Source organism: Neomonachus schauinslandi, chromosome 1 (assembly GCF_002201575.2).
Source record: "Neomonachus schauinslandi chromosome 1, ASM220157v2, whole genome shotgun sequence".
Classification (NCBI taxonomy): domain Eukaryota; kingdom Metazoa; phylum Chordata; class Mammalia; order Carnivora; family Phocidae; genus Neomonachus; species Neomonachus schauinslandi.
In genome coordinates, this window is record NC_058403.1 from 24,811,338 (window position 1) to 25,099,695 (window position 288,358).

General features: G+C 36.6%; 2 protein-coding genes across 4 annotated transcripts; one reads left to right on the plus strand and one right to left on the minus strand.

The window, feature by feature from the left end:
* Positions 1-22,927: 22,927 nt before the first annotated feature.
* On the plus strand, positions 22,928-136,255 carry TMPRSS15 (transmembrane serine protease 15). The gene is made up of 26 exons (XM_021679286.1): positions 22,928-23,072; positions 26,082-26,212; positions 26,489-26,556; positions 34,503-34,654; positions 37,912-37,956; positions 39,579-39,614; positions 46,310-46,441; positions 52,505-52,613; positions 57,419-57,525; positions 60,090-60,230; positions 61,181-61,330; positions 70,094-70,199; positions 70,494-70,644; positions 73,952-74,087; positions 81,401-81,490; positions 83,078-83,203; positions 85,794-85,934; positions 97,011-97,121; positions 98,663-98,795; positions 112,022-112,117; positions 115,403-115,452; positions 115,621-115,795; positions 127,124-127,305; positions 127,872-127,967; positions 131,384-131,523; positions 136,100-136,255. The coding sequence occupies exons 1-26, from the start codon at positions 22,928-22,930 to the stop codon at positions 136,253-136,255; spliced, it is 3,105 nt and encodes a 1,034-aa protein (XP_021534961.1).
* Positions 136,256-139,095: 2,840 nt separating this feature from the next.
* CHODL (chondrolectin) lies at positions 139,096-161,914 on the minus strand. 3 transcript variants are annotated; one of them, XM_021679278.1, is made up of 6 exons: positions 161,897-161,914; positions 149,301-149,610; positions 148,832-148,989; positions 144,763-144,849; positions 142,871-142,973; positions 139,096-139,831 (listed from the first exon to the last, which is right to left on the minus strand). In XM_021679278.1, exons 2-6 carry the CDS (start codon positions 149,564-149,566, stop codon positions 139,747-139,749), a joined length of 699 nt encoding a protein of 232 aa, XP_021534953.1. In that variant the 5' UTR covers positions 149,567-149,610; positions 161,897-161,914; the 3' UTR covers positions 139,096-139,746. The 3 variants fall into 3 exon arrangements, 2 of the variants coding, with proteins under 2 accessions (XP_021534953.1, XP_021534952.1); XM_021679277.1 differs by lacking the exon at positions 161,897-161,914 and adding an exon at positions 159,819-159,897; XR_002479769.1 differs by lacking the exons at positions 144,763-144,849; positions 148,832-148,989; positions 149,301-149,610; positions 161,897-161,914 and adding an exon at positions 141,119-141,197 and having other exon boundaries at positions 139,779-139,831; positions 142,871-142,952.
* Positions 161,915-288,358: the final 126,444 nt, after the last annotated feature.

The following is a 288,358-nucleotide window of genomic DNA, read 5'->3' on the forward strand; positions in this document are numbered from 1 at the left end:
AAACATGTTCCTGACTTGAAGAAAGATTTGAGCAACCACATTAGACAAACTTCATAATAAAATATAAATCCCTAACACATTTCAGTGAAATTTTTTTTAAAAGTAAGCTCTGTGCCCAGTGTGGGGCTTGAACTCATGACTCTAAGATCAAGAGCTGCCTGGTCTACCAACTGAGCCAGCCAGGCACCCCTTAGTGAAACTTCTTTGAATTTTAAGGATCTGGGAGGAAAGGATGTCACAAAAGAACCATAGGAAAAGAAAAGCAAATGTGCTGTGAAATGCTTTTGTCTTGAATGTTGCCAAAATCTGCTCCTATCTAAGACAAAGCTGTTAAATCAAGGGCAGTTAGAACCCCACATCTATGACAGAGTCTCTGAAGGAAACAAGCCAATGAGTGAAAACATCCTATCCTCGGGACAGCCTTTGGACAAATGGAGAATTCCTGAGCAGATCTGCTTCCGATGGTGAACTAGCAATAAATGATTTTGGCTGCAACTATAGTCCTCTACCAGCTGTAACTAAAACCAATAGTTTTTATTCATTTAGCATAGTCCAAAAGGAGGGTCTGCCTGCATCAGAACAGCTCTGTAAATAGGTAAGGATTTTCTTTCCTCATCTTTAGTGTATTGACTTTATTCTCTGAAATATAGTAACAAGTGAAGTGGGGAAAGTGGAAAATAGGTATGTCATGACTTGCTTGGAGGGTTAGACTAACCATGATTCTTTGTCAAGGGCTGCGCACTTTGACACCCTGATCAAAATTGGGGTTCTGTTAGCAAAGAAGGGGGATGGAATTTTGGCTATGTAACTAACACTGTCAGCCACAGACAGATACCAATGAGCGAGCAATGGGCAGAGAGTTGAATCCATTCTCCCAGGGCTGCTGCCGTGCACAACTCACCTGTTCAATTGATACTTCGAGCCAATCACTTCCTCCCTAAGAACTAACTAACCAGCCAGCGAAAGTACGTTACAATGAAATGGTCTCCAATAATACTATGCTTTATCACAAACACGCTCCAAAAGGGATTAATCACTCTAAGCCAGGGATGGTGGAGGGTGGGAATGGAGTGAGGAAAATTTCTTTCTTTTCTTTTTTTTTAATTTTTTGTTTCATAACGTTCGATTTTATTTTTTTCCTTTTAATACCTGTGGTAAAAAAAAATTATTATGACATGTGAGTAGGCTAGGAGGAACTGAAATATGTTATCATTATGCTAATAATTGGTAATCCATTTGGCAACACATCTGTCTACCTCTTTATTTTTCAAATTGTGATCAGTGACATCATCCAATTTTATAATGACAGAAATCTTCGGTAAGCCAGAAAATAACATAAGCTGAGTCAACAGAACCTAATAATGGAGCAAATGCTATTGAGCTTGCCAATTTATCAGAAAGGAGATTTTAATAAAACCAAGAAATACAAATTTTCTAATCATAAAATGGAAGTCATTGAATTCAACTCCTTCTCGAGGCTCCTCAGAGAGCCTCTTACTCTACACATCACCACATTATGTGTGAGAGCACCACCCTGTAGCCAGGTCCTCTTCTTGAGCTAGAATTTTAAACCTGCCACCCACTTGCTAAGCGACAATGAACAAGTTAACTTCTCTATTCCTTGGCATCCTCCTCCATAACATTCATTCCTAGGTCACAGAATACATATGAGTATTAAATGAAGTAATATCCATAAAGTATAAACTACTTAATAGTGCTTGTCACAAATCTATGTACATTTATATATACATATATACATGTCTATGTGTAGCTGCTAACTCAGAGTTTATAAAATAAAGTAACTGTGTGTTTTTGAGGCAGGAAAGGAAAACAAAGACATTGTTACAGAAAAAGGTATGCAGAATAAAAAAGTTTCATGCAGATTTTTAGAGAGGAGATAAATATATGAATAAAAAGAGATATTGTGTTAACATTTGTTGTATTCATAACATAGACCCTGCTAAGAGCCAAAAATAAATGTTAATGTCTTTTTCTTTCTCTTTTTTCACCAAATAATGTATTCTTGTTATGTTTCATTCAGGTTATTAAGGGCTTTTGATACCAAGCCTGTTTGAAGCTCGCAATACTGATGCATCTGAATCATCAGAATATCCAAAAGAAATGTGTACAAATATACTTCCAAGGCATTTTTAAACATTTTTTCCTAAATGTGAAATAAGGCAAAACATTTTCCTTGAAGGTAATATTGTCACAACATTTGAAATTTTGAGAACTCCTTAGCTGCATGTATATTGAAAAGCTTTAAATTATTGGGGCGCCTGGGTGGCTCAGTCGTTAAGCATCTGCCTTCGGCTCAGGTCATGATCTCAGGGTCCTGGGATCGAGCCCCGCAGCGGGGAAGCCTGCTTCTCCCTCTCCCATTCCCCCTGCTTGTGTTCCCTCTCTTGCTGTGTCTCTCTCTGTCAAATAAATGAATAAAATCTTTAAAAAAAAAGTTTTAAATTATTTATCTATGTAATTACGTAGGTAATTTTAAAGATTAAGAAATAATTTATGATTCACATATCATGGAAAACAATGATAGAAACAGACACAACCCATGAGAAACCAAAGAATGGTTGCTTCTTCAGCATTAGAAATGTTTTAGTTTAGTTTAGTTTTGCTCAATGAAATTTATATTGTGGGACTTCCTTTTTTTTACTAACCTCTTGATTCTTTAACTTGAATTATTTTTAGGGGTATAAGAAATACTGCAATCTATGCAGTCTTACTTTACGTACTCAAAGGCAAGACAGCACATAAGATTTGAAAACCTACTATCTATAATTTTAAATTCAGATTTGACTGTGGAGTCCTTCTATCAGGAAGATATGCTGATTGCAACAAAACATGGATGGCCAATCAGTATGAATGAAAATTTCAATAAGAATACTTTTCTGCTGGCATGCAGCTAGTCTACTAGAGTTTCCTTAAAAAGATTTAGTATTGACATTCCAAAGACATCTTCCTTTAATTTTGGCTACTTTGTGAACAGATACTATTCTGTAGAGTATCAGTCATCACTGATAGGGATTTCTTTTCCCTTAAAATATCCAGCATCTTATATTTTTTTACATTCTATTAAGGCTCATTTGTTTAATTTCTTCATTGTTTCTACTGCTGCCTTTTTATCAAGAACACATAAATGGTATGTAATTTAGTAGTCCATCGTGCTTTTACTTCCTTTATCTAGCTGTTGGATCAGCTCATAGCTCATAACTTTTCACAAAGCATAATGCACTTGTTTGTATGGTCCTCTTTTCCCTCCCTGATCCTTTTGTCCTCTCTTTACACGATTCTGCAGAGTTGGCATTACTTAGCTCTGACTCTGAATTAAACCTATCAGGGACTTGCTTATTTTTTGCTTCTTATTTTAAGCAAAAAAAGCATTGTGGTTTTTATGAATCAAAAGACTAATGAGCCCATCTGTCATATTTCGCAAGAATGCCACAGTAAATCACTTTTTCTGACTTTAACTGGCACTGGGAAATTACTACATGTAAATAGACTCACTGAAATGTCAAAACAAGAGTGCTGCATAAAGGAATTTCTCCACAACATTTGGCTGGGCTTAGAGTTTATGAACCAATCAGGAGAAGTTTGAGCATCAGCGTTTAAGCAAGATGTCTCGGATTTGAAGGGACATGAAGGGGAATATGAAAGAGCAGGAAAAATAGATTCTTCTCTCAACTTAGCAGAGGTTATGATGTTTGGAAATTATTGCTGAGGTAAATAGGAGCCTAAAGAATAAATATAATACATAGTGCCTGGGTGGCTCAGTTGGTTAAGTGTCTGCCTTCGGCTCAGGTCATGATCCCAGGGTCTTGGGATCGAGCCCCACATCGGGCTTCTTGTTCAGCGGGGAGCCTGCTTCTCCCTCTGCCTACCACTTCCCCCTGCTTGTACTCTCTCTCTCTCTGTCAAATAAATAAATAAAATCTTTTTTTAAAAAAGGAATAAATACAGGCCTCAGATAATACTAGAAACCTATTGGGAAAGAACTTTTATTTTCTTTTTTTTTTTTAAAGATTTTATTTATTTATTTGAGACAGAGAGAATGAGAGAGAGCACATGAGAGTGGGGAGGGCCAGAGGGAGAAGCAGACTCCCTGCCGAGCAGGGAGCCCGATGCGGGACTCGATCCCGGGACTCCAGGATCATGACCTGAGCCGAAGGCAGTCGCTTAACCAACTGAGCCACCCAGGTGCCCAAGAACTTTTATTTTCTAAAGATTTTATTTTTAAGTAACCTCTACACCAAACATGGGGTTTGAACTCACAACCCCAAGTTCAGGAGTCACATGGTCTATCGACTGAGCCAGCCAAGTGCCTTGGGGAAGAACTTTTAAAATATTTGCTTTAGAGGTAGAAAATATAGTGGCTTTCCATTTGAGAACTTGCAAAGGCATTGTCTTTCCACTAAGATATTTAGGCAAACTACTGATGCCAGGCTGAAACTATTTCTAAAGCATACTTGAACCTCTCCTTTTTGTTTTACTGTATGATGATACTTCAATGAATTTTTCAAGAGGGAAGAGGATGACGATGAAGGTGAGGATGATACCCAACATGGCTAAGTGATCATAACGTCCCTGGCATAATGCTGAACATATTGAGCTCTAATCTGTCAATATCAAGGAAGACATTCTTTTATAGAGAATCAGTATCTTTGTTTCATAAAGATATGTATCAGTGAGGGTTCTATCAGGGAAGAACCACTGAGCATTATGGAATAAGGAATATATATTAGGGATTAGGCCCTCCACAATTATGAGAGAACCCATAGAAGGAAAGATCAGGAACAATCAGAAAAGATAGGGTTGGAAAATCAGAGAAAGGTCATTAACAGGGAATCCTGGACAAGAGCTGGTGAGTTCTATAGAACACTGTTACCTCTGCATTTGGGAGTGGACTGGCTGTAGATCAGCAGGGAAGGAATTATTGTGAATAAAATCTGAACCTAAAATGAAAGAAATAAAACCAAATAAGAACATGTAAGGCAAACCTGAATGCAGGAGGATAATCTGAAACCCACACCTGTCATTCACTACTTTCTTAGTGTTTCTAAACTTTCATGTAGCCTTACGGGACCTGTCTTGGATGACCTGCAGAGGGAGCAGGGGCTCTTCCCCTTGGCACTGCATATGAGCCCGGCCCACCACTTAAAGGACCTGAAGGAGCTCTGTGCTCACTGTGGCCCCATGCTGGTGAGATGAGCTAGCAGATTTGCAAATCCTGAGAGCTACAGTGAGGCCTGGAGGCCGGGCACCAACCTCTTAGCTTGCTTACTACTATTTCACCTCTATCTTCCAAATCTCACAGATTTGGGGCATATGGGTGGCTCAGTCGGTTAAGCGCCTGACTCTTGATTTAGGCCCAGGTCATGATCTCAGGGTTGTGAGATTGAGCCCTGTCTGGGACTCCATGCTGAGCATGGAGCTTGCTTAAAATTCTCTCTCTCCTTCTCCCTCTGCCCTTCCCCTCTCCCTCCCTTACCTCATGCATGCAAGCTCTCTCTCTCTCTCTCGCTTTCTCTCTAAAAAATTAAAATTAAAAAAAAAAAGACCCACATATTTTTCTTGTGACCAGCCTAGCCGAGAACTATACAGAAAAAGGCATTTGGAAAATAAAGTTTAGCTTAGTTGACACTTAGCTTTACCTGATGACATCCTTTACCATCAGGATGGAACACTGAAAACTGTGACCAAGGTCTTGAAACAATTGAATTTAGGGTTTAGATCCAGACTATTGAATCTGTTTCCTGAAACTGGTGCTTATTAGCTCTGAGACCTTAAGCTAGTTACTTAAATGTTCTGTGCCTCAATTTCCATATCTCTAAAATGGAAACAATATTAGCACTTAGCCCAGAGGATTATTGTTAAAGTTAAATAATACATGTAAAGTTCCTAGAGTTACACATAGCATAGGAAGTGACCCTTATATGTAAGTAATTATCTTTATATGTTTTACCTCATGTTACCCTATTTTTCAAATAATCTTTTGAAGTGATGTTTTGGGATCTGCTCCCAAATTACATGCTGCTTCTCTGAGTTGAGCATACTGCAATTTTTAAAAATCACAAGCACTTATGACAAAACATCAAGATGTCAAGGGTGTCATCTTCCCTTTATTCTCTATTAAGGATAATACATGGCTTTCAGCCCTTTGCCTGAAGGCAGAAACACCAATAGTCTGAGAATTCTTTTGCCCAAAGTTGGCATTGTAATTTTCAGTGGACATAACTGAAGGGATGTGTCAACAATAATTTTTCTGAGGGCAATAAAGGTTATACTTAAAGCAGGTGATGAAATCTACTTACGGTCTCCACGGGACTTAATCCATTATATTCCCTGGCAAAATGTTATGTCAGAAAAATCCTACTCAGACCTTAAGCAAAGGAGCAAACCATTCTATACATAGATTAAGGAGAAGTGCATCCAATAGACTGAAAGTACAGTCCCCAAACAAAGGCATGAAAATTGCATATGTTGTCTATTTTTCTTTAATGAAATTGTGTAGTTATCTTACAAAAAACCTTACTGATCTTTGGCATGTTTAAATTAAGAACACTAGGTATAATTGTATCAGTGAATCCCAAGAAAGAGAAAATTGTTATCTGACCAAGGATAAGAATATCTAGTCTTAAAGAAGAACTTTTTGAGGCTTCCGCCTAACAGGTAATTATTATCCCCATGATATATTTTTTTTAAAGATTTTATTTATTTGAGAGAGAGAGTGAGAGAGTGCATGAGCATGGGGGGGGGGGGGGGAACAGACCCCTGCCACAGGGAACCCGACGTGGGGCTCGACCCAGGAACTGTGGAATCATGACCTGAGCCAGAGGCAGACACTTAACCAACTGAGCCACCCAGGCACCCCTCTTCCCATGATATTGATGAGGAAATTGAAGTTCAGAGAAATGACATAACAGCTATCCACAGTTTTACAGTTAGTAACAAGAGGCCAAGGTGTGAACTAAAGAAGTAGGACTCTTACAACCTCTGTGTAAATTGTCTTCCCTTTACCATCAGGATGGAGCACTGAAAACTGTGACCAAGGTCTTGAAACATCAAATTCCAGATTCCTCTATGCAAAGACTGAGTACCCATTTGAAATGTTTAATATACTGCATGTTTATATCATTGTAGGTCACATTAATCCTATATTAGTGCTGTTTCCCAAGACTAGTATTTATTAGTATTAATATTACTGTTAATATCGTCAATATTAGCATTTCTTAATATGTAGACTTTCTCCATATTAGTGGTGTAATTTTTAGCCAGGTAGTGGTCCTGAGTCAGTTATTTAAAATAACAGTTACAAAAAAGAATTTCTGAGTTTCTTCCCAAGCTGACTCTTTGATAATTCCATGCGTTTATTACTTTAATGTGCATATAAGTCACCTGGATCTTCTTAAGATGAAGACTCTGGGGGCGCCTGGGTGGCTCAGTCGTTAAGCGTCTGCCTTCGGCTCAGGTCATGATCCCAGAGTCCTGGGATCGAGCCCCGCATCGGGCTCCCTGCTCCGCGGGAAGCCTGCTTCTCCCTCTCCCACTCCCGCTGCTTGTGTTCCATCTCTCGCTGTATCTCTCTCTGTCAAATAAATAAAATTTAAAAAAAAAAAAAAAAGGTTTTCTTTCTCTTTAAAAAAAAAAAGGATGAAGACTCTGGGTCAATAATTCTGGGAGTGATTCGGCATTTCTAACAAGCTTCCAGAAGATGTTCAGAGACCCAACGTTGAGTGCTGACTACAGAAGCTCTTCAAATTCTTTCTAGATACTTCTTGGGGGTGAGAGGGAGGAAGTACATGCACCAGAAAATGCTTTGGTTATATATTGTTCAGACTCACTGCAGTGATATCTCTAATGTGACTAAGCAATATCTACATGGTGAAGCCCCCTGGCAGTATTCTCTTCAATGCCCAAGCCTGGCCATGCTCTTTGTACTTAGGAAGTCAAAGATCAAAAGCTTATTTCATACACTAGCAAAATCAAATGTGCTTGTTATATGTTACATGTCTTGCTTGATACAGTATGATGTCATTAAGAATAAAAATTATCATTAAATCAAATTGCAAATTTTTTTAGGTAATATATAGGTTTTACCATGTTCAAGGTACTTACTGCTAGTGATTAATTTGACCCTCACCAAAACCTGTAATTTTTTATTATACCCTCCAAATATTGAAGATCTTTTTTTAACCACATAGAAATAGCAAATTCAATTGAATTTCTATCCAAACGCAAAGTATCTACCAGCTACCTAAGAAAGAAATAAAAGAAAGAGATCCCAGTAAAGCTGGATAATGGTGTTAAGGACTGAATGTTTGTGTCCCTCCAAAATTCATATGTTGAAATCCTAATTCCCAATGTGATAGTACTTGGAGGCAGGGCCTTTGAGAGATGATTAGATCATTGATTAGGTGAAGTCCTCAGGAATGGGATTAGTGCTCTTAAAAAAGAGACCACAGAGGGGTGCCTGGGTGGTGCAGTCAGTTAAGCATCTGACTCTTGGTTTTGGCTCAGGTCGTGATCTCAGGGTCCTGAGATCGAGCCCAGCAGAGCCTGCTTGAGATTCTCTCTCCTGCTCATGCATGCTCTCTCTCTCTCTCTCTCTCTAAAATAAATTAATTAAAGAAAAAGAGAGAGAGACTGCAGAGAACTCTTTTTACTTGTCAGCCATGTGAAGATACGATGAGAAAATGATGGTCTGCAACCTGAAAGAGAGCCCTAACCATTACCAGATCTTGCTGACACCCTGATCTCAGACTTCAGACTCCAGAACTGTGAGAAATAAATTTCTGTTGTTTATAAACCACCCATTCTCTGGTATTCTGTTAAAGTAGCCTGAAATTAGACAAATAATGACTTTAGAAATGCTGTTTAGTGCTATTCTAATCATAGACTCAGCAATGTAAAGCTGGTTCACATTGTCTTGTCCAAACCATTCATTGTATACATGCAGAAGCTAACACTTGAAGAATTCAGTAAGTTATTTAATGTAAAGTTAGCAAAAGCAAGAAGAGAACATTAGATTTTTGACTTCTGGTGTTTAGAAAAGAACAGCCCTCCATTTGCATTTACATACCTTCAATGTTACGATATCAGTCAGGATAGGCTACGTTATGCTACATTAGAAAATGACTCTCAAGTCTCAGTGGCACACAACAACAAACATCTATTTCTTACCCATGTGACATACCCACTGTTGGTCAGCTGTGATTTGCTTCACCTTATCTTCATTTTGTGATCCGGGTTGGCAGTAATCTGGGAGATTACTGTTCCCATTGTAAAGGGAAGAAAAATAAGTTACTTTTACTCACATTTCATTAATCAAGAAAATCACGTAACATATTGGAATATATCTTCCACCTGCAGGGAGGAACACATCAAGGGTCAGGGACAGCATTGATGACGATGGAGCCGAGAAGGATACTTTTCTACCAGGGTAGTATAAATACTATTTTTAAATGATACAATCTTTTCCAAGTACAAATGGTAGGAACTTTGGTGTTTTTGCATAGATCTAGCACTTACAACATATGCTCAGTAAACAGCCCATTTTCAGTCCATCTTCTTCCCTGGTGGTTCCGATTGCAACAGTGTTTTCTAGCAGAGATTGGTCAAGGTTATTTTGAAGTACTTAAATGAGAATATTCTCTCCTGTGACCTAAGAAAACAGCTATAAGTAGTAGCTACACCATTTTATAGTTGATAGATTATGGAGCAAAATGATACATAGATCACATCAAAAAGATGAATGGGCAAGAGAGTAGGGATGACAGATGATTGGAGAGGTGCCATGTTCTCTGTGTCAACAAGACATATGTAGGAACCCCCAAGTACAGGAAGGTTGACTCAAATTAAATTATAACCCAGCCAGCAGATGGATACAGATGGATAAATCCACTCTCACAAAGATGTGACCACTGTCACCACTATATATGTGACTGTAAAATCATTAGGATTTCATCGCACAGGCTATAGAATGACATTCTCATTTCAGGTCCCCAGAGCTACAGCAGATAAAAATGATAAGAGATATAGAAAAGACCACAGAACCCTTTTCAGAATAAGGTCCTTACCTCCCTTATATGTAATCCACAGAAGCAGGGGATCCCTTGGGTCCTCTCTTTTGGATATGGTCTGCCAGCTAGTATCAGGTGTAAATTAATGGACGAAATGAAACCAGAGGGGAGGGTATGTTTTGGAGAGGTGGAGAGAAGGTATCGTTTCTCTCGTGTTAATTGGTCATGACCAGGAGAACAAATGAATAACACATTTAGTTACCTTCCAGCGCTGAAGAAGGAGACCAGGATGCAAAGTGGCTATTTTACTGAAATTACTAGACAAGCTCAGCTTCTTGCAATAATTCTGCTAAGGACAGGTAGGTTCCTTAAATTTTTCTAACAAATTCCATGTGAAATGAATATAGCTTTTTTGGCAATTACATTCCAGTTACGTGTGTGTGTGTATGTAAATATATGTGTATTTGTTTTTGTGTGAATGTGTATGTAATTCTGAATATGCGTATGTATGTGCATATGTGTATGTGGAGGCCGGTGTGTATATGCTTATGTGTGTTGCTGTACCTGTGAGTATGTGTACATGTATGTGTTTATATGCACATAGGCTGAAGTTCTGACACATAGAGCTGCTTATGATAACAGCATTCTCTTAATTATTTCCCTAATTTGGATCAATTCACATTGAGCAAGATTAGTTCCTGACAATCTATTTGGATCATTTCACTGAAGAGTTCATTTTATATTCTGGATAAGAAACATCTAAAGGATACAGACGTCTGAAGGGTTTAGGCTCTATTTTTATTGCAGGGTTATTGAGCTTGAATGTAATTGAATTGTGAACATACCAAACCTTGTTCAGCATAGATACTAGCTTATGTAGTAATAATCTTAAAATGTTTCAAAAAATATCTTTTTTTGGTAATCTCCTATTGAAAGGAAACACATTAGCTACTTTAATTGCATGCTTTAATTGCACATTTAAATTATATAACTATGTTTTGGGATCTCTCTATAATATCTCTGTTTATGCTTTATCTCCAGAGATCTCAGTTTGGCTTTCATTGAACTTGCTTTTTTCCTCTGGCAGAACTTTTTTATATAAGGGAGACAATAGCAAGATTATGCAAAATGCGGAATGGTTTATTGTTGCCTTCCTACTTTCAAGTGGACACTCTTGGGTTGAATTTTTAACAGCCTATTTTTGGTGAAAAAGGGTAAAAAATTTAAAACCAAAGTGTTAAATAAATGGTGGTTAGGCTTACATGTCCAAAATCTTGAAATTGCTCTTTTAGGTGTTTATATAAAATTTGGCTGAAATATTACAATCAACGTGACTTCTTTTTGATTACAGTTTGCTCTGTATTCACTCTAAGTTAAAATTGCTACCTCACACGTAAACATTCATCTTATAATTAATCAAAATGTAAACTGATATGAACATTTTGCCGTTATCTTCATAGAGAGTTGATTGGCATGGTTTCTTTCAAATCAACCTTGTAAGAGTAGGTTTTGTCTTCAGAATGAACTTCTTTAAACGTCATTAAAACAACATAATGATTACAGAAAACATGTTCACAATAAGTAAGTACATCTAAGGTGTTCACAGAATATATATTAGAAGGTGGTGTGGGGAACAGTAGAGTATCCCCCAAACTCAGAAGGCACTTTGAGACCAAAGCAGGTGACTCCATACAGGTTACACAGTTTTATTCAGGTTAACTTACTGAGAGGAGAGGATCAGGCAGGCGAGGATCCAAGCAGCTGCCTAGTTATTCTCCACAAAGTCTCGACCTCAGTCTACAGATTTTATAGAGTGGGGGGACATGCAGAAGGGCATTGTAGTGAGATCAGGGATTCACATGCACCTCGAAGGGTTTGCATATACTTAATTGACAGCTAACCTTTAATTAGATCTTATGGCACAACCTGTGCGTCAGGAAGGGGAAAGACTGTGTTCTCTCTAACAGATTCATGAGAGACCAAAGCAAACCTCCCCCTATCCCAGCCTTGGTGGGCATTTCTAAGTATATATATTAATCACTGAGGGCTCAGAACACATAGCCCCAAGAGAGGTCATCAAGCCAATGTGAACAAGATGGAGAGCCAAAGTTAGAGTCAGTATTGTCAGCATTCCTACAATATGAAATGTGTATATTCTTGAATGAATAAGCTTATCATGTTCAATAGCAAGAGATAAAGAAAATCAAAAGCTTTAAATATTTTTTTGTTTTTATTTATTTTTAAGATGTCTTAAAATTCCATCTGTAAACTAAGAACAATTTTAGCACTTAAAAGACTTTTAATTTTGCTTATTATTTATTTAATTTTTTATTTTAAAAAAAAGTTTTTAATTTTATGTTCAACTAGCCAGCATATAGTACATCATTAGTTTTTAATGTAGTGTTCAACGATTCATTAGTTGCATATGACACCCTCTGCTCATCACAACACGTGCCCTCCTTAATACCCATCACCTAGTTACCCCATCCCCCCACCCCCCACCCTTCTGTAACCCTCAGTTTGGTTCTCAGAGTCCAGAGTCTCTTATGGTTTGTCTCCCTCTCTGATTTCTTCCCATTCAGTTTCCCCTTCCTTCCCCTGTGGTCCTCAGCGCTATTCCTTATGTTCCACATATGAGTGAAACCATATGATAATTGTCTTTCTCTGCTTGACTTATTTCACTTAGCATAATCCCCTCCAGTTCCATCCATGTTGATGCAAATGGTGGGTATTCATCCTTTCTGATGGCTGAGCAATATTCCATTGTATATATGGACCACATCTTGTTTATCCATTCATCTGTTGAAGGGCATCTCAGCTCTTTCCACATTTGACTATTGTGGACATTGCTGCTATGAACATTGAGGTGCATATGGCCCTTCTTTTCACTACATCTGTGTCTTTGGGGTAAATACCCAGTAGTGCAATTGCTGGGCCATAGGGTAGCTCTATTTTTAATTTTCTGAGGCACCTCCACACTGTTTTCCAGAGTGGCTCTACCAGCTTGCATTCCCACCAACAGTGTAAGAGGGTTCCCCTTTCTCCACATCCTCACCAACACTTGTTGTTTCCTGTCTTGTTAATTTTTCCCATTCTAACTGGTGTAAGGTAGTATCTCATTATGGTTTTGACTTGTATTTCCCTGATGTCTAGTGATGTTGAACATTTTTGCATGTGTCTGTTAGCCATTTGTGTGTCTTCTTTGGACAAGTGTCTGTTCAGATATTTTAAAGCCAAAAGCAATAGCAACTAATACATTCCTACACTAGAATCCTTACTCATGGAAAAGAAAAACGTCAGTAAACTACTATGATGAAAGAATGTCTACACTCAAATTAATAAGTACTTTCTAAAGAAATTATTTCTAATTTTTTAAAGTGCATCATGGATTCTATTTGAATTCCTCATCAAAACCCAGAGTTAGAGTTTGCTGTAAAAGCGAAGTAAGAAAGTAATAAGTTGATTAAATACAACAGATGCTTGTTTTCCTCTGACATAATAGCCCAGATACGAAGAGTCAGGACTTGTGGTTTGGCTGTGCCATTTACATGGAAGAGCTTCCAAGACTGCTACTTACCCCCATTTTATAGCCTTCAGGAGGAAAAAAGAAAATTCCAGCAAGATTCTTCAAGGAGAGGATCCAGAAGTCACACACACCACTTTCTCCCATAGCCCATCCTCCTGATCTTAATCACATGAATTGAAAGAAGAGTGAAAACCAGGGACAGTTGCTGGTGGCCCAAGATAAAACTTAGTGAGTCTCATCACTAAAAGAGAAGGGGAGAATGAAAACAGGGAAGGATTTTATATAAAATCCTCTTAGTTTTACACAATCTCTCCAAGGATCTAACGTGAAAAATCTAATTTACCATGTATTTGTCCTGTTTAAGTCCTTGTGTCTAACCAACTTCACCAAACTCATCCTCTGCCATTGACTTTATCATCCTTAACTAATAACTTAACAATAAAGCTATATTCCTGGTTACCGTGAGCTATTTTATTTTTAATGTTAATAGTCCTAACTCTCAGCAGCAACAGCAAGAAACATTCATCAAACACATAATTGTAGATACAGTGCATTACTTTAGCAAAATCTGCCTATATACCTGGCTACTTTCACCTAGAAACTGACAGTCTTGATAATAAAGGAGAAGCAAGTAATATTCATATAAAGAAGCTATGCATCTACTTAGTAAAAAAAAAATATATTACCCCGGGGATTTATTTGGGTGATAGCTAAAAAGGCAGAGTCATAATAATGAAATGCAAAATTTTACTTGAGAACTTTGAGGCCCAAATCAGGCCAGGAAACTTCAGTTTCCTGAACTCGATGATGTCCTAATTGGATCTTATCTTTATCCTTTCAGTTAGGAAGGAAAAGAAGATGAGCTTCTGCAACTATTTTAATGACAAGGCAGTGAAAACTGAGCAAGCTGATGTGGAAAACTTATTCTATAAAAAAAGTAAAGCCTGATATAACACTTTGGTGATGATAGCAGGGCAATTAGATTCAAAAGCACTGAGAAAATTTGAGGCTGACTCTCTTTCAATATCAAAAAGTCTTTTGACCTCCAGGCACTAAGATGATTAAAGTTAAAAAGTAACATGGCGAGAAGATTAATCCTGCCTCAGCTACAGCTGTGGCTGGCACAACAATATAAAATCGTGGGGCTGTGAATTGGTTAGGAATCTGGATGTATAGGGGGTTTCTTTGAAAATGACCTAAACTAGCAGCTGATAGGGAAGAGCATGCTGATATTTTTTCAAAGCTCCCTACTAACCAACTAAGATGCTATAAAAAGTGTGGTAACCCCTACTAGGAAAAACCAATCTCTCTCAGCCTAGTTCATTTTTCTTTCCTGAAATACAGGTCTATTTTTGAATACTGCCATGAATAGTGTCCTCTCCTTTGGAACAGTTAAGTGCTATGCCGTTCAGCATGTTCTGGTATAATACCTTTTATTCAAAAGTTTCATAATCCACTTTACAGACAAAAGTAGATTAGGGAGATAGGCTTGGTGAGAGTGACTTTCATATGACAAGGTAAGATGCTGCCCGTGGAGCAGGGACAAAGAGTGAAGATCTGGGAAGCAGAATTTGCATCAGCAAAAGGGAAGTAAATATGGTCTCACTATAGTCAGAGGAGGGAAGGATAAAAAGAAGCTTCAATGAGAATAGAAGGTCAGTGGGAGATATGAAGGAAAAGATCTTAGGAAAATGTTCTAAAGGACATTGTCTCACATAGCTGATTTTCAGGTGAATCTCTAAAAGAAATCTGGGAAAGAAAGGCGTCTTTAATGTGAACAGACATAAATCATACGCGTTGGAAGGTATCATAAAAATCATAAAGTCATGAAATTTTAGAAATGAAAGTGATTTTAAGATCAGCAACTTCATGCTCCATGGGGAAAAACTGAAGTTCCGCAAGAGTTTTAATAAATGTCCACGGTTGCATAATAAGGGCCAATAGCCATATGTAAAGGTGGGTCTACTGTCTACATGTCTAGCTTTTTCCACAACTTCACACCACTCCTTTGAATGGCAAACATATATTTTTTTCCAATTCAACGAGTGCAATTTTGCAATTTTTTTTTAAGATTTTATTTATTTATTTGACAGAGAGACACAGCGAGAGAAGGAACACAAGCAGGGGGAGTGGGAGAGGGAGAAACAGGCTTCCTGCTGAGCAGGGAGCCTGATGCAGGGCTCTATCCCAGGATGCAGGGATCATGATCTGAGCTGAAGGCAGAAGCTTAACTGACTGAGCCACCCAGGCACCCCTCAGTTTTGCAATTTTAAACAGAATATTCCAGTGTGTGAAGTCTATAAGAGCTTTCTTTACTATCAAGCTGAAAGTAGTAGAGGACTCCAACTCCTATTTGATAAGACTGTTAATTGATGAGAGAGATTACTATTAACTAAACAGATTTATAATCTGCTTATGTTCAGTTTTCATGTATCCTTCCATAAAATAGTATTCAGCTGAAAATATTGTACATATATGAACTAAGTTATATTGTCTATTCAGACCCTTCAGAGCCAGGAAGCTTTGATATGACATCTAAATGAATGTTTTAGGCATAGTGTTAGCTGAGATAAAATTGATGTGGTCTTTAAGTCAGAAATTACATCGAATGTGTGGAATCACTATGTTGTAAACCTGAAACTAATTATCACGTTGTGTGTCAACTCTACTTCAATTTTAAAACATTACATGAGATGGACTTTTGCATCAAGTCTGAATTACAGCTGAAGCTTAAAACGTCCTTCTCTAAAATCTAATTAAATGAGTTCTAAACTAGGTATGAGTGAGTCAAAAACAAACTAGCAGCCAAAGGGGGAAAAAAAGCAAAAAAAAACACAAGTACATAGCGTATACTTTGTCCAATAACAAGAATATTAAGAGGCTCAATATGGCTCTTTTTTCCTATCATTCACCTACAAACCCTCTCCTCCCCATGAGTACTACTGAAAAAAAAAAAAACTCAGAAAGGTTCTAATTTTTATTAATACTTTGCAGTTTGTAGAAAAGCAAGTCAAACTGGATGAGTAGACAGCTTGAGAAAAGGGAAGAGAAAATATCTCAGGAATGGCGACTCCTAGTAGCCAGTGATTACTAGCAGATCTCAGTGGGGATGAGAGGAAACCGTAAGGGCTTATATGGCTTATAATTTCTCAAAGGGTTTACAATTTCTCAAAGCTACTCACCTCCTTGTGCGGAATAGTGTGTAGAACAGAGGCATCCCACACATATTCACACATAGAATAAACCCCACATGACTACATAGGGACCTTGATGCAGAGTGTTCAAAAAAATTTCAGGAGAGAAAGGAATGTCGTATATACAGCTGCTCTCCTCCCTCAGCAACCTCCCCTAAGCCCTCAGTGTGCAAAACAAGAAGAAGCATATAGTATGCATATCTCAAACTCTAGCTCATGCAAATGCAAGAAGAATACACCCACTCTATAGGGAAACCATGGGAAAGAGCTTAAGCAGGATTCTCTAAAGGAAGCGTGAACCAGAGAAAAAGAAGTGGCACGGCAGCCATGTAAATATACCTTGGAAAGAAGAAAGGGAGAAAGAGAAAGAATAGTATGTAAAATAAAAACTAAACCTGGAAGCAAATTCAACCAAAGGGAAGTTTCCTATTGTACGATTTATTATAGAATAAGTTAATAAGAAAATGAGATCAAGACAATAAGAACTAAATAATACGATAATAAAACAGAATTAGATTAAAAGAGAAAGATTATAATTAAGAAAACCAATAGGAATCTGTATCAACAGCATTCCACAAGTAAACAATAAATTAGCAGCAGAGAACAGAAAACACAGAGGTGAACATAGCATATAATTAAAATGTATAAGGGAGTTATAGGTACTGTAACAATTAGGACAAAGGTCCTAATTAGAATTAGAATTAAAGAATTAGAATTAAAGGAATGACAAGAGAATTCAATGCAAAGAAAATTGGACTCCAACTCCAGTAAGACATCGGGTAAATTGAAGCAAAAAAAAAAAAAAATTCAAAACTTTAATAAAGGAATGTTAATTTTTAGGTGAAGGGAAAACTGGAAAAGGTACACCACATTCCAAGAAAATGCCATTCAGAATAATCAATGCCAACTTATTCTCGATTGAACGTCAAATATGAAAAAATAATTCTCTAAGTATTCAGGCAGATATAAAATACAGAAGTAAGATACGGGGTTAGCTTTAGACATTTCCACAATTATGTTCTGTGTCAGAAAAACAGTATTAGAAAAATACCTTCAGAAATCCAAGACAAAAATAGACTTGTCATTTGCCCACACATAGAATTCCTAGAAAAGGATACTTTTCTTTTTCAAGTATGAAAGAGGAAGGTTTCTCACATACAAACGAACTCAGGGAATATAGAATCCATCAGCCAGTCCTTCTAAAAGTAATTCGAAAAAAAAAATAAGTGAACAGCTGGCTGATGATGATATGCATGCAAGCAAAAGATTAATGGAACAGTCATAAAAGAGGACTAGTTCAATCGTCAGGCCAGAGGATAGCAGATGAATAGCTACAAACTTCTGAGGGAAACACAAGATGGCACCAAATTTTTATACAGAGACCAATTTTTCTTCAAGTGTCAAAACAATAGAAAACAATATCCAGTAAGCAAATCTCTGGGATTACAGTAACTTAGGATCCTCATTGAAAAGATATTTAATAATATTTAGAGACCTACTCCCCCCATCCTTTTTTTTAACCCAAGATGTTTACCAAATAGTCCTCAGACTTCATACAAAGAAAGATCACTGTCCTCTGGCAATGCCTAAAATATGAAGAGGCTTACCAACTAGATATTAGAATAATATGTTAAAATTATATGGGAAGTCAAAGAAAAGAAATATACCAGTCTTGGAGATAAGCAAATGTGAATTTCTTAATGCTCTGTCACCTTTGAACCATGAATCACGTAAGTGAGCTAAGTGTTAATTGACTTATTACACTGGGCACGTGGGCATATTTTCAGAGAGAGAAAACCATCTGTAGAAACTCCAAAAGTATTCTTGCTGAACAATGTAGATTTTTTTGTTTTATATTTTTTTTTAGTTTAACCTTATTCAAGAAATTTGTTTGATAACAACCCAGTCACAGGAAATTATTTAACAGTGAAAGCTACTAGAGTTTCTCACATTGTGCTGAATAGTGAAAGAAATTTTCTGTAAATGCTTATGGCTTTAATCTTTAGAACCCTCTGCAATTACTACTGCTCCCTTGGACAGTCAGAGAATAAAATCATATATTTGTTGGGGCATCTGGGTGGCACAGTCAGCTAAGCGCTTAACTCGGTTGAGGCTCAGGTCATGATCTCTGGGTCCTGGGATTGAGTCCTGAGTGGGGCTCCACACTCGGCACGGAGTCTGCTTGAGATTTTCTTTCTCCCTTTCCCTCTGCCCCTCCCGCTCCAGCTCTCTCTCTCAAATAAATAAATCTTTTTTAAAAATTACATATTTGTTGAGCAAATACATAGATTATGATATGCACCATGAAACTTAACCCTTAACCCTCTGGTTCTTTGCTTCTATAACATTAACAAGAGCTTATTTTTTTTAGCTGTGCTATTTTTATCCTTTCATTCATTCCAGGCAGATATTTATAACACTCTCATAGGAGCCCCCAAAACTTCAGTGTTGGCTCTACCTATTCTATCTCTCACTATCTTCAACTCTCTTCCTACTTCATTCTTCACCAAACCAGAAAGTATCATTCCATCAGTAAAATGACCACAATTGTGATTTCCTCACTGAAAGCTTCATTAAGAGTATTAGTGATGCATACTTATCCAGAGCTATATATTCTCCTATTTGCCATCCCAAACATATTATACCTATACGTCATCTAGATCATCTTAGCTTTTATGGTTAAATATTTTAAGTGTACATTTAAAATAAATGTTTTACTCTCCCACAGATATTCAAAGACTTAGATTAAGGGGGGGGGGAGGAGTTTTTCTGTAACTTCTACATTTCTGAAGTAGGAAATTTTATGCATAAAGTTTCAAAAATTTAATGAACATTGAATAAAGAAGAAAATATCACAGGAACTTCAATCACATGCTTCCCTTTTCTATAAAATGGCAAAATGCAGAATAGTATTAACTCATATGTCCTAATCATCTAGCTCTGTCATTAATGGTTTATTAATTTATTTCAAAAATTTTAAGACAATTAGCACAATACAAATACAGTTGAAGCCTCCTAGGTTGGTATTCCATTCCAATACTATCCTCCTCCTTTCCTGCTTAGAAGTTACTACCCCTTAGCTGGGATAACTCAGGGAATTTTCCTTACTGTCTCACACAATCCCCAGCAGGATTATGTTCCTGACCGCATGGTAGTAAATGACTTGATTATACATAAAAGCTTTTATTGGCTTTATTTCCCCCCCTTTTCACTTCCCAGCTCCTCTCATGGACTTTCCTTAGGTGGTCCCCCAAATAAATTTGAGAAATTCATATAAAATCTTTGCCTCAATTCTGTTCTGTTGTAGCCACAATAAAACATACACAATAAAAAAAAGAAGAAGAAGAAGAAAATAAAACCTCTTCTAGTATGATTTTTACTTTGTTTTTGATATCCGTTGTTTTGAAAAGAAAGTCAGTGTTGTTGGGGCGCCTGGATGGCTTACTCAGTTAAGCGTCTGACTTCCACTCAGGTCATGATCTCAGGGTCCTGGCATTGAGCTCCCCCCCCTACCCCAGGGGGGTTCCGGCTCCTCGCTCAGTGGGGAGTCTGGCTTGTCCCTCCCCCCTCCCCCTGCTCGTTCTCTCTCTCAAGTAAATACATAAAATCTTTTTTAAAAAGTCAGTGTTGTTTTTGGCTCAGTTTATTAGTATTCTCCTTCCTGGTTTGTTTGTTTTTTAAACTCCTTCAGCTCTCTATCATCAGAAAGACATCTTTCTACATTTTCTTCAAATTTTTCTATACTTTTTTTATGTATATTCAATTCACCTGGAATTTATTTTTGTTTATGGCGTGAGGTAAGGATCTAATTTTGTTATCTTGAGAGGGATAACCAGCCAACCCAGCATCACTTATTAGACAACCATCCTTTCCTCACGTATAATTAGCAACACTTTTTTTGATCCATGAAGTTTCCATATCTGAATCAAGTTGTTTGTGGGCTCTTTATTCTATTCCACTGAGATATTTTTCTACTTCTGGGCCCTTATCACACACTCTTTATTATTATAACTCTGTAATGAGTTTTATTATCTGGTAATTCCATTTTACCATATCAGGCAAATTCCATTTTGTTTTAGTAATTTTTTTTAATTTTAAGACATTTGATTTATTCTTTTTCATATTGACCTGTTTGTCTTATTTTAGTCTATACTTCAGAAATTATTACCTCTTTTAAAGAAAGCTATTCTCAGGGCACCTGGGTGGCTCAGTTGGTTAAGCAACTGCCTTCGGCTCAGGTCATGATCCTGGAGTCCCAGGATCGAGTCCCGCATCGGGCTCCCTGCTCAGCAGGGAGTCTGCTTCTCCCTCTCCCGCTCCCCCCTCTTGTGCTCTGTCTCTAAAATAAATAAATAAAATCTTTAAAAAAAAAAAAAGAAAGCTATTCTCCTACTTATTTTAAGTATAATTACTGAAAGCATATAATTTGAGGAAAATGTATAATATGAATGCTGATTTCAGTTCTGAACCTAAGTATATAATTTTTGGTTTTCAATCTTATATTTAATATATTTTTACCCTGTGCTTGGAGCAGAGCATGTGAACTCATTGTGTTCACTTCTCCCTCCCTTATATAATAAAGTCCAAAGAAATATAACAAAGTTCTACTTGATTTTCTGAAAAGCAATTGCATCTGCATCAGCTGTAATTCAGAAAACAGCAATTTTACTTCCAACTTTTTGGCTCCCCAAATTCACAGATCACTCTTCAGGCTCCAACTTTAGTGAAGGGTCTGGCCTATTATTAGAATAATCTCCTAGAATATAAGGAAAATGAACCTGTCCCAACTCCATCAGTAGTATCTCTCACTCCATGCAGATTTTAAAGGGTGTATAACAATATAATTGGTATTAATTCAGTTAAATAAAAAATGTAAATGTATTCCATGACATGCACTTAATTATTTATATCCTACTTTTTATCAGCAAGGATTTCAGAGTAGAACATACAATTCTCTTCTTTCAAGAGTAAAGAAGAAGAAAGAAAAGTGGAAGTGATTAATGCTTATTGCAGCCAGTTATAATATTCCACAATTTCAGTGCATTGAAGCCCTCTGATCAAGGACTTCCTTATCTCTGGCCAGTTTCACTTACCATAACAAGAGGCAAACTGGTTTACTTCAGAATAGGTTTGGTTTTATTTATTAATTTTCAATTCTAGATTCATTGCTTATTCAAAACATGGAAGTTCCAATGATAAACTATCAGAAAACAGTCTTGATTTTCCCATAAAGTATAGGTCTACAGTTGACCTGTTCTCTAACCTGTTCTCTTGTTACAATTAGCATGTTTAAAAAGATAAAGTTCAGGACAAGTGAGCAATGTCTTCCCCACCCAGAATACTTCCTTAAAATAGAAACAGTTTTTTTTTTCCTCTCTCAGCAGCTACTCCATTCACTGGTAACCATACAAGGCTATAAAAAGTAGATATGTGATGCCTTGTTATAGTAGACTTTCCTTTAAGTTAAATCAATACTACCTTACATTGCATGACTTCACATGGGTGATATAACGAAGATTACAAAATCTGTGATTATCTCAATAGGAAATATGTATATGTGTATACACATAAACATATATACACACACACACAGAGGAAGAGGGATGGAGGAAGGGAAGGAGAAGGAGGGTGCGGGAGAGAGAGAGAGACACCTATTAATATATATGTTGGGCTTAATATATACCTGTACATAAAAGTTATTTTTATAATGTCTACACCTACACAGAACAGGACAAATGCCTTAATAATGACCTGAGTCAGAAGGTAGAAGGTTGATCTGTTAGAAACTCTCTACAAATATCAAGTACATGTGCCTAATGACTAATTTATTTGCCATGAATTTCACATTTTTCTTAATAGTTCCTGAAATGATAGTCATTTTTGTTTAGAACATGCATTTAATTTTATTCACCTCAACAAATGGTTCAGGTGATTAACATTTATAACTCCGGGCATATCTTTACTCATTAATATCTTCTTAAAGATTAACCACCCTTTTTAAGCTATTTAACATATAGAGACATAATGTTGCTAAACTCATTTACGCTGACTAGTAACACTAGGGTAGACTTACGTGGTTGCTTTACAAATCCTTGACAACTTGAGAGGATTTGATCTCTGGTTGGTTGAGGGGTCTACATTCTTTTACAATTCCTAGATTATCATACTTTCAAAAGCCAAAAATGGTGTCAAAAAGAAGTAAACCTTTAAGGCACCATTCTCTCAGCACCTATGAAGTCCTGTTTGCAGCTCTCTTTGTCTTATTGGTGGCTGTCTGTGCTGGATTATTGGCAGTGTCCTGGCTGGCAATCAAGGAATCAGAAAGAGGTAAGTACCATGGCTTTGGCTACTGAAGCATCTCCCAGATGAACATGCCCACTCTAATCTCAGTTCTTCCACCAATACATTTTATTCATTGCTATGCTTTCGTGACAAGATATCTATGTTGCATTCAGATGCTTTCTGTAGTTCACTTCATAGCATATTGGCAAATTAGCTCGTGTATAATATAGAATTTAATTCAGAATTCAAGCATGAGACTAAGTTTTTAAAATAAAGTGTTAAGTAAGTTTTTAGTTTGAACGTATAACAAGGTAGCTTTCATAGCCTGTGGATTCCTTCTGATACAGTTTAAATCATAAACATATTAAAACATTGTTGACTAGTCAAGTCAATAAATAGGCAAGGTTAAAGGAAATATATTGCTTATTTCTGGAGAATAATATTTTCATTTTCTTATTAGTCCAACAATTTTAATTGTAACAATATAAGGGACCTTGGATGTAATTGTAGACTTAGAAAGATCTCAAGCTGCCTGAATAGCAATCTGTAATAAATAGAAATGGGGAAAAGTAACTATTATTTAGAGCTAAATTATCTATACCAGCAGCTTTTCAAAGATCTTCAAATGTATTCTCTTGTTACAACAAACCTATGAATTAGTTGTTACAGTTACCCTTGCTTTATTTATTTATATATTTATTATTTATTTATTTTTAAAGATTTATTTATTTATTTCAGAGAGAAAGAGAGAGACAGAAAGAGGGGGGATAAAGAGAGCACAAGCAGGATGGGCAAAGGAAGAGGGAGGGAGAGAATCCCAAGGAGACTCTGCTCCCAGAAGAGCCAGAAGCCCGACTCGGGGCTTGATCTTACAACCATGAGATCATGACCTGAGCTGAAACCAAGAGTCGGACGCTTAACCAATTCTGCCACTCAGGTGCCACATAGTTACCCTCATTTTAGAGGTGAGGAATCAGAGACAAATTTAAGTAACTTTTTTTTTAAGATTTTGTTTATTTATTTGACAGAGAGAGACACAGCGAGAGAGGGAACACAAGCAGAGGGAGTGGGAGAGGGAGAAGCAGGCTCCCCGCTGAGCAGGGAGCCGGATGCCAGCTCGATCCCAGGACCCCGGGATCATGACCTGAGCCGAAAGCAGATGCTTAATGACTGAGCCACCCAGGTGGCCCTTAAGTAACTTTTTAAATTTGTATCAGTACTTTATAGTTTTATAAAATAATTCCAATACAATCTCATTTAAATACTATAGTTATCTACAAGGGATGTATTTTCAAGAGAAAGAAGATTTGGGGTATTTTATATAGAGGTTTGCTTAGATTTGTAGAAAAGTGGCTGCTTTAGACTTACTTAAATTCTGTAAATAACCTGAAGGGTATGTAATCGTTTGAGAGTCCATTGGAATCTTTGATGCTCAGTGAAGGTACAAAAGCTATTTTATAAGTAAAATTAAAGTAAGTATTTATAAGTGTTAATATGATTTGATAGTGAACAACTAAATATAAAAAGAGAGTTGAGTTAAATCTCTAATAGAATACCAGAAGACATAAGACATGCTACCTTTCATACACCGTTTTATTTTTTATTGAAAATCATTTTAGACTTGCAAAAATTGTAGAGTTCCTATATAACCTTCTCCCAGCTTCCCCTAATGTCAGTGTCTTGTATATCCATAGTACAGTTGTCACAAACGAGAAACTAACATTGGTACAATATTATTAACCAAACCACACACTGTATTCACATTTTACCAGTTTTCCTACTAATGCCCTTTACCTGTTCAGGATCCAAAGCAGATTCCTACACAGGATTTAGTTATCCTGTTCCCTCAGTCTCTCCCAATGCAGGACAGTTCTTCAGTCTTTCCTTGTCTTTCACATTTAAATCTAAATGTAATTTTGAGTATTTAAAAACAAATAAAATGGCATAAATGATAATATTCATCAATTATGCAATGATAGCTGTTTAGACTGAATGCCAGTTTATTGCTTAAAATATTATTTCTAATGTTCCTTCTGGACTGGGAAGTTTGGCATCAATCTATGACAGATCCTGGGTTCTAAATTGTGTCAAACCTATGTCCAAATTCCAAATCTGTCACTTGTTAACTTTATCACCTCAGCTCATAATGAATCTTAGCTCCAATTTCCCCATCTGGGAAAAGGAGAAATAACATCTTCTCATACCATAGCATGGGAATTATGTATCATTATTAATACATTTACAAATGATTTCATCATTGTGTTTCAGTTGAAGAGTCTCATTTAAATTTAAATATATATCAAAAAAGATATTCTGAGAAAGGAATTTTGCGAGACTGGATGGCACATTTTATTACCCAAGTTTATATTCAATTTGTTACCTTTTCCCTTAGACTTTCTTATATTGAGATAATATACTTTCTGTAGCATTCTCAATAACTTCTCCAATAACAACAGTCACCATCTAAAGGCAAAAGGTCATACATGCCAACTTTATCATTATTAGAATAAAAGAAGTAGTTTCAAGTCTATGTTTCAAAGTAACACACACGCTGAAACCTTCACAGCAATGCATGTGTAGAAAACCAACAGTGTCCCTGGATGCTAGGTGTTCAAGAAGTATTGAAAGCAGCTACAGAAATTTTAAAAACTTTTAAAAACTTTTAATGGGCCATTTCTCACCATGAATCCTTGAATCAGTTCCCAAAATTGGTGAAAGTTTATCCCTTATCTTCCAACAGGAATTTCAGCAGTAAAAAAAAAAAAAAAAAAAAACAACACTTGGAAGCTTAGACTGTGGGTTAGATTTCAAAGAAAAGGAAAAAAATAGTAGGATAAAGAAGATTATTTTGAATCCTGTAAAACAACCACATGGCCACACACACACACAAAATGCACCTAATGATGGAACATGATGTCTGCAAAGTAAAAGCAGGAACTACCACACCAACACATGGAGCAAGAACATTACTTCTGAGTATCAACAGGAATGTGCATATTCTCTCTTCTTCATAACTCACATTCCTAGTGTTTTATTTTTTATTAATTCATTTAGATGCAGCGTTTGGAGAAAGTCACAAAACCAGAGGGACATTGAAAATAACATCTGGAGCAACATATAATCCTAATTTGCAAGACAAACTCTCAGTGGATTTCAAAATTCTTGCTTTTGACCTTCAGCAAATGGTAGGAGAATGTCTTTTTTCAGCTGATTTAAAATTTTAAAACATAGTTTCACTAACTACTTGCCAGAAGATACGTAGATCCCATTTTCTTACTTTGAGAAAATTAGTAAATAAATGTAATATGCCCAGGGTGCTTAAACGTATGAGACCCATCACCACAGAGAAGGAAATTGTCTAACCCAATTCGAAGCAGAACAGAAAGATCAGTTTGTTTAAAGTGTTCAACAAAATTTTGTCTTAAATATAATATGCTTTTTTAAAACTTTAATTTTTTTAGATGGATGAGATCTTTCAATCAAGTAACCTGAAAAATGAATATAAAAACTCAAGAATTTTACAATTTGAGTGAGTATAGCTCAAAATTTTTCTATTGATAGAAAGAACACAGAATCACAAAATAGTGATTTTTTGCTAATATTTACTAATATTTGCTATTATAGAGTCCCATGGTTAGGAGAAAAGGGAAGATTTAAAATTTTCAACATTTTTTTAAGGAGAGAAAAAGGAAAGTGGCACAGCATAAACTTTCATACTAGTAGCAAATAATTACTCTGGGTAATTTATCTTATGTTAAATGTTTCTCTCTCCTAAGTAAAATCTTGCAGAGACATATGGAGGGGGCTGAGGTTGAATGTATGCAGATGCAGATAGAGTGTTTGATTTGCTCTGAACATGTGGAAGACGTTCACTCATTACATTCCATTTACACCGTAAGTCACTGGAAAGAGGACATGTGTTCAGTGTTGTCCCCAGAAAGCAGAAGATGACAATGCTAAGTCACTACCTATAAAATGTGAATATTCGTGAATTTTACTTTTATCAATTTGTCATTTAATACACATACATCATCGATCGTGTACTAATGTTACTAGACGTCCATGGCAAGTTGTATATACAGTTTGTGTCATAAGAATGCAGGAGAGGAAATATTTTAAATGATGTCATCTAGCCCTTGCTTGCCTGCCTGAGGCTGGAATGCCCACAGCCTCGGTAGGAAATTCATTGTCATCCAACAAAAGAAAGAGATTCATACAGCTTAAAATGGATTCCCTCATACAAGGATATCTGATAAAAATTAGGAATCCATTTTCAGCATTGCTGTGAGCATCATTGTTACAGATGTGTTATATTTGTTTCTAACTTCAGTTGCTGGAAAATTATTTCTTATTTTCAACCATGTCTATTTCTTTGGCCCTGACCCACTGATCCTGGTTGTAGGTCTTATTTTTTTACAGAATAAATGCATCTCTATCTTAAATGCTACATCAATTCTTCTTTCTGAACCAGAAATGGCATCCCTTTTCTCCTCTCATTAGGTAGTCTTGTCTCATGACTCTCAGACTGTGTCTTGCATCTTTCGCAAAACCTTCCACCACCTGCCTTTCCAACCCGAGGGACTCTTGAATAGGTAACACTCCTATGCTTCAGTTGAATCAGTTTAGATTTTTTTAATTAAAATTCTATTCTAACAGAAAGTTAACGCCCTAGTAAGAGTATACTGATTGTTATATCTGTAGGACGAGTTAAAGAAAACATGTAGCACTTAACATAGTACTCAATATATCAACAAGATTTGTCAAGGATAAGGATTGTTTATTTTCTAGGACTTTATATAAAGAACACATACACTGAGACAGACATTAACTAGGTTTCTGGAAATACAGATATCAAAGACATATTCTTTGCTCCGAGGGAGCTCATAGTCTAACAAGAGAGACAAACTGATGATTATATTATCGTATGACGATTGCTACCTTATATGCAGGTACAAGATGCTGAGGTGAGCAGGTCAGGGACAAACCTAACTGGGGCTAGAGTGTCAGGTAAGCATCCCTACAGGTGACCTGGACTGGCTTTTAATGGCTTGTAAGGATGGACTGTAAAGATGGATGCAATGTGTAGTAAGGGAGAAACATATTAATGATATTTTCTAGCAATGAGTGCCCACCAAGATGTTGAGACATCAGGAGGGTGTGGAATGTAAGCCTAGGAGTCTGACATTTAACCTTTTACAAATGGAAGCCATAAGGGACTCTAGGTCATTGGAGAAATGCAATGAGTCTAACTACCCAGAAAGACTGATCTCCTACCTCAGATCACAAACAGCTGAGTCAGACAGCCTGGCAACAAAGATACTGGGTACCTGTTCTTGACAAGAGTACCGACATTAGTAAAAGAATCCTTAGTTCTTAGTGGCCAAATTGGGGAAGGAAGGTCAAGTCAAAGGCAGAGATCATGTTCAGAAAAACAGTGACGAGGTCAAATGAGGATTATTTCATGAGGAGAAGGAAACTCAGAGCCTTGCCATTTCTTGTTGGCACAAAACTAATCCTATCAGTGGAAGCCACAATGAAAACAACAACAAAAAGATGATGAATCTCCCTCTCTCTCATTCTCTTTCTTTCTTTTATTTTTCTTCTTTCTGATCTATTTATCTACTTATATTTATCATTCTTTATCTCACTGCATATTCATGACATCTTGTTCCCCATGGCCAGACAGCCCTATACTCACCTACTGTCTTCATTCCTGTCTACCATACAGAGACTTCTACTCTTGTTTGCCAGGGCTTATTATCTCTGAAAATCTCTTTCATTGGCTCAATATCAGGACTGGAAGGAGACATGTGGACTCTTAGGAAAGGTTTTTGTTTGTATACTTGCTTGTTTTTGTTTGTTTTTTGTTGTTGTTTTTTGTCTTTCTCAAAAGCCTATTTTTAATATATTTATTCAATATTCTGTGAGGATAAAAACATGCATACAAGACTTTTTTTTGCCACTTTAAGCAATACATCTATTTTGGAGTGTGTGGATCCAGTTACCCTTTTTCAGTTTTGTAGAGGATTGAGTGTGGAGCTCTGCATTAAAGCATTAATTCAAGGGTGCCTGGCTGGCTCAATCATTAAGGGTCTGCCTTCGGCTCAGGTTATGATCTCAGGGCCCTGGGATGGAGCCACACATCGAGCTCTCTGCTCAGCAAGAAGCCTGCTTCTCCCTCACCCACTCCCCCTGCTTGTGTTCCCTCTCTTGCTGTGTCTCTCTCTGTCCAATAAATAAATAAATCTTTAAAATAAAAAATAAAGCATTAATTCAGATTTTTCAAAGGTTTTAGCATTTCTTAAGAAGAGGTATCCCAGGGACTTGCCTCTCCTTATATCGGGTTCTGCCCAGTGAAATCCATACAAAGCAGAGTCTATTGCAGAGTTTATTAGGATAGTTTTGCTAATGGAACTCTTCATATCCACATGTTCACAACATGCTGGATAATTTTATTTTCACTAGATTGGGAAAAATTGCTGAATATAGACTTTTATATATTGTCTTGGTGGGTTATCAAAACCCCAGCATTTTTTTTTTTTGATATTTAATAAGTGCTCTTTTATTTCTCTAGATGGTAAAAATCACTATATTGGAAACTGTAAATTATTCGAGCTGAGGAATTATATCTTTCTCCTCCTTTATAGCTACCTAAAAGACCAATGTAGTAGCTAAACCTTGATATATATTTTATAATGATTTACAAATAATACACTTTATCAGTGTAGAGATACTCATAACCAGTTGTAGCTGGACTACTTTTAAATCAGAAGTGAGTTTTTGAAAGATACAATGCAAAGGAATTTCATGAAAATGTCTGTAAGATAAATTATAGGTCTCAGCTCTCTGGGAGACTGAGAAGAGAAAAGTAGGAAAAGAAACTCAGAAGCAGGAAAGAAAGCAACAAGCAAACATTTAGGTTTACTTTAAATAATCATTCATAAAATGACATAATCAGAATAAAGTGGCAGACTCCTAATTAGCTTTACAGATTATTTTAAACTCCAATTGATAAAATCAGACAACAGAAATAACTGAGTTCTCAACTAACTACCACACCAACTGTGAAAAATACATCTAAAAATCCTTTAAAATACCTATTTTCCTTTTGGTTATTGATTTCAATTCACCTCACACTATATTCATGGGTATATGGTCAAATGAGAGCAGTCAGAAAACTAAACTGAGTCATCAAGGTATCCTTTCTTCCTTTTAAAAATATTACTTAATATCAGCCCCCAGATCGTGTGTGAAATTGTGTGCGTGTGTGTTTGCATGTGTGTGCATGTGTGTGTGTGTGTGTGGCCACCTGCAAGTTTGCTCTCCTCTGGGAACACTATGTTATGCTGCTTTGTGGTAAGTGCTTTGACTCAGAGAGCATTTAGCAGTTGATTCTTTTAATAAAGTGCTGTTTACCCTTTGCAGCAATATGCAGCTTATTTTGCCCTTTGAGCACAGATGAGTCACAAAGTTAGGAAAGGAAAGACTTTTGTTTACTCAGCAACCCTGGAGGTTATCAATATCATTAAGAAAATAAGAGATAAGAAACGTTTTGATTTATTACACACAAACTGTGCAATGATAGAATTTATCTGCTTTAAAAAAAAAAAACAGATATTCCACTGAAATAAGTGCTTTGAAATGAAAATAGCCATTGTTAGGTGGTGGTTGTTGTTTTCCTAAGGGAAGAATTCCCATTTACCTTAATAAATAAAATCAATCTCACAGCAGTGATCAAGATCAGTATCTAACTAATCAAATAACTTTAGCTTTCTCATTAGGTGAAACACAAATGTTTATTATGGTTTTCCTGATTTCTACATATATGTCTCTTATCTCAACACTTACAGTGAATGAGAAAAGAAATTTTAAAAAATAAAACTGTATGTGATATATGTTAACTAACTGAAATTAAAATAAATTAAATTAACTGAAAAAATTAAAATATTTTTAAAAAATTAAAATAACAAAAAAAAGAAGTTATTTGTAAAATAAATAAACAAACAAAACTGTGTGGATATAGAATATGAAATCTTGTCTTTCCAAAGTATAAATAATTAAAAGCAACGTATAATTTACAACTAAGAAGATACATCTTTTATACAAAATGTCTTATGCCTGAGAATGCACTAGTCCAGTTACTTTCAATTCAGCGAAGGAAAATTCCAGACTTGTACTTTCTCTATCAAAAATGCCTTACCTCTTCACCCCCTAACTAAATAAAATAAAGACAAGTGTTTAGTCAAAAATTACATAAAGAAATAACTGAGGGGCACCTGGGTGGCTCAGTCAGTTAAGTGGTCAACTCTATTTTAGCTCAGGTCATGATCTCAGGGTCTGGGATGGAGCCTCTGTAGGGCTCTGCGCTCAGTGGGGAATCTCTTGAGGATTTCTCTCCCTCTCCCTCTGCCCCTACCGCTGCTTGCACACACACACACTCTCTCTCAAATAAATAAATCTTTTATTTTTTTATATATATTTTTTTCAGATTTTATTTATTTATTTGCGAGAGAGAGAATGAGAGAGAGAGAGCACATGAGAGGGGGGAGGGTCAGAGGGAGAAGCAGACTCCCCGCTGAGCAGGGAGCCCGATGCGGGACTCGATCCCGGGACTCCAGGATCATGACCTGAGCCGAAGGCAGTCGCTTAACCAACTGAGCCACCCAGGCGCCCCTAAATAAATCTTTTAAAAAAGAAAAAGAAAGAACTGATGTTTTATCAGAATTAAAACTATCTACTGTGCAACCAAGGATAAGGTTAAAATGTAGATATGAATACAGAGAAATGTATTTAATTTTGTCCATAATTAATACTGCGGATTTAACTATTTGGGGGCAAAGGGCCGTTAAGGAGACATAATTAAAAGAAGAGGGAAGAGGAGAAGAGGGGAGGGATGGGATGAGAGGGAAGTAGGAGAGGGGGAAGAGTGTCAGAGAGGAGAAAGGAGAGAGGCAGAGGGAGAAAGAGAGGAAAAGAAAAGAGGAGATTCTATCTTTCAAAATTATGGAGGGAAAAAATATCTATTCCTTCCTCCCCCAAAACCCAACTTGCTATTTTCTCTATCTATTTTGGATATAAAAATCTGGTACCACTGCAAGATAAAAACCTAGACCTGCATCTAAGTAAATGTGTTGTATTGTCTTTCCTCTTGACAAATAGTTCCCATGGTGTTGATAGTGTCGGTTGAGGCTATGGGAATGGGAACTATGTAAAAACGCATCTGGAAAACAGAGGCTCTGGATTTCATTCCTATCTCTGATAGCAATAAGCTGTATAACTCTGGGCAAAGTTACCTACATTAGTCTGAGCCTCAATCTCCTTATTGCTAAAATAACAATGTTGGCCAATATCATATGGTGCAAAAAAATAGAGTAATCTCCCTTTCCTGGAACTTCTCTTTAAGTAAATATGGAATAAAGCTTGGGAGTTGTATGCCACTCAGGATTTTTAAAACTGCAATTAACAGAACACATGACTAAAAATACCACAACCAACAAATGCTTATCACCTGACATCACAAGAAAGCAAGAGGTTTCAGCAGAGATTAATTCAATGGTACAATGACAATCACATAATCAGGAATTTAGGTGCTTTCCTTCTTTCACTATGCCATCTTTAGCTTGTCAACCATAGCTTGTCTCATGGTCCCAAGGTGGAAGTGGCAGATCTGGCAATCGTATGTAAATATAATAATGTTCAACAAAAAAGAATAATAGTCTACTATGAGCCTTTCTCAGTTAGATATGGACAAACTTTCCTGAAGTTTCTCATCAGTGTCCCTTCAGATTCCATTCATCAAGTCTCAGTCATATGCCCATGAATAAAACTGTCATTGACATAAGGAATGGTTGGAGAAGACATCCCTGAGAAAATGGAGAGTTATTCTCAAATAAAATTAGGGATCAGCCAGCATGGAAAAATTAATGAAGATGGAAGAGTAGATAAAAAAAAATAATGTGTGACAACATGTATCATTATTAAAGACAGCAAGTGGTTCCATACATGGTTAAGTTTGGGGAACCCTGAACTAAACAGCTACTAAGGAACCTTCTCGTTTATAAGATTTGGTTACTATGATTTAAGCAAAGTTAAACATTCTAACTTTTTACACTAATCTATTTAATAGAAGGGTAATGTGAAATTGTTTTATCAGAGTAAGCCGGTTCATTTCAAAAATGAAAAACCAGCTATGTCGAAAGGAATCACTTCTGCTAAACTATGAACCTGTATAGTGACACAGACTTTAAGGAGGCTTATCGTACCTAGAGGAGATGCTGATTTACTATGATCTTCAAGGAATGTTTTGATCCTATATATAGTCCTGGAGGAAAAAAAAAATATTCTAAGCTCTACCAAGATAGGGTATGAACAAACAAATAAAGAGCGCTTTTAGAGTTGATGAAGTCCTTGGAGAATCTCATTAACTAACAGAGATACGAGATAGATACCACAAGGATATGAGTGTAACTGCCCAAATTTCAAAACCAGCAAACATACAAGACACAATTTGATTCTCCCTAGTCTTCCTCTTTAGGATCCAAGTATGCTCTGAGTACCCCCCAGCTTTCTGAAGGGCACACAATGAAGATCAGGGTTAAAGTTTGTTTCCCAAGTGGTTTTACCCTAAAAGAATACCGTAAGCCAAGCAGAAGTGTAGGCAGGAGAGCAAAAGTCTTTCAAGTATCCCTTTTGGGCCAAAAAAAATTGTTCATTTTTTATGTTTCTTTAAACTGTAAACAAATCACCAATGAAGAAAACTTTTTAAATGTATGTTTCAAAACAGGGGGCAAATAAAAAGGAATTTGATTTGGGCCATATTACTGAATTCTAATGTTATGGTCAGGAATAATGTAGGCAAAATAATCCCAACTCTTGACCATGAAACTGACTGAATAGCCCCCAAATCCCAAGTGTCTCTGTCTTCTTTCTATCCCTTGAAATCAAGGCATATTTTGATATTTTACATTAAGAATAAAGAAGAAAAAGTAGATATAGATTCATTGCTATAAGCTTACTATCAGACCTTTATAAACTATATAGAAAACTTCTCTGAATCAGTGAAACTCTCTTAGACTTCTCCCTACTTAAAAATAATCTGAAAAATTACAAATACACATTTTTCTCTCCTTAAAACAGTAAATTATGAGTAAACATCATGATACCATGTGACTCTGTTTAATTTGACACAGGGAACCCTGCGGAATAGCATGGCCTGAGGATTAGAGTCCTAGTGCCGAAAACTCAAGATTCCAATTCTGGATATGTCTGTGTTCTTAGAGAAACATTTAGTCTTTCAATTTCCTTTTCTTCCACCTGTAAAATAAAGATAATATTTGACATAACCTACCAAGTTTTACTACATAGGTGTAATAAAGTGATAACTATAGAGAATTTCAAAGACATGTTACATGAATTAAGCACAAAGCATTTGATGAAGTCTGACTTTTTCCTCTTATATCATCTTTTGCGTTGCAGAAATGGCAGCATTTTAGTTGTATTTGACCTTTTCTTTGCCCAGTGGGTGTCAGATGAAAATGTAAAAGAAGAACTGATTCAAGGCATTGAAGCAAATAAATCCAGCCAACTGGTCACTCTCCATATTGATTTGAACAGCATTGATATCACAGGTATCTGTGAACATTATTTGATTTCTTTGAATCATTAAGCTATGAAATTAAAATTCTAGCTATATACCAGGGAAGCAGTGGGATCGCCTTGACTTTAGGAACATGTCTTATTGCCTGAGGTAGCACATTTACATGAGAAATGCGAAATACGAAGAAACCATATTTGAAGGAATATATCAGTCAGGAAAAGTTTGTACAGTATCAAAAAAGGTTCTGAAAATATTGACATACATAAATGTTTGTGGGTCTCATCACATTCTTGGTGTTTGTCAAGCACACCCTGACTTTGCAGGAACCCTCCAACAGTAAGGGACACTCATTACTTTCTGAGAGAGTCATAGACATTATTAAATTGCAAAGTCAAATGTCAAGCCCACTCTCTAATTAGGAACTTAAAAGAAGGAGAGGGAAAAATAGAGAGGTCAGTGAGTTTGATTCATCCCAGATACTTATTAATAAAAAATAAAACTTCATTTTTAAAATAAGCAATTTTATTTTTTTTATTTTTTTCTATTTGTTATGTTTTATTGTTATGTTAATCACCATACATACATCATTAGTTTTTGATGTAGTGTTCCACGATTCATTGTTTGTGCATAACACCCAGTGCTCCATGCAGAATGTGCCTTCTTTAATACCCATCACCAGGCTAACCCATCCTCCCACCCCCCTCCCCTCTAGAACCCTTAGTTTGTTTTCCGGAGTCCATAATCTCTCATGGTTCGTCTCCCCCTCCGATTTCCCCCCCTTCATTCTTCCCCTCCTACTATCTTCTTTTTTTTTTTCTTAACATGTACCTCTGAAACAAATAATGCAATATATGTTAAAATAAGCAATTTTAAAATAAGAATCAATCAAAGGGAAAGAGAGATAAGGCATCAATAATAATAGTCTATCAATATTTAGGTTGTTCTAAATATTCCATTCTAGTTATCCCCCATTCAATTCAATTCAAAAACATTTACATTATGTCTTCATTTTGGATGAGAACAATACTACTGATTTGCCAGGCCCATCATTCCTTATCTGTAAACCTTGGAGCCAAGTATGTTTTGGAATTTAGAAATTGTTGGACTTCAGAAAGTGAATCAATATATAAATATCCACATCAAGTGGAATAAAGGCAAACTTTAAATAGCCTAACACCAGTTTAAGCAGTTTGGGCTTTAATTATTTTATTATTATTATTATTACAACTACTACAGAATGAGATCAGTCAGTATAGGTTTGTCTCTAAATCAAATGTATAAAAACATGCTGAAATTTTTTGTTTTGTTTTTGATTTAGTGATAGTAGATCTGAAGTTGCAGACCTCTAGTTGCTTTTCCTTACAGTATTGGTTCATCAAGCACAGTGTTCTCTTTCATTGAGTCTCTTGTTGCACCTGTTTAGTGAGAAGACAACTGATGCTCTTAAGAGCCTCCTCTAGTGATGGCTTTGTTCCCTCCGGCACAACTGCTGGAGTAGAAAATGTTTGGGATCTTTGTCTGATTCAGATGAGCTAAAAACTACTACTCTAAATTAGAATAGGTGCTTTACTTATCTACACGTTTAATCCTTATGTTAATCTTATTACATGGTGTATTTACTGCCCCCCCCCCACAATTTTAGAGATGAGAAGACCAAAGCACAGATAATGTTGATAAATACCCTTAAATCACACAGTTATTTAGAGTTCGATGGAAGATTCTGACCCATATGGTCTAACCCTAATGTCTGTGCCCTTATCCATTGCACTTGTTTGTTTACAATGGTTTTATCTCTGAACAGCCTTGATCGGTACTTTCTCTGTAGTCATTTTCTTCCAGAAACTTGGTTTCTTACTATCTTTAGTTGGATATGCATCAGTTTCTAGAGGTCTTTAATGGCAAATGAATTAACAGGTATGCTGAAACTTATTTTTATGACTCCCTACAGTTGGGCTATCTGGGGGTGGCCTTAAAAAATATTTATTTATTCAATAAAAGCATATCCTTGAGTTAACTTAGAATAAATATCATGGATGCAGTAAACCATATCACAACACCAACTCAGGAATATGCTCCACACGTTGAGGTTACATTTAATTTCTTGAACTATGTTAAGACATATTCATAAACATGATACCAAGCTTTATTTTAGATATTGAAGTTTAATATTCACTTGTCTCATGTGAATTTTTTAATTTATTACATTTAAAATTGGATGAAATTTTCATGAATACCATGGATTTTTATATAGCTCACAGCCAAATCAAATATAATAAAAAATAAAATATTAAAATCTTTATGAAAAAAATCTTATAAACCTTATTTTATTATCTTTTTTATCAATAATCTACCATATATTATTTATGAAGCTGCTATAGATCCTGTAGGAATAAGACAATGCAGAAATTAAGAAATACTGAAGCAAACAACCTAGTTAGTAGAAGACACTATAACTCTTCACATACTTTTCATAAATACAATTTTGAATAAAAACAAATTGATTAGATGAGGGTTTTTCATAAGGTTATACTTTGGTTTCCTTTATACCTACATAGTTGTCATTATATTTTTTAAACTATTAAATATTTTAAAGGGTGAGGAAAACAGTTAATTTTTACCTTTTATAGGAAAAGCAATTCATATTTAAACAGGACTTGAGGGGCGTCTGGGTGGCTCAGATGGTTAAGCATCTGCCTTCAGCTCAGGTCATGATCCCAGGGTCCTGGGATCGAGCCCCACATCAGGCTCCTGGCTCAGCAGGGAGCCTGCTTCTCCCTCTCCCTCTGCCTCTCTCCCTGCTCATGCTCTCTCTCTCTATCTCTCTGTGTCTCAAGTGAATAAATTAAAAAAAAATCTTAAAAAATAATAAATAAATAAATAAATAAACAGGACTTGATTCTCAGTAGTTATTATTATGTGCAAGATTATTTTGACATCTTCCATATATTTCAGGGCAAAACCATTGGTTCTAAGTTTAACATGATCTGGTGTGCAATGTTATATTAGATGTCTTAAATATAATTACTATGATGAATAGGTATCTTTCTTAAATGAGCAAATAAGCAAACTTTTTGCATAGGTAAATTTTATAAAGAGAACATAGAGATTCTGGAAATTCATCAAATGTATTGCAATCAAATAATGATAGAAACATCCAGCATGAGTTAGGATAAAATGGGAACTCTAAAAGATCAGATGCCCTTTGAATGATATTAAAACTGCACTCACTATTTTGCAATATTTTTATATTATAATCCCAAACTTCAAATCAACTTTACTTTATTCCAGCACCTTTGGAGAATTTCTCTACAGTAAGTCCTGCAACAACTTCAGGTCAGTACTTACGGCATTTTTAAAAATATAACTCAGTGATCATCAAACTCCATGACATTAGAAAAGGATTTTTTTTCATAGCCCTGAGACATTTATTCTTCATATTAACATGTAAGAAGTTTACATTTGGTTAAGAACAATGTAGTTCATAATCTTGCAGATTTTATAATGCCTAAGTTATACATGCCAAGGACATACATTTCCAATTTCAATGTTCCTTTCATATTTTAAATTCTATATACATTCGTATACATGAATGGTGTGTGTGAGTATATGTGTGAATGTGTAACATCCTAAAATGTGGCTCTAATCGTTAAGCCTTCGAGATGAATCCATAACATTTGTAAGGTCACTAGGAATAAAAAAAAAAATTAAAGGATAATCAAATGATGACTTGCAGAACATATTGCTTTCTTGAGAAAGGAGAATCCAAAACTTAATGTGAACTTTGCTTTTTTCCAGCATTTCGTTATCCCATCTTTCTAACTACAATTGGTTATTACTGCTCATAAAATTTATTTATTTTGTTTTTTTATTGTGTTATGTTAATCACCCTACATTACATCATTAGTTTTTGATGTAGTGTTCCATGATTCATTGTTTGTGTATAACACCCAGTGCTCCATGCAGTACGTGCCCTCTTTAATACCCATCACCAGGCTATAAAATTTAGAACTTCACTTTGTCTCACCAAGATCACACCACTATCAAAAGAGTTTGTTTTGAGAAATTATCAAAAATTCTAAAATTAACCTAACCTATCTCAAAGTGTAAAATTATTATGTTGTAGAAAAATAATTTAAATTGAAGTCAGGAGCCCTAAACATCAATCCTGGCTCTGCCAACTTCCAGAAACACTGGGCACATCTCTTTACTCCTCTGAAAATCTGCTTTCCATAAATGGCAAATAATAAAATTTTTCTGAATATTTCAAAGTCATTCCAAATATCAAATGTATACATAAATAATTTCTAAAAGTATAAAGATAATACTTTTGGTACTATCTATTATCACGAGCATTTTTATAATATTGGAAAGATCTACATTTTTTTAAAGTATCTACTTGGGCCAGGTACTACATTTTACCAGCATTGCCTCATTTAATTTTCAGAATGATCCTGTAGAGATGTAATATTTTTTCCACTTAAAAAGAAATAAGTAGTAAGCAGTGTGCCCAGAGTCACACAGCTATTAAGTGTCAAACTTAGGAATTAAAAGGAATTCCTTTGGACTCCAAAGCCCATGGTCTAAGCATATCCCAAGCTTCTGTTTCAAATAACATCAGATTAACCTACAACATTTAAGTCCACAACCATTAAGAAATTAATGAATCCTCATGTTTAGTTGTTGATCATTGAATAACATCATCTTCTCTGTTTAAAAAACAAAAGATGACTTAAAATCTAAAAACCTCTGCTCTACAATTCTAAAAATCAGTGAAAACATAAAAGATTTATTTTAGATCCAGATAAAAATGACATATCCTTAAGCTAATAGATAATCATAATTTACAGTAACTTTAAAAACTCTCAGTTAAATATTAAACAGAGAAAATATACAATAAAGTTCTGATAATCAGTTTAAAAAGGTAGAAATTATCTTAATGCCATTTATTTTTACAGGCAAGCTAACAACCAGCAGTCCTCTGTCAACTCCGGGTCAGTATTAATAATTTTATTTATACCTTTTTAAAAGTTTTCACTTATGTTTTATTTTAGGCTCTTAAGAATTCTCTGCTAACACAGCAGTTAAGATTACTCCTATTTTTAGGATCAGAAAATTGGAGCATAAAAGTTTGCAGCTTAAGCCTAAGATTTCACCAAAAGTGAGCAATGTATTTAAGGCTAATGCCTGGATTAGCTGACCTCACTCCATTCCTCTGTTAGAACCCTGGTTATTATCTTTTGCTAAGAGTGCCACCAACAGGATCAAAATGTTTGCCAGAAGGGATGTAGGTTTCATCAGATGTGAAGGGTTTTTTTTCTTTGATTATTCGGTTGGCATACAAGGTAGAAATGCTTGCTCTCTCACGATATGAGTAGGCAAACCAGCACCGAAATAGGCTTGAATTCATTCATTCAACAAGTTTTCATTAAGTGGCTACTCTGTGCTAAGTCCCAAAACATAACTTTGATGTGTCAATTTCTCTGGATTCCTACTAATTGTCTACTGTGCTTTTGTCTATCTGCTTGTCAACTAAATTGCCTTTTCTGGTCCTAACTTAATCTTCATGTTGAATGGCCTGGGTGTGTCCCTCATCTCTTCAGATAAACTCCATAAAGGTAATATTGTATAGATCTTCAGCTCCTAAATTAATGCTGCCATTTTTATGTTATTAGAATCCATATCAAATGTAATATGCATACAAGGAAAGAACATTTGTAAAACTATAAATGCCTTTCTCTGTAAGACTTAATAATTCTTGAATAAAATGGTTGGCGTGATGTTTGAAACCAAAGGGATAAGTAAATCATTAATCAAAATCCTTTATGAACCAATAAAGCCTACCTGGAGTTGTGTTCAGGTGTTAACCCATACAGCAATCCAGCATACTGAAAAATAAAACTGTTCTTGATCACACAGTCTCCCCTCCAATGTGGAAAAATTACTTATAGCATTTAAAACCACCTTTGAACACACTTTCAAAAAAAGTGCTTTTCGGATTGATAATGGCTAGTTCCTCCAGTCTAAAAATAAGCTGAAAAAGTAATTTTAACATATTTTGAGAAATATCATTCTCAAACTTTGAAAGTCAGCAACAAATATCCAAATTAGTGCCTGTTTTCTATGTGTCTATTGATTCATCGAGTGATTCATACAAACCACAGTACTGAAGACATCTCAAGTGTATAAAATGTCCTAAGAAAAATATGTGGAATGATTTAGAGGGGGAAAAATATCAGTGTGAAAGCAAGAAAGTCCTAGACTTAAAAAGTCAGTGTTTCTCCCTTACTATTCTGAGGACAAACTTGTTAAAAATGTAAGAAGTGGCTGAACTTTATGCCAGTTTCCTCTGGCCAAAGGAGATGGTGAATGGGGGGCAAAAAGCATGAGAGTGGTAGTTCACCCATACTTTGCTCTCATGGGAAATGAAACAAAAATCTCCTTTCCTACATGTAAGCTACAGGAATGGGATCAGTACACAGTTAGCCCTATCTTTCACACTTTAGGCATTTGATATGTCAGTTGAAGACCAAAAAACAACATACAATTCTCTATCATTGAAAAAGCATAGGCAAATCCATCATTAACTAATTCCACCAATTACTCTATATGTGGTGTTGGCAAGCTACCTCGTCTTTTTTAACTTTGGATTAAATTACATATCTTAGAGAGCGATCATGAGAATTAAAAGAGAGATAATAGAGAGACCACTGTACTCTCTCAATTCATCACTAGCACAAAGTTAGATTCCTTCTTCCTTCTCCCTTCTGACTTAGAAAAAAAAAAGGCAGTTGGATGCCTTTTTTAGAAATATTTCAAAAACGGAACTAAGGTTAAAACAAGATAATTGTACTTGGTGATGCTCATTTAAATCTGATCATTTGTTTGACCAAAAACACTCCATTTTTGAAGCTTTCTTTTTATTGGAGACTGCCTTGAGTTACCTTAATCAATCCTCAAAGAATTATAATAAGGTAAGGAAGTGGAAACATCTCATATTTCCTCTTTTACTGGATCCACGAGTCCCCAGGCATCCTTCCCATTTTTCCCTTTCCTACAGCGAGATACTATAGATTTATAGAGGGGAACAAGGCAATTAAACGTGAAAACCGCAGTTTCCAAGCAGTAATTTATTATGAATATGCCTCTCAGGGATGTTAAGTTTATTCTCATCTTTATATGCCTGGAAGACAGAGTTTGAGAAAAATCAACAAATGCATGCATCATATACCAGGCATTAGTACTATTATAAATTCTGCCAAAGAGAATTTTTCTATGATAGCGGGTACAAAGTCCATGAGGATTAGGTTCTATTGTTCAACTGCCTTTGTTGCCAATTACTGTAAAGTTTTATTAACCCATTTGGAACACTCGAGGAGGGAGATGGAGACCGGGGTTGAATTATACTGATTGATTTCTTGGCTGCTACAGAGTGCCAAGAGGGGCTGTTTTGGGCAATTGTTCAAATGCTTGAAGGATTTCTAGAATATAGCTTGTTCCAGTCTTTTGTGGCTTCCTATGTCGGCAGTGATTGCAGAAAAACAAAAGTTTCACTATTGTGGACTTTCTCAATTTCATACAAAATGCAATCTTGTTCCAATACTATATGGAGAGGCTTGGGGATTGAAGAAAAAGAATCGGCTGATTTAGTAAAGAACACGAAATTGGGTCAAGAGAAGCTACAGTAGAATTACACTCTTCAGTTGAATTGCCCAAGGACTAAGACACAGGGACTTTATCCAACACCACATATACTGTAACTTTATTTTTCTTTCTCTGCATTTGAGAGAAAAGCATGTATATTGCTAAGCACACTCCTCTACTTTAAAACATCCCTATGCACATGACAGAACTGTTCAAATATCTTTCCACTGTAATTTCATTTGGATTGACCAGCCAACTAAAAAAAGATGAAATTAGCTATATCAAAGTTGATAAGAATTTCTGTAAGGCGATACTTATTTTTCCAATACAGAGTAGAGACATAAACTTAGTCTCTAAAGGCAGGCATAAGTGGATTGCGACCCCACTTTCACTGCTAATATGCTATAAGGATTTGGGGCTTAATGTGTCTCAAACAGCTTTGTCCACGAAGCATTCTTATTTCCATTTGAATAAGAGGAAAAATAAAAATGTAAGATTTCCAAAACATGATTTGCAAATTATTATCTTGTAGGTAATGCTCTTTGTGACTTGTTTGGAAAGGAAAAAACAATGGATTTCTGTCTTTTTATCCTCTCCAATGCCTAGCACAGGGCCTGCACAAAGTAAGCATAGGAGCTTCCTCACCACAAATCACCGAAAATTGTGACTTTGGATCATTCTGGAGCAATCACATTGAGTTTATACTGAATCCTTTATGGTACAAATATAAATGGATAATTAAAACCTTCCATTTGCAGAATCCCAAATAATAGTAACTTCCTGGTAGGTTTTCACAAAATGCCAAAGAATTTATATCCTGAAGATAAACTACCACACAGGGGCACCTGGGTGGCTCAGTCGTTAAGCATCTGCCTTCGGCTCAGGTCATGATCCCAGGGTCCTGGGATCGAGCCCCGCGTCAGAATCCCTGCTCAGTGGGAAGCCTGCTTCTCCCTCTCCCACTCCCCCTGCTTCTGTTCCCTCTCTCCCTGTGTCTCTCTCTGTCAAACAAATAAATAAAATCTTTAAAAAAAAAAAAGATAAACTACCACACAGATATAAAAATACATGCATACCTTTTTTCCCACTCAAGATAACATAATTAATATTCAGGCAACTTGTTCAGCTTCTGATAAACAAAACCAATTATTACGCTTTCTGTGCACATTTTTTTTTAAATACAATTACTTAACTCCTTTCCTAGAAATTCCCTATTGAGAAGTACAGTACAGACTTCTTAGAGAAGGAGAAATACCAGAGCAAGAATTAAGGAATGAAATGACACAGAAAATAATACACAAGTTGAAGAACTTTAGTTTTAAGAGTGGAAGGTCACTTTTAAAAACCTGCATCTGGCTAATTTCTGTAACAGGTAATGTTTCAATGAATGGTTTTGTTGGAAATTATCATCATATATGTGTATGTAAGGAGATGAAAGCAAGACAGAAGACAAGGTAAAAATGCAATCTGATAAAATCCCCAGATGTACTGTGCTAATGTAACAATTATATTTTCCATATTGGTTTCAGTATGAAGAACTTCTCTTCCTTCATGGACTAAGGCAGCTGAAAACTGTTCAGGAAACAGAGTCTGGAAAAATAGAGTACAACCCAAACTTGAGTACCTCATATTTCCACCTTTAAATCAAAATACTTTAAATCAGGGTCATTTTCTAATCCCACCAGGGGTGCCTCTTACATTACCATCATGATTAAATACCATGAATAATACAACTGGCCACTCCAGAAGTGTAGGTATCATTCTTAGCCTCCCCCCTTTCCACCCCCTTTGGTCAGGGGCACATCTAGTCACTAAAACTCATCTATTCTACTTGTAAAATAGCCATTGAGTCCATGCCCCACCTCCTCTACTACTGCGAAGTTCCAACTCTTATCCACTAATAAGAGCTAGTCAGAGTTCCAATCCTTATCCACTTCCACCCTGACCATAAAAACAGCTTCTTAGCTTGTCTCCTTATTCTACATGATTCTCCACTTGGTCCCAGAGTTGCCTTAACAAAACATGGACTGATCATACCACACATATAGATAAAAACTTTCAATGCCATCGCCTACAGAAAAAATATTTCTCATGTTTTACAAAAATAAAAAAAAAAGTCTCCTACACTTGACACCAAACTCCCTTCCTGCCATGGCCTTCACAAACATCCCTACCATCCAGATTAGTTATACTCATCTGTTTTCTGTATATGGATGTGGTCTTGTCACATCACCATGTATGCATTGCATACATGTCTCTTCCTAGTACATTTCTAAGCATCCTTCAAAACCTAGTTTGTATGAAGATGTTTTCAATTTCTGCCTCAAAAGAAGACTCATTGCCTAATTCTTGGTGTTCCCATAGCACTTTTTTATACTTCTTTAAAAAAAAATAGTTAATGTACCAGTCTTTCACTAAACTCCAAGCTTCATGAGAATAGAGGCTCTGTCTTACTCATCCTTTTATCTCCATTCCTTAAAAATGTTTGACACAAATAAATAGACAATAACTACTTGTGGAGTGAATGAATGATTATTAATGAAATCAAAAGATCCCAATGGGTACCACTTGCTAGTGTGGTTTTTGAGGTTCAATCAGTAGAGTTCAGTAGGCAACAACAGGTGAAGCATCATGAAGCGCAGCTCCCATGAGAAGCGTTAGGACAGACAAAATTATACATCTTCCTAGCTATAACCCCAGATCTCTTCTTTTAAATGCTCAGTACTTAGAATTCTATTAACTGCTGTTAAATTAGATATAGATTTTCTAGAATAATGCTTTTTGTTATTTATTTAGCAACCATTTATGGAATACTTTCAACACTATGCCTTTAATGGATTAGGGATTCAATGATTAAGGACTCTTGATAAGTATCTCATATATATCAACAGCTGTAATATGCTTTTGGGTTTATTGAATACCAGTTTTATCACTCTTTTTTTATTATCTTAAATGGGAGTGGTCTGTCCTTTAAGAATGACTCGGATCTTTATCATGTCCTATTTTAGACATTAGGTGATCCATGAATTTCCCAATGGTTTATATCCATTTTAATGAGAGCCAGTTATAAAAATCTAATTTTGTTGACTATATGCCCAGCAACCCTGTCCATAAACGTTCCTAATTAGGTATTACCTTAGTAGATTAACTGACACAAGCACTTTTATTTTCCCAATTAATTTCATGGAGCATAAGGAGAAATTTCAAAATCAAATGTATTTTTAAAACCCAGCAGATGGCAGTGCAGTGCAGAATATGCCATTTTTAAGACTCACACTTAAATTTTCCAAGTTAATTTCTAGAAGTAAAATGTGTTTCTTGGTGCATCTCTATAATGTAGGCATGTAGAAGAAGAGCAGGTGAAGGACAAGACAGGCTGAGAAGAGCAAGTTGATCAGATTCTGGTCAGAGTAGGGCATAGAATTCTCCAGGGGAATGTCTGCATCTTTCCTACTAAGAATCTCTGACCTAAGAAGCAAAGAAATATTGAATGGAAATAGCAACTGGGTTTCTCCACTCTCAATGTAGCCAGGCACTGGGAATTTTAAGTTTTTATTCTGTTATAAAATGGCTTTTGCTGACAAATTTTGCTCTGCAGAATGCAAACCTTGACTTCAGCCCCCATATTTTCAAATAATAAATTTATAAGTAAATGAAGTGGTTACTAGATACTGCAGATGATGTGAAAAACATTCCAATATATTTCCCCAAAAACACATATAAACAGTTCTAGGAGGTGTAAACATTAGGAGCTAAATGTCTAAACTGTAGTATTGATTTATCAAGGTTAAAATCAACAAAGTAAACATTCATATTTAACATCGATGAAGAAATATATATCTTCTTTTCAAAATTTAAAATGCTAAACTTTTACAAATGACTAATTAAATGAAATAAACATTTACAATGGAATTTGAAATATATGCTTTTGAGTAAAGACCTAAACGACAAAAAATACATAATAAATATCCAAACATTGTACATATGGTTGGAAATTAAATTTACACTGTAAGAAACTTATAAAATCAATTTTTTTTTTCTAAAGGAAATGTCTCAATAGAATGCCCGCCTGGTTCAAGTTCTTGTGCTGATGCTCTGAAGTGTGTAGCAATTGATTTATTTTGTGATGGAGAATTAAACTGTCCAGATGGTTCTGATGAAGACAATAACACTTGTGGTAAGTAATGCCCCCCACATTTTCTCTCGCCACTGCCTTTTCATTCTCCCTCACTGTCTACACACACACCCTTCTGAGATACCAGAAACTACTGGAGAATGAGATATCCCAATACCCACGATTATAATTTAATACAGAACCTAATAAATAATTATATTAATATTTTCCTGAACTATATTATGCAATATTAGACATTAATTTAGTGGAATTCTATTTGATGCCCATGAAAAGAAGGCTGTGATTAATGTCAGTCATAAGTGAGGGAAGAGAATGTCATTGTTTTTCATCCTTTATTAAACTACTCCAAACTATTATGAATTTGAAAGCTCTTTCATGTTTTTCACCATTATACCATAATATCAATCTTTTTTTTTTTTTGCCATTTTAATGACCCCTCACTCAGTAATTGCCACTCCTTAATTTTGATTGTTGCTTTTGTTTGCCTTTTGACATAGAAACAACAAATAGACAAATTTTGTGCTGGAGTTGTAGTTCTGTGAGTAATAGAAACCAGTTATGAATAAGATCTTGTCTCATGAATAAAATATCCATGCTTTATTTGTAAATTTTGGCATCTGTTTAAGTGTTAACATTATTATTTTTATCAATTATTATTATTATTATTTCACACTTAAGTAGTACTTACTCTATGCCAAGCATGACTCTAAGTGATTTAAACATATTTACTCTTTGGCTTACTTCACTTTATAGTTGGGTAACATATATATGAAAGATTATCACATAACTGTAAATATAGATTGATAAGCAAGGTGAAGAACTATTTGAATAATTCTAAACTTATAATTTGTTCTTAAAGAATTAAGCAGAAAGCATGAATTGAATAATTTTTTGATGTGGTTTATGATCATGATCAAAATTGACTATGAGCACAATTAGTTCCTGAAATGTATAAAGGTTGTAGTTACAATTTGCTACACTTTGCTCTCCTATTATTTGTTACACTTTGCTCTTCTTGCCTGGTATTAATTGAAGATGAATGCTCCACTAACAACCAAAGCTTGAAAAGTTACCTAACCCCTTGGTACTTACTTTAAAAGACAGGCAGTTGGCCTGTTTTCCAGGACCAATGCAAAAAAAAGGCAACTTGACGAAAGAGGCTTCTACTAAGCAATCTCAATTCAAATGTTCTTTGATAAAATTCAAACCTTCAAAGTTTAACTACATATTTTGAAGTGCACTCAGAGCATATTGGAAGAAAGTGCAGGCTACAGAATATTTTTTAATCTATTTTATATAACTAAGTTACTCAAAGAAGAAGAAAGCAACATTCTTTTTTGCTATGGTTTTCAGGCAGTTTCCAAAACCTTTTCAGGGAGAATATGATACAAGTGTGCCATCATGAGGTAATAAGGGTGATGTTGCTTAATATTTCAAAAAGAACAATGGATGCCAAAGTTAGACACATAGCTCTATGCCTATTTAATGATGATCGATAAACTTAAGTGGGGAGGAATATGTAAGATGAGTTGAATAATCAGAAAATGTCTTTACTGTCATGGAGTTAATAATGTTCATGGTAAAGCAAATAGCAGTGCATTTCCAAAAATAACCATAGAAGTATCATGTTAAGTGTGACAGTTTGTCCTAACATAAGTTATAAGGCCATGAATTCTTTTTCTGAGTCAGTATGGATTGATGGCATGAGCCTCAGTATTAGAACTGAATTGATTCCTTAAATTTGCTTTAAAGACACAATCAAACTGCATTTTTAGTTTTTAATATCATGGAGGTTTGTGTTCATTGAATCTTAGTCTCAACTAACCATCCATGTCACTAACTTTCTTAAGTCTCTAGATCCTCATTTTGCATTTTTCTTGGTTCTCTTCATTATTTGTATTTTAAAATTAGCATTGTATTTATCTTGGAAAATAAATGTAAAGCTTTTGTGGAATAAATGTGGACAAATCAATCAATTAATCTGTCTTTATCCAGCTAGGATTCTGGCCTGTAAGCTGTTTTATTCATCATTCATCATTAGAGATGGTGAGCCCAAAAGCCCGGTGTGCTTCGCCGTAGCACCAACTTGAACTTTTAGTAGTGTCATTTCTACATGAAAGCTTGTGTCCATTAATCTACATTCACAAAAAAATTAATATAAGATTATTTTTTCTGTATGAAATCTACCCTTGTGCATGAGCGCGCTTTCTCTCTCTCTCTTCTCCAGCTGTGAGCTCTAATTCTAGTGTTATTAATAGAGTCACACTAATGTTGACTTCCTCACATAGCTCCCTTTTTTAGTCTTTAGTTATTTAGGTTTTATGCAACTTATAGCTGACTCTAGCTGAACCAAGGCTTCTTTAAATTGTTTTTCTCTTCTGATTAGAATGGCATCAGCAGGAAAGTTCACTTTTTAGCTAACCTGTGAGAAGGAAAGCTGCTGACTCACAGCCTTTAGACCGATGTTCAGACCTATTTGGAAGTTGTCAACTGTCTCCATAGATCGTTTGCATGCCTCTATATACGTGCACGATAGACCTCGATGGATGGGCATAGATCATGCTTGTTTTATATATCCTGGAGATTTTAAGTACCTGAACAAACACGCAACTAGTAAATATTCAGCCAGCAGAGGGAGCTCTCAGTAGGTTCTAAAAGCGTAACTTTTAGGAATCCCCTCCCATTACAGGCAACATTTCAGAGAGCTCAGTAAATACCTGATATTATTTGACAGGCTCGTTTATCTCCCCTTCAGGATTTTTTTCTCATGTTGCACTGTAAAGCACTATGCAGTCTAAAAAGTTATAATCCTGAACACCCAGTAATCCTAGTTATCCATGGCTGGGTTAGATCTGTCCTTCTGAAAGGCTATCCCTCTTCATTGTCTTGCATAAAATTCAGTTCTCCAGAAATATCCTGAAATTAAATGCAAGAATGTATGAGAAAGCCCCTAGAACAAGCCTATATCTTGAAATAATAATATTTTGGCATTCTGAATTTTGCTATTATAAGTAGTTCAATACTGTTGTAATTTTATTTTAAATGCCTTCAGGAATATTCTTCTTAAGAATACTTTTATCCTCACATGCAAGAATTCCCCCAGTGGCCCTTTAGAGCAGAACTTGATGTGCAGATTATCCATTCCCACTAAAACTCAGCAACTTCATAAACAACTGGAAAAATTGATCCTATTTTTTAGGATCGGCTAAATACTATGATAAACAATCTTAGCAATTTAAGACAATAACAGTTTGTTGATCATGTCATGGTCCAAGGAAGAGGGCAAGGGGATGCATTCTGTCTAGGTATTCAGGATGCCAGTTACTTCACTGTCCCCTCTGTCTCCTCTGTCTCCAGTCCTCCCCTGGATGCGCTGCAACCCACTGACAGACAAGGGAAGAATGTCACAGAAGGTCTTTTTAGAAATCACAACTGGAAATAAACACAATTACTTCCACAATAGTTTAATGGCCAGGATCAGTACACATGGCTCCATTTTTAAAAGTGCAGTCTAATGACATGCCCTGAAGGGTCTGAAAAAGGGTATAACAAACCTACAACAATCCTGCCACCAGGGACACAACTCAGGTTTTTGGAAAACTATGAATCTTGTTGTACAACACAGACCTGTTGAAACTTCCCCCAAAAGATGTAGTGAATGGGTGTGAAGAAGGGAGGAATCACTGAAATGTTACGTGATTTACAAATTGGTTTTATAAATTCTTAAACCAGTCCTGTTTTGTGCCCTTTTTACTCTATCAGTTTTGCTTCCTCCTATTTGTTGTAGAATGTTATTGCAAGTGTGAGCTATTCTAATTTTAAGAACAATGAAAATGATGGAATTATTTAAAATTGCCTGTTTCTTCTTTTATTTATAATTCTGCACACACATGCCTTCCTCCCTCCCCCACTTTTTAGTTCATAGAATAGATGATAACATCATGATAGCTCTATATATTGAGGTATCGGTCAGGATAGCCTTGTATGCTCAGCAGTAAGACTGTCTGGTTTGAATTGTCACTAATAAGCTGGGAGAACGTTGGCTAGTTACTTAACCCCTCTGTGCCTCACTTTCCCCACCTATAACTTTATAAGATTGTTGTGACAATTATATTAATACATCCATAATAACTTCAGAAGAGTAGCTGGCACATAGTAAACACACCATCAAAGCTAGCAGTTAATATTAAGACATAACTGGCAGGATTGATTGCTCTACTTCATTAAATACAAACTATTTACAAGAGTAGGAGACTTTCTTGCACTGCCTGTGATCCTGAAGTCCATGTTTTTTGTTTCTGTGTTTTTTTTTTCACAAACAGATTAAAAGTCTCCATATATCACCTAAAATATAAGCAGACACTATTTTTACTTTTACAGTCATTGAAGCTAAGGGATTGATTGTCCCATTTACTTGGGGCATGGTCTGTGGTGGGCAGAGAGTTGAGGGTAAAAAAAGATTTCCTTTTACAACTAGGATATTACTTAATTCTGCATTAAAAAAATCACATATTTTACTGTTTATCTTCAAATCATACAAATTCTCCTCAACTGTCCTCATCTGTTTGGGGAAGTATTACACATAAAGAGATTCAGTTCTCTCAACAAGCCCTGATACTCTCCACTTCCTCTCCCAAATCTGTGATGGATTTTTCAGTGCTTAGTCCTTTTATCTTGGATTATCTTTTCTGTTCTCAGTTTTTGTTGTTGTTTATTGGTTGTTTTGTTTTTTGTCTTCTGCTGGGAAATCAGGCATCAAGTCATAATCCAACATTGTGAATTCCTAGGCCATTATTTTTAAATAGACTTTAAGTCTTACAATTTACATTCTTACAGTCTTACAATCACAAAGTCAATTCTTATCCTTTTTAAAAAATACCAAAACTAGCAAAAAGCCCACCAAAAACAAGAGAGTTTTATGAAAATTTCTATATGCTGTTCACTTTTTCAGTTTTTTCTTTTGTCCTTATAAAACATTAGATGTCATATAATAGCATGTATTTTATAACTTGACAGAAATACTGTATACTGTTACATGGGATTTTCCATCCATCCATTTAGGATTAGCTTATTTTAGCTCTCAGATTCCAAGAGCAGCAATTTAATTTTAACAAATTTCTTTAATCTCCCTACCCTCCATCAATGCTTCTGGCCTATAAGGAATTAACAACCTGCCCAGAGGAAAAGGACACAGTCTAGGAGTAGTTATTTTAGAATATGGTGTCAACAGAATCAAGTAACTAAGTATATAGAAAATAATCTAAGAAAAATTAAAGATTGTGAAAATAAAATAGGTTTTATTTTTTTGACGCATAATATACATAGTAACTGTAAAGGGGACACAAAAAGTAGTGAGGCATGGCTCCTGGTTCATGCCCTCAGTATGATTCTAAACTAGTTGGATATTATTCAGATATAAGTTAAAGACAACTGATTATACATGACATCAAAGAGAACTATATGAAGTAAACTTGCTACAAGAATTAAAAGAGGAAAATGAGGAATCATGAAAAGTAAAAGACATGTTCAGGAATATTGAATGAAAATACTGAGCTAGCAAATTCATCCAAAGAAGCAAGAAGTTTACAAGATGGTGGAATAGATTGGGTGGATAGAATTCACCACAGGCCACCAGCAGCACACATATCATTTTCCTGGCCATATTCTGATCATCTTCAGAAGGACATAGCATGTAAGGCACATATTTGAAATTTACCTTAACTCCAATTTAATGGGGAAAATAAGGCCAAAAAATTAGTAGCTATTTGTCTAAGTTAGAAGTTTATAATTCAAATATATGTATTTCCTTAAAAATATGAAAAAATACTAAAAATGCAGCTTAGGTATGAGTATTTAGAAATAGAATGCTTTTCTAAAGGAATCTATGGTGGGTTATGTACACGTATTTGAAAATAGACACTAGATTTTAAACATGAGATCTGATCTACTCGCATTTGATCATTTCAGTTTTGTAAAAGGGCCTCATACAGATTCAGTCATGAATGTTCTGTGAAGTGTTCATTAGCCAATTTGAATCCCATTTCATATGAGAAAAATTTTCCAGGATTGTTTTTGTCTAACATGAATTCCCATCTTTTTTCACAGCTACAGCTTGTGATGGAAGGTTTTTGTTGACTGGATCTTCTGGGTCCTTTCAGGCTGCTCATTACCCAAAGCCTTCTAAATCGAGTGTTGTTTGCCAGTGGATTATACGGTAATATATCATCTTCTATTCCCTGTTTTTAAGTCATTAAGTCTTTCTCAGATACAGTACGTCCTACCACCTTCAGTAGTCTATTTTTGAACAATCATTTTCACTAGCTATGAAGCAAAGTCTTCCCAACTGATAACTTGTCCAAGAAGCTTCTCTCTCATTCTTCACCTTTACAAAGGTGTTCTGTGCTGTGGATAATACTGTCTAATAAATAGGGCCATCACTGAACTCTGCAGCAGGTCTTTTTGTCCCCCTATGATTGGCACAGATTAAGTGCTGCCAAGGTGAACAGCAAGCATTTATATCAGTATATTGCAATATATAATATTCCCATCACTTGCATCCTGGCCACAGAAGAGTTCCTTTCTCATAATGTCAGCATCTGTAGGAAAATCTCCTCTGATGTGATTCAGTCATGGCAGATTAAGAGAGGGGACACCCACTATACACATCCTGTTTGCTAGATCTTGAATAACACTGGGATCAGTTACTATGTATTTCAATCTTAATTCAATTCAGCTCTTAATTCAATCCACTAATTCAATCATTGTGATGATCCAAATAATCAAGCTGAAGGCTGATCCACCTTAATGTTTATCTAAGCATTTTTCACACAGGAGTAGTACCCAATGTTCTTTCCCAATATTTCAAAGGAAAATAATTCGTACCCAAATAAATAAAAGTAACACTGAAATAAACTCATTACAACTTTTTTTTTTTTTTAAGTCCAGGACTTCTCACAGTTTCAAATAAGTTAACAAGCAATATAAATCTCAAAAAAAGAAAAAAATCATCTTAAGCCACTGATCGTTTTCCTCCACAAAGCATGCAGAATAAGTGTTCTATGGACTACACTTTGATAAATGACATTCTAATTAGTTCATTTCTCTTAACAGCTGGATGGGATTATGGTTTCCCAATCCAACCTACTGCATAATAGTTCTAATCATTGTGATGACTCACTAGAAAACCAGGGGGATCAACATAATAGCTGATTAAAGAAGGTTACAAGGCAGTGCCAAAAAAGTTCTTTCCAACCATATGATAGAAATGGTCACATAAAGATGCACAGTGCTGTTTACTTGCATAGAAATATCCCAGAGACGAGATGGGATATGAAGGGAAGATTGTTACACATTTACTTGGCATTATTCAGAGAAAGAAGAACATCCCATTCTCTTTAAATAATTTCTGTTTTGGAGCTCAACCATGTGTAAGTTGTTTTCATGCTCTAGACAACAGGTCACTTGTGTGCCTAAGACAAGATTTTTGTATTAAAAATGGCAGCTCACTTGTCAAGTGAAGAATTAACCAATTTGGGGGATACTGTTTCCAATATAATCACATCAAATTTTAAAAGAAGCATTTATAAATGGTTCTTAGCATTGCTCATAAGCAAAATGAAAAATATTCTATTCCTTACTTAAAATGTCAGCAGAAAGCTTTAGAAAAATCTTAAATTACTTCCTCTGAAAATGGAAAGATCATGAATCCTAAATTACTTCTTCATGGCAATCTTTGGAATTTTATTAATACCAAATAAAACAATTTAATTGTTAAATCCACTGCTTAAAAAAGCTCGGTCAAATTTACAGGAACGTTTATAAGCAGAACAAAACAGACTGCCATAATAGTAATATCATTTATGTAATAATCACACTATGTTAATTAAGGGTTTGTATGGTTTTATTCTTTTTACTTCCTTCTCTAATCCTTAATTTTAAAAATAATTTTAAGAAATCCACCATTAGGGGCACCTGGGTGGCTCAGTTAGTTAAGCGTCTGCCTTCAGCTCAGGTCATGATCCTGGGGTCCTGGGATTGAGCCCCGCATCAGACTCCCCGCTCAGTGGCGAGTCTTCTTCTCCCTCCCCCTCTGCCTCCACCCGTGCTCCTGCTCCCTCATGCACACTCAAATAAATAAAATCTTAAAAAAAAGAAAAAAAGAAAAAGAAGAAATTCATTAGTGCAACAATGATTTTGAAAACCCAAAGAATCCAAAATATTACCCTAAACATTGTACTTCAAGATGAAATTATGATTTAATTAATCATATAAACAACCTAAGTATGTTTTCTTCTCAAAACTGATTACTACAATAATGATGCATTGTCCTTGATAGTTTGTTTCTCCTAATGGTGATCAAAGTGGGGATAAAGACAATGATGTTTCCTACAAGATTTGAAGACCATTTAAATAGTAGAGAAATGCCTAAAATGCAATTAAATTATATTTTTTGCTAGACCAGCCCATCCTTGGAATTATATTAAAACTACATTTAGCAGAGTGTCAAATATTAAGAATCTGAGCACTGGAGACAGTCTGTATGAATTCAGATCTGCTCTCTACAGATTCAAAATATGTGATCTCAGGCAAATCACTAAATCTCTTTGACCCAAAATTTCTACAGTCATAGAGTTCAAGATCTCTAAATTCAGCGGCCAAATTCACCATTAAATGTAGTAGTGAATGTAAAGGGCTTAGTGCCATATTCATATATCAAAAAAGTGGACTCTAAAAGAGATTACTAGTGATATAAAAATGCAAAATGCATAAATTATATTTAGAAAAATATTCATTCCCTTCAAAAAATCATAAGAATACCATGTCTAATATTATAAAAAAACAGATACTGTATTTTCTAGTTAGTCTTAACATTTATAAAAGACCACATTTTTATTGCAGGTAAGTTGGCTTTTCTGAATCAGAAGAAATAGAAAATAATATGCACCGGTTTCTCTCTTCTACCTTCAACTTCATATTTTAAAAAAGTAAAAGAATCCTGAAAACAAAAGTTCCTAAGGAGTTTCTCTTGTATCTTTTGGTTTCATAGCTTAAAAATATCACATGAAGAAAAACTCACTATATTCCTGCCTAAAGACACCAAAACTTCAATTTAAAAAACAGAAATCACCCCTGAAGTTTGCTTCATTTCTTCTTCCTCTGTCTCCTTAAGCTTTGATGCTGGACTCCCTAGAGGTCTCACCAGCAGGCTCACTTGCCCATCCCTGAACTGACCTAACAGAGGCAGGATCTGTATAAATGGCTACCACCATATGTCCATAGATGACAAGATCTTATATGTAGAAAATCATCAAAATACACATACATACACACACACACAAACACACAACTAATAAAAAAATTCAACAAAGTTACAGAATACAAAAATCCTTGTAAAAAATCAGTTGTGTTTCCATACACTAACAATGAACAATCCAAAAAAAGAAATTAGGAAACAGTCCCTTCCAATACACACACACACACACACACAACACTCACATAACACAAACACCATATTCACCCCACACATAAACAACACACACACAATTAACACACACCACAAATCCACCACACCCACATCAAACAGATACCACACAATCATACTGCACCTACAGAAAGAAAAAAAAAATAGGGAGAAATCTTCATAACATTGGTCTTCAACAACACTAAAAGCACAGGCAGCTAAAGCAAAAATAGACAAGTGGCATTACATCACCTTAAAAAACCTTCTATACTGAAAAGGAAACAATCAGTAGAGTGAAAAGGCAACCCATGAAATGGAAGAAAATATTTGCAAGCCCTATACCTGATAAAGGGTTAATATCCAAAATATATAAGCAACTCTTACAACTGCATAGCAAAAGAACAAAGAACCCAGTTAAAAAATGGGCAAAAATCTCAAGTAGATATTTCTCCAAACAAGGCATACAAATAGTGAACAGGCACTTGAAAAGTTGCTCAGCATCAATAATCATCAAGGACAGGGCGCCTGGGTGGCTCAGTTGGTTAAGCGACTGCCTTCGGCTCAGGTCATGATCCTGGAGTCCCGGGATCGAGTCCCGCATCGGGCTCCCTGCTCGGCAGGGAGTCTGCTTCTCCCTCTGACCCTCCTCCCTCTCATGCTCTCTGTATCTCATTCTCTCTGTCTCAAATAAATAAATAAAATCTTTAAAAAAAAAATAAATAATCATCAAGGACAGGCAAATTGAAGTCTCAATGGCCATTATGAAAAAACAGAAAATGATCAATATTGGTGAGGATGTGGAGAAATGGAGAAAATGGAACCCTGTGCACCACTAATGGAATGTAAAATGGTGTGGTCACTATGGAATAGTGGAATATGGACTATAGGGATTCCTCAAAATTTTTAAATGGAACTACTATATAATCCAGCAATCCCCGTTTCTGTGTATTTATCCAAAAGAGTTGAAATCAGAATCTCTACGAGATATTCACACTCCCATATTCACTCCCATCACAGCATTATTCACAATAGCCAAGAGGTGGAAACAACCTAAATGTCCATTGACCAATGAATGGATAAAGAAAACGTGGTACATACATACAATGGAATATTATTCAGCCGTTAAAAGAAGGAAATCCTGTCATATGCAACAACATGGGTGAACTTTGAGGACATCATGCTAAGTGAAATAAGCTTTTCACAGAAGGACAGATACCGCAGGATTCCGTTTATATGAAGCATCTAAAGTATTCAAACTCATAGAGACAGAGAGTAGAATGGTGGTTTCCAGGGACAAGGAGAGGGTGAAATGGAGAGTTACTGTTCCATGGGAAGAGTGTTTCAGTCATGCAAGTTGAAAAAGTTCTAGAGATCTGCTGTGTAACATTGTGCTTATAGTTAACAGTTCTGTATCATATACTCAAAAATTCACTGAGTGTCAATCGTATGTCATGTCTTTTTTTAAATCATAATTAGAAAATACATTCAAATTTTAGAATGCATAAAGAGTTGTAACAACCTATTAAGAGGGTAGTAATCTATTTTTTGCTTTAATTTAGTGTAAATCAAGGACTCTCCATTAAACTGAGCTTCGATTATTTTAATACATATTATACAGATGTATTAAATATTTATGAAGGTGTGGGTACAAGCAAGATGTTAAGAGGTAAGTTAAAACAAATAAATAATCCATTATCAAAATGAAAATATGTGGTAAACTCTGAAGTAATGTGTTTTCACTTTGATTTTAAGCTGAATGTGGACTTGAACTTTAAGTTAATGACAGGAAAAAGCAAAACTGGTTCTCATTATAAAAATTAACAATTTAGTGCCCTATGTGATCAATCTTCTTAGTAATAAAATGGTTATGATTTCACATGATCCTTCTCTACTTTAGGTTTTTAAAATCATGTGGAATTTTCCAAAGAAATATAATTATGTCTTTGGTTACTATGCTTTCTTTAACTGTTACTCCCCATAAAGCAAAATTCAGACAAATCCTGAAAACCATTGTTCTCATTCTCTCTAGCATTGCAACTCACAGAATATCTTCCTATTTTCAATATGCACTTGACTTCTCAGTCTCTCGCAGGGCTATTTCGAGTAAAGTGGGTGAAACAATGACTAGCCCAGGATGTAAGATCAGTAAATGGTAGCTGTAGGTGATATTGCTCTTATATAACCATCTGTCCGTACGTATGTGGACACCCTTAGAAGCTGAAAAGAAAGCGGGGAATGAATTAATATACATGGGCTCACTCCGTTTTATTCTGTCTGGTCTCAAAATGCATAGACCTACCTATTCATGATAGCCAACAAATTAAGAGTGAAATTCCAAGAGGAAATAAAATAAGGATGAAGAAGAGGATATAAAAATGGAGTCCAGGGAATAACTAATTTTCCTCACACTTTGGAGGGAGAGTCAAGTGTAGAGCTGACATGAGGTTACAAGTGACACCTATTTCTCAAGCTGCACTTATTTCAACTATTTTGGCTTTCAAATTGCACTTGTGATAATGAAAAGTGAATCCTATCTAATAAGTGTTTTTGATTAAACAGTTTGAGAAATAGTTAAGCATATGATGTATACTTTGTATTGGGTGCTATTAATGTAACATTCACTATACTGGGTGCTGTGTGTGGATATTCTTATTCTATATTTTCAATAACCTGCAAAGTATGCATTACAGGAGAAGGAAATGAGGCCTAAGAGGTTAAATGACTACAAGTTCATAGAGCTAGTTAGTGTTGGAGGCAGAAATCAGACTTAAGATTCTCTGACTTCGGGGCACCTGGGAGGCTCAGTCGGTTGAGTGACTGCCTTTGGCTCAGGTCATGATCCCAGGGTCCTGGGATCGAGTCCCACATCAGTCTCTTTGCTCAGTGGGGAGTCTGCATCTCCCTCTCCCTCTCCCCCACCGCTTATGCTCTCTCTCTCTCATGTTCCCTCTCTCAAATAAATAAATAAAATCTTAAAAAAAAAAAGACTCTCTGACTTCAAACACAATGCAATTACTCATTGTGTTAGAAAAGCCCCTAGTACAAATATAATAGTGAATATACATAAAACAGATGAACTCAAGTAAGTCACATTTGGCTAAAATAAATGGGCCAGCCATTTGATAATCTGCTTATTTCTGTGGTTGATAAATCCAGTTCCTTAAAATTATAATCAACATAAATATTTATATTAATAAACAAATAAGCCAAGTCATATAAATTTCTCCAAGGGCTAATGTGATATTAATAATAAATTTTAGCATACACTAATGACTTGCAATGTGCAAAATAGTATTCTAAGCACTTTAAGTTAGCTCAGTAAAAGCTCCCCAAAACCATATTATGTAAGTGTTTTATAATTTTTACTTCTATAGATGATGAAAGCAAAATTCACAGAGGCTAACTACCAAAAGTGATAGGTGTAAGTTACCCTCATGTTCTTTTACTCCTTGAATACCATGATTTGCCTAAATGCTATTCTCACTTATTTTCATGTGCTTAGATTTTCAGTAATTCATAAGTAAATCTTAGCATCACCAGGCATAGTGATATGAATAAAGCACAAATAACTATCATAAAAAATCAATAAAGAAATTAAATATCCAAATAAACAAAATCTATGAGAGTGTATTTAAACCCTTGAGAATTAAAAATCTGGGAAGATATCCCTAATTTGGCTTAGAGTCAGGACAGAAAAAATGATAAAATCAATATAAAATTCCGTAGGAAAAAATCTTTTACTCACCTAGTATTCTTTTGAAGTCCTACAGTTATAGGGGTAGACAGGCAAAGAAATACTGTTGCTTCTATTATTGCAACCCAAGTTTTAACCATTATTAGTGTGGCATGAGAAATACCTGATAGAGCCAAATTTTTAGTTTTATAACTGCCTAGCTTGTGTGTTTCTTAGAGGAACTGCCTCAATAAAGGAATACATCTTTTCTTTTTATATGTGTATATAGTGTTGTGCGGCTAATAATTAAAAATAAAAATAGAGCTTTTTCAAACCACAAATATGCATAATAATTTGAGGTTTTCTAATGCTTAGGAGGAGAGGCATTTCAATTAAAAAAATCAGTCATAACTAATGCTTTTAGTTAACTGAATGGTATAAGATAGATTGATAGATCAGTTGATAAAACAAACTGATGGATGGACAGAGGATGGATCAATCAATAGATGAATAAACAGATAGATATATACATATAATAGTCATTCTTTTTTTTGTAGCTTCTCTCTGGGAAACCAATCCTGGAACAATTAGGATCTTTTCCAACCAAGTTACTGCCACCTTTCTTATAGAATCTGATGAAAATGATTATATTGGATTTAATGCAACATACACTGCATTTAACAGCACAGAGCTTAATAGTAAGTATTGTTTATTCTTTAGCCTTTGAATCTTCAGATGCTTCAATATTGTAATGGAACTTTAAAAGTAGCAGAACCTAAAATTTTAGAACAAGGTCATAATTTGTCTCATTATGCAAGTTCTTTATGAGTATCTCTTATGTATAGCTCTCTCTACTTGATACTTGGAGAAATTGGGAAATTAGAAAATAGTTCATGTTCTTCAAAAGAATCAAATAACCAATTTGACAAAAATTACAAAGTTTCATATATATGTATATGCATAAAACTAATTCTGAGAATATTCCATATCAACCTAATTTTGACCCAAGTATTAAATTTAGTAAAAAGAGGAGAGAAAAATAGGAGACAAAGTTTATGTGGGTAAACAAAGAGAGGTAAGATGTAAAACTTAAAGAACAATAAGAATAAGAAGCTTGTCTTTGCTAAAGCCCTACTTGGATATAGGAAGAATGTTAATTTAAGACAGTTGACAACAAAAAGCTGGGTTTTTTTTTAACTAAATGGAATGAAACAAAATTATGATGAATAAAAAAAGATTGTGTGCCTGACAGTTATAAGTGTATAGAGGAGCATAGGGGAAGGGAGAGAAAAATAAAACAAGATGAAATCAGAGAGGGAGACAAACCAGAAGGGACTTTTAACCGTAGGAAACAAACTGAGGGTTGCTGGAGGGGAGATGGGTAGAGGGATGGGGTAACTGGGTGAATGGGCATTAAGGAAGACACTTAATGGAATGAGCAATGGGTGTTATATGCAACTGATAAATCACTAAATTCTACCTCTGAAACTAATAATACACTATATGTTAATTAATTGAATTTAAATAAAATTAAAGTAAAAAAATAAGTGTATAAGACAGTATAAGACTAGATTATTTTCATGCAATTGATTACAATTAGTCACAGTGTGGAATAAATTTGAAGTGTTTTCTTTTTTTTAATTCACAGATTATGAGAAAATTAACTGTAATTTTGAAGATGGCTTTTGTTTCTGGGTCCAGGATCTAAATGATGATAATGAATGGGAAAGGATTCAGGGAAACACCTTTCCTCCTTTTACCGGACCAAATTTTGACCATACTTTTGGCAATGATTCAGGTATAATTCATATTTAATTCAAAAATCAAAAGGAAAATGGTATGTGTTGTCTGTTGTTTAATTCAAAACAGTTTTTTCAGATTTTCTTTTTAAAAATAATCATGGCTAGGGCGCCTGGGTGGCTCAGTTGGTTAAGCGACTGCCTTCGGCTCAGGTCATGATCCTAGAGTCCCGGGATCGAGTCCCACATCGGGCTCCCTGCTCAGCAGGGGGTCTGCTTCTCCCTCTGCCCTCTTCCCTCTCGTGGTCTCTGTCTCTCATTCTCTCTCTCTCAAATAAATAAATAAAATCTTTAAAAAATAATAATAATAATAATAATCATGGCTAATAAGTACTTTTAAATGAAAATGCTTAGGCAAGTAAAAGTTTGTATTTAAAAAAACATATTCTTTTACCTTATATATTCATGAAACATTAAAAAGTTCACAGGGGCCATTACAGATGAGAAGACTTGGGTTGTCGCCCTAGATTTGCCACTTATTATTTACTAATTGGACTTGTAGGAGGCAATTAGCTTTTCTGAACTATGGTCTACTTTGCCTTAATTTCATTTTCCAATTATTTATTGTTGGTGTAGAGAAATACAATTGATTTTGGTATATTGGTCTTGAACCCTGAAACTTTGCTGAACTTGTTTATTAACGCCAATAGTTTTTAAAGACTATCTTAGAATTCTCAATATACAAGATCATGCTATCTTGGAATAAAGATCTAGAGATAGATTTTCTTCTGAGGAGGAGCTGACTTAGTCTGTTTAAGCCACTATGACGGAATACCACAGGCTGCTTTGTTTAAACAATAATTTATTTCTCGTAGTTTTGGGGACTGGAAGTCTGTGGTCAGGGTGCCAGCATGGTCAGATTCTGGTGAGAGCTCATCATGGACCCATGTCTTCTCACTGTATCCTCACACATCAGAGGGAGAGAGACAGAGAGTCAGCACTCTCTCTTATATCTTCTCATAAGGTCACTAATTATCTCCCAAACGCCCTACCTCCAAACATCATCATATGGGATTAGAGTTTCAACATATAAATTGTGGAGACACAGCCATCCGTCCATACCAAAAGGACTGTGGATGAGCTGATTCTAAGGCATGGTCCTGAGGGAAGGATTGTAATTTGTAAATAACTTTTTGCGTGAATATTAGAATTAGACTTCAGGTAAGAAAATAATATTGGAAACAATAATAGTTGATGGAAAAGAACAGAAATCATGGGGAATTATCAGGAGATAAGGAAATCATAGTGGGAAGACCACCCATGAAAATCCTGGAAGCATGTATTTATAATACCAAATTAATCACTGAACAGGGAGTTTCCAAATCTAGAAGTAATGTGGATCTTGTAAAGTAAGGAAAATGACAAAAAGGACAGAATAGAAATTTTTGCATTTAGATAATTTTCTTAGGCAAAATTCACCCTACAATATGACTTGTCAAAAGGTTACTGGTGAAAATATGGTTCAATTCAAAAAAATTCATTGCAATCTTCCTTTAACCAGACATGGCTCTAGGCACTGAGCACACAGATCTCATATCACCACTTCCATAAAATCTGTCTAGAAGTTCTGAGTTGAAATTTTCGTTTCCATTAAACATTATAAACACTTCTTTTATTTTTCCTGCCACATGGTATTATATTTTCTTAGTTATTTGTTTCTTTTCAGAAACAAGAAGCTTCATCTTTGAATTCCTAGTGCAGTCTCAGTATCTGAATCTAATTAACATGTAAAATTATTTTTAAATTTAATGAATGAGTATCTACAACTTTGACTCAATAAGCAATTCCTGATTGAGTGAATTATTGACTGCGTGAAATTGTTTGTAACATAAAAATAACCTGAGCACATGTGCACTGTAATTTATTATCAATGGCACTTTTGTTACAGAGATCAATACTCTCATTTTTATAACCTGAAAAGTAAATAGCTGATTTAATGTCAGTTGTGAATGACATCTGGTAAGAGGACATCAAAGAATTCACTTTTCCAGGGCAAAAATGTATCTGACTAATCCTGTTCCTTTAGACAGTGGTCTACCTGGAATAACAAAATTTGGTTCATCACACTACTTCAACTTCATCAAAACATTGCTTAATAAAAAGTGACTACTTGTGATCTATTTTTAATCTATTTCCACAGTTATCAATAAAAGCCTCAGTTGATTAATTCTTCTACTCCTTTATTCAAGAAGCTTTTTTTTTTTTTGAGCCCCAGTACCTATTCAAGGGACTCCAAATATTATCTTTGAACAAAAATAAATCAGATTTTCTGCAATCATGGAACATATATTCTAGGGGGGAAAAAAAGAAACTAAAACTAGAAACTAAGCAATGTGTATGACAAGTAATTACAATTTGTGGATATGCTAAAAGTGAATGAGTGCTCTGAGAAAATATGTAGAGCTTGGTAAGGACAATGGTGAAGGCAAGTGTGCTGAGGTGCTGTTCCAGATTAAAACAGGGTGATCGGATGAGGTCCCATTGAAAGGTGACATTTAAATCAAAACTTTACAGAATTGAAGGAATCAGCCACATAGATTATTCTACACAGAGGGAACATGCAGAACAAAGACTTTAAAGGGAGCATGCCTGACCCGTTTGAAGAAAAGCCAGGAGGCCAATACGGCTGACATGGAATAAACAGGGCCAGTAGAGTGCAGATAATAATGGCTCTTCTATGGCTTTGGCTTTTTCCTTGGTGAAATGAAGAGCTATTGGAGGTTCTTGAGCATAGAAGTGATAGGATTCACACTGGCTGCTAGAATAGTTTATGGAAAGGCAGGAACGTTGTCAGGGAGACCAGTGGAGAGTTATCACCCCACCCAGAGAAGAGGCCACAGGACTTTCAAATCAGTGGGAGCAGATGCACCGAGGTCAGATTCTGGAAATAATCTGAAAGGAAAGACAACAGGATTCTGCTCAATTAGCAGTGTAGAGCTATGAACAAAAATGTGTTCTGTGTAAATGGCCAATCCCATTACACCATACATGTTCAGTATTGAAAATAATGACATGCATACTATCATACGTAGTTAATCTTCTTTGAACAAGTGACTTCCCAGAGCCTGATCCTCTATGGGTAAATTAGTAATCTGCACAGCTAAAGACTAACCCCAAAGTGATAATCACCCCAGCTCTCTGAAGAAGCCTGGCCTAAAACAGTCAAATAATTTGACCATATTTTTGTCTTTATTGTAATAAAAAAAAGTCTTTACCACACTTGGACAAGAGTAGTTAGAGGAAAGTACAGAAAGTGTTTATATCTATTGACTATGACAGATACCTTTTATGTAGTTGAAATCTTTGACGTTCAAATGATCATTTTTCTACTTTTATGTCATCATAATAAGAGATAAAATAATTCCACTGATATCTGAAGAATATAAGTACGTTACAGGAGAAAAAATGGTTTCAGCTTGCCAGCAGATTAAATAACTAGGGAAATAGGATGAAAATGACCAAAGTGAAACAGGTTGAATGTCAGGTGGAGGTTTTAAATAGTTGGGTCGGAAATGGAGTCTCAGGAGAAAGTCCTGTAGCTGGAGTTATTTAAAATGAGACAAGTCAGAGCAGTTCAGAGCCCACCAGAGGCAGTGGTGTAATGAGAATGGATGATAGGATTTAATAGGTTCTCTCCAACTCTCATACCAGTGATTTCATAATCTACCAGACATCCTCCCCCCCCCACCACAACACACACCCAGGGGCATTTTTCTTCCAACCTGCTTTTTTATGTGTCAGAACATCCTACCTCTGAAATCGAAGAGAATTAAATCTCTCCTGCTGTTCCTCTTATCCATGCAGGGGTTTTTTGTTCTTTGCCTTCACTTTAAATGGGGTTTTTTGTTCTTTGCCTTCACTTTAAATGACAGAAAAGTCTAAATGAAACAGAATAAACTTTGAATTAACATTGCTTTAGGGAAGAACATCTAAGCCCCTTAGCTTTTTGGCTCCTTCTAAAGAACTCTCTCCTGGTAGAGCAACGGGCTCCTAAATCTGCACTGTCAAGGCTCAGAGTTTCTCTGTACCTTCTAGAAACAAAGGGAGTCGGTGGAGATGATTGCAATGATACAGGGCAGCATCTTGGGGTGCTCAGAACTGGTTCGTTTGTTCAGAACATTCAGAGAAAATGAGGTCAGTAACATGTGAAAACTTCAGAAATGGAAGGGTCACAAGAGGGCTAGACAGCCCAAAGAAAATATTTCTTTGTTGGCCTTTCTCAATGAAATCATAAGTGTATCTAAGGCTTAGGGGTTAGCACAGTGTAGTAGCAAAGACCATTAAAATGAGACTCTGAAGTCAGCTAGATTTAAACCAGCACTGCAAGTTATCTCTTCTCTCTCTCCACCTTAGGTCCCTCATCTGGGAAGTGGGTTGATGATAATAGGACCTGACTTTAGAGGCATGTTTTGAACATTAAATTGGTTACTATGCTTACCAAAGAAAAGAAAGAAAGAAAGGAAGAAAGGAAGGAAGGAAGGAAGGAAGGAAGGAAGGAAGGAAGGAAGGAAGAAGAAAGAAAGAAAGAAAGAAAGAAAGAAAGAAAGAAAGAAAGAAAGAAAGAAAGAAAGAAAGAAAGAAAGAAAGAAAGAAAGGAAAGAAAGAAAAAGAAAATGCCTGGCACACGACAAGTGTTATATAAATGTTAGGTATTATAACTTTTCTTTTCGTGATGCAAGAGCATTCAACAGACACAAATTGGCTGTGGTGCTCTTTTAAGTGGTAGGCTGGGAGAAAAGTAGTTACATTGCTCAATTTTCAAAAGTATATTAAGTCTTTTAGATAGTTGCATTTCATTTAGCATAGATCATTTTTTTCTAAAATAAGTATGATTTTTGTGTTTTCAAAGTAATATTGTCTTTATTCCCTTATCTTTCCTGTGATGTTGAATTCTAGGAAATGATACTACTTTCTAATATAGATGGCCTTGAATTTGAAACATTCTGTAATCTACCACTTGCAATATTTATCTGCTGGGTTCAGTTAATTTTACGTAGGCACTCACTACCCACAAAATGGTTTATATCAACCTATTTTCTTTGTGAGAGGAATCTCCAACTTTCCACAAAGTTTTACTGCCTCTCCAGTTGCTGCTGTCTCTGTATCACTTCAGCACATGTCCAACACTTCTTCTCCTTAACTGAAGTGTTGGATGTGAAAGGTTAGGTTTGTTTCATGGAGAAATAAAAAGAAAAAGGGATAGAAAGAAGTTGTAAGAAAAACCTAAGCCTCAAGAAAGAGGTTCACTGTATGCTTAAATTAACAAAATAAAATCAATCTTCTGAGTTTTAGGCTGACTCTGAGGTTAATTCCAAGAGTTCTCAAAGACATTTCAAGAAATTTGTAGGACTTTAAAAGAAATTATCATTTGACCATAGAAATTTCTATGTGGTTATAAAAAATATCTATTTAACCATTCCTTTTGTGTATTACTTTAATAAATTTAAAATAAAAAGGCAAGTCAAATTGATGTAACAAGAATAAATTAAGCAACATTCAGCTAATCCATATTGAGAATTCAAAAATGAACTAAGTGTCACTCTTTTCCCAAAGTCTGTTTTAAAAGTCACATGTGAACATGAATATAATACGTAATAGAACAGACTAAGTAACATCAGAGAAGTACACATGCAACCCAGAATTCACAAGGAGTGGTCCCATATAACTGGGAGCACCAAGAGGAGCTTTCTAAAGGAGATGGCAATTTGATTTAATGACTTCAAAAAATTAGTAGGATTTTGACATGTACAATTGTAAAGAGAAGTAGAGTGACATAAAAACAGGAAGAAAAAAAAAGACCCAAACGTCATAAAATTTCTGGGTGTTGAGCAAATTAAAATAATCTAATATTGTAGAAGTGTTGCATATAAATAGATGAATTATAAGAGCTATGGCTAGAAAATGACATTGAAGTCATACATAGTACAGAAGCCTCAAACTTCAGAGTAAATTTATGTTTGTTTAGCAGGAAATAAGGAGATGGTAAAAGGTGTTGAATAAGGGATCAGTTAGATTGTGCAGAAAGAGGCATTACTGAGCAAGAATGTTGGAGATGAAGAATTTTCATAGAGAGTTGGAGAACTATGAATGACATACACTTGGAAATAAATAGTGTCAATGCTATAACTTAAATCACAGTCCCAAGTTTTAGGATATCCACCTGATAAGATACTCCAACAGAAATATTGTGTGAACTTCTGGTTTCCATACTCTTGAGTGGAACCAACTGGTTGTACAGCTAATTGAGAGCTTATCAAATGGAGAAGCAATTGAAATTGTGCCATATTAAATTATTGAAGGCAAAAAGGATGGATTATCTTGAGAAGTCTTAGAAAAGGCAAAATAGTAGCCTTTAAATATTTGTAGAGTTAACATAAATTCATTTATCCTTAATGAGCCCAGGAGCAAAATTAGAAAAAAAAATAAGCACACAATAACTTACTCTTAAAAAAAAAGAGTTTCTAATTGTGTTGAAATGGAATGGGCTGCCTTAAACACAATGATTCCTGCTATATCTGACAGACATTAAATAGAGGTCAAGTGGCCCCCACAGGCAAACGCTATAGATGAAATTTAAGGACAATTAGGTAGACTAAGTAAATTTTTATGTAAGCAATACTCTATTTTTAAAATTCATAATTTTATGAAGAATTTCCTCCATCTTCTAATTTGTTAAGTAAGGAATTTAACTGATATCACAGAAATTGTTAACATATTATTTATTATTTTCTTAATTTTTATTTTATTATATTACTATTAATGTATTTTATTTTTTATTCCAAAATGTGCAATGCTATGTGATATTTAATATATTGTGCTTTTAAAAATTTATTTATGGAAAATTCATAAAGTACTATGGTCCACATAATTACATTTTATCTGAACAATGATACAAAACTCATAGCATCATAAAATCCCATATATAATATTACTGCTTAATGAGTAAACATTAGATTAAAAATATTTCTAAATATAACTAACTGAACATGGGCAAACATAAATAGTTTTTATGTTGTATAATTGCTGCTAACTAGAAATATTTCTGAACAGGGTAGCCATTTCATTATTTATTCATGGCATTCAATGGAATTTTAATTATTTCCTCCCCAACTACATTCTAATCAACTAAAATTAATGTCAACTCAAAAGGGATTTGGAATTCAGCATTTAAAGGGTAGATTCTGGATCATCCCCTCTGTATCTATGCTACATTTTTTGTTAGGTTGAGTAACTGAGCACTAACTATAGAGCTAAAAATAAGTACTCATGAAATGCCATAGCATTATATAAAGTATAAGTAATGTGTTAATATAAAATGTTAAACACGCATTCATTTCCATTTTACATTTTATAACTTAAATCTAGTGTATGTATATTTATTAGTGTATTTGACCATGATTTCACCTTGATAAAATATTCATTCTGAGGTTTTTTGTTTGTTTTTTTTTTTTGCCTTACCAATCTAAATATAAAGTGATATATCTATTGGCAGTTTTACTAGTATTTTTCTTCATATCTTATCCTTACTCTGCATGTTGTAAATAAATGAGTTTTAGTTTTTTGTTTGTTTTTTTTTAAAGATTTTATTTATCCATTTGATGAGAGAGAGAGACAGCGAGAGAGAGCACAAGCAGGGGGGAGTGGCAGAGGGGGAGGGAAAAGCAGGCTCCCCACTGAGCAGGGAGCCTGATGCAGGACTCGATCCCAGGACCCTGGGATCATGACCTGAGCCGAAGGCAGACGCTTAATGACTGAGCCACCCAGGCACCCCAAGTTTGAGTTTTATACAGCATTGCCTATAAAAATTTCTGTTAGAAAGCACAAGAGAGAAGATGCTTGATTTCAAATAAACACTAAATTTCAACATTTCATAAAAAACTACACTTATTAGAAATCAGATTTAGAAATTATAAATCAGATTTAACCAATATTTCCTTTGCTTCATAACATATTTTGTTACATGATTCCTGCTTTCTGTCATAATATATAAGCAGCAAGCTAAGAATTAAAAAATTAAATTTCTCTAAGAAAATGTTCAAGATTATCTCACTCTAGCAATTCTTCCCACACTTCAAATGACTCAAACCATTGGTTGGAATAATGAATTCTGGACCAGAAAGCACTTTATGCAGTGGCTTGAGCTATTATAGAAAGCTTTATGTAGATTAGCATGCTTCCTGTTCTTCTGTGATCTGATTAGCTATCATTCAAAGGAATATGGAAGATGAAACCATTATAAAATCAGGTAACTTCTTATATAGAGAAATGCAATATAGTCAATGGAATAAAAAACTGATCTTTGAAACTCTTAAAGTTACCTTCAAATTTGTGCTTAAATACTTTCATATATCATGAGTTAGTCCACCAGCATATCTAAATACTCTTGTGTGATCATTGTCTCTGAAGAAGTGAATTGATAAAAACACCTAGTAAATGGGAATTAAAGTGGTATCTGGCTACAATAATATGATAAAATAATCATGTGGACTCATAAAAAGTCAGAGTTTGATATACCCTTAGCAATGCTCCAGTTCAAGGCTCTTGTTTTATAAATTGGGAGGTCCAGAGTTGAGAAGTGATTTTCCTAAATAATAATTTATTATGGCAGAGACAGTGCCTTCTGGGTTCACATCTACCTTCCTTTTCTCATCCTTATATTTTCACCTTAAAGTTGTTCCTTTCTACTTATAACATGCTATACCTCACATAATGAAATGGCTGACAGTTAAGTGAAGTAAATACCTCTTTTGTTGTTTTTACAGGATTTTACATTTCCACCCCGACTGGACCAGGAGGGAGGCGAGAAAGAGTAGGACTCTTAAGCCTCCCTTTAGACCCCACTTTAGAACCAGTCTGCCTCAGCTTCTGGTATGTCATAGACACATGTTAAATACCTGCTTATTTAATGAGTACCATTGTCTTTGTCACATTGCCAGGCTCACGATTTCACGAAGACATCCCAAGTTTTAATGGATTTGCTATTATTTTTCCAATTGATAAAGTAACAAAATGCTGGAAGACTCCCCCACCCCTTTACTAGCAACTCCCTCACTCAAGGAAAAAGGAAATATTCCGGAGAAAGTAAAGGATTTAGAAGAACCCTAGATTGTATTTATTCTAATATTGTAGAAATCCAATCATTTGTGCTTGTTTCCAAACTAGGTATTATATGTATGGTGAAAATGTCTATAAATTAAGCATTAATATCAGCAGTGACCAAAATATGGAGAAGACAGTTTTCCAAAAGGAAGGAAATTATGGAGAAAATTGGAATTATGGACAAGTAACATTAAATGAAACAGTGGAATTTAAGGTTGGCAAAATATCTTGTAACTTATAATCCTGTGTTTGTGTTCTAAAAATGGTGATACAATTATAGTTTAAGATAATATGATAAAAAAAATTATTTTCTGAATATAGTCATTTTCTTTACTTTCTTAATCCCTTTTTAAAAAAATCTCTGAATTTGGGGGACCTGGGTGGCTCAGTTGGTTAAGCATCCAACTTTTGATTTCGGCTCAGGTTGTGATCTCGGGGTCAGGAGATCAAGCCCCATCTTGGGCAACACACTGGGCTTGGAGTCTGCTTAAGATTCTCCCTCTCCCCTTGCCCCTTCTCACCCCCACCCCCATGTGTGCTCTCTCTCTCTTGCATTGTCTCTCTCTCTCTCAAAAAAAACCAAAAAAAAAAAAACACCTCTGAGTGCCCTTATTTTCATTTATTCACTAACTTATTTAAAAACCACTTATTCAATTCACGGCGCTCATGCTGTGAATTGTGTAAGACTGTTGAATCACAGGCCTATACCTCTGAAACAAATAATACATTATATGTTAAAAAAAAGAAGAAGAAGAAGATAGTAGGAAGGAAAAAATGAAGGGGGTGGAGATCGGAGGGGGAGACGAACCATGAGAGACTATGGACTCTGAGAAACAAATTGAGGGTTCTAGAGGGGAGGGGGATGGGAGGATGGGTTAGCCTGGTGATGGGTATTAAAGAGGGCACATTCTGCATGGAGCACTGGGTGTTATATGAAAACAATGAATCATGGAACACTACATCAAAAACTAATGATGTAATGTATGGTGATTAACATAACATAATAAAATTAAATTTAAAAAAACAATACACTTATTGAGGGGCATCTGGGTGCCTCAGTCATTGAGCATCTGCCTTCAGCTGGGGGTGTGATCCCAGGGTCCTGGGATCAAGGCCCACATCAGGCTTCCTGTTTAGCAGGGAGCCTGCTTCTCCCCCTCCCTGTACCCTCCACCCCTGTTGTGCTCTCTCTTGCTATCTTCTTCTCTCAAATACATAAATAAAATCCTTAAAAAAAAAATAAAACCACTTATTGAGGAAAAATTTACTACATGAAAGTACTACTTATAATGATCCATAAGATCCAAAGAAACTTTGTGGGATATTACAGCTTTCTTCAGCAACTTTCTAGCACATGCCAATCATGTCTTCCTATGTCCCCTGCTCACCTAGGACTTCCAGCTTTTCACAAACACCACCTACATCAGCCCTGCACTTTTCTAAGGAACTATCTTTTCCCATTAGAACATCCACACCCATCGGTATCCATCCTCCCTGCCCCACTTTGACTTAATCTATGTATTTCCTTTAGAAACAAATTCCATGAGCTGTATCATTGGGATGTCTCTGATCATTTATTTCACATTAAGGTGAATTAATTTTTCAGATAACAGCTTAATGTGTTCTCTTCCTAAGGGTGTTTGCAATTAAAATACAGGATAATATAGGATAATAGTTTGACCAAATTAACAGTGTTTTAATCAGTTCATTTCAGACAAGAGAGTGTAACTTTCAGAAGGTATACATTTGGACAGACATAGTCATAGGGAAGGCTTTAGTTTTTCCCCATGACTTTGTGGAAGGAGGCAGAAAACAAGCACCTTCATCTACATTCTTTCCATCTTTCTTTCCTTCCTTCCCTTTTTCTTTCTTTTTTTTCTTCTGAGTCTTTTTTTTTTTCCTGTGAAGTTTTCTTCTCCAACTTTGTTTTCTGATAATTCAGGGAAGGATAAAGGAAAATGGAATATCAGGGGAACAAAGAAATGGCAGAGCAGAGAAATAAGTACAGTAGTCCCCCTTGTCCATAGGGTATATGTTCCAAGACCCCCATGGATACCATAGATACTACTGAACCCTATATATACCATGGGTTTTTTTTCTATACATACATACATACCTATGGTAACATTTAATTTATTACTTAGGCTCAGTAAGAGATTGACAAGAATAATAATAAAATAGAACAATTATAATAATATACTGTAACAGAAGTTATGTGAATCTGGTCTCTCTCTCAAAATAGCTCATTGTATTGTACTCACCCTTCTTATGATGATGTGAAATGACAAAATTCCCACGTGATGAGATGAAGTGAGGTGAATGTTATAGGCACTGTGACATGGCCTTAGGCTACTACTGACGTTCTGACAATACCTGAAGAAGAATCGTCTGATTCAGAACCCAGCTGACAGTGAGGATCTGAAATCGCAGAAAGTGAAACCTCAGATAATGGGGGACTACTATATTGCAGTGGCCAATCTGGCTCAACTCACTGAGCATTTTTTTTTTTAAGCAATATAACTGGATCCACTTTTTCAAGGTTAGCTTATCAGGCAGAATGAGAGCATGGAGTTCTACAAATATTTACACCTTGGCTTTGCCACTTTGTCATGAAATCTTAAGTCACTTCAGTTTCTTTGAAATTCAGCTTGCATGTAAATGAAAGGGAGAAAATAATCCTTATTTGGAATTGCGCCTAGCGTGAAGAAGGTGAAAAGAATGAACAAATGAGTGAATGGATGACTCTACAATAGCATTGAAAAAATTAAATGAGATAATGTATACAATGTGCCTAGCAGAGCAATTAATGTATCATGGGTATTCTGTTTATGTCTTTCCTACACAAGAGAGGATCCAGGAAAGTCCAGCTAAAATACCCACTGTCCTTAAGAACCTAATAGGTTTCATCTGACCACTGAAACTTTCTTCCAAGTCTGGGTCTGTGTCTTCTGGGTATTACCCTCACACAGTATCCCACACCAGCTTCCTGGGTGAACTATGACCAGTACTAGCTGGCCTTGAATTATCATATTATACTCATATTTTCTCTTGTCCCTTTCTTTTCCCATTTAAATTATCTAGTAGGTGTGACTTCTCTTTAGGGCCCCTATGTTATAAGAAGGCAGACAGCTACCTGGATTTCTAAAATTGTTGAGGGAAGGAATCTGTGAGAAGATTGCTGTCCCTTGCCAGAAAATGTGGATGCATGACAGAGTACAATAGAGTATGACAAATCATGAGAGAGACAGAGACAGAGAGAGACATAGAGAAACTGTGGCAATATTGCCTAACTCAGGAAGACACTAGTGAAAATTTAGATTAGATTGAACACATAAGTAGGGAGGTGGGCTCAGCAGAAGGATTATAAAAAGCAGGCTCTATCAATATTTCACTATATAGAAACTTGCCCTCTTATATTTGGAATTGGTAATACTGATTCCCCAGCAAATATTGGGCCACAAGAAGAATCAAATCAGGGAAGATTAGAGTAGAATGATTTCATATCTCTCTCTGAATTGCAGGTTGCTTTTAATGCTTTTAAAAACCAGATTCTGAGTGATGTAGCATTGGACGACATTAGCCTAACATATGGGATTTGCAATGTGAGTCTTTATCCAGAACCAACTTTGGTCCCAACTCCTCCACCAGAACTTCCTAGTAAGTAACTATAACATGTATTTTACCAATTAAAGCATTAATATTTTCAAGTAGATGTTCTTTTGGCTTTTTAAATTATCTCAGCCTAATGTTATTTTTTCACTAAAAATTGAAGACTCCAAAATATAAAATGGAAGCTAGCAAAATATTACGTTATACATACACTCACAAGGAAATCACTCAGTACTTTGTTATGCATCATATTTATAATAATTTTAGTATATTTTTATTTTTTTAAATAACAAAGGTGCTGACTTCCATTTTGTTTTCACTAGAATACAAACTAATGCTGCATTGGCTGTGTGGCAGGCGGACAGATTTTGGGGAAGAAGCCTTAAGATTCTCATGGTTTTCTTAAAGAATGATGTTAAGATCAAAGAGGAGTTTGGTTAAACTTGAGATGCACCCAGCCTATTTTCAGAATAATTTAATAATAATTACTGGGCCTGGATTTTTGACTATACAGACCAAGATCACACAAAATTTTTTTTTATCCAGAAATGGTGCCTTTGTAAGGCCCTGCAATGTACTCCCTTCATGGAGCCACTAACGTGTTGCAGCTGAGCAGTGTCCAGGATTTCCCATGTCCTTTGGAGTCTTTTAACACAAAAGAACAAAATGGAGTCTGTATCTACCTGTGCTCTTAATTGAAATTGGAAACTGACATTTCAGAGGAAAAGGGGCATTCCTACCCATCTTAAAATGTCAAAGAAGACAATAACTTCATACCATTTTCCAACTATGGGATTTGACAGGAAAAAAACCATATAATGATAAATTATATCAAACATATATTTTTGCCTCTACTGGGATGTCTTCACTGCACTGTAGTTTTGATGTAAAAAAAATCCCTTTTGTCTTTCGATTATGGCAGTTGGAAACTGATCTTGTTCTACAGCTTTGCTTATGCATACCTCATGGATGTTTTTGTTCTGCCATGGATCTGAGCCCCCAAACACAGCACTTTTTCCATTTTTCATTTCCTTCCAAGTACACTTAAAACTCTTCCCATAATCACATCAGCAAATCAACGTGGAGAACATACCTAAATTTGACTTAACTTCTAAAACTATAAATTTTTCTGCTGTCAATCTTTAAGTTAAAAAAAAAGAAAGCAGACTTTTCAGATATGGGTTTTTAACAATTCAAAAGCTCTAAAGATAAATGACTGGTGTTTGAGAATGGATAACAAGTGAGCTGCCATTAAGATGAGGATAGTAATTACATTGCCATACTGGTTCCATGCCACCATATTGAATGTGCACTTACATTCTACCAAAAGGCTAGTTTACACATAACGTCTTTTGTATATGTGCTGCCGAAGCGAGCACCACGTAACGTCTTTTGTATTAACATGGTTAGATGTTTGTATGGGTTATACATAAATTCCTCAATATTTCAAACATTCATTCAAATTTTATAAATAGCTACTACGTACAAAGCACTGCACAAGAAATATAATATGTAGCAATAACCAATGCATGGAAAAAATAAATAAATATAATCCATGTAAAGAAATACTTAAGGCAATACATAATTATGTGCCCCTAAAAGTAGTAAATGAGAAAAGTAAGTGATAGACTTTTGAGAAGAAAGTATGAACTGGAGAAAGCTTTAAGGAAACATTAAGAGACAGTAGGACACTCATAAAATTGAAACAAAAGCAGAAAAGTAGCATGCCTTCTCACATATATTGGCCACAAAATTGAGGCAAAAAGTGAGTGTCATGACACCAAACTCTGGGTCTCATTCACCTTTGCTTCACCAGTGTCTGCTGTTTCCTAACATCACAGAAATAGATAATCAAAAAATATTAGTAGATATGAACTAAGTCTCTCTCTCTTTTTATGTTGGCTGTAATTTTCTTTTGGTGACAAAAACATTTTTGTCAAACAAAATTTTGTTACCAGAACTAAATTTTGGAAATGAAGGAAGGGATGGGATGGAGCAAAACCTAACATGAATGCAATAATTTGGGCCATCTGGCATTGTTTAAAAATAATTGCTTCACTTCATTTCGTGTGGGTGCCCCATACCGTACCTGTCGATCATATAAAACATTCTCATGCAAAAAAAAACATTAAGAAATAGTCTAATTACTAAAGTCATTACTGGTTTGATAAATAATTCCTATGGATACCAAATACTAGAAACATCTTGCTATTTTGACATTTCAATCATGTAAAACAATTTTCATAATCCTTTCTACCAGTGTGTTCCTCTATTCATCAATAAGTGGTCAAGAAGCAAGATTTTCTAGTAGAAGTAACAGTTTCATAGGCTTGATATTTTTAAAATAACAATCTCACCATTATCTGAAATAGAAGATGTGAAATAACTTCTGTACATAATATCATACATACAAATAAAACTTTAATATAATTTCCCATATTAAAATTTGAACTATATAACCTATACAGTCCTCATAGCTATTCTAGTCAAAAAGGGGGAAAAAAATAACACTTCAATGTCAAGGAAGCATGATATCTCTACATATTTTAACAATAGGGAAATTATAAAGGTAGAATAACCTATCTGATTTTAAAGTATAAACTTTAGAATTTGCCCAAAGCATATTTGTTCCAGTTTCCAAATGGCTCACTTCAGGGCAATATGTAGCACAGCAGAAAATGTTAATTACCATCAAATGCGTTCTGAACAATTTCATTCTAATGCCATTTGCAATTGGTTCAGTGAAATTCTTATTTGAGCAGAGCTTTTCTGGTTCCAGATCACTGATTTGTTTAAGCAGAAATAAAAGGAAACCATGGCTGACTGGCTAATAGCCTTTCTTTGGCTCTTACAGAGCATTTAAATAAGAAAATAATCCCAGACCAGTAGCTGACTAACAAAATTCCTCCCTTGTTCCTAGGGATTCACATTGTGCCTAGTTTGGGGAAATGTTAATTTCAGTTTTCATAACTATAGGGATTCTTCCATTCTGTGACTTCGATCACTTACTGCTGCATTAGCTCTACAGTTGTTGCCTTATGGCATTAACACAAATAATTTAAATGTGGGGATTGTATGGAGAACACTTTTAAAAAGTAAACATTCCATTTACACAAATATTATGTTAATTTGCAACACAATTTGGGTGATTGATGACAAGATACCTACTAAATAGAATAGGTATATATAAAAAGGAATCCACACTTCAGGCCCCTAACTTATTTCTGTGGCTGTTAAAAATATGTAAGAAAAAAAAATACAAACTATAGTTCTAGATATTTTAAGTCACTATTTCCACAATTTTTCTCTATTTGGCCATTATTTAGGCCATTTTCCATTTCCAAAGACAAAATCTATGTTAATTTGGAAAATTTCACAGACAGGACATTATATTTTGAGCTAAATAATCTAACTTTAGTTCTTCGTATAGAAATGAATTAGTACCTATCTACTTGTCTTATATGATGGCTATATTCTTTCAGAGCTGCTTGCCTTATGTATCATTAGTGTGACTTGATATTTAAATCCCTAGAAAATTCCATTTTAAGTGCACTCATATGCTCTTTTTCAGTATGTTTTTGTCTATTCCTTTTTGTTTTTATCTTTTTGCTTTAAAACTAATAGCCTGTTTGTTGGCTAGATTGCTATTCATTACAAATAAAATGTAGAGTATAAGGAATGAAAATTTGAACATCGTTGTCATAAATTTAAGGTAAATATTAGTATCATGGCTGGTCACTAGAACCTGTGAATGGAACATAAATTTTGATAAACTGAACACAAAATTTTCATGGGATATTCCATTTTATACTACAACTTGAATTTTTAAAATGTTATCTGTAATAGTGTAGGACTTATCTATTAGTATGATGATGAAAAATAATGCTGATTTTAACAATATTCAAGCATCAATGAAAGATATTATTTCTCAAGGTACATCTATTGTTTTGCCACAAATACCTTTCATCTGAACCCTCTTATTGTAAGTGGGAGCTGGGCTCTTCTCATTTTCACCTCACATTGACACATATCTCATGAACGTCAGAGGCTTAAGCATGGATTAAAAATGACATGCCTCAGAGAAAATATCTATCCTTGACAACCACTTTGCAAAATACTGCGTGCTATTTACATATTGTATGTAGTGAAAATCCCTGCTGGCATAGTAAGGAATTAATCAGAATACAAATCTTTGAGAGAACAGCTTCAAGAAAAAGAAAAATGAAAAAGTTTCACTACTCTAAGTGAATAGAGTTCCCAGGACCAGACAGACTATTTAACTCTCATTCTCTGGGTGGAGAGCGTTTATCTAATGATACAGTATGACTGTGGTACTCAGAAGTACATTTTATGTACTTTGGCCCCTCTATTAAGAAGCATATGCTATATCTCTACTAAAGCAACACCACCATTAAAATAATTTGTGTCTTCATATTTAGAACGGCTGAAAGTGCTTTTTCCAATTCATTACCACCGTTTATATACAGAGCATAACTGATATATCTTATCAGGTCAAGGATCAGAGATACCTTACTGGTCAGTTATTTGACATGAAATTATATCTGAGATTCATTTCAAAAAAGTAATTCTTAAGTATTTCAGAAGAATGAATTTTCTAAGACTCCTATTTAGTGGAGAAATGCTAAGTGAACTGTCTTGACAGGCTTAACAATTACATTTGACAACATTTTTGTCCTAGGTGTGTATTTATCAAAGTCCTACCTACTCATCTACATATAATATAACGTACTGTTGTGTTCAATTATGTGAAAATTCAGTACATTCTCCAAAATGTCAGCTATTTATTAGGAGAAGACAGTTTTGAGATTTTCCTATTCCTTGAAGAGAAAATAAGAATAATGGCTTAAAAATCAACAACAAAATGAAAACAAATCCACTGGCCACACTGGCCACATCTAAACTAGTGAAATAGAAGAACTGGTTTTCTCCAATCTGCAATGTGCAATGTTAGTTTTGCCCCTGCAGAGTTTTTATACTTCCCGGTTAATTTCCCAGAGATTTGAAGGGAGCAGTTCATGACACTAAGAGTTACTAAAATTAAATGAACTGTGTGTAAGTGCGAGTTGGGAGTTGAGGGATTGTAGTAGATACTTCTTCAGAAATCTTTCCCAGGCAATTAGTCATGTAATCAAGGAGAGTATTGACCTCAGAGATAAGATCATACAATTCTCTGGCCTTACCTTCACCCTTTCCAGTGGAGAACCTGCCCTTCGTCCCCCTTATCACTGTTTCTTTGGTTAAAATACCTTCTTTAGCACCCTATGTATAGGGCCTGCTGCCTTCTAAATCTATCCATCATTGACCTTACTTGTTAGTACTTTCCTTTTTGTTCCCTTCTGCTCTCCTTCTCTTTGTCTATACCTAACAAGAGTATGTCACATACCATCAAGTGGCACTTACTGAGACACAGTCTAAACCCTGTCTATGGCTTACACCAGATGGTGGAAATGATGCAGAATTTAATTAACCTAATAGGAAGACATATTGAGGGAGAAACTTGAGACAAACTCAATTGAAGTCTTGACTTTGACACTAAATGGATGTGCACGGCATTAGCAAGTAACTGAATGCCTCCAATGCTCATATTGTCCGTTTAAAATTGAAATAATAAAAGTAATTACCAAATCCACAAGTGTGTATTGAAAATCAGTACTGAATATGCCAGGGAATGTGTAGGCACTTTTCATAATTATGTCTAATTTTTTTATAACAACCCTGAAAATCTCTAACATATATCTCTTTCCTATATGAGAAAACCAACTCTCAAAAAGACAAATAGCGAACTCAGAGTGACGACTTTAATCCACCAGCTCCAAAACATCTACCTTTTATACACCATGTCCTCTCCCCAGATGAGACGAGAGGTTTTTTTATTCTTGCTAAGTTCATCTGGGTCTGGACCAGCCTGCCCCGGAGACCGTGAGAGAGAGACCAGGCTCTACCACCTTACGGGACGAGATGGGACGGCAGCCCTACCATTGAACCACAACAAATGCCTCTCTCTGTCCAATTATATACATGATGAAGCCCAAATTTAAGATGCTTATTACGGACAAATTTGGAAAAAGCACATGAATTGAAAAGATCTACATAAGTGAGGCAGAAGCCATGTAAAGAGGGACCCAAGAAGAGGGTATGACTGAAGGCATTGTTGTAGGTGTAGAGACATTTAATTCTCTCTCTTATAATCTGATTTCTGTCTTACTTGGAGTAAACAATTTCAGCATTATCTGCCTTTAAATAGAAAAATATATACTTATCTCAGTTCCCTATGTTCTTACAATTAGGTTACTTTTATTCTTTTGATTTTAAACATAACATGTCAATATAAATAAGAATAGAATTAGGATCCTTTAAGTAGTTGATGAGTTTTTATATAACTTTAGAATTTTTTCGAGTAAGCAGGAAGATAATATACAATAGGTTAAAGATTTCATGAAGTTGGGGCGCCTGGGTGGCTCAGCCATTAAACGTCTGCCTTCGGCTCAGGTCATGATCCCAGAGTCCTGGGCTCCCTGCTCCGCGGGAAGTCTGCTTCTCCCTCTCCCACTCCCCCTGCTTGTGTTCCTGCTCTCACTATCTCCCTCTGTCAAAAAAAAAAAATTTTTTAAAAAAAAAGGATTTCATGAAGTTAATCTGCCAACTTAAATCATCTTAGTTTTAACTGGAATTTTGTCTAATAAATTTTTTCCCAACCTGACTCCTGGACAATGTTAAATAACAGACCAGTCTTGAGCAATTATTTAGCAAGAGGAGTTTCAGTTTGTCTCCTTTCTTAACAGTAAGACATCTCAATATACAAGATGATGGAGCTCCCTCTCTACTGAAAAAAAAAGGGGGGGGGGGGAGTAGAAAAACAAAAAGAGAAAAACATAAGAAAGCAGAATGAGTGATTTACTCACCCTTCTCATAAGAGAATGTCAAATATAAGATTTTTTCCATTATCAAGATTCATTATTTCTGTAGCAGGGACTTGGTACCTTATTTCATAAAGCCTATGTATAAAAGATGCTCAGCAAATTTATTCTTGCCCAAATAATTTTGGGAAATGCTGCATACGATTACACCTTCTTGGAGATTCAAAGAACTTAACAGTATTTAAGGTTTTGAGAAGTTCTTCTCAAAAAAGAAGTAAAGAGACCTGTTAACCGGCAGTTTTCCCTTACTTAAGTTGCAAGGTTTTCTTTTACACAAACTATAAATTCCATCTGTCAAAACCAGTATTCCAAGAAATATAATTGGGAATTTGCTGGCATATAATATTATCTCTCATATTATCTCTCTGAAATAAGCATTGTGTTTCTAATGATTTTTCATTGTTTTCCTTTTCTCCTTTTCAGCGGACTGTGGAGGACCTTTTGAACTATGGGAGCCAAATACAACATTCACTTCCATGAATTTTCCAAACAGCTACCCTAATCAGGCTTTCTGTGAGTCATTTTCTCCCCAGGCCATGAAAAACAGATGTATATGTCAAGGCTAGATTCCCCCCTTTGACACAGCAAAGTGGATTATAAATCTGCCAAACCTGAGTACACCTACTGTCTAGGAGATTGCATAATATAACAACAGCAACTGTAATAATTACTAACTTATTTAGCATTTATTTCATGCTAGACACTGTGTTAGTGCTTATTATATTATTTCAGTTCAATTCTAACAATAATTCTTTGAAGCAGGTGCTATTATTATAATTCTCAAATTTAAAAATTGAACAAAACCAGAGTGTGAAAGTACTTTACTCCAGGTACTGCTCCCTTAATGACTCTTCTTGATTGTACGTACAATGTCTATACTATAGATAACAAGTTTGCAATTCCATAAAGTCAGCGGAAAGTATAAAAAGTAAAGGGTTAATTGTGACATCCACACCCTTTGTAAATAGAGATTAGTGTTAATAAATCCTGCAGCTAGAGTAATGTAGTTAGAGTCTCAGTATAAAAGATGAAATAGGGGCGCCTGTGTGGCTCAGTCAGTTAAGTGTCCGACTCTTGATTTTGACTCAGGTCATGATCACAGGGTCATGAGATTGAGCCTCATGTCAGGCTCCGCACTCAGTGGGGAGTCTGCTTGAGGATTCTCTCTCATATTCTCTCTGCCCCTCCCCCCCGCTTGCACACTCTCTCTCTCTCTTTCTCTCTCTAAAACAAATAAATAAATCTTTTTTAAAAAGATGAAATAATGAGGATTTACTAAAAAATCTTAAGTCTGAGAGAATAGTTTGATAAAACTGCACAGAGCCTATCTCTTGGTCAATATTCCTAACTGGAGGAACAGTACAGCCTAGAAATCGTGTTAAAAATGCCAATTCCCCAGCCCAGCCTACAAATATTCCACTTCAGTAGGTCTGGGAAACAGACTTGTTCCTCCCATGGCTGCACCTAAGATAGCAACACCAATCTAAATGGGGAAATCTACCAGTGAAAAAAATGCCTTAATGACAGTGAAAAATGTGTTGTTAGAAAATGTCAACTTTTCTTTCTTCAAATGACCCAGAGATAAGGAAGTAACACTTTCATAGGAGAATAGAACCACAATTCCAGGGACTTATCTGATCCAAAAAAATAAACAGCCATGAATCTCATTTGACTTGTATAGGGAACCAGAGATTACCATCTCTATTTCACATTGAAGACATCTTTTAAACATATCATTTGTACAACGTAATGATCTAAACATTCTGGAAGTCAGTGGGATATTAAAAGAACAATTTAAAGAAATTTATTAAATTTATTGATTTATTAAGTAAATATTTATTGGGCCCTTTATTTTTTAGGCTCTGAAATGAGAAAAGAAGAAACAAACAAAACACAGTCTAGATGAAGATGTAGATAAGTTGTCAGGCTTTACAAATGCCCAAGCTATTGCAACAGTAAGGGAAAAGCCAGGATGCCATGGACGGACGTGAGAGTTCATATGAAAATTTAGAGAAATTTGAAATTCTCAAGAGAGTGAAGCTTTTGAGGGAAATCAAAAGAAGCGTGTTCTAAACTGCACTGTCATGTATTACTTTTAAGGTGTTTGGAATTTAAATGCACAAGAGGGAAAGAATATACAACTTCATTTCCAAGAATTCGACTTAGAAAATATTGCAGATGTAGTGGAAATCAGAGATGGTAGAGGAGACGATTCTTTGCTCTTAGGTAAGTCTGCAATTTAAATACTGTGAAAGTTGTATGGCTCAAGACATTGGATTGATGGAGAGAGCATTTCCCAATAACTGTAATCACTCTTTTACAACTAGCAAAATGAAATTACAACAGAATAACATGTCAAATTTTATGTGGAGCTTCCAAAATGAGAGTATTTGCAATAACAGAGTAATATTCTTCTTGAGCATTCTTTTTTTTTTAAAGATTTTATTTATTTATTTGACAGAGAGAGACACAGCGAGAGAGAGAACACAAGCAGGGGGAGTGGGAGAGGGAGAAGCAGGCTTCCCGCCGAGCAGGGAGCCCGATGTGGGACTCGATCCCAGGATTCTGGGATCATGACCTGAGCCAAAGGCAGACGCTTAACGACTGAGCCACCCAGGCGCCCCTACTTGAGCATTCTTGGCAAACCAGAATTAATATTTTTGCGTGAATAGTTCCTTTTTTTTTAAGATTTTATTTATTTATTTGAGAGAGAGAATGAGATAGAGAGAGAGAGCATGAGAGGGGGGAGGGTCAGAGGGAGAAGCAGACTCCCTGCTGAGCAGGGAGCCCGATGCGGGACTCGATCCTGGGACTCCAGGATCATGACCTGAGCCGAAGGCAGTCGCTTAACCAACTGAGCCACCCAGGCACCCCACGTGAATAGTTTCTACCAGCTATATTAATTTACTACAGTAAGCATTACACCTTGGAGACTAAGAGCTAAAAGACATATATTATTCAATTTAATATGCATTATGTGTACATCATTTTCCAAAAATAGCTATTAAATCCAGTTTTGTTTCACTTCAAACTAAAGGAACAAATTGTGTTTTTATGCAAAAATTTTTTATGATTTTTTATTTACATTTCATTATTACTCTGATTGTCTGTGTCTCTAGCACCAGCTGCTTCTATATAAGTATCTGAGAATGATTCAAATATTGACAAAAGTTGATTTTTCCCTATCTTTTACTGATTAATAATTTTTAAAAAATAAACATGGGGGGAAAAGTGTACTATTCTAGAGGAAATTCTTGTATGTAGGTCATAAAATATATGGTAACATAATAAAAATCTATCAATCTAATGTAATAGCTAATATCCTATTTAACTACTACCAGTTTTTAAGACAGTGTCTCTTGATAAATAATACATTAAATTATGAAAATGCTTATAGGGTCAACTGAAGTGCATGAAACAACACACTTCACAAGTAAAACTGTTTTATCAAACTGTGCTTTGGACTCATATTAATCATTTCCTGCAAAATCTGGCCAGGTAGCAATGCAATCAGGATGCAATCTCATGAACATGGCAACCAATGGTGGAAGACCAGAGGGAGCTTTCTATAGCAGTACAGGGACAGGGTGGGGGAGAGGGTTCCCAGTGATATAATCCATCACTGCTTATACAAGTTTCTTCAGCAAAATCCCGCAAAGTTCTGAAGTTCAGGCTTCCTAGAAGAGGATTTTGAGAGCCACCCACAGAAGACATCAACAATGAAAATCTCAGTGGGGCTGGGAGGCTAGTGCTAATAAGAACTGAGGAAATTCAAATTTGATTTTTATATACATAGTTATGAACACATTTTGAGTTGTTCTCCCATTTTTAGTTTATATTGTCCTAATGAAAATTTCAGTGTTCTCATGATCTAAGAAGAATTCATTTTCATCATTTCACCTCTTAATATTTACATCAATCATTGAAAAGTAAATAAGAATTCCAGAGGATCTCAGAATCATAGTTTTGAAATTATAGGCAAGAAGTTCTTTAGAAACATAATCACTTTCAGGGATTCTAATATATAAAATATCTAATAATATGATGGGTGCCTAGGCGGCTCAGTCAGTTAAGCATCCAACTCTTGATTTGAGCTCAGGTCATGATCTCAAGGTTGTGAGATCGAGCCCTGCACTGGGCTCTGCATTGGACGTGGAGCCTGCTTAAGAGTCTCTCCCTCTACCCCTCCCCCGCTCCCTCTCTAAATGTATGTGTGTGTGTGTGTGTGTGTGTGTAAGAACATATTTTCTAATTAGCCTAAGCCTTTATTGTGTAGTAGAGAATATTTCATTATTTATGAAACCCCCAAAGCCCAGGACTTAGTGGAAAACATTTTGAAAACCACCACTTAGGTTTGTATTATCTATCTCTAATTAATCCAATGCTTCAGCTTAGGTTAATGATTCAACTCACAAAAAATATCAAATAAATTTGGACAAAAATTTACTAAGGGGAGCTATAATCTCCATTGTTTTATAAAGGTATCTAAAAGCAGTCATAAAATCATTTTTTTCCTGGGAATAACATGAGTTTTGAAGAGTAGTGGTGCTAAGCCATTATGAGGAATTCATCATTAACTTACAGAGCCACAGAAACCTCAAACCATACTGGAAAAGATCAATAGAGAAGTTGGCTTTCCTAGAAGCAGTGTCCAAAATCTAAAAGGAAGTACACAATTATGCAAGTGTGGTCACTTCCAGAGCAGCCATGCTGCATGTTGCATCCCTTTAGAGGATGGAACTGAAAGAACAGGTATATATTTTCCTCTAGATTCAAAGAACCATTTCAGTGATTATCTTGTTTTCATTTGGGACAGCTGTGTACACGGGACCTGGCCCAGTGAAGGACGTGTTCTCAACCACCAGTAGAATGACTGTGCTTTTCATCACTGACAAGCTGTTGGCAAAAGGGGGATTTAAAGCAAACTTCACTACTGGCTACTACTTGGGGATTCCAGGTATGTGCACTTGGGATTACCCGTTGCATTGTAACTTTTGGAGCAGAACGATAAAAGCATATAGTACTTCAAAGCCTATTACAACTTCAGTGACTGCATTCGAATATTCTCATTCTTTGTCATCTTATCAGAGATTTTCTTCCCTCCTTTACATCTGTATAACCACTGGCCTAAGTCAGTTCAAAGCAGGAATCCACATCATTTTCAGCAGGTTTACTTGCTCTTCTATGGGGTGTAAAGTTGTCAATTTTGTTCACTTAAGAGGGCCATTTTAAATATTAAAAAGCGGGTTATTTGGTGCTATGAAGAAGGAGGACGATATGTCAAGTTCCATTTGCCAAAAGCATTTTCAGAGAACAGCAGGGAGTCAGGAAAGTGAGCTGTTTGGATTCCAACAACATCCAATTAAAAAATTAACATCATTAATTTCTTAAAGACACCCAGTATAGAACTGCTGCCATGAAGGGTGAAGGAATTTGATGCTGGTACTCCTGGCATGAACAACCTTCTTACCCTATATTTTTTATTATACCATAACATAATCAGCAGGAAAAAAAATTGCCTGCCTGCTCATCACGGATATATCTGTATCTCTATACATGTAGATAGAGGATATGATATAACTCTTTGCATTTGACAATCTACAGAGAATTTGTGATCACTTGGACAATGATTTTTCTTATACTACTGCCCCTCCCTTGGTTCTCTCTTGGTACAAATATGTCAGGAAGACAGCACACATGTCACTTCCTTTATCTGTCTTTCCTTTCCCTAGAAGACTGTGGTCAGTTTGTCCTCGACTAGAATATCTAGGAAAGTGGTAGGGTCAAAGCATTGATCTTCATCTGGCCTGTTATCTCATCTCAGATCCAGCTGTACAAATATCTGTTCCTCCACTCACAACTAGCCTATACTTTTGACTCTATCTCTCAAAGTTGTATGCTTTCCTTCCGCTTTACTGCAAAGTTGATCTGTATCTTGTCTAGCCTCTGGCCATGAAAATAAACCACAACAAGTATTATGCAACCTACTTAGGTAGAATTAAGTGGTAGCCCAATCAGCTAACCTGCCCTTCTGGATTTCGTGATTAGTTTTAGAAACAGCTACTTGTGACTTCTAAGCAATAGTGACATGTATCAATCAAAATATTCAATTAGTGAAAGAAGCAAAAAAAATATTAAGAACTATGATCAATATATAGTATAAAAAATAGGAATAAAGTCTTCGAGATCTACTGAAAATTAGATTTTATCTTAAAATACAGTACATAAAAAAGGAGAAAATATAGAAAATGGCATGATTTAAAATTATTTTTACTTTATAAATTAAAACTATTTATTTTAAAATCATATTTATAATTATTTTTCAAAGGAGTAAAAAAATATAGTGACATGAAAGTAGCAGATGGTATATATTTATGTAAGTATGTGTTTATAAATATATATTTGTATGAATATATAATATACATATTTACTGTATATGTAGTTAGGAACTAACTTAGGAAAGAACATATTACTGCTTTGAGAAATATTAATCAAGACAATTTTAAGACTATCATTTTGTTTTGCTTTTGTTTGTTTTCAGTTTCAAGTTTTCATTTAAATTCCAGTTAACATACAGTGTAATATTAGTTTCAGGTGTACAATTCATTGATTCATCCCTTACATATAACACCCAGTGCTCATCACAAATGCCGCCCTTAATTCCCATCACCCATCTAGCCCATCTCCCACTCATCTCCCTCCATCACCCCTCAGTTTGGTCTCTATCCCTAAGAGTCTCTATGGTTTGCTTCCCTCTCTCCCCTTTTCTCCCCCTCCCATATGTTCATCTGTTTTGTTTCTTAAATTCTGCATATGAGTGAAATCATGCGGTATTTGTTTTTGTCTGACTCACTTATTTCACTTCGCATAATATTCTCTAGCTCCATGCACATCATTGCAAATGGCAAGATTTCATTCTTTTTTATGGCTGAGTAATATTCCATTACACACACACACACACATACATATATATATACACAAATACCACAACTTCTTTATCCATTCATCAGTCAATGGACATTTGTGCCTGATGTTTATAGAAGCCTTATCAACAATAGCCAAATTATGGAAAGAGACTATCATTTTTGAATCAAGCTACTGATTCTGTTTCTTGAAAATTTTGTTGCTACTGATTATACTATGATATCCATATTTGTCTGCCAATATTTTATTCCAGTTTTTTCTCTTTGTGGTGTACCTATTATTTTAATTTTAATTTCATTCAACATTTGATTTAACTTAAGTTAATCATTTCGTTTTCTGATGATACCTTTAAAATGTAGATCAGTAATGGACATGGATGAGAAAAATCTGATATATAATATTTAGTTCTTCTAAGATAAAAAAGACTTTGGTTGTGTATTGTTGATAAAACCTAATTGGTTCTTACAGTTACATAGAAAGTAAGTGATATAATAAAGAATTTTAGTTGATAATAGAAGACACAAAATGGCTTCAGCATTATTTTTATACCTAATATTATGACTTTTAATTTTTTATTAAAAATTAATATTTAACTTTAGCTTCTAATACCTTGCTGAACACCTGCCCCCCCAAAAATGATATTACAAATCAGTTGCCCCTGAAGATATTTGGAAAACCGTGGCCATTTTTAGGCAGAGGAATCTCCTGCTGAAACTCTACCACAACCAAATTATTCTTTCTGATTTGATTAGAGGTCTTTGTTAATGGCATAAAAGGCACAGTTTTTTTGGTTGATAGCATACCTAGTCAAACACTCTGGCACCAAAATATCCACATTTCTACAAAAATTGCTGCACAAAAGCATGATCAAGAATGCAAAAACAATAGATAAAGAGATGGAAAAATGTGAGAATCTGCAATGGGCATGAAGGAAAAAAAACACCAAGCCTCAATTTGAAAATAATAAGCATTCCCAAATGAAAAGAACCAGTCAAAACTAACAGTGAAAGGTATAAAGGGGGGAAAATTATATATATTTTCTGGATCTGATTAAATGCCTAAAAATCACAATGTCTTACTGCTGTCTATAAAAAATTAATAAGGAATAATCAGTGTTATAAAATTTCTTATTTAAATTTTTAAATTTTAAGAGGAAAATTTTTTGACGAATTCCTAAACAGAATAAATATAATAGTTTTCCAAATGTGTTAAAAATCAGATCAGCTTTGGGGAACCTGGGTCACTTAGTAGGTTAAACATCTGACTCTTGTTTCTGATCAGGTCATGATCTCAGGATGATGGGATCCAGCCCGGTGTTGGGCTCCACACTTAGCAGGGAATCTGCTGGAGATTCTCTCTCTCCCTCCCCCAACTTTCTCTCTCAAATAAATAAATAAATCTTTTAAAAATCAGATCAGCTTTATATATTACTGATTTCATGATGAATACTTAAAGACAACATAGTGATATTTCTAAGATTTTGTGGAGAATTAAATGTATGGGCACCAATATCATCTATATGGCATCTGTCATCTATTATTTGAATACAAAAGAATTAATTCTTCAAAGTATCTTAAAGCAGTGTAAGAAAATACCTAATACCTACCTGCTGGAAAAGAGGACTTCCCAAATTTTTTCCAAGAATGATGTCATGAAAAGGGCTTTTGAAAAAAGTATTATATATTTTTTTAAATCATTATATTGTACATCTGAAACTAATATAACAATCTATGTTAACTATACAGGAATTAAAATTAAAAAATTAAAAAACAATCTGAATTTTTTAAAAAAGGAGAACTGAATAGTTTTTTTCCAAAAAAGATATAGAAATGACCAAAAAGTACATGAGAAGATGCTCGACATCACTCATCATCAGGGCAATGCAAATCCAAAACACAATGAGATATCAACTCATGCCTGTTAAAATGGCTATTGTTGAAAAGACAAGTAATAAATAAGAAGTGTTGGTGAGGATGTGGGGTAAAGGGAACCCTTGTATACTATTGATCGGAAGGCAAACTGGTACAGCCACGATGGAAAACATTATGAAGGTTTCACAAAATTTAAAATTAGAACTACCATATAATCCAGCAATCCCATTTCTGGGTGTGAATCCAGAAGAAATGAAATCAGAATCTCGAAGAGATATCTGTACTTCCATGTTCATTGCAGTGTTATTTACGATAGCCAAGATATAGAAACAACTTCAATGACAATCTACAGATAAATGGATAAAGGTGATGAGGTATATTATAGTCAATGGAATACTATTCATCCATGAGAAAGAAGGAAATCCTGTCATTTGCGACAACATGGATAAACCTTGAGGCCATTAGGCTAAGGGAAATAAGTCAGAGGAAGACAAATACTACATAATATCACGTAGGTGGAATCTAAAAAAGCCGAACTCTTAGAAATGGAAAGAAAATACATACATACATACATACATACATACATAAATACATAAATAAATAAAAATAAGAAAAAAGTATATTAGTAAAGAAATGAAGATGAATTATAAAACCAACTGAACTAATGAGATAAAAAACTAACTCTAACTAGGCAAATGGATTTTTTTTCATAAATCCAAACAATTGGAATAATTATTGGTCATCCTACCATCTGCAAAAGAGAAACCATTTTGACACAAAATTTTAGAGAAATGTAGGTCTTTTTTTTTTAAAAGATTTTATTTATTTATTTGAGAGAGAGAGAATGAGGGACAGAGAGCATGAGAGGGGGTAGGGTCAGAGGGAGAAGCAGACTCCCTGCTGAGCAGGGAGCCCGATGCGGGACTCGATCCCGGGACTCCAGGATCATGACCTAAGCCGAAGGCAGTCGTTTAACCAACTGAGCCACCCAGGCGCCCCGAAATGTAGGTCTTTTTAAAAAAACTTAAATGAGAACAAAGGAAAGAGGTGGAAAGAATAGATCACAAAAAGGAATACAACAATAAATCTCTTCCAACAAAAATATTACAGTTTCTGGTTTTTAGTAGATTTTTATGAGATAAATACAACACCAAGGATTTTGAAAAAGCAATTCTATTCAAGGTAAAAGCCTAAGAGCACAATCTATTACTTCTAACATGAAATAGATCCCAAGTTTTTGGTGTAGGGGTTGTTCATATTTGTTTACCCATTTGCTAGATTGCAATTACTGTGATTTTGTTATTAAAGAAATAAATCGTTTAGAGAGAATTCCTGATTGAACCTAGAATGGAGGCTTCCATGACCATCATTATGTGGTGAATACTCTGGGAATGTGGTTTCCCAACCCTCCTGGACACGGGACAGATGCTGCTGTGGAGTAGAAAATTGAGTGAATGAGTCATCATCAGCACAATCTTCTCCCAGCAGGATTTTTACACCAAAAGACTGAAAAGCAATTATAGAAACAGGGAATTGGCAGTGGAAGATAATCAAGCTGGTAATGGAAAGAGAGATTGAGCACACTTATCTGTTTATATGGTGTCCTGCTTCGAGGATCATTTTAGAAAGAAATATAAAAGGGATATCACAAATTTTCAGCATTTATGTACTTCATTTATCTTCTGTGATATTTTAAGGGCACCTCCCAATGCATTCAACTGAAATATAAAACAATTGTATAGCATATTTTTGTATCTCCTTTCCTTATCCTATTTTTAGCATTTCCTTGTAAATTAAACTAGAGCATATGAAATATAGATTTATTAAGATCTGTCTCCCATAAATGTCCCCTCATTGCTCTTTTCTGATACTCAGAGTCTTAATTTGGAATTCAATTGTGCTTATCAGGCAACTGTGGAAGTGGCAGCTGATTACATTTAGGGGTTTAGAGCCCTCCCCAGATTGTGTGGCATGTGCCTTAGAGATCAATTCAGTGCCATTTAAAGCCAAGCATATGTTGACTAAATGAGGCAGGGCTACTGGAGACTTCATAAAAAGAAGATGGGAAAATTCAATTCTTAGCAATATTTCTTCTTCCCTCTCTCACTATGAGCATAAAATGATCAGAAGTAAGATTTCAGAGGCCACAGAGAGCTACACTTTTGGGTTAAAGACTTCTTAATGAAGCTGAACTGCTCTATGTTGCAAAGAATCAGAATCCAGTTCATGCATGTAGGAAAATTTTGGATGCGTTTATTCACACTTTCTTCAGAATTTATCATTTCTACTCAGGTCAGGAACAAGAGATCATTTTGCCCCCTTCAGCATTTTTTCGTTGAATGCATCTATTTTACAGAAGCAAGTTATTTTCTTTTCTAGATTCGTAGGGTATGACCTCAACAGCTTCAGGCCACAGCACAAAAATAAATTACAATCTTCAGATCTTTATATATGTATTCACTCATACTTTCATTCAAAAATTTAAATTTCCATTCAGCAAGTATGTGCTTTACTAAATAAATATAGCCTGATGACACTAGTAAAAGAGTAAAATTATCAACTAACTTATCTATGATTAAATTCTTGGCATTGAGAACTCATTTTTACATAATGATTTTAACAAGCTAGGAAAACAAAGTAATGAGATAATTTAAAAATAACTCATGGTGACTAATATTCTCTATTAAGATATTTAATCATGGATATGTAATTAGGCTGTCAACTTTTTAAATAAATATAATATATATCAAAGTATAGATTTAAAATAGAATATACAGATACAAACACATGCATACCTAGTTTTAAGCTTTCTTGCTTTTTAAAGGAAAATTAATAGTGGAGAGATAAAATATAAAGTCAGTTAAAATATTAATGCTTACCTGTAGAATATGAAATTGTCTTCACCCATTTATCATCTCACTAATCTGGTTAAAAACTATGTGTTTGTGAAACAAATTGATAGTTACATTTACAAGAACATCCCTAACAATATTATAGTTGATATATGTAACCTACTTCTCTCATTGGGGTAAAGATTTGTAGAAACAACCAGACCAACCATGTCTTCCTTAAAATATTTTTTTTATTAATGTGACTTAGATTTGGGTTGCAAAGCATAGAATATTCCAAAGTTAAAAATAAAGTACAAACAGCTCCAGTTATTGTTTTAAGAGACCCAGAGGAAAAGATTAAGCATGCTTTCTTGTTGTTTAGATGGTTATCTGAGGGGAACATAGTACAACTGGAACATGGAAGTAAGAATGTTAACTTAAAATATCAGTGAAAGGAATGCTTTCTAAGTGTTACTCTTTTTGCTGTTAAGAATATTGTTCATGGGACGCCTGGGTGGCTTAGTCGGTTAAGCGTCTGCCTTCAGCTCAGGTCATGATCCCAGAGTCCTGGGATCGAGTCCTGTATCGGGCTCCTTGCTCGGCGGGGAGCCTGTTTCTCCCTCTGCCTGCCACTTCCCCTGCTTGTGCACTGTTTCTCTCTCTCACTCTGACAAATAAATAAAATCTTTAAAAAAATGTGTTTTTTTAAAAAAAGATATTATTCATTAGCATTCAATATATTCATGTTGGTGTACCAAATACATTTCTTTTTTTTTACCTGGCTCTCAGAATACACCTAAGACATAATAGTATTTATTCCCATTGGACAGTCAAAGAAACTAAGGCTCAGAAAGAGTAATTTATTTGCTCAAGGTTGAAAATAAACATAAAGAAAATGACTAAATTGCAGCTCAAACTAAGGTCGTAAGATTCCAGAGCTTATGTTTTAGCCACATTCAAATACAAACAAGCATATTTTATCTCATAATTCGTAGAATCAATTTCTGTTTTGTAAATCAGTAGAGTTGCCATTAGCCAATTGTCCAATTTAAAAAATGTATTTCTTTGAAATCATACTTTTTAAAGGTTGCTTTATATTATGTCAACTCTGTTACTAGGGTTCATACTGATCTTTGAGGCATATTGCTCATTTAACATAAATTAATTCACTTAATGTTTAACAGATACTACTGATTTCCCACTTTATGCCAGGCATGTAAAGATGAAGAAACAAGGCGTATGGATATTTCAGTTAGTAAACTGTATATTCAGTTTAAAGAATGGACTCAACAAGAGTGTAAACAGAAAAAGCTTTCTTTTTCTCCACCTACTTTATTTCAAATCTCTCTTTGGCCCCTGGATATTTTGGGCAGATCTCTTCACTCTCCCAATTTTGTTAGGTATTAAATTTTCTTAACTGGGTAATTAAGACTCACTTCTAACTATTAAGATGTACTGTCAAATACCTCATCAAAACTTTAATATCATCTAGTTCAAAGTTTCTTTTATCTCCCAGTTCTGGGTACAAAACTTAGCCTGACAACTTAAGGTAGAGGAGAGTAGAAATACTGCCTTTGACTCATTTTCCACTTTCTTTTCCTTCCATCTTCCTATAGCTGTAGTGTCCGAGGAGAGGCAAACAGGAAAATTCTATCACCACTGTATTTTTCTTTTGGCTAATAGTGGCTCCTGGCCAAGTGCTAGCTCTTTTGTAGAACAGAACTGTGGGTTATTTGGAGCATTCTTCTCCCGCCCCCATCCCAGGACTACTGCACTGTTGGCATGAGTGGTACTCTTCCTAGACAATCTCCTATAGCCCTACTCAGCTCCTAATCCACCCCTCACCCCAATTTCTATCTCTCCACTTTGTGTTGGAGTCAGCTGTCACTCAATTATCCAGTGTCCATTGGTCAAAGGAAAGTCATGCACTTTTCCCACATGGAGAAAATGCAGGTTGTTTCCACTGCCATCCTCTCTCCCGGCCCCTAACTACCATCAAGGGAAGTTCCAGCCTAACTTCCGACTTTGAATTCATTACACATGAAGTGAACATAAATCTTTATTTGTACAGCTATCTGCCCATAAACTAAGAAACTAAAGTCACCACTTCCTGTGAAGTTATTCACTATACTTCAGTTTAGTCTGATATTTTCAAAAAGCTGATCATGAAATCAATTTATTTGGTTTGACTAGCATTTCTTATTATGGAATGGAATAAAATAAAATAGAACAAAATTCAGAATAGAACAGAACAGAATATGAGGCTCCTGGGTGGCTCAGTCGTTAAGCATCTGCCTTCGGCTCAGGTCACGATCCCAGAGTCCTGGGATTGAGCCCCGCATCTGGCTCCCTGCTCAGTGGGAAGCCTGCTTCTCCCTCTCCCACTCCCCCTGCTTGTGTTCCCTCTCTTGCTGTGTAACTCTCTGTCAAATAAATAAATAAAATCTTTAAAAAAAAAAGAATAAAACAGAATAAGCATGTTTAATTTATTTACACACACATACACATACCCCCCACACACACACACAGACACACACACGAGTTGAAAAAAAATCTGAAAGCTCCTGCATTAATCCCATGGAAGCACCAGCCCTTGAGATTCTTTGGTGTAAAAAAAAAAATTCAGGTGGGGCGTGGTTGATGACCCTCCTCCTTTAAGGCAACTCAATATGAATTGTTGTCTTGGAGTTTCCTTCACTTGGTGTGCTGGATGGCACCATCTTCCCCTCTCTCACTTGAAAACACTCTTCCTCAAGGTCATTACACAGACTTTCTTTAGAAAAAAACTCTTATCCTCTTTATATATATATATATCTGGAAATAGGTGATGAGTATTGATTGTTGCTAGACCAATTTTGATATTTTTTTTAGTAAGTGTAGTATGGCTACATTTAGTACCTCTTTTTAGAGTGTAAGAGTATTGATCAGTACTCTCAGATTTGGGGCTACAACCTAGATTTAAAACAACAGGAATGATTCCTTTCAAGTGCCATTACATATGATCATGCTAAATTGAGAAAGTCCATATGGAGATTAGTACAGTTCAGTTTTGAAACCACTTTAACATGAATTGTGCCTCCTTGAAAACAATATAATAGTTTATGAGTAATATCCATAATAGCTTTCAAAATATAGGTTTCCCTCTTCCTTATTTTTATCAAGGGCTTTTGTTTCCCCATTATGATCATTCATGCATCATGTAGGGGAAGAAACATCAAGCCTCTACGTACCCAACCACTATCTCCCTTCTCAGGGAAGCCAAATCCCGTGTGGCCCTCAACCCAGATCCTAATACTGCCATGTAGCTATCCCTCCCAAGCTACAGTTAGAAATAAAAAATAGGGGCGCCTGGGTGGCTCAGTCGGTTAAGCGACTGCCTTCGGCTCAGGTCATGATCCTGGAGTCCCGGGATCGAGTCCCGCATCAGGCTCCCTGCTCGGCAGGGAGTCTGCTTCTCCCTCTGCCCTCTTCCCTCTCATGCTCTCTCTCATTCTCTCTCTCAAATAAATAAATAAAATCTTTAAAAAGAAAAAAATAAATAAAAAATAAATAAATAAATAAACATGTTGAGGGAACAAACCCCTCTGTCCCTGCATAAAACCCTATAAGATCAAACTGTTCCAGGAAACAGCAGTATCCACTTTCCTCAAACAATGAATATTTCCAGTAGGCCCATTTTTGCATGACTCAAATTCTAGAAACCACCAACTACCTCCAGAACCACTCAGTTCCTTCCTTGTTCAGTCTCTTCATTTTCCTTCTGTTTCTTCATATGCCAATCACATTCCCTTGACTCTAACCCTGATTTACTTGTTTGGAGCTCCATCTTTAAGCTCCTAACAAATTACTGCTAATGTAGAGTTTCCATTTCTTTGTAACTACTTTTCCTACCTGACCCATGCTTTACATGATCTCACTGTTTACAGCCTGGTCCAACTTTGGTCCTGCCAAAAGACAACTTCCACATTCCTCTATAGTATAAGTTTTGGTGTATCATTTGGGTGGTGAAATCAATAGATCTTTTTATGCTTGTGTAACATTCCAATGGTTGTTGCTTGTATGTTCATTTGGGGTGGTGGAGTTTATTGAAGAAACTAACAGAGTTTGTGAGGGAGGGGTGTATCCCAAACCTCTTGGCCATCTCTTAGAACTGCTCTGTGCTCTGCTGCAAAGAAGATGCCTAAGGGTTTATCCACGCTTTTCTCAAGCCACATCTCTGGCATTGACATGACTATTGCAGAGGTATCCTGAGCAACTAAGTGTGTATAGTCTTACTTGATATTAAATCTAGCTCAACCATGCACTGGGGTAAAAGGCTCATGTGTAAAGAGGCAGAAATGGGATGGATACTACAGGATCATCTATTTGTCACCTCTTCACCCTATACATAATATTCTCTCTTCATAGAGCCCTGCAAAGAAGACCATTTTCAGTGTAAGAATGGAGAGTGTGTCCCACTGGTGAATCTCTGTGATGGTCTTCTACACTGTAAGGATGGCTCAGATGAAGCACATTGCGGTATGTTCTATTTTTAGGAAAACCCTTTTGTCGCGTTAGCCTCTACATTTGGATTCTCCAAATGTAAAAGAAAGATTAGGAATGTGTTTATCAGGTCGTGTTTTGGTGATTTTGGGTATGATCATCCCCCAGTGATTTCAACACTTCCAACGCCATTCCGGTTAGGAGCAAAGTCAACATGCAGACCCCTGTTTTATTTGTCTATTTAAATGTAAATTTAGTAACTTTAAGTCTAGGACAACCCATATTCACATAGAAACCATAAAATACCAGAGAGAGACAATGGCCTGCACCAGGCCCTCTAGCACCGCCCTTAATGACTATGATGCTCTGCCCATTGTCTGCATATGAAGACACCCTCATGTTTACTTAGAACTATGTTAGACTTGCCCTTTTGTATTCTTGGTTCTTCAATACCTACTCCTGCTTTGTTGAGTCCTCAGCCTAGCCCACTTCCAGATCTCTATAACATAATGAGCAATGGCTACTTTTTCTATGTCTTGCTTTTATTTCTAAGCAAATATTAAATGCTACTTAGTATGTGCTATAACTGAGCACTGTAAAATAATCTTATCATAATAAGAATTAGCTCTTTTTAGCCATGAGAAACCTGAGGCTTGGCGAAGTTAAATGGCTGCCAAAGATCCCACACCTGGTAAGGGCTAGAGTTGCCTTTTCAACTTAAGTCTGTCTAATTCTAAAGTCAGTGCTCTTACTTTGCTCAGAATAGGGAAAAAAATGTAAACAATAACATTAACTTACAGAATTACAGTATGGTGTTTGTGGTGAAACTATCATTGCTGATGTTTCACCTGTTTGATAAACTCACTTAGCTTGGCCCGGTCCCTACCTGGCCATTCACAGCGTTTATAACTGTATCCAACGTGCTTGTAAAATGGCAGGGAAGAAGATGGAAACCAAACAGCAAAAGAACAAGGCCAAAGAAAATAGTTTCTAGAGAAGGAAGTAGGGGGGAAAAAGTGCTTAAAGTTGTTTCTGAACTTGAATTTTCCTTCTTTTAGAGATTAAGCTTGTAAGACATGCTCCTCACAAATAACTTTATTTTCTGTTTATATGCTGTACTGATATGCAATAAACTTCCATATCTCTGCCTTTTCCATTTTTATAGATATACAAAAGAGTAATGTTAAGTCTACCAAATTTGTATTTTTCCAACTTAGGCCTTCTCATACTCTTAAGAAAAATTACGATCAATCTCTAAACTCTAAATGTTAAGAACATTACACATGTACTTTACTATTTTTTTTTGAGAGAGTGAGAGAGAGAGAGAGAGAGAGAACATGGAAGGGGGAGGGGCACAGTGAAGGGGAGAGAAAGAATCTTAAGCAGGCTCCACCCCAGCGCAGAGCCTGGTGGGGTTCGATCTCAGGAGCCTGAGATCATGACCTGAGTTGAAATCAAGAGTCGGATGCTTAACCATCTGAGCCACCCAGGCACCCCAACACATGTAGTTTAGAGCCCATTATTTACTTTTAACAACTTAGGTCAAAATGACCCTGTGTGTGATCGAATCTCTTTAGTGCGTCTTTTCAACGGCACAATGAACAACAATGGTTTGGTGCAGTTCAGAATCCTGAGCATATGGTATATAGCTTGTGCTGACAACTGGACCACCCAGATTTCAAATGATGTCTGTCAGCTGCTGGGACTAGGGTAAGTAATTCTACTCAGCTCTGTTTTAAGAGATTCTCAAACTATTTTATTGGTATCAAACTGGGTTTATTAAGACATTTAATATTTATGGAAGTTATGAATTTAGAAAATACACATGAGCAAAAGGAAGAAAATAAAAATCTTGATTAACACCTCAAAAACAACCACTGTTAATAACCTTCTTATAAATATGATATAAACTAAGTATATAGAAATACTGTATTATAAAATCATACAAAATATCATATTATGCTGTTTTATAGTCTACTTACACATGAGCATTTCTCATGTCATTAAATATTTTCTATAAATTATCAAAGAAAATGAAATATTCTTTGTTATGCTATATCACAATATATATATAACTAATCACAAGGGTCCTTAGAGAACAGAACATGCTTTTGCTGTATCTTTGCAACATTTCCACAATAATTCCTTTGGAAAATCTGTAGCAATATAATTACTGTGAGAAAGGGTATGCAAAATTTCAAGATTTTTTTGAAGAAGCATAATGAAAGTGATAATTCCACATTAATGATGCACCTAAAATTTATTATAGTTCCAGTCTGTCATAATATATTACATCAAATATACAAGTTCACCATCTTCATTTTTTACCTTCCCATCAATCTCAAAAGTAATGAAGTTTAAAATAGAAGGGAAGAGTAGTAATAATCTGCTTCTTTTAAGTTGTATAGTCAACTCTAATTCAGCATTCTGACCCTTTGGTATTCATGATTTGGGAGATTTAACCATATTAGATCATGGATGGTTATTTTACCATGTATAGCACTATATTATTTACTAGTTTATCTTGTCATATTAAACCATAAAGTCCGTAAATATAGGAACTATGCCTATTTTATCCATTACTGCATTGCTAACATTCAGACTTATCATTGTCTCAAAATATAGGTATTAAATAAACATTTGCTAAAGAAATAAATTATTCATTACATATAAATATATGTGCATATAAAATAGAAATATCTAGCTATCTAAATGCCCAAAGTTGTTCAACTATAAATCATTATCATTTTCCTTCTGTCCTGATGGGGACTGATTTTCTAATCCATTCTAAAAATTTTATATAAAGTGAAAAAGTCAACATCCACACATAACCTCAGCATTTGGCAATTATCTCAACTGTTCCTAGTTCATCAAAATCAAAGGTAATTGATTGCTTTCTTTATAAGGGGCCCTTCTTTTTAGCTGATTAATAATCATATAGTCTTCATGCTATACCCAAATTTTCAGAATTTATTTCAAAATGTTTATTTTTTTAACCAAAGACATATTTTCCACTAGAAATAACATCAATGCAGTGATTAGGTCTTGATGTAATCTATAATGGCCATTTAATTTCTAGTAGACTGGGAGAGTTACATTGTATATTAATGCCAATCTAGTACCTAACCACCGCATATAGGTATTTCACCATTGGAAAATGTGTTGAGGTCCCATTCAGAGTGTCAGAAATGCCCCATAATTTCTTGCAATTTGAATTGAGAGTTTTCAATTCCCATTACTTCCTAAAATGCTGTTCATTCAGAATGTGAACTCCCCAGCTTTAAGTCTCATTTGAGCGATGTCAACCTCATCAGGAAAACAAATTCCTATAAAGAGCAAAAGGAGGATGTGAGTTTTATCATCCATTATGTAAATAATCCTAACTGAGGATTATTAATCAGAGACTTCCTGCACTTTATATATATATATATTATTGTTTTTATAATACATTATAGCTTGTATTCTAACAAAAATTCTTTCAATATGGGAAACTTTGAGACATAAAGAGGCTTGGAGGAAGGTAAGCTGTAGAGGGAATAATGTTTTTTGATGAAGGGTCAACAAAACATTGAAACTGACAGTTGTTTATTCTCACTTCAAGTAAAGCACTGGGTAAGTGGCAATGTTTCCAGATTCCTACTTTAATGTTGATTTTAGTTCAATAGTAAGTCCATACAGGTGAGGCCCTAGGAAGTCACTTGCTTTCACTACCGAACTTGGTAATTCTTAGGAATTGTTTTATAGACTCACGAATTTAGGAAAGAGTAAGCTAAAGAGATTGGTAACTTGACCTTGTTTCCACAAGTGATGAATCCAAATGCCTGGATGACGGAACTTGTGTTCCAATTCACCATCTATCCAAGCATCATTATATGGTTATAGACACAGGAGGTTTTTCATTCTGGTTGTGAATCTTAACTAAATAGTTTCCTGGAAGATATATGGGGTCAAAATGAATCATTTACAAAGAACTAAATATCAGTATCTTCATTGACAGAAGTTTTTAAACTTTGAATGAAAGATGTTGGGGATTCCTACAATTGCATGAGAGAATGTATTACAAAGGAAACATATATCTTTATTACTTTTTAACAGTTGCTAATATAAATGTATTATTTTGGATTACTCCTGGATCAGAAATTTAAGCATTAGCAAAGATATCGTGTCTGTTCCATGGATGAGTAAAACATGGTTTTTGCTTTAAATATGGTGGGGACAGACACATAAAAATATAATGACGATGTAACATGATAAATACAATGTGCTAGAAGAGAACCGCTCACTTTGGGCATGTCAGGGAAGGCGTTCTAGAAAACAGGTTGAGCTGAGTGGATGACAGGCAACCCCACACAACTGGGTACTATCCATTTACATGTTTCCCCAGCCAGATTTTACTCTCTAGTTCACCGACCTCATTTCCTATGAATCACAGTCCTTCCATCAGGAGACAGGGACAAAGAACTAGATTTTTTAGTGTGTATCAAGCAAATAGTACATCCCACTGCCTTAGATACAATATTTTTGATGAAGGTCAGGCACTTGCATTCTTCAGAAATGAGTCAAGTAATCTCTGCAAAGACTTTAATCTTTGGGCCTGCACTTATTAAATAGTCTCCATAGTGCTCTAGTAATTGAAAGAAAGTTATAGCTTTAATGAGAATGTGTCTAGACTGGCGCATGGTAACTGAAAGAAAACTTAGTGAGTTTAAAATGATGTGTTTGGTACAGTGGAAAGTAATTTAGGAGTCAATTTATTAAAAAGGCACTGTAGTCTCTCAAGATTATTTATGCAGATAGGTTACAAAATGCAATTCCCCAAAGATTCTAGTAAATCATGTGAGGCAGATTTCATCAGCCTTCCCTCTTTTAAATGAAACATTTTCATTCCCTGCCATTTATAGCATGCATAAGTAAAAAAGTACTTTAAATAACACTTTCATGTCTCTGATCAAAGTATGAAAGGAAATATTTTACACCAATGCAAGGATAAATGTTAAAGAAACTTAGGGTAGTGATTTTTAAGACATTTCCTAGGAAAGCACACTACCTCGTTACTAACCCAATAAATGAACTATGTGGTTGATTTGCCTTGCTAAGCCATTAAAAACTAGAAGTCATCAGGTCTCTATAGCTTCACAGAATTTAGGAAATACTAATGTCTTAAAAATAGAGTTGGTTATACATACCCCTATAAGGCTACTTATGAGGAGCTGCTGTTAATTTTTAAATTCTAGGGGCACCTGGGTGGCTCAGTCGTTAAGCGTCTGCCTTTGGCTCAGGTCATGATCCTGGGATCGAGCCCCATATCGGGCTCCCTGCTCCACAGGGAGCCTGCTTCTCCCTCTCCCACTCTCCCTGCTTGTGTTCCCTGTCTCGCTGTCTCTCTCTCTGTCAAATAAATAAATAAAAATATTTAAAAAAAAAAAAAAGGGGGGGGCGCCTGGGTGGCTCAGTCGTTAAGCGTCTGCCTTCGGCTCAGGTCATGATCCCGGGTTCCTGGGATCGAGCCCCAAATTAGGCTCCCTGCTCCGCCGGAAGCCTGCTTCTCCCTCTCCCACTCTCCCTGCTTGTGTTCCCTCTCTCACTGGGTCTCTCTCTGTCAAAAAAATAAATAAAATCTAAAAAAAAATTTAAATTCTATAATAGTCCTATGCAAGATACCTTCAGTTCAAATGTCAGAAGCCTCAGGTTGAGCCTCTCATTCTCAAATCCAAAGTAAGAAATGGAATTACTTCAAGTTCTTCCATTTTAGAGGTGTTTTGAAGTTGCTGGGGAGTGGGGGGTAAAATGTTGTTTTTATAAGCCTTCCAAATAAACAGAGCATCAATGATTTAATATCCTCTATAGGCACCAGCACAAATTTGTATCCACAGTTTAACACTGGGTCCTGGAAAACTGAAAATAGAACTTGTGTTTCATAGTAGTTTTAAAAATTGGTAGACAAAAAGTATTCCTGTTCTTGTCCATACTTCCTGTCATTGTCCCCAGATTTTCAACTATGTGGGAAAAGCCTTAACACAAAATAACAGCAAAGATACAGGAATCAGCAGAAAAAATTTAATTACTAACTTCTACTTTAAATGATTTATTTTTGTATTTGCTAACTTCACAAAGGAATAATTAAATACTATTTTCTGTTATTTTTAATTTTTAATTTGAAAGTTTAGCACCAAAGGAAATTTTTATCGTATTCTTAGCTACTTTCCTAGGGTGAGAAGGGGCAGGGGCAGCTTGTGGGCAAGATAGTGAAAAATTTTTATTTTACTTGGTTTAATTGACCAAGCAAAAAAGTTCATCATTTACCTGATATACAAACTATAACTCTGATATCTTCCTATTTTAAAATTAGAAGTGAATTAACCAAAAATAAGTAAGGAGAAAATAATTACAGCAAAGCATAGTAATTTTATAACTTTCTTAGATTCATATTTAGTAAGTTTATTACTTACCAGATTATGAAAAGCACAGTGGTTAGGAAATTCCGTCTTCTATGGGCAAGGGAGTGAAAGCAAGTGTACCACAGACTTGTAATCCAAGAGTTGGATCAGCAGCCCCCAAACCTGGTTATAGTTAGAATCACCTGGTCTTTTACCCAGACATTTGGATTCAGTGTGGTCAATGGTTTTTGACGTTTGATTTTTAGGTCCAAACTAGCAGCATCTGCAAGCCTGGAATGCATGTACAGAAATGCAAATTCTGGAGCTCCCCCTGAGACCTACTCATGGGCAAGTCTAGAGTAAGGTTGGCAAACTGTGTTTGAACGAGCCCTTCAGGTGATTCTGATGCTAAAGTTTGAGAACCGCAATCTAGGGCAGGCTTTCTTAACCATCTTTTGCATGTCATGGACCCCTTTGGCAGTCTGCTGAAACTTACCAACCTCTCCTTAGATTTGTATATTTAAAAGTAAAAAATAAAATACACGTAATTACAAAGGAAATTAACTTCCTTAAAAAATAACTATCAAGGGGCACCTGATGGCCCAATTGGTTAAGCATCAGACTCTTGATTTCAGCTGAGGGTCCTGAGATCAAGCCCAGCAAGGGACTCCCCACAGGGGCTCTGTGCTGGGTGTGGAGCCTGCTTGAGATTCTCTCTCTCTTTCTCTCTCTCTCTCTCTGCCTCCCCACTGGTAGGCACTCTCTCTCTCTCTAAAAAATTTTTTTTCTTTATAAAAGTAAAAAAATAACTAGGAAAACATTGTAAAGATGATATGGTAATATGTATTTATTTAGGTATTGGATAAGATATGTTGGTGGTTCTAATGATTACTATAAGACAAAAATGAGCATAAATGATATTTTTAGATGTATGCACCAATTGCAATATTTGTTTTGATGACAAAATTATAAGTGTTGCTATCAGTGTTGTGGTTAGTCACCCACATTTGTATAAGAAAGACTAAATTTCAGTGGAAGGTTAGTAAAAGTTAATATGCAATTATTTCTTATCTAATTACAAACACCTTACTTATTATCACCGACAACAAGTAGCTTCACAGACCCCAGACCTTGGCTAGTGTGGGCCCTAGAGATCTTGAGTCTTTGCAGAGCCCCAGGTGATTTTGGTGGGGTAATCTTGTCATCTCAAAGGAACCCATGAAATTTTGTGTACGTGTTTTAGTAGAAAACAGAGAACTTGTACAAAACATCTCTAAAGTCTGGCAATTTGATTTCATCTGGTATCAAAAACAAAATAAAGTGAAATGAAACAGAACATCAAACTTTTTTTTTTTTTTAACTGCAACCAGCTTGAGGACCATCTCTGACAATCCATGGGACTCCTTAGTTTGTCTTTCTGACACCAGTCTATTTTAACTTCTCTATAAAAAAAACTTTTCTTGCCCAGTAGATCAAAACAAAAGTAGAGAGTTTAAAGAAACCTCTGTAAGAATGACATCATTAAAAGGGGGGGAAAAAAATTTTGTTCCTTGGTTTTCACCAACCACAGCTTGGTATTATTGCTTTCTCTGAAAAACTCATTCCTGATTTCTCCCACTAAGTATTTGAAAACAATTTATTGGGAATTAAGGGACTCTTTTATATGAGATGTCATATTTATATTGATACAATTCAGGGAGAATTCTCATTGTCTTTAATTCTTATTTTGACTTCTACTCTAATGGGTATTTTGTAACCCCAGAGAGATTTATGTGGCAAGGAAATTGCTGAGACTATAGTCATACATATAAAGGGTTAAGAAAATATCTCTTATGTTTGGCACAACTCTGAATCATCTACCAATAAGTTTTCTACAACATATAGCTATTTAGTCTATAAAAGTCTGATACAGACTTTTTTTTTTTTACTCAAGGACTTTTTTTTACTCAATCCATTACATACAAGCCAATATCCTGTATCATTTCTTTAGATCCTGGTTTGTTTTGGGGTTTTTTTGTTTTGTTTTGTTTTGTTTTGTTTTATTCAAATTCAAGTTAATTAACATATAGTGCAGACAGCCACATGCAGAAGAATGAAGTTGGACCACTTTCTTCCACCATACACAAAAATAAATTCAAAATGGATGAAAGACCTAAATGTGAGACAAGAATCCATCAAAATCCTAGAGGAGAACATAGGCAGCAACTTCTTTGACCTTGGTCGCAGTAACTTCTTGCTAGACACATCGCCCAAGGCAAGGGAAACAAAAGCAAAAATGAAGATTGGAACGTCATCAAGATAAAATCTTTTGCACAGCAAAGGAAACAGTCAACAAAACTAAAAGACAACCTGCAGAATGGGAGAAGGTATTTGTGAATGACGTATCAGATAAAGGGTTAGTCTTGTTAGATCCTGTTATTTATGGGGAAGCTTCTATATTCTAAAACAGAAATAGTTGAGAACAGGAGAAAACTTTTGCCCTTTGAAATGAATAACAAAATTTTCTTGTTCATTTTATTTCCCTTCTAAAAATTATTTCCAACTCCTCAACCTGTAAATAATGCCTTATATTCTATGAGACCAAGGGCCATTTTGAGTAAAACTGATAAAGTCTAATGGAACAATATACCAATATATCTTCTGTCCCTTTCTTTAAATTTTCCTTCTTCCTCTTTCCCTTGTTTTCATTCTTCCTTATTTTTTGCTTCCTTCCTCCCTTTCCTATTCCCTTCCTTCTTTTCTCATTTCCTTCCATCTTCTTCTTTATACCCTTATCTTTCAAAAGAAACTGAGGTGATTTATAACAAAGGGTATGTTCAGTAAGATTAATAGAATAGTAGCTGAAAAAAAAGGTCTGAAGAAATAAAAAGGCAAATCTATAAAACATACAGGGTCAGCACAATTACTAATATTTGTATCTGAGATCCCTGGAAACCTGTACAAAAAGGAAAACATTAAAAATTACATCACTTTAATTATGAGCTAGGATAAATGCTACCAGTTTTATAGGGAAGACAGATTTCTCCTGACATTAAATTCTTTTTTTTAAGATTTTATTTATTTATTTGAGAGAGAGAGAGTGCATGAGTGGGGGGAGGGCAGAGTGAGAGGGAGAAGCAGATTCCCCGCCGAGCAGGGAGCCCGATGCAGGGCTCCATCCCAGGACCCTGGGATCATAACCTGAGCCAAAGGCAGACGCTTAACCAACTGAGCCATCCAGGTGCCCCAATGACACTAAATTCTAAAGGAAATTTTCCATGCATGTCCTTATAAGGTAGTAATGCACTGAAAAAATATGTGCATTGATGCATCCCAGTGTTTATAGCAGCATTATCGACAATAGCCAAATTATGGAAAGAGCCCAAATGTCCGTCAGCTGATGAATGGATAAAGAAGAGGTAGCATATATATGCAATGGAACATTACCCAGCCATAAAAAATGAAATCTTGCCATTTGCAATGACACGGTTGGAGCTAGAGAGTATTATGCTAAGCAAAATAAGTCAGTCAGAGAAAGACAAATACCGTATGATTTCACTCATCTGTGGAATTTAAAAAACAAAACAAATGAACACGGGCAGGGGTAAAGAGAAGCAAACCAAGAAACAGACTCTTAACTATAGCGAACAAACTGAGGGTTGCTGGGAAGGAGATGGGTAGGGGGAGTTGGGTTAAATGGGGGATGGAGATTAAGGAAGGCACTTGTGATGAGCATTGGCTGTTGTATGTAAGAGATGAATCACTAAACTCTACACCTGAAACTAATATTACCCTGTATGTTAACTAACTGGAATTTAAATAAAAACTTGGAAAAAAGAAATATGTGCACTGAGAAAACCTCATAGTAAACATAGAGGTGTATGTCATATGCCTCTTACCCAAAAATAAATAAACTCCAGTAGCAGCTAAGAAAATAAAGTTGCAAATGAGTCGAGGATATAGTACAAGGGATTAAGACCACGTTCTCCAAGATGTTCACCATAAGGATCCTGTCTCTGACAATCTCCCCTAAGTATTATTTCTCTCAGCCACATTTGAGGTAGGAAATGCCAGGGACTGGTCTCCTTCCTAATAGCATTACATCTGCGGGATAATACAGAACAGCTACCAGACTGACCCATTAATTTCTCTCTTGTTCTTAATACAGTCACTTGCACAAAGGAGGAAATTGATTAAGTGAAGATAATTTTTGTCTGTTGGCATTTTTTTCCCTTCTGTGTATCACAAAATCTTAGGAGTTGAGGTCAGAATATCTAAAAATAATTCAGCTTACCTATTTGCTAAGTAAGCTATGGTAGTGTTAGGGGACTGCTAGGTGTGTTGTGATAAATGTGGTAAAGGAATAAGCAACTGCAGCTGAAAGGTGTCCAGTTCCCCGAACAGCCTGCATGCCCCGACTCTGAGTAGGATGCTCCCAGCCTTTGCCTCAAACCCCTTTCATTCACCATCCCCCTGCCTATTCGAACGCTCTCCCCACCTTTTGCCCTGCCAAATCAATCCCCTCCTTCTCCCCTAATCTGAAAAAGAAGGTCCATCCTTCTCTAAAACCCTTTTCAGACTAATCCCACCTGGCTCCATTCATGACTTAAGCCTTTTGGGGTGTGAAATGAGCGCCCGGGCCTAGCTGCCGCATTTGCAACATTTGTTATTATTCTGTTTAGCTTTAGTGTGTCCAACAGCTTAAAACGTCCCTACCTAAACTCCTGCTTCAGGGAGGAATTCTTATCACGGCAAATACAGTGTGAGGAGCAAGACAAAAGAGGAAACCCAAGCAGGCCTGAGAAGAAACGCAAAAGATTTAATACCATACAAGACCCTCCAGGATATCCTTCTTTTGCTCCCTAGAATCCATCTCTGAGTGTATCTCCATACTCCATATATGACCTTAAAAATAATGATGGTGGGTTGCATTTATAGGCTTCTTTTCTCACACAGAATAAGGTTTTCCTGACGCCCGGGGAGCCCTTTCAGGATGCATAACCTATACAAATGGTAATAAAGGTTTAGAAATAGGTAGTCAGGAGGCAACAGCATGTCAACAAGGCAATGTTATACGGGCACGTTTCTACGTGATACCGAATTTCTACAGATTCCAAACAGCTGTGCGAATGTGTGGTAGAGTTACCTAAATCTGCAGAGCTAAAATTTTCAGGATTTAAAAAATGCAAACTCTCAGCCATAATCTTGACAGAGTGCCTCTCTAAAAATTAAAAACAAGTTTTGTTGCAAGAAAAGGAAACTGAGGCAGGGAGTGACCCATTGGCACGCTTTAACTGCAGAACTTAATTTAGCTTATTCTCTCTCAACAATTCATTTTTTCAGTTGTTTTGAGATTTTGTTTTTCAAAAATAAAGTGTGATAATAAAAGGTTGCTAACCTTTCATGTTGCCAAGAACATCTTAAATATATTTTACTGTCTCCGTCATTTCTTAAAATAAGAAACAGTTGATTAAATTCCAAATTCTAGCATCCAGCACTGACCCCTGGAAATGTTTGTATGACCTGATGGCCTCTAGACATCATTCGGGCTACTGACATCAGTATGTACGACACAAAATTAATTACGTGAATACTTTATAATTTTTTTCCAAAATAACCTTTCAGTTATTCTCTTCTATATTCTATATTCAAAACAATGTATCTGTAGTATTAACTGCAGTCTGCTTCCTCATGTGAGTTTGAGACTTATATGAGGAAATGTAAAGAAGACCATCTCAGAATACAGACTTCATGTCCTTTTTTTCCATGTGCATGTGTAATCTTTATTTTTTTCCTCTGCCAGGTAGTTAGAACATCACTATGGAACAGCATTTGAGAATCCAAGGGTAGAAGTATTAGCATTTACTAAATATTCTTTATTCTTAAAGCTTTGCCTGTAGTCTTTTTTTTTCCTCCTAGAATAGGCTTAAGTTAAAATTTTTCCTGCCAATCCCATGATAGTATGCCAGTGGTAAGTGTGTAAATAAATAGATTCTAGATTTAAAAAACATATTTATAAATAACATTTCAATATTTTTTCAATTTAATTTTGTCCAAATTTTGTTTTGAATTTCCAAAGATAGTACTGCATCTTCTCAGGATCTGTATTAAAAGAGCTAGTCGGAGTGCCTGGCTGGCTCAGTCAAGAGAGCATGCAACTCTTGATCTCTGGGTCATGAGTTAGGTGTAGAGCTTACTTTAAAAAAAATAAATAAATAAAAAATAAAAGAGAGGAATCTGGGTGGCTCAGTCAGTTAAGCCTCTGCCTTCAGCTCAGGTCATGATCCCCAGGTTCTGGAATTGAGCCCTGCATCAGGCACCCTGCTCAGTGGGGAGTCTGCTTCTCCCTCACCCTCTGCCCCTCCCCCCACCTGTGCGCGCAAATGCTCTCTCTCTCTCTCAAATAAATAAAATCTAACAAAAAGAGAGAGAGAGAGTCAAGGGATAGAATAAAAAACAGGTAGAGATAATGGAAAAGTGTTAAATCCACATCTCTGTGATATATAAATATATTTTTTAAGATTTGAATTAACTTTATCAGTGCCTTAAAACAAATTGCCTATCAAGTAACTAGAAGTCATTTTGGAAGCCAAAAAGCAGACCCCTGAACGAGTAAAAAATAGATACTGTATTTGGCTTTGACAGGGGTTCCCTGACTCGCAAGCATCAAAATCACTCGGAGGCTATGTTAGCAGACAGATGGCTGGACCCCGCCCCCAGAGTTTTCGGCTGGCTGCCGTGGGTCTGGAGTGGGGGTAGGCAAGTTGCGTTTCTAACACATTCTCCAGAGGTTCCTGCTCCTTGCCTGGAGAACATACTTTGGAAATCCTTGGTCATGGAGAGTCAGGAACATAGAAAACTACCTAGAAGAATGTTCAACACATGTAGGAATTCAGCAGAATAATGGTACTGAGAATGTTGTTGCAGGAATTTTCTGCCTTTAGTGCCCGCCGTTCTTGGTCACACCACTTCCAAGAATGGAGAGGTAGACCAGACCAAGAGTGGTGGTAGGCAGCAAAGCAAAGTCTACTGAGAAGTAATATAAAGCTCCTGGGGGGGATGGAGGGGGCCCCAGAGAGTTGCCCTGACCCAGAGCATTCCTGGCTTCTTTACCCTCCGCTGCTTTTTGAGGTCTTTATGCCTATTTTGTTTTCTTAACTATAACAAATATATTTTAGATAAATATTTAAATAAGATCATCTTATTTAAGCTTCTGCTTACTTGGAGGGAATGCCTTAATCTTTAAAAATAACAGTAACAGCACTCATTCTCCCTTTGGCAAATTCATTCATTTCAGGTGTTATTACATAAATAGTCATTGATTTGTGTGCTAGATACTTTTATCTGTTTATAAAATTAAAGTGCAAGATGCTGAATTCTGGGACATTACATATAAGCTCCATTGTTCCAGTTCTCTGTTCAGTGGATGAAAGGTACCAGACAAACACTTTCAGTTTTTTTAAGATATTGTCCCATCCGAAAGAGACAGGAAATACTCTCAACCTACTTCTTTTCTTCTTATTGATCATAACAGCTATAAGTGTTCCTTGGAAGTTCCCTATACACAGATAGAAAAGGGTCGGTGTTGGCTACAGCCTGGGGAAGACACTGGATCTTCTTTTGAAGAGGCAATGGGTGGATCCTTCGCGTTATTCCAAAAGATAAAAACTGTATCATCTCTCTGTTAACCAGAAGTTTGCAGCAGTCAGGATGTTTCCAACCTAAAAGCAAGGTTTTATACGAGGATTAAAATCTGGAATAAATGCAAGGCAGGAAACAAGATTAGGAACTGCGACCCTAAAAGCTTCCAGCTAAGCCTAGGGAAGAGAGTCAGGATAACGGAGAGAAATCTTTAATTACGGTTCACAGGTGAGAGCATGGGTGTAACATGTTTTCAGGGGTAAGAAAGATTAGTAACTTAATGTCTTTTGTCACATGGAGAGTGTCTGTTTCTCTATCCCACCCTGGCCCATGAGTGGACACTTGAGGATCCAGGCTACACATTGTCTTTTTAGAGTAATCACATAGCTTCTGGCTTTACCTTAGGGCTTGTTAGACTTTGAATTGAATGAAATATCAAGAACAAAGAAACATTTGGAAAAGCAAACATTGAAGATATTCTTTTTCTAGGTTGTTCTTAGGCTACATGCATTTTTTAAAAGACGGATTACACTCGACAGGAAAAAGGTTTAATAAATTATGGTGCAGCAATTCTGTGATGTTTTCATTAAAATTGATCATTATGGAAATTATTAAATAACATAGAAGAGTCAAATGAAAAAATCAGATACCCAAGTAATATATGCACTGATTTTAACTTTGTTAAGTAATATATGAGCATGCAAACAACCAGAGACATTACACAAAAATTAAAATTATATTTTATGTCATTATGGACAATTCTACTGATTTGTACCATCTTTTAGATAGCAAAACTTTTGAAGTTTTATATTAAAATGTTAGTCATTTTGTATGGAATCCCATAATTTATTTCAATGTCCACAGCATTAAATAACTAGAAATTTAGGTCTGGGGTCTTTGTTTGTGTTTTTTGTTTTGTCTCTATGTGTCTTTCCCTAGGAGTGGAAACTCATCAATGGCAATCTTCTCTCCTGGAAGTGGACTATTTGTAAAATTAAACACAGCACCTAATGGCAGCTTAATACTAACACCCAGGTGAGTCCCAAAATCTGTTCTTGGACTAATTGTACATGGGCTGGAAAGATGATGGATTTTGAAACTTGCCAGGTTTTAATGCCACCACATACTAGCCATATAACCTTGAAAGTTATTTATTTTTTATTATTATTCAGGTAATCTCAAATAGTACCTAATTGATCCTATCCAATAACATTGCCTAACCCTTATGTATATGGTAAGACAGTCAAATGAAATATTGCATAAATAATTATGCAGCACACTGATAGAAATTCAGTAAATTTTACTTCTATGTCCTTTCTATCCTTACCTTCAGATTCATAAACAAGTAAACCCCCAAAGAAAAGAACTGTGAGAGTTGGGATAAGTAAGTCCACTGTTGGTCTGACTATTGAGGGCGACTCAAATTAGCTGTCAACAGAAGAGAAGAAAGAGGAGGGAAAGTCACAGTATTTAGCAAAGAGAACATGAACATTAAGTAAAGGAGACCAGACTTCTGGTTGTGCCTACATATTCTCTTTTGCTCTTTAAAATTAGGTTAATTTTTATAGCGTTTACTAATGTTTAAAAAGAAACATTCTTCCTGTATTCAAAGATCTGTTTTAGCTTACATTATGTCATTTCTCCTATTTGGGCATTAATGATATTTTTTGTTGAAATGGGCTTTTGAATTTTACAGTTCCATTAAGGGGCAGCTGTGGGGGGGGAAGACAATAACTTCAAGAAGAAGCCGTAACTACTGACAAAGATTTAAGATGTCATTGCTGGTGCATTCGCTTGCAGTTTCTTGAATAACATACTTAATGGTGAAAAATGAAATTATGTAATTATTCAACTATTCATGAAAAGTTATCATATCTGTGAGCTCAACCAGTAAGACAAATTGATAAAGGAGTATTTTTAGTGCAAAGGACTTTTCAATTGAATGTTTCATATGAATGTTTGCTGGACCTTGACCGATACCATTAGTCTCATAGAGGGTGAAGCAAAGCATTTTCAAGTGAGAGAGCAGATTTCTAGATTTCCTTCTATAAGCATGTCTAAATTTACATTAGCATTATAGATCTTGAGCAGTTTGCACTCTGAAAGTTTCTTTTATTTGTATCTTGTAGACATTTAAGAATAAGAAAAAGAACAAAGGAAGAATATTTTTTAAAATTCATCTCAGTTATGAGCGTGTTTCAGAGCGGAAGTCGGTTATTCCATGCTTATCAACAAAATGCCAGTATCACTGATGTCCCTATTGTCTGTATGCTTATGTTACTCCAAAGAGGTCTATGACTTAGGGAGTCTTGCTCTACTCTAAGGCCGAGGGAACAGAAGCGTGGTGTTCATAAGTGACTGGGACAAGTCTTCAAAGCCTGGGCAACCCCACATCCCTCTGCTTTTCCACTCTACCATGCAATCTTCTAAATTCCCCAAGGCAACAGCTCACTCTAAATAGCAGTTCTGGAAAGGAGAAAGAAAGAAAAAGCATAGCCTTTTCAACAACAAAAAAAGGCCATGTTGTTGGGCATATATTGGGAGAGAAATTAGTTCGTTTTGTCAATACAATTGATATAGACCCATCCATTTATATCACAATAGTGCCCCACGGGGCTGAGAGAAAGACACAGGATCATCTGTGGCATTGTCTTTCTTCATGTCCAGAGGGCTAAGTTAACTCTGATTCCAGGACCGTAATTCTATTTCCCTCCAATCTCTCTAAATATACATGGACCAAGTGTGGTTTCACTGCTCATTCTGACCAGAGACTAAGCAATTTATTCCTCTACACTGAGACAATGCATGTGTGTTTGTGCATGAAAAGTTTGACTAACTGAAATGCATGGAGAATGGAAAAGGCAAAGTTCAGTTCCATTTTCTGGTTAATTTAATAGTTACTTTTATTTTAAAAGCTTATTAAACTTTTCTGTGCTTGCTAAAAACAATTTTATCAGTTTTGTACGTACCACAGAATATTAGGCATCATTTAATATCTAAGAATGCTGAGCCGTTTTGAATATGGATTTTCACTGATGAGTACTATAGATATAGAAAGAGTTTGGATGAACTTGAAAGTATGCTGGAAAGCATCCTAGAAACTACTTCTCTCCCAACTGTGAGTATGAACAGAAGGGGAGTTTATTGAGGCTTCTTCTTTAGGGAATTATGAATATATATATATTGATACACCCATATTTAGGTGGATACACATGCATGCACATTGCTTATTAATAAAATGTAAGTATATTTTCTTATATTTCAATTGAAATTACCTTCTATGCTAAAGGATATGTCAATTGGGCAATATGAATGCATATGATTTCAAATAAATTTATCATGTATGTTCCAGAAACACTGAATTGCTTTGATTGTACTTGATCTCATATGGATTTGGGGTCTTGCTTTGTGTTTTTTGTTTTGTTTTTCCCTAAAATTTCAAACACCTAAATAATACGCACAACAGATGCAGTTAAATTTATAAATAGAAATCATTACAATTACGTGTGTGTATGTGTTTGTTTCACCGTGACCAGTATCCACTGTGGCCACATCAGGAGAGTGTGGGCAAGTACTTTAATTCCTTGTATTATACTGATCTCTAGTGGTCAGAAAGTATAACACATTTTTAAACTATTTTCCTTTGTTTATGTGTTTAAAATAGAATTCTCAGCTTTGAAAAAAAGTTGGTATCCAAATATTTAAACAGGTAGTGAGTTTTTAAATTATGTATGCCTACACTTTATATTTTCTTGTTTACATATTTATTTCCCTTGAAAACAGGGCCTGTGATTAATCGTTGAATTTTCTGAGTGGAGTACGCAGCCTCACACGCAGTGCAGGGCACTGAATAGTTGTCTGATTAGCCATACTGAGACATATTCTGTATTATACAATGATTAAATCCAAGGTTGGTTCAAGCAAGCTAAATATAACTATCATTTACTGAATGTTCATTGTGTATATGGCACAATAATAACTCCAGTGCAAACGTTTCTTTTACTTCTCACAAAATTCCAGTAAAGTAAGTACTACTGCCCACATTTTGTGGATGACAAAACTGAATCTCAGGGACACGGAGCAACTTATCCAAAATCCCATGAAATGTAAGTGGTAGAGTTAAGGGTTCAAACTCAGTTCAACTGAAGTTTAACCTCAGGAGGATTTTCCTGCTGTGCCTGTCAGCCTCCCCACGTTTCATATATGATACTTACATTTGAAGGTTAATTCTACTAAAAAAAAATTTGTTAAAATACACTATGTCCTGTTTTAAGATGTCAGGTGCACAATTTCTGAAATATAATTGTTCTTCTATTACAGTAAACAGTGTTTCCAAGATTCACTGATTCTGTTACAGTGTAACCATAAGTGTAAGTCAACATTTTGTTATGTTTTCTTTCCTTCAAAACTGCCCTTTAAAATTCTGAAGAGAGTGGGCATAGCACCTGAAGTTACTCTGTAGTGATCCACTCAGTTTTCATGATCAGAAGAAATCCACCAAAATAAAATAGATGCTCTTTCTTCAATTATTTTAACAGCATGTGGAAACAAACTGGTGGCCCAAGAAGTCAGCCCGAAGATTGTCGGAGGAAATAATGCCAAAGAAGGAGCCTGGCCCTGGGTGGTTGCTCTTTATTATAACGGCCAACTGCTCTGCGGTGCTTCTCTCGTCAGCAATGACTGGCTGGTGTCTGCGGCACACTGTGTGTATGGGTGAGTGTGACGTCACAGTGTCCCCTCTCAAGTGACAGGACGACAGCAGACACTGTCCCGTTTCGTGCCACCTCACAAAATCATCCCATCGGGGAAATGTCCCTGCTTTGTATGACATTATAGAGTACCAATCATTTTCCCACTAAAATCATATCTAAAAATTGAGAAGGTTAAATGAGAAATCATTCCTCATTAGATACTTGCATCAAGTGTTGTATTTCCTACATACACAAAAAAATTGAAATTCTTGCCTACACAAGGTAAGCATTTTTAAAGGTGTAAAATTCATATTTAATGTATAAGTTGCACTGGTTATCATCCAGTTAGGCCAATATTTCATGTCAGAAATTGTCCGTATCAAGGGACGCCTGGATGGCTCAGTCGGTTGGGCGGCTGCCTTCGGCCCGGGTCATGATCCCAGACTCCTGGGATCAAGTCCCACATCGGGCTCCTTGCTCAGCAGGGAGCCTGCTTCTCCCTCTCTCTCCCTCTGCTTGTGCTCTGTCAAATAAATAAAATCTTTAAAAAAAAAAAAGAAAGAAAGAAAGAAATTGTCCGTATCAAAAAAGAGCATGTTTAAATAGCCCTCAAGTGTGCCTGGGTGGCTCAATGGATTAAGCGTCTGCCTTTGGCTCAGATCATGATCCCAGGGTCCTGGGATCGAGCCCCATGTCGGGCTCCCTGCTCAGTAGGGAGCCTGCTTCTCCCTCTCTCTTTGCTGCTCCCCTGCTTGTGCTCTCTCTCTGTCAACTAAATAAATAAAATCTTTTTTAAAAAATAAATAAATAGCCCTCAAGTTACAAATAAACTGTGCTCTAAAAGTTCATGTGTAAGGACTTGGGATAAAAATGTGTCCTTCTCAAGTCAGATCTCTTTTGATGCTACCCATACCTAAATCTTAGAAGTAATATCAAACCATATCTGACTCTTTTTTCATTACATAATATATGTTGAATTCTAGGATCTATCTTCTCCCTCTAGAAGCAGACATGCCCAAAGCAGTGCCACAGGGGAAAATAGAGCGGGCGGGGGACAGGGAGAAAAGGAGGAGAAAATAAATATTCTTGGGCCCAAGAACATGTTGATTTTCTACTTTTGCATGAGAGAAGTCACCTTTCTAGGCAATCCCATTCTAACACTTCTGAATTAGGCCAGGAAAAAAGGTAGCTTCCTCATAGAAGATTCATAAACCCTGACCGAGGGCAGTTTCTTGTCCTAAGAAGCCTCCAGAGAATGACCTGGGCTGTGAGGATTAGAATGAGCCTCTCTATGGCCAGCATCCAGAATCTCTGAGGAAAGAACTATGTGTGCTCAGGAATGGAAGACATATCTGCAGTTTATCAGATCAAAAAATTAACTCCCTACCAACACAGACATTGCAAGTTCTTGGATGGATGGAGACAAATTGTTAGATGCAAAAGGTTATAATAGTTGTTTGGGAGATGGGGGTGAGGGGCAGAGGGAATAAGCATTAAAGGGTTGATCCCATCGGGCCAGAGTGAGGGCAAACCTGAAGTCAGAACCCGAAGAATCTGAAATGAGGACCCATAGCCAGATCCCAGCTTGACTAATCACCTGGACTCCACAAGGACTACCCAAGGTACTTCCCATCTACACCCAAAGCTCTCTGATTCCATGCATCATACCCTCTATCTGGATGAGTAAACTACAGCCTCTCTCATACATAAACTGCCCCTTGGTGACTTTTCTGCCTCTTGATAATTACACTTGAATCTGTTTTCAGCCACACCACAACAGTGTCTATCGCAATCAATTTTCCCATCCCCTGCTAAACATGACTTTACCTTCCACCTATTCATGCTCTATGCTTTGGTATGCCACAGGTAGGTAACCTAAACCCCAATTTACAAGTAAAGTACCTTTAGCTACAGATTCATTGTTTTCTATTGCACAAAGGTAGGTCTTAGTAAGTTAGTGACCTTCTGTATTGACCTTGGATTTGGTAAATTAGTCCATTTGATGTTCTTGCAGAACATGTGCTTTCTAAATGTCAGCCAGGCTTGCAGTATTATTAGTGACATCTTTCATTTATCTACCTTACAGATGTACTTATTGTAGGTCAATGCTACCAATATCCTATCTTTTTAAGCCACAAATATCCAAAGGAAATAGAAAACCAGTTTCGGCTAATATGCACGTGTTCAGTCATATAAGACATAAAATGTGTTTTCACACAGTTTCAACCTGAACACAAGCAAACACAAGTGGAAGCTGTAATAGAATAGAATTGTGATGAATTCAAACTCATCCTCACCATCCTTGCATTTTGCTCTCCCTAGCCACTCAGTGGTATTATTTCTTCTTTCCCAAGAAATGTATATCTGGTTCGGGTGTTTTAACCTGCAGGTGGCTAAATGGTTTAATCGGACAACTCTTTCTACTGTCCACACTCCTGTTCCCATCCCTCAGCCATATGGATGTCATTAAATTTCCCTCTGCCTGTTCTTTTTTCTCTGTCACTGATTTGTCTTCTTTTTGAACATTAAAAGAGAGATTTGGACAGTATGGATCAACTTTACGTGGCTTAAAGGCAAGGTTGACTTAAAACCAGAGGATAGAATTTTGAACCTGCTTATGCTATTGACCTCATGTGACTTGGTGTCTCTGTTTCAATATCCTCCCCCACAGGGTGTTCATAAGGAGATCTACCTCCTAGAGTGATTATCAGGACAAAAGTAAAATGATGCAATACTTTTGCATACTGGGAATCACATAAACATACAATAAAATTTTTATTGTACTGCTGTTCCTGTGCAGGAAAGGTCTGTGAAAGAAGAGTTTAATTCTTGCCCAGGAGACGTTCAGCATATTTATTTTCTAAACTTTTTATATTGCTACAATTTCGAACATGCACACAAATTGCAAATAATAGTACAGAGAACTCTTGTATACCTTCACTGAGTTTCACCAAGGGTTTGCATTTTATGCTATGAAAACCTTATGATTCTTTCATTCTCTCCAATCTGGAAAAATATTTATTTTCTGAATCACCTGATAGTGGGATTAGACATTGTGCCCTTTACCCTGTATTTTTACTAAGAACAAGGATGTTTTCTTACATCATCACAGGAAATCATGGGTATTTAACATTAATGCAATACAATTATCTAATCTATAATATGTATTCATTTTCATCAATTGTCTTAAATATGCCCTTTATAACCTCTTTGGTTTGTTTGTATGTGTGTTGCCCAAGAACCAATTCAGGATAATGCACTGTATTTAGTTACTACACCTCTTTCATCCTCTTTAATCTGGAATAGGCTTTCTCTTTCTGTCTTTCTTGTCTTTGATATTTTTAAATACAGCAAATTATTTTATAGAAAGTCCTCCTATTTGGTGAAACCCTTTAAGCTTGCCCCCTTGTTGGTCTTGATATATCTCCATTCTTTGAGAACTTCTTTACTTTCTGCAAAATAAGATGTTCCAGGTTCATCTTCTGCTTTGTCCACCCTAGTCCTCAAATCAAGCTTTTTATAGGAGACCCCAACTCCATTTAGCTAATTTTAGTTTCTTCTACATAAAAAACACGATCTTGTGTGCTCCTTGCTGTTGCTGATATGTCCTACTCCTAGACCCTCTCAATAGATATAGCTCCATCCCTACAAATATGAACTCAAAATGACAACTCCAATTAAAATAGATTGCCACAGGGTACGTTCTAGTCTTTTCTCCTTCCCTATTTGCAACACTTATCTCCAATAATGAGAAACCTGTTCCTATAATCCACAAAATATGTATGGATCTACAAAACAAGCAGTCTGAGAATTGGTAACCCTACCACGGTAAAGCAAACTCACCATATAGAGTTTAGTATTTGTTTTTCGCTTTTTCCCACTGACATAAAACAAATGCATAATCTTAAGTGCACGATTTGATGGGTTTTGAAAATGCATGCACCTCTGTAACCCACACTCCTATCAGGACATGAAACATTTCCATCACATGCAAAATTTTCTTATCCCTCCTTCCCAGTCAGTCACCATCCCTGCTTCCAAAAGCAACCACTATTCAGCCTCTTGGGTGGGCAAGTATATATAGATTTACCATCTGGATCACATCTATTATATAGACATACACTGATGATGAAATTATCCATAGAGAGGTCAGTCTTCTATTCTTTAATTTAGCTCTTTAGAGAAGACCAAATACATGTATCTCATTCCTTATTGAAATAATTCATTGAAACAGACGTTAATATTCCTGAAATAGATTATTTCATATATGAGTTGCTTGTGGGTGTGGCAAGAAATACACACTACTATTTACACTTTTTTTTAAAGATTTTATTTATTTATTTGACAGAGAGAGACACAGTGAGGGAACACAAGCAAGGAGAGTGGGAGAGGGAAAGGCAGGCCTCCCGCGGAGCAGGGAGCCCGATGCAGGGCTCGATCCCAGGACCCTGGGATCATGACCTGAGCCGAAGCCAGATGCTTAACAACTGAGCCACCTAGGTGTCCTTACTATTTACACTTTAGCATTAAATTAATTAAACTGATGTAGCTAATAAAGCTTTGAAGCAAACTTTTTAAATAGTTAAGTATTGACCATAAAATAACTTAATTGATACTTCTATTACAACTTAAAATTTGGATTCTTTGGAATGCCTCAAACACCTTAAATAGGACTAGAACACAGAACATATACAAACATAGTACCTAGAAAATTATTTCATTTCTACTTAAACTTACCCTAATATATAAACATCATAGGTTTAATTCATTTCTCTATTTTTCTGCCTATTTGATGATGGCTTTAGGAGGTTCAATATATTATCTCCTTCAGGTTGCAGAAATACTATAATACCTTTTCAAGATAATAGTAATTTTTGCAAATGAAAAAGAAGTGCGTTTTCTTAGGCCAGTAGAGATTTCAAGATTAGGTTAGTGACTTACTGGTTTTTGTTTATAGGGTAGGTCTTGGGTACTTTTCTAAGGTATTTCAAGTTTGAGCTGCTAGTCATCTTTTTGATAGTTAAAATTCTCTTCTTGTATCACTAGGACTTTTTAGACTGATGCCTTTCTCATAGGTTTTATCAATTTCCAATCTGATGTCTCTTCCTTAAAATTATGTATTTGTAAAGACTCCCTTGGCCCATCTTATGTAGCCTATTTTCTTGATGCTATCCTTTTAGCACTATTTTTAATAATGTATTTTTCTTTTTTTGTCACTTGTTTTTTGTTCGGGTTTTTTTTTTTTTTTTTAGTTTTATTTTAGTTTTTACTCCCTTTACCAATTACACACACACACACACACCACCCCTGCCTCTGGCAAAGCACTTTAATAACATATTTCTTATTAGAAAGTATCTCATTATAGTTGTAATTCCACCCAGAAGTTCCAGTATTTCCTAGAAGCTCAGTGCCAGATCTCTGAAGTTATCTCTACTTTGAGAACTAGTTCATCATCTTGAATCACATTATTGGACTAGAATAGATTAGAACAAGTGTTGTTCTAAGTTTTGCGGAAGATGGTACTCTACAGAGCAACAAATTCCTTGCCCAAATTATCTCTACTTTGAGAACTAGTTCATCATCTTGAGTCACATTATTGGACTAGAATAGATTAGAGTAAGTGTTATTCTAAGTTTTGGGGAAGATGGTACTCTACAGACAAACAAAGTCCTTGCCCTAGAAGAACTTTCAAATAAATATTTTATTTTAGGGAGTGATAAGTGCAATAAAGGAAGATAAAAGTGGCATAAGCAGAAAGCAAATGATGGGAGCAGGGGGCTTTATTTGGATACAGTATTTAGAGAAAGGTTCACAACATATGAAAATTGAAGGAAGATCTAAAGAGATGAGGGAGAAACTTAACACAAGTTTCTGGGAGGTAACATCAACTCAAATGTTCTGGGGTAGGAGCCTGTTCTAGAAACCTCAAGAAGCCTACTCTTGCTGCTGGCCAGGAAGGGTTGGCAGATAGGAAAGAATAAGACTGGAGGTGTAGGCAGGACCAGATCCTAGGCCCTGGTGAGGACTAAGGAGGCCATGATAAATGAGATGAGAGGCCATCTAGAAGGCAAAGAGTGACATCACCTGGAGAGGAATCTGCTGGGAGGAGCAACAGTGAAACCTGAAGTTTGTAGACATAACCCACCAGATCAAATAATGCTGAGGAGTACTTCGCTTACTCCTTGTTCCCTGTACTTCTTTTTCTACCACTTAAAACAAATAAAGGCATACCTCTAGTTTGAAAACAGGTGTCTAATTAGTAGTTGAACTAAAAATACCCTTATGTGTGAAACTCTTGTCCTTATTAATAAAAAAGAAAAACAGTTAAACATATCCTCACTATTCATCCTTTTTCTTTTACAATAGAACCACCTTTTATACACCTTAATTTTTCTCTTTTGAGTTTCATTATGGACTCATGGCCCTTCCTTAACAATTAATTTTATTAACTAGAATAATTATTATGATTATTATATGATACTTAAATTGTTAAAACTGGCCAGTATTATCCCATTTAATCTAGCTCCTTTGTTCTTCTAAAATTACCCCTAATTGTCTGGAAAACTTTCCTTTTTCTTTCAAGTTTTCATCTAAATTCTAGTCAGTTAACATAGAGTGTAATATTAGTTTCAGGTGTAGAATTTAGTATTCATCACTTACATACAACAAACAGCCAGTGTCCATCAAAACAAGTGCCCTCCTTCATCCCCATCACCCATTAATCCATCCCCCCTGCCCACCTTCTCTCCAGCAACCCTCAGTTTGTGCTCTGTAGTTGACTCTGTTTCCTGGTTTGCCTCTCTTTTTCCCCCCACCCATATTCATCTGTTTTGTTTCTTAAATTCCACATATGAGTGAACTCATATGGTATTTGGCTTTCTCTGACTAACTTATTTCACTTAGCATTATCCCCTCTAGATCCATCCATGTCATTGCAAATGGCAAGATTTCATTCTTTTTTATGGGTGAGTAATATTCCAGTGTGTGTGTGTGTGTGTGTGTGTGTGTGTGTGTGTGTGTAGCTCACATCTTTATCTATCCATTAGTCAATGGACATTTGGGCTCTATTCTTGAAAAATTTCTTACTCTTTAACAATACCATATTTCAGGGGCATTCTAATTTTTACATGCCTTAAAAATTGGAACTGGTTATCCTCATAGGAATCTTTTTCCATTCAGTGGAGAATAATAAGAGAGACCTAACACACTGTGCTGGGGGTAAACTTTGGGGTTGGCAGTGAACAGACTTGACTATAAAGTACCATCTTTGTTAATGGTAGAACAGAAAAAATTTTCAATGTAGAGTTATGGGTTCCCACTGATTTTTCTTCCTTTCAGCATAGTGTGGAGCTCATCATAACTTTCTTACCCTATTCACTTTTTACCACCATGAAAATCCCATTTACAAATGAACATCCTCATACTCTGAGTCGGGACTTTCTTTACACATGAACACGTAGCAACCTAGAGCGGTATAGCACTAGTTCCTCCCTGCTGGTGCAACATCTAAGGAGCACCTACTGTGCACCAAGAATCGTGCTAGTCTTTGAGGTGATAGAAGTCAGGAATACATGTCTTTCTGTTGCCTCCCAACTTATGCCTTTCTTTCTCTTGCTACTAAGAAAAACATTTAACAGGGCAGGCACAGGTGAAATGCAGCAGAAATTCAGCCAACCTCCCCTACCTCAAGGTAGCCTACTTCTGCCATCTTCAGCCTGTGCTGGATTGGGGCTTGCCTATCCAGTGGGGCTATCTCCTGTTGCCATCCCCATCTGTCTTCCGTCCTATAGCTTTTCCTTATTTCACTAGAGTGTAGATGTTTTGAGACAAATATATTTTTTAAACATAATAAGTATCCCCTCCTCATCTGCACTGATTTTTCTGAAGGCTTTCTTCTCCTGTCCCTTGGCTTTTGATGAATGGAAAAGCCAGGGAGGATTCTGTATTACTCAATATCCCAACAATAATTACGAAGTGCAGATTCTTGGGTCCCACTCCAACCTTCCAAATTAGAATCTCTGGAGGTGGCAATTAGGAATCCGAATTTTTAGCAAATTCTTCAGGTGATTCGTAAAACTGAGTACCACGGGCCAGAACTTCTGTATTATCAAGTCGTTCTTCTGAGAGAAGACACTAAGATTGCAGTAGCATGTAGTCATTCGAGTGGTGCTTGTGCTAATGTGGGCTTGTGGTGGGGAAGCTAAGCACACAGACACGAAAAGTTATGTGGAGCAGGACTTGAGAGAGAAATGCAGTTGATACATGTTGGAGGAATATCTCCTTCCTAATGTACGGCTTACAGATGCAGGAGAAAGAAAAACATGAAAAAAAGGCTATTTCCCATGTAGCACTATAACAACTTTGGAACTCATTAAGAATGTGTCAGATTAATATTGCTGTAACATGTATTTAATTAGACCAGTAGCTTGAAGCATGTATATTTAATTTCCACAGTCCATGGTTCATGGATTGGTTTTCTACTCCAAACCTTAAAATAACAAGATGAAATGGTGATTACTAAACTTCGTGCTGCCTACAAGCTCTCTCATAGCAGTAACTAATATTTATTGTTCTCAGAAGGAGTACAGTACTTACAAAAGACATAAGAATTTGGGAGGTTAGCTACTAAACTGCATTATTTTTTCTTAATTGCAATTTTTTAAAGATTTTATTTATTTAGAGAGAGAGTGTGTGAGCAGGAGAGGGGGCAGAGAGAGAGAAGGAGAGAGAGAAAGAATCTCAAGCAGACTCCCCACTGAGCACAGAGCCCCGCTGGGGCTCCATCTCAGGACACTGAGATCAAGACCTGAGCTGAAACCAAGAGTCAGATAGACACTCAACCAACTGAGTCACCCAGGCGCCCCTGAACTGCATTATTTTGTCATTGAGTTAAATCTATAGCAAATAACTGCAGATATCTTGCTGAATCTTCATGTAAGTTTTCCTAAAGACAAAATATGTAGAAAGCATTTAAGAAGACAATCCTATCATTTTTTAAAATACATGCACTCTATTAACTTCAAAATAGAACCTCTATAATGGGCTCATACTCCTTTTGAGCAAATTTTATACCATTAATGTAATTAATATCATTTATAATATGAATATTAACATAATGCCTTGGTTAATAAAATATAATTATAATGCAAAATATAATGTGTATAAATAAATATAATTAAATGCAAAGTAAGAAACATGGTGTGGTAATTGTAAAATTAATTTTTTGTAAATATTGAGTTACTATATATTAAATGTTTAATAAAAAATACAATTTAGGGGCGCCTGGGTGGCTCAGTCATTAAGCGTCTGCCTTCAGCTCGGGTCATGATCCCAGGGTCCTGGGATCGAGCCCCGCATCAGGCTCCCTGCTCTGTGGGAAGCCTGCTTCTCCCTCTCCCACTCCCCCTGCTTGTGTTCCCTCTCTCACTGTCTCTCTCTCTCTGTCAAATAAATAAAATCTTTAAAAAAAAAAAAATACAATTCAAAGAAAAGAGTAACTCCCTGTTACCTGTCAGCCATACAGGTATGCTAGCTAGTCAAGTGACAACCGTGACCAGCTGAGCTTTAGGAAACATACTTAAATGTGTGATATGGAAAGAAATTCAGAGGTGGGACACCAGGAAAGAGATTTCATTCTATCGCCTCTCTTGGAGTAGGCCAGTGTGGGCAGGGGAGTCCCAGGGCACAGTGGGAGTGGATGCAGTCAGAATGTCTGAAATTATCAGTGTGTCCAGCTTGGCTGAAGTACTGATTCCTCTGACCTGGAAAGGGGAAAGTGAAAAGGCCTCCTGACAAGCAAACAGAGCCTTCACAACACCATAATACCCTCCTGGCCCAACATCTGGGCATTGGAAGAGCTTCCACCAACCACTAGGAGCAGAGACATCCTCCCCTTCCTGAGCCCAGATAATCCAGTAACAGAGCATGTCTCTCCTCCCAACCCTGTCCTCATGTCCGCGACCCTGCCCACAGAACACTGCCCAGAGTCCCTGGAAGCACCCCTGTGTGCTGGTGCAAATACAGCCTCTGAAGTCAGACAGTCCCAGTTCAAGTCTGCCCCACCATTTAAACCCTCAGCGCCCCGTTTGTTCTCAGTGTAAAATCCATAGCACGGTGGCAAAAATGAAAAGAGTTGATGCAAAGTACATAGCACTGCCCTTGGCACAAAATAGGTTCTCCATAGATGGGTGTTATTCTATAAAGCATGTCAGTAAGTTTCGTCCGATTTTAATGCAGCGTGGTTATCGGTGGATGTCTCCTGGATGTTTGGGCATTCGTTGGCTTTACTGATGCTGGCGACTTGATCAAACACGATCCTTTGTTTAATTTCAACAAAGTAATGGATAGGTAAAAAGATAAACAAATGGACTTGAAATAATTCATGCCCTCTGTATATTTGTAGGAGACTTGGATTCTAACAGTTGAAAGACCACATTAAACGGGGCATTTGTAACTATTAAGAATTAAATCGCTAGCTCTTCTAAAATAGCAGTTATTGAATTTTGACTGCATTGTGAATATGGCTTAATTGGCTTAATTCCATGGGTTCACTAGTAGTTTCTTGTTGTGAAGATGTTGCTGGCCAAAAGCACAGTTAGAAGTCCCTGCACACTCAAACTGTCATTTAATCTGCCTATAACGCATATGTTATCCTTTACCAATTCATTATCAAGGGCCAACATTATGTATGGAAAATTATTCGAGTTTACTGGGTATGAAAATTACTCGAGTTTGTATGTTAGATTGTAAACATCGTAATAGGTTTTATTGCTTGTCTTAACTTTGTGTAAATTCAGTGACCCCCTAAACAAAAGAATGCTCCTGAACCTCCTTCCTGCTAGCTGGGGTTGCCTGCAGAAACCCTGGACCAAGGTGCCATCCCCACAGTGGAATGGGATCTAAGGCAGTGGTTCTCTAACTTGGCCATATGGTAGGATAAACTTGGGAGATTTAATTTAAAAATAACATATATTTTTGAAGTCCCTTCTCCCCATTACAGACTCATTAAATCAGAGATATAGAAGGGGGAGCAGGTAACAGTGTTATTTAAAAGAACTCCAGGTGATTCTAATGTGAAACCAAAGTTGCAAACCACAATCTAGAACTAAAGATCAAGAGATGATCTAAGAGAAGTGATAGAAATGAGCACTAATTAAGGCTCTTTCTATGATCTGACCAGAAGAATAAAAAATTAAAGGAAATGTTTTTAAAGAAGAATCATTCAGAGAAATTCAAGAATATTTTAGGATGGGCGCACATAGTTCTGAAATACCTACTATATGAGCAGAATCTTTAGAAAGTAACTATGGTGGATGGAGGGTTTCTTATACATCTTTTTCATAATCTTCAGGAGAAATTTAGAGCCATCTAAGTGGAAAGCAATTCTAGGCCTGCATATGACATCGAATCTGACTTCTCCTCAAATAGTAACTCGGTTGATAGATCAAATTGTCATAAACCCACATTACAATAAACGGACAAAGGACAGTGATATCGCCATGATGCATCTTGACTTTAAAGTGAATTACACAGGTAAGAGAAATCCGTTTTTGTCATCTTATCTGGCCAAATCAATTCAAAATTAGATTTGAAATATTATCAGTACCAATGAATTAATAGTCCATAAGAGTTGGATAATTTGTTCTAGAAATCATTATAATTTAAATGGAATTGGGGGATAGAGCGAAACATATTCAATTATCTTCATCAAGGTGCTTAAGCCTCAGAACATTTGTCCAAGTGTCTTTTAATTGGTCCTAAAGAACAGCCATCCCGAGATTTTCACAGAGCTGACACTGTAAGTAGCATGATTACTTAAAATCAAATATAAATGATCAACTCTAGAACTAAGACATTGTTTACATTCTTAAAGAGCAATTAGGAGACAATGTAGAAAAGGCTCCCAAAGACCACCAGTGATACCTAGTCCATTGTCAAAGAATGCCACCCTGAGATGCTTCTTTCCCCTAAGACTGATGTCTAAAAAAATGTTCAAGCAGCATAAATCAAAAATACGAATTTTTTAGATAAAATATTGAAAATAATTGATTTTTAAAACTTGTTAGAAATGTATGTTTGTTTGTGTTTCGTTTTTCCAGATTATATACAACCGATTTGTTTACCAGAAGAAAATCAAGCTTTTCCTCCAGGAAGAATTTGTTCCATTGCTGGCTGGGGGAGAATTATACATCAAGGTAAATCCTCAGACTCAACAAAAAGAAAATGCCTACCTGTATGAAGGATGCCATTGCACTATCTTGTGAATATTTTCAACACATTTTGCAACAGCTCTTAAAAGCACTGTCTGGCTTATTATATTCATATACTGTATATTTGTATGGATTTTTAAAAATTCCAGATTGTATAGAGCACATTATAAAACTATAATCCTTATTTGAGGAGAGTCCAAGCATCCCCCAAACTTAGTACCTCATCTCAGTATTATAAATACTCTGATAAAGAGAAAAGATACGTCTATTTAAATGAATACTACAAAGGTTACAAAATTTACTTTTGTAAAGCACCTAGATAAAGTCTGGTCAAAAGCCAAATTATTACCTGTTACATTTTCCAAATCAATAAAACTGTCTTATTTATCACAAAAAGGCCTCACACTCCCACTCCCTAAAAAATGAGAAGGGAATCCCTTTTAACATGAACATGCTGTGGGGTCCCTGGGTGGCTCAGTCGTTAAACGTCTGCCTTGGGCTCCGGTCATGATCCCAGGGTCCTGGGATCGAGCCCCGCATCGAGCCCCGCATCGGGCTCCCTGCTCGGCGGGAGTCTGCTTCTCCCTCTCCCACTCCCCCTACTTGTTCCTGCTCTGGCTCTCTGTCAAATAAATAAAGAAAATCTTTAAAAAATAAATAAAAAACATCAACATGCTGAGTCAGCCTACTCAGATGTGGCACAAATCTTACACTAAAGACTATAAACTGATTCGTTGGCATTATTTAATAGGATGTTTTCCAAACACAGAAAAGATGCATATTAAAACTAACCGAACATAATTTTTTACAAAATTCCAGTACTTCATTCTCTCTAAATGTAACTACAAGGCATGTTGGCTTCAGAATTCCTAATAGGAGTTATTCCCTCTAGAGCAGAATTTTGACTACCCATTAAAAGTTAAGCAAAAAGGAAAGGAACTAGATAGTCTGGTGGGAGAACCCAGCCTCTGGAGTCGCAACAGATCATGGCCAAGATATTTAAAAATCCTAATTGTATAGGATGAAAAGCCACAGAATCTTGTGGAGAGGTGCAGCTACCAGAAGGAAAGCATTCGCAATTAAAATGCCCTTTTTCCTCGTAAAAGAAAGGATGACGTTCTAAGTCAAATCTTTGCCTGATGATTTCAGCAGAGGTTCTCCACGGCAATTGCATTATGTCGCTGAAATGCCTCATGTCTGCTGTCCATAAAGTGTATTGAAGTCAAAGTCTGTCTCTTCTTTTATTTCCTCCACTTGAAAGATGCCATGATTTATTAAATTTGAAATCTAAAGAGTAAAAATGATTCCTAGATAGATATTTTCTCTATCAGACTTCAAACAAAAAGACATTTATGGCCACAATGTAGACTCTTCAAAAACAAATTATCCCCTAACAAAATTTAAGACTCTTTATTCCATAGGAAATGGGTATTTCTTCTAAGAGCTGAGTAAACTTGGCTCACATTTACTTATTGTCACTAAAGATATGCATTTAATTGACTTAAGAAGGGTCTCTAAGAGTGGTATGGAGCCAAGGAAAATCTGTATCTGAGATCAATTTCATTTAGGAATAAATGGTCAGATCATGTTTAAATACTTCCTGGGTGATGGAAATTTTAATGAATTTTATGAACTTTGTCTTATGATTTCCAGCTACTTAACTGTGTAAAACTCAGTTCCCCCTCCCCTTTTGAGTATATTATCCTAATTAGCTAAGAAAACCATAAACATATTGTTTACTAGGAAGAAAGGAAGTGATACTAGTCGGTTAGATTACGGCAATTAGTAAACTTAAAATAACTCCACTGACATTTTTATGTACGTTTTTATGTGTGTATTCTCAATTATCCTTATGGCAATTCATGTGGACAAATAAATATTAAATATAAGAACACGGCTCAGGGGCGCCTGGGTGGCTCAGTTGGTTAGGCGACTGCCTTCGGCTCGGGTCGTAATCCTGGAGTCCCGGGATCGAGTCCCGCATCGGGCTCCCTGCTCGGCAGGGAGTCTGCTTCTCCCTCTGACCCTCCCCCCTCTCATGCTCTATCTCATTCTCTCTCTCAAATAAATAAATAAAATCTTTAAAAAAAAAAAAAAAGAACACGGCTCAAATTTTTCTTTACCAAAGAGTTTTATCATATACCCATCCAGTCTTTTTTATTCCTGGATGAGCAGCAAAATAGGCTTTGATTTTATCATAGTTTATACTAAAAACTAAAGTCTACCAGCCCATCCTCAATCTTTATAGAATGAATAACAGTGAGATGCTGAATTCCCTCCTCCATCTTCACTTCTTAAAGGCCAATGTCAAACTTTCAAAGTCATCTGACTCCAGCTGGAAATCGCCTTTTGTGCACATCCCCCAACTCCTGTTCACTGTTATGCTGGTACCTTGAAATTGGCCCTGGTTGGAGTGTTTACATCAGGCAAATGATACATATTGGGGATTTTTTTTCTTGAAAACCAGCGTTAAACATTGACCAACACAGCACTGAGTCATACATACATACATTGGTTTGCACCTGAGTTATATACATACACACGTCCATGTACATAACTACACGCACGCACACACACAAACACACGTTTCCTGTTTAGTGTGTGGATTAAACTTAGGTGGAAATGATGTCACATACATTGTTGCAGTAACTGTCTGTCATATGCACTAAGTTATCAACTTTCTGCTTCTCTTGAGGAACTAAATAGAATTGCTAATTATTAGAAAGTGCTTATCAGGTGCCTTTTCTGAGACACCTGCTTGCTTCACATTCTTCTTGGGATTAGTATTTGAGTAAACAGAGAATCATGCTTCCAGTAGATGAGTCATTTTGTAAAAAGCGTGGAAGTACATGGCTCCTTTCTCTTCACCTGCGTGTGGATGACAAGCTGATTGCCCTTAGACCAGGGCATAGTTCAGCTGAGCTTTGTCTTCTGTTCAGTGTGCACCTGCTCATTCACAGATTCTCACAAAGTTGCTGAATGCCATTATCAGGGAGCACCTCTTCAGGTGCCAAATGAAAAGCCTCCTGGATTTTGGAGTCGTTGCTCATTTCCATAAATGAACCTCTTTGTGTTGGTGGGCTTTTTTTTTTTCCCATGAGTAATACTGTAACCATTTAAAATTACTGCAAATGCCTAAGGCCTGTCTAGTCCAATCCACCATTCCTGTTAGCCCTTGGGAACTAAAGAAGTGCTTTACTGTCATCCATTTAGCAAAATCCACAGATGGGTTTTATTATGTGCTTTAAAAATACTAAGGTTTAGCATTTAGTTTCATTATATATACACACAGTACTCGATAATGAGAGTGAACTATTGAAATAAATAAGACTGATGGTGGCTCATTCAATGATGCATGTTGATGCCTTCTGACTGGCTGGCCGCATTACCATTTTGAACAGGTCCTACTGCAAACATACTGCAAGAAGCCAATGTTCCTCTTCTATCAAATGAGAAATGCCAACAACAGATGCCAGAGTATAACATTACAGAAAATATGGTCTGTGCAGGCTATGAAGAAGGAGGAATAGATTCTTGTCAGGTAAGTATGTAAAACTGTTCGCCCTACATCTCCAGAAAGCATTGCTCTATAATGATTTTATTGCTTCGCAACAATTAGGGAGTAAAGAAATCATCAGGGTTTTAACTTCATTTCTTCTTTTACCAAACTGTGACCCTTTGTTTTTTATTTGTGGCCTACTTGCATAGTATTCCTAGGGTGGGTGTGAGCGTTAGAAATAAAACTCATTTTGGGGGCGCCTGGGTGGCTCAGTCGTTAAGCGACTGCCTTCGGCTCAGGTCATGATCCCAGGGTTTTGGGATAGAGTCCCGCATCAGGCTCCCTGCTCAGCGGGAAGCCTGTTTCTCCCTCTCCCACTCCCCCTGCTTGTGTTCCCTCTCTTGCTATCTCTCCCTGTCAAATAAATAAAATCTAAAAAAAAAAATAAAACTCATTTTTAAGAACAAATATTAAAATCAGATGTCTTTAGAGCTGAGGCACAAAATATGAGTGTGTGAGAGAGTCAGGTAAATTATGTAGTGCTGACCCACTGTTGACCTGAGAGTACAAACCTTAGCTAAATCTAGTTCTAATGCTTTAAAACCCTATACAAACTTCAAACAAACACACAAAAAGCAAGTCGGAAGGCCAATTTCACCTACTGGCTTCCAAATTTCAACCTTGGTTTTGAGTATGAGCCAGGGTCCAGTGACAAGACATAATTTTCTGCATAAAAGCAACCTGGATATGCTGGTTAGAACCAGTCTGCAGCTAACCACTTGTAGGAAGGTTAAAAACTAGAACTTACTCAACAGCCTGGCATAACTCTGGACCTGGAACCTATACACTAGAATTTTCATCTTATCGTTTACATTTCATTTTAGAGATGTAATAACATGATCTCACTGAATGTCAACACTGCAATATATTGGAAAGATCAATAGCTCTTGACTTGCATGACCACCAGAGAAACTCCTACCCACAAATTACCCTCATTGAAGACAAGAACATCTTATCACTTAGAAGTAAGGTAGCCATCTATTAGTGCCATGAAATCCACATACACTCAACTAATAAGAAGTAAATTCTGCCAGGTTTTAGAATTATTATTCATTTTTAGGTGCAGCATAGAGTATCCATGAAAGCAGAGATTCTGGGCTCAGACTATTTATTTCGCCCTTGCCTAAATACTTACGGGTGAGACTTTAGGCAAGTCACTTAAGTTTTATTGAGAGATTTAAAAATCAGGTAACACATAGAAGGCAGTAAGCACTCAAAATATTAACAATTTTCACTATGAGACTTTGGAAAAAAATTTTCTAGCATGTTTTCTGTACTTGAAAATGAATAAGATGTTGATCATTAACATCCACTGGATTAGATTAAACCTGATAGCAGTACTGAGCAAATGAATAATTTACAAATGGGGATGCAGCAATTTCTACCATGGGGAAATCTTTCACTTTGTTAAAGTGTAAACAACTTGTTATATATATTAACACCTAAGTCACCATAATTCGACTTGATACAAGACTTTTTTTAACAGACACTTAAGCAGATGAATCTTTGTACGTATCCTTGAGTTAAGTCAGTGTCTCAAATCATGTTAACTTTTCAGCTTAGTTTTTCATTTATTCTGCTTTGTTGAACACTTGCAAATTCAAGACAAATAGGATGGCTTTCTTCTTGTTTAAAATTTATCTCTGGATCTTATACGTTCCTCTTAAAATGAAAAGCGTGCTAAAGGTAAGATATATTGCCACTTAGAGGGAGATTTATAGAATTATTGTTCAGGTGGGAAATCAGCTGTACAACTTCAATTACAGTTAATGGGGGTTGTGTGGCAGGAGCCTCATGCATTAAGTAGAAAATATGATCACGGATGCTACTGATATGAGAGTTACATTAAGCCAGTCACTTGTGCCAGATCTCTGAAATCTTATGTTTGGCTCTGATTTCTAGAGAGTCTAAGTATGTTATTCATTCACAAGTAGGAACGTCCACACACAGGCCAATATCTTGTGTAATATGTTACCGTGATCGAGTAATCGATAGTCTAGAGGGTCACATGATCTTCTTTGTTCAACTTTAACACTGTGTTATACAAGAGGATTAACTGATTAAATAAGAATACCTTTAAAATTATGAATATGCTACAATTGATACATCACTTGAATGAGCTCTTTGAAGCATTATTTTCCCCCCCTATAATGGCAAAGAATTGGCCTTATTAGTCATTCATACATTCTTAAGTATCTTCTGGCTTACCAAAGGCTTGCGTGAGTGGGGTGGTTGTCTGGATTTTAAGGCCCCACAGTGGCTGTAGAAGTCCCCTCTGTATAGATTGAAGTAGATGACACAAACAGCAAACTCATTTTGCTAACTTTGCAAAGCCTTATTCTATCCCAGTGGTGTTCCAAGCATGGCCTCCAGTCCAGCAGATCAGCAGCACTTGAGAACCTGTTCAAGGTGCAAATTCTCAGGCCCCAGCACAGACCTGCTGAGTCAGCAACTCTAACCCTGGGGCCCAGCAATGTGTGTTTTAGCATGATAAAACCACTGGTATGGCAACATAAATTTTAGGTTAATACTTTATGGTCTGGACATTCACTCATATTTTTGAAGTCCATACATATCTCTGAGATAGTGGAAGAAGGAAATAGCTTCCCTGAACAAATCAGCAAATTAAGGCAAAAAGTTACATAATTGAACTAAAATGGTATAGTTAGATGAGAGAAGTGACAGTCCCAGACAGAATAGGTCTCTCAACCACACAGACAACCCAACTGTTGAGCATCAAGCCTGCCAGTGGAGCGTTTGAATACCGGCAACTGACCCAGCGAATGTTGGGCAATTTAAAATCCTTGTTCATGGAATCAATGTCTAGATTCTGTTGTCTTTTTTAAAAATTGAATTATTTTAGAAAATATGAAGAAAATCAAATGACTCCTTTTCAAAATACCCAAACAGTTGAGGTTTATTTTTAATAATCTCTAACTTTGAGTCTGTATTTATCTTTAACTGTTCCATAAATATTTCTGGACCCAAATTATAAACTAAGGGTTTAGGATACAGAAATAAAAATCACAGTCCCTGCCTTAAAACATATTTGTTACATCTAGAAAAGAGGTAACCTATGGTTGCCAGTACAATTTATGTTCCTCTGTACCCAAGCAAGAAAAGTGCTTTTATATACATCACATTTTTTCTCCTTAAACATGGTCCCAAAGATAATACAGAATCAGGCAAAAAGTCTGTCAGGATATTTTTTAACACAAACTTGGTTGAAATATTCTATTGTACCAGTGATTGCAACCAAAGTACACAAGGCTTTAAATTCCTTCATAAATATAAAAAAAGATTAAAAATTTTGCACAATTAATGTAAGAAAAATATTTGTCAATGCCATCATTAAGTAATGGTATGATGTGTTTGCATTATGTTCTTTGCATTACACACAAATAGTCATGTGTAAATGAAATATAGGAATTAAATCTAGCACAATCTGTTATAATTAATATTTTCAAAAATTAAATAATTCTTCATCAGTTAAAATCTCCCATGAAAATATGTGTGCTTATCATAAATTATATCATTGACATGCCTATTGCCATTGAAATGTTAAGATTTTTTCAAATCTGATTGTTTACTGACAAAAAGTTAACACTGCCCAAAGAACTAAAATCAACTTTATGTGTGAGTTTTTAGTTTCTCTAAACACGCATTGTGGAAAAGGTATCTTTTCTGCAAAGCCTCTCCCAATTCTTAGAACACTCCTCTTTTTGTTTTGTTTTTTGTTTCAAGTTTTTTATTTAAATTCCAGTTAGTTAAGATATAGTGTAATATTAGTTTCAGGAGTAGAATCTATTGATTCATCAGTGCCCAGTGCTCATCACAAGTGCCCTCCTTAATCCCCAACACCCATCTAAGCCCCCCACCCACCTCCCCTCCAGCAACCCTCAGCTTCTTCTCTGTAGTTAAGAGTCTGTTCTATGGTTTGCCTCTTTTTTCCCCATATGTTCATCTGTTTTGTTTCTTAAATTCCACACATGAGTGAAACCATATCATACTTCTCTTAATAAAATGATCAGCTTTTAATATACATTTTGGTTGGGATGCTTCTAGTTGTGCCTTAGAGAATTTCTTAGTACCTATTAAAATGCCATAATGAGGGGCGCCTGGGTGGCTCAGTTGGTTGGGCGACTGCCTTCGGCTCAGGTCATGATCCTGGAGTCCCGGGATCGAGTCCCGCATCGGGCTCCCTGCTCGGCGGGGAGTCTGCTTCTCCCTCTGACCCTCCTCCCTCTCACTCTCTGTCTCAAATAAATAAATAAAATCTTAAAATGCCATAATGAAAGTAAGGAAATTTTGCTATATAAGTACATCATGAAGAATTATATCAAATTATGTTTTAGTTGTCATAGTTTCTCTGTGTCCTTTCTGAGCAGTCAAAGGTTCTCATTCTTGACGGAGAGTGTTGGTGAAGAGATATACAGATGACTTGCAATTAAATCATATTTTTGATCTTTAGTTTTGGATTGATTTGCTAAAAATAACCTTAGATGTTTATGCCAATTGACAACACATCTACAATCTTCTTTTGCAATTTCCTCTTCAGGGGGATTCAGGAGGACCATTAATGTGCCAAGAAAACAACAGGTGGTTCCTGGCTGGTGTGACATCATTTGGATACCAGTGTGCATGGCCTAATCGTCCAGGGGTGTATACCCGGGTCCTGAGGTTCACAGAATGGATACAAAGTTTTCTACAGTAGAGTCTCCTAAACCAACATGAAAGTCATGCTGTTTCCCCATTTCACTCTAAGGAGCATTTAAATTGAGACTTTTGTCAAAATGGCTTCTAAAAGACTTTATTCTTACCTAAGTCACTGCATGCTGAGGTGTGAGGGTGCACACAAAAAATAATCTTTATCATACAAAGTAACTTTAAAATAATATACTTTGATTTCATTGTGAAGAGCTAATCTTTCACAGAGATCATCATTTCCTTTGTTTTTAATCATTTTTATCAAATTCTCTTATTCAAAGGAATGCTATTGTAAAGCATATACTATATACTTAAACTTTGGCAAGATTAGGAAGAGAAGTGAAATAAACTGTTTTGCACAGTATGTTGTTATTTGAAGCAAACTGCTATAAATTATCTAGTTCCAGAATCTCAATATTCTTCCCACTTTTCTATCTAAATGCATTTCCAGTTCATCTTGAACATATCCTTAATATTTTCCCCAGTTATAAAAAATATGTATTTTAAGCTCATATCACAGACGTGGACCAAATTGATTGTACAGTTCTCTCAAGTTAATTAAACAGCAAACAAGCACGTCTATGTATCACCCTTGTATCAAAATAAAAAGTAAATTAACTGATATTGTCATTCTGTTATTGCATCATTTTTTACCTGGATTAATCATACCATCCATTTATTTCAAGCTAATATTTTTTAAGTTTCCAAAAAGTAATCAGACATATCCAAAAAATACAACTATTACAAATGGGTTTTTTTTCTGATCTATGTGTTTTACAGTGAATGTTTTTAACATGTGCAAAACTTACTTAGACACAGCTGAATCACCCATTAGAAGCCCAGAAATGTGGAATAAATGAATTTGCTTCACTGCTTTAATCTTTTGGATCATTTCCAGAGTAAGTGCAAACTTCAATTTAGCTTACCACACAAAATCTATTGATTTATTTGGGAAGAAAAAATTCACACACACACACACACACACACACACACACACACAATTGCTTGGGTCTATACAGTCCAAAGTAACAAAAGAAAGAGTAGGTTTAAAGGAGTGTAGACTGGCTCTATGGAAGAAACACGATTTGGGCTACATTTGAAAGGAATAATTATGATTGATGTATTGAAGAGGCATTGGGGTCACTGTGTAGGTAGGGGTTCAGGGAAGTTCAGAGATTGAGGATAATAGATAATCATGTGTTGCTGTACCAAAAGTCTCTCTCTCTGGGGAACAGAAAAAGGGAAAACAATGTCATATAAGAAAACTGTGGCCAGATAATTGGGCACTACAAATTTGGTGAACAACTGTGGTATTTATTCTCAGGACAAAAATCAGGAATCCCCGAACACACTACTCCTTTTAAGACCTTTCCAATGACTTGATCTTAGAAGCAGTTAGAAAGGATGGAGAAACAGGGGTAGAGTTGATTTGTTTGATTTTACTACCTGGATATTGTTCCATAATTCACCTGCATTTCAATACACATATTATTAGAACTATGTTCTGAAAATACAAACACAACAGATACACCAGGTACCATGTACTCCTTCTCATTTTTCAGAGGTCAGCTAAAAGTTTAAGAAACCCTAAGGACAGTCTCACCGTCACTGTCTAATAAGAGGGAAGTTGACTGAATGGGCCTGGATCAAGACAACAGGCAAAACCACAGCCCTCCCCCATCACCTTGCCTCTCCCGCCATGCAGCTGTTGTGGTAGTCGTGGGGGCACAGACGATGGGGAAAGCACTGTCTCCCTTCTCTCAAGTCCTGACCGAAGGAAGGAACACACGATGCGAGCTTGGAGGGAAGAGGTAGATCCCAGCAGAGAAAGGGAGTGCTAAATGTGGCCAGATCAGAGCTTAGAATGCAGCTGTCTGTTCTTTCCCTCAGTCTCTAAGCCACTGAAAGGGTGCCAATGCCCGCTCATTTCTATTTGTCTCTAAGTTTTACCAACCAACTTCGGTTGTGAATTGCCTTAATGAAAGCTCTTTCTTTTCCAACTTAAATGGTTTACCAGGGAAAAGATGAGGTTTAAAATGCTCCATAACCCCAACTTCCATTCATACCCTACCTCAACAGTCATCTGTCTTCCTCTTCATATACTGCCGCAAACATTTCTATATTTCATTCACTTAAAAGACTTAGACAATACCCATGGTCATTCTTCAGAAACAAGAACTTTTTATTTAGTTAACAGGAACACAGGGACATTTGAAGACCAGATAGTTACAAGTCTCTTGAGAAGGAGCCACAAGCGTTGAAGAAACTAGAGAAGATAAGACAAGAGGAGCCGCAGTTCACTCTCTCAGGCAAATCCTCAACACGAACACATGATCACTGATGCCCTCCAGCCCATGTTCACAGTAATTCACAGTTTCTCTCCTTGGTGAAATATCCTTATGCTGTGCCTACCTCCACACTGATGGTGACCATGCACCTGGTCCCAACCATGAGACCACTTTACCTGCTGATAGTGGCTGAACAGAGCTAGGGGAGAACCTTAGGCCTCCTCTGCAGCCATCTGCTTCCGGTGTTAATCCCCGCCCCCAAACAACCATCTTTGTTTTGTGGGCAAGGGAGGGACTAAATTGATTCCAGAATCCTCAGAGAGCTACTTGTGGTTATATAGGCAACATGTGAAGACATGATTTATATTGTGTATGCCGCTTTTGTTTTGTTCTAGACTGACTGTAATATTGTTGATACAGCTATTAACAAAGTTATTATTACAAAATCTGTTGAATTTTAAACTAAAAATAACTGTAAGGCACATGTCTTGCACAATTGAAATTAGACAATTCTTGCCTCTAAGTAAAATATTTGAGTAAATTTACACCACGGTTAATGAAAAAGCTTCTTATTTCTGAAGAGATTTCCTAAACATTGTCTGACCCCAGAGCAGAGAAACTGAAAGAAGATGAACCATTTCTATAAAAGAAACTTCTTCTATGGTAATAGACCTACGTGTGTGTGGATTCAGTTGAAAACAGTGATACATTTCTTTAATCAAAACAACATGTATTGAAAAATGAAACACCATAAAAATAAATACTAGAACAGCCCATTTTTATCAAACACTTATGTAAAGGTAAAATACTTTTGCACACTGTAAATTTTAGTACAATTTACATTACATTAACTAGATTATAACTTATGAAAAGTGACAGAAACAAAAATAACTGCTTCCAACACATACACTTCTCTGATGTGTTGACAGCAATTTTATCAGCATGGTCCATTCCATTTACTTGAAGTTTGGGTGCATCCTTTAGCGAAATAAGCATGTCTCACTCCATTATTAGCACAGCGTATTTTATAAATGAAATAATAGACATATAAAAATTATTTTAATATTTGCCTCAAGGGGGAGCTTACAGTTCATCTTGCAGATCCTTTGAGATTTCAAGCCATTCCAAGCTAATGTTCTGATGCCATTCCTGATGCAGATCCAGGATTAGAAAATCTTATTTTCTGTTCTGGAGCCAAGGCAGTGAATTATTATACCTCCATGCCACTTTCTTTTCTGGTGCTTTTTGAAATCCACAGTGTGGACTGGGTTGGGCTAGTTTTTGTTCTTCCTTTACTGAAAAACATAAGAAGACGTAAGTTCAACGTCTGAGACTTTTTATTGAAATAGGCATGTTTTGGTCCAAATGGAGATATTTCAGACCCCTATTATAAAAGGGTCTTTCTTCTCTCACCAGCATATCTACAAAAAATTCTAGATTATTCCAGTATGTGAAGATGGTAAACAGGTCATGTGAAATGATGAAAAAATTTAATTGATCTCTGTTTGACCCTTCTTAGTTTAGAATTCAGACACATTCAAACACACACACGCAAATGTGTCTGACATAATACCAAAAAGTTTCATTATAATCACCCATAAATCTTCATTTTATTTGATCAGTGATTTTTGAAATTTTGCTTTTTGGATATTCTTCCATTCACATATGCTGTATTTGTTGCTAAATCATCAAAATGGTGCTTTTGTCTTAAGTGTAAGGACCTTCCTAATCCCCCCTCCCCTCGATTTTCCTGATCCCTGAAAGTTTGGTTTTCCTTCAGTCTCTGCAACCAATGTAGTTCAAGGTAGATTCAGGCCTTGATGACTTAGTTCCTTGAGATCTGAGACTGAACTTCCCTCTTGTCAGATACAGAATCCAAGCCCACACTTCCAGCCCCCCGTATAGGGCTGGCTGTCTTCTCACTCTCTTTCCATAAAATGGCCACTTCTCAGGCTCCTGCGTAAATGCCTCTTCCTGAGTTTATCTCCACAAATCGTCCTCTACCAGGCTACTCATCAAGATCTAGATTCCTGGGTCTCATTTCCTGAGAATGAACCCTCACCTGGATCACTTAACCACTTCTAGTTCCTGGACCCTGGGTCCTGCACTTCCTGCCTCCCACGGACAGTCCCCTCACGGGGATCTGCCCCACACCCCACAGGTAGCCCATTCCATCTACTCTCAGTTTACCAGAAGTGGCAGAACTCCTTCCAAGACAGAAAAGAACTCTTCCTAACAAGCCTGAGCAATACAATTCTATAATATTACTTAACTGACTTCAATTTAACTGTGGATTTCTTACTAATAAAATGTTATGCCTAAATTATATGTTTTAGAGATTTGCTTCCACAAAAGTAAGACCAACACATCTTTATCTACGAAGTCATCTAACATGAATGAAAAATAAATCAAGTAAAGTTTAACAAGAAATTTTTTCAAATGGTAGATAAAAGGTGGTTAAGTTATTAATGTAACTTAAATTTTTGTGTAGCATTAGTATTTCATTTAAGAGTTACTACCAGTTAAGGAAACAAGTTATTATTTTGAACATGACATGGAATGATATAAATCATTATGTGTACCAGATTGGAATTTAAACTTTCTGCAAGGCACTCAGATGATAATGGAGTTGAGTCTTTGGTGAAGTTTCTCCTTGCTTTCCTGGAAGAAAGGAAAAGGGGATGATCTAAGAACGAATGAATTAAGCACTACAGCTAATTCCGGCATCTGGGGGTACTCAGTTTGGTTTATTTTCTCACTCTGAGATTTTCAAACAAGTGAAAACTCCTCAGATCTTCAAAGGTATAAAAACCTGGAAGACTTTCATATGAATAGAATCTCCACAATACTACACTATTTGGAAGAAGAAAAACAAACTTTAGAGAAACCTCAGTTACTGGAACTTTAGCAATTTTTATTTTAGAAATGACAATGTCTGCATAATATTTTTTAAATTGCTTTTTCAAGATGATTTGTTATTTACAGCTCTTCCTTAACAGTTTGCTGGATTAAGGGGAGATTTATATCACATCCTCTCTCTACTTCTCTGGTTTTCAAAATGACTAATCATCTTTCCATCTATAGTCTCAGGAATTAAGGGAAGAAACGAGATATTTACTATCATCTTTTTTCTGTACAAAATATTACAAATAACTTTTAACTGTGTTTCCCAGATATATTGGAAAACCCAGAGGACACAAAATGTAGTATTAATTCACCAGGCTTTACTTATCATTATTCAAAATGTCTTATTTAAACTACCACTTCGTGTCCTTTAAACAATTTATGTGAATCATTTAGAGTTTACATCTATTTAAAGGTTTTTTTTTTTCCCCTGGGGCTTTTTTTACTTAGTGGATCTTTATGGTTTATTTCAGAAACAGATGAAGATGAACTCAAATCAAAAGAGAAATATGACTTCATTTGCAGGTCCTTCCCTGATGAAGTCACTCAGTTTTTGTTTAAAATACTAAGAAAGGTCCCTGTTCAGGAACCAAAAAATAAAATAAAATAAAATAAAATAAAATAACATAAAATAAAATAAAATAAAATACTGACAAAGATGGCTAGTTTATTCTAGCAAATATGCTCTCATTTAAACCCAACATCTTTTCCTTTTTCTTTTAATACATATTTGTATTTCATATATTAATTTTTTAATTGATAAATTGACACACATGAAAAAATTTCACCTTTAACTCAAGGATATGGTTAAATAGATATAAAAGAATACCCCCAAGAATCTTGCTATTAAGATATATCATTTTGAAGGAAGCTGCCTACTAAAAGTGACCTATTTTTACCATTGTACTTTATTTCCTATACTCAGAGATCCTTTGGAAATAAACAACAACCTATGGCTTAAAATTTTGAAAAGGCATTACAGAGTGTACCCAAGAGAATCAAGTCTTGCAAACAACTTGGGGTCAGGATTGGAAGGTTTAGCATTAATGCTTATACGTAGTAAGAGATAGTAAGGTAGAGTTGCGTATGAGTCAGCTTACAAGGATTCAAATTTCAGATCCACCACACATTCTAGCTATGAGACCCAAGGCAAAATGGGTAACCCGTCTAGGCCACCATCTTCTCAACTGAAAAATATAGACAAAAGAGTACCTACTTCGTATGATTTGTGAATATTATATGAGATAATTCATGAATCCTATAATCAAGGCCTATCTTATTAGATTGTATATAGTGGATTTGTATGGACAGATATGAAAATCAGAACTTTCTTAAGGCAAATTAAAAATATAATTGTATACTTTTTAAACGAGTTCTGGAAAACCTATATAAAACTTTTCAAGTTGTCTCTATATATCTGAATTACTTACCTTTTATGCAGCATCTGGAAACAGCAGGTTCCAAAAGCGACCAGTATCAATAAAAGCAGTGGGATTGTTGGTATAACAACATAAATTAGATTGGGAATTATGCCTAAAAAAGCAAAACAGTCTTAGTATAAAAAGATGGCTGAGGCAGAATTCTAACACTAAAATTATATAAACATTTTCCAAAACTTTAAAGTCAAATAGAATTATTATAAATAAATGAATTCTGAGAAAGTTTCTTCCCCAAATATTGAATAATCTAATGAAATAATATATTTGTTTGATAAAAATTAAAAACAAAAACTTACTTCACTGGTTGCCATGCTCCAATTCAATGTCCATATTTCTAAAACTATTATTAAATCTGCAATTTAGATAGGGGCTAGTTTTCATGACATATTAATAATCTTAGCTATCTCACTTCATTAATCCTTCTCAGTTATTACTTTGAGAAACAAGCACTGATTATTAAAATAATTGTTGATTTATTGGTTATATAATTATCCTAGCCAATAAGGTCAATTCCATGGTGATATGCAAGACTCTCTGGGATTAAATCAAAATATTAAATATTAGTAAATATTAACTAATGATACAGTCATAACCCAGAGATGCAAGATTCCAGAACCATAAAGACTTGATCTTAATTAAATTCTAAAATGAATCATTTTTTAATCCTGTTCCATCACACTTGATAACGTTAGGTATTCTTGGTAAAATAAAAAACTGCCGCACTTAAGCCCCATACAGATTAAAATCACCTTATTAAACATTTTTTCAAGGTCATAAGAGGGAAAATATTCCTCATGTAATTATTTACTAGCATTTTTAATTAGATTTAGATGTTCTGACTGGTTTTAAAATCAGGCACCTGAAAAGTAAAAAGCACTAAGGTTTAATATCATGTCCATATAAGAAAAGCAAATTGAAAACTATGCATTTCTCTAGGAAATCAGAAGCTGTCAGCATTACCAATCTAGACAATTCTAGTCAAAGTGGACCAGACTTAGATCAAACTATCCATTTAACTGTACATCCTGTCCTTTGTTAACAAAAGATATATTAACTGAGGTCTAGTGATGGGGTATTTGGGGGGTAACTTGCTATGCTTTCACCTAATTTTGAGCCCCCAATACATGACTTCAAGGATTTTAAGGATTCAAGGAAATATTTTCATTCCTTTTCCAAATACCATCATGATCCCTTATATATAACAGTCAAGAAGAAGAGGAAGTATTTCCTACTCTTCCATGGATTTTGGATCACCTGCGGAAAGACCCTGAGACTTTGGGTCTTTGGCTCAATCTTCACAAAGTAACTAGGATAAATCAAGATTTCTGCCTGGTGGTCACAGGACCATGCCAAAAGAGCACCCAACTAATGCTACGAGCAGCTTCTGATTGGGATTTACAATTCCAATCAGGGAATGTGCAATTTGCACTGGGATTCCATTGTTTTCTTTGGCAGAGGGTGCTGTGCTAGGGACAGCTGGGTTGAAGGATACAAATCAGGCTTTTTCTTTTATACCCACTCCCACATCAGCCACTCCTTAAACATTTACCAGCACACCACTGTTGGTAAGCCACTGAATGTGCCAATTTACATCATAATGCCTATGTGTTATGCTGAAGGTTCTAGGGAATCCAGGTTTTCAGGTGGATTACTTAGTTTATTACTAGATATGTCTACTTGAAGTGAAAAATTAGGAAGGAAACAAAGTAGATTCTTCTGTTCAAAAACTAGCTTAGCATTATTAGTTCAAAAGTAAATTTCCATAGGCCAAATTCAGTGCACCATATCATCGAGCAACATGAAAAGTTAGGGCCAGCATGAAGCAGAGTTTAAAATTACAGATTCTGCTCTTGATAGAGGGGTTAAAAACGTGAATTCATTACCTGCTTCAGTAACAACCACATTTTGATGGGTGTCTCCTGGTTGATTTGTAAAATAAGTCTTTTCTACAGGAGAAGTTGGGTTAATCTCTGTAAATAATAGGTACAGGCATCATACATAATGACAAAAAAGAGAAATAGAAATGTAGATGAAAATAAAACTTTATAATAAAACAATGTGAACACCAGAGTTTTGATTTCTGAATAATTTACAGATAAAAATTATATCTTGAATTTATATTTACATGAAATTGTTCAACTGTGAAGTCATCATTTAATTATCTTTGAATAAAGCATCCACTTGGTGAATCTATTTTTTATTTTTGTTTTTTTTTCACTTGGTGAAACTTTACAACTCGGATCTCCTTGGTGAACCCTTGCAACCCCAAAACTGCATTTGGTCATCAGTGGTGTGTCTATACTGATGACAGCTTGGTACCAGCAATAAGGACCAAACAGGTAGAAAGCAAGGCAAAGAGAAGCAGGAATTAGGAGTATCACAATGTGAGACACTAAGTGCAATTCAAAGACAAGCATAGATGACTTCTTCATTAATATCAGTATAATATTTAGGTTTCTCCTTGCAGTAATAATCATCAGATGACTACACATGGATTGCATTTGGAATGGATGATTCAAGTAACAACGTTCTAAAGCCCGTTTCTGTCCTAGAAAAATAATGCCATACTTAAATGTGCTTTCCAGTAGTGTCTATTTCTTTAAAAAAAAATAATAAAAAATTAAGGCTTGCAAGTCCTTTCTTTCCTTGGTTTTATGAGACAAGATCTCTTCAATGGTTATACAATTTAAAAATGTCAAAATTTCTTACCATGATCTGGTATTGCTGTGCTGCCTATTTTTTCCCCTAGGGCACTATTTGGTAAATTAATAGTTCACTGAAAGTAAATTGAATCAATAAGAAAAAAACTTGTAGGGCGCCTGGGTGGCTCAGTCATTAAGCGTCTGCCTTTGGCTCAGGTCATGATCCCAGGGTCCTGGGATCGAGTCCCACATCGGGCTCCCTGCTCGGCAGGAAGCCTGCTTCTCCCTCTCCCACTCCCCCTGCTTGTGTTCCTGCTCTCGCTATCTCTCTCTCTGTCAAATAAATAAATAAAAATCTTTAAAAAAAAGAAAAAAAGAAAAAGAAAAAAACTTGTAACTTGTCTTCATTTTTTTCAAAAATATAATTCTCTGTTTATGTTTGTCAATTGATGGAAGAGAAAAAAACACATGCAGATTTTACATTAGTTTAGCATGTTAAATCATTTTTAATACTATGTTGGCTGCTCTAATATGGCCACATAGTCTTTCTTTACTGGAGCTCTATCATAGGCTATCCTGTAATAATATTTATTATTCTTCTAAACATATTTCACCCTAACATTTCAATAGCCTCTTGTTGGTTTTAGATACAGTCCTACCCTACACTCATTTTTCTACAGAACTTAGGCACTCTATGCTGGTTGCTGCACAAATATGACAGATATAATGTAATTTATCAACATAGAATTGGTTGTTTTAAAACAATAATCTTAATAATCTTTAAATTGATGTAATTTCTGATTAACAACATTTTTTAAAAGATTTATTTATTTATTTATTTGAGAGAGAGAATGAGAGAGAGCACATGAGAGGGGGGAGGGTCAGAGGGAGAAGCAGACTCCCCGCCGAGCAGGGAGCCCAATGCAGGACTCGATCCAGGGACTCCAGGATCATGACCTGAGCCGAAGGCAGTCGCTTAACCAACTGAGCCACCCAGGCGCCCCTGATTAACAACATTTTAGAAACTTAACCCATATACACTATTTTTAATGTCTAAGAACAAGAGCGCATAATGCAATTTTAATACGTACAAAAATGAGATTCAGAAGTATCCCCATAAAAATGTCTTAGGATAACACTGATAGACACAAAGAATAGATAAGTGATTCATGGGGCAATAACCAAAAATGGAGAAGAGAGTGAGAAAACCAATTAGTGAGTTATTCAGTTTCTTCATAACTATGTTAATTGTTTACCACTTCAGATATCATTAGTCATATTATTAGATGGTATGTAGGGGGCAGAAAGAGGAGACTATAAGTTCAAACCACACAGCACTTCTGGTAGTTGGAGAATAAAGTTCAAAATAATTGGTGTTCTAATTCACAAATTTTAATAAATCCCATTGCTTACTCCTCCAACCTCCTCACCCAAAAACTAATTCTCGACTAAAAGAGCACTGACTAAATAAGCAAGAAATTTAATCAAACCAGCATCCTCCATAAATAAAACACTAAGCTCAAGGAAGGTTAACAGATAGAAAATAAATATTTAAATTAAAATAAAGAAATAAATATTTAGAATATTTAGAATATCAGAGTAAAGAAAAAATAAAATAAATATTTAAATTAAAATAAAGACTAAAAATTCTAACTACATTAATAAGATCATAAATGTAGCTATATATTTATAACTATAAAACTGTACATGTGCATCAAAAACAAAAAATACATAAAGGAATCTTATTCACAATGTATAGATTATTTGAAGATTTAGGCAAAATATAGAAGATAAAGAAAAAATAATTCTTTATCTTAAATGCTCTTCCATGAATAATATGAACCCAGATTACCTACACAAAATAAGTAAAGAAGATTCTGCGCTTGACAGTGTCCTGAATAATTTGGTAAGTAGGAATTCAAAATAAAAATAAAATAAACAAATGTATGAAGGGCCAAATAGTTTACCTAAAAGCACAAAGAAAGGAGAAAGAAATATTAAGAATACTCTATAACATACTTTGTTTCATTCAATAGTTTCAAGTACATAGTATCACCGATTGAAAATATCAGAGGATTTCAACTTTATATTTTTCCAAGAAAAAAATAAAGACAAAGAACATAAGTGCCTAACAGATTTGGCTTTGCAAAGGCTTCTAAGAGGGTGATGATGGATTTAGGGCTTTAAAGAATAAACTCACCGGGGATACAGAAAGCTGGCTAATATACTGAAGAGCAGGATAAATATAAGAGAAGGGTAAATCTAATCCAAATAATCCCTTGTGCTTTAAGGTCTTCCGAGAAAGGAATCATGTAATTTCAAGAGAATAATGGAAATAGCAGTACTTGATTATAATTGCCTTCCATGACCACATTATGAGGTCAAGTAGATAGCCCCTCAGAAGACTTAAAATGACATTTCCCAACACTGAGGAGGAGACAAACATCAAAAAAAACTCTCAAAGCCTAAGTGTCCAGTTTGACTTTATTAGGTGATTAAAAAAATTAGTTTACATAATTTTGATTAGTCTCTACTTTTGGTCAAATATTAATTTAGTGGAACTGTCCTCTTCAAAGTGATTCAAATTTACTATGTCCACAGGAAACCCCACCAGTGTAGCTCAGGTCAATGCAATCTTCCCACATTGCACATGGCAAGAAATTGGAGATTTCAAACAAAAGCTATCTAAGGGGGCAGATTCCAAAGAATGACAAAAAAGGAAGACCATGGCAAATGCCCCTATTTTTTTCCACTGTGGCTCAGTGAGCTAGCATCAGTCTGACTTCCATTGAGGAGCACATGTGAAGCAGCAATGCCTACAAATAAGAAGCTAATGTTCCAGGAGGAAGTCGCTTTGTTCTCTTAAATGCATCGGATAATCATCCAACGATCTGTCGCTCACATGTGTAAATCTCTAGGTGCTTTGGTGACTTATACCTACTTCACACACGTTACACTAAATATTTAAGATATTTTAAAATAGATATTTATTCTTTGTAAAAATCTGTTTACAAAAACACAATTTGACCTTAACGTTAGACATGTTATTTCCTCTTAAATACACGTCTCCAGATGGGTTCTAGTTACCCCCTTCCGCTTAACTGATTGGGCAGTTTGCTCTATAACATAAAGTATATTTCAAGACACCGAGCACTATGACAAGCTGCAAATAAAGTCCAGGTTTCACAGCAGAGAAACACAGAGAAAAACAAGGAGCCATAGGCAGCGAAGCCTAAATAGAAATAGTGAAGATCAAAACTATTAGCAAATATGCACAAAATCTGCTATACCTATTTATGGTATTTCCTACCTGGTTCATACTTGCAGATGTAATTGTGCTTCATGTTGCACCTGTCATCGTTCCACTGGTAAAGGTAGGGACCCCCAAGGCCTGGGTTGGCTGTTGGTTGATGATACATCACAACACACTTTTCACTTCCGCAGGAAGGTTCATCGGTATACCAGTTTCTGTAAACAGAGCAACAAGAACACCTCCAAGTGATTTCACCCATTCTATTCTTTTTGTTTTGCTTTTTGTTTCAAGATTTTATTTAAATTCCAGCTAGTGAACATAGAGTGTAAAACCAGTTTCAGGAGTAGAATTTAGTGATTCATCCCTACCATATAACACCCAGTGCTCATGACAACAAGTGCCCTCCTTATTCCCCATCACCCACTTGGCCTCTTCTATTCTGATATCCTCTACAGGTGAACAGAAATCTCCCTTCTCCGTTTTGAGCACCCCAGAGAACATCCAACTCTGCAGGATCCCTACTCACCGGTACTGGGAACCGCTTCCATCAGACCACTGGTAGAGATCTGGGCAAGCACCAAATGTTTGCCCCTCTCCGTTTCGCCAAAGCCCTATCCAGAAATCACCATCAGAAATCCCCGTTCCTGGTTTTGTCAGGTTTTGCAACATACTTTCTATTAGCTTCTGTTCTGCTTCATTCTCCAGGCTGAGAAGGGCTCCCCCCTCGCTCTCACAAGCCAGGCGTGCCTCCTGGAAGCTCACTCGGCTGGACAGTTCATGGAAGTAGGCCATTTTGTAGCAGGGATGCTTGAGGTCAGCGAAACACACCTTTTGGCCTGAAAAAAAAGATGCTATGCATTGATTATCTGAACCATATTCATAACGCTACTATGAATTAAGATTAAAGAACCAGGGCGCCTGGGTGGCTCAGTCGTTAAGCGTCTGCCTTCGGCTCAGGTCATGATCCCAGGGTCCTGGGATCGAGCCCCGCATCGGGCTCCCTGCTCAGTGGGAAGCCTGCTTCTCCCTCTCCCACTCCCCCTGCTTGTGTTCCCTCTCTAGCTGTGTCTCTCTCTGTCAAATAAATAAATAAGAATTAAAAAAAAAAGATTAAAGAACCCATCAATACAGGATATACTCTCCCAAGACTGATTCTTCCACTGAATCATTTTCTAAGGTTTATTTTTTAAATTATTACTTTCAATTTATAAAAGCAAATTGATTCCCTAGTAAACTTGTAATACAAACTTTGAAACACCGTACTTCAAGAAAATTTTTGTTAAGGGAACTCATGATTCTTCTGGCTTAGATACAAACTAATTACCACAGCAAATGAAAGTAGAGAAATTTCAGGTATATAGAGCAAAGAGAGCTAAAAGGTCAAAATTATGAAAGAAAAATAATTCATAAAATAATTTAATTTTTAAAAACAAGTAAAGTAAAAAAAAGCAATGCATAGAGGGTATCATGAAAAAGATATAAGGTGGCAAATTTAAGGTGTAAATATTCGCTTTTATTGTATATACATGAAAGCAAATACATTAAAATTGGAAGTTAATAAAGGCCAGAATGAAGGTAATTCTAGTAATAACTTGTTAATAAAATACAGCATTAGAAGTGACAGGATAGATTTCTAGAGTACTCTAGAGTAATCATTGAAAAAATTTCATTGCCAATTCTCTGAATATTTTCTGGTTTTATAGGACATGCTGTGTGTGAGCTCCAGTTGTTCAGCCAATGACTTCTCTGTTTTTACACAGACATCTCAAATGAGTTATAAACTCCAAATAAGGGATGCCTAGGTAAAGGCTCAGTTGGTTAAGCATCTGCCTTAGGCTCAGGTCATGATCCCAGGGTCCTGGGATCAAGTCCCACATCAAGCTCCTTGCCCAATGGGGAGTCTGCTTCTCCCTCTGCCTGCCACTCCCCCTGCTTGTGCTCTCTCTCTCTCTCTCTGACAAATAAATAAATAAACTCCAAATAAAATTTCCCAAATTTGAACTTAAGATTTTATCTATTTGAGAGAGAGAGAGAGACTGGGAGAAAGTGAGTGCACATGAACGGCGGGGGGCGGGAGGGAAGGGGGGGTAGAGGGGGAGGGGAAGGGAGGAGGGGAAAGAATCTCAAGCAGACTCCAAAACCTATGTGTGGGGGTCATGCTGGATCTCACAACCCTGAGATCACAACCCCAACAGAAACAAGAGTTGGATGTTCAACCAACTGAGCCACCCAGGCACCCCTGAACTTAGAGAATCAAATACTTAAACAAATAAACAAAAAAGAAATGCATTTTAAATGTGAAACAAACAAACACATAAGATAATGAAAGGAGCTATTAAAATCTCATCAATTGCTAATTGTTGTCAATCTCTGATAACTTGGATAGAGATCAGGGTAAACTGAAATTGGGCCAAACTTGTCTTTCAAAGACAGTTAAATCATTAGCTAAAAACAAATTAGGTGACATATATGAGAACAAATAATTTTTCAGCTTTAGAGTCTCCATTTATGTATTAAATGAAGCCATATTAAATAAAATGACTTCTTCAAATTTAACCTAAAAAATGCCCTATAAACTAGTTGAAATTATTTCTTTTATGAGTCTGAAAGTGGTAACACTGCATTTCTTTTCAACTTTCCCTAAATTAGGAGCACCTGTGTGGTTCAGTCGGGTGAGCATCTGACTCTTGATTTACTTCCGCCCCCTTATACCACCAGACAAGTATGCCAAATCATAGAGACGAGCTCCAGAACGCCATCCTGTTTTGTTTTGTTTTTCATTAGTTTCTTTGGTTCACTTCTGATCTCTGCTGTCAACTTTAAAAACTGCCATGCATCCCTCTCTGTCACTGTTTCTTATTCCCAACCTGCTGCCCACAGCCTCTATTACTTTCTTCGCCTTTTTCCGATTTCAGTTTAGATTTGGCCTCAGAAAACAGACTACCAAGTATTTCATGTAAAATTAAGTCAAATTACTTCATGCTAAGAAATTAAGGCAGAGCTCTACTGCTTTCTTAAGATTTGTCTGCATGAACATTATTCTTGTTGGGACTGAAGGTTTTTTCAGCAGGTATTTAATTTTGTAGCTGATGGAGAAAATTTGTCAGTAGTGGAGGAAGGGGAGTGTTATTGTACTTAAACACTGGCTAAAAAATACAGCATTCAAGCTTTGTACTCTTAATTACAGTACATCACACTGAGTCAACATCAGTATCAATCCATTCTCCCCCAGAATCAGCAATTAATGACCTATGATGACACTCAGAGTCAGGAGGGCGCCAAAATCAGGAGGCCATTAACCTCACCACAGTGTTTGAGTGATAGGCATTCAATATCGTGGCTCAAGCTGAGAACAGCCATCTAATAAAATAGTTGCAGCCATGCAAGCAAGCCAGCCAGTTGTCCTCTCTGTCTCATTAACTGTGATCTGGACCCAGGAGCAACACACTGAATAATATGAACAAATTAACGGACTGCCCCAACTAATTGTTAATGAAAAATAAAACGTTAGTATGAATGACCACAGGAAAATGGAATTAAAGAGACTTCAAGAGGACAAATCAGTCTGAAATAAATCATCCTTGAGAGATAATCATGGAAGTCCCAGTGGCTGATTCTAATACAATTATTTATTTTAATTTCTCCTAATTTATTATTAGATTTTGTGATGACTTCATTGTTTAAAATGGTTGTTCCTGATAATATTCTAAAAATGCCATTAAGCCCAGTGAGTTCTGTGCCTGCATTTTTAAAGCAAGCTATTTCCATTTTCTTCTTCTACAGCCTTTACATATTTCTAAGTCTCAAAATAAATCTCAACTGCATTCCCTTGAGTCTTCAACTTGCTCAATTTTTCACTCCAAGAACTCTCAGACTTGGATTTGACTCCAGCACTTCTGAAATTTTAAACTTGTCCAACAAGATTGTTTTGCAAGATGTCAAAAGGGAGCCAAATTCTTTTAAAAATTAGCCAGAAACTTGAATGAGTAAAAATTATTTATGTACCAAGACCAGCACTCATTCACAGGGTGCCTACATATGACTTAGATGCGAAAAGTCTCTGCTCATTCTCTTTGATGAGTTAAAAAATAAACACAACACAGATTTCTTTATGGTGAGGATACCGAATTGATGACAGGAATTAACTCATTTATAAAATTAAGATAGCATTTTGAATGAAATACTTAAGAGAACTTTAGTGTAATGTGGACATTCCTAACACTGCTATCTGAGTCTACAGAGAAATAATACTAATAAGAGAAAAACCTAAGGCAGGGATTCTATTTAAAGTAATTACTAATAGTGGGTGAGTCCTAGATACTAGCTAGCTGGCCGTGGCACTGTGACAGGCATTCCCTCTTGGCTGTGATGATGGAGTGGTCCAGGGTCATGGGTGAGGGGGTAGAGACCGGGGCGTCTGCAAAGCAGAGAGACTGTCAGAGAATCAGAAAGGTGGCCAAATACCACCAGAACAGGTAGATATTCACTCCAAAGTATTTGCTGAATATCAGCTGTGTCCTCAGATTTTGACTGAAAAGTCACTAGCAGTTCAGATCTAGCAAGTCTTTTTTCCGAAAATTACAGATACGTGGCCCAGTTTTTATTACCATTCATATATAATCAGTTAAAGCTGACGCTGTGGATTTCTTGACATCCACTTCTGTTTCACTACCAGCTACCGCCTTATTCTGCAAATGTGGTCCAAGCCGTAGCAAAATCAAGCAAAAGGAGCTGCTGAACACTCACCACCATTTCAGCTGATCGCATTTGGCCGAAATGGCAGGGGAACTCCAACAGCTGGGAAACAAATGTTGCCCTAATTCCCAGAAAAGTTCCATTAATACAGATCTAGAAGCCACTTTTCCCACTTCTGTAAAGGCTAATCTTCCTAGAGAACCATTATGATTACCTCTCTTCTCATTCTGTGAGATCACATGGGGAATTTCTTTTTCTCTGATCTTTAAATGTTTCATTCAGGTAAAATCTTCCATTGACTATTTTGAACAATAGGAATTCGAATCTTCCACTACTACATCTACTTCATCTACTCTTCTACCAACCATAAAATATTTAGATGAATATTCAGATAACCATGTAACAGTGTTTATTACACTAAAGCAACCTTGGTACTAACAATTTATCAAATGTCACCTAGGACTTCCACCTCGGATTTTACACCTATTAAATTTATACACAGACGTATACAGAACTACATACGTACGCATGCACTTTTATTTAGAGATAATTCTCAGTACTGCCTACTAAAATAAACATTCCTATCACTGTCACTGCTAAGATTCTGCTATTCTACTATTCCCATGAATAGATGGTTTTGTCTTTTGTCTTAGTCATGAAAATTTAGTCCTTTAGAGCTAAATATTGGCAGTAAATACAAAATTTTGGCATTGATATAAAAGTGGGGCCAAACTCATAAAGTTATGGCAGTTTACTTTTTTCTTCCTGAATAGAAAGGATCTATGATTCAGTTTTATTTTGCTTATATTTATTAACTTTCTGACAGTTGAGTCCTCTGTTAGTAAAGTAATAAGATTTTCCTTATATCTTACACTATAATCATATATTATCAATATTGAATATTGAATTTATATCACGATTTTCAAATAAAAGCACAGAAAATATTTTATGAATTTCTATGGTTCAATCATGATCTACTTTTAGTTACAAAAAGAAAAAAAAAAGTTGTACAAAAGAGAATCTACATGATAAGTCTTCCCCAAACCTGACTGACTGAACTTTGGACATTTTACCGGAATCCCACAAATTAATTTGTTTCTCATAATTCTTTCTTACTCTCTCCCAAATCACATTGCTAAATAGGCTGATCCAACATTATATGCTATGACATGATCTCTGATAGCAATGCCAACACTTTTGAACTAAAAAGAAATGCTTTCAAGCAGTGTTCTCCTTACAGTGTTCAGTAGTCCACCAACTTAAGAATGATTTTTAATAAAAAAAAAATTTTGTTATAATAAACTTTCATTTTTGTAGCAGAGATTTTATAGTGCAATTAAATGCATAATGCACTAGTATGAGCGTGCTGGAATCTATTTTCTTGCATTGATAAACAAACTCAAAACTGTAGTCCTGGGTCATTTTGTGGATGGTGGGGTAGCTGGGAGTCCTACCTCTCCCCGCTGGGAAATACCACAAGCTTTGAGAAGGGAATAGAACTCATTTTTTTAAATTTGCATATTTAAAATTGGGATCTAAATAACAAATGGTAAACCAAGTAACTGTGTGACTCAAAGGTTAAAGCATTCAATCAAAAAGAACTGGCTTTGAATCCCAGAGCTATAATGAACTGTGGGTACGCTTGGGAACATTACTTAAACTTTCCTGGTTTTCTCAGCTAAAAAAGAGCTTTCTCACCTAAAAAGGAGTTTTAAAGAAGTACTGATAAGAATAATAGCCAGACATCTATGAATAGTTTAGTATGGAGATTCTCACTGCTAACACAATCCACACCTTTGGGTAAATTGGGAAAAGATGTTCTCTCCTGGTGATATAGGCTGTTCAGCTAGAAAAAGTTGTGTTTCCTCTAGGTGGTCTCAGTTCCAGGCACAGGGCCTGCACACTGAGCTCCCTCTCAGCTTCTTGGCACCAACTCTCTGTACATGACCCAGTCTGCACAAATCTGTTCAAACCCCTTCACCCTCCAACAGCTCTGTGCTGTAGGTCACATCATGTAGCTCCCATCCTATTTTAAAAAGTTAGATAGTTTGCCAGATACACACAGCTCATAAATCAGGGTTTAGAAGCAGGCAGTCTCTCTGGCCCCACAGTCCATGCCTTTACCCAGATGTCTATGCTGCCTCCATAGACAAATGTAGTATTTTTTCTAAAGCGAAATATTTCATGAAATAAAGAGATTGACGAATATATACATTATTCATGTTTTCTAGCTTATAATTATTAGCATTGATCTGTTATTGATTAACATTGCTGATATGTGCAAGGGCTTGTGTATTGAGAGTTTGTTTTTCTAAGCAGATTGTGGATTTTCCATTACTGAACATTTAGACACAGCATTAATATTGCAACATCTATCTCAGATTCTCAAACCATATCTAGCCTTAAGTATTTTTTTCATCTAGCCCTTTCATTTTCTAAATAAAGCAAAGCCCAAATGAATTTTTCCCAATTACCAGGAGTGCAACTGGAGTCAAGTTGTCAGGCCTGTTATATTACCAGTAATGTTACAAGAGTGAAAGAAACAATCTCGCCTGCCAATTGTGTACAACGATCCACCTGTATGCCAAGTGCCCAGCACAGAAATCTGTTATAAAAAGTAAAAATTGTTAGTGAAAACATCAGCTGGATTTCCACTCTGGATTCCTTAACACAATACCACCTCTTTTTTAACATTAATGTAATAGATATTGCCAGCCTCAGGAAAGAGTTCTAAAAACAAAACTATAAAATGATGAAAAATAGCAGTTAAGGAGTAATGGCTATGATAGATGTGTAATTTATTAAATGACTAGTAATAAGATTAATTTGTTCCTTTCCTGCCCAAGAGATACTTAAGGTAATTGCATCTTTGAAAATCGCACTGTCATCACTTTATGCTTTTGATGATGTCATGGAACAGTACCACAGGATGGGATATGCTCAGCAGATTTTTTTCTATCTCCCTTGCTATTACAATAACCTATAGGCTACTGGTCACCACACATGGATTTGCATAATTTTGTGGCATCTGCACAAACAAAAGAGATGTGTCTAAATCTCCCAGTCTCCTAAATAAAATGCAGGCCAATTTGAATGCGTTCAAATTAATACAAATTAAAGATTTCTGCAGAAATTTGGAGGGACCATGAAATACACTTAATGCCCTTTTGCTACGTAACAGGTTGTGAATCACTGCTGTGTACACTAAAAAGAAAAAGCAAGACTAAAAAGCATAACACACTCACGTTACTTCAAAACACTTCAAACGTTTGAAAATACCCACATGCTCTTCAGACCTTAGAAACCTGAATTTTGAACACTCTTTTTTTTTTATGATTTATTTATTTATTTAAGAGAGGGAATGGGGGGCGGGGAGAGCAGAGGGAGAGAATCTCAAGCAGGCTCCACGCCCAGCATGCAGTCTGGCGTGGGGTTTGATCCCATGACCCTGAGAAACCTGAGCTGAAACCAAGTTGGAGGCCTAACCAACTGAGCCACCCAGGCGCCCCTGAACACTTCTTTTTCATATATATCCATGTACGCATAAGTAAAATCCTCTTATTTTTGTCCTAAAGATGTCATTATCTACCAGTCAAGTCACAGAATGATTGTACTCCCCACAAATATTCTCTACATATCTGTGTTCAGCAACAAATCGGTACAAATCTAAAATCCTAAAAGTACTTCCCAACTTTGACTCATAAATTCATTAAGTACTCTTTCATTAAATACTCTAATTCATTAAATTACTCTCATGGTTATATATTTTATTACATATTCATGCATCAAAATAAGCATGACCACTAACCTATAAAAATACTTTCCTATTACTGCTAGATGCTATTCACTCTTATGGGGCAGATTATGATGATGAAGTTTGAAAGTTTATTTCTTGTTAAAATATTTTTATTTCATTTATAAATAATGCTATCAGCTTTTAAAACAGTGAGGTATTTAAAAGTATTGGAAAGTATCTTATTGAATATTTTAAAGTACTAAAATGAAGAAAATTTCTATAAAGGATTATTTTGTGAGTTCCTGTCTATTTTCTGGGGAAAGTAATTATTCTGGTACACTACATAGAAATTACAAATAGCTGTACTGATATTTAACAAAAACAGAAAATGCATTCCATATGTTATAAGTATGTTCCTAATAACAGCCCCAAAGAGCTTGTTTTATTTGACAGACACTCAAGTAGAATTTTGGTCCCCAGTGGCAGGTAAAAGTTGATGCACCACTCAGAACTTAACACTGGATCAGGCAGACATTAGACCTACTACTTCCAACATGTCATGTTTTAGACTGTCTGTACTCATACTATTGTGGCTAAAATATATTTTTTTAAATTGTTTTCAAAGGATAAAGTCACAAACTTATAATGGTCCAATTTTAATGTGAATTTTTATGGCCAAAGGCAATTAAATTATTCATAAAAAAACATAACTAAGTAATTGTTTTGATATCAAGTAAACATCATCATTTATGCTAAATCAAATAGATCATGTTCAATTAATTAGAAATTTTCCAGATGTCACCTACAAGATGCCTATAAATACTTCACAGGAAAACACAACAAAAGGTTTGCAACAATTTATGCAATAACGGAACACAAAATAAACTTTTCATCAACAATATTTTAAGTTCTGTTTTTACTTTATATATTTTTTCTTCTCCCTTGCAAAGTTTATGGCATACAAACAAGAATATACCAAAAGGATACTATTTAAGGCAATGAAATGTTTCTATGTGTTTAAAACACACCATATGCTAAAAGCCTGATCTCTGCTGCTCATTCATTTGTAAGAGTAATTCTCATAGACACAAAGGCAGTCAAATATGCAATTTACACATTCAAATCTATATAGTGAACTTTTTCTTCAAAGCTAAATTAGGGGGAAAGAGATCTAATGTATGGCTCCTGTAACATCCTTACTTGGTACTGTAAAGTTTTCATTTTATCAATATAAAGAGGCTGATTTTCTCTCCCTGCCTCCCAAATGTAAGCAGCATGCATGTCCAAATAACAGTTCACAGTGTATTTAATTCCAGTATCTCCAGAGGGCCAAAAAAGTCAGCAGTGAGTGATTGATAACTAGACACTGAAGAATTATATTCTTAAGATGTAGAAGATCACATATTGCTGAGGGGGAGATCAGCAACAATTAAGCTTAATATGCCAGTTTCTAAAGGTCTGGCTTCACTACCGATTAAGTTGATGTCATCTGTCATCTACCCCTACTTTTAGTGACACCTGTTATACAGATGAACAGAATGTGAAAAGGATTTTGTGCTTTTTACATTAAAAAAAAAAAGCCCACACTTAAAACACATTCCCACATACATTCAACAAATATTTATTGCAACACTTTAATTAGCATTGCAAGAAATTACAATAGGGATAGTTACGCTCAATTTGCATGTAAGGCACTATTCATTCATCCTAAGTTTTTGAGAATCTTCCTGTTTTTGTTTTTTTTTTTTTTTTTAAGAGACCGTCCCAAAAAGTAAGGAGGGTGAATGCGATATAAATTGCTCAACAATAGAACAGTGAAAGTCGAAGAAAAAGAAAAATCAGAGCGAATGCTTGGAAGCTTGCCAATTCTGATCCATTTCCCTTGCACTGACTCGACCCACCTAATTGTGCACCTACTGTGTGCACGAACCTGTTTTCATTACCATGTACACCCCAGCCCAACTCGACCGGTCTTCCTTTTCTGAAAAATCCTCAATTTGGAATAAGGTGTGCAAAGGAAAGGTGTCTACACACAATGACCAGTAAGTCCCCTCTTCTTTTGTCAGCACTCCCTGAGAACAAAGGCTGCATACATGCCCAGGAGACTGTGAGCGACCCACAGCCAGCAGGTCTGGCCTCGGAAACCATCCAAGTGAACACAGTGCGGGGACTGAAGTCAAGCCAGGCCAACAGGGGGTGGCATTTCTGCCGTTCTTATGGCTTTGGGTTTCCTCTGCCCACTCCATGGTACCCCACCCCTTTTGCAAGTGCCAAGCCCTGCCCTGCCCTGTGGCCAACTCTTACAAAGAAAGTGAAAATTACTCTTGGAAAACGCTGTAACAGAGCTCGCTTCGCAGCTACTGAACCAGGCACTTCCAAAAAATTTAAACTTTTCTCCGCGCTTGTTTTTGGGGGGCGGAGAAGAAAGCAAACCGCCATCTATTCCCCTTCCCCGCCATGCCCCCGGCTCCTCCCGGCCCCCTACCCCGCACAGGTTTCCCACCTCCGGGAGAGCCTTGACCCCAGAACAGGCGGCCCCGCACCGCCCTCGTCCGCGCACTCCGCGGTGCCCTCTCCTGGCTCCTCCGCTCGGCGGGCAGCCCCCTAACTCACCGCTGACCACCCGGCGGCAGAAAACTCCGTGGCCACAGAGCAGCGCGGCGCCCAGCAGCAGTGAGACCACGCGGCTCATCGCGGCGCGGCCACAGCAGCAGGTGTGCGTGGAGAAAAGAAGACCTCTGCCCGCCGCGCAGCCGGAGCTCTAACCTCTGAGCCTCCCTGCCTCCCCGCCTCGCCGCAGGATCCTACTCCCGCCCGAGCCCAGCTGGCCGGCCCCCTGCACTCATCGTCTTTGGCCGGGCCTGGAGCCGGGCGCGCCCTTGCAGCGCGCGGGTGTGCTGGGCTAGAGCGCACAACCCGGCTGGTGCGCGCTGAAGGAGAGGAAACAGAAGTTAGAGGGCCCCGTGTCCGCCCGGGGGGTGAAGCAGGAGCCCCGGGTTGGACCCCACCCGACCCCTTTGCTCCTCTCCCGGGCCTCTGGCTAGCGAGGGGCTGAGCGCGTGTGCCTAGTCCCGGCTCTCACGGCGGTGGCAGCAACAACAGCAGCTCTGTGCTGGAGGCGCGCTCTTATATACCGCATCCCGAGGTTCCGGCCCCTCGCTGGCGATAATTTTTAACTACTTCATCTCTCCCGCTATGCGGAGCATCCTGGCCCCTCCCCTGAAAACTGGAGCCGCTCTGAAGAGAGTGCAGTCAGCAGCCCCACCTCCTCCCCTCCGCTTCTCCTGGCCCCTTCTCCTTTCGCTAACAGACCCGATACTCACTTGTGTAAAATGTGACAGCTTTGCTATTAAACTCTGGCAAAAGTTAGATCCATTTGGTTTTCTCAAAGATTAATGTCCACGGGGATGCCAAGTTGTGGGGCCTTTCTCTTTTTGTGCTAAATTGCTTGATCATATGTATTGCTAGATGCAGGGCACTAGCCACTATTCAAGATGGATTGGCGAAGTGGGAGCCAAAATCTGCTCAGTGAATTATATGATGTGGCAGGTTTTTCCCCACCTAGGTTCTGCAAATAGATTACTTCCAAGCAGGCTGTTTGACTAAATTGCCACAGGAGCAAATTGAAGAGAATATTTGAAGCACGGTTTTCCCAACGGATTTCAATCTCAGAATGCAACTCCTGAGAAAACCATCAATACAAATATTCTGAATACTTGGGAATTTCCTGGATGTAATTGTATGTCTGTCTTTGCAATCATCTATGTGTGATCTATAGTTTCTATTAGAAATAAAGCATCCTAAAACCTACAAAGACAATTTTCCATAACTTGACTTGGTTTTTATTATATCGGTCCCTCCAAAGGTGTTAGAGTTTAATCTGGAGTATTGGAAAGAAGTTCATAAGAGTTTCATCTGGTCCCTGATAGGAACCCTGAGGACATACTTATAATGAGTTTCAATAGAATTGGTATTTTCCCATTGTGATGCTTTAAATGCACCAGGATTTGTTAAATAAAATCCTTTGATTTTAATGAGCGGTACATTTTCCTGTAACACCTCCCTGTCTTTAGTTTTTACAAGCCACAAGTATACTCTGAACATTTATTGGACTGTTTTCTTGGGGAAAAAAAAGAAGGTAAATCCTGCTACAGGAAGAACAAGTCTTGCAGAATAAGAATTCTAGCACTTAGAAAGACCTGAAGGATTATGAAGTCCAGCCTACTTAGGGAAGTAGAATTCCACAATAACTATAATGATGTCTACCACTTTATTTTTCCTTCTATTACCATTAAATTACTAATTTATTGCAGGGCCAGGGGCAGTTAATCTCATAGAGGGTCTGTACCTGTAAGATTCACCACTAGCTATGTGTCCTAAAGAAACAGTCACTGTTCTGCTTTTGAATGGAAGGGGAAAATATAAATCCTCAAAGCAATGAAGGTGTCTATAGCTCAGCCCTAAAAACCATGTCCAAGTCACTGGGTGTGGCTGTGGTCAGAGTGTTGCTCCAGGGGTTCACAGTCCAGTGTGGAGAAAGAAATGTAATAGTGACTACACATATAAATGTTATAGTGGAAATCAGCATGCAATGTCATGGTTAGCATAGAGGAATGAGGAATTACATATTTTTGTAGGAATTCTCTAGCCTTCGTCCAGGTTGAGGATGATGATCCTCAATGGCTGATTACCTGAGTGCTCCAAATGCCTGCAGAATCCGGATTCTTAATGGGAGTTCCTTTCTCTTTCCATGCCATCCTCTTCTCAGATATACATGGGCCCATAGCTGTCATGAAAAGTTCCATCTTTGGGAAGGAATACCAGTGGATTACAATCTAAGCACTGGGTGTAATTTCCTGCTTATTAGTACACCCCAATATCCCAAATGGCTCAGATACCTAAAAAGCCAGCCAATCCTTGAAGCCACTATTGGCAAAGGGGAGCTCATTAATTTTTTTAAGAAATGACTTTGTTTTTCCCTGCAAGCATGTATAAGGTATCATAAAAGACAAGTGACTCTCTTATAGAAAACATATTTCCGTTCCAGAGATTTAAGAACTGCTTTCAAATCAATCAGGAGATAAGAGTTCCCTCAAGGGCAACCAAGAGAACTGAGGGTTATATGAGGAATGTTTGCACATGTATAGAGTTTGGCCTCCAGATTCCCCAAAAACAAGGTGGGATAAGACCACATGACTGGCAATCAGGAGAGAGGGCTGTTGCAAGTTAAGATTCTCTGCCCAATAAAAAAAAAAATCAAATAAGAACTTCAAACTGATTAAGCTAAAAAGCTCAACACTGACTCAACAACCTAAAATGTAGCTCTTCTCTACCTAAAATAGAAAGGTAATCTCAGTAAGAGTGGTCCCAAAGAAATCTCAGGCATGATTCAACCACTGAGTCTCCAGAGGCTCTGAAACATCAATTAAGCCACAATATTTGGAATCCAAAGTTTTGAAAAGTGACATCAGGCCCCTTAATAGTGCACTATGGAATCTGTCTGTCCCAAATATACAACTTACTCCTTCACTGTCTCTATTCCCTTGCAAATGTGTGCAGTCCCCCGTAAGCACCTGTTTCTTATGTCCATTAATAAGCCTCAAGGACAGACAGTCTGAATTCCAGGCACCGATGTGCATTCAGCAGCTTCTCACTGGGTCAGCTCTACACAGTGGCTTTAGCCTCAGGCACAGCAGGTTCATTCATATGAGTTCCCGAGCAAAAAGTGACAAATAGGGTTGTCTTAGTGCAGGCTCCTATAATAAAGTATCATAGACCAGGTGACTTACCAACAACAGCACTTTATTTCTTAACAGGTCTTGAGGCTGGAAATCAGAGATCGGGGTACCAGCATGGGAGGATTCCAGGGAGGGCCCTCTTCTGGGTTGCAAACTGCCAACTTCTGGTTAGATACTTACATGATGAAAAGGGAAATACAGAGCTCTCTGGGGGCATGGTCCCATTCATGAGGGCTCCACCCTCATGACCTAATTGCCTCCCAAAGACTCCACCTCCCAATACCATCACACATCGGGGGCTAGGATTTCAACATATGAATTGAGGAGGGACACAAACGTTCAGTCCATTGCAATGGTCTACAAAGGAGATTTGTTACAATGTTTAAAATTATTATAATTAATATATTTGAAATATTATTGAAATCCAATATTAACTAATTTATTCATTCTATTACACTTTATTTAATGATGGTTAATAAGTCTCTTGTACACTATCAACAATATTGCCAGGCTGTCATAAAACAAATATTTGGAAGTGAAATAATAAGACTCTTACAATATAACCATTTTAGCAGTAAGCAAAAACAGTTTATTTTTTCTAAATTAACAGTTAGTTGTCATTTCCAGGAAGAGAGCATTGAATCCAAAGCTTATCCTCCCTATTCTTCAGAAATGACACCTTGACATCTGTGCACATATGTAACTGGCTCAAATGCAAGAATGAGCAGTTGGACAAATTCCCCCCGTGATTTATTTTTTCTTTTCAAAACATGTCTGCGCTGTAGAATGCATGACCCACCTCAGTAAAGAGCCAGTTCGACTTTTCTTTATAATTCCAATAGAAGTCTTTAGCCTTGACGGGTTATCTAAGAAAGTGTCAATGTTCATAATGCTGTTAGAAATTTAATGAAGAATTGGAAACGCTACAAAAACATGCTTTCCTATCACTCCAAGTTAAATTTAGGAACCACCAAGTCTGTTACATGCTCTGACCATTCAGATGAGGAGTTAAAAATATCTGTAAAATTCAATTAATGGAAGTATATCTTATCAGATTTGAACAATCATATGAATTTATGTGAATGTCTAACTAAATATCAACTCCATAAGTTAAAATTTCCTTTTAGTGCTTCTGTATTAATTTAAAGCAATGCAGCTGGGTACCACTGCTATCAATCTAGCATGAACCAATACTTCTTGATCTTGGGGTGCCTGGGTGGCTCAGTCATTAAGCGTCTGCCTCTGGCTCAGGTCATGATCCCAGGGTCCTGGGATCGAGCCCCGTATCTGGTTCCCCGCTCCTCCAGAAGCCTCCTTTTCCCTTTCCCACTCCCCTTGCTTGTGTTCCCTCTCTTGCTGTGTCTCTCTCTGTCAAATAAATAAATAAAATCTTTAAAAAAAAATACTTCTTGATCTTGACTTAATTACTGAATCTGGCCTTAATATACATTAACACAACTAAACAAAGGTGAGATAATTAAACCCAAAAAAAGGATAAGCTAAGGTCATCCTTACTTCAAGTGTCAGGCCTGAATTATCTAGGTACTTAGTTGACAAACTACCCATTGAGTATTGTGATATGGAAAAACTGCTTAGCTAGCAGAATCATAAATCTAAATTTTCAGTTAATATAATTTTGGGCAAGTTTCTTCATTTTTTTTAGTTTTCACTTTTAAAATATAAAATGAATGAGTTGGAGAAGTTCATGCTTCCTGACCGGATGGCATTCTGCTCCAGAAATGCTGTTATTTCACAAATTTTTCAAATCTTAATCTTCATGTGTACTAAATTATCTCCAGCCAAAGTAAGTCTTATCTGCATAAATGCACTAATTTTTCAAATGTATATGGATGAAAATTGAATTTTTAAATGTCACTAAATTCCTAAAACTTTTGTCCACATATTTATTAATATTTGTTGGAAGAACAGCTGTTATGTGGGGTCCTAGAAAAATATGTATGTTAAAATTAGGGCTTCATACTCAAAGAAGCTGGAAATCACTAAGCTATATTATTTCTAAAGTCCTTTTCAGCTTTATATAAAGTTCTATTTCTTTAAAATTAAGAAAGACTAACAATTTTCTTCCCTTTTTTGTCTTCCTCCTCCCTCCTTCCTTTCTTCCCTCCTTTTCTTCCTTCTTTCCCCTCCCTCCCTTCCTTTCCTTTCCTTTCTTTCTATCTATCTATTTATCTATCTATCTATAAAAAAGAGTATAGGGACGTCTGGGTGGCTCAGTTGGTTGAGCGTCGGACTCTTGATTTCAGCTCAGGTCATGATCTCAGGGTCCTGGGATGGAGCCCAGTGTCAGGTTCCATACTCCGCCGGGAGTCTGTTGAGATTCTCTCTCCCTCTCCCTCTGCCCCTTCCCCCACTAGCATGCTCTCTCTCTCTCTCTCTAAAATAAAAATAAATAAAATCTTAAAAAAAAACTATGGTCAATTTATAATGAATGGGTACACTTTCTTATTTGATTTCCAAATAAATCAGAAACTAAGAGTCCTGGAAAATCTGCTTTGGTCCTCTGAGTAACAGATCAACATATCACAAATGCCACATAAATGGAAAATTCAAACAAAGCAAAATAAAAATGGGTGTTGAGTGAAAGACAATCCAACTAAGAGTCCATAAAACCATGAATGAATATTTGATGAACCAAGATTTTTTTCTATAAAAGTGTTCTATTTTGTTAAAAAGTAAAGGTTGTCAGAAAAAGGAATCACTAAAGACCTAGAAAATATAAAATATGTCCTTATGATATTCACAAATATTCAGCATTTCTCCAAAAATATCAAGTGACTAAAAAACAATGGTCTCAAAGCAACCATAATAGCAATAAACTGGGGTGTGTGGAATGACACATCAGGTTAGAGGGAAGTGGGGGGAAAGAAAACAAAGGTATTAGGACAAAAATCAATTTAAATATCCTTCTGGAGGTACATCTGTCACTTTGCTATTTATTCATACACTGTTTCTCAGGGTAAATGGCTTGCGTGCCAAATGTATGTGTACACTGCAGCACAGCAAAATGGAAATTTGGGGAATAGCAAGGAACATACTGTCAGATAACTCATAGATATCAGCATCCATAGAAGTCTCTTTCTTCTCTAGACTTAATTTTTTTTACATATAAAAGTTATCGTTTACCTGTAATAAAGGCTACATATTCTGCATTCCAAAGAAACTCCTTTAAAATAAACCTGAACAGAAAGGGGAAAAAATAATAATAAAAGTAAGTACATTTCTATTGTCAAATCCCTTATACCAACAATAAATAAATTAACCATGCTCCATAAAAAATTGATGCAATACAATTGCTCTCTAGAGAATGGGCACGAAGATTCATAAGGCAACCTTAGTTTTCAAGAGCTTTCAAGATCAGAGAGACAAGAAATCATGAATGTATTAGCTAAGTACTTCCTATCTTCTCCAACAGGTAGGAGTCATTTAATCTGAAACAGAAAAATGAAGACTGGATTAGATTTTAAAATATTTATGAAGTCAAATACAACAGTCACAAAAAGATAATAATTTCTTCAAACAAGACTGGGAGAATCATTGAGAATTCGGGTTCATCTCCAATTGCGGCTCATTAGCATGTAATTCTAATGACTTTGAAAAAAATCCTGGAAATAAAATGGGACCTTCAATATCTTAATCCTTTAATCGATCTCCCCCCCCACCCCCATAGACATCAACCTCTCCCTAAACATATTCCTCCACATGGCTTATTCTAACGTTGAGGGCCACTAGGACCATGGAATCTTCTACCAGACTCTACGTTGTTTTCCCCAACTCAAGTTAATAGTTCAGCGTGGACGATCAGAATGGAAGAGACAGCACTATCCTTCTGCCTCTGCCTAGATCTGCAGAATGACTTTCCCTGACCACATAATCCAAATCTTCCCCTGCTTATCCCACTCCCAGTTTATATTTACGACTGCATCTGTTACTCATTCAACAAACATTTAGTGAGCACATCTCACACTTATTGTTACAACTGGGGGCATAGTTGTTTACTTGTTCAATGTTTGTCTTTTCCCACTAGATCATGAGTTTTGGGCTGGTTTTATTCCCCACTGGTAGGTACCTGATAAATATTTACCAAATAAATAAAAGAATGAATGTATCTCTGAATTATAAGTTTTTTACTTTCACCTGAAGCCAGGTTTTGGAATTTCTCCCTCTTCTTTTCCTGATTACATGAATGAGGGTGGTGGGTGGGGACGGACCTTGGATAACTTCATCCAGCACAGAAGGACAGAAGAACAGCCTCCTCTCCTCCAAACTTGCTTACTCCTGTGGCAGAGAAGGCTTCCAACCCTCCAAACCTCCCTTGCCTTTACTAACACTAAAGACTTGCAAGGCGGGAGATTTTCAAGTGTAATCCATGTCGCTTATATTCAAGAATCTTAGTTTAAATGTATCCTCCTACTCTGCAGAAATGTGGACTCATCCTCATTATAGCTGTATTTTTTATGAGAGGGCATGCACAAGTCCAAAATTCAGATGTACATTCCTAGATGATAATGATAGAGATTCTAAATTTTGTTTTTCTACTTCCACATGGCTATATACTCCTGTCAGTAACATCTTCCCTGAGTACAGTGAACACATGTCCTGATGTGCCTGGCAAAGTTTTAATTTGCCCAAAACAGTGTCCATCTACACCTTGATATTTTCCACGTGGTTGACTGTCACCTCATATATGAGATCTATTTTTTAGTAGCCAGAAAAAAAATTTTTTCATGCTTTACTTTTTTATGAAGCTAAAAAAAATATTTTCTTGCTCTGATTTTTCAAAATATTACATTATACTTCTCCTCCAGTAGCTAGTTAGGTACTTTATGTCTCTTTATGTGCACACATTAATTTCCTTTAGGGCAGATATCATGTTACCATGATACGGTATCCCAGGACCTAGTATTAGGAATTCAATAAATGTTGATATCAATTAAGATTTTTCAAAAGCCTACAAATAGCAATTACAGAATAAGTGCCTGGATCGCTCCATCGGTTAAGAAGCCAACTCCTGATTTCAGCTCAGGTCATGATCTCAGGGTCCTGGGATTGAGCCCTCGTTGGGCCCCGCGCTCAGCGTGGAGTCTCCTTGAGGATTCACTCTCTCCCTCTGCCCCTCCCCTTGCTCGTGTGCTCTCTCTCTCAAATAAATGAATCTTTTAAAACAAGCTAGTAATTTTTTTTTATCAAATTGCTGCAAACTTTCTGAATTATGAAGCTACCTGCTCCTTTCCTGAGCTCCACAATTGGCCATTTTTAGTGTGGTGTTGAGGTGATACCTAAAAGAAATAGAAAACACCCAAATCAAGTGGCCATAATGATCATATTTCTTTCCAAAGAAACTCTAGAGATATTTTGTGGAACCCTTAGGATTCATAAAGTACACTTTGAAAATCAGAATTTCAGTCAATAAATAGATATATGTCCTAGCTAAGGGTCAAAACGTTCAGGATCTACCAAAAGTAATCAATCATAGCTCAAATAGATGAAGGCTTTTGCGATTCAGGAGAAATGAAGGAGACTTGACTCATTTTATTTAATAACCAACATATAATGCAAATATAACTGGACATTCTAAATCTATATGATTTTAAGGAGAAAAACTATTCATTTTTGAATATTCAAGAATTTCAAATTCTTCCTTGGATTTATAAAAACTCAAAAGGAATACCATATAGCTAAATATGAACTATTTGTCTGTCTTTTCTGTCTCACCTTTAATGTTCTAGTTTCCAATTGCTATTCTCAGTTGTCATAGCAACAAAATGCTATTTTCAATAAGTTTTGGTAGAAAACCTGTTTAGAACACCTAATTTACTATAAGTGGAATACAGTCAGTTGGTTGCATGTATGACAGATTTTTCTATTTTTTAAAAAATTATGTGATCCTATTATTTCTGATGACTACTTCTTCTTAACCCTTTTATAACATAAAACAACTCTTAAGGCTCATAGGCAATAACAGGAATATGCAGATGTGCCTGTGGTTAACCCAAAGAGTTGACTGGGATTTAGGTTTTACCTTCCCCAGCATTATCCCATATACCATCACCACACTGTTTTGCCTAAAATATAGCTTTCTCATGTTTATTATTTTCTTAATTTGCTTCCACTGTTGACATAAATACACTTGTAGAACATATAATACAAAAATTAGAAGAAAAATTTAGAAGAAAAAAAATTGAGCCACCATCAAAACTTCTATTCAGAAAAAACAAAACAGGTTTTTTTTTAAATATATTCTTCTACTCAAAAGCTTTCGATTACATTCTGACCATAGAATAAAGTTTGAATTTGTTGAGCATTCAAGACCCTCCAAAATTGCTCTTCTTTATCTTTCTAGCTTCATTTCCACTTCCTGCTTTCATGAATCAGCCAGCACAACCAACCAACCAGGTGACTGAAGGTCTCTATGCTTTCACCTCGCTACACACAATTTCCCCACCTTTCAATGCCTCTTTCACTATATCTGTCATAAACATTGGCTCACCTTTCCTAAAAGAGACCCAAAAAAATCTTGAACCACACTTTTTCCTTTCCCAAATGGATAAAACTAACGCATTTAACTCTTGAATAAAATCTACCTTGTAAAATGTTTCATACTATCAGTTTTCCCAAATTACTTCGCTGTTTTCATGTATGTATTTTACCTCCTCAGGTGGAAGCTAAGTTCATTCATAAACAGAACTATGTCTGGTACATCTTCTTTTTAACCCAACATCAATGTTATGGGTTTCATTTAATAAAAAAAAAAAAAAAAACCCTTCAGAGCAGAAGTCATGTTCTAGACCCTTCCCGCCTTCCAGTGACACGTTGATAATTCATTTTATGTCCATATAACAAATATGGGAACAATTTTGGAAATTAAGGATGAAGGAGTGTATTGTCCCTGCCTTTTCTTTTAATTGTATTATCATCTCTAATTGCATATTGCATCAATGTTGCATAATGTTGCATAAATGTTACAAAAACCCGTTACTTCCTGAGTTGCCTTCAAAGGAGACTTTAGCATATACTCACAATGTGCACATAAGGATAGCTGCGCAAAGGCGGTAAAAGGTCAGGAAGCAACACCAGAAGCAGATGTTTCTTCCCTGTTTAACCAGCAGCTATGCTGTCTTGAGGTTTCATGACCAGGCAAGGAAAAGAAAATATTCTACACTCCTATTTTTTTTTTTTTCCCTACACACCTATGGAAGTCACCCGATATCCTTCCGGGAACAGGTGTACCTAAGCAGGTAACCAACTGTGGAGAATAGTCTGCATTCATCTGGCCAACATCTACTCTCCCCTCACAACTCTGACAGCATCCACAAAGTAAAAGTAGAGCATTTGAATGAGGACACACATCAGTTTTCACACAAAGTGGCTTATTCATTGTCTTTAAAGTTAAAAAAACTAAGGTGTGATTTGCTATCCTGCCCTTATATTAAAGTGCATAATTAACCAAGAGCTTTGAGCATAGTAAATTTCTTTCTTCATTCCAGCATTTTAAAAAATTAAGCTCTACTGATTCATTGTATGAATCATATAATTTGGAATATCATTCTTCAATATATCACCAAAGAATTAAAATATCATGCATTTGGCATAATATGTTTTTTAAAAGTTGTGGTTGGAATATTTAAAAGTTGTGGTTGGAATATAGACAGCATTTTATTGACTTGAACTTTTAAACCTTGATAGATTTATTAAGTCATAATATAAGTAATAAATAATACAATTTTGAATATGAAATCTTTACACTGGCACATTAGAAGAGCAGAAAAGGGAATACATAAAGTCTTACCAGAAGCAGCCTAACCATTATGAATTAATGCCGAATTATCTTAGTGAAAAAAAGAAATGATCCAAGACGTTTGGTTTAGTGCTTGGGTAAAATGTTAGTTGGGTTGTTAAAAGGTAAACTCAGGTCTTCCTACTAGATGTTATTGGAAATTCTGAGACTGATTTGTTCTTCTCTTAGTATAATAATATCAGTTTATAGTTACCACGTGCCGCTAACTTCTGAAAGGTTTATATATATAACTCCTTTTATTTTCACAAAAGTCTTATGACACTCTTTTTATCCCCATTCTTAAAGGTAAGGAAACTAAGGCACAAGGATGCTAAGTAACTTGCCCATGGTCACACATGACTAGAAGAGGACAGCTGTGATTTGAAGTCAAGCTCTCGAATCTGTGCTCTTAAACACAACATCAAGCCACTTCTCAAGAATATGCTCTCCTGTGCTATACAAGAAGAAGGACTAGATTCTCAGATCTGTACCTCTGAAACAAATAATGTAATATATATTAAGAAAAAAAAAAAGAAGAAGAAGAAGGTAGCGGGAGGGGAAGAATGAAGCAGGGGAAATCGGAGGGGTAGACAAACCATGAGAGACGATGGACTCTGAAAAACAAACTGAGGGTTCTAGAGGGGAGGGGGGTGGGAGGATGGGTTAGCCTGGTGGTGGGTATTGAGGAGGGCACATTCTGCATGGAGCACTGGGTGTTATGCACAAATAATGAATCATGGAACACTTCATCTAAAACTAATGATGTAATGTATGGGGATTAACATAAGAATAAAAAAAAAAAAAAGAAGGACTAGAGCCTCCACTAACTAGTATTTCCTAAGAAAGTAGATTTTTTTTCTCCTACTTCTCATACCTAGTTCTTCAACCATCACCCCCACCCATTGGCCAACTCTATGCAAAACTAAGCCAATGTTTCCCAAAGGTCATTGAGAGGATTTAAGTGAAATATAGATTTTAATCGTTACATATTTACTTGAATGTGTAGTAAGAAATTAACATAGGAACCCTTGTACACTGTTGGTGGGAACGTAAATTAGTGCAGCCACTATGGAAAACAGTATGGAAGTTCATCAAAATATTAAAAACAGAACTACCATATAATCCAGGAATTCTACTTCTGGGTGTTCATCCGAAGAAAATGAAAACATTAGCTTGAAAATATATCTGCATCCCCATGTTCACTGCAGCATTATTTACAATAGCCAAGATATGCAAACAACCTAAGTGTCCATTGATGGGTGAATGGATGAAGAAATTGTGTGGATATGTGTGTATGTATATGTACATATATATAAATATATATATATATATAATGGAATATTCAGCCATAATAAGAATGAAATCTTGCCATGCTGCAACATAAATAGACATCAAGAGCATAATACCAAGTGAAATAAGTCAGAGAAGGACAAATACCATATGATCTCAATTATATGTAGAATCTAAAAAAAAAAAAGGAAGGAAGAAAATGCTCTTACATACAAAGAACAGATTGGTGGTTGCCAGAGATGGGGGGAGGGAGCAGTGAAGGGGGGGATCAAAGGTTAAACATAACTACCACATCAAAAACAAAACTTTACAGATACTACTGCTTGAATAAGACTGAACAAAATAGTGAAAATTTAGGTCATTTTAAAGTGAAAAAATAATAAGACTGATGGTAAACAAATGGAGCAAAACCTGTGAAGACAGTATGTGACCATCAGAAATTTGCTAAAATTAACCTAAGTAGTACTTATCTCAGAGAGCTAAATACCCAGGTAGACCAGCCCTGGAGTGTCTCGGCAAAACTAAGGCAGAATTATTTTAGCCGTGCCAGTGTGGCTTCCCCACCATTTTCTTGTATAAAACCCCAGCTTTTCTTCTATCACCCATTGTTCAGCTGTGGCACTTTCCAACCAAAAGCCCATGTAGAGCCCGGTGGGTCTCACGTCTCTCCAACCCTCATCACCCCTAGCCAGGTTCTTTCATAAAGACCCCAGGAGCAAACAAGTAAATGGCCTAGAGATGGAAAGGAACGGGGAACTGTAACCCTTGGGGGTCAGACAGGGCAAGTCCCTGCTCTGTGCAAAGCAGTATCTTAAGCACTGTAATGGCTTTAGCTTACTTTTCCTACTAACCAAGATGAGTATCATTGTTTCTTTTTAATAGAGAAGGAAACCAAAGCCCACAAAATGTGCCAAGTGTGCAGCCAGGCTTCCTTCATTCTGAAGCTGGAGGACTGGGGTACTGTGCAGAAGACACTGAGGAAGGGAAGCAAAACGCAGAGGAGAAATAACGTTGAGAGAGACCTTGAGAAGATATAGATCAAATCAATAGATGGTAACAAATTAAACAGTAAAGTAGAGCAACGTGGTCATGCACCTGGGGCTACAACATGGCTATTCAAACGGTCAGTTCGATGCTCTTTCTAGCACCCTGTGCAGAAAGGTGCGGGCATTCACTGGAAGGTACAGCTGGAAAAGATGCTTAAATTAAGTCAAATGGAAGGAAACACTACTGTGCCAAGTCACAGAGTTAGTCCACGCCCAGTGGCTGGCAGCCATAGAAATAATTTCTGCTGAATAGGTTATAAAATAAGCAGCAAACTCTCCAAGTACTGTCATCTCAGGATGTTGGAACCAAAAATACTGAGAAATTTATTAGGCAGGCAGGGAAAGCGGCTGACAGTTAGGTTGTCAGAATTTTTATTAGAAGCACTGCTACTTTATGGTAACACTGATTAGCACTTTTTAAATGTTAAAAGCTGGGTGAAGTTGTTTCTTCAAAGACAAACTACAACAGGCATATTCTCCCCAGTGAATATTAATATCCCCAGTAAAAGGGGCATTTTTGTCTTCATATTTCCATGGTGTCTTGCCCATGGGTGAGACTATATAGATGTTTGTTGAATTGAATCAAACTCATTATAAAGGTTGAAACACCTGTGCAGGAATAAATGCAGCTCTTCTAAGGGAACCTGAAGAAAAAATCATAAAATAAAAAAGCATTTGTATTTCTAGCAGTTTGTATTTATCTTCTTTTGAGAAAGTTATTTTCATAAAAATAAGTTTGGTCAATAATGACAAAAACTATGCCAAAATTATAACCCTGTTTATTCAATGATTCATATATTTTACCTTCTTGAACAGTATTTTAATGTATAATGCTGCTATTAAGAGGCACATTAACCCATCTTTAAACTCCAGACGATTCTCTTTAATCAAGCTTTCTATTTATGAAATGATACTAGACAAACTTTGTCAATTTCTTTGCACTTGAGTATTTCCCCTACTTTGTCTTTTAATATTTCATAATAAATTATAAAGCCATATTATATGGATTCAATGAAATCATAAGCCTAAACACTTGAGATTTTATTTAGTTTTTGTTTCCTTTCCCTTTTCTAGTAATCACAGAAACATAAAGCTATTTAAAAGGTCACAGTCTCCCAAGGAACTAATAATGCTAATTTCATAATCCTAAAATTCATGATTGCCTCATTGAAAATAATCTTTTCAAGGTCATAAAAGAATAACTACCTGTGGTCTACAATTTCAGCGATTTACATTGTTCTACTTCTTCCCAACTCTTTTCTCTACAAGGAATGTTCTAGCAAAGCAAATTTTGTGTGCAAGCAGAACTGTGAGGATCCTGAATGGCATTGAGAAACTTATTCAAGGAAACAAAGGAAGATTATTTTAAAGGTAATAGTTTCCTCTTGGGTAGGTTCCAAAACTTATCCATGCTGAAGCCCACAACTATATTTTATTTGGCTATGACCCACTTAACAATTTGAGGTAGACTGTATTACTTTCACAAATATTTACTCTCCCTTTGCACCTTCTTTGGGAAGAGTAAAATTCCCCATTTCATGGATTTTGATTTTGGTCATGTGACTTACCTTGACAAACAGAATGGGAGAGAATGGGACATAAGCCACATCCTAAGGAAAAACTTAAAATGCTCATGAGTTCTTTGTTTTGGTCTCTCTCACTTTTGCTCTCTCCACAAGGAAAGAGTTCTTCTGGTTGGCAATACTCCTTTGGCTTGGGTCACAAGATAACAGACACGTGGCACCAATTCAACGTTCATCAACAGTCTGGACCAGAGCCCCCACAGCTAAGCTATAGGACTATTTGTGGGAATTGTGTGTTGTTGTAAATTACTGTCATGCTCGATCTCTTGTTATACTGCACCAATACTGCAAAAGCAAAGTAATGCAGAAATTGATACCAGGAGGAAGCCGGAAGAAAAAACGTTAAATTTATGTCATTGGCTTTGGAACCAGATGTGGGTGGCCAAGAAACTACACATTTTTGGAGATTATTTCTACTCCAACTCCACCACTGAAAGTTGGTTGAGGGGAGGGGCAGATATGATGTAGAGATTATCTCAAGATTTTGAACTTTAAATCTGATGCCATAAAAGCATAAAATTTTGAGGGGAGGAAGGAATCTTCACTGGGATTGTGGTGGATATATTCTGTGGGTGAAAGTTAATATTTGTTATCCAAATTACAAATTATGTGTAGATTGTATAATTACACCACAAATGTTTCTTCTCCCCACCCCACCATTGGAGAATATGTTTTCACGCTATTGATGTTTGGATTCATCATGTGGTTTCCCTTGGCCACAGAAATATGATGGGATATGACATACAAGCTATTGAGACAGAGGTTTTAAACACACTTCTGTGTTTTGGTTTGGCCTCTTATCTATACCTTTCCGCCACGAGAAGAACATGCCCTCATTATTCATTGCATCTCAGAATGACAGCTTAATGAACAAATTTATTTTTTTATTTTTTAAAGATTTATTTATTTGAGAGAGAGAGAAAGCATGAGCAGGAGGGGCAGAGAGAGAGGGAGAAAGAATCCCACGCAGACTCCATGCTAAGCATGGAGCACAATGTGGGGCTCTGTCTCATGACCCTGAGATCATAACCCTGAGATCATGACCTGAGCCAAAACCAAGAGTTGGACGCCCAACCGACTGTGCCACACAGATGCCCCTATAATGAACACATCTAAATGCACCCAGAGCCTGGAGAAGAGATGACTTAGCTATCTTGTAGACCTGTGAGTAGGGAAAAAATGCTTTCTAATGTAAGCCATTGAAGTATTATCAACAAAAATCTAATATAAAATTCCATAACAATGTGGGTCAAACCAGCAATCTATAATCCTCAGAAAGCAAAAGTGGTATTTCACCTGCTTGCATTCTCCCTTCTCCCATTTTTATATATTTTATATGTGTAATTTATATTATTTAATTACAGTTCTCCTCCATCATATTACAAAGACATACTTTTTTGTTGGTGTCTGTTTTTTAACCATACTTTTCTAGGACATTGAAGAAGCTTCAGGAGATTCATAAATAAACTGTTGAGCTTATGAGGTCAACCTTTTTCTTTTACTAAATATATTTTATAAACATTTAATCTGAGAGGGTTGGTTTTCATATGATAAATTAGAAAGGTACTGCTAAAAACTGCATTAGCCATTACTTTTATTTGGTGAGCTAAACACAAAACAATACAACCTTTGTAATTGTATCTAGTGGTGGCCTCACTGTTTAATTGCCACATATGTTTATTTCATTATATCAATGTTTTTAGTTGAAATGAAGTATCTGTTTTGCAATAATCCTGATCTCATTGATCAGAGCTAAAGGAGAAAAAAAAACTGACAAATCAACCAATTTAAATGAAAGAAGGAAGTCAGGATAGATATTAGCGGTTTAGGATTTAAGAGTTCTCTTCTAGCTGCTCACAGAATTGACAAGAGGATTAGCTTGGCTCATGAACACCTTTTCATGCCAGACTAAACACCAGGGAACTGGAAACACAGCTGGGAAGCTTGGGTTATGTGTGTGTGATAACCCCCCAAGGAACTGCCAGCCAGATGCCTCCAGTAAAGCCAGCATTCCTAGTGTAGCACAGACATGAAACTAATGATGCATCCCATGATGCAGTCATTGAGATAAAACCATCTGTTGGCTTATTCATCCACCATTTTGTCACTATAGATGTGCCCTAAGAAAAAAAACATGGCATGGAAAGAAATTTACATGGGGAGGTTTTTGATAAGCTGACACACCCTAACGAGTATACCTCCACAAATTTGAAACTATCACAATGCTGTCTTATGTTGCACCATCCACACATTATGGATGTGACCCCAAAAGTTTGAGAAATTAAACTACTGGGAGCAACAAGCCATCAAATTAACTTATTAGTGTGAAATGTTGATGTGAGGTGTAATAAGCCTGGAAGGAAGTTGGATTAATAGCAATAGTTTTTAAAAATCATGAACAAATGGCACTACCATACAGAATGGCTATGTTTGTTTCTATCAAATGAAAAGATACAAAACTGAAAAAATAGTGCAATCCAACCATAGCCAACTTCTCATTCTGATAAGCAATATTCATAATAATGACTTCAACAGAAAAGTTCTAGAAAGTTAGAACTTGGGAAAAATATCTGCTTTTATCACAAAGCAATATTTTCATTTAGGTGTTGTTACTATCTTTTGCTTTGTAGATCTATCTCTACACAGCGATGCATTGTGGACACTTACAAATTTTCCAATTAACCTATAAGTGAGGGGGCACCTGGGTGGCTCAGTTGGTTAAGAGTCTGCCTTCAGCTCCAGGAGTCAGAGGATAGAGCCCACATCAGTCTCCCTGCTCAACGGGGAGTCTGCTTCTCCCTCTGACCCTTCCCCCTCTCATTCTCTCTCTTTCTCTCTTCCTCTCTCAAATAAATAAATAAAATCTTTTGAAAAATCTATAAGTGAATGAATAATATTTTATAGGTCACCAAAATTTAGAAAATATTTTTATACAATTTTGTATTTGATTCTATTTGCCACCCAATGTATCATATACTACCATCTGCATTTAACCATGAGACACTTAAGACATGGAAAGAAGCATGTCCTGCCTTCATACCCCATCACATAGCTGGTAACTGGAAGATTCTAGACTTGAAACTAGATTTTCTCAATCCAAATCAAATTGACTTTGCAATAAGTAGTGATTTTATATGCTAGTTAAAATATTGTTTTCCCGTTTCGTGTAAGTATTACACATTGACAGGACAAAAGGTTACAACAAATATGCTATACAATTTTATTTTATTTTTTTAAAGACTTATTTATTTTAGAGAGAAAGAGAGAGTGAGTGAGCACAAGTGGGAGGGGCAGAGGGAGAGAGAATCTCAAGAAGACTCCACAGCTGAGCGTGGAGCCAATGCAGGGCTCAATCTCACGACCCTGAGACCCTGAGATCACAACCTGAGCTAAAATCAAAGTCAAGAGTTGGACACTTAACAAACTGTGCCACCCAGGTGCCCTTGTACAATTTTAAACAATATTTTTAAATGTAAATATCAGGCAAGAAAATCTTGACAATTTTCATTTGAAGAATCTTGATCTCATAGCAAAACGATTTTGACACTTATCACAATTAGAAAATTTTATATTTAGGTCTACGCTACCCAGAGCAATCCCTATCAAAATACCATTGACACTTTTCACAGACCTTAACAAATAATCCTAAAATTTGTATGGAACCAGAAAAGACCCCGAATAGCCAGAGGAATGTTGAAAAAGAAAACCAAACTGGTGGCATCACAATGCCAGACTTCAAGCTCTCTTACAAGGCTGTAATCGTCAAGACAGCATGGTACTGGCACAAAAACAGACACATAGATCAGTGGAGATCAGTGGAACAGAACAGAGAACCCAGAAATGGACCCTCAACTCTATGGTCAACTAATCTTTGACAAAGCAAGAAAGAATATTCAATGGAAAAAAGACAGTCTCTTCAACAAATGGTGTTGGGAAAACTGGACAGCCACATCAAAGATAACTCAAAACTGATGAAAGACCTAAATGTGAGACAGAAATCCATCAAAATCCTAGAGGAGAACACAGGCTCTGTGACCCTAGCTATAGAAATTTCTTGCTAGACATGTCTCCAAAGTCAAGGGAAACAAAAGCAAAATGAGCTATTGGGACTTCATCAAGATAAAAAGCTTTTGCACAGCAAAGGAAACAGTCGACAACACCAGAAAGACAACCGACAGAATGGGAGAAGATATCTGCAAATGTCTTATTAGATAAAGGGCTAGTATCCAAGATCTATAAAGAACTTATCAAACTCAACACCCAAAGAACAAATAATCCAGTCAAGAAATGGGCAGAAGACATGAACAGACATTTTTGCAACAAAAACATACAAATGGCCAACAGACACATGAAAAAGTGCTCCCATCACTTGGCATCAGGGAAATACATATCAAAACCTCAATGAGATACCACCTCACACCAGTCAGAAGGGCAAAAAGTAACAAGTCAGGAAACAACAGAGGTTGGCGAGGATGCAGAGAAAGGGGAATCCTCCTACACTGTTGGTGGGAATGCAAGCTGGTGCGGCCACTCTGGAATACAGTATGGACATTCCTCAAAAAGTTGAAAATAGAGCTACCCTACGACCCAGCAATTGCACTACTGGGTATTTACCCCAAAGATACAAATGTAGGGATCCGAAGGGGTACGTGCACCCAGATGTTTATAAAAGCAATGTCCACGATAGCCAAACTATGAGAAGAGCCTAGATGTCCATCTACAGATGAATGGATAAAGAAGATGTGGTATATATATACAATGGAATATTATGCAGCCATCAAAAAATGAAATCTTGCCATTTGTAATGACGTGGATGGACCTAGAGGGTATTATGCTAAGTGAAATAAGTCAATCAGAGAAAGACAATTATCATATGATCTCACTGATATGAGGAATTTGAGAAACAAGACAGAGGATCATAGAGGAAGGGAGGGAAAAAAATGAAACAAGACGAAACCAGAGAAGGAGACAAACCATAAGAGACTCTTAATCTCAGGAAACAAACTGAGGGTTGCTGGAGTGGAGGTGGGTGGGAGGGATGGGGTGGCTGGGTTGGGGAGGGTATATGCTATGGTGAGCCCTGTGAATTGTGTAAGACATGAATCACAGACCTGTACCCCTGAAACAAATAATATATGTTAATAAAAAAATAAAATAAAGGGGACAAGAAAAAAATTCAAAAAAAGATGTGGTGTGTGTATATAAAATGGAATATTATTCAACCATCAAAATGGATGAAATCTTACCATTTATAATGGCATGGATGGAACTGGAGGGCATTATGCTAAGGGAAATAAGTCAATCAGAGAAAGACAGTTATCATATGGTTTCACTCATATGAGGAATTTAAGAAACAAAACAGAAGATCATAGGAGAAGGGAGGGAAAAATAAAATAAGATGAAATCAGAAAGGGAGACAAACCATAAGGAACAAACTGAGGGTTGCTGGAGGAGAGGTGGGGGGGGGATGGGGTAACTGGGTGACAGGCATTAAGGAGGGCACATGATATAATGAGCACTGGGTGTTATATGCAACGGATGAAAAACTGAACTCTACATCTGAAATTAATGATACACTATACGTTAACTAATTGAATTTAAATAAGTTAAAAACAAACAAAAAACACACATAAAAAAAGAAAATTTTATATTATTTAAATCAATTATTTTTCTTGAAATCTGTTTGGCAGGAAGATGCAGGTAAGCAAAACTGACTAACCTAAGAATTTTTAAAAGGCTTTAGGTATAAAAGGTTTGAACTTTTTCTCGGAGGCAGTAACCATAATTTCTTTTTCTCTCCCCTACTCTCTCTCCCTCCCCCTACAGCAAAAAAAGTTTTACTGCTTTAAAATAAACTTTAAACAACTACTTTAAATATATGAATCCATGTATGTGTTTTATTATAAATGACAGGAAACATGAGACATTCCAGATGACTGTAATAAAAAAATCAATTTATATTAAAAAAAAGATATTATAGCAACATTTCAATGAGTATTGCTAAGAGACAGGAAGAGTATCATCTATTTAGTATATAAAATGCAGAACATATTCTTTCAATCTCAACTCATTTCATCTTAAAATAATGAATTCATCTCATGGAACTCTGGGAGTAACAAGCAATTCATCTTTCCAAGTATGAGGGGAAGAATCTTTGTGAAAATGATGTCCTTCAGTTTTACCCTAAAGTTGGCAGCCCTCATAGTCATTAAAAAGACCTACCTTACAAGGCAGCAAAGTTTACCTTTGGCTCCTCTCCCACATCGCAAGACTCTTCCTACCTCCCCTCTCTTCCTGCCTCGTCTACGGAATGTGCTAGATTCCCTTGCTAAGAGTATCATCCCTCCAGATGGAGTGCATTGCCTGTGGGTGTCTGTATGTTTTATATGGGTCTTGAGGATAAATGCCCTAAAACCTAAAGAATTACTATCTTAGGAAAGTTATTGTATGCTTGTATATCATTTATTTAATTTTGAGTAGGTAATCTATATTTTTCATTAACTTAAAATCATAAAGATATTTACTATGAACTGTCTGCTCATTTCAATTTTGTTACAAATTTTCCTGGTTCCCACTTATCTTACCAAAAAAAGTCACTTTTATTAGTATCTTGTGTTCTTTTAGTTGTAATTTAAGCATATATAAGAAAAATAAATATATAGTCTCTCTTCTTCCTCACTGTTTTTTACTCAGATATAAAATGATATACACAATGTTTTTTATGTTGCCTATTTTTAAAATTCACAATGTATTTTGACAATTTTGCATTCACTCAACTACATAGTAAATTTGTCTTTTAAATTGCTAAAATATGATTTATATTAATAAGAATGTATGGTTCTATGTGTAGTTTAAATATTAAAGAGAATCATAATACATAATCAAGTTGCATAATGAATCGTCAGGTTTTTTTCCATTGGTGGGCAACTCTGAGTCTATAAGGTAACATCTATAAGTAATAAGCAATTATCCTTCGATACAAGATCAAACACATTAGATACACACTCAGAAGTAAACAAAAACGCTATTTTTAAAAAAATAATACATTTTTAACAAACATATGTATTTGACTCAAGTGAAATATATCACTTCTTAATAATTGCATGTTTAGTGTTATTACAGAAATAACTGTTTTATGCAATACCACAAATCATAAAATGAGCATGTGTGTAAAAATTTTCCAATCTAGCAGAAGGTAAAGAACACTAGACTGCACTTCTAATTAAGACTTTTTAAAGGTAAAACTTAAGAATTGCACAAATCATAAATGTCCAATCTATGTATTTTCACAAAGTGAACACACCTAAATAACCAGCATTCTAGTAAAGAAATGGAATATCTACCAGCATCCTTGAAGCCACCCCTCATGAACAGAGCATACAGACTTATTACCCTGAATGAAAACAATACCTCTTATGGGAAGTTGAAGAAAAGGGTGCCTGCGTGGCTTAGTTGGTTAAGTACCTGAATCTTGGTTTCAGCTCAGGTCATGATCTCACTGTCATATCGAGACCCAAGTCGGGCTCTGCACTGCATGTGGAGTTTGCTTAAGGTTCTTTCTCTCCCAGGGCACCTGGGTGGTTCAGTTGGTTAAGCGTCTGCCTTCGGCTCAGGTCACAATCCCAAGGGTCCTGGGATCGAGTCCTGCATCAGGCTCCCTGCTTGGTGGGGAGTCTGCTTCTCCCCCCCCACCCCCCGCTCATGATCTCTCTCTCTGATAAATAAAATCTTTAAAAAAAAAATTCTCTCTCTCCCTCTGCACCTTCCCCCCTCTAAAAAAAAGAAGTTGAAGAAAAATTATTAAACTTCTGAAAATATTAACTCCACTACATCACTGTCCATACCCTCCTACCTTCCCAGCTTTCATACCAAATGCTATAAAAATAGTTCATGTCTGAAATCACAGAACATGCCGGTTTAAAGAGTGTTTCATGTTTAAGAAGGCACAAAAGCCTAAGTTCCCAATCCCAAGAGGATATAATAAACTCTATATGAATTTGTGTCTAGAATTTAAATCTCAAAGATTAGATCCAAAATGGAGGGCTTCTACTACATACCAGCTTTCAGCACCTTTTGGTCATCCAAGCAGTAGTAATAACAATACTGAAAGAAAATCATTACTGAGTGCTTTGGTGTGATAGAAACTATAAACTATTCTACACACTTTACATGAATATCTTACTGAATCTTCGCAACAACTCTATGAGGTAAATATTATTATCCCCATTTTAAAGATGGGCAAAGTAAGGTAGAGAGGAGCTAGTGTGATCAAAATAATTTAGGGTGGGTCATCCAGCTTGGAAGTGTCAGAGTCAGGGTTCAAAGCCAGTCAGTCTATGTCTAGCACCACAGTGGCTCAGAATGAGTCTCTGAAGGAGTCTATGAATCAGCTTGGCAAGAAGTAATGGAGCTTATGAGAGACCCCAGTCAATTAGGCAGCAGGTTATAGTAGGACTCCAGGCACCATTGCTCATGGAACTAGCGTTCTGTCATTATTCAAAGTCTGAGGAGATTTAGCATGCTAGTGTTGGGTTCTTCCTCAGCTCCTCTACTGTGCTCCCCTCTAACACAGTATTGCGGATAGTTTAGAAAATCTCCAAATTTGAGGCCATTTTCCTCAAGCAATGAATATTCTCTCAGTCAATCTCTAACACTGGCCTCTTGGTAATGATAGGCTTCTCTTAGTTCCATGGGCCTTAATAATACCAGTGAGGTATTATTCCAACAAGGCTCAGAGATTGGGGTGCTTGGGTAGCTCAGTGGTTAAGTGTCTGCCTTCGGCTCAGGTCATGATCCCAGGGTCCTGGGATCGAGCCCCACGGCTTCTCCCTCTCCCACTCCCCTTGTTTGTGTTCCCTCTCTCGCTGTGTCTCTCCCTGTCAAATAAATAAATAAAATCTTTAAAAAAAAAAAAAAAAAAAACAAGGCTCAGAGATATGTTCTCTTCCATCTGAGAAAAGAGTTTTCCTTGCCTTCTTATATTATTATATTAATAATAACAAATATACTAATATGTATATTTAATGGCTTTAGACAACAAGTTTATTTTATGATCATAAAATCTAATGTGGGTAGACTTTATTGTCTAGTTATGTCATCTGGCATTGGTGGTCACCATGGAAAACTGATAGGGAAAGGGAAGAAGCACACCTACTGAGAACTGCTTCAGCCTAGGAGCTAGGCTGAACTAGGCTGAACTTCAACTGCTGAAGTCCTAACTGCAAAGGAAGCTGAGAACTATAGTGCCACACATGGGTATCTGGTGAATCATATCTGCTCACCGCATGTAGCTTACGTTTCTGAAGTTATCAACATTCCTGTTACTTTTCCTTGCTCTGGAGTATTGATCTTGGCATTCTGGTTGTTCAACTGTGAGTCTCAAATGTCACTGGCCATTTTCCTGGAAAACCTCCAAGCCCTTTTACAAGTTGTATTTCTGGTGGGGAATGCTGTCATCTCCCAGTGTGGATATAACCCTCTGTTCTAAAACAAAACAAAATGAAACAAACACCACGTTTTAATTTTTTCAAAAAACATTCTAAAAAAAACCCATTTATTTTAATTTGAATGAATTTAATTTTGTAATGCAAGAAAAAAATACTTCCTATGATTTTCTCCTGGTGGCAGTGACAGAACTTTATAGGTGTTGGAAATAGAACAGTCCAGAAAATATACTGATTGAGCTCTTCTAACTAACAGCTTTGGTTCTAAATTTCCATGTTATTACTGATTAATATTCTGTAATTTCTGATCATTTTCTCTGACTTACGTGGTTTACATACCTTCTAGTCACTGGCTTTTTTTTTTTGCTTTTTAATATTTTTTTTATTTAATTCCTCTTCAAATGAAATATTATAATAGTTCCAAATCACGAATATAGAATTTTAATGACAATAGTCTCCTTATGTCCTTGTATTGTGTCCTCAGAAGTTTTATCTTACATGGTTGCATTCAGAACTCATTATTTAACTCCATTTGCAAAGCTGAATAATATTAAAAATATCTTTGTTAATTACTTAAATGGAGTTTAATAATAATTTCCCCAGATGAAAATACTACTCTGACCTCCCAGTGCAGAGACCAATTTAGTTGAGACTCCAAGAGATGTTTGAGGGTATATACATGTAGAGTAGATATAGTGAATTTTTTAGATGTATGCTTCTTCAGGATTTTTCTCTTTCAGATAGTCCACAGCGTACTTACTGTTCTCTGTTTCAGTGTTGATCCAAAGGATTCCTGATAAACAAGTGTTTGATAATAAGAGCTCCAAGGAGCACCTCGGTGGCTGTCATTAAGCATCTGCCTTCGGCTCAGGTCATGATCCCAGAGTCCTGGGATCGAGCCCCGCATCCGGCTCCCTGCTCAACAGTGAGTCTGTTTCTCCCTCTCCTTCTGATCCTGTCCCTCCCCTACCTGTTCTCCTTCTCTCTCTCAAATAAATAAAATCTTAAAAAAAAAAAAATAGTAAGGGCTCCAAGATTCTAGAACCAACCAAATACTGTAGGAAGAAACCCAAACCAAATGGCAAATTCAATAATTAAATTGGCCTCTGAATCGCAAGTGACTTGGGGCTAAACTGAATATCCTAAATATTGCACTAAAAAGAACATATTAACCTGGATTCTTTCAGCTGTAAATAAAATATACATATATATTTATACATTATATACACACATACACATATATATCGACTCAAACTAGCTTAAGGCGAAAGAGACTGGAGAAGCCCAACATAACTGGCAAATCAAGGAACTGAACTAACTCAGAGCATGGCTGGATGAAGGGGTTCAAAAGGTATCAAGACCATGCCACTCTATACACCTCTCTGCTCAGCCTCATTCTTAGACATTTCTCTCCAAATGCAACAAGTGCTTGCAATCCCGATTATTACTGCAATAAAGCTGGTGAAGACCAATTGCCCCATCTCCTAAGGTGGGGTTTGGTAGGTAGGAGGGTTAGCCCTACCTAAACTGAGCAAGATTATTATGGAATGACTGAATAGCACCTTCTTTGTCAAAATTATGTTTAATTTTTCTTAGGCTTATTGTGGTTGTTTAATCATGACTATCTTTGCTTATATTTTCCTATTTAATATAATTTTATTTTAGTTTTTTGAGAGAGAGAGAGAAAGATAAATTGAGGGGGGGGGCGGTGCAGAAGGAGAGACAGATAGAGAATCTTAAGCATGCTCCATGCCCAGCACTGAGCCCAATGCAGGGCTCGATCTCACAACTCTGACATCAGGACCTGAGCTGAAACCAAGAGTCAGATGCTTAAACCAACTGAGCCACCCAGGTACCCCTATTTAATATAATTTTAATTTGCCACCTTTAGTCTTTGGAATTCTACTTTTTACCTTTTATGGTACATATGTTGGTAATTCTACATTTTTGCTATTTCCAAACTATTTTTAAAAGTATCTGTCAAACAAAACAGTGAGGTTGGTCTATACTGTAAATCAGAGATATTACATGTCTCAGGTGTGATACTGGACAAAGTTCAAATGCTGTCTGCACTGCACTGGCCCTGCAGAGAGTCCTCTAGCAACTAATGATGCCTAGAAGAGTGCATGGCAAACTTTAGATGTTTGATAAATATGTATTGAGTCAATGACTGTCTTTCCTGTTTCTTTCTTATAGGGATTCCTTAACTATAAAATTAATCTACAAATTCAGTGAGAGTAGATTTCCCCCTCCCCCACCATTTATAAATGAAAAAACTAAGAGCACGACAGGCTAAGTAACCTACCAAAGAATAATAGGTGATTCATTAGGTCAAATTCATCAGAATTTGTGCAAATATGTAATTTGATTGAATAGACATTTGTAGATGTTTACTATATGCAAACCACTCTCCTAGGACCTAGGGAGATAGATAATACACTATTCCTATTCATTAGGCATACAATCTAATTAGAAAAATGTGGAAACAAATTGAAACACAGTACAAAGTAAGTACTACTTAGAGGTAAGGTAACAGGAAGTTCAGAGGAAGGTATGATTCATTATGATGAACACACCTCATAAAGACCTTTACAAGTGAGATGATTTTTAATATTCCCTTAATGGATAAATACGACTTTCAGAGACAAAGAAGAGAGAATGCTGGACTAATGTAATAATACAAGTCATAATTCAAACCAGTGAAAGTTTTAGGAAATTGGATATGCAGAGAAAATAAGTGATGAAAAAGTTGGCATCACAAATTTATTAGATGCCATAGATAGAAAAAAAAATCTCAGTAATGGTAGACTCTGACATTTTTGAGGAGAGACTTGCCACAGCTCCCCATACAGTTGATAATTTCTAGCTTAAAACCTTCCCAGTGGAGAATAACTAGCTGATTCAGTTATGGCGGGTCTCTCTATCCTCCCAACTTTCTCAGTCCAGTGCACCGTTTACAGGGGTGGGAATACTGCCCTGCCTAAACCTTGCCAAAATAAATACCTTCATTTTGACCTCACCCATTTCCCACTAGCTGGGCTCAGTTCTTGTTCCAGTGCCTTCATTTTACGAAGATCCCAGATGAGAAGCACTTGGGTGGCTCAGTGGGTTAAGCATCCAACTCGTGGTTTTGGCTCAGCACATGATCTCATAGTCGTGGGATGGAGCCCCACATAGGGCTCTGCATTCAACGTGGAATCTGCTTCAGATTCTCTCTCCTTCTCCCTCCTGTTCACTCTCTCTCAAATAAATAAAATCTTAAAAAAAGAAAAATCCCAGATGAAATCTCCATGATCTGTGCCAGATGGCTCTTAAGATGGATATCCATATTAGATCAGATGTCCCAGGGTCCTTAGCATCTGATCTTGCTTATCCCACCCCTCTTCAAATTTATACCTCATCTCTGCTGAGCTCCCTTCACATCCAAACCTACCCCATCATTTTTGTTTCTTTTATCTTCTTACTAATTTTCTCTAAGTTCAGCCCACCAAATGACTGGTATCATGCTAAGATAGCCAAACCACGTTGGCTGCAATAGCGGAGAAACATTCTTCGTGTCCCAACACAGACTAAAAGGAGAATTAGGAAATAAAAGCATTCTGTTGTTTTGTTGGTATATACTAAATAAGACAAAATGATCAGTCCCTTTGAGAAATTTTGTTTGGATACTAGATCAGAAAAGATTGTTTTCTGCTTCCTTTGACATTATAGGCATTTCGATCATGCTAATAACCATCTAGTAAACAATAAGTAGTCTGTACTTTTCAAGCCTTACAGATCTCAAAGCCTGAAAATGTCCAAATAGCAATCTAAAGCAGCGAGGCTAGCTAAATTATAAGAGTGTCTCAAAAGATGTACCTTCAATAAGGACATTACAATTCCAGTAACACAGGCCAAAAGAAGAATTTTTCATGTATTAGAGATTGGATTCAGATCATTTGCTTGACATCACCTAACAACTTAGAAAACAAACAAACCATTGCATCCCTGTTAGTGTTTCCTGAATGCTGAATGCAATCAATGGAAGTGATTGCTCCTTAAATGATAATGCTACCACTTCTTCCAAATAACATGATGGTCTTCGGCTTTCTGCTTCCATCTTAGTTTGTATGTCTAACTAAAATAAACATGGGGTTTACACATTTTCACTGCAGGATCATTAGCAATTTCCCTTCAGAGACAAATATTTTAAAATGTGGTTTCATCATAGGAGAATCTTCAATACATAACTTATGCATAAAGAATAAAAGGGTTAAATAAAAAACTATTTCCATTTCAAGAGAATATTTAAAGAAAGCTTCCTATAAATTGGTTTCATGATCAAATTTCTTAACTAAAGTTCAAAATATCTTGGTACACTTTGACAATTTATTATTTTAACTATAGTTTACTTAAGTTTTAAATTTATTTAGATCACTTGTTTAGCTGTGGCTTTATTATTTTTTTAGTTTTATACGCTTGCATTTCCAGTGAAAACATGCAAAGGCTCATTAATTTTTTTTTTTAAAGATTTTATTTATTTGACAGAGAGAGACACAGCGAGAGCAGGAACACAAGCAGGGGGAGTGGGAGAGGGAGAAGCAGGCTTCCCACCGAGCAGGGAGCCCGATGTGGGGCTCGATCCCAGGACCCCGGGCTCATGACCTGAGCCGAAGGCAGACGCTTAACGACTGAGCCACCCAGGCGCCCCAAGGCTCATTAAATTTAAATAGTATATAACAAAAGTGTAAACGGATGTTTGTATTGCTTTAAATCTAAATTTACAGACTTTAAAAATAAGAATTCTCTTGTTTCTGTTTAGTTTTGAAACTAATTTTAAATTTGGGCTGTCATATTAAAAGTAACCTTTTCAAAATGTGACGTATGGTTCAATACCTGTATCTAAAACCAAAAAGAGTCTCTTATTGATCTATTGATTTCTGAGGGCAATTATGGTGGTTTCAGACGTTAAAATTGCTATTAACTGCGATACTGTTTGGGCAGTGGCAAAGCCATGCTATTAGTTAATGTTCAGACTGATATTGATCGGCTTTTTCAACAATAAACATAAGCTTACTAGACCCCGTGTTCAACTGTTTCTTTTCTGACAGAGTACTAGCAAAGAGAGAGACTCAAACCATGTGTTGTACAACCAACCCATATCTGAAGCAAAATTAATTATTGCTTTATGTCCAAAGAGCCCTCTATATATGCCTCTAATGTAACACTTACTAAATAATATTATGATTTATTTTTGTACATGAATTCTACATTCTTTAAATGCCAGTGGCCCACTTGACAGAAAAGCTCTCAAATATTCATCATGGAACAAATAATTTCACATGAATAAACTTAGGATGGAAAAATTCAGCCAGCAAAAACAAGTCTAGAGCAGCATGTGCAATAAAATGTTGTGGACATTGAAATATTCTAGATCACTGCTGTCTAATGTAGGAACAACTAACCTTATGTGATTATTATACATGTGATATGTGGTGATTGCCACTGAATTTTAACTTTTATTTAGTTTTTAAAAAAGTTAAATTGAAATATAAAGATACATCTAGTTAGTGGATACAATATTGGACAGGACATTTCTAGAAGTTAAGAAATAAATTTTGGCAATCTTTCAAAAGTGTAGATAAGTTTCCTTCTCAAATGTTCTAAGTCAGAAGTACAAAGTGAGAATTCAACCAAAGGTCACTCTACAGCTATGAGACACATGTCATAGTCAAGCTTTTATTGATGAAGGCCAAAAAAACACCAAAGTTCTAAATAAAGAGAAGATATTTAATAACCAGATCTAAAGACCTTGCAGTTGATGCTTTTATCTCTCATGATTAATTACTGAGCTATATACAGCAAAAATCACCTGAAGTAGAAGCAAAAATTAATTACTGAACCCCAGAACAAAAATCAACTTAAGCAGACAGATGTGATTCCCCCACAAAAAAAGAAAATTAAATGCCAAAGAGAGAGAGCCAACAGAACTAGCCACTATAAAGCAGTAACTATTATTAATATTTATTCATCTTGAAACTTGCAGGTTTCAAGCATGAATTTCCAGAATGTAACTCACAATGCACCAAGACCATCTGCCATGCCACCAAACCTCCCCCCAACTTGTTTAACCTCTAATGCTAACTTTTTCCCTTTGGACTCATTGTTTGGCCATTGATTGCTTTTAATTTGACTTACTCTCCTCTAGGTTAAGTAATCCATTCAATCGTTACCGAGTATCATGTACATGCTGTTCAGTGTTCTAGGTACTGAGATATAGGTCTGAACAAGGCAGACCAAAATCTCTGTCTTCCAAAGCTTAGAATAGGGAGGGGGATGCAGAAAATGAACAAACTACATAATTAAAATACATCATATGTTAGTAAATGTCAAGGACTATGGAACAAAATAAAGCAAGAATAGGACTAGAAAGTACGCGTGCGCATTTGTGTGTGCTTAGGATGCAAAGGAGCAAGCCATAGGAATATGAGGAGGAAGAACCTATAAGGCAAGGGCAAGAAAAAGGGTGGGAGGCACACCTCGGTGGCTCAGTCTGTCAAGCGTCTGATTCCATCTTGGCTCAGGTCTTGACTCACGGTGGTGAGTTTAAGCCCCACTCTGGGCTGGGCGTTGAGCCTATTTAAAGGGGGGGAAAAAAACAAAAAACAAAAAACGGGTGGCAGACTCAAGTCTCTGAAGCAGAAGCATGCCTAGTTGTTTTTAGGCAAAGCAAGAAAACTGTGTAGTTGGAACAGAATGCAACAGGAGCAGAGTAGGAAGCAGATCATAGACACAATAGGAGCCAAATAGTGTAGACTTCGAAGGCTATTTCAAAGACTTTTACTCTGAATAATATGGGAAAACATGAAGTAACATGACCTGTGATAGGTCTCTATCACTGACTACGTTGTTGACCTGAGATTGCAAGGGGTCGAGAGCAAAAGCAAAGAGATCCAGTTTAGGAGCTCAGGATTAAGAGACTCTACAGTAGCCCAGGTAAGACATGATGGTAGCTTGAACCAAGGTGGCACCTGTGGCGGTGGGGAGAAGTGATTAATTTCTAGACACAGTTTTTAAAAGAACAACTAAGGCACCAGAGGGACTGGATAGATCTACGATAGATGTAAGGAAAAGAAGTCAAGATTTTTAACCAGAACAACTGAATGAGCGGAGTGTGTTTTACTAAAATGGCGGCAACTGGAAAACTGTGCTTTGGCAAGGGAAAATTAGGAGCTAAATCTTGAAATTTGTTTGATTTGAGATGTTTCTTAGATAATGCTCTGTTATCATTGATTGTAAAAATTGTAGAGTTCTAAAGAAAATTGGAACTACAGATATAAATTTGGGAGTCATCAACATCTAAACTCTACACGAACCCAGATATTAGGGAAGACTACCAGAAACAGAGGGACACAAATGGGTATAACAGGTGCAGAGGTGCCCATGATGAAGTTGAGGTGAAAGGTATTGTCTAGAAAAGCCATGTTTGTAAAGGCAGAGAAAAGAGAAATTATTGTTGTTTAATGATACCTGAGGGTAAGACCCTACAACATCCCAAGCATGAGCCTGAATTCCTCAAAGAAGAAAAACATTGTGTAATGTTCAAAATATAGGTTCAAACAGAAAATTCTGAATTACATTTTAGAAAGTATTCACTGTAAAGGTGTGCATATAAACATTTTATTAATGAAAACTTTAATTTTCAGTAACTTAAAAGATCTATTCTGGGACATACACTTTGCCATTCCCAAAACAGATGTAACTACTATATCTACCTGAAATACATGGGGGAATTGAATGATACTGTATTATAGATTTGCAAATTGCTAAAAGACTAGATCTTAAAGTTCTCATCACAAGAAAAAAAATTTGCATATATGTGACACCTCATTTTAACAAACTTATTATGGTAATATTAACTAAACTTATTGTGGTAACCATTTTGCTATATATACATATATTAAATCATGTGTGTATACCTCAAATTAACAAAATGTTATAGCTCAGTAAAACTGGGGTTTGGAGCTTGACAACTCTTAGAGAGGACAGTAAACTTGTTCCTTGTCCTTTATTCTGTTCCATTCTCCATATGCGTATTAAGCTTCTGGAAAGTTCAGAATTATACAATAGTAATAAACCCTACATCTACTATTTGATCCTATCATCCGTAGCCTGGAGAAATTATTCTTATGGAAGTTTATTTAAAAAAGAAAAAATCCAAGTGACACCTACTAAGTAAACTAAACCCTTTCTAGAAAATTAAATCTCACTGGAACAAAGCAATGTGATTTTCTCAACAGAGATCTTACCCAGCGGTCTTTTGTGAAAATATAAACAGGGGTGACCAGGTTGTTTTCTTTCTAGAAGTTAGTCTCCTTGTGTCTACAGAAAAATAGTTCCCAGGAATTGCTTTGTTTGCACTCATAAGTGAAGGAGGGGAAGGAAAATAATAGTTCTATTTATTTTATTAAAAGGAAATGTTATCTGTGTTATTATATAAAGCAGTTCAAACTCCAGTGTTACATGTTTTGAAATTCACTCAGGGGGGGTTGAGTATTTTTCCAGGTACAGTGTCTCAGATGGAAATAAAAAACTGTAATGGGAAAAATGCCCTGTTTTCTATTAAAAATGAACTAACTGTCATAATGGTGAATCTGGCACTTAATGTAGTTGCAATATGTTTGTGAAAGTTTGAATATTACCATCATTTATTTACCTATTCTCCAGACAACCGTACTCTATTTAAAATAATCTTATAGGACCATGGTATGATTTCCAGTCAAGCATCCATACTGAAGTCTTAATAATTTCTGGTAAGATGCCAGATTTTATGAATCTCTTTTCCATTTCAATAGTTATAACATATTTTTGAAGTATACAGAATCTTAATTGGTAAACTGCAGAGATGCCTTGAGATTTTTATTCTAACGTTTTAAAAATTAATTTCTTACAAAACACAAAAAAAGATGCAGAGTTTCTTTTTTTTCAGTGAGCGGATATATTTTTAAGATTTTTTTTTCAGTCACTGACTTCTCCCTCAGCTATCACTTTTAAGAGTATTAAAAATATGTAATTGTAGACTTTAATTATTTTTAATTGCAATATGTTTGCTGAGTCCATTTCTCAAATACCATCGCAGATTTTGAGTAAAAATGAGATGTTAAATAACATCATGATGTCAGGTTTTTTGACATGCAAACAGAATCCAAGATTTGTATCATGTGTCTTAAAAATACTATTTTTCCATGAGAGCCTCTATGAAGAATGGAGTACACAATTAATATTTCACAAGTATCAGTCACAGTCATACCTGTACTTACCTCTGCTATAGATCAAGCTACCCAGATTGTCTAAGACACTAGATGGCCTTCCTTTTAACATTATCAACTTAGTGGCTGAAATGCTTAGTGGCTGAGCAGAGCAAAGTAATACATGCTTTTGATTAATATAATATTATATGTTATTTTCTAAAATACTATTGAGTTGGTGATCAAAACTTTCCAAAATATGTGGTAGATGAGAGAAAGTGATTTAAAAAGACCCCAAAATGAAAAACTTGGGAATGGCAACGTTTTAAGGAGCCAAATTAAAGACCTCTAATTAGTATAATTGAAAATCCTTTATATTTCACTTACAACGAGGAAATAGAACGTGTAGCTAGAAACAAAATTTGAAATTATAAATCCATAATGATGTTTTTCAGGGCAATTTAAATGCAACTTGGAAGAGTGTTTGAAATTTTAAGCAAACGGTATGCTTACTTTTTATGTGTGCATACGCTTTTACTTGTGCATTTTTTGGCAATCACTTAAGACTACTGCAGAACTTCATCCAAAATTTGATTGAAAAGAAAGATAATTCAGCTCTCTCAGCTGACTTTTCCCTCATGTGTCAAAAGCCACTAGATATTCAAATGGCTCTCAAAGAATTCGCTTCCATCTCAGCTTTCCCTCATGATCACAAAAATTACATCTGAACCAGGATCCTTTCAGATTTAATCAAAACAAAGTTCTTCGGAATCAAAAGATCACTAAATAATATAAATGAGTAATTTTGGTAGTTTTAAAATTAATTTCAGTTACAAATCTAAAACCCACTGAATTTAAAACTAAGAGTTTCATTTAATAACTGGATTAATGTTTACCATTTAAATTATTATTTTTGATTCATATCAGATGCCATTCTCTAACAATGATTTTTCAAGATGAACTTTCCTTTTAAATTATTCAAGTTAATCACTGACATTGAATGATAACCTGGCTTTGGAAGATGTAGACACATGCAGAATATTTACCACCTATGTTAAATTGTACAGGATGTTATACTTTAAAGGACTGAGATGAAGATGAAACTCTGATCTTGCTTTGTTGAAAACCAAGTATCTTTTCTATCAGCATCACTGAGGTAAAAGTTAGATTTCAATAAAACTACTAAGAAACATAAAACATTTAATTAAGGACCAATTTTGTGGTTGCACATTTTCTATTTTTCATCTACATTATCAGTGAATCAACTTAAAATGTATTAAATAATTTCAGAATCTAGCTAACCTTTCATTTTCTCAGAAATTAGAATAAAAATATAACTTTAGCAAAAGTTGTCAAGCTTTATGACCTTTAATAAAAATTGTTTACAAAATGTAAACTTCATCAAAATGTGCTTCTGCCTTCCTCTAGTATATAAGTAAAGAGTCACAACATATAATTCAAGAAAGTAATAATAATAAAAAAAAAAACCCACCCTTAAGTGAAAAATTTGGGAATGGGCATGATCTCTAAAATTCAAATGATTCTCTGTATTTAAAGGATGGAGGTTTAGAATACATACGAATTAAGTCATTTTATGTCAGTTGTTCACTGTCAGATTGGAAATGGTTCCTGTCCCCATTTAATACGTCAAGGAAAGAAAATACTTTTCAAAAAGTATCAGTGAAATGTTTGGCTGTTCATTTCCTTAGTCAAGGAAGTTGACTAAATCAGTATACCTTCGGGCCTTCAAATTAGAAACTTTTCTGTTATCAAATTAGCACCAAATTAATAAGCAAATTACCCTTCTGGGAGCTGGGTTCAAATGCAATATGGCTACATTTTTATTACCTTTCCCAAAGACTTTATTAAAATTTAAAATTTATTAAAGAGTTTATTAAAATTTGTATGGGGCGCCTGGGTGGCTCAGTTGGTTAAGCGACTGCTTTCGGCTCAGGTCATGATCCTGGAGTCCTGGGATCGAGTCCCACATCGGGCTCTCTGCTCGGCAGGGAGCCTGCTTCTCCCTCTGACCCTCCCCCCTCTCATGTGCTCTCTCTCTCTCATTCTCTCTGTCTCAAATAAATAAATAAAATCTTAAAAAAAAAAATAAAAATAAATAAAAATAAAAATAAAAAATAAAATTTGTATGAACATTTTAGCGTTTTCCTATTTATTAAATCCAAGTTTGTAATGTTTAAGCAATAACATGCTTACAGTAGTGAAATAAGGAATGATTATCAATAACAGAAAGATCAGTGACCTTATTTTAAGATCTAAACAGCTTCGTTGAACTGATAGCCTGGTTCTTTAAATCATTGTGTTATTGGGAGTGAAATATTAACCAGATATTATTCAGGTATTAAAAATGCTCTGTATCTGTTTCTAGTGCTACTATAACAAATTACTACATACTTGGGAACTTAAAACAATAGAAATTTATTCTCTTACTGTTCTAGAAACTAAAGGTCTGAAATCAAAGGGCTGACAGGGCCACGTGCCCTCTGAAGGCTCTAGAGAATGCTTTCGTGCTTCTTCCTAGCTTCTGGTGGCTCCTAGCTTCATCACTCCAAGCTCTACCTCTGGCTTCACAAGGCCTTCTCCCCTTCCCTGTGTCACCTCTCCTCATCTTATAAGAATTAAATTCTTAACTAATTAAATCTACAAATTTTGTACAAACGTACAAATCTACACTATTTTCTTTCTTTTTTTAAGATTTTATTTATTTATTTGAGAGAGAGAATGAGAGAGAGAGAGAGAGCATGAGAAGGGGGAGGGTCAGAGGGAGAAGCAGACTCCCTGCTGAGCAGGGATTCAATCCTGGGACTTCAGGATCATGACCTGAGGCGAAGGCAGTTGCTTAACCAACTGAGCCACCCAGGCGCCCTACACTATTTTCGAATGAGATCACATTCAGTTATTGAGAGGATTTGAACATACGGTATTGGAGGGAGATACACAATTCAATGGACTACTCTAATTAGAATAAAAAATTGAACTGATTCAATCCCTATCCTAAGAAATGTGAAGATTTTGCTAAATGTATCAAATGTCCAGAATAAGTGAGAAATGAGATGGTTGGGAATATAAAGAGGAAAACTAGTTATCTTTGTTTATAATTACTTTTATGTTCATTTTATTCTTTCTGAAATTATATTTCTAATAGGATAAGGAGAAGAAAAAGTATCTAAGTGCATTACTTGTGAAAGAAACAAAAAGAACAACTGGAAATATTTTGTGCTAAGGTTATGACCTTGAGGTAAACAGCTTACTTCAAAGTTCAATTTGAGAGATTACTGAATTCATTTATATTCTTTATTCTTACTTTTATACATTTTGTCAGTGTAATTCTTTAAATATAATTATATCTACCACTTTTGTTGTTATTTGAGTCAATGGATTTTTTATTGTTTTAATGGTATTATGACTATGCAAATGGGGAAGATTTTTTTTTTAAGTATTCTGAGAATCAACTCGAAGCCAAAATCTCTAAAGGTTAAAATCCAAAATGCTGGCAATGTCAAATACTAGCAAGGGTACAGAACAACAGGAATGCTCATTCATTCTTGCGGAAATGCAAAATGATACAGAGGCTTTGCAAGACAGTTTGACAGTTTCTTAGAAAATAGAGTCGTACCATAAGATCCAGCAATTCCAATCCTACATATTTATCCAAAGGAGTTAAGGATTTACCTCCACCTCCACACAAAAATCTCCACATGAATGATTCTAGCAGCTTTATTAATAATTGCCAAAAACCGGAAGCATATCTAAAATTGTTCTAAAAATTAAAGTCTATTAATAAAGTTGTGCTTCTTCTTATCCTAAATCAAGTTTGACTGAAACAATGCAGCCCTCGAGAGTCATCTGGGATTACCCTCTTGACCCAAGATGCCTGATTTATGAGCTATCATTCCATTTTCCTCTTTTCCATATTTTCTGGAGCTCTGTTACAATGATATCTAAAAGGCAGCAAATAAATCAAATCTGTTATTTGAGAACTAAATCTCTGAATATAAACTTATTAACATTTTAAGTTTTCTATCCTACAGGAAATTACTTAATTCCTTGGCCTGTGAGATCTCTCTCAATATCTTTAAAATGATATTAGACAAGAAGCTGAAATTTTTTTTAAAAATGCCATTCCATTAGTTTTATCATATTTTATCTTCAAGAACAATTGTATGTTAAGTGACAGCATCCGTACTCTAACATGTGCTCAATCTTTTATTTCCTCTCTTTTGATGGCAGAGCTGTCCAATTGCATAGAACATACCTTTTCCTTTTTGATGACATTATTACTGCAGTTTTTTTTAAGCTTTCCATATTTGTGTAGTAATACATGACATTAATATTGAAAGCACATCTTTGATTCACACAGGAAATAAATACAGTTAGTTTTCCTTTTTTTTTTTTTTTTTAAGATTTTGTCAGAGAGAGACAGCACAAGCAGGGGGAACTGCAGGCAGAGGGAGAAGCAGACTCCCCATTGAGCAGGGAGCCTGATGTGGGGCTCAATCCCAGGGTCCTGGGATCATGACCTGAGCCGAAGGCAAATGCTCAACCGACTGAGCCACCTAAGCATCCCAATACAATTAGTTTTCTCTCCTCAAGAATATTTTTTTCACCCTTCTACAATGCTACCACAAACAACACCCAAATTTTCAAAGTGCTAAACATTGAGAAACCCTACTCTTTGGGAGTTTGGAGATTTAGTTTTATATGAGGATATATTCTGCCAAACAATATCAAATCATATGGACTAAATCTATTATGGTTTCATTTGAAATTTTATTTTCTTTTAAATAACTACAATGCTGTTTTTAAACATTTTATAGCAATAAAGGTTTATAAATTATGTTAGCCTTTGAGATGTAAAGCCGGGAATAGGCTATTTAATCAACTATTTGTACTATTTTAACCTTGTTGCAACATTTACATGATCTTCTGTGAAATGAAGCATATCTTACTGGGTTCCCACTACCCTAAGATTAATAGAATGCAAAACCTCTAAAAAAATATTACATCTACCTAGGGAATATGGCAGATCTTTGCATAATGTACTGCATAGCATCTAACTCAAAAATCTATTTAAGTAGAACTGGAGATGCTAAAGGAACCTATATGCTTTCAATTGTCTGTGTTATTTGCTGACCTGTAGATAACTTTCAGCTTGCTATTTTCAAATACATAATAAAGTCTACTAATAACAATGGCTTTTCATTAACTAAATGCCCTGTGATCGTCAACTCAACTGTAGGTCTCTCTCCTTAATGGTGACCCAAAGTGCTTAGGTAAGTTTAAACCACCATGAAATATTTATTTGGTTGCATTTGCAAATTATATGCTCATGTGAATAACTGTGAGACAAAGCTTCCTTTTCAGCTCTCATATTTGCTTTCTGCTCCCCCCCTCCTCCCCGCCATGTGATGGTCCTTTGCCTACTGGCCCCGTTACGCCCTGATCTTGTCTTGAACCATCTATCTTAAAGGCCCAGGAATGAACTTTGGGGGAGCTAAATTTGGATTCCTTTTGCTTGTCCACAGGCTCAAAGATCATTCCATCACCAGGTGTCACTTTGTCTCTAAATAGTTTCAGGAGATATGAGAAAGCAAGCCTCCTAAGGATGTAGCTTTGCCAGCCTTACGTGACTCCTCGGAAACAGGTAGTAGAAAGAACCAGTGTGTCACAGGACTAAAAATGTCTGCTCATGAGACATGATCAAAGTTTTATTAGATACAACCTATATTCAGTTCAGTACTGGGGTGCCAGAAACAAGGGTTTAAGCAGAATTTTAAGTTAAAAGCTTTTTAAAAATAGGGGTGGCTCAGCCATTAAGCATCTGTCTTCAGCTAGGGTCATGATCCCAGGGTCCTGGGATCCAGCCCGCATCAGGCTCCCTGCTCCGCAGGAAGCCTGCTTCTCCCTCTCCCACTCCCCCTGCTTGTGTTCCCTCTCTCGCTGTGTCTCTCTGTCCAATAAATAAAATCTTTAAAAAAATATATGCTTAATGGAAAACAAAGAACCAAAAATAAGACCTGTGATAGGGGTTTCCAACACTGCACATTTTAAACTTTGCAAGATGACCGCACTGTTTCCAAATGTTCTTCTCAGAGGAGATGGTATGCACAGGCAGGCTATCATCCAGATAGGTAGATCCATTGTGCCAAAATCCACCTCTCACACTAAAGTTCCTGTTTATTTTCAAGCTGTGGATTATGGAGAGTTGACAGCAATTTGCATCCTGGCTAAAATAACACTAAGAAGGCATCCTCAGATACCAAGGAGTCCCTATTAGGATCGTTGCAAAAGACAGTGTGTTCTGAAAACATAAACTGGGCCTGAGGTAACTGCTCAAGAAGATGGTAATTCGTATGGTTACCGGAGGGGAGGTCGGGTAGGGAATGGTTAAACAGGGGCTGGGGAGTAAGGAGTACCCTTGCTGTGATGAGCAACGGGTGTTGTATGGAAGTGGTGAATCTCTATATTGTACACCTGAAACTAATACTACACTGGATGTTAACTGGATTTAAATAATTTTTTCTTAAAAGATGGTAATTTGTTTTCTAAACCTAATGTTATTAAAGTAAGTGCTGTGATAATCTTAGGTCTTATTATCTCTGGTCTCTTTAAGAAGTATATCAAAGTTGCTTTTTTGTGAATGTGGGAGACGGTAAGTGACCAAACCGATTCCAGGCAGACACAGCTACCACAGTGACCGTTGGAGAAACCCAGCTCTCTCTGTATCGGCAACATCTCCAGTTGAGACTTAACAGAGAAAGACACCGGAGAAGACTCTGGGCTTTTCACTCATAAAAGAGAATTCAATTTTGGATTTCAACCCTTTGGCCACTGGCCTTTAACTTGCAAAGGGAATTAACTGGATATTAATTTTGTCCATTAAATTAATGAGATTTATATTCAAATTTGTTATATTTCTGTATTGCTAGCATTACTGGATGAGAAACATTTTTCTTGAAGCTTCTTTATACTATAATTTCATTTCAATAAAGAACATTTGATGCAACTGAAGTTTTAGCTGACAAACAAAAGGATGAATGTTCAGTGTTAGTGGCATGAGACAATGGAGGGAATCTCATTACTGTCCAATTCTGACCCATTTCATATCTTTCCCAGAAAGATACCCAAAGGAGCCATGGCTGGAATCAGGGGAATGGCCTCATGAAGGCAGGAGATGGAGATGGAGATTCAGCTGACCCCCTCTACTGTGGTAAATCCACACAGGATGGACAATTCTGGCCCTGCAGATCTACCAACTCTGGATAATAACCACCTTTGCATACAATCTCCTCCAAGAGAAGGGCATTTGGAGAAAAACAATGCTGTCTTTTTGGAAAGTTTAACAGAATAAAACTCCAGGAACTATTAAAAGAAAATGACTGTTTCCTCCCACACAGAAGTTGATCAGAGAGTGTAATATCCCTGGTCTCTCGCCATACCCTTTACTCACTCTGACCACAAGGAGATGCAGTGACTTTTCTAATTGGTAAATTAGAAATTAGAATTATATTCTCCCTTTTTCTCTTAGGAACTGCCTTACCTGTAGGCTGGAAGATTTCTCCTCTGCTCTTAGGATAACAGGATTTGGCTTTCATGGTGGGAACCTTCTTCTGGTCCTGTTTTGCCATAATTGAACAGGTGCATCTGTAGAATTCTAAGTTGTATTTGCCATGTCCATTTGGCTCTCACATTAAGCTACATACTGTATCTTAGACTTTAGTAGCAATAAAGTCTATTTTTCTGCTTTACATTTTCCTTACTCTTTGTTGTGTTTATTAATTTTTAAGATCCTAGTGAGGTAGAAAAAGATGCAAATTGTTTGGTACCCTCAAAGACCCTAAGGAACACTGTGCTCAGTCTAACATCTTGGAACATATCTAGTGATAGTTTTAATTGTAGTTATAAATTTATTCACACAAAATGTAGGACTAATACTGACCAACACCATAAAGTGGTACAGCAATAATGCACACTTCACAAATCATCCCCCTCAGTAATGTTTTCCTGACGATTGTCTTTTAGATTTTAATATCCAAATTTCATAGGATGTACATTTTTTTTCCTAATACAATGTTGATCAGCTGATGTTAATATAGAAGCTTATAACTATGCTCCCAAAACTCAACAAAGTGATGTGTGGGAAAACTCTTCAATTACAATCCAGATACAATTAAGATGACATCAGAATTATACAGAGACATTTTTTAAAGAATTCCAAGTATCAACATAGGGCAAGTATGTTTGAAATATCACTGGAGCTGAAGGAGGCATCAATGCCTAATGGATGCGAGGTAGAAATCCTTGGAAATGACAGTGACATGATGAAGAGCTACTCCTAAAAAAAACAGCCTCTTGTTTTATGAAACATAATAACCAGAAAAGGAGAGAATCCATCCTGCAATGTTTTCATTTTCAATCACTGACCACCTACTTTAAAGTGCTTTATAAAGCAGATAATTTCTATCAGTTCTTCCGCTTTTGATAGTTTGCTTGGTCAAGTCCCTTTCTATCCCCACTCATCCACATTATCATGTTCTTCAACTACAAAAATGACAATGACATCCTCAGCCCCCTTCCTAACTTGCTTAACTTCATTCAAGCTACAACTTTCAACTTCACTTAGTAGACATCCATTGCATGAAACCTCCCAAATGTTTTATCACATATTTTTGTCTTCTTTTAAAAATAAGTTTACTTTATACTTAATTTACTTAATTATAAATGTTTGTGACTTCATATACAAACTGTGTACATGTTAATACACACAAAGCAATTTTTAAAATATTACCCGATGAGCAGGAAATGGTGCTCTAAGCATTTCACATCTGCACACATATATGACCATATCATCTTTTTAAAGTTATGTTCTAGGAAATTTGTTTGGATTTTTGGGTTGAAATATATTTTAGGTTTGCCCATTTAAAATAATGGGAACTAGGAGTAAGCTATTAGCACTTTTATCCAAAACACTGGATTTTCAGAAACAGATTGCTGATTGATAATTATAAGATGCTGTGCCTTTTAGGAAGTACTTCCCAAATCATACAATATTAAAATATATGCATATGCTATATATACTTATACATACATATTTACATAAGAGACTAGTTTCTTATTTTAAGAAAGGTAATATTGTATCTGTGTGTGTATATATGTGTATATATATAAGTGTATATATACACGTATATATTCACACACAAGCACCTATACGTATGCCTAATTGATTTGCATTCATAAATTCTCACTTCCTTTCAGTTTCTAATAGAAAGGCTTTAGAACAGATTATAGGATTTAGACAAAAAAATCTTTGATTATTGGTAAAATTGAATTATTGGTAAAATTGAATTATTAGTAGGAGATGCAAGCAAGTTGCAGACTTTAACAATGATAGAATTTTATAATTAAATCCCTGATAGGGGGCGCCTGGGTGGCTCAGCTGGTTCGGCTCAGGTCATGATCCTGGAGTCCCTGGATCGAGTCCCGCATCGGGGTCCCTGCTTGGCGAGGAGCCTGCTTCTCCCTCTGACCCTCCCCCCCGCTCATGTACTCTCTCTCTCTCTCTCATTCTCTCATTCTCGCTCTCTCAAATAAATAAATAAATATTTTTAAAAAAATCCCTGATAGGAAAACCTATTCAGAAAAAAAGTATTATCTTCATCTAATCATTAGAAAAATGCCATTTACCAAACATATATACTGTAATATCAAGATCATGTTGTGTTTTGGGGCACCTGGGTGGCTCAGTCAGTTAAGCGTCCAACTCTTGGTTTTGGCTCAGGTCATGATCTTAGGGTGGGGAGATCTAGCCCTGCATTGGGCTCGGCGCTCAGCACGGAGTCTGCTTGGGATTATTTCTCCCTCCCTCTTCCTCCCCTTCTGCTCCTCCCCCACTCACACTCTCTAAAATAAAATCTTCTAAAAAAATTATCTTGTGTCTAAGTTTTAAAGGAAATTAACAAGTTTATGAAATGATTTAAATATTAAAAATATAGAGAAATACATATGCCAAGAACTGTTAGAATAAAAATTGAAATTAAGTATTGGGGAAAGTGGATCATATGTTATACCATACACAAAGGAATTTTAGTGAAGAAAAAGGAGCTTTCTTGAGAATTTCTGAAGCACTCGCTTTCTCTCGTCTCCATGATGCTACTATACCTTATGGTCTTTCTCCTATCTTTCCGGACACTTGTAATCAGTTGCTCTTAAATCTCCTTCTGCTCATTCGCTAAGTTCAGTATTCTCATTAAGCCATTTTTCTTCTCATTTTATGCATCCTTCCTGGCTACCTCCCCCAAGTGAGGTAGGTCCTTAACTACCTTACATATTCTGATAACCCCAAATCTGGAACCTGTAGCCATTAGCACTTCTGGATATCAACCTCCATATTTTACTCTTGATGAACATCTCCACTTAAATGTTCAGCATGTCCGACAAGTCAATGTTCTCTAAAAAGTCTCCATGCACTCTCTAGCTCACAGAATGTGCAATTGTCCACCATGATACCCAGTAAGAGTGAATTTTATTCATACCTCATTGAAACTCACATGTATTAGATCACCAAATTGTGTTGACCTCAGATCCATAACAGCAACTAAATCCACTCAATCCTCTCTATTCCTAATCTTGGGAAGGTTGTCATCATCTTCCTCTACACTACAGCCTTGTAAGTAGCCTAACTGCCTCATTTCCTGCTGATCTTAAATATGCTATTCACAATTCATTGAGAACATTTCTAAAATATAAATCTACTCAGGCCAAGCCCCTTAAAATTATTCAATAGTAAATAAAATCCCAATTCCTCAAAAACCTTTCCAGATATACCTCCCACCACATGTCCTCTCATTCTGTTCAGCCATACTAAATGTTAATTTCCTACATTTTCAGGTGTTCTGCATCTAAACTTTTGCACAAGATTATACAAGCTGAAATATCACTTCTACACCTCCACTTTTTCCTTCATCTGCCTACTCCTACTAATCCTTTACAGCTCCACTTAGATACACTTTCTTCACAAAGCCTTCTCTAACATCTAAACACCAGGCTAGGTGTTCCTTCTCACGTGTTCCATAACATCTGGCGCTTAGCCTTCTTTGCCTACTACCACTCTGAACTATAATGGACTAACGTTGGTGCGAAGCCTCCTAAGCTATGATCATCATCACTACAGGGATCTTGTCTGTTACTCCCAGTGTCTGGTACAGGTCTTAAGACAGAGTAAGCATTCAACCTATATTTCCTAAAAATATTCATGAAGACTAGGAGAACAAATAATATCTCAATCAGTAACACTAACAATGGAAACTGACCTGGGGATTGAGAATGATTATTTCAGTTTAGGAATGTATTGAGATTGAAACAGTACTGGAATTCCCAAGGGAACATTTTGATAGAGATCTGAAAATATGGAATTGAGCTTTTGATTATAGGCATAGGTTTTAGCTACATGAATGTTGGTGATAATTAAAGTGGCAAAAGCAAACTGGGTCCTTAATATAAAGAAAACAACAAGGACACAAATCTTTGAAAGAAATAATGAAAGTGTTTCTTAGCATACAACGATCAGTATTAGTCTTGAAGAAAAACTGACATTTGATTTGGCTTTCTGCTAATGTGGTGAGAGATTTTTTTGCTTTGTTGACTAGCTTCATAAATCAGCTGTTACAAAGAATTATTGTTTATTATTCCAAGGAAAAGTAATGGCTGATATTAAAGTACAAAAAATCCAAAGATATTCTGATTGGTATAAAATTTAATATCTATTTTGATATAAAGGAATAGTTAATAGTATATTTAACACATTAAAATAATATCTAAGATTCTAGACAATTTTATGAATTCCCTTTAAGGAATCTTTGCTAACCCTGATGTAGTTACCCACCAGGGAATGAGGAAAATACTGAATAGGAAGAAAATACTTGTGATAATAGACATTGTTTTAATGTGGTAAAATATTTAATGTGCAGATATGTAGAGGAATATTACTTTTTCAATTCGTTTCAAACTGCTTTCAGTAAATGGACAAAAACTGAGTGACGATATTTATATTTCTCTAAACAACTCCACTTTCCCAAATGGATTCATATTGATTTTGTGAATGCTTCTCCCCTCCCAAAAATGTGTTCCTGTCAATTATACCCAACAGTCACCACTCAGTTCATTGTAACATAGCAATGCTGTAGAAATAGAAATAAACATTTCCAGTTGAAGATATAAAATACCTTTCTGAAAAGTCTTGCATATCATATTAAGTCTTCCATATCACATTAAGTCCTAAGACTTAAAAACGTCATTATCCTTTTTACTTCATCTTAATAAAAGTTTCATGTTGAAAATTTTACAGCAATAGCTGATTGAGATATAGATGTAAGAAACCATATAAGAGAATGTAATTTGAGCTGATTTAAAAAATCTGACACCAAGGATTAATATTAGTAACAGGCATGATATTCTTGTTGCTACAATTTTTTTATCACCAAGTTTAAAGTTGAGATTGATGTAGATATTTAGTAATTAAAGCTACTGGCATCCTAAAATAGAGTTCGCCATTTCATTATAAGATGTATATTTGCAGAGGGGTGCCTGGGTGGCTCAGTTCCTTAAGCGTCTGCCTTTAGCTCAGGTCTTGATCCCAGAGTCCTAGGATAGAGCCCCACATCGGGCTCCCAGCTCAGCAGGGAGTCTGCTTCTCCCTCTGCCCCTCACTCCACTCATGCTCTCTCTCTCTCTCTCTCCGTCTCTCTCTCAAATAAGATTTAAAAAAAAAAAAAAAAGATGTATATTTGCCGAGCTGAAAAGGGCCTTGAATATCATTCTGATCCAACACCCTCATATTCATATCACACATGAGAAAATAGGTGACAATGATATACATATAACTTGTACAGGTCACACAACATTTATTATGCTCAAAAGGATCACACGTGCTTCTGACCTCAGAATCTACTTGGAGGAGAGAGAATATGTCAGTCACTGTCCATCTGCTTTCATGTGGTCATTAATAAAAAAAGTTTATTTATTCTTTAAATATTTTTCTGTGCTAGGCCCTACTATTGGTTGTTGATATAGTGGTGAACAGATAATTGATAATATCCCTATTTTCATTAAGTTTCCCTTCTCTTGGGAAGAAACCAAAAGTAAATAATTCATATGTAAATCAGAATCCTATAACATTACATAATTATATGTTAGATATAATAATGTATGAAATAATAAATCATGAATATCAGTGCCATGCAGAGAATTGAAATAGATATAATAAAAAATGGCTTGGTGACTACTTTAAATTGGGGTTCAGGGAAAGCCTCGGAGAGACAAGAAGCAGCTAGCTATGAGAAGATCAGGAGGGAAATATTTCCAGGAAAATGAAACAGGCAGTGCAAAGATATTAAGTTTAGGATGAACTTTTTCAGGGAACATAAAGGAGGCCAAGGTCAGAGGTGTCTGGGTGGCTCAGTTGGTTGAGCATCTGACTCTTGGTTTTGGCTCCAGTCATGATCCTGTGTTGTAGGATCAAGCCCCATCTAGCTCCTCACTCAGCTCAGAGTCTACCTGGGATTCTCTCTCTTCCTCTCCCTCTGCCCCTCCCTCTGCTCACACGTGCATGGGCACACACGCTCTCTCACTAGAAGGAAAGAAAAGAAAGAAAAAGAAAAGAAAGAAAAAAAGAAAAATCTTAAAAAAAAAAAAAAAAGGAGACTAAGGTTGAAACCATAGAGAATAAAGTCATAGATGGGCGGAGGACATGGATCATACAGGACTTGGGGATAAGAAATCTATTTTATTTTAAATATGATGGGAAACCATTGAATAATCTTAATTTTGGGAAGAGATTAGAGAGGCCAGAAGTATAATCGGATTTGGGATTTTGATAATTTCTGGTTTCTTTAGTGAGAAGAATGGACAGGCAGAGGGCAACAGTGAAAGCAGAGACTAGCTCAGTGGTTATTTGGATAATCATGGGAAAAGAGTTGTGGTTTGCACAAGGTGGTACCAGCAGGGATGGAGAGAAGTACATGTGGATTCAGGATATCCTTTGAGATCAGCTGGATTGGATCTGCTCTGCTGAATAGCAGTGGGAGACTGAAGAAAAGATTTCCACTTGGAAATGGGGTGGATGGATGATGGTACCATTTACCAAAAGAGGGAAATCTAAGAAAAAGCTTTTCTTCCTCACTCTAGAAAGCTGCATCAGTAGGTATGAACATCAAATTCTTCTCCCATAAAACTGAGGAAGTTTAGGACCATTGTAAATTTTGACCACAAATTCACTAGCTGGAAGATAAAGAAGGGTCTTATCAAATTTGCCAGGTACTGGGCGCCTGGGTGGCTCAGTCATTAAGCGTCTGCCTTCGGCTCAGGTCATGATCCCGGGGTCCCGGGATTGAGTCCCACATCGGGCTCCCTGCTCGGCAGGAAGCCTGCTTCTCCCTCTCCCACTCCCCCTGCTTGTGTTCCTGCTCTCGCTATCTCTCTCTGTCAAATAAATAAAATCTTTAAAAAAAAAAAAATTTGCCAGGTACTGATTACTACAAAATGTGTTGAGCAGGTTTCCTGCTCTGTCTAGATCAGCCTTCCTCAAGATTCTTATTCCTGGAGCAACCCTGAAAAAAAAAAAAAAAGTTCATATCTCAGGGAACCCTCACATAAATACTATTATTCAATATCTCATGTATTAACATAATCAGTAAGTGGAAGAGCTAATCTAATAATAATTGAATGTGTTGGTTTGGTCAACTTAACTTTTTATGTGATTTTCCCTCCCCAAGGATATCAGAATACAAATCGGTATTTGGATTTTTCTTCAGTTTTTCTTTAGCTCATACCTTTTTTTTTTTATTCTTTATCCAAGTAGGCCTAAAAGTCTTACTACAAATATCTACTATACAAAATGTTAAGGAGCTATAGCATTTGGTACAGGAGTAGTGTTTTCTCCAATTTTAGATTAAAATTACTTTAAAGTTAACCTTCATTAAAACAAGAGTTGAGGGGCGCCTGGGTGGCTCAGTCAGTTAAGTGTCCAACCCTTGATTTAGGCTCAGGTCCTGATCTCAGGGTCTTGAGATCAAGTCCCAAATCGGGCTCCTTGCTCAGTGGGGAGTCTCCTAGAGATTCTCTTTCTCACTCTCTCTCAGCCTCTCCCCCGACTCATGCTCTCTTTCTCTAAATAAAATTTTTTTTGAAAACTCAAAAAAAAAAATCAAATAGTTGAGTATATTTTATGATTCTTAAAATTAATCTTTTCATAAATTTTTAAAAGTCATGGGGGCACCTGGGTGGCTCAGTCAGTTAAGCATCTGCCTTTGGCTCAAGTCATGATCTCAGGGTCTTGAGATCGAGCCCCACATTGGGCTTCAACAGCGAGTCTGCTTGTCCCTCTCCCTCTGCCCCTCACCCCTGCTCATGCTCTCTCTCTCAAATAAATCCTTAAAAAAATTTTTAAAACTTGTAAGGACAACATAATAAATGTCTTAAATGGAAACAGGGTCAGTAAAGGTAGCATATGGATTTTAAATAATTTTATTTACATATATAAAATCTTACCACGTAAAAAAATAGTTTTTGAAAGTAGCAAAAAGCTACTGAAACCATAAGCTCAAGTAATACAAACAAAAATATAACGTAATGCCTCTTTTCATATAAGACTTTGAAAACAATTTGATAAGGGATACATTCACATTCAAATATAGGACTAGAAAAATTACTGGTTTCCTGATGTTTTTAAAGTTATGCTATAAAACCATGAGAAGTAGGTTTTACACCAAAAACAAAGATAAAAATTTACCTTTTTAATGTAAAATTTATGGGAGGTTTTTGACCCAAAATGAATATTTATGTAGCAAACTTCAGATAAGTACACACATTTTTTGCCAACTGAAATGAGATTATTTCTTTCCTTGTTCACGATACTTATATGAAAACTCTTGCTTACACATGTAACAAGTTAGAAACTGTAGCAAAATGTCCCTTGCTATTCTGTGAATGGTTGGATACTCCTCAGAGAAAAACAGAACTTGTCTAGGGGCAGACCAGCAAATCTCATACTGAATGTATGATCAAATTGCAGTTCTTCCTCTTCTCTCAAAGTCAAGTTTCCAAGCTAAGCAGATGAGTCAGAGAAATGATCCCCGCCTCCTTTCATATACTTGTGCTGAAAGGCAGGGATAGGTTCAATGTCATCAGTTCTCCCAGATGGTTTCAATAAGACCTGACACTTGACACTTACCTTTTCTCAATTTTTGCCTTCCTCTCACACCTAAGTTACAATGGAAACAGGATTTTCATTTACAACGTGATTTTCAGTTTGTTTCTTTTTTTTTTTAACCCTCTTCACAAATTTGTAAGTGTACAATACAATATTGTTAACTACAAGGGCAATATTATACAGCACATCTCTAGAATTTACTCATCTTGCACAACTGAGACATTATGACTACTGATCAGCACCTCCCCCATTTCCCTCTCCCTCCAGCCCTTTGCAACCATAATTCTACTCCCTGATTCTGTGAATTTAACTATTTTAGAAATCTCCTGTAAGTAGAATCATGCAGTATTTGTTCTTTTGTGACTAATTTATTTCACGTGGGAACTCTTAGAATTCAATAACTAAAAAGAAAAGAAAAATTCTAGTAACCCAACTTAAAAATGACCTAAAGCCTGGAGTTGCAGTGTAAGTCAGAACTGTATATATTTATGAACATGAGGATGAATGAAATATAGGGAAAAGGAGTCCAAGAATTAAGCCCATGATACTATGGTATTTTAAGGATGAAATGAGAGCAAGAAAAACATCAAAGTAGACTTAGATGGGGTGGCCACTGAGAAAGACAATTTAGGGTATTTTCATAAAATCCAAAAGAAAAGTATGTTCCAAAAAGGAGAAAGTGGTCAATTTTAACTAATGCTGCTGTCAAGAAAGAGGAGAGGGGTGTGTAGGATTTAGAAAGACAGGCAATCTTAACAGAAGCAAAATCTGTTAGTGATGAGGTCACTTCCTGATTTGAGTTTTATATTAGAGAAAATAAGATTTCAAGTCAAAGAGGTGTCAAAGATATAGGACAGTAAGGAATGTTTATAGGCTGGTGGAAATTAGGCAAAATAGGTAAGAAACCAATGGTGTAAAGACAGCAGAGAAGAGTGCATGATCAGAGCATTTAATAAATCATGAAGGAATGAGATTTAAAACTGCAGAAATAACTTCACATCAGGTAATAGAAGAAAAGGTAGAGAGTAGAGATAGTTATTTTTGTGCTGAGAATAAAAGAGAACTGCCGTCAACTTCTATTTCCTCAATGAAAATTAGGACAAGATTGTAAGCTAGGAGAAGGATCCCTGAAGGAGATCTGAATGGGTGGGCGAGGAAGAGAGGAAGTGATAAACTATAATCACACAATTCTCACACAACATGACAAATGCCTCTTCAACATCAAATGCTATAGTGTCATCCAAGAGAAAGATCAAATCCAAAAAAAGGAAAGTGGAAGACTTTGAAGGAGGGGAGAGCATCTGAGCTGGGTATTAAAGGAAGTAGGATCATCAGAGGCAGGCATAACGTGGAAGTGTGGTCCAGGCTGAAGGGACAGAATGTAAAGAAATGGAAATGAAACTTTGCATTTATGCCTTGAATACAGTACTTGCTACTTTCACTATCAGTTGTCTGATCATTAATCTGTTGTTTTCAGTACATTGAAAGCTCAGCAAAAGCATTGTGTCACACCCCTGTAGGCTTAGAGCCTTTCATGTCTTCTGGAAAATAAATGTATGAATTTTACTTTATAAACAATCAAAAACTAGACATTCTGAGGACATATCTTGCAGCAATCATTGAAAGTATTTGGAAGAGTGACTAGGGAAAAAGCCATCGGTTAGAAGGGGGTTTCCTGAATCCCAGGGAGATTGAGGTCTAATCTAACCTGAATATATTGTATTTAATATGACTAAGCAAAATGCTAACAAATAGAATGCTTTTAATGTTTAGTATGGAGACACTAAGTATGCAATCCACTTAAAAATATAATAGGATAACCAATTGAGATATAAATATGTATTTTGATTTTATTACTGCAGTAAGAATGAGAGGCATTTTGCCCTTCTATAGCCTAAGTAAGTAGGCAAATGTGTGTGTTCTGAGCTTAAGGTCCTTGTCAAGGCAAAGAAAAATAGATTCCATATGTTTCAGGGCCCTACTAAAGAGAGTTCACTATAGTGAACATGCTCCCCCCCCACCAACCTCCCACCATTGTTACTCTCTAAGGAGTCACATTCCTTCTCATTTCCATAATTCAGATGGAATTTATCATACTCCCTGTCTCCTGGCCTGAACAATTCAAATACGATTTTCCCTGGCCACAATGATTATTTCAGGGATGAGCCTATACTCAACATTCTGACACTTTTACAAAAATCGAATAAGAATAATTGTCAGTTGGGGGCGCCTGGATGGCTCAGTCATTGGGTGTCTGCCTTCGGCTCAGGTCATGATCCCAGGGTTCTGGGATCGAGCCCCGCATCAGGCTCCCTGCTCAGCGGGGAGCCTGCTTCTCCCTCTCCTGCTCCCGCTCCCCCTGCTTGTGTTCCTCTCTCGCTATGTCTCTCTCTGTCAAATAAATAAAATCTTAAAAAAAAAAAGAATAATTATCAGTTATTAGCAGTCAAGTCTTTCTAGAGGTGATCTACCAGTAGAGATAAAAGCTTAAAAAAGCCAACAAGAAGATCAGAGCAAGGAACAGAGAAACAAGGATACTGTTTCAACCTCCAGGCCAGCCGCATCTGAAGTCAGTGGTGCCTAGGGAGTTCCCATTTCTTGAAGCCAATAAACTCCTTTTAGGTGCTTAAATGAGTTTGGTTCCTATATCTTGCAGCTGAATGAGCCTGACTGATACAATCTATCATCCAAGAATATTTGGAGGTTGGAGATTCCTTGAGAAAAGAGAGAAGCAAATGTTGGCAGTTGCTGGAAAAAGGGAAAAGTAACTGAACCAAAGAGGGCTCCTGTATTTATTTGCAAGTCAGGGTGGGGGGATTGGGGACACAGGGAGGTTTGAAAGTTTTCATAAGTAATAAAGATTTGTCCACAGCTCTCTAGACAGCAAGGACTTGAAAGGTACACCTAGGAAGTCTGGATACTAGCCACTGGGCTCTAAAAATCTTAGTAAAAGCCCTTGTCCCCAGTTGGCTCAGAAGGGGATGGGGTGAGCCAACCTACATTATAATGAAAAAATCAGAGTCCTTCAAACTCAGAGACTTCATTAAAATAAAAAGCTTCTGCACAGCGAAGGAAACAATCAACAAAACTAAAAGGCAACCTACTGAATGGGAGAAGATATTTGCAAATGACATATCAGATAAAGGGCTAGTATACAAAATATATGAAGAACTTATCAAACTCACCCAAAAAATAATTCCATTTAAAAATGGGCAGAAAATATGAATAGACATTTTCACATGAAAATGTGTCTCATCACCATCATCAGGGAAATACAAATCAAAACCACAGTGAGATATCACCTCATCTGTCAGAATGTCTAAAATTAAAACAAACAACAATGTTGGTGAGAATGCATAGAAAAAGGAAATCTCTTGCCTTGTTGGTGGGAATGCAAACTGGTGCAGCCACTCCTGAAAACAGTAGGGAGGTTCCTCAAAAAGTTAAAAATAGAACTACCCTATGATCCAGCAATTACACTACTAGTATTTTTGTATTCTTTGGGTAAATACCTAATTTGAAGGGATACATGCACCCTGATGTTTATAGCAGCATTATCTACAATAGCCAAATTGTGGAAAGAGCCCAAATGTCCATTGGCTGATGAATGGATAAAGAAGATGTGATACACACACACACTGGAATATTACTCAGTCATAAAAAAGAATGAAATCTTTGTTGCCATTTGCAACAACAGGGATAGATCTAGAAAATACAAGGCTAAGTGAAATACATCAGAGAAAGACAAACCATATGATTTCACTCATGTGGAATTTAAGAAACAAAACAAGAAGAAAAAGACAAACTAAAAAGACTCTTAGAGAATAAACTGATGACTATCGGGGGGGGGGGATGGGTTAAATAGGTAACAGGGACTGGGGAGTGAACTTGTAGTGAGCACTGGGTGTTGTATGGAAGTGTTGAGTCACTAAATTGTACACCTGAAACTAATATGACACTGTGTGTTAACTGGAATTTAAATAAAAATTAAGAGAAAAATAACTTTACAAATGTTTCTCCCTTCCCACAGTATTTGATATGGGGTATGTACAAACTTGAAGTCAGAGTCAGTTCAACTTAAATAGTTTTATTAGCTTATACACTTGGTATTAAGGAAAAAATTCCTTAAAATGCACATATACATATACATCAAAATACACATTTTTTAAAAACCGATGCTTGTGGGGCACCTGGGTGGCTCAGTCGTTAAGCGTCTGCCTTCGGCTCAGGTCATGATCCCAGAGTCCTGGGATCGAGCCCCGCATCAGGCTCCCTGCTCTGAGGGAAGCCTGCTTCTCCCTCTCCCACTCCCCCTGCTTGTGTTCCCTCTCTCGCTGTGTCTCTCTCTGTCAAATAAATAAATAAAAATCTTTAAAAAAAACAAAACAAAACCGATGCTTGCTTGAGACTTTATAAAAGTGATAAATGTATTTATTCCTAATATCTTCATTTTGTTCTTCAAAAATGCACTTCTAATAAACATTCTAACAAGCATTGATTTTTCCCAGTTAAATTTCTTAGTCTGAATTTCACTTAGTATACTAACAGTTTTTACATATATTCTGTTTCAAAAATAAGAGGCAAATCATCCAGATTTCAATGTTACCAGATATACATTTATCTAAAGAACTTTCAATCACTAAAATTAGTTATGTCTGGAGAAGTCTCTCTTCCAGTTGCTTTTTAACTCTAACCCTTTTTTTTCTTGAAATCAAAGTTGAGATTTCCTTCTGTGATAATTTGACAATAAAAAATTAGAAAATCGTGTAGAACAATATAGAGTACATTAGGAAGTGTGAATTCCAAATGTGAATAATTCACATACCTAAATCTCATGAATCCAAAGAGAAAAAAATAGCTTTGGAAAAGTAAACCTTTACTATTATGCTTTTAATTTTTTTTTTTTAACACATGGGAAATGTGTTTCTGTGAGTAAAAAAGTAACACTTTCAAAAGCTAGGACTCCATTGCAAAAGAAAGTTCACATTCAGATGACAATCACAATATCCAAATTATTTTAAATTTCTAATGTTGAATACAGGGTCCCTTGCTTATTCTGTAACCACTTTCCCCCATTCAGCATAATAAGCTGTCAGAGATATACCCTGACTGAAGGATTTCTCTTTGTTCCATTAGGGTGCACAGAATTATGACATCTCAGTTATATAAATATTACTATCAGCAAATCCAGGGAAGAAGGGAAAAAGCACTGCTTCCTTCTTTTGGTAGCTCTAAGAAGCTTGAATCATTAGTGCTTTTTGACTACAAGTAATAGAAACTCAAGCTAGCTTATGGGGGAAAAAAACAGGGAGGAAATGAAGAAAAATTAGAAATGTCCCATGAATCAGTTATCAGAGTTGGCTTCTCAAGAAGGACTAAAATCTAAATCTCCCTCCCATCTACCATCCCAGTCTTTTATGTATCTTTTTATTATTTTCTTTCTGCACTTCGACAACATGGCAGAGATGGTTATGCCACAATTCCTGTTTGGTACAACTTATCACAAATTACAGCTGGAAACCCTTGGATCCAATTTTAAATTCCTGGGAAGGGGCATGATTTGGCACAGGTTGGGCCAACCCCTGGTCCAATGTCCAATTTCCTATTACCATAAGGTACTAGGACCACATAGATATAATATGAATACCTATCTTAGGCACACCCCCCCCCCAAAAAAATCTTACGGACAGATGTGGGGAAAGGTAGAGTGCATTCTTTGAAAAAGGGACCCCAGGAGCACCTGGGTGGCTCAGTCAGTTAAGCATCCAAGTCTTGGATTCAGCTCAAGTCTTGATCTCATAGCTTATAAGATTGAGCCCCAAGGTGGGCTCTGTACTCAGCAGTTTGCTTGGATATTCTCTCCCCTGCCCCCATTCCCCACTCATGCTCTCTCTCAAATAAATAAATCTTAAAGGGACCCCAAAATTTATCTACTCCAATACTTTAAATGTACTTAAAAAGATGAAAAGTTTTAATGGCTCTTTTCAAAAGCCTTCGGAGACTGGCTTTTATATTTAATCAATAGCATATAATTTTATCTTTTCTGTACTATAGACTATATATGATAGAGGTTTTGTGACCTCAGAATTACAGTATCAGGGCTATTCTAAATATTAATAATACTGACTAGTAGTGATACTATTAATAAGTGTATTGCTATTAATTATGACTTATTTTTTTAAAGATTTTATTTATTTATTTGACAGAGAGATAGAGAACACAAGTAGGTAGAGAGGCAGGCAGAGGGAGAGGGAGAAGCAGGCTCCCTGTTGGGAGCCTGACATGGAGCTCGATCCCAGGACCCTGGGATCATGACCTGAGCCGAAGGCAGCCGCTTAACTAACTGAGCCACCCAGGTGCCCCAATTATGACTTATTCAACATTTACTTTGTACCAGGCATTCTGCTAAACATTCTGTTTTCATTAATATTCCTATTAATCCTAAGAGGTAAGTGCTATTAATCCATCTTACATATGAAGTAGGAGCTCAACTAGCTTTGATTAACTGCCCCAATTTATAAATCTAGTAAACTGCAGAACAGATAAACTCAATTCTAGCTGATTCCATAGGCCAAACACAAATGATATGCAGTCCACCTTGCAGTAGCTTGATGGATATGTGTAACTGGTTTTAGCACACCTTACTTGATCATATCTTAAGAATCTTCCCCAGTATTTTAGGTGAATTCATCATGTAACAATGCCATTTCTTTTGATTTTCAGTCCCCTCGAGATAATTTGAGAGAACATTGAATTGTTTTCTGAGTTCTATATAGTAATGATGTGTGTTCACTTAAAAACTAATTTTGATTTGGGCAAAGCAGTTCCTTATCAAGAGCACCCCTTCACAATGATAATAATGAAGCCTAATTGTACATCTACAATAACTTCCTCTAGCACCAACTGGGTAACCACTGGGATCTGGTGATGTCTCAACAACATGAGTAAGAGTTGTTCCAAGATAATATCATGTAAGCAAATAATTGTGTGTTAATGCACTGTCAGAAGGGAGTGCAGTTATTTCTAACACTGTGAAACAAAAATTGTTTAAAAGTCTATAATATCCAAAGTAATCTACAGATTTAATGCAATCCCTATCAAAATACCAACAGCATTTTTCACAGAACTAGAACAATCCTAAAATTTGTATGGAACCACAAAAGACCTCAGATAGACAAAGCAATCTTGAAAAAGAAAAACAAAACTGAAGGTATCACAATTCCAGATTTCAAGTTATATTACAAAGCAGTAGTAATTAAAACAGTATGGTACTGGTATAAAACAGAAAACTCCAAAGTAAAGCCACGATTATATGGTCGATCTTTGACAAAGGAGGAATGAATATCCAATGGGAAAAGGACAGTCTCAACAAATGGTGTTGGGAAAACTGGACAGTCACATGCAAAAGAATGAAACTGGACCATTTTCATTTACTATGCACAAAAATAAACTTGAAATGGATTAAAGACCTAAATGTGAGACCTGAAACCATAAAAATCCTAGAAGACAGCATAGGCAGTAATCTCTCAGGTATTGGCTCTAGCAACTTCTTTCTAGATAGGTCTTCTGAGGCAAGGGAAATAAAAGCAAAAATGAACTACTGAGACTACATCAAAATAAAAAGTTTCTGCAGAGCAAAGGAAATAATCAACAAAACTAAAAGGCAACCTACTGAATGGGAGAAGATATTTTGCAAATGACATAACCAATAAAGGGTTAGTATCCAAAATATATAAAGAACCGATACAACTCAATAACCAAATAATCCAATTAAAAAATGGGCAGAAGACATGAACAGACACTTCTGCAAAGAAGATATATGGATGGCCAATAGACACATGAAAAGATGCTCAACATCACTCAGCAGGGAAATACAAATCAAAACTACAATGAGATATCACCTGACACCTGCCAGAATGGCTAAAATCAACAACACAAGAAACAACAGGAGTTGTCAAGGAAGTGGAGAAAAAAACAAACCCTTTTGCACTGTTGGTGGGAATGCAAATTGTGCAGCCACTGTGGAAAACAGTATGGAAGTTCATCAAAAATCAATAATAGAACTACCCTACATCACACTACTGGGTATTTACCCAAAGAATACAAAAACACTAATAATTCAAAGGATTACAAGTACCCCTATGTTTATATAGCAGCATTATTTTCAATAGCCAAACTATGGAAGCAGCCCAAGTATCCATCAACTGATGGATGGATGAAGAAATATATACAAGGGAATTTAACTCAGCCATAAAAAAGAATGAAATCTTGCCATTTGCAATGACATGGATGGTGCTAGGGAGTATTATGCTAAGCAAATTAAGTCAGAGAAAAAGATTTCACCCATATGTGGAATTTAGGAAACAAAATAAATGAACAAAGGGAATAAGAAGAGAGAGGGGGGCAAACCAAGAAAGATTCTTAACTGTAGAGAACAAATGGTTATGATGGTTACCAAAGGGGCGGTGGGTGGGGGGATGGTTGAAATAGGTGATGCGGATTAAGGAGTGCACTTGCTGTGATGAGCACTGGGTGATGTATGGAAGTGTCGAATCACTATATTGTACACCTGAAACTAATATTGCATTGTATGTTAACTGGAATTTCAATAAAAATTTTAAAAATGTTGCCAATAACAATAGAAGTTAACATTCATCAAAATGCTAACTATAACCTAGGAATTGTTGCTTTACATGTATCATCCCACTTAATCCCCAAACAATACTATAAACTAAGTACTATTACTATCCTCTTTTTATAGATATGGACTATGGAGCAGAGGGAAGTAGCAGAACCAAGATACCAGATAATCTAGTTAACAGCTCATACTCTTGACCACTATTGTAAAGTGACCCCAAATGCTTAAGATTAGTTTCAGTTAATAAAAATCATTAAACATTATAAAATCCATGTATAAGAAGGTCTATAATATCTAAGAAAACAAATTTCAGTGTTGAGACAGACATTCCTAAAAATAAATGGAATTTTTAGACATTTTGATTCGTTTGCAAAATGTAGACCTAAATTTTTTAAAAAGATTTTATTTTTGGGTCGCCTGGGTGGCTCAGTCATTAAGCGTCTGCCTTCGGCTCGGCTCAGGTCATGATCCCAGGGTCCTGGGATCGAGTCCCACATCAGGCTCCTTGCTTGGCGGGGAACCTGCTTCTCCCTCTACCTGCTGTGCCTGCCACTCCCCCTGCTTGTGATCTCTCTCTCTCTCTTTCTGACAAATAAAATCTTAAATAAATAAATAAATAAATAAAGATTTTTGCAAGGGAGAGAGAGCACAAGCACAAGCAGAGGGTGCGGAATGAACAGAGGGGGAAGCAGACTCTCTGCTAAGACACTTAACCGACTGAGCCACCCAGGCACCCATATCTAAATATTTTCTGAAAGAGTTTTCTTTTAGGAATCTTATAAGTCCTTTGTGAATTAGAAAAGGAAAGTGGAGGGAAAAGAAATGCTATTATCACATCTAATCAATTCCTCCCACAGTAACAAGAACAGGAGAATCAAGGTAAAAGGAAAGCCCCTCAATTTATTAATCCCAAAAATCTATTCTTAGGTTAAACTTAAGGGGGAAATTGCCCCAACTTTAGACTGGTAAGTATAAGGGAGCAAAGAGAAGTTTCTAGGAGTCCGGGGAGGCTGCTGAGAAATTCTGAAGTAAGAGTCACAAAACCAGCCTGGCTTGGTCCTTACAAACCTGAAGCCATTAACCAACTGGCAAAACTAAATCAATTCAGAATGGGTATAGTGAGTATAACGGCAGCAATAATCTCAAGGTTGTAGTCTGAAAACCAAAGACAGGAATCAATGAATGAGACAGAATCTAAGAGTTAGAATTAGAGGTAGAAATGGGCCAGAAATGGGTGAAAGGGCAAGTAGAACAAATAAAGGGCAAAGCAGAAACCTGGCTTTTTGCCAAGCAGCCAGGTGTTCTTGCATCACCTCAGAACTCCACAAATGGAGAGTTTCAGCTTGAGACCTTGAGTTTATTGAGGTTTCAGTTACTTACAAGCAGTTTCTAAGGATGGATCTGTGTGTTTGGTGGTGATCAACTTTCTTTTTAACAGTATCCAATTCTTATCCACAGAAGACAGGATTTGGGAAAATAGGCAAGAAATGAGCAGCTTTCAGAAGACATTACTTTATTGCCCCCCCAAATGGTATAATTCCTCAGTAAACTAATACACTTTGTATCTTTGTTTAAAGGTTTATTTGAGAGAGAGAGAGAGAGAGTCTGAGCACAGGGAGGAGCAAAGAGAGAATCTCAGATCCTCACTGAGTGTGGATCCCAACGCCTGGCTGGATACCAGGGCGCTGAGATCATGACCGGAGCTGAAACCCAGAGTTGGGTGTTCAACTGACTGAGCCACCCAGGCACCCTTAATATACTTTGTATCTTAAAGATGAAACTCAACAGTAACAAAATTAAGATAACCACAATACTTTTCAAACATGCCTATATGAAACTACAGTTTTATGAGTGTGATATGAATTGATGATAATCTGAAATTAAAGCTCATGCAAGTTATTTTTGGACATGAAAGGGGGAAAAGATAAAAAAAGATAAAGCAAAATATTGCAAAGCATAACATAGTATCTGTATTTACCATCACCACCTCCTCTTGTTAAAACACACAGATAATCTTAAAGGGATCCTACAAAATATAAATTATCCAATAGCCTTGTGCAAATAACTTGTATCCAGTATACATAATTATGAAACTTATATCACAAAGTGTAATTTGAACTATATTATACAAAATGTAGCTTTGGAGTAAACAATTAGCTAGAAGATCTCTAAGTTAAGTACTACCAGCCATAAGCTTAATGGCTAAGATTTATCCCTAGCCAATTTCTCAAAGTTCATATGTATTCTGGGAATTGGATAAGGAACCTAAGTATTAGAAAACAAAACTACAGTGCTCTTGTTGAAAAATAAATATTTTCATTTGGACCAAGTCAGTAGCTTTTTCAAAGATTATCAAATTTGTTTATAAAGTGACATTCTAAACCTACTGAATAAACTCAAAGTTTATTCCTGAAAGTGTATTATAAATAATTTACTGTTGATGGAGCACTCTAAACCAGTTGAATAAACACAATTTTTAAACTAATGAATGTTGTAAGATAGATAATTGATATAATTTTATATAAGTTTAAAATCAGTAGAATTTTGGTACTTAAATCTAGAGAATCAACTTATTGACTATCCTGGCATCATTTTTTATGAATATTACATTTTCTGGCATTATGAGGTGTCCATGAGGTATCTAAGCATTTCAGTTTTGAGTAAAAAAATAATAATTCCCTTTTTAAAGTAAAAATAAAAGCACCAAATGATAAATATCTGCATGGTAGAAAGAACTAGACTGAGGAGTAAGAAGGACATAGATTTAAATCTCAGCTCTTCAACATTTTTGCTGCTTCAGAATTTTAACAATTTATATAATTTTTTACAACCTCAGTTTATTCAACTGAAAAATAGGTTTAATAATGCCTGCCTAGCAGAGTTGTTAGAAGGACTAACAATAATTTATGTAAATCCCTGAACATGGCACTTAAGCACACAATGAAAATTGAAGGAATTTCTTCTCTTGCTAATATTTGCACCATTATTATCTTACTTTGGACTCTTGATATATCTGAAATTGTGTTGTACTTGTCATTTAAATTCTTAATCTAATTTTAATAATATTGTATGTTATTAACATCTAAATCTTTTGTTCTCTCTGGTAAGCAGGTAGTGAATCTTTTTCCAATTCCAACTCTTTCTTCTGAGCTTGAACAAAAGCCCTTCCTTAAACTACAGACAATACCCTTTTGTCATAGGTACCTAGTAATATTACCATGAGCACATTTTAGTATCAAATACTTTCATATTTATTGAGCAAAATTTCATTTTTCCCCATTAATTAGAATAGAAGCTTGGTACTGTGGCCCAAACATTTTATTAGGCTCAGTGGAGACAAAGGAAACAACGTCTCCACTTTGGGGTTTGCAGTCCAGTGTGGGATACCAATGTTCAACTGATGTCCTATGGAGGGTTCAGGATGCCAAATGCCAAGAGACTATATAAAAGCTAATACATGTGACAAATGAAAATGAAATTATTGGGGAAAAAAAAAGGATTGTTCTGGTAACAAATTAGGCAGATGAAGCTGAAATCATAATAGATCCCATAAGGAATGGCAAAATTCTACAGTCTGTTCATTGTGAAAGAAGCTCAAAGGAATAAACCGAAAATAATGAAGAGGTTGTGATTCAACACACACTTGGTGGATGCCACTCCACGGCTTATTCACAGATGTTAGGGGGTTAAGGATCAAGTCTGGCTTCCTGCTGGGAACTCAATGCCCCAATGTTAATAGTTGTGAGCACCTCCAATGAACACAATCTTACCTGACTTAGAACTTCTAACTCCACTCCTGGAACCTATTTCCCTACTGTGTTTGTGGGTTATTACCTATCTCCTAGCTCAAGACTCTGGAAATAATGGATTCCTTCTAATCCCTTGCCCCCTCACAACCTATAACTAAAGATGTTTTTATTTTCTTTCTGCAACAAAAGCTGCATCTATTTCCCTCCTTTTGCATGCCTCTAATCTCCCTTCTCCTTTCCCCACTTCGTCCTGTCCCAAGAGTAGTTTTCCCACATCACAACTCTTATGATAATGTTCCTCTGTTTCAGTAAGCCCTTTGGGCTCCCAATTGCCAATGAAGTTTAATCTATTTAGCCTTGCTTTAAAAACACACCTGGGTGGCTTAGTCGTTAAGCCTCTGCCTTCAGCTCAGGTCATGATCCCGGGGTCCTGGGATCAGGCCCCGCATCTGGCTCCCTGCTCGGCGGGAAGCCTGCTTCTCCCTCTCCCACTCCCCCTGCTTGTGTTCCCTCTCTCGCTGTCTCTCTCTGTCAAATAAATAAATAAAATATTTTTAAAAACACACACACATTTGTTTCAAGCACACTTTTCTGCAATACTTACTAATCTTTAGAAAGAAGAATTTTTACAGTGCTCACCATAGCACATACCCTCCCCAATGTCTATCACCCAGCCACCCGCAATGAATTGTATAAGACTGATGAATCACAGACCTGTACCCCTGAAACAAATAATACATTATATGTTAAAAAAAAAAAAAAGAAGATAACAGGAAGGGAAAAATGAAGGGGGGGGAATCGGAGGGGGGGACGAACCATGAGAGACTATGGACTCTGAGAAACAAACTGAAGATTCTAGAGGGGAGGGAGGTGGGTGGACGGGTTAGCCTGGTGATGGATATTAAAGAGGGCACGTGCTGCATGGAGCACCGGGTGTTATACACAAACAATGAATCATGGAACACTGCATCAAAAACTAATGATGTAATGTATGGTGATTAACATTAAATAAATAGAATAGAATAGAATAGAATAATTTTGCTTGATCTCAAGGACCATAGATGGCGTCAGATAAAGAAGCCTCAAAAAAACACAAACAAAAACAAGTTACTCTGATAGAACTATATTTACCAGCACAAAGGACTCAATGGTCCATTCTATCTTACACATCTTGGACTTGCATGAAGGGTAAACAGTTCCTTACATGTATAAGGGTAAATGAAAATGAAAGTTCATATGTTCATATTTTTTTTAATCTCCTGTTGATAGTTCAAGACTTCAATAGTTACTAGCATCTACAAATACAATGACCATGAAATTCCACTAACCTCTTTTAACGAGCTCTAGTATTTGATTTTGTGAGAAGGTAGAACTGATAGACCGTACAATGGTCTTAGCATTACCCCTAAGAATGGGCCTAAGTAGCTGACCTCACACCCTCCAGGTTTTCTTCACTAGCTTCTCTTTATATTCTTTCCCAGCTCTTCCTCTTCTGACTTATCTCTAAAGGTTTCTGTTCCTCCTGTTTCAGTCCTTGATCCTCTTCTTACCTACTGTCTCTCCCTAGGTGATCTCATTCATTCATATGGGCTTAAATATAACCCACATACTGTTATTTCCCAATTCTCTCTATGCTCAGACTCTTCCAAGTTCCAAATGTATGTATTCAGCTACCTACTAGACATCTCTGTATGGAGGTCTTAAATTTCACAAAATTAACATGTCCAAAACTGTACTTTTGATTTCCTTCTCCACCACCAAAAAGTGTGTTCCCCCCATTACCACTACAATATCTTCTTTAGCCTTTTTTTTTTTTAATTAGCTAAGGTCTTCCATGCCTTAATAAATCTTTCACATGTCTAGAATGCTCTGCCAGTCACTCTGTTTCTTTAAAATTCAAGGTTAGTTTGAATGTGACCTCCTCAAAGAGGCCATTTCTGATTTCTCCCTAAAACCAAGTAGCTTCTGATATTCTCTTAGTATTGTTTCACAGAATTTGTTACAAGTTTTAAATATTTCATTTATCAGATGCTTTTCCTTCTGTCTCCTTTATCTGATTATAAATTCCATGACGGCAAGGACCATATCTTTCCTGTTCAGTAATATAGACCCAGCATCTTGCATAGTACCTGGTACATAATGTATCTCTGAAAACATCTGCTAAATGAATAACTAGATGCAAAAGAAAATAAAGCATTGAATGACTATGTGAGTTATCACTCACTGTAAATGAGAATTCCCTTCCAGCTACTTTTAAACTACATCTGTATTATAAATTTAGAAAACCTCAGTGTATAAAAACAAAAAAGTTAGGGCACCTGGGTGGCTCAGATGGTTAAGCATCTGCCTTCGGCTCAGGTCATGATCCCAGAATCCTGGGATCGAGTCCCGCATCAGGCTCCCTGCTCAGTGGGGAGCCTGCTTCTCCCTCTGCCCCTCTCTCTCTCTCTCTGTGTGTCTCTTATGAATAAATAAAATCTTTAAAAAAAGTTACATTCTAAAGTAATTGCTTTAATGAAAGATGGTAGTTATTTCATACAGTATTCCTTTGGTTTAAGTGCTTTACAGATATTACCACTTAGTCCACTCTGCAAACTTATGGGGTAGCAGTAGGATGTGCATTTTACAAATACACTGACAGGCAAATTCAGGTCTTGCCCAAAGTAACACAGTTAAAAGTGGGAAAATCCAGGATTTGAGCACCACCTGGCTTCAGAGTCTGCATGCTAAAGCAAAATTGTGCCAAAATGTCTCCATATCTAGGCATTTCTCTTGGTATTTTAAGTGTAGTTTGATTTGGGGAGGAAAAAAAAAATGTAACGTGCAGGTAAGCCCTCAGGACAACATCTGTGGCATAAAACAAGGTATGATCATATCCCTGTCCAGGCCTGACCAACAAGCTCTGCCAGGTTAGATATAGGCGTATTTTTTCCCTCATTGACTTAAGTGGAACCTGTTTGGTCCAATCCTCTCTAATTAGAAAAAGCCATTTCATCATTTTCAACATTTTTTTTTTTTTCTGGAATCATATGCATCCATTAGTTACCTCCAAAAGCCCTGTCAGCAAAAATTGTATCTTCAAAAAAAATGACAAAGTAAGAAAAGCTTATAAACTTGGTCTTAAATATGAAAGTTAATGGCTAAGAGCAACTGTGTTTCATAACCCAATGTGGTCCTTAAGGAATTTTAGAATTATTGATGCCATAAAAATTTAACTTAATTAGAACTTTAGCAATAAGATTCAAGGAAAACTAGTAGATATTGAATCCAATTCTTGGAATAGCACTTTACCTAGTATTAAAAGAAAAAAAAAACTTAATTGCAAGAAATAATTCCTTTGTGTGTTACTTATATGATTTTCAAATATAATCTCCATATCTAGTGTTGACTTTTTTTTTTAAAGAAAGGATTCCCTGATAATGTGAATGAAAAACTAAGCATCACTATTTTGAAAGGCTTGGTATATACAGTCTGGTTAAAAAAAAAAAAAATGCCTAAGAACACTACTGACAGTTATTTCAATCTTTCTATGTAAAGTTATTTGGGCATTCAATTTTATAAGCTACTGTTTGTTTCCTTTTAAATTTCTTTTAAGATTTTATTTATTTATTTGACAGAGAGAGAGAGACAGAGAGAGAGAGAACACAAGCAGGGGGAGTGGGAGAGGGAGAAGCAGGCCTCCCACCGAGCAGGGAGCCCAACACGGGGCTCGATCCCAGGACCCTGAGATCATGACCTGAGCTGAAGGCAGTCACTTAACGACTGAGCCACCCAGGCACCCCTCCTTTTAAATTTTTAATCAGGGATATATGGCAATGTTATAAGTATCTTATAAAGAAGTCAAAGTGGAGCCAAACATGTACATTTCAACATTAATTTAGTTATATAAATTTAAATGAAAGCCTTTACTTAGGTCTAAAAAGGACACCATCCTGTTGTGAAACTCAGTATTATTCCCCACATAATACAGCTGAGAAAACTGCCCACTCATTTTCCCATCTTCTCTTACAAAGCAAAGCAAATCCACTGGGAGAATACCAGTATAGACAGCATAGAATGAGGAGTATAGACTAGGGTGTTGAGGGTAGAATAAGAGTGGCAGCACATATTTGTAAGTTATAGCAAGTCTCCAGCATAAGCAAGCCTTGTAAGGACAGTACAAGAACTTGCCCTTGTCACACTGGGCCTTAGATTTTGACTGTTGGCCGTTGGAATCCCCTCAGTCCACTGCCACTTTATAATAATGCTTGAAGTCATTGTTACATTATAAAGGTAAAATTATGAACTAAAAATGACCAAACCAATTAGTAGAATGAGAACTTTTTTAGGATTCACCCTATGTGGTAACAGATTTTTAGGATCATCCTTGAATAATACCTCCCTGTGAGTGTGGACAAAACCTGTAACTTGCCTCTAAAGAGTAGAATATGGCAAAGGTGATAGGATTCACTCCTGCGATTATATTATGGTATTTTATATGTCAAAGATGAAGGGATTCGGTAGATGTAAATAAGGCCTTTAATCAATTTAAGTTATCAAAAGGGAAATTATCCTGGATGGGACTGCACAAGCACGTAAGCTCTTTAACAGTGGGTCCATAGGTCAGAGCCAAAGTAATCAGAGATCTACTCTCTTGCTGGTGTCAAAGCAGCAAACTGCCATGTTTGTTGTGAACTGCCTGTGGAGAGGGGTGGCCCTAAGAGCTCAGAACCTCCGTCCTAGAATTACAAGGAACGGAATTGTGTAGATAGTCTAAATGAGCTTGGGAGAGGACCACAAGCTCTAAATGAGAAGCTGGCCAAAGATGTCTGGATTTCAGCCTTGTGAGACCGAGCAGAGGACCCCATTGAGCAGTGCTCAGACCTTAGACCTATAAAACAGTGACATGATAAATAGGTATTTTTTGAGCCATGAAAGTTGTGGTTGTTAATCACATAGAAAGTTAGTACACTTCAGCCCCATCTTCTAGGTGGGACTTCTGTAATGGGGGAGTAAGAACATCCAAAAATCCACTCCTCCATACAAGCAATAAGAACACTAACAAATTCTCAAAATTAACTTTCAGAATTCTGGAAAAAGCCAAAGACCCCAATCGCCAGACTGAGAAGTGTTGAATTCAGTAAAACAGCTAAATCTTGGTAAGAACAGCTGGCCTTGTTTTGTTTTAACTTGCATTATCCTATCCCATCCCATCACCTTCCACCCAGCTTTTCAGTAGCCTTGAAAATCAACAGCCTTACAACCAAGATAGCTATAAACAGTGTAGCAACCACTAGATGGGACCAAACAGGTTTAGCACCAGTTTTGAACCAAAAGCCCCACTCTCCCAGAGAACTAGTGTTATTTGATCTATCTGGTTACTTCCTAAAAACCTACTCATAGGACTTGTCTTAATTTGACCTGATTCAGAGCTCACTCAGTGCAAACAGTCTTTGCCTTAGGTTTTTTGTCAAAACAACAAGAACAGTTTCAATTGTCTAACACACTGGCACAAGGCAGAAATAACAATACAAAAGCACACAAGGAGGGGGTGGATCTTAAAAGGAACTGGGGGAGGGGCACCTGGGTGGCTCGGTCATTAAGAGTCTGACTTCGGCTCAGGTCATGATCCCAGGGTCCTGGGATCGAGTCCCACATCGGGCTCCCTGCTCGGCGGGAAGCCTGCTTCTCCCTCTCCCACTCCCCCTGCTTGTGTTCCCTCTCTGTGTCTGTCAAATAAATAAAAATCTTTAAAAAATAAAATAAAGGAAATGGGGAATAATTTTAAAGGAAAAGTGATGGGATGAGAAGACTATAGGGGAATTTGAAAAACTAACATTCCTGGGAACCTAGAAGGTCATGAAAATGTGGTCTACCTAGTAAAGGCCTGAGAAGCCCCTAATCTCTCATCTATAGCTAATCTAAAGAATCCTGCCCAAGTAGGAAGTGAAGGCTAAAGTAGAGTTGTGAACTGCTAGAGCAATTGAAAGTGTGGCTTAATACTCACACAGAGTACCACCTTAGAAAAAGGTGTGTGTGTGGGGGGGTGACTTACCATTTCGAGGCATTCAAGAAAAACTGTCCAATATTGGCTGACCACTAAGCTAACTGAGCAGAGAAATAAATGGCTGCACATGCCAAAGAATACAGACCAGCAGCAACAATCACCAGCAAAACCAAGAAACAATGGAGAGATCATGAGGAGAGGGGTCTGATTTTCAGAGATGTCACATTTAAAATGTCCTATTTCCAAACAAACAAACAAATTCAAAACATGCAAAGAAATAGGTTGTATGGCTATCCATTGGTGGGGCACTGGGGAGAAAAATCAGTAGAAATCATCCTGAAGAAGCTCAGACATTTGAGTTACTAAAAAAATTTTAAAATCACTTTTATTATTATTCTTTTGAGAGAGAGAGTGAGAGTACAAGCGAGGGACAGAGGGAGACAGAGAATCCCAAGCAGGCTCTATGCATGGAGACTGACGATGGGCTTGATCCCACGATCCAGAGACCATGAACCCAGCCAAAATCAAGAGTCAGGCGCACAACTGACTAAGCCACCCAGGTGGCTATAGCTATTATAAATATGTCAAAAGAACTAAAGGAAACCATATCTATGGAACAAGTAGAGAATGATGTCCCATGAAATAGAGAATATCAATAAGTAGAAATTCTAAAAAGTGAACCAAATAGAAGTTCTACAGATTTTGAAAAAGAGAGATAATCAATAAAACCAAAAGTAAGCAACAGTACGAAAATAAAGAATAGAGAAGAAATAAAGGAAAGAAAAAGAGAGACAATCAACAAACCAGAAGTTGTCCTTGGAATCACATGGTTCCAAGGACTCATGCTTACTAACTTCAAAAGTTACTATAAAACTAGAGTAATCAAGACAGTGTGGTCCTAACATAAGGATATATAGATCAATATAAAAGATTAAGAAAGTGGCAAAACTTTAGCTAAACTAATCAAGAAAGTGAGAAGACTCAAACTACTAAAACAGGAAAGAAGAGGATATTTCCATCTGCCTTACAGAAATAAAGATTAAAGGAATATTATTCACAGTCATATGAACAAAGTACATAACTGGAAATGGATAAATTTCTAGAAAGACACAAAGAACCAAAACTGAGCAAAGAAAACATCTGAATCTACCTACAACAAGAGATTAAATTAGTAATCAAAACACTGACAAAGAAAACACAGGCTCTTATGGCTTTACTGGTGAATCCTGTCCAAAATTTAAAGAGGTAACAAATGTTTCACAAACTCTTGCAAAAAAAACTGGAGAGGGAATCCTAAGTCACTCCATGAGACCAGTCTTACCCAGAATTCCAACACCAGACAAAAACATATTAAAACTATAGTTTAATATCCCTCATGAATAGAGACACAAATTCTCAATAAAACACTAGAAAAGTGAATCCAGCAAAATATAAAAACTGTAAAATATGACCAACTGGGATTTTTCCCAAGAATGCAAGGTTGATCCATCATATGAAATCAACCTTAACACAATGGGGGAAAAAGGGGTCTTTTCAACAAGACTTGGACACATGGATATCCACAAACAAAGAAGTTGAATCCCAATTTTATACCATACAAAAAGTTAACTCAAAAAGGGCCATATTGCTAAATGTAAGAGCTAAAACTATAGAATTCTTTAAAGTACTTGAGTAAATTTGTGATCTTGAATTAATGTTTTAGACATAACAAATACAAATGGCAAAAGCAAAAACACAGATAAATTGGATTTCATCAATATTTAAAAACAAATACAAAATGTACTGATTCAAAGGACATCATTACGAAATTAAAAAGATAATCCAGAGGATCAAGGAAATATTTGCAATTCCTGTATCTGATAAGAAACTGGTATCAGCAACTTCTTGCTAGATACATCTCCAAAGGCAAGGGAAACAAAAGCAAAAATGAACTATTGGGACTCCATCAAGATAACAAGCTGTTGCACAGCAAAGGAAACAGTTGACAAAACCAAAAGACCACTGACAGAATGGGAGAAGATATTTGCAAGTGTCTTATCTGATAAAGGGCTGGTATCAAAGATCTATACAGAACTTATCAAACTCAACAACCAAAAAACAAATAATCCAGCCAAGAAATGGGCAGAAGACATGAACAGATATTTCTCCAAAGACAACCTACAAACGGCCAACAGACACATGAAAAAATGCTCAGCATCACTTGGCATCAGGGAAATACAAATCGAAACCACAATGAGATACCACCTCACATCAGTCAGAATGGCTAAAATTAACAAGTCAGGAAACAACAAATGTTGGTGAGGATGTGGAGAAAGTAGAACCTTCTTACACTGTTGGTGGGAATGCAAGCTGGTACAGCCACTCTGGGAAATGGTATGGAGGTTCCTCAAAAAGTTAAAAATGCACTGAAAGAGCTACCCTACAACCCAGCAATTGCACTACTAGGTATTTATCCCAAAGATACAAATGCAGTGATCTGAAGGGGCACCTGCACCCCAGTGTTTATAACAGCAATGTCCACAATAGCCAAACTATGGAAAGAGCCCAGATGTCCATCGACAGATGAATGAATAAAGAAGATGTGGTATATATATGAACTGGAAGAGTGAGTTTCTTGTCTCATGGAGTCGAAGACTGAATCTCGTGGGTGGCGGAGAGTGAGTAAAGCTACAGAAGTTTATTAAGCAAGGATCAGAAAAAGCTCAGTAGTGAGAGGGGTCCCAACAAGGTTGCCACTGGGGGTTTTGAGTTAACCAGGGAATTTAAATCCTTTTAACATCTCTATTGATAGCACCATTGAGCAAGGATTAGTGATAATAGCTTACTTCCTTTTTAGGGTCAGGTAATTTTTTGTTGGTCACAAGTAGCTCTTATAATAAGAGCACACCTCTGACACCTAGGACAGGTGGTCTGATTTGTTTCCTTCTCTCTGGTTTCCTTTCACCATGATTTTCGGAATTTTTATGAGCCTGATCCTGTAGTCCCCTACCTATCTCTCCCTACCTAGCCCTGCCTGTCCCTTACTCATATATACAACAGAATATTACTCAGCCATCAAAAAAAAAAAAAGGAAGGAAGAAAGAAAGAAAGAAATCTTACCATTTGAAACAACGTGGATAGAACCAGAGGGTATTATGTTAAGCAAAATAAGTCAATCAGAGAAAGACAATTATCATATGGTTTTGATGTGGGAAACAAAGGCAGAAGAAAATTACTAAATTTCCTTACTACCTAGAGACCACTGACAAGTCCTTGAAACAGGCAGAATGACATTCCTCTAGGGGCTCACCTGCCTCAATGTTAATACTTTGCTAAGGTAAAAAGGCAATCCTAGCCTGAGCTCCCCACCGCCTCCCCAACCAGGATCCTGTAAGTTTACTTTAACATATAAAAATTCCTTTGGAAACTTCCTTTATCTCTAAACTCCCCCAAGATACGTGTTGGTAATCATCCCCCAAGCATACGGCCCACCCATATACATCTGAAGGGTCTCATGACTAAGGTTTTACTAGACAGCAATAAATGACCTTTTCCAAACAACAGCTAGCCCCCTCAAGGCCCTGGAAACCTGGCTTCCACAATTCCTAAGTGATTTACCCTATCCCTAACCCCCTCCCAACTTGAAAGTATATAATGGGCCACTCCTCATGACCCCATTGCAGCTCCTTCTGCCCACAGATCATGTCCCCATGCTTTAATAAAACCACGTTTTTGCACCAAAGACGTCTTAAGAATTCTTTCTTGGCCATCAGCTTCGAACCCTAATAACATCTTTCCTACATCAGTTCCACTCATATATGGAAATTAAACAAAACGAGGCTTATAGGGGAAGGAAGGAAAAATAAAAAGACAAAATCAGAGAGGGAGACAAACTACAAGAGACTCTTAACTATAGGAAATAAACTGAGGGTTGCTGGAGGGGCAGTGGGTGAGGGATGAGGTAACTGGGTGATGAGCATTAAGGAGAGCATGCAATGTAATGAGCACTAGGTGTTACATGCAACTGATGATTAACTGAACTCTATCTCTGAAACTAATAATATACTATACATTAATTAGTTGAATTTAAATAAAAATTTTAAGAATTGGTATCCAGAATACATAAAGAACTCTTACAATTCAACAAAAGACAACCAAACTTTAAAATGGGCAAATAATTTGAATAGACATTTCTGCAAAGAAGGTATACAAACAGCCAGTAAGCACATGAAAACATGTTTAATATCATCATCATTAGGGAAATGCAAATCAGAACTACAAGATAACATTTCACACCCACACACTAGAATGGCTAAAAGACAGATAATTACTAATGTTGGCAACTCAAGTTCTTGAGCCAGAATGTTTGAATTCAAATGCTACCATTGCCACCTACTATGACCACAGACTAGTCAGTCTGTCAGTTTACCTGGGCCTCAATGTTTTTCAATGGCAAAATGGTTCCAATAATCTACTTACCTCATAGGCTAGTTTAAGAACAATTTAAACAACAAGTATAAAAAGAATAAACAGAAATAAAAAGTAGTGAATTTTAAAATGGCAGAAATTAAAGGGCTGATTCTTCAAAAATCTTAACATACCTCCCAAAAAAATCTTCAACACCCCCCTGCCAAAAAAACATAAAAACATGGAATTAGAAGCGAGAATAGTGAAGTAACTACCAAAAAAAAAAAAAAAAGTTAATTCTAATATTGATCTTTTCCCACCTGTATACAGCTGCATTCGAAAACCTGATAAAATATTTTTTTAAATATGACCAAAGGGACCCCAAAATAGAAAAACTAAGCAAGTTGTTTTCCCAAAGAAATTGAAGGAAAAAAAAATCTATCCCAACTCCTCACCACCACCACACAAACACAAAAATTTTAAAAATTACTAGGCTTAAATATTTGCATAGGTACACATTAGCAAATCTTCACGGATGAGAAAACTCCATTGCTATTTAAACCACTCAGAACATAAGATGGGAAATTCTTTACAGTACCAGCATAAAATTGATCCCAACACCAATAGCACAATAAAAGGATTCCATAGGATCAAGCTTATCAGCAAATAATGATGCAAAAAACCTGCTAAATAAAAAATGTGGAAAAAATGTAAATAGGATTCAGTAACACCAAGCAAGTTCACTTTGGTGAGGGACAAAGCACAAGCCGACACCCCACAAACCATCCCAACTACTGCACCCACGCGTCCCCCTGCCCCAGTGGGATATGTGTGACATTCCTCAGGCACTCCTTGCTGCCTTAAAGCTAAGGGGAAGAAAAACAAATGGTTAATTTATAGAGATCACAGTCCTGCAAGACAGGAGTCTCCCTCAGTTTACAAATGTATTAGTGATTTACAAGAAAAGAGCATTATCATCAATAACCTAACTTTCAGAAGGAAATGTAGATAAAATTAAATGTCCTCATAACCTGCAGCCCATTGACCAATACTTGAGGCAGGCGGAGTATAACATTCCTCCAGGAAGCTCCCAACATCGTAATGTTTGTGCTTTACTAGAGGGAAAAACAACCTTAACTTGGCAATGGTAAGGCCTCCAGTATCTTGTAGGTCCTCTTTAGCATAGGGAAGTTCCTTTGAAAACCTGCCTTTTGCCATACCTCCCCGCAACTCCAAGTATATAATCAGTTGCTCCTCACAACCCCAGTGAGGCTCTTTCTGCCCACAGGTCCTGTCCCTGTGCTTTAATAAAATCACCTTTTTGCACCAAAGACATCTCAAGAATTCTTTCTTGGCCATCGGCTCTGGACCTCACCTACATTCAAAACTACATCAATTTCAGGAATACCAGCACAATAATAATTGAAAATCTATTAATACAATTTAGCCACCATTCAAGTGAAATGTCTATTATTCAATAGAAATAGATCTAGATTTCCCTTATATTATGCAGACATACACACATCTCAAAACCAGAATCATTATGTTTCATGGAGAAATATTATAAACATTCTGTGGTGGGTAGAATTCTATCACAGACCTTAAGATTTCTGTTCCCACCAAGAACTGATTTCTACCAACAATCATGTGAGCTTAAAAGAGCAATTCAGGTTCTAGAAAAGATGCAGTCTGGCTAATAATTTCAGCCTTGTGAAACTGAGCAAAGAATCCAGCTAAACTGAGCCAAGGTTTCTCATCTACAGAAACATAAAATGAGTTTTTGTTGTTTTTAAGCCCTAAATTTGTGATAACGTGTAATACAGAATAGAAAACCAACACACATTCTCATTAAAGAACAAAAACATTCAACTTAGCTCCCAACTTAATATTCATCCTGAAATAGTGTGGCAGGTAGTAATCTCCCTCCACACAGACCAAAAAACAAACAAACAAAAAAGCACCACAGTAGTAACCTTAATCCCCACACACTCTACTAGGACTGTCATTCTTCCTTTATCAAGAGGTAGAGATTATTTTTTCTGTCCTTGAAACTTGGTAGATTTCTGTGACTCTCTTGATGAATAAGATACTACAGAAGTGACAGTATAAGAATTCTAAGGTTAGGTCTTAAGACGCAATTTGGCTTTCACCTAGTTTTCTCCTCTTGCAACATTCATTCTTGGAAGCCAGCCACCATGTTGCAAAAAAAGCTCATTGTCTGAAATTCTAGCCACTTCTGTTGCCATGAGTAGAGCAGAGATGAGCGGTCTTTGCCAACTACTGCCCAATTGCAGATTTGTAAGCAAAATAAATGTTATTGCTCTTTTAAGTCATTAAATTTTGAGGTTTTTTTTTTTAAAACACAGTAACTACCAGGATAAAATGAAGATAAAGATTGAAAGGTGGCAAAATTATCTTTATTTGAAATGATGAATTACAATATTAAATAAATAGATGAAAAAAATCAAACATAGACTACTTCAAGTGGTGGTTGTGATAGTTAATTTTATGTGTCAAGAGGTAATACCAACTTGTACAAGTGCCGCCGTTCTCAACAGAGATTGACTTTCTCACTCCAGAGGACATTTGTCAATGTCTAGAGACATTTTGGGTTCACAACTGGGGGAGCACTACTGGCCATCTAGTGGGTAAAAGCCAGGGATATGGCTAAACATCTTACAATGCACAGGACAACATACTACAGTAAGGAACTACCCGGCCCAAAATGTTGTCAGCAGCAAGCCTGAGAAACACCAGACTAGTCATGGCAATGGAAAGAAGTGGGCATACTCAAGATACAGATCAGAGGCAGAGTTAACAGAATTGCCTGTGGGAGGTGATGGGACAAGAAGAACAATGATTCACTCCTGGTTCTTTGGCTTGAGCTGCTAGATGGATGGTAGAACCACAGCTGGGAAGGGGGAGAACTGGGAGACAGATTTCTGTGCTTGCGGTAACCAACTGTTTTGCTTTAGCCAATGTAAGCTCAAAATGCCTATTCTGAATGTGAGTAGAGGCGGCAATTAAGCAGTTGGAGGGACACGTTTGGAGCTGTTGAAAGACCAGGACTATTGAGAGATACTTAGAATCATTAGAATGTTTTTTATTCAATCCCCACAATCTTACAATGCAGATGTTACTCTCCTCCAACAGTTGAGGAAACGGAGGCCCGGGGAGAAGTTAAATCATAAAGTTAATATTGCCAAGTCTAGCATTTGCCACCAGATGTGTTTAATACCAAAGCCTTTCCTTTTAACCACCCAGAACAAAATAACTGAAATTTTGTTCACTACACTGGCCACAAGAAAAGAGGCTTCTAAGTTGTCTAAATAGCAAAAGATACAGAATGAGAAGTGTTACTGGGTATCAGATCCCGGGCTTTTGACGACTGTGGTCTAGATCCTACCTATATGGTAGCGATTTTTAAGCCCCACTGCATTTTGTGTGTGTGTGTGTGTGCTTGAGATTACATTCCTGGCTTCACGCTTGCAATCAAAGTATCTTAATTAAATCCCTCCGTAAATCCGAATTGACTTGCCATCTGGAATGCAAGAGCAGCTCAGAGACTTTTAACTTAATTGGGGTGCAAGCCCTTTTGTTTGGACATAGTGCCGTTTGGCAGCACTGGTCCTGTTGCCTCTGTCTGGGACAAGCTTCCCTTCAGACTGCAGTCAGCAAAATGAGCCATCAGGAAAAGTGCTGACGCCCGAGGCGCAATGCACCCCAAACCACTTAATTAATATATAGGTTTAATGCACTTGGTAATTAAAATTTAATTCTTTTAAGATGTACAATAGAAACAACTCCTTTTGCAAGCATTTAATCCACTGTGCTGCTAAGAATAAAGTTGTAAAGGGAATTGAAATGGGGTTGTTCCTCCTTCTTAAGCATTAATCACACCCAGATCAGTAAAACGATAGCATGAGCTTAGCCCTGGCTGATTGATCACTATTCATGCTGAATTTTGAGGCTTCTAAGAGACAGCCCTTTTATCACAGAAACACTGTGCATGCAGAGAACCCCTTACAGAAACAGAAAATATGGTTTATCATCGTAATACAAATGATACTTCAAAAAAATTGCTAGCCTTCAAACAAGAAAACAAAAACAAAAACCTCAGTGTCACGATTTAAGTTAGTTGATAGACTATGGTCCAAACCATATATCCATCCTCCTGAGTTCGTTAGGTTTAAGTAATTTACCAAATGAGCTCATATCACATTTGAAAAAAAAAATAAAATCCAGTACCTGTTCAGTAAGTAGAGAGCCTAACAGAATTTTGGTTCCTAGCTATAACTGCCCAAAACACATTAAAAAAAAAAAAATGTCCCGGTCAAACAAATTTGAGAAACACTGGCTTTCACATTCACTCTCTAGGGGAGAAACACAATTCACATTAGCATTTTAAAGCTCTGGGGGGGGGTGGGGAAAAAGTCTTGTAGTAAAACTAAAAAGAACAAAAAATCTTACTTCGTTAAATCTAATATTTTCAAACCTTTTTTGAATGGTTTAAACAAACACAGATTTTTTATCTTGCAGTTCTCTCGATAAAAAGGTCTGAAAGCACGGTATTATCAGGGCTGTGTACCTATCTGGAGACTCTAGGGAAGAATCCACTTTCTTACCTTTTCCAGCTTCTAGAAGCTGTGTGTATTCCTTGGCTCACGGCCTCCTTCCTCCATCTTCAAAACCAGCCTCAACAAATTGAATTCCTCTCACATCACCCTCCATCTGACCCTCTGACTACAACTGGGAAAACATGCTCCACTTTTAAGAACTCACGTGATTAGAGTGGGCCCACCTGAATAACCCCCAGCTCAAGGTCCTTAATTTCAATCACATGTGCAAAACCCCCTTTACCATTTAAAGCAACAGATTCACAGGTTCTGAGAATTAGGAGGCGGAGTTTGGGGAGCGGGGGCAGGGGGAGTGGTGGTCGTATTATTCCGCCTACCACGATACTGAAAACAATGCCCATATATAGGAAACTCCAAAGAACTGTCGTTTTATTTTTAAAACATTTTCTAAATTTTTTCCTGCTTTATTGAGCTATAGCTGACATAAAACAATGTATATTTTTTTCTTTTTTTTTAAACAATCAAGATGGGGTTAAGAAACAAGTCACTGGCATGGAAAATTCACTCCAATAATATTTGAAGTTACCCTAAAAATCTAAGGTTTTCGATATCTGATGAGGCCTTTTTTTGAAGAAAAAAAAAATCTCCAAACAGCAGACAACTTTAAATGCTGGTGGGGGGGAAACATATTAAATCACCACAATTGCCAACCTTACATGCTAATCCTACAAAAGACAGGAAAGCTGTCCCCCACCCCCCCCCAAAAAATGATCTGCACAAAATGTCAATATTGCCATCGTTGAGAAACCCTGCTACAGGGGAGGAATCCTCATAGAGCATGTTCAAAAATAAATGTTTGGCCAAGAAATTAACTGGCATATATGAGAGTAGAATAGAAGGCTTCATAACTCCTCCACAGTGGATGCCCATCCCCCAGTTGAGACAACAAAAATATCTCCAGGTATTGCCAAATGTCCACTGAGGGCTCCAAATTGCCTGCCATCGAGAACCAGTGCTCTGAGCTAAAATATATAAACTCTCTGGTTAATGGAGTCACATTTAAGAAACAGCACAGAAAACAAAAGCCAGAGCACACTGTCAAAAGGTTTGCAAAAAAAATGAACCTACTTGTGATATATGCTATATTCCGTGTGTCTAGAGGCAGAACACACTAATAAAATTCAAGAGTAAATACATATTCTGATGCTTGCTTTTCTGTAAATGTCATTTTTCTCAGCAATATTGCCTGAGCATGTAGGTGAAGTGAATAGAAGATGCAAATGGAGACGCAGGTGCAATGTAACATTAGTGTGTCTTCTAATTCAGTCTTTTGAAGAAGCTGTACTTCTGTCTTCTATCTAGCAAAGCAAAACCAATACGGACTTTTTATGTGCGGCACCTTCTGTTGCCCCTTTTAAAGTTTCAGACAGATGCTGATGTTGGATAAAGAAAGTACAAGTGATTGTATAGTATTCAAGACTGAAAGAAAGAAAATGATCTACACAAAACCTATTGTACATCAGTCTCTGCATGTTTTCCTCTTTCAGGAAATGGAGTAATTGTCTTCCATTTTCATTCCCACCACTCAAAACGGCTTACTTCTTTCTAGTATCTCCAGAAGTTCCCCTAATGACAAACACCATAGTTTTCAAAAAAAAAAACAAACTCCAAATACCAAAACAAAATGAAAAAAACTCTTGGAGTCTGATGTGATTGAAGTGAATCCTCAAATAAAACACATGGTAAAACCATCTTAATGTTTCTACTGATTGTTCAATTGATCATTGGCTTTTCTTTTTCTTTTTCCACTTCTTTTCTGGAATAGACTTATTTTCAGTTCTCTAATCTATCACCATGATTCAAGAATTATATGCCTTTATTTTGGCAATATAATTTTTCAAAATGGTAAAACCAGAATGTCAGAATTAATGAAATAATGTTATTAAACTGATGCCTAAATTCTATAAACAGAAAAGTATATAGATTTATGACGATATGGTAAATATTAAATTGAATAGTGCAAAATAATCCATTCTGAAACTTAGCAAAATAGAGTTACTATACACCAAGCTTCCAGTACTACCCCTAGCCAATACAGCACACAGTTAGAAAAGAACCTGTATAAACACTGGACTTTATCCAGTAATTACTGCAGATGATGAGATAGCTTGCAATATGACATTTTTTATTCACATATTATGGCCCAAATGAGAACATCTGCCCAAAGGCATTATGGGCAGGCCATCTGCTGTTTGGATGACACAACCTGCCTGAATAAAGAGAAATAAAGTTTTCATGGTGATATGTACAAACAGAATTTTTAATGAAATATATCTATAATGTTACTAGTAAACTGAATAATAAAAATATCATTGCATTTTTCAATTTAACATTTGTTCTTCTCATCACAACTATTAGAATATGTAATTTCATTTATTTTATGACCACAAATAAAGATTTTTCTGAATAGTTCCCAAATGCATAATGGCAGGTAAGCAAGACAGATTGTGGCTACAAAGATACTCTCGATTGAATAATAAGTATGCATACTGTAAACATCGTGACAGACTGCACTTTCAAAAATAGCAACAACAGATCTTCCAGCCCACATAGCCTTGCTTCTACAGTATGACCTTGGCACCCCTCCAACTGAGGGATGGTGCCTATCCCCGCTCCCCTTGAAGGTGAGCAGGTGTGTGACTCTCTTGTAACCAACAGCAGTGGGGGTGGTAAAGGGACTGGCACCACGTGGTTTCTAAGGCAGCTGCTGCCTTGTTCACTGGAATAATTACACTTGGAACCTTGAACTTACATGTAAGCTGCCGTGACTGGAGGAATTCAAGCCACTCGGAGAGGCCAAGGATAGGCACACCTAGACTTTGGGTCCTGCCTGCCCAAGAGCAACAGGTGACTGAACAAGCCATCAGATGAGCAGTCCTCACCATCAACTTACACCCTCCCTCCCAGCTGTTGAGTCTTCCAGCTGAGGCCCCAACCTTGTGGATTAAGACAGGTCCTCCCCACTATGCCCTTCAGAGATTCCTGACCCACAGAAGCCATGATCACAATAAAAGCTTGTTTTATACCAAGTTACCAAGTTTGGGCTGGTTTGTTTCACAGCAATAGTGACTAGAACAAATAAGCAAACATTTTAATATGATGGTCACATTAAATTTAACAACAAATCCACAGGTGATATTAAACTTCACTGATCCTACATTGACCCAGAAAGTAAACTTTAAAATCAAGCCTCTACAAATTTTGATCAGTTATGTGTGGGTGGTGATTTTTATTTTTATTGAAATTATTTTTAATAAGTGATAAACATTTTAAAGCCTGAATTTGGAAGTCAATGCTTATTTTTAATTACAGCTATTTTTTTTCTCTCAAAGATAAATTGAGAGTAAGTTGCCTTTCAGATTGTCTTTTTACCCCCACAAAGTTTTCATCAGATTTCTAGGTAAAGTGAGTCACTCTGGTTTCCCTCCCAGAGTCCAAAGCCAAAAGAAATATGTTAGGCTATATTTCAGCAGAGAATCTTCCAGTCACTCTCTGAGTATCTAACACTACAGACAGTTCATCAATAGTAGCACTTGGCCTCTGTAAAAATACTCCATGTTCATAATGCCTTTAAATTACTTAGTTCCAGGATTTCCTTTTAGTGGCCTGATGACCCTGAGACTCTAAAGCTCTTTAGTATGTGTCCTGAGTCTGACATTATTTAGCAATTTGAGCTAAGCTCAGAAGGCCTAGAATTGAATCTGTAGCCTCCTCCCAAGACTGAAATACTGAAGCCTAAAGGCTCAGTTTGAAAGAACAATTCTCGTCCGGATCACTGTTTCCATGGCTGCCTTCCTACTGCCCATAACCTGAGGAGATCCGACTCCAGAAGACTGCTTAATAACTAACTTCCTGACTCTAGTGTTCCATGAGGAACACGGTTTAGCTACACTCAGTGGCCTTATATTTAAATGACCAGGTTTCTCGGGGCGCCTGGGTGGCTCAGTTGGCTGGAACTGAGGGGACACTTAACAAAATAAATACAGAAATCACCAACGATGTCAAGACCACGCATATAGCCCCAAATCAGGGCTTATCATCCTTGCTGAGGGTGATGGCCATTCTCCCCTCTTAACTTTCTGTCAGAAGACTTATTAGGAGTCTCACGATTACTGTAGCAACTTGAATATGAGTCTGTTCATGTGTGAGGCTGAATTCTAAGATGGTCCCGAAGATCCCCACCCCCTGGTGTACACACTCTCCTCTGGAATGTTGGTGAAACCTATGAATATGATGGGATAGATGCTCTCGATTATGTTACATCATGGAAGAGCAATCATAGCAAGCTGGAGTGGGGTTTTCCTGCTGGCTTTGAAGAAATAAGCTGGCATGTTTTGAGAAGGCAGTGTGGCTAGCATCTGAAGGAGACCTCTAGGAACTGACAGCAACCCTTCCCTGTCCTGTAGCCAGCAATTAAATAGGGACTTCTGTTCTACAACGGCAAGGAACAGAATTCTGCCAACCATCTTGATGAGCTTGGGAAAGGACCCTGACCTCCAAATGAGAAACTCGCCCTGGCCTACACATTGATTTCAGTCTAGTGAGACCGTGGGGAGAGGACTCAGTTGAGCAGGGCTCACACTCTAGAACTCAGTCCTATGTGATAATAGATAGGTGTGTTTTAAGCCATGAAGTTTATGGTGGTGATCTGTTATGCAACAGCGTAAAACTAATATGGATTTGCTCATATAGTCCAAGGCTATCTTATTATAGATGATGATATGGAGAGTAAACAGCCTTCCGAGGCAAAACCACTTAAGTTCTAGCATTGTGACTAAAAGCCAGGTTGGGTTCCATGCTTCCATGTTTTACACAGCTACTACCTGTTGAATGGATTATTCATATATTCCAAACCATCTTACAATCTATTTTATCAAACTCCCTAAAAAATATTTACTACACTATGATACCAATAAGTTATACATACACACTTATACACACACAGAGAGACACACACAATTACATACATATTGTCTCATCCCAGTTAGCCGGTCATCCCAGCTCACTATCACAGGACAGCCTAACTTGCTGGAGAGTCACTTAGGACCCTTGGTGGTATTAAGTTTTACAAAATGGTGCAGTTCTACTCAAGGAACCTTGAATTTTTTGAATATGTGTAACTGAGTTGATGTTCTCATGGAGATGTAAATCGCCACATAGAAGTTTAGAGTCCCCTTGCCTATTTAGACTTTGTAGCATTAAAACGGCTCCGAATAGTTGGAAAACTGGACCTTATGTGTTGTTCATAAGCAAAAGGAGAATCTTTGTGTAGACAGGCCCATGAGATTCCTTCTTTTCAAAAAACAAACAAAACTTTAAATTTCCTGTAAATGTTTAATAGATACAGTGCACAAGAGCAACTGTGCATACATCCCAAGCCCAGTCTTCTTCCTTCAGCACTTAGGTATCAGGAGTATATGTATGAAGACGGTCCATTCAGCGTGAGACCCTTTTTCCTGAGACTGACCATGACCGCCAATTACATTGTCAGATGGAATAACAATAAAAGAAGGCAAGAGAACAATTCATCTGAAAAGAAGCTTTCCTTTTCTTGTTTTTCTCTTCAAATGTCATTAAAGCCAAATCCAAAATCTGACTCTCATGGTTATGTTTTACTTTTACAAATCAGTAAGAAATGAAACAGGACAGGGAAACAAATTCAAACAGAATGTTCAGCAAGGAACAAATAAATCCTCTAATTAGAAAGCAGGAAAGCCAGTTATTTAAGAGCAAAACTACTCATTCCAAGCAAAAGAGCCTGCTTTTAAAATTAATTGGTGACTTTATCCAATGGTTAACAAGTGGGTAAGGGGGCTCCATCTGACCTTTTTCCCTTTGACAGCCAAGATTTTGAAGTAAGATTTAAACCTGGGGTCCATGTGAAATAAATTTCCATTTCAACATTGATAATAAGTATAAAAACAAAGATACTTTAGGGTTTGTAGAAAGTTTTCTTCTGTCAGCAACTAAACTGCTCAACCCGTATGGAGTTTCAAGATAAAATGACATGTGTACATTGTAAATGTAAGTAATACTTCTTGGACAAAGAAGGAATCATCGGAGAAGGAAATTTACATAAATATGAATATCTAGAAGCTGGTTTATATGGCCTCACACCTCATAAATTACTCAATATGAGATGTACTGTATCCATTTCCCAATTAAAGAACATCGTATGCATGTGCCTAAGTCCAAGAAGCCTCTGTAAAACCTATAAATTCTCTGCAAAAATCCCCAACTTTTTAATTAAATTTTATTCTATCATTTCTCTTAAATATTACAAAATATTCTTCTACATATATAAAAATTACATTAAGTGGCACTGCTACATTCCCTAAGGGATCTCAAAAGAAGTATTTAGTTATTTTGCAATGACATTTTTTAAAAAGATAGCTTTTTAAGGTACTTATGCTTTTCATGCAATTTTTAATTAGGTTTCTGGAGACGTAAAGTTTATCTTTGCTGTGAGTTTGGTTGCTTATGAAGCAAATTAACAGTATTCATTCTTAAATATTGAAAAAATCTATCAAAAAAGTGGTACCGATGTGTGTCACAGATTTGGGGACAAAATGATGAGTTACTTGAAGTTAGCACAAATCATCACTATCCTCATCATTGATAATATATGTGATATAATTACATCTTCATAATGTAGCTAAGGAATCTGCTTTTCTTTTCTTTTTTTAATTTTTTTAAAATTTAAATTCAATTAATTAACATATAATATATTATTTGTTTCAGGGGTACAGGTCTGTGATTCATCAGTCTTACCTAATACCCAGTGCTCCATCACAACACATACCCTACCTGATGTCCATCACCCAGCCACCCCATCCCTACTACCCCCCTCCCCTCCAGCAACCCTCAGTTTGTTTCCTGAGATTAAGAGTCTCTTATGTTTTATCACCCTCTCTGGTTTCATCTCGTTTCATTTTTTCCTCTCTTCCCCTATGCTCCTCTGCTTTGTTTCTCAAATTCCACATATCAGTGAGATCATATGATACATGTCTTTCTCTGATTGACTTATTTTGCTTAGCATAATACCCTCTAGTCCCATCCACGTTGTTGCAAATGGCAAGATTTCAATTTTTGATGGCTGCATAATATTCCATTGTATATATATATATATACCACATCTTCTTTATCCATTCATCTGTCGATAGACATCTGGGCTCTTTCCATAGTTTAGCTATTGTGGACATTGCTGCTATAAACATTGGGGTGCATGTGCCCCTTTGGATCACTACAGAACCTGCTTTTCTTATGTGGCCTTCTCCTACAAAATGATTAGCAGAAGTCCCCCAACAGCTTTCCCTTTTGGTGGGATATACACCTACCCCTAGACCAATCTCTGGCCAAAGGGTATTCCTACTGTTTTAAATCAATCATGATACATTATTTGAAGCTGAGAGAGGAGCCTACTTTTCTGAGCATGTGCTCACCAACTTCATACTGAAGAAAAAAAAAAAAAAACCTGGATTTCGGAAAGAAAGAATGAAGAGAGGAGCCATCAGATAGGACAGGCATTAGCCACACTCCGTTATTTACACATCATCTAAGGCTCCTTCATGCTACAACAGCAGGGTTGAGTAGATGTGACAGAGACTGTATGTTCTACAAAACTATAGTATCTACTCCCTGGCCTTTTGCAGAAAAAGGCTGCCACCCCCTGAGATAAAACAATCAGTAGTGTCTTCCATAATTTACACGGCAAAGACCAAAAGTTCTAGAACTCCTTACTATAATTATGAGAAGAAAATAACTGAGATTATGTCTACAAGCCACCCATAGGAAGATTTACTACTTTAGAATCTTCTTTTTATTTAACAGATTTAGCCAGTTGTTAATTATTTAACAGAGAATTAGAATGAATTTGGAATAAGGAAGAGCAAGAACAGGCATGATCTACTCGGCAGAGTCAATAAGCTATTCTTGGGAAGGCTCATGGTTATTTTGGAAGTAGCTAGAATCTTCCACACCTTTCTGCTTTCCAAATATTAGTTGTCTGTCCTCATGCCTGTTCTCTGTGCCCCTGTAACCAAACCAAAATGTTACTCTAATAAAGTTACTCTTCCAAATGATTTTTAAGCTCAAATACAGGAGTAAGAACTCAAACAAACATTAAAACCTGTCTAGCAAGATAGCCCCAGAGGACAGTCCATATTTAAAACATATTACAACTCTTTCCAATGGTCAGAACATGAAGCCCCTTTTTCTTTGCCAAGGACAGTACATAAGGCCAAGAAGGTGAAGCCAAAAGGATCAGAAAAGGATTGGAAAAAATGATGAGTCATTTTTCTCCCTCTTCCAAGATCCCCAAACACTAGCAATCTGAGAGGAAGAAGGTAGACATTTCAGGTCTGATCTAAATAATATATTAGTCGGGATGCTAGAAAAGCCAACAAGCTGCAAATCATTTTGATGGAGCCAATAAAACAAGTGGATTCCAAAACATTCTTCTTTACAGTATTTGAGAGAAGAGGATAAGAAGAAAAAGGCTTTCTTGGTACAAAAGAGATCAGAGACGTAAGCAAACGATGTGTAGGTACAGTGCGCTAATGGAACTTCATTCCCATTTTAAAACTCGTACTAGGGTCGCCTGGGTGGCTCAGTTGGTTAAGCGACTGCCTTCGGCTCGGGTCATGATCCCGGAGTCCTGGGATCGAGTCCCACGTCGGGCTCCCGGCTCAGCGGGGAGCCTGCTTCTCCCTCTGACCCTCTCCCCTCTCATGCTGTTTCTCTCTCTCTCTCTCTCTCTCTCAAATAAATAACTAAAAAAATTAAAAAAAAAAAAGATTAAAACTCGTACTAATGGGCACAGGATTCTTTCCCCACATGCATGGGCACTTTGACTCATTCAGACACAACTCTGAGTACTGGGTTAGAGGCACACGAGAGTTAGTGCATGTGTGTGTGTCTGCGTGTGCCTGCATGGAAAAATCTTTCTCAATCAATGGAATCATCACAAAGTGAAAGGAAAATTAGCCATTGTCTGGTCTCTCTGATTGATAAACACACTCGCACCAGACTCTCAGGCTCCAAACTGGGAGCTTCTGAGATTCTTTATGAAGTCTTAAAAACACAAAGATATATTTCATAAAACTTGGTGAAACCCCAGGCTTTCTTCCTTGAACACATCAACTCCGAATGGAATAGTTTATTGCCTCTTGCTAGCAGTTCCTCTCTATTCTGCACTACAGAACCAAGCTTTAAGAAAAAACACCTTTTGGATGTCTGTCACTCAAGCTTTCCATATACAGGTTTAAAATGAACTCAACATCATACTGTCCTCTGCTTTTATTTTTTTTTTATTTTTAAAGATTTTCTTTATTTGTCAGAGAGAGAGCACAAGCAGGGGTAGCGACAGGCAGAGGGAGAAGCAGGCTCCCCGCTGAGCAAGGAGCCCCACACGGGACTTGATCCCAGGACCCCAGGATCATGACCTGAGCTGAAGGCAGACGCTTAACTGACTGAGCCACCCAGGCATCCCTGTCCTCTGCTTTTAAGTAACAGTATTATACAAGTGTTCTACTTTACTGAATTAAAAAATTTCCCTTAGTCTACAAAATGTATTTGTAGTAGACAAAAGCAGAGTTTTAACAAGATAAAGATCACTACTCTAAGGTTTTGTTACTGTAAACAATAACTTAAGTAAAGTCATTAATGATGTGTCATATCATTTATAACTGACATGCAAATGATTTATTTTCAAAGCTTCAAAGTTATACTTTTTCATTTAAAAACAAAAGCATTTTCGGGGTGCCTGGGTGCCTCATTGGGTGAAGCATCTGCCTTCAGCTCAGGTCATTGGACTCCCTGCTCAGTGGAGAGCCTGCTTCTCCTTCTCTTCTGTGTCCCCCACTTCAGTACTATCTATCTCTCTCTCCCTCTCTCTATCTCAAATAAATAAATAAAATCTTGGGGAAAAAAAAAACACAACAAAAGTGTTTTCAACCTTTACTTAGTTAATGTGATTCAGAATATAACCTGCTTTCTTTAAGGCTTTTTATCTTTTCGGTTACAGAATTTCTCAGTATTCTTCCTAAACTTGCTTGCCCTGCCCCCCTGCCCCATGAATTCAATAATACCATAAAAAGACAAAAACATCTTCATACACTGGAGAAAAGGTGACATTTCCTTCCTAATCTCCAGAGAAGGAAGAGGTAAGAAGAAAATTAAACATTTTACATAATAGGACCTGATGCAGATATCTAAAATGTGCTTTCCGGAGAAATACTTAATGAAAGCTTGTTGTGTGATGGAATGTTTAAGTGGGATCCCTGTGGTCTCTGTGTGAATGTAAATCACTTTAAGGTAGGCACTTACTGAAATTGCTGTATGTGATGTGGACTAGAAATCATTGCAAGTGACGCAGACACAGGTTCAAAGCGAACCAACTTCCATGTAAACGTGGCCTTAAGGTTAGTCGCATATGTAAAATGAAGAGTGATAACTGGGAAAAGCTGCACTAATTCTCCTAATGGTAAAATTAAATTCCTCTATTGCTTTATATTAATACGATATTCTACATGGCATTTCAGTTCCTTCAGCTAAGACGTTAACAGAGAACATTTCTGTAAGTGGTACGATGCAATGCAATAATTCTCAAATATAAAGAGCTATCTTCTCAGATATCAAGTGACTCTGGTGTGATTTCCTTTACTACAAATGATCGCAAAAATTTAAAATCAAACAGTCTGTGTAGAGAAGCTGATATACCTAGACTCAGGCGCTATTCTTCCCTCAGAGAATGTTATTGACCACACACAAGTATTCCAACTAACTACAAGCAAATATCTTCTGGATAAGTCTGGGTAGCTATTAATTACTAGACCAGCGCTGCAAGTCCTGATGATTTTAGTTATGTTATTGCCTCAATATAATCATTTAGTTTTTGTTTAAAAAGTTAATGGAATTATAATGCCCCAATATAAAAAGAGAGGAGAAAGGAAATATTCAACCATAGTGAATAAATGTTGAATATGTAATTTTGTAAAAGACTGACCTAATTAATATCCATAAGCAGGAAGTAATTGTCCATAAATTAGGATGTTATTCAGAAACACCTCCGTAAGTTGGCTGAATAATCAAATAAGTACACATTGAATTATAATAATAGCCAACCATTATGTAGCATTTTTTATGTTCCAGACATCATATAAATGATCTACATATTTGAAATCATTTATCTCAAAACAACACTAGGGAGTTGGAACTATTATTATTCCCATCTTATAGATAAAGACATAGAGGCACGGCACATTGAGTTTAAGCAACTTGCCCAGAGTCACACAGCTAATATTTGGCAAAACAAGAATTCAAACTCCAACCACCTCACTTCAGAATCCATGCACTTAGTCATAAACATTTTAAAACAACAATTCACTTGCAATAGTACCCATCAACAGAAATAGATAAGGGAATTCATCTCCCTACATAAAAAACACTATAGCCATAAAAATTAAAATCATGAGAATTTTCTGTTATGATGTTGGAGATGTTAGACAAACAGATACTGGAGAAATACTGGATGTTGGAGAGAAGTAAAAAGGATCAATTGACATAAACATTTCTGCTGAATATATACATGGCAACAATATTCCTCCCCTTTGATTGTTCAATATGTATGGAGTAACTTAGGGGTGCTTAACCTGGAGAATGTGCTCCTAGCACTTAGTGCCTTGACAAATATTGCATTTATGTAACTATCAATTCATTTGTAAAGTGTTTTTCCCTAGGGTTTGCTAGAAGTCAATCAGTAGTACCCACTGGAAGAGAACACAAATATGGAATGGGAAGATGGGTAAATTAATCAGGCTGTCAGAATTGCTGACTCCTCTGGTTTTAGTGGAATCTTAACTATAGCTCAGTTTTGTTTCTCCTGTTCTGAAATATATTATACTGGGTATCTAAAATCCAGGAATTTCTATATTTGAGCAACCCTAACATAGAAAGGTGAAAAGCACTTAAGTATTCTGCAAACATCAAATGCAAAGTAGATCCCAGTCAATCAGCCAGCTGTGTTAATCATATACTTAACCTAGGCATTCAGCCAACTATCGTCTGCATATATTTGTCAGAAAATCATATAACACCTGATGATTCTCCTAGCAGATCTGCATACACATCTCATAATAAAAGACCATATGAACCCCGGGGAACTCCAGATTTGGAAATTCTTGGAATAGAAAATGGATGGTAGGAAGTTGTGAAGGAAGATCCTAAGTGGAAGTGGACAGAAAGTGACCTCACAGGGTGACATACCTGCATGGATTTACCATGATCTGGAGTCTGGTTTTAATCTCTCAAGGCCAGAAACTGGGACTTAATACTGTATCCAGAAATAAGTGATAAAATGATTCTAACTAAATTCTCACAAAACAGATATATAGTTAAGAATACTAATTTATCAGGGCACCTGGGTAGCTCAGTTGGTTGAGCAACCACTCTTGATTTCAGCTCAGGTCATGATCTCAGGGGCCTGGGATCAAGCCCCAAGTCAGGCTCCGTGCTCAGCAGGGAGTCTCTTGAGGAATCTCTTTCCCTCTCCTTCTGCCCCTTCCCCACTGCTGGTGTATATGTGTGTGGTGCACACACACTTATTTTTAAAATAAATAAATCTTTTTAAAAAAAGAATACTAACTTACTAATTCATAGTTGAAGATATCACTTCTAATATGCACATTTCCTCCAATATCTATAGCCAATAATTGGATCAGTATGTTAACTGATGGCACATAATTAAAGCAAAGCCCAAGGACTGACATGGGGAGTAATTTACTCTAGCCATGATGAGGTCTAAAGTAAGAGATCAGCCCACAACAAAGAACACACTTTGCTCATGAAAGAGCTGCGACCCTGAATGCTGCATCTCTCTTCCTGGATAATGCTATAGCTGAAAGTCCAAAATTTGCCTCTCTAAGAGGACCTTCTCTGTACAAGACAATCCATTTACCCTTTAACTACACTTTCCTGAATAGGTCTAAAGAATATGATTTCTATTTTCAATAGGTTTTGATTTTTGTTTTGTTTTGTTCTGCTCTCAAAAGCAAACCTGTTTCTATTATCTCCAAGTTCTTTGGAGGCACCTTCTTATAACCCTCATTACTCATACCCCATTATGTGATGTGAGCGACATATAAGGTTGAGGAATTCAAGTCTGAAATAAAGTCCAGGTCAATTCACAGTAGATCTATTATACCTGGGCAACTGCTATCAAAAGCTCCATGCAGACTAGTCAGAGTCAACGTAGTATCTTGAAGTGCTTCTGAATTCTCACCCTCAGTTTGTTTCTCTGGCTTATATTTCTCTTGCTGATCTATAAATGAGTTTCCTCTAATGTCATATTACCATTTTCCTTTTGCTTTCTACTGTTTCTCAAGGAGGATCTCCTCCAGTCACTACATTCATAGAAGTGATCTCTATTTCACACACTAACTTCTCTCAGCATTTAAAAATATCTGGAGGGAACTTGTCCACGTATAGCATGCTACTACCTCCAACGGCCAATCTCCAACGTAAATTCATCATTTTCCTTTAAAGCCCATCAAATCCAATCATCTCCCATGTTTCCCATTTCTAAAGTTGTCACTACTTCTCGGACACTGAGACAAGTACACTCAGAATGTCTTTTGTCCACTGCTATCCATTTCACCCCAGTGTGTAGTGTCGGTTTTATTATTTTTTAATTTTTTTCACATATTTGATGGGGCTATGGAAATGTCTTCCTAATTATACTCCCTATTTTCAGTATCTCTATATTTGATTTGATTTTATACATGTCTACTAAATTAGTAGTAGCAACCTTCCCCATAGAGAAAATTTCAGTAGCTTTAAACTTTACTTACCACTGAAGCTCAGGGGTCCCCATGATTGCTCCAAACCCATCTTTCTGGGCTTATCTCCATTATTTTTCTTTACTTTGGTGTTCTCCATTTTATGCTTGATGCATTTTTCTACCTCAATCTTTTGTCATTGTCTGAAATATCTTGAACTCCAAGTTGAGCTAATTCAATGACCCCTATGGAAAATAATTCTATTTGTTGACAGTATCTACATAGCTTGTGTCATACTCAGTGTAGACATCTAACATGAAGTAGCAAATACATAAGTCTTTATGTCAAATTCACATTTTTTAAATGTGAGAAAAGTGCCACAATATAGCAATAATACGAAAGGGATATTTTATTAAAATGTAGGCACTCTAAAAGTACCATTAAACTTGAAACATGCAAAGGAAAATAGTTCAAATTTACCTTTCCTTTATGATCCATCTCAGACGTCTTAGTTACATGCTCCATTCTTGAACTCTCTCATCCCTCTTCCCCATCAACTGTCTACTCTCTCATCAACTAAGATTCAACTCTATATGTAGAAACTATAGATTTATTTATCAATATAATTCTAACAATTACTATCATTTTCTAGATTATTTTAGTCATTTTGTACATATATCCCATATGCCCCATATTCTTTAAAGAAGCTTAACTTAATAAATTCATGTAATTTATTTGTATAATATATATACACTATATATAATTTGTATAATTATACATATTATGTGTATAATTATACAATTCTTATTGTAGCATATAATTATATAAACATATGCACATACACATATGTATAATTATATGTCATATATAATTATATACAGGTACATATATCCCCACCACCACTGTTACCAACTTCCCACATTATTAAAGGACAGCAGGAATGTAGATTATTTGTGCTATCCAAGTAAAGTCCCTCCTGCTCCCACTGGCTGACTCTATTTTTCCAGCTTTTCCTACACCTGGAAATTTTCAGATCCTGGAAGAAGCAGTGAACCATGTGGAAAGAGCCTCAAGATAATAATATTCAGCTTTCATGCTTCATATGTTCCCCTCTACCTCAGCAGAATGGGTCCACAAGGGCTCTTCATATAATTTTATGAGCTATAAGGAAAAAGAAATATTGGCAAACTATTGGCAAAGTCAAACAGTAAAACAGTGGTACGTTAGAAGGGTTATATATTTGACATATATAAAATTCTAAGCTTATAGACAGGGTAGTAGTCCTAAGTTTACTACCGTCCCCTCTGTGCATATTACAGGCCTTTTAAACTTTAAGGATTATCAAGTTTACCCCCCTACCTGCCCTATTTTGTAAAAAAGTGATTGAGGTTTAAAAAGGTTAATCAAATTGTCCAAAAGTGAAGAAGCTAATTATCCATGTTCAAAGTCTTCAGTTTCTTCCCAATCTCCCTATTTGCCCTCAGATACTAAGAAAGTGTTCTAGGAAAATGGACTCCAAAAAAGATGTTCTTTTCCCAGAAATCTAACCTTTTTTATTAAATTAATCTGGGATGTCAGAGAAAAGAGAGACATTTACTACAGTTTTGTTTCTGTGAATTTAAACAGAAGATGGAACAGTGCAATGAGATAAGGAAGAGGAAAGAGATTGGGACAAATAATTCAACTGGATAACAGAGCCCTTTTTAGCACCATAATCCATGTGATAGTTCCTCAGTTTTCCCAAGTATTTAGAGTCATTAAATACTGGTACAGTTTCTCAAGCCCATTCCCACTGTTTTTTTCCCTATCAATTCTGGACATTCAGGTATAGTATTCTTTAAAAAATTAGTTAATAGGGGCGCCTGGGTGGCTCAGTTGGTTAAGCATCTACCTTCAGCTCAGGTCATGATCCCGGGGTCCTGGAATCAGGCTCCTTGCTCAGCGGGGAGCTTGCTTCTCCCTCTGCCTGTCTCTACCTCTCCTTGTGCGCTCTCTCTCTCCCCCTCTGACAAATAAATAAAGTCTTTTTAAAAAATAAAATGGTAGGGCGCCTGGGTGGCTCAGTTGGTTAAGCCACTGCCTTCGGCTCAGGTCATGATCCTGGAGTCCCGGGATCGAGTCCCGCATCGGGCTCCCTGCTCGGCAGGGGGTCTGCTTCTCCCTCTGACCCTCTTCCCTCTCGTGCTCTCTGTCTCTCATTCTCTCTCTCGCTCAAATAAATAAATAAATAAATAAAATCTTTAAAAAAAAAATAGGCCTACAAAACCTCAGGGTACCAGAATTTAGCTTCCCAATTTTTCCAGGATTCCAATGCAGTGAATTTTATATGCAGCCAGGTCATGGTCAGCTCTGCCTGGGATGAGGCATTAACTGTTACTTTGCCTTTCCATTGGCTCAGGCTCTATTCTCAGATTACTTGGGCTGTAAATCTTCATGTCTCAAATTCCAATAATAAATTTTTTCTTAAAGATTTTATTTATTTGAAAGAAAGAGACACAGTGAGAGAGGGACCATAAGCAGGGGGAGTGGGAGAGGGAGAAGCAGGCTTCCCCCCCCAAGCAGGGAGCCCAGTGCAGGGCTCGATCCCAGGACCCTGAGATCATGACCTGAGCCTAAGGCAGATGCTTAATAACAACTGAGCCACCCAGGTGTCCTCCAATAATAAATTTTATACCACAAAGCCTTATAACATCACCCCGAAGCAGGGGAACTATATCATTTTCACTGATAGTTGCCATGTTTTCTCATTTTTTTTTCTTTTTCTTTTCTGTTCTTTCTCTGTTTTTTTTTTGTTTGTTTGTTTGTTTGTTTGTTTGTTTTTGGCCATAGAGTCAATTTCCCCCTCCTATAGGTTCTCCAATGGCCCTTGACTCTACATAGTCAGTCCTCCTCCGTTGCTGACACTCTTTATGTCCTATCCCTAAGTCAGAGTCTTATAATGCTTGCAGTTTCCAGAGAATGTAGAAATTCCTACCTATACTATTGAACATCAAATTCAACCATGTTTATCTACAGATAAGAGTCATATGACTATAAATAGATACAGTTTTTATTTGGATATAAACACATATACACAGATACACAAATTTTATTCACAGGCTTGCGCGCATGTGCGCGCACGCACACACGCACACACACACACAACCAGCCTGGTTGTTGCATTATCTTCGATGACATAACATTAAAGGAAATAAAGTAAAATTCCACCGCAACTATTTTAAGCTTCTTCATTTCTACTGCAACTGCACTTAAGTCCATCCATGCCTGTATCTGTGAACGGGAGCCCTGCTCAAAGTAATGAGGCATCAGCTCCTGTTTGATATATTCCTAGGTCTTGGCAGAGAGCATTTCATCAGAGATGAACTGCACCTAATGCAACCACCAGAATTAAAGCAGTTAAGAAAACGCAGCTCCTTGCCAAGAAACTCTGCTGTATCGTGCTCTCCTTTGCTTGCCATTCCAGAAAGTAGGCAACTAGTACTAATAAGTCTCTGGCTGCAGTTCCGGAAAAGGGCAGCAGGAACAAAAATGCTGACCTCCGTACATTAGTCCTCACTTTACAATCCATGAAATCCTCACTGACTGATCTGCAAGGCAACATAGCCATCCAGTCCATTACTGGTCTTTCCAAGGGCCTTTTAGGAACTTGCAAAATTAATATAATTCTGTAAATAAAGTGAATTTCCATCAATACGACTATAAATATGATAACAGAAAAACCTGTCATATTTAACTGATGGTTATTAAAACCAAAAGGGGAGGGGCAGTAATTCTATCATGATGATCCAATTTTACTTCAAGAAAATAATGTAATTACTATAAAAATAAAAAGCTAGGCATTATATTAATTGAAGTTTAATTAAAGCTCTTTAAGGTTCCATATTTTAAGTTAAAGAGGCATTAAAACATTTCCCTAACTTGGATTTCTTTTTTTTTTTTGAAGATTCTATTTATTTATTTGAGAGAGAGAATGAGAGACAGAGAGCATGAGAGGGAGGAGGGTCAGAGGGAGAAGCAGACTCCCTGCCGAGCAGGGAGCCCGATGCGGGACTCGATCCCGGGACTCCAGGATCATGACCTGAGCCGAAGGCAGTCACTTAACCAACTGAGCCACCCAGGCGCCCCTAACTTGGATTTCTATGTGATCAAATTCCAAATATATAGACATATGAAATAAATTGAATAAACAGGCACTTTTCAGTGGAAAATAGAGTAAGGGACACTTCTTTGAATCGGTTATAATTTTGGAACGATTGTATAAAAGGCCAAAGATGATTCCGAATACAAATTGCTGTATTTATGGGAAAATAATCTACTTTAATGATGAAGTTGTGTAACAAAATACCTTTTCGTAGAAAAGGCAAAATTGAACCTGACAGTACATCTTTTAATTCGTGTGTAATTACTCAGACAAAATTATTTTCTCTTGGAGTTTTTCTACCTAAATTCTCAGAGACAAATTGAGTTTTTATAGTTTTACTCAGCAAGAAAATATTCTTTCTGTGGATAAACATAAAATATGCCCCATGTATCTTTATACATGAGTGTATAATAGAGCTAGGTGTGCATACACACAAGTCAGCATGATGGTAAAGAAATGGCTACCTTGGCGCCTGGGTGGCTCAGTTGGTTAAGCGACTGCCTTCGGCTCAGGTCATGATCCTGGAGTCCCGGGATCGAGTCCCGCATCGGGCTCCCTGCTCGGCAGGGGGTCTGCTTCTCCCTCTGACCCTCCCCCCTCTCATGTACTCTCTCTCATTCTCGCTCTCTCAAATAAATAAATAAATCTTTAAAAAGAAAAAAAAAAGAAAAGAAGGAAGCAAACTCTCTGGTGTCTCCTTTTAGAGAGACACGAATGCCATCATGAGGGCTCTACCATCCTGACTTCATCTACATTTAATCACCTCTAAAAACCCCCACCCCTACATACCATCACACTGGAGGCTAGGGCTTCCATATCTAGATTGAGGGGGACACAATTCAGTTAATAGCAGTGCCTCATAACAAGAACTACTTATACATTTGTATTATATACATAAACGAACATATACATATGTGTATATAGGCAACCTCCTTATTAAGGGTATCTGCTTCTAGATCTCAGAGTTTCCGTTTTGAAATTAGGATATAGTTAGAATAGAAGCCTTAACCTCAGCAATTTTTCCCATTGAGATGGTGTGGAAGAAATCAGTGATATCTTTGGCACAAAGTTATCTGGAGTTCCTGAAATCAGCCAGAGATTTTTAAAAAGAGGTAGCAGTTGAATGCTGCAAAACCCAAGATGCTAGGTCTACAAAATTAAGATCACTGTATGAATACCCCGATGACAAAACATATCTTTATTTTTCTGATGACATCACTTTTTAGTAAGGTGTATATGGACAACAATATGCTACAGGTTAAGGAAGAACTGGGAAGAGGCTATTAAAGACTCCACAATGCAGATTAAGGAGAAATCTACATTTTTTAAGGTTGTCATAACCTCAACCCCCTGCTGTGTCATGAAGTAAAGAAGCTGCCCAAGGTTCTGCAAACTAGAGTGGTCTGGCAGCTCTTCAGTGGGCTTCTGGAAGTAATGGCAAATATGCAAAATTGTGCCACAGAGGAGACCAATATTCACATGCACTGAAAGACACATCGAGGATGAACTTACTGCTGCCCTTAAAGATGTCCCACGGCCTAAATCTAAATTTTTGGTTTTCCTCTCTCTAATCAATCTTCTGTTAAAAATTGTTAAAGAATATGCATTATTTGCTTTCATATCATCCAGTTTATTCAACCCTCACAATAGCTTTGTAAAGTAAAAATAAAAAATTGAATTTCTAAAAAAAAGGGGGGGTATCTGCTTCTCTGTAAACAGTGTACTCCACACAGCTTACACTTCACACCCTTTCTGCCCCAGCAATGCATATACACACAAACACACACACTTGCACACAAACACAGGATAAGCTATTAAGTGAAAATGTAACTTGTAACAAATCATTATTTCTCTGGGGAAAGTGTCAAGGTTCAGGTCAAACACTCAGAGGTGGTTTTCCTTAGAGTGGGGATTAGCATTCACCTAAGAAGTGATGCATCCCCAGGCTGTGCGGTACATAGAAAGTGTTTACACAGTTAACCTAGACATTGTACAAGTTCCTTCTGAGTTAACTCTGTAATGGAGTTCAACTATGTTAAAAACATTGCAAATGCCCCCAAAATCAAAGATAATTATTTATTAAGAATAGAGGTGAGGGGTGCCTGGGTCACTCAGTCAGTTAAGCATCCAACTCTTGAGTTCAATTCAGATCACAATCTCAGGGTCATGAGATCGAGCCCTGTGTTGGGCTCTGTGCTGAGGGTGGAGCCTGCTTAAGATTCTCTCTCTCCTTCTCCCTCTGTCCCTCCCCCTCTGCGCTCTCTCTCTTTCTCTCTTAAAAAAAAAAAAAAAGAATAGAGATGAATCCTAATTCCAAACCAAAGTATTATAATATTGGGTATTTCATTCTTCTTCTTTCATGATGTTGAAGGATCAAAGGTTGATTGTATTTGTGTGAGTAAAGCTAAAACACAAAGGAGACATGCTTTAATGCAGAGATGATGTTTTAGAAATTCTTATTCATTTATTAATTCTTTCAGCAAATGCTTATTGCATGCCTACTATGTCTTAGGTACTATACTAGGCACAAGGCAGACAAAAATGCATGAGTCATACCCATTCTCAAACAGTATCTGATCCTGTCTGAGTGAGAGATAACCCACTCTAACAGAGCTGCATGTTGCACTATGATAGAAATAGAGTGGACTGTTGTGACGCCAGAGAATGCGGTAGGTTAGATAAGACTTCCAAGAATGAGAAACCTGATGCAAGAGAAGGAATTGTCCAGATGCAAGAGAGACAAATGGACAGAATTCAGTCAGAACACGACAGCAGATGAATTAGGGATGGAAGAAGATATCTGGATAGAGTCCGAGGATCATTTCTTGCTTCCACAGAAGCAACTCTGTTTTTGTCTGTTCTGTATTGTTGAATTTCATCTAAGATTTTATTTGAGCTAAGCTTCATGAAAATAAAATATATCAAGAGCTTATAGTAAGGAGTTTGTGGGGAGTTTAAACAGCAGGAGCTAAGAGGGCATGTGTAAAAATGCTAGAAAATTAAATTAACAAGATTGGCAAAGGACAAATTATAAACTTGATTAAATGAGAACCTAAGTGTCACAGGATGAAATGCAATGTTCCTCTTGTGTAAGGATAAAAGACTTTAATAGGGACTGGCACCATCACACCTCAATAGAAAAAATCAGGAGAGAGCTATTTACTTACAGTAAGTACGGTTTCTCTTTATAAAGCAAGCATGGCTTAGGTAGGTCAAGACAAAGGAAAATTCTTATTATTCACAATAATGGTAAAATCTATTGTTCAAAAAAAAAAAGCAAGATCAAAGCCAGGCTAATAAGAGAAAATACATTTTTCTTAACTTATTTTTTTTCCGTATGAACGTTCATCTTGATGTGGTAAGTTTACATTGTAACTAAACATATGAAGACTAACTCTCTCTGGTGGCAGATAAAACTGTAATTAATGCCATTTTCCATTTGTGATAGACTGAATTTTTGTGTCTCTCCAATTTATGTATGGAAATCTTAGCCCCCAGCCCCAGTGATAGTTTTAGGAAGTAACGGTTTTAGGAGATGACTAGGTCATGAGGGTAGAGCCTCATGATGGGGATTAGTGCTGCTATAAGAGACCCTTCAGGCCTCCCCTGCCCCCTTTTACCACATAGGGATATAGCAAAAAGTTAACCATCTATGAACCAGGAAGCAGGACCTCACCAGACAGCAAAGCTGTTAGTGTTTTGATCTTGGACTTTCCAGTCCCCAGAACTTTGAGAAACAAATTTCTGTTATTTATAAGCCACCCAGTCTAAAATATTTTTGTTACAGCCACCCAAAAGGACTGACACAGTCCTAGACCCTCTATAGCTTGATCAGAGGAGAGATTCATTAGCATTTGGCTGAAATTTGAAATGTCATCCAGGTTTGTAAGACTTAAGGTGGAAGCTCCTCCTTTTGTGAGAGAGGTGAAGTACATTGAGGGAGAAGATAAAAGCCCCAGCACGATGGATCTAAATGGATAGAGGAGGAAGGAAATGTACAAGGAACTATTGGCCTTGGTCTGAAAATGTTTTCACTTTCATGATTCAGAGACCTACAAAGTCTAGCATGTGTCTGTCTTTGTTTTCAGCCCTTGTACTAACTTTCTGAGAACTTTGTGGCCATTTGGTTGCAGAGTTCTTGTCCAGTTGTCCAGAAGAAAGCTGATAAAAGAGATGCAGAAATGAAAGAGATACATGGTGAATTATAAATCTGTGTGTACATGCATTTTCTTCTAATTATTTCATAATTTTTAATGTTTGGTTCTTTAATCCATACAGACTTTATTTTTATGTAAGTTCTCAGAAGATGTTTTCTGATACATACAGCAAAAGCATCCTAAATAAAACAGAGAACTGGACTATTCAACTTACATATTTATGTATCTGTGTGTACACACAGGCATGGAAATGAGATCAGAAATAAAGACCATCAAGCACTTGGCAGTGGATACCTATAGAAGAGAGGTCCAGAAGTGAGTGCATGCAGAGGGCTTTCAATTTTGTTTCAGTTTTTATATTGTCTGTCTCTTATACAAACAAAACAAATTTCTGGATTACTTAGGCATGTATTAGCTTTCCCTGGGTGATGATGCGGTTATAAAGAATCCCAAATTATCAGTAAACAACAACGATAAATCTTTATTTCTAACTCAGTTATGCTGGGTTCACTATGGTTCTGTTCTACATTCCAGAATATAAGCTGAAAAACTAGCAGCTTATCAGCTAGCTATAATATAGGTTTCTCATGGTAAGGAAAAAAAAGAGCAATCACCAAACCACAAAATGGACTTCACATTTCCTGCATGTGCCTGGCATACATGCCTTTCTTTTATATTTCATTGGCCAAACAAATGACCACTAGTAAAGGTCAATGAGATAAGGTTGTATAATCTATTTTCAGGGGCAGTAAGGAAAACAACTAAGAAGAATAATAAAATTATACCACATGTAACTTTTAAGAAAAAGAAAAGGTTATTCTTTTTTTAAAATGATGGAAGAATTAAAGAAAGAAGGAGAAAATAAAGGAAAAAAAGAGAGGAGGGAAGGAAAGAAGGAAGGAGATTGAGCGGCTGTGTTGGTGATAAGTTAGAGATGGACCAGACTCGAGACAGAGAGACCAACTGCAAGGCTCTTGCTGTCATCTATATAAAAGATAATGAGAGACTGCTAGGAGGCAAATCCAGTAATGATGCAGGACCTGTAGTGCGAGGACTTCTGTCATTATTAAAGAAACAGTATCTAAGATAATTTTTGAAACAAAGATAATGGGAAGACCAAACATTGACTATTTTAATTATAGGATGGAAGTGACTGGAGAAATTGTTACTAAAGGTAAATTTTCTCTGTGTGAAAATTCAACTGTTTATCCAAAGTCAATATATTAGCACTTTCAATATTCTATTATTACATTAAATAAAAGGGTTATAAATTGTAATGTATTCCAAAGTTATACGAGTAGATTTATATTGGAATGCTTCTAATAACTTGTGGTACTGCCTATCTATGAAACAAATGTTTCTACTTTACTAATTTAAGATATTGTTATGGACTGAATGTCTGTGTCCCCTCAAAATTCATAAATTGAAGCCCTAGCCCCCAGTGTGTTGATGTTTAGAAATGAGGCTTTTGGGAGGTAGTTAGACAAGGAAGGTAGGGGCCTGGTCTGATGAGATTGGTGCTCTCATAAGAAGAGACACCAGAGAGATTGTTCTGCCCTGTAGGTGGTGTGTGTAATCCAGGAAGAGAGTCCCCACCCAAACTTGACCATGCTGGCACACTGATCTCAGACTTCAGCCTCCAGAACTGTGAGGAAATAAATTTATTTATGTTGTGTAAGCCATTCAGTCTATGGTATTTTATTATGGCAGCTTAAGTTGACTAAGATTAGTTAACAAAATAAACAGGAGTACGGACATGGCAGACCAAGAAAGTCCTTCAAAGTGTTTGGTTAAAAAGATCTCTGTTATACAGATACCGGCTCTATTAATATTGCACACACATATTCAGAGAGAGACACAGAGAGAGAGAGACAGACAGAGACAGAGAGAGAGAGAGGAAGGGAGAGAGAGGGAAGGAGGAAGAGAGAGAGAGAGAGAATGCACAAGAGAATACTAGAGTTGCATTTATTACACAACATGAAGTATACATTTTTTGCTTTACAACTGCCAGGCATTCATCAACCACATTCCAGGAACATCACAGCATTTCTGTATTATCAGAAACTTATCCAAATCTGATTTCCCCAAACATAAGTGACCCATAGGGAGATTTTGATGAATGTCCTTCCACAGAGGACTCTTAATGGATTTCTACTTCTGCCTAAGCTGCTTTATTTGAGGCTTTGTTGAAGGTAAGGCAATGCCATATGACCTTTTAGGGTCCCTTCTAAGTCTCAAGCCCTATTACAGAGAAGCTAATATTCTGAAGAACTCAAGAACCTTCATCATCTATTATTCAAATTCACGGAATTTCCTCTGGTTACTGTCACATAGCATTTTCCTTTTTAAAACATTATTCAATTCACTTCCATTTTTCTCCACTGTGACCCCAACTCCCTTCTAATACAATGCATTCTGAATATATTCTGCCAGAAGGAATAATTCCTGCAAATTAATAAGGCTTGTCATAGAAAACGTCAATTTGGTATTGGAACAACAGAGCAATAAACCAAAAGCAATTCCACAAAGTAATGATGCATGGCTAAAAAATAAAATCTGTCCTTTGTCAGGTTTTTGATGAGTGCTAATAAGAAATCTAATCTTGTTAAGATAAAAAATATTTTTCTTAATACGTTTTATATGGTAGAATTTTATTAAAATAAACCCATCTTTTTTTTCTTTTTACCATTAAGGAAACTCTCCTTTTTATAGAAATTATTCTTATGGAATATATAGCAATTGACAGTGAAGAAAATCTAGTAAGATATAAAACAGGTTTCTTTATTAAATATATTTCAAATAGTACATATATTTCATGTGGCCAAATTTGGCACCATATGGAAGAAGTAAACAGCATAAAACTACTAAATGGGGTCTAAATTATTTAGATAAAGAATATATCCCACTTCAAATTTAGGAGTCTGGAAAAGGATTATATAGTTTCATAAATCTACAATGAATTCCATAGCATTGCCAACATTAGAGTAATTTTACAAACAAGTTTTATGGGGGCACCTGGCTGGCTCAGTTGGTTAAGCGTCCAACTCTTGATTTTGGCTCAGATCATGATCTCAGGGTTGTGGGATCAAGCCCCGTGTTCAGTTCCACGCTCAACACAGAGTCTGCTTGAGATTCTCTCTCTCCCTCTCCATCTGCCCCTCCCCATTTCATGCTCTCTCTCTCTCTCTCAAAAAAAAAAAAACTTTAAAAAAAGAGTTTTATGAATATGTATATAACATATACACATAAGCACATATATATGAAATGACATATGGAAGTAAATTTTGACATGCAAAGTGCACATATTATTGATTTTATTAAATACTGCATTCCCTATGTCCTTTTACAATAGCACTTATCCCCCTTAAAATTGTAAATATACTATTATAGTTAGTATGTTAATTGTTTATTGGCTAAATCCCACTAGAATATGACAACACAGGGAGGAATCTCCTTGAACAACTTTTTTATTATATGAAATTTTAAGCACACACCAAAATAAACAGAGAGTGTAATGTACTCCTTGTGTTTATTACCTGACTTCAATAATTATCAAGTCATGGGTATCTTTTTATATTCACACCTACATATTCTACATATACCCTATATTATGTTGAAGTAAATTTCAGACTACATATAATTTCATCTGTATATATCTTAGCATGTATTTCTATAAGATACTCTTTGTAAAATATGTAATTGCAACAATGTTCTCACACCTAAAAAAATTAATAGTAATACCTTAATGCTAATCAACTATTTAAATCAGTGTTCCAAATTCACTTACTGTGTCACTGATTTTTTTACAAATATGTGTTTGAATCAAAATCCAAATATGTATCACCACTAAAAAATGAAATATAAGAATCTGAAACACAGTATTAAGCTATGCTTACTACTAGGCAAAGCAGGGGAAACTTGATCCAACACAAAGGAGTTAGGTTTTGTGGGACAGTCTTCAGATTAAGTGGCAAAAACAATCAGAGACAACTAGTTGTAGTATTGAGGACTGACTCATAGGCAGGAATATAAAATGGCCCCTTAGAAGATTATCACCCAGAACAAGAAGGCCAAGTATGGAGTGGCGGCAAAGCAAAAGATTCACAGTATCATAAGGAAAAGCAACTGGTCTTTTAATTTTTTTTTACTTTTATTTTATTTATTTATTTATTTTTTTTTTAAAGATTTTATTTATTTATTTGACAGAGAGAGAGCTAGCGAGAGCAGTAACACAAGCAGGGGGAATGGGAGAGGGAGAAGCAGGCTTCTTGCCGAGCAGGGAGCCCGATGTGGGACTCGATCCCAGGACCCTGGGATCATGACCTGAGCCGAAGGCAGACGCTTAACGACTGAGCCACCCAGGTGCCCTACTTTTATTTTTTTGAAGATTATTATTTTAGAGAGAGAGAGCAAATGTGAGAGAATGGGCAAAAGGAGAGGAGAGTCTTAAGCAGACTCCAAGCACAGCCCAACGCCCGGCTTGATGCCTGGCTGGATCCCATGACCCTGAGATCATGAGCTGAGCAGAAATCAAGAGTCAGATGCTTAACCAACTGAGCCACTCAGGTGCCCTGCAATTAGTCTTTGTAAAACAGAGTCCTTGGCTTGTTGGCTCAGGATGGTGCTGGGCAGAGGCAAGTTGCTGACCCTCATGCCCTTTACTGAGTACAGATAGCACAGATGAGTGACCCACTGTGGGGACAGTCACAAAATTCACTATCAGGCTGTTGTTCTGCTAATTCTGACCAATTTTCCAAGAAGTCTTGGTCCTACCATCATAGTTACTTACAACCTCTTCCATCTTCCAGACTCTGGATCATGCAGAAGGTAAGTCCTTATGCATATGCTCAAAGCTCAGAGAGATTTTCTTTGTTAATGCATTGTAACTGCTTGATTTGTCTCTTACATCTCTTATAAGTTTCCACTCCATCTTTTATTTATTTTTAACTTCCAATTTATTTTTTAACTTCCAATATATCTGCTGAGTTCTCTGAGTTCTTTACAGAACAGCTTTTGCTAACATTCCCTATGATGGCATATGTCAGGATCCTTTGCTGTCTCTATTTCCCACATACTGGTGGTGAGACCTAGAGGCTTGATCAAATTCAAGTTCAGTTTCTTTGGCAAGACCAGTTCATGTATGGCATTTTGTTCTTACTTCAGGAAGCATATGATGTCCATTGTCTCTCTTTTTGTATGCTAACAGTGCTTGATGATCAGTTCCTAGATCAATTAATTCATTAGAGGTTACCAAATAATATCTTTTCTTCTATCATTCCGTCCTCTTTTATTTGATGGAATACTTCCATAAAGAGAAGCTTTCCCTCATCAAATATTTGAAATAGTTTATTTAGAAAGGTAGGATAATGTTTAATTCTTCCCTTTTTTTATCAGATCTAAAAATGGACAAAGAAGAAATAATACCTATTCTCCTGAAGCTGTTTCAAAAAACAGAAACAGAAGGAAAGCTTCCAGACTCATTCTATGAGGCCAGCATTACCTTAATCCCCAAACCAGGCAAAGATGCCATCAAAAAGAAGAATTTCAGACCGATATCCCTGATGAATATGGATTCCAAAATCCTCAACAAAATCCTAGCTAATAGGATCCAACAACACATTAAAAGGATCATCCACCACGACCAAGTGGGATTTATCCCTGGGATGCAAGGGTGGTTCAACATTCGCAAATCAATCAATGTGATAGAACACATTAATAAGAGGAGAGAGAAGAACCATATGGTCTTCTCAATTGATGCAGAAAAAGCATTTGACAAAATACAGCATCCTTTCCTGATTAAAACTCTCCAGAGTATAGGGATAGAGGGAACATTCCTCAAGTTCATAAAATGCATCTATGAAAAACCCATAGCAAATATCATCCTCAACGGGGAAAAGCTGAGAGCCTTTCCCTTAAGATCAGGAACACGTCAAGGATGCCCACTTTTACCACTATTGTTCAACATAGTACTAGAAGTCCTAGCAACGGCAATCAGACAACAAAAAGAAATAAAATGTATTCAAACTAGCAAAGAAAAAGTCAAACTCTCTCTCTTTGCAGATGACGTGATACTTTATGTGGAAAACCCAAAAGACTCCACCCCCAAATTACTAGAACTCATCCAGCAATTCAGTAATGTGGCAGGATACAAAATCAGTGCACAGAAATCAGTTGCTTTCTTATACACTAACAATGCAACTATAGAAAGAGAAATTAGAGAAATGATTCCATTTACAATAGCACCAAAAAGTATAAGATACCTTGGAATAAACCTAACCAAAGAGGTAAAGGATCTATACTCTAGGAACTACAGAACACTCATGAAAGAAATTTGTCTTTTATTCTTTCTACACTTTCTCCATGTTTAGAGCTGGGACATAAAAATTAAAATAAAAAACACTTATAAACACATAAGTTCAATACATTAAGTTCATACTTCAAATTTAGAACTACAAGGGTTTTTTTTTTTTAATTTATTTATTGTTTTTAGTAATCTCTACACCCAACATGGGGCTCAAACTTACAACCTTGAGATCAAGAGTCACATCCCCTTCTGACTGAGCCAGCCAGGGCACCCCCAAATTATAAAATTTTTGCTTGACTTTATTGACCTTGATATATATTTACTTTCTCCCATGATGAAAACTCTAGGCTTCAATAAAACCAACAAAATGTCAGCATATTATTGGGATAGATTCCTAGAAATAGGATTGCAAGGTCAAAGGGTAAACATAGATTGGTTTGCAACCCTCTCAGGAACTTCCCAAATGTAATCTGCAACTGGCCCCCATACATGGAGAGCATGAAGAGACCAAAGAAAAAGGCAGGCCACTCCAGGTTGCTGGGTGGCAGTTTTAATAAGCAAAGGGAACTTACATACGAGGCTTCTCTTGGGCGGCAGCAAGATAGATGGATCCCTGTATCCGACCACCAAATCTTAAAAGTTTATAAAGAAGCCCTAACTGGATCGTGCAGGTGCTCTCAACACATCACTATCTCAAGGTTTTGTCCTTGGAGCAATGTCTGGGAGCGGGAAAGGCAAGCAGAACCCACATTCCAAGGACAGGGGATGGAGTGAGGAGGCTTCGAGTGCCCAGGTTCAACCCAAGGGCCAATCAGCCATCACATCTTTTTGATGATATTCTCCAACAACATATATGTAGTTTTGCTAAATATTGCCAATGTATTCCCACTGTAAATATACAAGAGTATCTTTTTCCCCACTGCCACACCAACAGAGTATATTGTCAAACATTTGGAATTTGCTAAACTAATCATTAACAAATGGTATCTTAGTTTTAATTTCCAATTCTCTTATTTTCAAAAAAGTTGAATATGTTTTTATTAGGTTGAAAACTATTTGCATTTTTATTCTATGAACTATCTGTTCTAATCTCTAATTCATTTTTTTGTAAACTTTTTTTTCATCATGATAAGTGTACCCTTTAATCCCCATCATCTATTTCACCCATCTCCCCACCCACCTCGCCTTGGTAACCATCAGTTTGCTCTGTTTCAGAGTCTGTTTCTTGGTTTGTCTTTCTCTTTCTCTCTTTTCCTTTGATCATTTGTTTTGTTTCTTAAATTCCACACATGAGTGAGATCATAGGGCATTTGTCTTTCTCAGACTGACTTATTTCGCTTAGCATTATACTTATATTTTTTTCTAATTTGTTTTTTAATGAAGCTACTAGTCTCTTTCTTTTTGAAAAAGTTCTTTATATAAGTTTTGATTTCTTTTTCAATTCTGCTATTTATTTGTATTTGTATTTATATTTGGTGATCTTTTCCAAGCATAAAAAACATTTCTAAAAAATCATCAGATGCATCAATATTTTTCCTTAATGCTTCTGTATACTAAATCATAGTAAGAAAAGACGTCCCCATGTTTAGATGACAAAGTACTCAACTCTAGTCATTGCATGGTTTTATATTTTATATTTGACTCTGATTCATTTGGAATTTATCTAGAACATAGAGTATGAAGTGGATGAGGACAGGGTCCTTTGCTTTTTTTTGGCTGACGTATTCCAAATATCCAGAACAAATAGCTAACACATATTAGGCACTCAGAATATATTCACTGGATGTGTGATTAAGTGAAGAAAAAGGAGGTTAGGAATAAATACAAATTTAACAACTATAACATCCCACATGCTTTAACTTCAATTATGTCAGTAAGTCCTTATAAAGCTCTCTAAGGTGCTTTTTGTTCACTGGTTTTTATCACTAAAGAGGAAATAAGAGATCAGGCACTTGGTTCAAGACTGCATCATGTGTAAGTGGGGAGCTGAAAATCGCTGTGTGATTTGTGTGACTTACCATGCATGCATATACGTTAATATTCATTGCAGAGCAGGTATTTTTCAAGATCCAAGATGTGGATTCAGACAGATAGGCTCTAACCTTACCTCTACCACTTTCTACGTCTGGCCAACTTATTTAACTCTCTAGGCCTTAGAGTTTTATATGTTTGTTTGTTTGTTTTTAATCTTTGACAACTGTACTACTTCATAAACCTATTGTAGGATCACTACATCAAAAACTAATGATGTATTATATGGTGACTAATATAACGTAATAAAATTTTAAAAAAGAATTAAATGAAAACATGCATGCAGAAGTCTTAGATCATGGTACGTGGAAGCGCTTGGCAAAGCTTAGCCATTGTCATTTAGTCAGGATATCATTTACTTTCTCTTTTCTGCCTCTCTTTACCAGTTTGATCAGCAAATGTCCAAAACATCCTCAAAGGGTGTGGGTAGATGCAAAGCAGGCCATTTCTTCCTATGTATGCTCTCAGGCGCATCAGCTTTCCATTGACAGCCCTCTTGATTCTCAGCATTAAAATTCTTAATATTCTTGGAGATGAAAGGTTTAGCATAGCGAATACTGTCAATGGTACTGTAATAGCATTGTATGGTGACAGACGGTAGCTACACTTGTGCAAACATAGCATATAGAGTTGTCCAATCACTATGTTGCACATCTGAAACTAATGTAACATTGTGTGTCTACTATAAAATTTTTTTAAATCTTAATATTTTAAAAAATCAGCTGCATGCCTTGTTTGACCCTTAGGGGATAGATACAAGAGGGGGGTTATTTCCAGTACAAGGTTAGCAGTGACATAGCAAGGCATCCAAGGACGCTGGGTCACAGCATATTGGAGAAAGGCCAGAGAGTACATGAGGTGGAGAGCAAGGGAGCATCACCTGTTCTGATCACCTCCTGTTCACCCTCTTTATGGGGGAAGAATTTCTGCCTTAGGGCAATGGGGATGGGCAAACACAGGACATCTGACACCGGACAGATAAGATGAGAGCAGTTTATTAGTCACATACACTTACAGCTTGGAGGGAGGAGGGCACTGCATGCCATGGAGGGTCACACAGGATTGTACTTGGGAACAGAGTGAACAACTAGGGACTGCGGACTTTGTAGTAGCAAGAGAATGAAGTGCCCTGCCCCCTTTCTGGTGGGAGAATGTGACTAGCTTGTTTGAATAATTCCACGGGTCATCGGGGAACCGAAACCTACTGCTCAGGGATAAACAGGAACTTCACCTGGTCCCCTTACTAAAGAAACGTGTAAGGTTTGGGGAACTTATCCAGCAGGAGCAGAGTAGGTGGGCACTTGCGGTTAGGCTGAAGGAGCCCTCCTGATTTCACCAAATGTCAAGGCAGCACAGAATATTGAGCTTTAAGTTTCAGCTTTATACCACCATGTCCAGTGAGGGTGGGTGTCTGAATGAAAAAGAACACTTGAAACGGCTCGTAATGGAGATCTCTAATTCACCATTTTGTGCAAGTCCACCCTGCCTGTGACAAACCCCCAAAGCAGTCTTGCACATGAAAGCCTTTGGCTCTTACCGTGTTACTCTGGAAGATGTCACAAATGTCAAGCCCTAAATCTCCAACATGAAAAGCCAATTGCTTATCTCAATTATCTCATACAGAAGCCAAAATAGCCATCCAAACCAAATTGTGTAAACTTGTACATACATAAATTGATGATTAAGTGAACATATAACTACGGGAGAGAAAATGTTGCTTTATATCAAATGATTAAATATGCAGTGATTAATGAAGCCACTTTAAATTGACAGATACCTTAAATGCGGTGCATGAACAAGACTCTAATGGAAATATCACTGTTAGAGATGACAGAAAACGTGCATTTATTTGATGAATGCATTTCATAAACATCCAGCTATTCACTTTAATAGTGTTTTATTTCTAATCTATATGTATCACCTCTTTGGTAAACTACCTTCATTCTTAGGTAAGACTATTTGCAACAGTTACTTCTACATCCACATTGTATAGTAGATTTCTCTGGCATTGACAGAACTTGTTAAAATACAAAAAAAAAAAAAAGAGCAGAAATATGTTGGGTTTTTTTGATAGTTACTGAGTTGCTAAACGTTGGCACAGACTTGTAATTAGCCACTGAAGCTCACAGAGGATTTCTTCCAAAAATGGCACAACAATATGCTTTCTGTTTACACTGCTCAAATTAATTATACTCCTTCAGGAGAAAACCTATATTTTACAAGAATTTAATGCAGTATATGGACCTTGTCCAGTGGCCGTAAGAAAGTGTATAATAGGGGCACCTGGGTGGCTCAGTCGTTAAGCGTCTGCCTTCGGCTCAGGTCATGATCCCAGGGTCCTGGGATCGAGCCCCGCATCAGGCTCCCTGCTCGGCGGGAAGCCTGCTTCTCCCTCTCCCACTCCTCCTGCTTGTGTTCCCTCTCTCACTGTGTCTCTCTCTGTCAAATAAATAAATAAAATCTTAAAAAAAAAAAGTGTATAATAAAAGATATTAAAAGATTTTTTTTAAATGTATGTCCATTGGTAGTTTTGAATGCATCTCAGCATCTCATCTTACATATATTATTCTGTTTGGAGTTTTTTATAAAACAATCAATAAAAAATGTAAAACAGGGATCATTTCAGTTGAAATAGTTTAGGCATTTAGAACTCCATAGTTATTGTATGCATCACAAAATGAAATTCTTCATGAGCGTAGTTTGAAACAAAGTAATTATTCTTAGAAAATTTAAGATGATAATTTTTCTTTAAGGGCTGTAATTCATGTGAGTTAACATAACCATTTATTTCTTTAATATAGATAGAAAAGTAGAGGGTTTACTAAGTGCCTGGCACTGATAATAAAAATCTGCATTCATGAAATTTACAGTTTAAAGGATTGCACAGTTGAGAAGAAATATGTATGTTAACTACACTGAAATTTTAAAGAATTAGATGATAATGTTCAAGAGTGTATTACTTTAGTTTGGGTGGTCAGGAAGACCACTCTAAAAACTGGCATTTAAGCTTAGTTCTGAATGTCAAGAAGAGAGCATAAATATCAGGAAGAAGAGAGTTCCCATATGATGGCTCTAAGGCAGAAACTGGTAAAAATAATAAGTTTAGTAAGTTTGAAGTGTGGTATGCCAGAGGGAAAGCAGCATGGAATTTGTCAAACGAGTAAAGACAGGCAGGGTCTAGATATGCCTGATAAAGCAGGGTAAAGAGTGGATTTTATTCTAATTATGATCAGCAGTGATGAGGGAGTTAAAAACAACTGTGATATGATCACTCTGGGTCAACAAGTGGAAAAGATTATAGGGCTGCTGGTGTCGAAGCAAGAACACCAATAAGGACATTGTGTCTAAAGGATTGGATCTGTGATTATAAGGAAAACTGGAATAAAAAAATAGTTGATTTTTGGCTTAATTTGGGAGAGATATACACTATGGTGTTTACTGAAATGAAGAAGATAAGTGAGGCACAGGTTTGGGGGAACAGGAAAGTAAGACTTTGGGCCATGTTAAGTTTGAGACGCCTATTTGATATTAAGTGGAAATGTCAAGTAACCCGTTGGCTATATCAGTCTAGAATTCTAGGTACAGTAGGGACTGGCGTCATCTTTTAAAGATGGTATTTAAAACCATGGAAATGGATGAGATCTCCCAGAGAAAGTGTGTAGCCAGAAGAGAAGGGCCCTGAGTAAGGACCGGGGGAAGTTGTGAGTTTGAGAGAAGGAAGAATCACCAAAAACAAAAACAGGATAGCCAATGAATAAGGAAAATGTGGGAAACTTGGAAAAGTTCTAATGTTTTATAAATATAATTCTTGCCTTATAATTAGAGGTAACTGAAAGACAACTTGGCTGTTTATCATGTCATCTTCCTTGGACTTGAAAGAAATTAAGATTTTCACTTGGTGTTTCTTTGGTGATAGTCACATGGGAATGTGATTACACGTGGAAAAGCACATGCAACAGGAACACAGAATTTTAGTTTTCCTACATATCATAGGACTAAATAGTTAAGAAGAAAGGGCCATTATATTATCAGGATATTCACAGAGGTCCTTTCGCATATTGATCAGACCAAAGTAAATAAGAAATGTACTTAGCTATGGACAGAGTAGAAAAATATTTAAATGAACAGGTATATACATAGATATAAATAGAATCATATACAATCAGACACACAAACATTTTTTAAACAAGTAGGCCTAAACAATAACAGGTTCATTCTGGTTTCTAGTATATGTTTTCTGAGTCAGTTTGATCTACTCCAAGGAAAGGAACAAATCTATGAAGTGGGAGAGGTTAAGAAAATAGAATTAGTTCTCTCTATGGTTTCACCTCACAGATCTATGAGTGTGATTGGAAATGAAAGTATGTAGAGGATGGACAGATGCCCAAAGGATTCAAATAAATGCAGCCGAGATTAATATTATTACTCCACTTTCTGCCCCATATACAGGGAAATTCTGTCTGACAGGAGATAGAAAATAACCTCATATTGGATGTAGCTACATAATTTATACTCTTAATAACACCATCAGCACAATGTAAAACAATTCTTATTCTCAAAAGTCTACAAATACAGATTGTTCCCTTGCCCCAGTGATTTTAGGACTATTCAAGAGCCAGCAGAGAGTATTTTTCACTTAGTCACTACGAAAAAAGGACCTGCAACCATGATCTCAGGACTTTCAAACTTCTGGATCTCACTGTCAATCACAGCAGTTAATTTTAGCACCGTCTGATAAGTTTAGCCATTATCTAGCGCAATATTAATTCCTTGAGAAAAAAATTCCTACAAATTCAGAATCAGGAGGTTTGGCTCCTAGCTCCAGGTCTGCCACAAGTGAGATGGGTGATCCTGAGTATCTCACTTTCATGACTAAAATAAGTACATTGACTAGATGATTTTTGAGGTACCTTCTGACTCTCAAATATAATTTTACAAGCTACATATATGTCTATTTACTTCCATCACTACTTTATGTTCACTTTCCTCCACTGTTACTAGTAGCTCTCCATAAACCCCCTACACTGATTTGTGGCATTTTCACAGGGCAATTTCTTAATTTAAACCAACTCTATGTTGTGTCGCAAATCTTAGATTTTATGCTCCTCTCACTTGACCTACACATTCAGAAATCCTCCCCCACTAACCCTTCATACAGCTCTTAAGCCAACATTACCCTCTTTCTTAGGGTATATGCCTCGGTCATTTTAAGAACAACCCCTTTCTTGGTCACATCCATGGCTAGCACTTTGAACACTACACTATGAGCAATCTGTACAGTTTGGACAAGAAATAGGAAGCTGACTTGTGAATCAACGCCCAACCAGGTCCATAATCTCATCGGGTAAGCAAGCAGGGGTTACTTCTAACCATCCATGGCTCCTTACCTACCACCTCTGAGCCTGGCCTTGGGATCTGAAACAGAAAACAGATCAGCTGTTCACTGGGTTTGGGGCAGGGCAGGGATGGAGGGAAGGAATTACAAAGAACACAAGGAAACTGGGAATGATGGAGAGTTCATTATCTTCAGATAATGAAAAAAAAGGGGGAAAGCCCAATCTTGAATTAATCTAGAAATGAGATGGTACTGATATGAACTAGAATGGGGGCAATGCAAATAGAGATAACTGGACAGATCATAGAGATATTTAGAAGACAGACTCAGTAGGACATGGTGATTGGGTAGAGGTAGAGACGTGGGAGCCAGGTTTTGGTTTAGGCAACTGTGTTGGATTCTGGTACTACTAAATGAAATGGGGGGGGTGGCGGAAGGATGGGGGAGAGAGAGAAAAACACAGAAACAGAAATAGTTTAAAGAATATGTTGACTTTGGGGCACCTGGGTGGCTCAGTCGTTAAGTGTCTGCCTTCAGCTCAGGTCATGATCCCAGGGTCCTGGGATCGAGCCCCGCATCGGGCTCCCTGCTCCGCGGGAAGCCTGCTTCTCCCTCTCCCACTCCCCCTGCTTGTGTTCCCTCTCTTGCTGTGTCTCTCTCTGTCAAATAAATAAAAAATCTTAAAAAAAAAAAAAAGAATATGTTGACTTTAACTTTGGAATATCCACATGAAGTTACCATATGAATCAAATCTCAGGAGAAAACTATGCTTCATTTAAGGCATTGACATACACTTGGTAATTGGAGCCATGAAAAAATTAGATCACTCAAGGAAGTTTTGTAAATTATGTAAATCAGAAGAGGACTTTGCATGTACTAGTAAATAGCACAAAAATTTAAGGGATAGACAGAAGAAGATGAACAAACAAAATATTCTCAAGGGGAAAGGTTAGAGAGGTAGGAGGAATGTTAAGGACTACAAAGGAAAAGAGTATTTCAAAGACAGTGATCAAGAAGGCCCAATGCCACCGAAAATATCCACTGGATTCAATCAACTAGCAGGTCATTGATTACCTTTCAAGAATAGTTAGAGTGGAGTGGTAGGAAAGGCACTGTTTCATTTCCCAATTCTAAGATACATGGGGTATAGAAGATGAAAAGCCTTCTTTGAGAGACTTCTGAGAAGAATATTCTCAAAGTAAAATCAGACTTAAGCTTGGAACAATAGGCGAAACATTCAGTGAAGAAACAGAGGATTTGTCTTCACAGGGGGCACAGTAGAAAAGGTTGGACAGAATGGGAGGTTGCATCATGGGAGAAGGCAGAAGGGAATTAGCACTGTGGGAGAGGATGAATCAGGGGTTAAAATTTTGCACAATAAAAAAGAGTGACATATAAGAAAGACTCAATGAGTTTAGCTGTCAACAAGTTTCCCAAATGAGTAAGACCTTGGGGAATTCAAATAAATGCGGGTGTGGAAAGAAGAAAGGAGATTCCCCAGAGTTGCAGAATGAGGCTGCCATGGCCTGGATGCAGTTCTGCTAAGAGGATGTTAGCCCAGGTGAGTCCACTAGCAATAGAATTATTTCACACTTGACTCTCATTCATATTAAGAAAATCAGCAGCCTTTGAAGCTAGAGGATATGCTGTACTCAGGAGAGGTTGGAGAGGATCCTGCTTATTTGCACAAGACCCCAAGAGAAGGCTCTGAGTTCCAGGCTTCTGGCATAAAGGCTCCTGAGTAATAGCAACTGGGCTTTCCTGAGCTCTTCCAATTGTTTCCAAAATGCTCTACCTGATTCACCCTCATCCCTGTAATTCACCCTCTATGACTCTTCCATTAATCTTTCTAGAATGCATATATGATTGTATCAGTTATCCATTGTTGCATAACAAGCCACCCCAAAACTCAGTGTCTTAAAACAACATTTATTTAACTTATGAAGCCATGAGAGGCAAACTGGACTAGCAGGTCTTCTGCTGGTCTCGGTGGGCTTCTCTCAAATATTTGTCGTCAGCTGGAATTTGATGTTTTCACTCCTATGCCTGACAGGCTGGCTATCACCTGGGACTGGCTGCTCTATGTTGGTCTCGCCAGGAATGATTGGAACAACTGGGGTTCCTTTCCAGTTCTCTTTACTGAACTCCTACTGTACCTTCAAGACCAAGGTCGGACATCACTTCTTTATGAAGCCCTTAACTGACTCTGCATATTAGGTATTTACAAACCCTCAGGGCTTCCATGATCCGTTACACATACCCCTAATAGCAGTTATTCCAATGTATTGTCATTAGTTTCATATGTGCCCATGTCCTCACCAGTCTGTTAAGGGCAAAGACTTCATTTTCACGTTCTCTTTACCTAAAATAGTGCTTGCTTGAATTATAGAAACACTCAATAAATATGTTTTGAGTGAAGGAATATCTGACTATGCGTTGTCTTTCACTTCCTCCAGGATTCAGAAGGACTAAGAGTATAGAGTTTTAGTAAGTGAGTTTCACTCCCAGAGTGAACCTAGAGTTCCCCTACAGTATTGAACAGATCACTGCTTTTGGTTGCAGCCAAGGAATCTATAAAATAAAGAATAGGCTAATCTAAAATATCTTGGGAACAAAGGTAAAATTTCTTTATAGACATGAATGTAGATTGAGTTGCTTGAAATTAATTTAATTAAATAATTTAAATTGTAGTATAAATAAGTAACTGGTGAAGAATCACCTTCCAGTGAACTGAAGGTATATTACAAATAATTACATATTTCATGAAAGCAAAGATGGAAGAAAAATGCCATGCCCCTTTATGATTAAGTGTCTAAACCAGACTACTAGGTTTAAGGAAATGATAATCAACCTGTTTTGTAATGGGTGAGACAACTGGTACCATAGCTGGACTGAGCCCAGGTGACATGAACAAAACAGGGAAGTTAGCTCTTCCATAAGGAAAGTCAGTACCATTGAATACTAGCAGAGGACATGTCTCCACAGACCTAGCCAACAACCACATCTTTGGGATTGGTGGCCCATGTATATAATTAACAAGTGGCAGTACCTGAATTAGTATGTGTGACTTCTCAATGAATGCATAAAGTTAGTTGAAACTGATAAATTAAAGCAGAAACATGAATTTGTATCAGCTTGCCTGCCTCAATCTCTAGGTGTTCAGATTTTAGCACAAAAAGATCTATAGTCTGAAACGTGAAAGTCTCCTTCTACAAACGGAAATTTAATTTAATGAGTTACTACAAAAACTCTCTAGGAACTCAGTTATGCACAGTTGTACCAATTCACTCGCTTGCTATGTCTCTCACATATGGAAAGTGTAGGTGAGCAAAAGCTCAATGCTGGTCTATAACTGTAATTCTAGCACATTATAATTGAATGTCCACCTACCACGGCCATTGTCCTAGCCTGAATCTAAGCGAGATACAGACCTTTCTTGGGTCTGTCTCCTTTCATTCCTTCTCAGTTTTTGTTGAATACAACAGAAAAAAAAGCTCTTGCAGACTTAACCATTTTTTTAAAAATTATTTAAAGCATATGCTGCCGCCCTGAACATCTACAAAGATTTCCTGAATTTCTAGAAAGCTCAGGGGGAGGGGGAGAAATGGACACGGAAAAAGAGAGGAATGAAAGAGTGAACCAGCAGTCAGGATCATAGCTCAAGTCATGCCAGGAAGTCAGTCCCCGAAAAACCTAATGCCAGCCTTGGATACTTGATGCCATTCCTGGACCGCTGTTACCGCCGTCACAGATGCTCCTTGAAACTTGATCCTCACTACCAAAGTGGCATCTCCATTCCTTTTGCTTGCTTGACTCATTAATCATCCATGCAGATGGATGCATCTAATAGGCCAAGCCTGTGTTTCGTGCTTCCATTCTAGCTGAAAGAAACGCTAGGCCAGGGCGCCTGGGTGCCTCAATCATTAAGCGTCTGCCTTCGGCTCAGGTCATGATCCCAGGGTCCTGGGATGGAGCCCGCATCAGGCTCCCTGCTCGGCGGGAAGCCTGCTTCTCCCTCTCCCACTCCCCCTGCTTGTATTCCCTCTCTCACTGTCTCTCTCTGTCAAATGAATAAATAAAATCTTAAAAAAAAAAAAAGGCTAGGCCACTAAGTATCTGATTTTCAAACTCCGTAAAGAGAGGGGTGGTACTCCACCTCATGAGGTGGGCCATTCCCAAATATAAGAAGGGGAGTTAAGATGATTTGCAAGGGGAAAAAACTTAAATAATTACTATAATTCATCCCTTTGATTGAACAATATCCCCATATAATTTTCTTCAAATTTTTAAGGTTTAAAAAATGTTGCTACATAATTAATGCTGTAACTATCACCTGTATGCTGAAAACATCTACAGCACTTATTTAGGGAGTGATGATCTTGATTTTAATCAACATTCTGCTGAAAATCCTGGATGTCTTACGAATAGAGGTCTGCTAAGAACCTACTTCAATATTCTGTGATATGTGTACTAAACTAAATTTAACTACCACCAAGCTGATATAAAAGAGAGAGAAAGTAAAAGGAACCAAGAGGAAACACACATATACATGTACACACACACAACATGCACACAATGATATGGCAAAGAAGAAAATGTGGGAAAAAACTACAATTGTGTCTCTATAGCTACTCATAAAGGTGCTCTGTTTTAATGACTCCCCCTTCCTTCTTTCTCATAATTTTTTTCATCAGCTAGCTGACTAGAGTTTTCCCAGTGGAGTGAGGAAATGCTTATTTATAAAGGGCCTTGTTAGAATAGCATTAACTTATGCTATTTGACAAGGTATTATTAGGGGAAGCCAAAGTATTACATGAGTTCTACTCATACAGTTTCCATCCTTTAATGTATATCACCTATGTTATTACCATTGACTGTCAAGACCAATCATTAGAACTAGCATTATAGCCTTCCTTTTTGATTGATAACTCAGCTCCTTGAAGATGCCAAAATAGCTAGGTAGAAGTCTTATCTTTTAATTCAACAAAGAACTTTCTGGGTCCTTTGATAGCAACATTTCTCCCTTGAGTATAAACACCTCTACACTAGTAGAGCACAGTGTTTTAGGGACAGGAAAGGAAATATTTCCAGCCATAATCAGATGTCACTGAGAGCATGCCATTCCCAGTTCCATCAACTAGTTCCTCAATTCATGAGAGATACATCACCCTATATTAATTTTTGGTTAAGAGTACCAATGCATCCTAGAGGACAATACCCTGAACACAGAATGATGACCTCTTAACAGACATAATAATTATTTAACCATGACACCATTCTGAAAGACCAACAGTTAGCAGATCAAAGAGTATATGATGAAATCAGTGAGTCTGATGGGCAACTGCCCAGTGAAGTGAGTTCCTTGGTCAGAAGCAAGATTGTATGCAAACTTCATGATGATGTAAACGGAAACGAGTAAGTTCATGAATTGTCAAGCCCATGAAAAGCAGGGCAAGGAGATCCCAGTGCATGATAATTTTTCTACACAGAAGTGTCTAATATAATCAATCTGTGATTATATTTCTACTTGAGGGTCATATTTTCTATATGTTTCTAATAGTTTTCCCTACTAGGGACCTTCTGATGAATTTTCATGTGGAATCAGATAGTCTTACATCCAAACACATTTTCATTATACTTACATCCAAACACATATTCATTATACTTCTTACTTCTTTTTTCACTCTTCCTTTAATTTTCTTAACTTCACCACAAACTATTTAACCAGGCACAGGCACTGCTCAGCTCCAGCCATTTCTCTGTCCAGGCCATATGGACAACAGGGAGTATTGCTCCAGGTTCTTCCCAGTGGGAAAATTTTTTTTGTCATTTTCCCTTAAAGCAAACCCTGAAGTCAGTTCTCACACTGTAACAGTACACTTCCAATCAGGCTAGGCCCACTTTTCCTAGGAACTCTTTATGAGGCTAACTATATAAAATGAGGAAAGGATGGCATTGTGGCAAAATAGACACATTCAAGCCACTTGAAGTTCATCTTTCAGGGCCTGCTATCACCTTGTACTGTTAACATCAAGTTGATGAGTCCCTTTATTTTTGTGAGATTCACCTTTACTCTCTGCCATGCATGTGTCTTTTCTTTTTTTTATTATTTTTTAAGGTTTTATTTAAATTCCAGTTAGTTAATACAGTATAATACTAGTTTTGCGTGTACAATATAGTGATTCAACACTTCCATACAACATCCAGTGCTCATCACAAGTGCGCTCCTTAATCTCCATCATCTATTTAACCCATCTCCTCCTCCACCTCCCCCCCTGGTATCCATCAGTTTGCTCTCTAGAATTAAGAGTCTGTTTCTTGGTTTGCTTTTCTCTTTTTTTCCCCCATGCCTGTTTGTTTTATTTCTTAAATTCCACATATGAGTGAAATTATATGGTATTTATCTTTCTGTGATGGACTTATTTTGTTAGCATAATACTCTCTAGCTCCAACCACATTTTTGCAAATGGTAAGATTTCATTCTCTTTTATGGCTGAGTAATATTCCATTATATATATTATTATATTACATTATATATTATATATTTATTATATATATAATATGTACATTATATGTATATATGTATATATAAACACTGCACCTTCTTTTTTTTTTTTTTTTTTTAAGATTTTTTATTTATTTATTTATTTGAGACAGAGAGAATGAGAGAGAGAGCACATGAGAGGGGGGAGGGTCAGAGGGAGAAGCAGGCTCCCTGCCGAGCAGGGAGCCCGATGCGGGACTCGATCCAGGGACTCCAGGATCATGACCTGAGCTGAAGGCAGTCGCTTAACCAACTGAGCCACCCAGGCGCCCAACACTGCACCTTCTTTATACATTCATCAGTCGATGGACACTTGGGTTGTTTCCATAGTTTGGCTATTGTAGAGAATACTGCTATAAACATTGGGGAGCATGTATCCCTTTTTATTATATATTTGTATTCTTTGGGTAAATATCTAGTAGTGTAATTGCTTGATCATAGGGTAGCTGTATTTTTAACTTTTGAGGAACCTCCATACTGTTTTCCACAGTGGCTGCACCAGTTTGTATTCCCACCAGCAGTGTAAGATCGTTCCCCTTTCCCCAAACCCTCACCAATACCTGGTGTTTCTTGTGCTGCTGATTTTAGCCATTCTGACGGGTGTGAGGTGATCTCATTGTGGTTTTGATTTGCATTTCCCTGATGATGAGTGATGTTGAACATCTCTTCATGTGTCTGTTGGCCATCTGGATGTCTTCTTTGGAAAAATGTCTGTTCATGTCTTCTGCCCATTTTTAATTGGATTATTTGCTTTTTGGGTGTTGAGTTTTATAAGTACAAAAATAAATCCAAAAATGGATTGAAGACCTAAATGGGAGTCATGAAACCATTAAAATCCTAGAGGAGAACACAGGCAGTAACCTCTTTGCCATTGGCCATGATAACTTTTTACTAGATATATCGCCTAAGGCAAGGCAAACAAAAACAAAAATTAACTTTTGAGACTTCATCAAAATTAAAAGCTTCTGCACAGTGAAGGAAACAATCAACAAAATTAAAAAGCAAATATCTTCTCCCATTCCCCTTTGGAATGGGAGAAGATATTTGTAAATGACATGTCTGATAAAGGGTTAGCATGTGTCTTTTCAAGGTGAAAGTAGACACATGTAATATTCTCTGCTTTTTGGATAGAGAAAAAAGCTTAGCCAGACTGGGAGCTTCATACCAGGACCTAGGTGCTCTATTTATTTGCTCCCATTAAGAGACCACATCTGGAAACTGCAGCTGCTATAGAAGCAACCATCATTAAGGAGCAATTCACTTTCATTCTCAAAGTTCATATTCAATATATTTAAGCAATAGGCAAACTGACAGATTAAAAGGCAATATGAACATATTATTCTTGTCTATTTCAATACTGAAAATGGTACTGATGTTTGTATTTCCCTTAGATACATTATTTATTGGAGAGAGAGGAAGCTCCAGAGGTTTCCATTTAGTCCTTTTTATCATAATAGCTCTTGCTTTTTAGGGCAGGAAATAAAAGAGTGGATTCTGCCCATTACTAAGCATACCCTTTACTTACTTCTATACACTTCAGTAAAGAGAAAATAACCACAGGGTGGTGTCAAGGTCCCACAGGGCCTAACAGATGCTGGATGAACCAAGACTCGATTTGTGTTCTGACTCCCAGGGTATTTTGGGTCCCCCATAATTAAAATTAACATACAAGCAATAACAACAACAACAACAAAAACCTTTTAAAAGTCTCTGCGTTGCCCTTTGTCCTGAGCTAATCAAGGACCTTGAGCTACTTGGTAACTGACCAAGGACACTTGAGGAAGGCTAGGAATTACAGTTTTGGTTAGTACTAGCTATGTTAGAGGTTCTATCCTCAAGGGTACTATATTTTATTCAAGGACTCTGGTTTTGTGAACTAACTTAGGTCTGGAAATTGGACATAGATCCATGTCTGTAAAAAAAGAAATCAAGTCAGACTGCCATTCATCAGACTTGGAAATTTTCCAGTTATACAAATCAAGTAAGAATTTTGTAGGCTTCTCATCCATTTTAGACCTAGGAACCTACGATTAATTTGGCAATACCAAAGATCCCACCTGGACCAGTCACTGTGATCATCAGGCAGGCCTCACAGACTCTTACAATAACTGTGCCTTCCTTTGATTCTAGAAGTTAGATATGGCTAGTTAGCAACTGCTACCTGAAATCCTGTTATCTTCATTGAAGTCAGAGAACACACCTCAATAGCAATGTTTCCACTATTTCTGGCTTATAACAGCTACAAAAGTGATTTTCAAAAATGCCTATAGCCACCCAAAGCCTGGGTGAAAGAAATATATTCTGGGCTTCTTTGGGGACATAATTGGGAATTGGGTGGACAGGTTGCATATAATTAATCTGCTTTAATATCCCCATCTCCATAAATCATTGAATTTCTTTCTCTATATTAATTCTCACATTAGAATCATCTAAATATTTTTTTAAAGCATTAATACCTGGATTCTGCCCCTGGACATGCAGTGTGATTGATTTGGGTTGGCATGAGGCACTGGTATTTTCCAAACTTTCTAGGGGATTCTAATGCAGAGCCAGAATCACAAACCACTGCCACCACTTCCTTGCATGTCTGTGGCCTGCAAGCATTCTTAACAGTAAGTTCCATAATGACCAGGATTCTTAATTTAAGCGATAGAACCCAACTCTGATCTAAGCAAATAGTGAAATGATAGTCAAGTAAGTCACAGAATCGCAGGTACCACTAGAGAACACGGCTCGGAAAAAGGCACACATAATAAGGCAAGGATGAGCCAGGATTAGAGTAAAATCCTGCAACCAAACAAATCTGGCAGGTCCACCACAGCTTGCTCTACTGTGGCTGGCTGTGGGAGCTGCACACTTCTGCTATCCCAGTCTCTCCGCGGCTCCCGCAACCACCGGGCGCCAGAATGTATATTCCAAAGCTGTGGGAGCTGCACACTTCTGCTATCCCAGTCTCTCTGTGGCTCCTGCATGCTAGCATGCGGTGACCACCGGGCTCCAGAATGTATATTCCAAAGCCCTGGTTCTTTACATTACTAGATCATGGTTCCTCTCATGGAGCAGACTAGTCAAGCCTATGTCATGGGCTTAGCCCTCGTTGCTAAGGAGAGGGAATATCTGCCCTTTCCAACTTATTAGAAACTCACCGAGATTCAAGGTAAGTAACTCCAAAAACATCAAAACAGCGTTCAGCTGCTAGGTAGCCAAAAAATTATAGATATTTCCCATGTCATGTCATAGCATCACACTGAAACATATCAATTACATAGTACCATTAGGGGAAAAAAAAACTCCGTAAGTAGGAAATCTTGAAACTTATTCTTTACATGACATACACATTTAACCATCATGGTTAGAAATCTTTCTAAAATAGATTATACGTTCTCTTATACTTACAGGTGACACAAAACAAAATTTAAACTGTGTTACTGGAGGGACGCCTGGGTGGCTCAGTCAGTTAAGCATCTGATTCTTGGTTTCAGGTCAGGTCATGATCTCAGGGTCCTGAGATTGAGCCCCACATCAGGCTCTGTGCTCAGCAAGGAGTCTGCTTGTCCCTCTCCCTCTGCTCCTCCCCCTGGCTCACTCACTCTCTCTTGCCCTCTCTCTACCTCAAATAAATAAATAAAATTTTTTTTAAAAAAATTTTAAAAACTGTGTTACTGGCATCATCAGGAACAGCAATTGGTAACTTAGGATATAAAATAATAGTTATTGAGATCCTGATAGCCTTCCATTATTCCATTAAAAAGTCCTCCAATGCTAGAGGTCTAGAGTCCTGTGCTTTATACTTTTTCTTCTCCTCGGCTTCCAGTTTCTTCAATTGTATCTCTTTTTAGGAGTCCCATTCTCTTCTAATTTTTTTCTTCCTAATCTGCTATAGGTTGGAAAAACAAGTAACCCTAAAAATTGGCCTACAGTAAATTAAATATCCTACACGGTTTGAGTCTCAGGCATTTTCTACAATTAAAGTACATGAACTCATTTGACTATGATTCTGAATGCTCAGGGGTAGTTGTGCTTATTTTAGTGTTTCCCCGTTATCCTAGTGATACTGAGAAATATGATCTCCAGATGCATGAAGAAGAAAAGAGGAGATTTTCTTTGGTAAGGTTCTATGAGAGGCACTTTGAAGACTGTCTCATTGAATCTTCACAATTCTTTGGGGGTAGGTTTTACAAAAGGAGAGCTGAGGTTTAGAGGTATGATAGATTAAAATGTGGAGTCTAATCCCCTTCTTCTTGAATTTTGGCTACACATTGTGTCTCCCTTGATGAAAAGAATGTAAAAGAAGGGACCTAAGGCTAGATCAGATGAAGTTTTGCAGCTCTGCCCTGGGTCCTTTGGGATGCTACTCTGGGAAAAGCCAGCTTCTATGTAAGGAGTTCAAGTCCCCTAAGACTGACATGCTGGATACATCAATCATTAGCATCCTGTTCCACAGCCCCAGCCTTCCAGGCATCTTCAATATTGGTTCCAGACATGGACAAAAAACTATCTTGGCCCTCAGAACAGCCCAACCGCCACCAGAATCCCACTGAGAGACAGCTAATGCCATAGGCGGGTGAGGAACCACCAGCTGCATCCACTTGAATTCCTGACCCACAAAATCATGACATATAATAAAATGGTGATTTTTTTTTAAGCCACTCAGTTTCCGCGTTGTTTTTTTTTTTTTTTTACACAGCTATAGATAACCAGAAAATACATTAAATAAATCGACTGGTTCCTTTCCCTAACTTGTGTTCAAATCAAGAGTTAAACTCAGATAGTTTTAACATTAAGGCCCATAATCTTCCCCTTATTTCATAATGTCTCTGGGGAGAAAGTAGGATATTTATACTTTGAAACTATTTATTTTTTTAAATGGAAAAAATGGCAATCTCTTTATTATCTTAATATCTGGGTTTTGCAAAAAACGTATTGTTTGAAAATATTTCACAGTTTCTCATGATTTCTTTCTTACAACCATCCATTTAAATAAATCTCATGATTTCTATTTTCTAAAAGAAAAGGCTACAAACAAATGAAACTGCCTCCAATCTAGGTTCTATGATTCCAAAAGGGACAATCTTACCATTAAATTAAAATATTTTTTCATCTATTCCATATGTAGTCTTCTTTAATGAAATTTTTAAAGACAAAATAATCTATCTTCAGTTTGGATTCCAGCTGAGGGCTTAGTGTTATTGCTATCTTCATGCCAAAATAAAACTTCAGCATGAAAAAGCAGAAATTTATGCCAAATAAATTAATATTTTACTTTCAGTTCCAATTCTTACTTTAAGTTTTATGGTATCCCATTTGCAAAAGTCATCCCTCCCTACATTACAAAGTGCTATCTTGCTACTCAGGAGAGAATTCCAGAGAGTAGTTCAACAAAATGTTCATTAGCCTCCTCAAATGTTTCAGTGATGTAGCTGATGGCAGTGGGCATTAATATTAACACTAAGTTCCAACCTTGCCAATTAAAACATTACACTCCTCTTCCTGATCATTCTTTTAGACCCTAACTGATCTCTCAGGTTCATTTTTATGACTGGCTCCACTTGCCTAAAAACTATAAAATCAAAAAATGAATTAGACAGTTTTAAAAGTAATAGGTATTTCTTTAGAGCTTCACACTAAACTTTGTACTCTTTTCAGTGAGGTTTTAAAAAAAAAAAAAAACAGCCCTTCTTAAAATATCATTAATTGCCTTAAAACCTTTTCAAAATTGAATAAGGGAATAAATTCTAAAGAAACCATAATAAAAATATGCTTTTGGTTACATGTTTTTTTCATATAGATGGGGGGATATTGCCTACTGCCCTGTCAAATCCTGCCTCATGATACTGATATAACTAACAAATATACTCACTCAGTCAACTTGTTCAGTTAAAATCCAGCCAAAACTTTTGAAGTCGGTGTGTAGTACTCTGCACTAAATTACAGTGAAGAGCAAATCTAGACTATATTTAGGTAAAGGAACCTAAGGCAGAATCCTGAAATGGTAAAATGAAGTGTTGGACATTACTTGAGCAATTGATAAGGATGAAAACCCAGAAGTTGTAAAGGATAATCTTCCTAGGGGCACCTAGGTGGTTCAGTCAGTTAAGCAGCCAACTCTTGGTTTTGGCTCAGGGGCTCAGGTCATGATCCTGGGGTCCTGGGATCCAGCCTTGCATGGGGTTCAGCACTCAGTGGGAAGTCTGCTTGAGGATTCTCTCTCTCTCCCTCTCCCTCTGCCCCCTTCCCCGCTCACGTGCACTCTCCCTAAAATAAACAAATAAATCTCTAAAAAATAAAAAAAAGAATACTCTTCCTAGAATGGTAAATTCCATTTGATTGAAGTGAAATTCTACCTTAAGGTACACTAAGAAGATGAAATATAAAATGCAAGTTACAAAACAGCTATCTTTTATTAATGTCGAGCTTACATTCAAATATCTCTTTATCCTGGAGAGATCTGCTGAATTATATAACATTCATCAGTATTAATTCTTGGACTTGAGTAATCAACAGTTACTCATCTTTAATTTGAAATTTTCTCTTTAAGTTTTTCTTCTTGTTTTTATCTTTATTACATTTTGGACCACTCCATCTGCCTCAATTAAATATATACTTTTCAAAACCAATTTGGACCATGACCAAGCAAATATAAATTTCATTATGGAAACCAAATGTGGATTTCTCTCATTTTTCAAAGAGTGCTACACAGTAATTTCATTAATGCTCTCTACTCTGGATGAGAAATTTTCTTATATAGTCATAAGTACAGACATCAGCAAAAAAATTTGGTAAGTGGAAATAGATGATGATGTTGAAAATGTAGCTACTGGCTTTACCTCCTATCTTTCTGTTTCTCAGTATTCTCATATTTTTTATTGTTATAATGATGTATTTCAAATACAGGTCAGACATCTTTTTTGACTGTTTCAAAAATATTCAAATATCGATCTTCTAGCTCTTTGGGTATTAAAAGGAAATCCCTAGATATTTAGTCCTGAAAAAAATCCTAGGGCGCCTGGGTGGCTCAGTTGGTTAAGCGACTGCCTTTGGCTCAGGTCATGATCCTGGAGTCCCGGGATCGAGTCCCGCATCGGGCTCCCTGCTCAGCAGGGGGTCTGCTTCTCCTTCTGACCCTTCCCCTCTCATGCTCTCTCTCTATCTCATTCTCTCTCTCAAATAAATAAAATCTTTAAAAAAAAAAAAAATCCTAAAACTTGACTGAAGGATAGGAATAAGAAAATAGAAAACAAAAAACAAAAACAACACAACAGATGGGGGGTACAGAATTAAAACACTGTAGGTTTTCTAATTTAGGAAAATAGAACATTTTTAAAGTCAGAATAAAAATTGTATTGTTTAAAACACACACAAAAAAATACATAACCATTGGGGCCCCTGGGTGGCTCAGTTGTTAAGCGTCTGCCTTCGACTCAGGTCATGATCCCAGAGTCCTGGGATCGAGCCCCACATCAGGCTCCCTGCTCGGCGGGAAGCCTGCTTCTCCCTCTCCCACTCCCCCTGCTTGTGTTCCCTCTCTCACTGTGTCTCTCTCTGTCAAATGAATAAATAAAATCTTTAAAAAAAAAATACATAACCATCTCTGGTATAATACCCTCAATTTACTGCTGAGTGAAGTCTTAAAACATTCATTAACTTGCCTGAGTATAAAATTGGAGTAAAAATCTTAAGATCACTATCTCTATATAAGATAGAATCCCCAAGACAAAAAGAGCCTCTAAAGTACAGTAGATACTGTTACAGATTATTTGTATATACACATATTCAGCAAGCTTAGGCAAGTCTTAGTAAAGTCCTGGTTGACTCTTTTCAGTTTTTTCCATTTTACTTTTTTGTGCTTATCAAAGAAATACATGTACCAGATTAAAACCTTAAATGACTTATTCCCCACTTATACTCATCCAATTCCATTTTCCCAAAGGCAACATGTTCAAACTGTTTCTATTTGCAGTTCTTCAAATATCCTTGTATCTCTAAATAATATACTTACACTAATACTTATCAACATTAAGCATTATATATGGAATTCCTACTACCCACGTAAACATTTTAGCCCCTATCCAAATCTTAACACTTACTACCCACCCTTCTGTCTATTCCCTATACCAATCTCCTTGTACAATTATATTTCTACCTTTAGTTCCTTTATTATATGTATGTTTCTCTTTTATTTACTCCACTAACCACACATAGTCTATCCTAGCTCTATACTTAAGGAGGTATTATCACTCTCATCTATTCCCTCACTTCTGTTTGCCTTCCACCTTCAACTTCTGTTATCTGAACCTTTACTTTTTAAAGTTTTCAGGTTGAAATGTGTTCATCCACCATTTTTTCTATAGGTTGATTCAATGTGTTATGTATGAGAAAACAGCATTTACATTATTCAGACTACATAAATATTTTCACTTAAGTTTAGAGTGCTATAAATTGTCCTCTCATACAACCAATTTTTTTTTTTTTTACTTTTTCAGGCATCCCTGTCTTTATTTCTTCTTTCTTTCTCTGCTTTTGTCTTGTCCTTAGGTTTATCCACAGTCTAGCATGCTACTGAAACTGCAATGCATGTTTTTCTGTGGATATCTTCCGAAACCCTCCATTCTCCTTTCCCAATCAAGTAAAACTTTCTCTAGTTCTGCTTCACTGAAATGATCTAGGGAGTTCATGTCACTGCTCTTCAGAGTTGCATCTAGACTGAAGTCCTGGATTACATGCATCCTTTCATAGTTTACTCCCTTACTTTAAGCACATCCCCCAAGGAACTATCAAGGAAACAGTGAGAAGTAAGTTTTCTGAGTCAAATAAAATATCTATATATTTGTTTAATAGTTTGATGAGTACAGATGTTTTGAGTTGAAAATATTTTCCCGGGGCGCCTGGGTGGCTCAGTCGTTAAGCGTCTGCCTTCAGCTCAGGTCATGATCTCAGGGTCCTGGGATCGAGCCCCACATCGGGCTCCCTGCTCCGCAGGAGGCCTGCTTCTCCCTCTCCCACTCCCCCTGCTTGTGTTCCCTCTCTCGCTGTGTCTCTCTCTGTCTAATAAATAAATAAAATCTTAAAAAAAAAAAAAGAAAAGAAAAAAGAAAATATTTTCCCATTTGAGCTTGGAAATGATTG

Bases quoted from the DNA above. Each gene is read 5' to 3' on its own strand.
- TMPRSS15 (XM_021679286.1), top strand. From the start codon at position 22,928: ATGGTGTCAAAAAGAAGTAAACCTTTAAGGCACCATTCTCTCAGCACC. The intron at 37,957-39,578 runs GTCAGTACTTAC...TTATTTTTACAG, and splicing joins AAGTCCTGCAACAACTTCAG to GCAAGCTAACAACCAGCAGT. The intron at 127,968-131,383 runs GTAAATCCTCAG...CATTTTGAACAG, and splicing joins GGGGAGAATTATACATCAAG to GTCCTACTGCAAACATACTG.
- CHODL (XM_021679277.1), bottom strand. From the start codon at position 159,897: ATGAGCCGCGTGGTCTCACTGCTGCTGGGCGCCGCGCTGCTCTGTGGC. The intron at 148,990-149,300 runs GTGAGTAGGGAT...CTCTGTTTACAG, and splicing joins GGAAGCGGTTCCCAGTACCG to AAACTGGTATACCGATGAAC. The intron at 142,974-144,762 runs GTAATGAATTCA...TTGCTTTTTTAG, and splicing joins TGTGGTTGTTACTGAAGCAG to GCATAATTCCCAATCTAATT.